Source organism: Podarcis muralis, chromosome 8, assembly GCF_964188315.1.
Source record: "Podarcis muralis chromosome 8, rPodMur119.hap1.1, whole genome shotgun sequence".
Lineage (NCBI taxonomy): Eukaryota > Metazoa > Chordata > Lepidosauria > Squamata > Lacertidae > Podarcis > Podarcis muralis.
This window is the reverse complement of record NC_135662.1, coordinates 69,054,581-69,342,938: the sequence shown is the minus strand read 5'-3', so window position 1 is coordinate 69,342,938 and position 288,358 is coordinate 69,054,581.

Sequence of the window (288,358 nt, the reverse complement as noted above, 5' to 3'; positions counted from 1 at the left end):
AACCATTCCCTCTTTGCAGTGTTCTAGGCAATGCGCTGACCCAAAGGAGACCACCCTCTGATGCCAGCCCACTAGCGGATCGTGTAGCGCCAGCCAGCTCATCCCCAAAATAATGGGAGATCCTCCCAAGGTGGCCACATTAAACGCTATCCGTTCGGTGTGCCTTGCCACCCTCATTATCATCGGGACAGTCTGTTGGCTAACTTCTCCTCCCAACAGCTCTCTGCCGTCAATCGTGGTCACCTGCAAGGGGTTACTTAAAGGGATAGTCTGTATCTGGTGCTCAGCTGCAACCTCCTTACTCATGAAATTACAGGAGCTGCCTGAATCCAAAAGCGCCTTGATCTTTAGTGGGTGTCCGTTTGGCAGCTCTAGTAACACCTCTATCACTAAAGCAGGTCTTGGAGGTTCCGGCGTGGGCACTTTCACTGCTCTTTGGCCTGGCTGCTGTGCCCCGACGGTGGCAGCCAGGCGTTGGCTTTTACTTGCTCCTTGCCTTCCTGCTCTTTCTCCCCAACAGCTCCTGCCATCCCTTGCCATTCCTTTCTTTGTGGGCAGACTCTGGCAAAGTGATCTGGCTGTTGGCAGAGATAACATTTCTTGGCGCTCTTCCCCTCCTTCTTCCGCCCTTCACTGGGATTTGAAACTGCGCGCGCCCGCGCTGTTCCAATTTCCATCGGCTCTGCCGGCGGGAAAGGTGGCTCTGGAATGTCTGGAATGCGGAAATCCCTCCAACGTTCCCCTTTCCCTTCCCGCTTTTCCAAAGCCCTCGCCTCCTGGCGTGCTCCTATGGTCAGCGCGGATTTGGTCAGCTGGTCCATAGACTCCGCCCTGGGCGCCCGGGAAAGTTCATCTTTCACCGCCGAAGAAAGTCCTTCTTCGAAAAGCATCTGGATGGGTTCCGCCGATAGATCCCACCCCAACTTATGGATCAGCATGGTAAACTCAGTCCAGTACTCACGGACAGATCGGCTCCCCTGTTTGCAAGCCATTAACTGCCTTCGCACCACTCCCTGCTCAATGTCGCTGGAAAACATCAGGTCCATGGCGCGAAAAAACTTCCGCGTATCCTTTAGAATCTCATTATTCACTGCCATCAGGGGCCTGACCCAGTCTTTCGCCCCCGCTTCGAGATGGCCAATCACAAAAGCCACTCGCGACTCCTCGTCGGGGAAGTCATCAAACTGCAGATTGAGAGCATATTGCATCTCTGTTCTAAAGGCATGATAGTTCCTGGGATCCCCCCCAAACTTCTGCACCAATCCTGGCACCTTTCTGGCGAGCGGGGTGGTTTTTCCCTTTTCTGCATCCTGAGCCCTCCTCTCTTCAAGCCGTGCCGTTTGCAGCGCCAGCTGGACCTCCAACACCCTGTACCTTTCTTCCAGGTTTGGACCGGCTCCAGCTCCTCCTGCTCCTCCGGTTTCGGCTGGGTTGCTCATGATGCCTTTCTCTGCACAAGCTGCTTACAGAGACTTTCGGACTGCTGTGATGGGATAATGAGCTGCTTGTGCATAAAATGCAAGTCCCTCAGAGTTTGATCAGGTTCTCAAACCTCTGCCTGTGACGGAGCCCCTCCGGCATGGCTGCGTCAGTCGCTAGTAGAGTCCGAAAGTGGTTGCTTTCGGAATCTCTTCCAACATAAAAGCTCCTTAACGGAAACACGTCTTCTGGACTCTCTGCGTGGCAGTTTCCGGCGAGGAGTGGGTGTCCCTATAGGAGGTCCTGAGACCTCCCCACTGTTTTCGCTGGAAGCGTCTCTGAGCCATCCCTCCGACTCACTTTCCCTTGGAGTTCCTTCTCTCCCCCTACTGGTTCCCTCTTCAGCTGCTACGTCTCTCTCAACCTCAGTGAGCCTTTCCATCTCCTGTCCTTCCGATGGCAGTTCCCTGACACATATTTTGTGGGTTTCTATTTTGATGTTGTTCTGTGAACCACCCTGAGACCTCCAGGTATAGGGTGGAATAATAATAATAATAATAATAATAATAATAATAATAATAATAAATTAGAAATTAGAATAATAGAAAGAAATTAGCGATAGAGATAGAGATAGAGATAGAGATAGAGATAGAGATAGAAAGAGATGATAGAGATGAAAGAGATAGAGGAGATAGAGATAGAGATAGAGATAGATAAAACCCCAGAACAAGTCAGTAAATGCAAAATAACAAAATCAACAATGTAGTAAAAAAAAAAGAATTCTGCATAACAAAAAAGAAGCCCATCTAGGCTTAAGTACATAAATACAAAGCAAAAGGAAACTTAACTGATAGCTCAGTTGGTTAGAGCATGGTGCCAATAATTCCAAGATTACAGGTTCGATCCCCATATGGGCAACTGCATATTCCCGCATTTCAGAGGGTTGGACTTACATGATCCTAAGGGTCTCTTCCAACTCTGTAGTTCTATGATCCTATGAATAAAGTTTCTGGTACTGGTCTTGCTGCACTCCAAGGAATTTGGCTTAAATATATTTCAGAGGGAAGGAGTAGGTGATATAAACCTGACTACCACATTTCTCTTCCAGAGGAGGCTAACAGCACTAAAAGGCAAACGTCCGAGAGAAATGATGGTACGTCTTTTCCCCAGGCTCCTGGAAATATCAGCTGCTGGTGCAAGTCATATTGATAGTGATGAGGATTTACCACAGGAACCTTGTTCCAAGTGAGTTCCCAGTGCCATTACCTTTCTTCTACCAGTTGAGAATAATCCAGAGTCTCCATTATTCCATGGTGGCAAAAAGAGTTTCCTTCAGGTCGGTGTGCAACTGAAACTAGCCTAGCATTACAATTTCCTTGTACCTAGTCTAAAATGCCATGGCAGACATCCTCTTGAAAGATAACCACTCCTCCTGGGTAAAGGTTTTGACCTAGCTCTATCTCAGTATCAGTGTTAACTGACAAATTTTGATGTGTCTGTATATACACTATCCATTTGCTTATTCTGCAAATATTTCTATTCAGTCACTGACACTTGTTTTGCTGAAATTGTGAAATGCTGACCATGTACTTACACCACGTTCTGCTTTTCATAACTGTAGTTTGGTTGTCAGTGTATGGGCCCTCACTAGGTTTTGGTAAAGTATTGAAATTTGCTAATTTCCCTCAAAGTTCTCTCAGAATTAAAGCTAACTTCCTTTTTACCCTTGTTTTAGTTCATCAGGGCCTCCCAAAGTTACCTCAGCATTCATAATTGTTTTGCCTCCAAAGTTGTTTCTCATTTATTCTGAATAACACAAAATTAGATCAAAGGGAAACAGTTCATAATAAGCCCCAGTATTTAAATGCATGTCTTGAATCTAAAAGTGAATAGCAAAAGGGATAGAAAATAAAATTGCCAATATCATGGTGCCATGATAAAAAAATCATGACCGCATTTGGAATACTGTGTATGGTTTTGGTCACCCTACCTCAAAAAGGATATTGAAAACCTGGAAAAGAGAAAAGGGCAAGGTTTCCACTCAGGGGCTTCCCATGGGCATCTTGTTGGCCACTGTGTGAGAACAGTGTGTTGGACTCAATAGGCTTCTGGCCAGATCCAGCAGATTCTTGTTACATTTGCATTTATACATGAGAGGAGTCAACAGAAAATTCCTGAACAAAGTTAGCTGCTTTCTTCATGAGTCTGGAAGTGAAAGAAATACCATACTTTTCTGTCTATAAGACACCCCTTGTATAAGACACCCCCTATTTTGGGGACTCAAATTTAATAAAATGGGGGAGAAGATGGCTCAAAGTTGTTGAACTTTTTGACCAGAGTTTTACAGCTTTGGGGGTGGGGATTGCCAAAAATCGCTCACACGCAGCATTGATGCTGACAATCACTGGCAGCCATCAATTGCCCACTTGCCACAGTGAAAGCCAATCACAAACAGACCCTTCCCCAGAAAAAATCTCTTACCCGAGTGAGAAAAGCTGTCCACTGGCAATCACGTCCCAGAACAGCAGCTGCGAATTGCAGCAGCGGCAGCCAAGCCACAGTAGTGTTTGCTACATAAACCAATCACCAACCCAATTAGACAAGCAGCAGCCAATCCAAAGCAGCCCTTCTAGCCGCCAATAATCCTCACTGACAAGCTCCTGCTTGCAGCTGCAGCCAATCACCCGTCCACCCCATTCACTATCATGTATAAGACAAGGCACATTTTTGAACATAATTAGAGTAAAAAAACCTCGTCTTATAGATGGAAAAGTACGGTAATTGTCAATGAGTGCACTGTAAGTTTAAAGCTACCTGTCTCCAGGTAGGGACTCTTGTGTCCCAAACCAAGCAGGGGAAAGGGAAGGCTGTGGCTGATCTGTAATAGCAGGTGCCTTTGAGAAAAATGTTGTAAAGGCAGAATGCCTTTTCATTTAGGAAAAGGCCATTGTTTCTTTTCATGGCATTGGGCTGATATTTGCAGAGAAGCTCACACAGATTAAATGGAACAAAAGACTTGGGAAGCGGACCTCTGCTAAAAAAACACATTAGTGCATGTTATAGGTCAATGGCGGGACCTAAATACAGATGCATGTTTTAACAGTACTTGATAACTGCTTGGTCGGGGTTTGCTTTAGGTCTGGCTCCATCTTCCTGCATTTTTCTACATAGCCAGAAAAGCTCAGTGATAAAATTAGCAATCACCTATGTCTAATAAATCAATATACATAATGATACCTTTATTGTCATTGTACAACCTGCGTACAATGAAATTAAATGAGCCTCCCCCCTCAAAACACTCAATATCTCCCATGTCCAGCAACTTTAAAAGGTGAGAGGAATTCAGTGCTCCATGACACACATTTAAACCAAACAATGCAAATGTAAAATAATAATGATAATGATAAAACCCCTGCAGTAAGAAGATACTACAGTGGTACCTCAGGTTAAGTACTTAATTCGTTCCGGAGGTCCGTTCTTAACCTGAAACTGTTCTTAACCTGAAGCACCACTTTAGCTAATGGGGCCTCCTGCTGCCGCCGTGCTGCCGGAGCACGATTTCTGTTCTCATCCTGAAGCAAAGTTCTTAACCTGAGGTACTATTTCTGGGTTAGCGGAGTCTGTAACCTGAAGCATATGTAACCTGAAGCGTATGTAACCCGAGGTACCACTGTTCAAAGTAGAGATCTGATAGTAAGTTAAGCAGTTAATGTAAAACCCACGTTAGACCAAACATCTATTAATATGTTAATAAATAACAACAAACAGAAAGTTCCTGACAAATCACTTTTTCGGAAGTGTTTCCGTCCATGGGAAGAAGACACACACAGAAATCATGAATATTTGCCTGAGAAAGGGGGGGGGGAGAATGTAACCCTCTTTTCTCCTTACGATCTCTAACCATCATTGTCACTGTTCCATAATGCTTCCGGACTGCTTTTAAGTTGTCAGCAGATGTTAAAAAGAGAAGTGCAACCCCCTGCATATTGTAGCTGACTTCAGAGGTGATGTTTGTAGTTTATGTGGAATAACATCACGTGGCAAACTGACAAGAGGTGGCATGCTGCGATGCCATATGGCATAATGTTCTGAATTGGAAAGAGATCAGACTTGTTTTCAGATCTGATATTGTTCTGTTTACCGATTCTAAAGAATGTGCTAATGCACACCAGCAAACGTGTGACATGCAAAAGCATTTGAAGCTGGAAGGATTGAAGTTTCCCCAAGGCTTAAGACAAGGAAAAAAGGAGGCTCCCAGCTGAATAGGCCTGTGAACCAATATAGCATCCAAGTGGTGTGGAACTGCTTCCCCATGGTATAATACGTTTCTATGACTACAGAGGATTGAATGGTGTCACTCCTTCATAAAGACAGAGGTGGCAAGGCCCGACTGGAGTGTGGTATTAGATGAGGCGAGGTGGGACAAGGTCCAGGCTGGCAGCTGCAGCAAGGCACAAGCCTGGGACACTTCTGACCGGCTTAGGGAGGCCCAATGCTCTCACACACAACATCACTCCCCCCATCAGAGGCAGAGGAAGGGGGGCAGTGGGGGCAGTCAGACCTGGGTGTCATCCCTGAGGGGGGTGACATTCGGCACGCCGCCCACCCGCAACTCCCAAGCCTACCCCGAGCCAGTGGGGGAAGGGGGGAGCTGTGGCGTTTTGCCAGCAGCCTTCCCCCTTCGTTTTAACAGCTCGAGAGTTGTGGGAGTCATGGGAAGGTGGCGCGCCATTGCCCCATGCTCCTGGCTGGAGGAGGCATGCAGGGGGAGAGGACAGGAAGGAGGCAGGTGAGCAAACAATGGAGGTGAGCAAACAATGGAGGGGACTATCTAGTGGATTTAAAGGGTCACTTTGAGGGCAGCGCTGCAAACGTGGAAGGGATCTTGCAGTATGTTTACGCAGACCTACTGGATGTAATAACACTCCTAAGTGAAGGCGTGCCTATATCTGATTGAAGCTGACCAAAGGTTAATATTTTCTATATTCAAGGCAGATTAATTCCCTAAGCACAAAGGGCACGTACTGAAAACTGGAATTTGATACTCCCTTGTAAGAAATTGTGGCACTACAGAACCACGGCTGGCTGCACCATTGTAACATGCAATCTCTCTCTCTCTCTCTCTCTCTCTCTCTCTCTCTCCCTCTCTCTCTCTCTCTCTCTCTCACACACACACACACACACAGACACAAGACACCACTACCAAGAACGCAGTTTATTGGGCAAGCACCCAAGCAGCTTCCTCTGCCGCTGCCCCCCATTGCCCTCTAACTGTTCCCCTACAAGTAGCACTAGCAGCAGCAGCAAGTGTGGTCAAATTGTGAGCACTATCTGCTCCTAGACATCCTGGACCTTCTGCAATGGAATCATCTGAATCAGAGCACGGCAGTGCCACATTCTTCGTCTGACGAAGGAGAAGCATCTTGGGAAGCACAACAGATTCATGCGAGGTGGCATCCTGGCTCTGAGGAAAAAGTGTTGAGGGGAAACCAATTGAGGGTCAATTGCGGTTTAGAAGAAAAACTTCATTTCTGGCCCTGTCAAACAGAGGCCCAAATACAGACCCTTCAAGTATCCCCATTTTCCAGGGATGACCCTGATTTACAGAACCTGTCCCAGTTTCTGATTTGATACCAGAATGTCCTGCTTTTCCTTAGGACATTCCTATTTTCATCAGAGAAATGTTGGAGGGTATGGCGTTATCTGACCCCCGAGCTATCTGAAGGCAGCCCTGTATAGGGAAGTTTTTTTAAATGTTTTATTATGTTTTATATATGTTGGAAGCCACCCAGAGTGGCAACTCAATCAGGTTTGTGGGGTTTAAATAATAAAGTGATGATGATGATGATGATGATGATGATGATGGAATAGGATGTCCCTATTTTCATCAGAGAAATGTCGGAGGGTATGCAAATAGCTCAGTGAGACTCTAACATTGAGGGTAGGTGGGTTAGATGTTAATGGGGTAAAATGGCCAAATCCTTGAGTGTGAGGCCTTTTAAAGACCTCAGCCCTTCCTCTCAAGCATGGGATTCTGTGGGGTGATCAGCATCCTGAGAGATCTTGCAAGAAGCAAAGGGATGCTACTTTGTCCCCCATCCCACTTTCTGGACCTTGTACCAGCAGGCAAAGTCACACCATGTTCAGGTTGCAACGTGTTGATCAAGGCTTGCGAAATTTTAGAGAGTTTTCATTAGAGGGAGAGAACTGAAGACAAACAAATTAGATTATTTTAAATTGAACTGTGACATGAGTGCAAGTCTACATATTCAGTGAAAACTGAAAGCTGAGAACCTGTGATAATCAGTGTAGAAGGACAGTTTTCCATCCCCATTATATTACTTTAATGAAACATGTGGCATTTCACAAGAGTAGTTTTGGCCTACTTTTCTTGCCCCTCCCCATGAAGTCTACCTTCAATCCCTAGCTATCCGCCATCCAGTCATTTGAATCCTAGAGGTTTAGTAAAATAAGGCAAAACATTGCACAGCTGACACCACTGCTAGAACAACTCTACAGTTATTTATAACCATCCTTGAGTTGAGCTGATTCATGGAGATGACCTTAGTAGTCTCCATCTCTCTGTTCTCACAATAACTAAAAAGGAGCCATTTGTTTACAGATTCTCTCTTTTTCCCCTCTCTCCATGCTTCATTCTTTTCTTGATTCTTCTGGAGTTCAAAGGTTGATTTTGATAAGCTTTCTTACTTGCTGTTCAGATTATGTTCACAGCACCAGTAGGGACAATAGAAACATTGTGTAATAATAGAAACAGTAGGGACAATAGAAACATTGTGTAAGCACAGGGTGAAGATCCAGCCCCAAAGGAATCTGGCTTTGAGAGGTGGGCAAAATCATCATTGTAGGGAGTCCAGGACTCGCTATTCCCTGGACCACTTGGAAAATGAATGAATGTTTCCAGCACAGGGAAGGGAGATGTTCTAACTTCATTCCCCAGCCTTGGACCATGTAAGGCAGGAGACTATCACAGCCTGGGCTATGAAAATCCTGCCCCCTTTCTGCTTCAGCTACTGATATGGGTTTCAGTGTTACTTTGTGCACTCCAGGCATTTCACACACATTGAGAAGCCGTAAAAACACACAAATCACAAACACCTTTTTCCGTATCAGACAGCCATATGGCAAATATCTTTCATGGCCTTGGAAAATTCACTGAACTCTCAATACGACTAAGTGCTGTTGCTCTCAGGCTTCCCATGGGCCACTGTGAGAACAGAGCATGTGTAGGCAAACTAAGGCCCGGGGGCCGGATCATGCCCAATCGCCTTCTAAATCCGGCCTGCGGACAGTCCAGGAATCAGCATGTTTTTACATGAGTAGAAAGTGTCCTTTTATTTAAAATGTATCTCTGGGTTATTTGTGGGGCCTGCCTGGTGTTTTTACATGAGTAGAATGTGTCCTTTTATTTAAAATGCATCTCTGGGTTATTTGTGGGGCACAGGAATTCACTCATTTATTTTTTATTCAAAATATAGACTGCCTCCCCACAAGGTCTGAGCGACAGTGGACCGGTCCCCTGCTGAAAAAGTTGGCTGACCCCTGGAATAGAGTGTTGTACTTGGTGGGCCTTTGGTCTAATCCAGCAGGCTTTTATTATGTATCAATCACTGGCTACATCAAAAATGTCCATTGATGCCCCTTAGGCAAACTAGGTCTCCACATCTAGACTCAAAGCTCTGTGATACAGCAGATACAGTGCATTCTACCCATTGGGCTGTGAATTGGGTTCTAGAGCAGAGAAATTTCTGGAGCTTCAACTAGGAGCCTTTATGTCTGATGAGTCACTAAATCACATGTTAGAGCCTCTGTCTAAGCTCAGAGTGGGGAACCTTTAACCCTCCAGATGCTGCTGGACTGAAACTCCCATCATCCCCACCACATGTTCCCCATCCCTGGCCTCAGCAGTTTAGTTTCCTCAAGCTTGGACCCAAGCTTCGTATCTCCCTCGGATATGAAGGAGAAATTGCAGGGCTTCTTGTGCCAGTTAAAACAGGGATAGGGAACCAGATGATGTTGCATTACAACACCCATCATTCCTGGTTTGGGGTCTTATTGACTGGGGCTGATATCAGGGGACAGGAAGTACAGCAACATCTGGAGGGTCACAGATTCCCTATTCAAGTTTACTCTCATTTCAGCAATATGGTAGGGCGCGTTCCTGTATCATTTGCTTGTGTCTTGACTCTTGGTCCTGGCTCATGAATTGTTCTCGACTTCTTACTCTTTGGTCCTGACTACTGGCTTGTCCTGTGGCTTCTGATTTTTCTCACACTGCTGCCCACAATCCAGGCCTGACAGCAAATGGTAACGTGGTTAATACTGAGACCTGCTTCCTAATTTTATGGAAATGAATAAATGAATGAAAAGATCTCCCAGGGTGGGAGACTGGGAGAAGAAAGGGAAATTCCTAGGTGAGATCTGGGAGAGTCCACCCCTTTCTGTCTGAGACAAGGCTTAAGATTTTTGAGATTTACCTTTGCTTTTTAAAAAAAAATCAAATTAATTTGTTTTTTTATTGTATCATGAAAAAGCATCAATAAAAAAATATGGAAAAAGAAATACTGAATATTACTTTCTCGGGGTGGTTGTAAATTTCTACACTGAGCTCTCCCCTCCAGGATAGATGAAACCTGTCAAGCCTTGCAGGATGAAGTCCCTGGGGACCAGCCAGGGAGACAAGAAAGAGAAAGAAGAGAGATAATATTTGTTGAAAAATCACTGCATGATGCTCTGGGGCAGGATGTGAAAGCCTGCTGAAGCCACAGAGCTGCCAGGGATGGACATGGTGATAGACATAATAGTTAAGACTCACACACATTGCTCAAAATAGCTTCCCATAGCAAATAATAGAGAAATCCAAGGTTTAAGCATAGCTGTGACTGACAAATGTTGTTGTTGTTGTTACATTATCATCATCATCCTGACTATTACAGTTGTACCTTGGAAGTCGAATGGAATCCGTTCCATAAGTCCGTTCGACTTACAAAATGTTTGGAAACCAAAGTGTGGCTTCTGATTGGCTACAGGAAGCTCCTGCAGCCAATTGGAAGCCGTGGACATTCGGCTTCCAAAAATAGTTCACAAACCAAACAGTCACTTCTGGGTTTGTGGCGTTCGGGAGCCAAAACGTTCAAGAACTAAGCTGTTCGAAAACCAAGGTATGACTGTATTTCTACCCTGAAGGATACCACAGTGGCAAACAGCAAACCAGTAAAAACAATAAAAATAAAGGAACACATTTTAAACATTTAGAAACAATTAAGAAGAACAAAAAAATTAAAAATAGCTACCTGACTTCCGGAACGCCGCAGCCACGGGAAGGAGTGCGAGCCTGCCCTTCGGGGGAGTCTCGAGCAACACAGAGGTCTAGAGGGGTCACGAAGGCTCCGTGAACCTCGTAACTCCAGGAGGATTATCCTGAAGGTCAAGGTACCCAGCGACGCTGTTTAAGCTCCCCTGTATTGTCAGCGTTTAGCAGGGTTTGAGCTGCAGCACGAAGGGGATGTAACAGACTCTGTGTTGTGAAGCCTCAGGCTCCGTGTGAAAGCGGTGAGCCTCCGACAACAGTCATAAAACTGGGAAAAAACAAACCAACTAAGCTGATAGAAAGATTAACTGAAGAACCCAGCGTAAAAGGAATATAAGAGGTAAAAGGCGAAGGAATCCACTTCCGGCGGTAAGAGAAAATGGAGTACAACGTAAGGCTGGGAGAGAGGGAAAAATTTTAAAAAAGCTGCCGCTAAGTGGTTGTAGAAGAGAGACCTCAGATACAAAGTATAAGGACTCTGAGGCAAAGTAACAAATGAAAATATCTTAAGGGACTAGAAAGAAGTGAAAGGAACCTTTCTGTTCAACTTGGCGAGATAGCAGCGTTTACGACCGGGAGGAGATTGCAGGGGCGGTTTCTTGGCAATTAACCCCTTTGCATGCCGTCTGTGAACATGGTCTGAGTCAAGCAGCATACGCTTAGAGATTTTTATTATTTACACCTCTTTGTCACTCACACCTCTCATATTGGAACAAAGGATAGAAACTGCTATTCTACTTGGGCCAGTTAAAAGAGTGAAAAACAGACCAGCAGCAGGAGGAGGGAAGACGCGGAGAGGCAGCGCCCTTCCAGTGACGTTTGGAAAGAAAAAGAGATTTATTTGTTTGGAGAAAGCAGCGAGCTTCTGTACTAACACCTCATTTCTTGTTCTTCTCCCCGACATAAAGAGTTATAACCTAATATTTTGGCTGAAGAAGAGGGGGTTTACTTTCTAGATTAATTCACTGCTACAGCGGAAAGAGACTGAGAACTTTTGGAAAGGTGAAAGCGCAATCAGGACGGTGGGTCAGGACTTTTTGCTATATATAAAAGCTTCTCCCCTCAGGAGATGTCCTAATTTGGTCCTGCCCCACACCCATATGCCTGCTTATGGATTAAGACCCACCCCACACTCTGTTTAAGTTCCAGGGGACTATTGGTCACTGGGATTCAAGCCAATGGTCCCAGCAACTTTGGCAGTTATTTTTGTGTCTCTTATATAGCCTTTCTATGAACTTTGCAAGTTCCTTTTTTTTTTGCTCTGTGCCACTTGTTGATATTTTGGTCACCCTCTTCCTCTCCCCATAGTTTGATTACCTTCTTTATCTTGATCGCTTTCCCCTATCCTCCCAATAGGTTTCTTTTTTTTTCTTTCCTTTGGTACGGTACCTCCTTATTCTTAGCCCCCCCCCCCCCCCATGGCGGATGACCAGTAACTTATGAGAACAGTTGTCGTGTGGCGCGGGGAGAGAGACAGCTGGCCGGGAGACCCTACGGAAGATAATAGATCTAGGACTTGGAAAGTCTATAAGGCACCACCGTGTGAGAGCGGAGGGGACTACATCGGAAGGAATCTACGGGAAGAACAGAGAAAGCCAGCAGGGGTTTTCAGTGACTGCCAGGGGAGGGAGAGTTTTTCAATATGAAAAAGGGGGTGGGAACACCATCAGAAAGGAGGCCATCTAGACAAGAAGATGGGAAGGAGGGGAGGGAAATCAAGGACTATGACAGCTTAATGGTTGAGATAAGGAAGGAATTTAAGCATAATGAGCAATATATTGAAAGAAAACTACTGGAAGTACAAGATACGTTGGACAAAAGATTGGAGGGGGTGGTGGGAGAATTAACAGGAAAAGTTAAAGATCTATCGGTAAGAGCCAAGGTGCTTGAGGACTCAATGAAAAGGGTGCAAAAAGACACGAAGGATAATAAGAGGGACTTGGACAGGATTAAAGTAGAAGTTAAGGAGATAGGTAAAGTACAGGAAGAATTGTTGGATAGTATGGCAATGACCCAGATGAGACAGAATTCAGCAAACTTGAAATTTAGAGGGATCTCAGAGGAGACAAATGAGAACATAAGACTTAAAATGGTGAAAGAGCTGGCAATCTGGTTAGATAGAAAGGAAGAAGAGATAAGCTACTCGTTGGCAAATATTTTTCGGATAAAAACAAAATCAGCTAAAGCCAGGGGGAAAAGATTGCCAGGGGATGTATTAGTTATGTTCAATTCGATGGATATGAGAAACGAAATACTGAAACAGAATTATAACAAAAGGTTATATATTGGAGGAAATCCAATTATCATATACAAAGAGATTCCTTCGAGATTTCTTCGAAGGAGGGATGCCTACAAAAAATTAACTAACCAACTGAAGAAAAATGGGATCCTATATAGATGGGAATTTCCGGAAGGAATTTCATTCTATTTTAAGGAAAAAAGATTCAAACTGTCCAACCCTTCAGAATTAGAAAAATTTGCAAGAAGATATGAGAAAGAACTCGGAAAGATGGTGGGGGAGGAGGAGGAGGGTGAACGATCGGGGAGCGGGGACAGAGGCGGAGAGAGTGGAGAAGGAGAGAGAGAGACAAATTCAGGAGAAGAGAGGGAAGGAGAAGAGATAGACGATAAAAAACAGTAGATTTAATTTAGACTTGTTATCTTATTATTTGCATACAAGTGATGGCTCTAAAAGTTCTGACCTGGAACGTGAACGGACTCAACAATAAAAATAAAAGGAACCAGATTGTGCATATTTTACTAAAAAAGAACCTCGACTTAATCTGCCTACAAGAGACTCATGTAATAAGAAAGCATAAGAGAATTTTAAGCAATAAGAGATTAGGATTGGATTTTGTGGCTTCAGATAGAGTTAAGAAACGAGGAGTGGTTCTATATATAAAGGAAAAACTTGATCCAAAATTACTGTATAAAGATGAACAAGGGAGAATGATTGTAGTACAGATTATGTTTCAAGGAGTAAAGATTATTGTCGTCGGACTATACGCACCTAATGACAGAAAAGCAGTCTTTTTCTCTGAATTAGGTAGTAAATTAACAGAGTGGATGGATCAAAAAATGATAGTGATGGGTGACTTTAATGGGGTGGTGTCACCAAACCTGGATAGATCAACAAGAAAACAAGAGATTAAGGAAGGCAAGTTACCGCGGACTTTTTTTGATTTGGTTGACAATATGGGATTAATTGATGCGTGGAGATTCAAAAACCCTACTGTAAAACAATATACTTTCTTCTCAAATCCTAACCAGAGTTGGGGGAGAATAGATGGTATTTGGATCACTAAGGAATTGATACAGAACTTAATCAAATCTGAAATTCTCCCACAGATTATATCTGATCATAACCCAGTATATTTAGAGTTAAAGGGTAAAGAGGCTAGAGTACTTAGATGGAGAATGAACGAATCTCTATTTAATGATCAAAAGATAGTGATTAGGGCAAAAGAAACAATTGAAGAGTACTTCAAGTGGAATTTAAATAAAGGGACAGCTTTAGAAACGGTTTGGGACGCAGGGAAAGCCGTCATGAGGGGCTTTCTAATCCAGAAAAACAGCCATAAAAGAAAAGAAAAAGAGAAAAAGAAGGAGGAGATTTTAGTACAGTTAACGGAGAATGAAAGACAATTAACTATCAAGCCAGGTGATGAGACTATAAAACAAAATATAAAGTTATTACAAGCCCAATTTTCTATGATAGTAAACCAGGAGATTGAGTGGAAAGTTAAAATGTTGAAACAGAAGAGTTTTGAATCTGCTAATAAAATAGGGAAATATTTGGCCTGGCAACTAAGAGAAAGGAAAAAACAAAATATGATCTGTAGGATAAGGGATGGAGACAAGATAGTGGAAGACCCAAATGAAATAAAAAGGTTGTTTCAGAAATACTATAAGGATTTATATAAAAGAGGTAAGGAGACAGGCTATGATATAGAACGCTATCTGAAAGAACATCATTTACAACAGATATCAACCGAAGAAAAAGAATTACTAAATCAGCTGATTACAGAGGAGGAGGTAAGGAAGGCAATATCAAAGATGAAAATTGGTAAAGCGCCGGGGCCAGATGGTCTGTCAGCCAAATATTATAAAGTATTAAGTGATCAAATAAGCCCAATCCTATGTGAAGTGATGAATAATATTTTAAAAGAAGGAAAGACCCCGAACACCTGGAAGGAAGCCTATATTACATTAATTCCTAAAAAAGATGTGGATGCCTTAGAGGTGAAAAACTATAGGCCAATTTCGTTATTAAATAACGACTATAAACTGTTTGCGGATGTAATGGCAGAAAGATTAAAAAAAGTATTAAATAACAGAATCCATAAAGATCAAACAGGCTTCCTTCCAGGGAGACAATTGAAGGACAACGTAAGAAATGTGATAGATATCATTGAATATTTGGAAACCAGAATAGACAAGCAAGCCGCTTTGATTTTCATTGATGCCGAAAAGGCCTTCGATAACGTTTCTTGGTGCTTCCTGACAGAAAATCTAAAAATGATGGGGCTGGGTGAAAGATTTAGAAAAGGTATAGAAGCTATCTATAATGAACAAAAAGCTAAGCTAATAATAAATAATTCGACATCAGAATTTTTTGACATATCTAAAGGGACTAGACAAGGCTGCCCCCTGTCTCCTCTGTTATTTATAACAGTACTTGAAGTACTTACTAAGAGACTGAGAGAGGCAGCGGAAGTGAAAGGGATTAAGGTAGGGACTAAAGAACATAAGATAAAAGCCTTCGCGGATGATATTGTATTAACTCTAGAAGACCCGAAAAATAGTATGAAAGAAGCCTTGCAAAAATTTGAAGAGTTTGGAGCGGTGTCAGGCCTCAAGATTAATAAAAATAAGACTAAAATGTTGACTAAAAATTTAACTAAGGAAGATATTCTAGAACTAGAACAAAAGACAGGAATTATGACAGCAAAGAAAGTGAAATACCTTGGAGTGTGGATATCAACGAAAAATATTAACCTATATAAGGATAATTATGAAGTCACTTGGAAGAATATTAAGAAAGATCTTGAAATCTGGGAGAGATTGAGGTTATCTTTTCTGGGGAGGATAGCGGTTATCAAAATGAATGTTCTCCCCAGAATGTTATTTTTGTTCCAAACCATTCCGGTATTAAAAGGTCTAAAGCAGTGTAAAGAGTGGCAAAGAGCCTTAGCGAGATACATCTGGCAAGGCAAAAGACCACGAATAAAAATGAAAATATTGGTGGACAAAAAAGAAAGAGGGGGATTCTCTCTACCGGATCTAAGTTTATATTATGAAGCGGCGTGTTTATTGTGGCTGAAGGATTGGATAAGATTGGAAAATAGGGACATCTTGGACTTGGAAGGTTTCGATAACAGGTACGGGTGGCACTCGTACCTGTGGTACGAAAAGGTGAAAGTTCATAGAGGCTTTCTAAATCATATCTTTAGGGGACCATTATTCCAAGTATGGGAAAGAAATAAAAATATATTGGAAAGGAAGACACCTTGGTGGATTTCACCAATAGAGGTGTTAACTATAAAAAAAATAAACATGGAAGGGAAGAATGCCACCTATGAAGAATTAACTTGGAAGACAGAGCAAGGGATTAAACTTAGACCATATGAAGAGATCAAAAATCTATTTACAGGGTGGTTGCAATACCACCAAGTAAATGACTTGCTAAAAGAAGACAAAAAGAAAGTAGGATTTGAAGATAAAAAATCTAAATTTAATGTAGAAGTTATAGAAGGTAAGAACAAAACACTGTCAAGGATGTATGATATTTTGCTGGAGTGGTATACAAAAGATGAGGAGGTGAAGGAGGCCATGATTAAGTGGGCGATAGACATTGGATATAACATCGACTTTGAGAGGTGGTTGGAACTATGGAACAAGAATATGAGATTTACGGCATGCACGGCACTAAAGGAAAACCTGTGGAAAATGATCTACAGGTGGTATCACACACCAGTGAAATTAGCGAAGATTTATAAGTTGAAGGAAAAAAGATGCTGGAAATGTAGAGAGGTAGAAGGTGACCTCTACCATATGTGGTGGTCGTGTTGCAAAGTGAGAGGCTTTTGGGAATTGGTTTATAATGAACTTAAAAAAATCTTGAAATATACATTTCCCAAAAAGCCAGAAGCTTTTTTGTTAGGAATGGTTGGTAAAGAAATTAAAAAAGAAGACAAGATCTTGTTTCTATATGCTACGACAGCTGCAAGGATTATGTTAGCACAAAATTGGAAATTAGAAGTAATACCCAACATAAGTGATTGGCAGGTTAAAATGATAAATTATGCTGAGCTTGATAGAATATCAGGAAGATTAAGGGACCAAGATGAACAGAAATTTCATGATAATTGGAAGAAATATTTAATGTATATGGAATCTAAATCTCAGGTGACACTGGCGGGGTTGAAATAACTCTAACAGCGGGAAAGGCCTATGTGAAAGAGTTAAAAAGTACGCGACAATATAACTTATTCGATACTTACCAAAGGAGTGGAGGGAAGTCCAAGGTTCAGTTGAGACTAACTTAGTTATGTATCTTATTTATGATTTGTGAAGTGGATATAATTTGTATAAGGTATGTGGTGGATTTTTTGTTTATGTTTTCCTTGTAAATATGTGCAAATATGAATAAAAATTTATTCAACAAAAAAAAAAAAAAAAAAATTAAAAATAGCTACCTACTCTCATCATTTGTTAATTTCAAGATTGCTGGGAACACTATCATTCAGCCATCAGTGTGAACAGGAATGCTTTTAAATTTATCCCGAATGTTAACAGTGTGGCAGACCAGGGAGCATGTTTCTCAAAGGGGGAGACCACTGAGAAGGTACTATCATGCATAACTGGCAAAAGCATATCACCCAGCACCACCACACCAAATGGGCCTCTCCTGTCGGTTGTAGGGCCTGAGATGGTTTATGGTGTCCTGACTCTTAAAAGTTATAAGTTTAATGTACATAAAATGCTGTGCTTGAATGCACTGCATTTGCAACTTGTAAAGAGAAGATTACCTTAAGCAAGAGGTTCCACTCTAGGTGAAAGCGGAAGTCTGGCATTTTTCCATTTAAGTAGGTTGAGCTGCCTGATGACTCTACCAGAAACCAAAGCTACAGCTCTCACAGCAGGAAAGAAAACTTGAGAAGTCAGATATCGTTAGTAGCAGCAGTAGCAGGGAAGTTCTGCAATAATGAACAAACTTAGAATCAATGATGAACAAACTTAGCCTGGAGAAGAGGAGGTTAAGGGGTGATATGATAGCCATGTTCAAATATATAAAAGGATGTCATATAGAGGAGGGAGAAAGGTGGTTTTCTGCTGCTCCAGAGAAGCGGACACGGAGCAATGGATCCAAACTACAAGAAAGAAGATTCCACCTAAACATTAGGAAGAACTTCCTGACAGTAAGAGCTGTTCGACAGTGGAATTTGCTGCCAAGGAGTGTGGTGGAGTCTCCTTCTTTGGAGGTCTTTAAGCAGAGGCTTGACAACCATATGTCAGGAGTGCTCTGATGGTGTTTCCTGCTTGGCAGGGGGTTGGACTCGATGGCCCTTGTGGTCTATTCCAACTCTATGATTCTATGATTCTCTCTCTGGGACCATAGAGAGGAAAGTTTACTGAATTGCATAAAGGACTGAAGCACATGAATTGTTTACATGGTGATACGTTGTTGTTGTTGTTGTTGTTGTTGTTGTTCCTGTAATTTATTATAACTAGATTTAAGACTGTTCTACAGTAAAGTTTGGAAACTCATTCAAGCTAATTTATTTCTACACAAGGTCTTGATCAGAGATTCCGCTGAACAACTCTAACACTGACCAGTACTGGCACCTTGAATTGAATTGGACCCAGTAGCTCACTCCCCTCACTCCCAATAAATAAAGCAAAAGAGCCACAGCAAACACAGCTTCTGCTCTTTCTAACTCAGGTCTGATTTCATATGAAAATCTGCTTTTTATTTATTTATAGTTGTTAAACTTTAAAAACACACACAATTACAACATGGCTGCATACAAATTAAAGATGCAATGGGTTTCTGTGTATGACTGAGCAGTGGATTTATATGGGGGCACAAAGGAGGCACATTTTAATAATCTTGACCTTAGCTGCTGTCCGCTTTGTAGCTTACCTCCATGCCCACCTGATCCCACTGCTGTGAGTGTTGTTCTTTTAGCAGAAAAGCAGGATGAAGATTTAGGGTTGTCTCCCACTATGACCCACTAAAATTAATGGACCTATGTTAGTCATCCCCATGAATTTCAAGTGGTGTACCCTGGACTCAGCTACATTAGTCAAAAAGGTGTTTTGAATGCATTATAAACATGCAACACCAGATGGCGCTGGAGAGCAAACAAAAATTCTATGTGATTTCCCATAGCGTTTTTTTGTTATAACAATTTAATTTCTGACTTATTCATAGTGGTTTTTTCCCCTGTGTGTAGATCTACCCCGTGAGTATTACTAACATTGGATACAACCCCTTCTTTTTTGAATCTCAACAAATTTCCCCACGAAAAACACACAAAACCTTAGCAAAAGGCTAGAGTATGACACAATTGTACAGGACTGCACTGCCAGGTTGTCATAGTGAATGAACTCTCAGGACCCCCCCCCCTTGCACTATGTGTGTAATAACAGTGGGCTATTGGCATGGTAATTTGCTTTGTCAAGATGAATGGAGGGTTTGCATTAGAGAAGGCCAGATAAGTGATGCTTTATTCTACACAGTTGAAGTTGTTTATTGCATTCTTGGATGCTTTTGGGTATTCGGAAGGAAAGAAAAATCAATAAGCAAGTTAAATAGAACAACTTTAATCCTCTTTCGTAGGGTTTATTACCTTTACTTCCTTGCTATCAGCTTTAAAGGGAATCCTAACAAACGGAAAACATGGTAGTGACAGTGGTTTGGTGCATCATAAAAAAAACGCTTCACAAAAGAAACTTATTAAATGGTTGTGGCCGAGGATGGAATTTTAAAAACGCCATTAGTTAATTGCCCAGGCAGTTATAAACATTAGATGTTAATGGAAAGGTTCTGTCCCTGTAATAAATGTGAGTCTTTAAAGAGGGGAACTGAAGTCTGTTGCTCGTGCAACAGTGCTGTCATCACATCTTCATGGCCTCTACAAAAAAATTGGAACGGGCTTCTACAAGTAGCAACTGAAGGATAAAAACTAATAGAAATATTGTGGCTTATCCCTCGGTGCATTTCTTATCTTTCTGAGTACCATTCAAGTCTCTCATTTGTTGCCTGTGTTTCGACAGTCTAAAATGGCAATGGCATCAGGGAATTTGGCAATTGACAAGCATGTTTCCCATCTGGCAAGTTGTGAAAGGGAGCCTTAGGCACACATGGGGGAAGTGCATGGTAAATCCAAGTCACAGGACATGGTAAATGTTCTGAAATTGGTATGACAATATGTTATCTTGAGATTTGCTTTTAGCAGGGTAGGACAAAAACAGTCTTTTCCAGATAATTTGACATTTTCTTATACTGTACAAAGTGGGATTGGCAACAAAATATTGCAGTGTACTCATACCCTTTTCCATTCCATTCCAAAACCATTCCTCATCTTCCCTAGTTTTCCTTCTGTCCACCTCCTTCCAGTGCTCAGGCATTCTTGGTCCTCATTGGGTGGGTTTTGACCACCTTTCTTAGGGTGATTGCAAACTGGGGGGGGGGGGGCGCAGGTTTTTACAAACATCCATGGCTGGGCCAAGACATTCTGCTGCCTGAGGCAAAGGACAAGATTCATGGTCTTCCCATTCCGTGTACAAAAGCCAACCAGACTGCCAGCTGAATCTTACTTAAATGCTTGCAATGGTGCCTTCAGTGCATCTGAGTACAGCAGGTTACCTTAGCAGGTGCACGAAGTACCTGGGACATAACATAGTTCTTTATCTCCAACAGGGGGCTCAGGAAGTGTAGGGGGGGCTGCTGTTACTCCCCTGCATCTGATGATGGTGGTGCTGTCTCCCAGAATCTTCTGTCTGACACATTGCCGCTGAGACCATAGAACACCAGTCCTGAAAGACCTACATTGGCTCCCAGTACGTTTCCGAGCACAATTCAAAGTGCTGGTGCTGACCTTTAAAGCCCTAAATGGCCTCAGCCCAGTATACCTGAAGGAGCGTCTCCACCCCCATCATTCTGCCCGGACACTGAGGTCCAGCTCCGAGGGCCTTCTGGAGGTTCCCTCATTGCAAGAAGTGAAGCTACAGGGAACCAAGTTGAGCACCTTCTCAGAAGTGGTGCCCGCCCTATGGAACGCCCTCCTATCAGATGTCAAGGAAATAAATAGCGATCTGACTTTTTGAAGACATCTGAAGGCAGCTCTATTTAGGGAAGTTTTTTAAGTTTGATGTTTTATCATATTATTATTATTATTATTATTATTATTATTATTATTATTCTGTTAGGAGTTGCCCAGAGTGGCTGGGGAAACCCAGCCAGATGGGTGGGGAATAATTAATAATTTATTATTATTATTATTATTATTATTATTATTATTATTATTATTATTATGCTTTCTAAGTTCTGTTTTAACAATCATTTCATACTTTAAAATAGGTGTTGGACAGAGCAATAAAAATGCAAAGCCCCGTGATTTGTGAGCACATGTGCGCTGATTAAAGTACAAAATGGAATCCTGACAGCATGCCATCAGGCCACGCCGATCAGCAGCAGCCTGTACTGAAAAGGAACACATGTACAACCTTTTACATGATATCATTTTTACTGCTTACTTGGTTGTTCTTTACAAGGAGGCAATTTGTTGTGATTTTATTACAGAGCTTCTTAAAAGATGAATGTACGTTGTAGCTGACTGTTATGAGAATTCATACAAAGATCATGTTGGTCACGAAAGGGCATTTGCAATATCTCTGTGAATATTTTATATTAAAAAATATATGGAGGATGAGCAAGGGAATTAATTTAAAACCACAAATTGTACCCAGCCTGCAATTTATAACCAATAAAAGTGGAGAATGTATCACTTAGCTAATAATATGATTTCCATGTATGAAAAAGCATGTGAGAATTAAGATTTGATTTTTTTTATATTGCATTTCACTTTTTAATTAAGAACATTGCTTAAATGTTTTCCTCAAAAGCAGGCTAGAAGTAGGTGGTGAAATTAATTAGATTGCGAATGAAAATGATCTACTTGACAAAGAGAGAGTAGAAGAATTGTTAATAACTGTTTATAAAGATAACAGGATTTGCCCTGTTTCACTGCAAAATATAATGCAGGCATAAAACTGTTATTGGTTAAAACTGGGACCTAGCCTCTTAAGTACTATATATGAGCACTCCTGCAAATGCACATAAGCTTCTTTCATGAATTGCAGCCATGCTATCAATGGAGGCCTTCCGCAAATGCATTGACTTCCCTGTATTTGATTATCACACCAGACAAAAGGCATTGTCCAACAGCAGGGAAAACTCTTTGTGGCCTTTATGGACCTGAAATCTGCCTTTGACTCCATCCCCAGATTCCAACTATGGTCCAAATTACATCTAGTACTGAAGGATAAACGCCTCCTATATCTTATTAAAGCTCTGTACCATGGAAGCAATTTGCAGGTTAGGTGTGGGAAAAGCCACTTCGATTGGTATGCCACCTTCTCTCCTGTACCATCTGGGCTATGGTACCACCTTTGAATCTCTGAGGCAAAAGCTCTGGGACATATCACATAGTGATCTCCAATCTCAATCTCATGTTATCTGTGGCCCATTAGCAGTAGGAATTCACTATGGGTTCAAGTTTCAGACACCTGCATATCTTAGAAATTTGTCTGTACCAACATATCAGCTTCTTTTCACCAAAGCCAGATTAAATGTATTCCCATCAGAAGTGTTAAACGGCAGACTGAGAGGTATCCCTTATCAAAATAGGATCTGTGTATGCTCTCAGGATGTTGACTGCATGAGGCATATTTAATTGCATTGCGGACAATATGATCAAGCTAGGGAACTATTGATTAAACCACTATTGGCAAATCGGCCAGGTCAATCTGAAGCCTACTATATCAAATATCTTCTGGACGACAAGTCCAATGATATCACAGTGACCATGGCAAAGTTTCTTTCAGTAGTCATACGAATCAAGGTAAATGGCGTTCTGTGCACTGCTCTGGTTCACCAGAAGCAGCTTAGTCATGCTGGCCACATGACCCAGAAGCTGTCTGCCGACAAACGCTGGCTCCCTCAGCCTATAGAGCAAGATGAGCACTGCAACCCCAGTCATCCAAGACTGGACCTAATAGTCAGGGTTACCATCACCTTTACCTTTAAGACCTATATAAATGAATATTAGTAGAAACATAACTTATTCCTTCAATTTTTTTGACTCTTATAAATCTTATCTTTGTGTTTATGATATGACAAAGCAAATAACAATATATATCAAGTAAAGGAGGGGAGAGACTGCTTCAAAGACGGCAAAAATAAAAAGAAAAAAGACTGCTTGTTTTAAGGCAGTATCCGCACTCCTGCAGGACTAGCATAAGATCAGAATACACCAATAGCATCATTGCTTGTCAGTAGAATTGACCAGATGCTCTCAAACCAAAGAGTGTGAGAAATACTCTAATGAATGGATGTACTGCTGGAAGATAAAGCACAGGAACAACAACAAATTAAGGCAGCAAATGAACCAACAATGAAATCTTAAAATGCCTATTGATTTTCCCTTTCTTCCCTTCTCTCTTATATTTCTGTAGGCCAGTGTTACTGGGTTAGGGCACCGCACAATGGAGCAAGTTCAGTTCCCCTGTACCTCACCCTCTATAAGGTCCTTTGTTTGGATTCAAAGGGGAAAGCATCGCCCAATTCATGCATGACGTCTCTGACACGCACTTGCCGCGGAAGGTAAACAGACTGAGGAAGATGATACGGCCAGTTATCTCGGGGAAGATTAGCAAGACAAAAAAGCCTTTTCCATTTGCGAAATCATTGAACTGCTACTGGAGTAATTAAAGGAGACAAAACTACAAAGCACTCCCCTGGAGCTAACTACCGAGACCATCTGACTCTGCTGCCCTAACTGAGTCAAGGAGGTTGCACAAAAGGGGAGGTGGTTGGTGGAGTTTGACTTTGGTTTTTTTTTTTTTTTTTTTTTGCCGGGAAGTAATAATTACCTTTCACCTCTCATTTGTAAGTGTCTGTTTCAGAGTGATCCTATAAGCACAGGACAGCATGGCTTGTGATCTGCCGAATAAATGTCAGCCTTTCCCAATATGAGACCCTTCAGATGTTGTTGGAAGCCACCCTTAGTGGCTGGGGCAACCCAGTCAAATGGGTGGTACATAAATAATAAAATTAACATCATCAATATTGTTATGGAATAGGGTGTCCCTATTTTCAGCAAAGAAATGTTGGAGAGTATGCATTAATTTCAGTGAGGCTGGATCTAGACACATCAAAAAAGTGTTGTAAACCTAATTGTGCGAATTCACATTGGCGAAAGACAGGACTCCACAACACCACCTGGTGTCACAGTCTTATAACACAATACAAAACACTTTTTCTGTACTAATATAGATGAGTCCTGGGTCTACTCTGAGCAAAAGTAGTTTGCTAAAACCCCTAAAACTAAACATAGCCTTCCTAATGTCATGTATGTATGTCATGTGTGAATGTCAGGTCCAAAGAAGATGGCGAATTCACAAAGCATAATATGCTGACAGGCAAAGCGAGAAACTGGTTTTATCAAGGAAGAATGCATAACTGTGTCCAAAAGAACATTGGTTTTGCTTACTGAACGCAAAAATCCCCCGATAAAAACAGGACGGAACTGGCAATGAACAACAGTAATAAATATCCTCTGAAAAGAACAAAGACAAGGAGGAACTGGCAGTGGGCCACGTACGGATGATAAAGGCCCGAAACACGTTGTATGTATTTCTGAGGTACAACAGCAAAGGTGACTATGGTCCAGAAGGCGAACAGGAAAAGAATAGTGGAGACTCCGTCCTTCAACAAGCCAACCCATGGATGTCAAAGGAGGAGGAAGACTATAAAAAGGACACTCTACCTGCCCTCAGTGTCGCCAGGACCAGCGCTACAACCTGACACCCACAGCTCTTGCATGAGGCTTGATCAACCCACATGAAGGGCCTTGTGTGAGTATTTGTGTGAATGTGTGAGTGTTTGAACCTCTTGGTACCAATGTATTAATGTAAGGTTACCAGACGTCCCTGTTTCCCGGGGACAGTCCCCGGATTTACAAATCGGTCCCCATACAAAATCCATTGAAGTTGAAAAGTGTCCCCGGATTCATTGAAAAAAAAATCTGGTAACCTTATATTAATGTATACTTGACTACATGAAATAAATGTTACATGAAAGGTGTGTAAACCCAGATCTGGTCTCCGACATGTCTTATTGGAAGTCCTATAGCATACAGAATATCACTTGTCTCTCTGGATTTCAAAAGAACAAAGTTACCACGGTTTGGTGACATTAAAAACAAAAACCAGTCTCCTTCTTCCACTAAATGAAAAATTCAATAAAGGGAGAAGTAAGCACCCAAGAGTAAGAGTGGATAACCTTTCTGAAGCAAAGGCCACAATCACCCTTGGCTGGTCTACCAGGGGTCAGATTCCAAGGCGATACCACACACACTCTCATGCACACACAAAAACAGGTACAAATGCCACCATGTCTAGCTGATCTGTGCAGATGAGCTGGGCAGAAGTTACTGCTTCTTCTCCCTTTGGTGTAAAGACCAACGGGAGAAGGCAACGGGCACCCCCCCCCCCAGTGCTGTGTCTAGTTTTCTTAAAAAATAAATCTTTTTTTGCTGATGCCACCAAAATTGATGGTTCCGGTCAACAAACATGGAGTTAGCTACCCCTTCTCTAGAGAGTCAAACTGCCACTGTCCTGGCAGAAGTACCTTAGAAAGGTCCCAGGCAGGAGAGCAGAGCAGGTGAAAAAGCTCATTCTCAGAGGTTACAAACTTAAATCATCTCCCTGTATGATTCTCTTCGTGTATTAAATAGCAGCAGAGGGATGTGGGTTATTATTCATTGCGGAAGTAGCATGACAAAAAGACTGAACCCTTTTTCTGACAGGGGCATATTGCCAACTGAATGCACCATTACCTGTGCCTATTATTTTATTCTATTTTATTTAAAAATCTAGTTTGCTCCACAGAAGTAAGAACTCCAAGGAGAAGGAATGAAAAAGCCAAAGTAAACACTGCCAGAGTTTTGGGCCCTTTTCCATTCTCTGATTTGAAATGAATGAACTTATTTCGTGGTCCTCTGAGACACCGCCATTTTTGGGGGAAAGCCCAGAGGTTTTGTGAAGCCCATCAAGACCTGAGACTACCACCAACATCTGTGTTTTGATCACAGTATGTTCAAAGGGTCTGCACAATGGGCATAAAATGTAAATGGTATTTTTTAAAGTCATCAATGTGTTATATGTAAAATGGATGTTTGTAGGGGGTGGGGCAGATGGATGATGGAGGATCTAAGACAGGTTTTTCATCTATCATGTGAATTGATCCCAAGGTGATCATGTGATGTTTTGTAGTTATTCTTGGAGAATGAAGACAAATACAATGACTTAGCACCTGGAATTCATCAGTCCAAACTTGCTTGAGTTTACAGCCTGAAACAGGCAACATAAACCCTGTGTACCAAATCTGGTCCATTTAAGGCTATTCTTCCTTGCAAATGTCCCCCCTCCACATCTCTCTCTTGAAAATTGTGCCTCTTGGTGAGTCACCAGATAGCAACAATGGTCAAGGAGAAAGCAGGCGAGGCTGGAATTGATTGAAAATAATCTGCAGGAAGCAATGGGTGGAAGGATAAGAAAAAAAATGAGTAATTTTGATGTTGTATGCAGTCACTATGCTAGTGCGCCAGGTAAAGGCTTTTCTCAGAAATCCTATAACAAGTCAGGATGTATTCGGCAAATTCTTCTTATGACCTCTTCTTGGCATAGCACACTTCTGAAGAATCAACCAGTTATAATTCAGTCCTTCAAGCATAGCCAGCTCCAGATTATTATTATTATTTAAAAAAAAATCCCCATGAACCTAGAGACTGACTTAATTTAACAAAGTAATTGGAGCTATATTTAGTTCCTCTTTATTATTTACTTCAGAGCTTTTTCTCTATACTGCACACAACCCTGTGTTCAAGCTTTCCTTTCTTTCATTTTGACAATAAGCTTTGAAAGGGAAAAGAAATGGAGCAACTTGTAAAATGTTGTCATTCCAGGCTTCCAGGGATCTTTAAAATGGGGAAACTCATTAATTAAAAATATATTGAATTGACAGACCTGGTTTAAGCAGAGGTTATGTGGTCTTCTGTCATGTATGCTTTAGATGAGATTCCTGCATTGCAGGGCATTGGATTAGATGACCCTTCCAACTCTGTATTCTATTATTCCTTTTCCTCATGCACTCCGCAGTCCCACTTCATATATGGATGCAACAAACACTCAACATTCACTTTCCCCAAATGTATAGTTCACTACTGAGAGATGTCTGTATTGTATCCAGAGAGATTATGAACTGTTTATCTGGTAGTGTCACTTTACATTCAGACAGTCATTTACCCATTGGTCTTTGAAGCAAGGACCATGGCTCAATGGTAGGGCAATTATTTGGAATACACAAAGTCTCAGGTAGGGGTGGCTGCCATCTCTGATTGAAATCTTGGAGAGCCTCTGCTAATCATTGTCGATAATACTGAGCAAGATGAACAAATGCTCTGACTTGGAATATGACACCTTCTTAGGTCTTCCGCTGCTGGGTTGGGTGCCACTGCCAGGCCCAGGTCTGATCTAAGACAGGTCACAACAGTACATTTGTACAAATCAAGAGAGAGAAAATGCTGGAAGTGTAAAAAGTAGAAGGTACATTTTGTCATATGTGGTGGCAATGTAAAGTTATTAAAAAAAACACTTTTGGGAAATGATATACAATGAACTGAAAAAAAAATGTTTGAAATAACTTTTGTTAAAAAGCCTGAAGCCTTTTTATTAGGAATTCTAGGAAAGGAGATACCAAAAAAATATAAAAATCTTTTCATGTGTACGATTACAGCCCAATGAGTATTGATAGCCCAATGCTGGAAAGAGGAAAGGATTCCTATGAAAAAAGATTGGCAAATTAAGTTAATTGATTTTGCAGAAATGGCTAAATTAACAGAGAAACTCAGAATGGGAAGTTTTTAATGTATATATTTCAAAGCATTATATATTTCAAAGCATTATATACAAGTTGATACATCAGCAGGATTCTAAGAAACATTTGCATTATTATAATAAAAGAAAGAATTGGATACAATTAGATGGGTAATATAATTTGGACATGCATGAAGTAACCATGAAATAATGGAACCAAGGGATGGGGTAGAGGGAAGTCAAGGGATTTGAGAAATCCCACATTTGGATATTTTATTGAATGTATAAACAGTATTATGAAGTTCTTATTGTTTTCTTTAAAAAAAATATTTTCCTTTCAATGTTTATCTATATGTGATGTTCGTTGTAATGAAAATTTAAAAAATATTATAAAAAATAAATAAAAATAAGACAGTTTGCAACAGCAGCACTATCGACATACAAATATTTGGGTCCCCAAATGCAGTTTGGGGTTAATGGTGCATCCAGGCCAGAAAACATTGACGAGTCCTGGTTTTACCCAATCCAGATGGACATTTAACCAATTATAGGTCAATTGGTAGTTGGGTGCATAGGACAAATGTAGGCTTACCATATTCCCAGATGCAATACGTATTGTACATGGGCAATAGGTCACAGGAATTGGCCCTTAATCTGCAATCCTAAACATACATCCTTGAATGTAAGCCCAACTGAAATCAATTAAGCCCAACTGAAATCAATTAAGCCCAACTGAAATCAATTGAAGCTGTTTCTGAGTTAACATGCTGAGGATGGAGCTACGAATCTCAATAAGTAAAACTTGAAATTGATCTGCAGATATGTGGAATATTTTATTGGTGAATGCCGCTTTCCTGCACCCATTATTCCCATCAGCATTCAGGTTTCCTGAAATATACCACTGCCATCCTTTTGTTTGCAAGCTGTGGGGGGAAGACTTGAAGTGTTTCAGTATTATTTCCGAGATGCACTAAGGAGATCAAAATGAGCTGAAAGTCACTGATCACTTCACTGTGATTAGCAGTGTTTATGGGGGTCATAAAACCAGCTTTTATGCACGCAGTTAAAATGGTCTTACATTAACCCCTTTTTCTGTGGTCAGCAGATAACACACAGTCCCATTAACAATGCGAATTCTCTGAGCCGCAACCCATTTGCTTCTACAGGAAACAGCAAGACATCAAAAACATCTCATTAGAAGGTCAGCATGAAAATCACATTATCTTTCGCACTGCGTATAGAGTATATGCTGGTTTCACTCCTCCATACAAAACCAAAAGCCACATGCACTTTGGGGACAAGGTGGGGGGGAGAGAGTGGGAAAATGTTGCTCTCTTTGCGGGCAGCATGTTCCACATCAAGCCTCCACACAAAATGGATGCCACAGGGAGCAAAATAAGTTCTGCTCAAAATTCATGCAGTTGGGAATATCAAGCTTCTCCCCAAAGCTAATAATAGCTGCTTAACAAAGGCGTTAAGAAGAAACTATCTGAATCAACAGGGTTATCCTTTTACAAAATCCAGTACAGTATGCTAGAGTAGGGACACAACCCTTGTTGTGTGTTATAAAATCTGTCCAGAAGTTCTCTGTTCAAAGTGACACCATAGTTCTGTTTACTTGGTAAATTATACTGAAGTGAGACAAGAAAGACAGAATGAGTCCCTGGTTATTGGGGAACTCTTTCCCTTAATCCCAACTCACTCCAACCTCATTTGTGCTCCTTATGTTGGTAAATAAATCAAAATATTCTGTTTGCATGAAAAAAACAACAATGTGGTGGTGATAAGCACTGGTATAGCATCAGCACACACTGTTTCATGTATACAATATGACTGACCTTGGCACAATCTTGCATGTTACTGTGTTTCATAGCAAAACTCTTGTTTTCTGAAATCCATTTTCTGCAGGACTAGGCCATAGCTGACCCTTGAATAAGCAATAAATGCCATGGTTGTACAGAATGTCAAGCATTCTTTGGGAGTAATCTGGAGCACCAGGGAGAGACATAATAGACCTTTCTCCATTAAGGGTCAACTTGATGTGAATATCAGAAGAAGTCCTAGAATAGATCATTAAACAGTCAGAGAAAGATAGAAAAAGATGATGTGATTGCTAAGACCCAGCAGTGGTCTCTCAAAAACAAGTCATGCTAGACGAATCTCATTTCTCTCTCTCTCTCTTTTTATAGAGTTACAAGCTTAGTGGATCAGGGGAATGCTGTGGCTGTAGTATATCTTGATTTTAGTAAGGCTTTTTACAAAGTCCCCCAATATTTTATTGGCCAGAGGTTTTTCATCCAACCTCTAATGTGAGTTTGGGGAATCTTTGACCTTCTAGATGTTGTTGTTGTTGTTGTTTAGTCGTTTAGTCGTGTCCGACTCTTCGTGACCCCATGGACCAGAGCACACCAGGCACTCCTGTCTTCCACTGCCTCCTACAGTTTGGTCAGGCTCATGTTTGTAGCTTCAAGAACACTGTCCAACCATCTCGTCCTCTGTCGTCCCCTTCTCCTTGTGCCCTCCATCTTTCCCAACATCAGGGTCTTTTCCAGGGAGTCTTCTCTTCTCATGAAGTGGCCAAAGTATTGGAGCCTCAACTTCACGATCTGTCCTTCCAGTGAGCACTCAGGGCTGATTTCCTTAAGAATGGATAGGTTTGATCTTCTTGCAGTCCATGGGACTCTCAAGAGTCTCCTCCAGCACCATAATTCAAAAGCATCAATTCTTCGGCAATCAGCCTTCTTGATGGTCCAGCTCTCACTTCCATACATCACTACTTTTTCTAGATGTTTCTAGATGTTACTGAACTACAACTCCAATCAGCCCCAGTAAGAAGGGCCAAGGGACAAGGGTGGCAGGAGTTGTAGATAAGCAACATCTGGCGCAACAAAGGTCTCTTTCACTGTTTCTTCTTCAAGTAGCTTCTATTAGAAGCTCATTTCTGTTATGTCCCTAGGAAACAAGTAATGGTTGTTTGTTCGCCTGCTTCTCTAAACTGGTTTTAATGAGTTTTAAAAGTTGGTTATAAATATATTTGTGTACCTCCATTTCTCTCTATTTTTTCCTCACAAAGCAATTACCTTTGTTTTGGTGCACATCCAACTATGACGAAGTAGCTCATAGATGCACAGCCAAATTTTGGAATAGGTGCACTATAGACTGAGAACAATAGCCACATTCTTCACAATTATATCCACACATGTGATCTTATGATGCACACCTGTGGCTTGTTGGCTTTTTAAGGGTCGCTGAATGATGTGTACATTTTCACAGCAAATCAGCTCAAAAGTGATTTAATGCAGGTGTTTCTTTAATTGTGATACATTGAGAGAATTCACACTGTTCAGTTACATTCTTAAATCTGTTTTCTCATAGTCCAAACAGATCAATACCTGCTCCACAAACCCTTTCTGTTTAACTTGATCTACAAGGGTTTTTTTTTTCTTCCCAGCTATCCATCTCTTACATGTTAAAGTCTTTTTTGTTAATGGAGTACAACCATCTTTTTATTGACCTGCCTCTAAAATTCTGTGACTAAACTCTAGTCACTGGAGTATGAGTGGCTCATAAAAACATAAGACCATAAGACAGCCCTGTTGGATTGGATCAATTGTCCATCTAGCTATTATATTGCTGTGGCTTTCAAAATGGTTTTGTACTAGTTGAATTGTACTGCTTTTTTATTTAATTTTAAAGTTCAAGTGTAACATCGTTATAATTAGTCCAGCAAGTAAAAATGTACAGATATCTCAGAATTTTATTCCAGAGCAACTTAGGTTGGTCAAACCATTGCACAAGTGCTATAAAACAGACAAAGTGTACCTCTTTAGCAGTAGTTCACTTTTATTTTCAGGAAGGTAACCAATTTATACCAGTTGCTATTCAGGTTTTTCAAGCTACAGTGTAGTCCCAGCTACTTTTTGGGATCCCAATATGGATACAAGCATATAATAGTGGTTTAGATAAGATACACTCAAGTTTCTTGAGACATAACTGGGGCTCCCAAGTTTAATCAAGTATGAGACTAGTGTGCAGTTCTGTGTGCAAAACTAGGTATACACACAATGGAATACTGAGTGTGGACTAGCACTATAAAATACTGGTTTCATTGCCATTTTTGTTGCCAGCCTTCAAGTTTGCTCTCTTAAGGACTCTTATAAATCCAGATGGTTCCAGCTCTTACATAGCAAAATCTATTTGCATTGACTTGGAACTCTTATATAATTCAAGAGAGCAATATATTTATCGCAATATTCAAACCGGATCAAGGGACATTGAAAAACAAAACATTGAATCAGCTGTAAATAAAATTTGCTCACCCAAGTTCTATGGTTTAAATACAACAGATAACAGGGTCACATATCTCAAAATTAATAATTCCAGTCCAATGCAGGGCCTTTATGTTAGTCCGACTAAACCTTTTCCCTTCGGCTTTTGTCAAGGGCAGATATTCAAACATCCCCGGAAATGATAGACATTGTGGATGTTCTTTGAATGTGCCAGAAACTGTAGGACATATTCTTTTCCACTGTCCATTGTACAACCAGCTACACAAACACATGCTATCCCATTTCTGGGGTAGTCTAACATCACGGCACAATGAAAACAGCAGATTCTAGCTGTCTGAAGGTAACCTGGAAGTAACTGCAAGTGTAGCTGAGTTTTTGTCAATAGTATCTCTTAAAGTGGTGAATGGCACTATTTAGCAGGAAGAAATTCCAACGAAAATCCTTGTTGTTACATATCGTACATGGCTGTTTATTTGTATATATTTAAAAATTTTATATATGGATGTTTTATGATGGCCTATACATGAGATGCCTAATAAAGGTTTGGCAAAGTAAGTATAATTAGTTCACAAGGTTCTTGTTGCAATTCACAAAGCCCTAATAATCTTGACTCTTCATGCTGCGCCTCAATCATGGAGGTCTTCTGATGGGTCATTTTTTGTGTGGTCCTACATGCGTCTAAGGTTCAGCTGGCCTTTACCAGCTGCCTATGGAGCTCCTTGCCAACATAGGTCCGCCAGGAGCAGAGGTGCCAGCTTGTGAGGGTGACGAGGGAGTGGGGGACATTACACTCATGACGTTGTGACATCCTGCTGTTGCATGTGTCTTGTTGCACATGTCATGACATCCTGTGTGTGGGGCGCCAATACATTGTGAGTAGCTGGGGATGGAGTCGAACATGACAACAGTGAAGCTCAGTGGGTGGCGGCTCTTCCTCCACTTCCTCTTGGCACCATCACCGGTGGGAGGCTGCTTCAACCCACCTTCCCCTCTGCACCAGGAGGAGAAGAAGGAGCCGGCCACTGTAGGCATGCCACAACCCTGGTAAATCAAGGGGAACATGCACAGGTACTGCAGGCTCCCCACTCCAGAGATCTGCCCTCCAACTTGTGGAGGGCAATGAACCTGGTGGCAAAGGTGGAGTCTGTGCACTGGTTTCTCTTCATATATTCACTCTCATATCAAATATCTGAAGAGGGCTTTTGCCACACAGCTTCAGTCCACTCATCTGTGAAATGGGGACAGCAATACAGTGGTACCTCGGGTTACATACGCTTCAGGTTACAAACTCCGCTAACCCAGAAATAGTACCTCGGGTTAAGAACTTTGCTTCAGGATGAGAACAGAAATCGTGCTCCGGCGGCGTGGCAGCAGCAGGAGGCCCCATTAGCTAAAGTGGTGCTTCAGGTTAAGAACAGACCTCTGGAACGAATTAAGTACATAACCCGAGGTACCACTGTACCGCTTTAACTTACAGGAATGTTGTAAAACATGCCAAGATGATGTTGGTGAAGTGCTTAAGACTCTTTAAAGCAACTACACTACTATTAAATCTAAGTCTTATTTTCAAATTATGGGTAGCATTAAAATGCATGGGATGGAAAGATAAAATAAACTCGGGAAAAGAGAGGACTTTAAAAATAGAAGATTGTTCTATAGTAATAAGGGTGATTATTTTATTTTTATCTGGAAGCAAGTGTGACTTTCAAACAGTACATCAAAGAAAAGAGCTCATCCATAAAATGTGTCTCTCTACACCAATGTGCGTTTTATGTTTGGCATGACCCGCTGCTTTGAAATGAAAAGCCATTTGACCTGAGTATCTTCTACTGCTAATGAAATGCATCATGAAGGTCAAAGATATTTCATCTCTTTACTTAAGTACTTATTCTTGATGCTTTACCATGAGAAGCTACCATTGTTCCTCCAAAGTTTTGAAAACATTCCACATTATCTTGAAGTGGGAATGCGATAAGCTTTCCTGTAGCAAGCTAACGTATTCTCAGTTGAGTCAAAATGTCAGGCAAGGTTTAGAGAAACAAAAGCCCGGTCTATACAGGCAGCAAAATGAGGCAGTAGAATTGTGAGGAGGTGGACTGCACTATTTCAGACTGCAGGTGAGGGAGAATGTCCTCTTTTTTGAAGGCAACTCCTGTGAAAGTAACTTATGAATAAAAATGAGTGCATTGGAAAAGTAAGTTTTAGCTGAGCCTCTTCTCAGCTATGCCTGATTTATACCTCCAAGGAGGAGTTATTGGGTTAGAGCCAAGCTTCACTCCTGCTGATGGAGCCTTACACTATCTGAATGGGTGGACTGGATCCAACTCTTTTTTTTGGGGGGAGGGGTTATATAGACGGAAGCAATGTGATGCACACCCCCCCACCCTGGCAGTCTAAAGTGCTTTAGTCTATTTTGCCACCTCAGAACTGTGCCATATTATGTTGCATATATGAACAACATCAATAAGGGGTATCCAATGCCGCCTTCTTCTTCTTCTTCTTCTTCTTCTTCTTCTTCTTCTTCTTCTTCTTCTTCTTCATTTATACCCTGCCCATCTGGCTGGGTTTTCCCAGCCACTCCGGGTGGCTCCCAAAAGAATATTAAAAACAATGAAGGTTCTTTTAAAAAACCTTTTTTCTTATCTGCCCTGAACACTTCATGCAGTTGATGATACTGGATCCAGCCTGTTAGGTGTTGTTTGATTTCCTCATAGTCTTTTAATATAATTTTATTATCTTTTTCCTTTATCAAATCCTTATATGTGGCCCAACCTAGTTCCATATTTTTCTTTTTTATTGTAATTGCTTTTATTGTAATTGCTTCTAAAGGAGAAGCCCACCATGGTGTTTTTGGTTCCAGAAGATTCTTATATTTTACCCATGTTTTGTATAGTGATTTTCTTATAACATGATTCATAAATCCCCTATGCACTTTCCCTTTTTCATACACCAAATAAGCATGCCATCCGTAGTGATTATTAAATCCTGTTAAGTCCAGCAAATCTCCATCTTTTAGCACAATCCAATCTTTTAGCCAGTTTAGGCAGACCGCATCGTAATATAAATTTAAATCAGGTAATGCCACTCCACCTCTCTCTCTATATATATTTTATCAATTAGGAGTTTGTGTTTGATTCTTGTTTTTTTATACTGCCAAATGAATTTTGATAAACATTTCCCCCCTGGTTGCACCCCGTCAACATTTTGTGCCTGAGGTCATGGCCCCCAGACCCCCAAGCTATGCCACTGCATCCCTGCTCCCCTCTGCTAACAGCTGGTGACTTAGAAACACATCAAACCTTACTGATGTATACAACACCATGTCAACGTGACTTGAAATGCAGTGAGGGAAAACAACATTGCAGCATTTTAAGCTCGCAATGCATACAAAGCCCCACCGCCCCCAGTCTCAGTCCCTACTTGGTGCAGAGCCTCGCCATGGATGAACTGTAGTCATAAGTGGTAGTCCGCCAATTGGATTTCCCATCCCCTTTTCCATTCAACTTCAAGTTGAAAATTCAAATAGAGCAAAATCTGGTTTGGTTGGGTGGAGGACAGGAGGAAGGGTTCAAGTGTTGCAAATAAGGGCACTTTAAAAAATGTTTGTATATGAACCGAATTGAGGGGCGGGGGGCGGGCAGATAAAAAGAGGCAGTAGATGGGTCAATCTTTCTACCTGCTGTTGCTGTGGGGTTCCATTTTACAAAGAATGCAAAGTGTCAGGACTGAAGAGATCCAATTTTCTCTCGGCTATATTGCACATAAGAGGTTGATCTCTGCTACAGTTCATTTGTTATTTGGTCTTGGGGGATAGACATTCTTAGGCTGCGAAGGGACGAAAATAGATTTGGAGAGAAACAGCAAAGCAAATTCATTTTTCTTTGACTCTGAAGAAAGACTGCTTCTTGTTTTGCTTTACTGGAGCTCAGCTCTTGCCAAGCACTTTTCTACCAGGAAACCAAAATTACCTACTGCATAAAACCCTTGGTGGTGAATTCACACATGCATTTTATTCTGCTCCTATATAAACATATCAGCTCAAGCTTAGACAGCAGTTTCCTATGATTTCAAAGAACTGTTTTTTGTTTTTTTATTTTGCTGAAATTGATTAAAATATTCAACCGAGAGATTTTATAAAATCATACAGGAATGGTCATGTGGGTCAGGAAATGAATTAACAGGCCAGATCTGAGGAAGGCTTATCAGCCATTCAATTTTGGATGGAATGGCTTTGTCTGCTATTTAAGGGGAACCCTCCACCACAGGCAAGTGATCTATAACCCTGAAATCAAGAATACTATTAAGAAATTAAAGAAATCATGCACAAATTATTTTTTGGAAACTCCATTTCCAGCAATCCGTGGAAAATGCTAAATTTCAAACAACAAACCATTAGCTTTTAATGGTAGGCCGGTAACTTTGATAGGAATGTGTTGCTTTTTTTAAAAAAAAAATGTAACAAAATTCCTTAATTTGTAACTTGAAAATAAAAATAAAGCCTTTAAAAAAAAACAACCCTTCAAATATCTCGTAGCTGGCCAAAATCAAAAGTATTCTGTGGCTTCTTACAGTTGATTCCTTTTGGCTTCAGCGAGTCCTTGATGGGACTCTTATTATTAAATAGCTCATTGGATGGCTGCAATGGACAGAGGTGTGTGGGCAGACCAGGGTGGAATCTAGACACATATAAAAACGTTTTGAAAATGCTTTTTTACAAAATGTTTTGAAAAATATAGTGAATTTGCCATAGCCCACTATTGCCATCTAGTGTCACATTTGTATAATGCACCTTGCAACACACTTAAAACGTTTTATTTGCAGATGCAGAACTGAGTCCCAGGGTTAGCTAGAAATCTGCTGCACTCTCAGAGGCTCCTTATAGATGCTTGGGGATTTTCAGAACTTGCTACGAAGGACTGGTTGACCTGTGCAATGGGGCATGGATTGTTTGGGGGTCCGACCTGCTGCACTTGCCTGGAGATGTGAGATCAGTGGGGGTAGGTTACTGTAGGAAAGAATAGGGTGTAGGTGTAGCTACACCCTATTAAATGGGAGTAGTAGCATGATGTCTGGAGAAGACACTGATGCTGGGAAAGATGGATGGCACAAGGAGAAGGGGGCGACAGAGAATGAGATGGTTGGATAGTGTTTTCGAGGTTACCAGCATGAGTTTGACTAAACTGTGGGAGGTAGTGGAGGACAGAGGTGCCTGGCGTGCTCTGGTCCATGGGGTCACGAAGAGTCGGACACGACTAAACGACTAAACAACAACAACAAAGCATGATTACTCCCCAGCCCAAGAGCAAGGTGAGCTTGCCATATCCTATTGGTGTAGTGATAAGAGTATTAGACTAGGACCTGGGAGACCAGGGTTCAAACTCCCCCTTAGCCATCAAGCTCTCTAGTTGACCTTGGGCCAATCACTCTTTTTCAACTTACCTACCTCACCAATTTGTTGTGAAGACGGGAGTGGGAGAGCCAAATATACCACCTTGAACTTGGGAGGAGAGATGAGGTATAAATGTAAAAATAAGCAAATAAATAAGCAAACTGAGTCTCTAAGTGGCTTGAGAGTTTTTAGTGAAGCCCTGCACAATTCTTACTAAATAAAATTGTGGCCCTAGTTTACTCAAAACACTTATTTGTGATTTGTCTCTTTTTCTGATCTCCCCAGGCAAAAAATTAATTATTTTCTTCATGTTGGGGTATTTCTCAGACTATGCAGTATATAAAACCTTCCAATGTCCTCTGGTTAAAAAGGGTGAGGGGAATATCAGTATTTCCAGAGACAGATTTTTTTCAATAATATGATTTTACAGATGAGAAGATACCTGTATCGGGAAAGAATGAATGAACTCATTACTCAGAAGAAGAAGAAAACAAAGCTTCTCAGTGATATAACAAAGAACGGGGAGTTCACAGTCAGTGAGTAAGCAAATCCTTTTTAACATTTTATAAATATGTGTGTCAAGAAAAGGACACTCAGTTTACACATTGTTTTTGCTCTCTAAATATTTTATTGAGGAAAAACAAACAGGAAGCTGGCACATATACCTCCCAATAAGCAACAGAAAAGTCAGTTTGCTTACCTCTAATAAGAACACCACCATTAATTATACATTTAAAATTTGTGAGTGGAGCATAGGGCACCCAAGCTGGCAGATTGACTGACTGATTGATTGGCCCATCACCAGTAAGAGTGGTTTGCATCAATAAAAATCACTTTTAAAAATGCGTTAAGATACAGATCAAATATAATAAAAACAATTCCATAGGACGGAATAGTAAAGGCAGCATAAAACTTTTCATCAATACGATTCTTTCCATTGTGAATTCTTGAATATGCCGAGCATCTTGGTTGCAGGGATTTGCCAAGTTCCCACTAAATTGTTTCAGAAATCTTTATAGGAAATATATTGCTTCCCTTGGGATTCCTCAGATGTTTTGCCCAAGCAGCGATCTCTATGTTTGTCTTGAAAGGTAGCTTTAGGTGAACCTCAGTAGCCTGAAAAACATGTACGGTCATCAAAATGCCTTCACCGTTCCTTGAATGTTTTGCCTGTGCAGGATAAATCCATAATTGCCCAAACTCTGTGACATTTGTAAGTCTTATGACAGTTTGTTTCTGCAGGAGAAAAGCTATCACAAATCAGTTATGGATGAAACTTTTTGGGATTATTCGAACCATCAATGGAAGGCATTAGTAACTGTCCCCTTAAGATGGCCAGGTGAACTAGGCATATAGTGAGAAATGATAGAGCGAAAAAGCGAGACTGTACATACACACCCAGGAGTAAGCCCCATTAAATGCAGTGAATTGCTGAATGATTGGGAAGTTTTTCCTTGTCTTTTGGTAACTCGGAAAATGAATTATAGGTGTACCTGAACAACACCAACCCACGGTGCAAGGTAGTATAAGGCAGAATTATTCCTTCCATCTCCTGCCAACTCAACAGTATACTCAGGAGACCAATGTGTCATTGACTTATTTTAGAGTAAAGTGTGATTTGGCTTGTTTCCACCCAAAAACTCCCATGTGATCTCATCTCTAGCTGTTTATTCATGTGGAAAAGAAGAGAGATTGGTGCTCTCAGTTTCTTTCCATTGAAGCACGAGTTGGCTTTCTCTTTAGACACGTTGATACGGTCCTAACTAGGTCTCTAAAAACAACAACAACAACAGCGCGTGCAATTTTGACAGAGTGCAAATTTTCCCTGAGGCCTGAATCACTTGCATTCTGAAGGGATGGAGGATGGTCCATTGATTATACGCTTCAGGGTCAAACTGAACTTTGGCAAACCGTAGCCAAACAAACTCCCATCAAGTTGCCTCGTTCTGAAAGGTGATGTGTGATTTCAGCCCCAGTGATTTACTTGTGAGCAAATGGAAGGAGGCTGCTTCGGTGTGTGAAAAACAGGTCTATAATTTCAGTCATACTGCGTCGTTGATATCAGATGTGCCACAGGCATCATTTAATTTTTAAAAAATATTTCTTTTCAGGGGCTAGTACAATGAAATGGGCACAAGCTTATTGGAAACAGGCAGTGTCATGCTAATTCCCTAGTTAAAGCTTAGAGATAGAGGGGAGTGGCTGTGATGTGGCACATATAAATTATGCTTTTATCTCACTTAACCAGCACAAGGGATGTCTTATTTTTATTTTTTTGGGGTCTCTGATTCATATGATGTCTGTGTTTGCATTCTAACCCTTTTGCAGGCTTGGGGAGGAGCAAGAGAGGTCTTCCGCCTACTTAGGTCTACAGACAAATGCTAATGGGGATGTATCTTGCACCAGCACAACAGGAACAAACTGAGGAGTGTGTCACTCAGCTTTCATAAGGGTAGGAAGTAGAGGGAACAGAAAGCAAAAGTGGGGAGTAACATCTTTTTTCCCCTTTACAAGAAGAAGAAGAGTTTGGATTTGATATTCCGCTTTATCACTACCCTAAGGAGTCTCGAAGCGGCTAACAATCTCCTTTCCCTTCCTCCCCCACAACAAACACTCTGTGAGGTGAGTGGGGCTGAGAGACTTCAGAGAAGTGTGACTAACCCAAGGTCACCCAGAAGCTGCATGTGGAGGAGTGGGGAATCGAACCCGGTTCACCAGATTACGAGTCCACTGCTCTTAACCACTACACCACACTGGCTTTACAAGTGGCTATGTTACAGGGAAATTTCTTCTTCTTCTTCTTCTTCTTCTTCTTCTTCTTCTTCTTCTTCTTCTTCTTCTTCTTCTTCTTCTTTCCCTCCAAGTGTCCCTATTTTCCAGTCCCAGATTTACAGAAGCTGTCCCACTTTCTGAATTGATCCTGGAATGTCCCACTTTTCCTTAGAGATTCCCTATTTTCATCAGTGAAATGTCGGCGGGTATGGAGTTATGCGACCTCTGAGCCAAGGCGATAAGTAACTCAACAACCTTTAGAAGACATCTGAAGGCAGCCCTATATAGGGAAGTTTTTTTTAATGTTTAGGGTTTTATTATGTTTTTATATATGTTGGAATTCACCCAGAGTAGCTGGAGCAACCCAGTTGGAAACAATATTATGATTATGATGGAACTCCCTATTTTCATTAGAGAAATGTTGGAGGGTAAATAATAATAATAATAATAATAATAATAATAATAATAATAATAATAATAAAATAAAAAGCAGACACATTCACATCTCTCCATTCTCCACCCATGCAAGCAAAATGAATCACCAGAGTTCAGAAAGACCTTTCAGCTAGACAAACATACTTTAAGAGGGTGCAGAGCAGAAACAGTGAGGGATGTGGTCTGGGAAAATCTTGCATGCAGGATCGAGAGGCTTGGGGAGACGCCTTCAGCCATTGGACCTGAGTCCGTCCCCCTCATTGTTGCTGTTCAGAGTGGAAGCCAGATGAAAGGTCCCTGCCCCAAGAAGTTAGCCTTCTAAAATAAAATGCAGTTCACAAACAAATGTAACTGACATTCATCAATGCAGCCTACAGATCATCTCAGACAGTTCACCTGCCTTTTAAAATCAATTTATTCCCATTGGCTGGATTCTGTTCTGGGAGCCTTGCAGGGCATAACATTGTGACTGTGGCTGAGACCTAACAGCATTGGGCTGACTTAATGGAATTTCCTCACTGAATTTCCTTCTGTAGCATGCTTTTTTTCCAATGAGTGCGCTGCCAAATCTGATCTGAATAATTTGTAAGCCTGTGGCATAGCTACTAATTCCCACTCATTGCTTTCAAGCGATATAGTACACACTGTTTCACCTTTCAGATAGAGGTGTATTTAGATGAGTTTTCTAACCACACACTTATCTTAAATCCCAGCTCCCTCTCTCTCTCTAATAAGCTCTAAAAGATGTTTAATGTGCCTAATATGTATCTTCCCACTCTAAAGGGCTTGGTGCCATATTCTGAAAGAGTTGGGCCTGTTCCCAGAGTAATATGCACAGTTCTGAGAATATTTAGCCTGTGAAGCAGTTGCTTTGGCAGGTATTTTGAGGAGCTACACCTGGGATCCATAATATCTGATGCCAGGACCTGAAATAACTATGGTTTCCACACCCCATGGCTTCCTTTATTCATTTTTTTGGTTGTGGAAGTAATTAAGGCTGTGTTCCCTAGTGCAGGTTCTTGGAAGCAACATCCATTGAGCATCAGTTTGGTCTAGAGCTGTCAGATCACTGGGTTTGGCTTGAAGAGTCAGGACTTTAGCTTCCTCTTCATTTCCCCCTAACAAGTAAGGACTGAGACCTCAGGGTAAGGGGACAGAATCAAATTTATAGGCTGTTTTCTGACTTGAGAGTGTTTGCTATCATCATTACCTATGGATGGGGAGAAAATTGATTTTGTTTGTATTTTTATAAGAAACTCCCCAATTCACAATTTTTTGACAGATGTGCAAACTGAAACACAAATAGCCTTTGAAATTTGTACAAAAATGCATTCAATAATATGGGCAGGGAGTGATCTGAAATTGTAGGGGCATTAAAACTGTCACTGTGTCATGGTCAGATCACCTCCTGGTGATTTTTAGATACCCAGTGGCATTTTTCTCTGCAATTGGAGGGGGGAGGGTATATTAAAATGGTCTGCCGCAGAGACTAATTGATCTAATTGGTTTCCAGAGGGCCCTGGGGATTTATTTTTTTCTGTTGACATGGCTGGCTCCTCTGTCACATATCTGGTTAATCTGTGGAATAGGCTGATGACCTGGGTGGCTGACACAATTTCCTCTGAGTGTCCTTTACCAAGTTCAGAAAGCTCTGTGGTTTACCCCAGAGCAAAGAGCAGTGAAGAGATAAAGGAGTCAGTTTGACCACAGGTAGAGAACAAACTCCCAGCAAAGGTAATCAAACATTGGTAAATGCTCATGTTGAAGAAGAAGAAGAAGAAGAAGAAGAAGAAGAAGAAGAAGAGGAGGAGGAGGAGGAGGAGGAGGAGGAGGAGGAGGAGGAGGAGGAAGAGGAGGAGGAGGAGGAGGAGGAGGAGGAGTTTGGATTTGATATCCCGCTTTATCATTATCTGAAGGAGTCTCAAAGTGGCTAACATTCTCCTTTCCTTTCCTCCCCCACAACAAACACTCCGTGAGGTGAGTAGGGCTGAGAGACTTCAGAGAAGTGTGACTAGCCCAAGGTCACCCAGCAGCTGCATGTGGAGAAGCAGAGACATGAACCCAGTTCACCAGATTATGAGTCTACCACTCTTAACCACACCACCACACTGGCTCACTCTGTGGTTGTGAAGGTGTTGAAGAAATTTGACTGGTGGCTAAATTGTTCTCCTTGCTCCTGATGATCCCCATTTCTCACCTGGGGTAGAAAAAGTGTTTTCCTTCCCTCAATAGTCTTACCCAATGCAGTCTGCTTATTTTTCTCCAATGCACCTACTGACAGCATTGAGCCTGCTTGTATTTACATAGTCTTGCATAGGTCCACTGTGCATTCTTGCAACTCAGATGTATGTTTTGAGGGTGTTTTCTCAGATGAGCCCTGAGAGGTTTTCTGTGTGCAAGCATTCACACCTTGAATTTGTTCCTGCTAAACAGATGCCATTGGAGTGCCTGGCAGAGGCCAGGCAGGGATAGCATCCTTTGCCTAAATGGATACAAGACGATCTTCAAAACTTGTACAGAAGGTTAAATAGCAGAACCAAGCCTGTACTTTTGGACAACAGTGCTAAATCATCAGACACTGTTCTGACAAATAAAAAGCTATTAGTCTACCCCAAACTGTAATGAGATCATGATTAATAAATGCCTCTCAAAGGTCTATATCAAAGTCAAGGCTTTCCGGTGATAAATGTAAACATCCAGACCCCACTTTGCCAAAAGCTCTGTGTTGCAGCTACATGGCTGCCCTGATTGATCTGTTCATTACTCTAATAAATAATTTATCGCCTCCAAGAGGACAATTCATTATGCAGATAGTATGAACAAGTAACTTTAAGCAACCGAAAAATAAAATGTTTTCTTTTAAAAAATAATAATAAGGACACATACTACCAGTGCTCTGTAATAGTATCTCCTGCAAGTACACAAAGCTAGCCTTACCTTACTATAAAACAATGTTTCAAGAAATATATTTTTTCAGAAGTAATGTCAGATGTGCAACTGGGATCAAGAAGTTCTCATTTCAAGAGGTTGTTTACACTGTTGCTTCTAGCATTGAAAATCAGTTGTATTAGCCGGGGTTTGCCAAAAGTTGTAGCTGTATCTAGGTATGAATAAATCTGGTTTCTCTCCATTTTCTAGTCTTAAATTCAGTTCCCCACATTTCCCCCACAATTTATTTTCTTTTAAGAAATCCTCATGAAAATTCACCAGCATTTTAGTGTGAATTTCTCCTGACTATAGAGTTTTGTCTGCAATAATGCCTAATATATGCATTTCTCCAATGCAGTTTCCCTTAATGTATATGCTATCTTTACTATTTTTTTTAATGCACATTTGATCCTAGTACACTCGTACCTTGGAAGGCAAATGGAATCCATTCTGGAAGTCCATTCGACTTCCAAAACCAAAGTGCTGCTTCTGATTGGTTGCAGGAAACTCCTGCGGCCAAACAGAAGCTGCAGAAGCCCAGTCGGACATTCAGCTTCCAAAAGAATGTTCAAAAACTTGAAGAACACTCACTTCTGGGGTTTCAATTGTCCGGGAGCCAATTTGTTCAGGAGCCAAGGCATTCAAGATCCAAGGTATCACTGTATGTTCATTTTTGTTCATTACTCTGCTGGAGAACTGCATTGCAAGATTTGGGGAAGTGTGAATTTAGATGGATAGCTGTTTTGTTCATGTATTGTTTTTGAATGTGCAAATTATGCAAATTCACCTCTAAATTTGAACTGAATCAAATTTCTTCCCCTTTCATAGGTACATCAAGGAGGTCCTAAAAATTCTGGTGGCTCAATGGAACCTGTGGACAGGGCCTTCTGGCCCAGAGTAGCCTAGCCCATACGGTGTGTGTGTGTGTGTGTGTGTGTGTGTGTGTGTGTGTGTGTGTATTGGCATAAAACTCACCACTTAAGGGACCAGTCTAAACACAATGTGCAGACATTTTCATAACTCTTTGTATGAACTTTCTTGCAGCAACAGTAGCAACTTCAAACAAACAAAATAGCTGAAAAGGCTATGCCCATATTCACCAAGCTGGACCTTTCAAAATACAAAATGCACTTAGCCATCGCTTTTCTTCTAATGCGATGTTCTCCTGTGGTTTTGTCCGTTTATTAAACTAAACTGATGGCTGTGACCAAGGGATGAACAGAATAAATTGGAAGCTTATGTGGAGGTTTCTACTAAATTGTTTGTAGCCCAAGCAATATGCAGCCTAAGGAACGGGATATAGCTGACAGGCAAAGAGGAAGCCGTATTGATTTTTATTCCCAATTAGGTTAGGTAGATCCTGTTTATCTATTCACTTAAGTGGATATGAATGGGAACTCTCAAGAGTATTCTTAACATGTTTTCAGGGATATATTTTTAAAAATGCTTCTGAATCACAGCGCTAACAGGGTTTCGGATGCCACCAGATGGTCATTTAAAACACCCTGACGGTGCATTTGAAGTCACCTTGTCTTTCCCAACCATTTGTAAGCAGAAGAATAATTCAACAGAAAGGACGAAAGCAGAACTCTTGATTTTAGTCATGATTGACACACAGGATTTGCTAACGTTCTGAATGTTTGGGCCCAGGGCGTAGAACATAGGAAGCAGAAAATATGCTAAATCTCCCTCAGGAATTCTATACAATTCTTCCCTCAAAAACCCTCACATGCTTTCTCTGAGGACCAACTCCAAATTTCCATTTTTATATTGATTTAAGCCCAAACTGGTTAATGGTGTGTGTGTGTGTGTGTGTGTGTGTGTGTGTGTGTGTGTGAGAGAGAGAGAGAGAGAGAGAGAGAGAGAGAGATCCAAACATATAATCTATCCATCAGCTGAAGTTCCTTGAAGCAGTTAAAGAAATCAATTTTAAAAATTGTGGGCAGGTGCGGGAACATCCAATGAAAAATTATCACAGACTTCACAGCAAGACGGTGAAAATTCTTCTCTTGAAATAAAAATAACACAGTGGCTGGCCAAGTGTTTTCCGTTTAATGAAAAAGTATGGCAAAAAGTATGTGACCCAAAAGATGTGTGTGTGTGTGTGTGTGTGCGCGCGCGCATAAGACATACCTACAAGGTTGTGCTTACACTATTGCTAACAAAAAGAACTCTCCAACAAAGCAAAAAGTGACCTTTGCTGAAGTCGTCTTGTTGCCCCGTGAGAGACGGTCAGTGTCTGGAGAATAAATGTGATTAGGTCATTTGTGAGTGCTTGTGAGTAGTGAGGCAGACAGCTGTAAGTGGTGGTGGTTTATGGGGGTGGGGTTGGGAGAGAAAAAAATGGAAGGGGAGGAAGGCAATTAGCCTTGTTCAGGATACTGGAGCTACAACAATGTTAGGGAGGCGTCATATGGTCTACATAGCATGACCTTGACTGGGACCAAGATGGAAAAAGAAAGTCGTACCTCCCACACTGAAAGCAGATATGAGTACTTTGCAGTTCACAGGATAATATTTTATCAGAATGGACAAGTAACCTTCACTTAGCAAAACTGATAAATCTGAAATGTAAGAAAGCATTTTAGGAAGGCAAGCTGGATTAAAAGTTGATTGTGTGGGAAAGTTCTGATCAGCTTCCTAGCTACCTGCGTGTTGTACTTGGAATGCCATGTTTGTTTAGTTTAAAATTCTAATGCACATTGCTGCAGAGCTTTGTTTCATGTGTTCATGTGCATGTGGGAGAGGTGAGGGATGGTGTTTTATTCCTGGTTTTCCGATTGGCAGGAGGCACAACATAATTTTCCCAGAGTTGTCTTCATATAGCTAGCACTTCAGAAGGCTCCAGGCCCCAGGTTTATTGTGTTTTTTCTTATGGAATTACCATATTTTTCACTATAGGACGCACTTTTCCCCCTCCAAAAATTAAGGGGAAATGTTTGTGCATCCTATGGAGCGAATGCAGGCTCCTTGGCTTCAGTGAAAGTAACGCGAAGCCTCCAAAACGCAGAGGGAGTGCTCCCTCCACGCTCCAGAGGCTACGCGTTGCTTTCGCTGAAGCCGCCTGAAGCCTTTGGGGTGCAGCGTGAGGTCCCGCTGCACTCCAAAGGCTTCGGGTTCCTTTTGCTGAAGCCAGGTGAGCAAGACTCTCCTGGCTTCAGCAGAGATGGAGAGCTGCGCAGCGCCCCTTCAGCGAAGTGGGAGGAGAAATGGAAGGGGCTCCGTTTCTCCTGCCGCTTCGCTGAAGGGGCGCTGAACAGAGAAGGGGAGATTTTTTTTTTCTTGTTCTCCCCCTCTAAAACAAGGTGTGTCCTATGGTCAGGTGTGTCCTATAGAGCGAAAAATATGGTACACATATTTCCAGCAGCAGAAAGGATTGCTAAGAACCAGTCTGCTCAAACAGGGTTATATTCCAAATAAATGCAGGTGCAACGATGAGCATTTGCACTGAGTTCCAGTTCCCCAGTGATTTGTGGATTTCTTTTCCTCATCTAAGCCCATATTTGATGCCCCTGCTCCTTTCACAAGGAAACAAGTTCCCTCATGCACTTGGTCTGCCAAACAAGCTTGGAGGATGCACCCACAATCATTTCCAGCATTTTACTTGGATTGCTTTAATTAATCAACAAATTTTCTCCTAAACAGCTAGTGATGACAACATAGGACTATTGTGTTCCCAAACATCCCTTCTTAAGTGTTATGCATCTTGACAGTAGCTAGGTCACATAGACATGCTAATGCGGGAAGACCAAGGCCAAAATTTGTGAGACAGTTCAGCTATTCTATCACCATCACCATCATACATACATAAAGTTATCTACACTAGGGCAAAAAATTAAAAAAAAATCTAAGCTCCGCATATACATTGATGGGGTTTGAGCTGGCAGTAACTTACCAGGAAAGAGGGGTTGTGGTGGAGAAATCAATGAAAATGTCGACCCAATGTGCAGCTGCTGTGAAAAAGGTGAACTCCATGTTGGAGATCATTAGGAAAGGAATTGAAAATAAAACTGCTGTGCCAATATCATAATGCCTTTATACAAATCTATAGTCTGACTTCACTTGGAGTGCTGTGCACAGTTCTGGTCAGCACACCTCACAAAGGGTGCTGCAGAGCTGGAAAAATTATGAAAAAGGACAACCAACATTACTAAGGGGTTGGAGCAACTTCATTGTTTAGGGCTTTCAAATTCAGATGAAAGGTGAGCAAGGGAATTATGGGGAAAGTAGACAGGGTGAAGTTGCTCTCCCACATAGTTAGTGCTGTGCCAAAAACCCATCCAGTTTTTCAAAAGTTTCCTTACCCTGTGAAAGATGCTTCCATTTTGATGCTTCATTCTCAATGCAAATCAGAATGTATTTAGAATTTTTGTCGGGTACAGAATTTTGAGTTTATTGTTCCGAGGTGCCTGAGGGTGGTGTGTGTGTGTGTGTGTGTGTTTCCCAGTAAACATATTTCCAGCACCCTGCAGCCTCCCTTTCTGGTCTAAAAAAGCTCTATGGAAGGTGTTACCTCATGAAATATTCCCCTGGGCTTTGACTGAAGCACGGACACCCATCTCTCACTGATGAGATGATTTGTGGAAGGAAAGAAAGAGCACTCAAGGCACCTCACAGAGAATGGTTTCGAAATGGAGAAAAAGGTTTGGCACAACAGTACTCATAAAATTAGAAACCAGGATCATCTAGCAAAGCTGAATGATGGAAGAGGGAGGTCAGAGAAAAGGAAGCCCTTCTTCTCACACATCACTAAACTATGGGATTTGCTCCTACTAACTGTAGTCATGGCCAACATCTCGGATCACTTTAAAGGTGAATTAAGTAAATTCACTGAAGATCTATTCCTCAAGGAATGGTTTGACCAGTGACAGTAGGGCATTGGTGTGTTTGGGAAGCAATTCACAAATGCTTCTGAGGGCTCTCTTTTAGAATCTTTAATTCATATGTAACCTTTCTCCAGTACTAGCAGTGTGGTAGGCACTGTGCAGAGGATAGAAATGGGGATGGATATACAATCTACCTTACCTGGACATTCCTGATCCTATACTAAAGATCTCGTGATACAAATGACCACCATCATGTGGAAGATCTCCATGCTTCCCTCTCCACCTTGCCAGCTGTTTTGGCAAGACCTTCTGTATTTTACAGACATAGTGCTGAGAATTCTAGACCTGGTTTGAAGTCCTGGTCAATGAGGGCAGCCATCTTTTCTCCCCAAGAATGCATTGTTTCTGTTGTGACATTCTATTCCAGTTAAGAAGGAGAATGCTTCTAAGCTACTCTCCTTGAAGCAGTGGCAAACGATTGCTGGGGGAGAGAAACCCCCCATCACCTAAAAAATAACGCTGAGCTTCAAACCATATTAGCATTTACAAAGCTTCCCCCCGCAAGTTGCAACCCCCACTGTCACTAGACATTTGCAAGGAGGGAGATGCTTGGTCTGACATTAGTTAATGCTCCACAGAAATGCCATTTTTTAGAGACAACCCATAGCCAGAAATCGACAAGTGACATTAAGGCAAGTGGGAACTGGGAACCAGCACAGAGATGGAAGAATAGAGACACAATAGCTGTATCCAATGAAAAAGAGATTTTTTCAGCAGTGGCTTTTTTTAATAGACTGAAGTGGAAATAAAGTTCGCAGTAAGGAAACGGCAATAGTTTACAGTGACAAATATTGTGTGAATGCAGGTTTAAGTCAGTGCTCCCCCCCAAATAAAATAAAATAAACAACAACATTAAGGGGTACTCTCATTTTGACTCAAGGAAATCACCATTTTATAGTTCAAATCGGGGAAAATAAATACAGTAAATGGACAAAAGTACAAAGATTCACAAAATGTTCAATTCACAAAATGTTCAGGGGTATGTATACCCCTGATGCCCCCCAGGAAAAAAAAGCAATGCAAAAACAAGTAAATCCTGAATGTATAAAATTGGGCTGTGTCGCAATGTGGCACCCTCTCGTCGAGGATAGCTACAACTTCAAGGAAAAGGAAATAACACGAAATGTTGTTTCAAACATTAGCGGGTGTAATCTGGTCTTTGAAGTGAGAAATACGAGGCTGCATTCTACATGTTTAAGATGTAGCTCTTTAATGTAGCTATCAGGGTTCCCCCGCACTGCCTATTTTGACAAGGCTCTTGGCTTATTCTGTGCACCAAATGTTGAGGTGAGGGGGCACAGTGTTTCTGAAATGAGTATGCTATGCAGCTGAAATGAGATAACGGAATCATTGCAATTGTAGGAGTTTGCACGAAGGCCCCTGGATTGCATATGTGAAATCGCCTCTCGAAATTGCTTAGTTCAAATTGTAACATTTTTGACTCTCTGGATAGTTGTCTGAAATCAAAGGGTTGCGGAGAACAAATATAGCTCTTTCACATACAGTCTAATCTCACGATGCAGTCTGCTCACTGGAAAGCCGTCCCTCCATGAATAGAGAGTCTCTCAAAACAATATATTTGATTTAATGTATGTCGTTTTTGCAAATGCTGGTTTTATTTGATACCTTATAATCAAGCACCTTAGAACTACCTTAGAACTGCAAACCTGACAGGAAAGCAGGCAACATTTATTTCGGTGTGTGGGACTCCCTAGCAGACGACTGTAGTCCCTGGAGACAGACAGGTTTGTATCCGCAGCAGTGACCAGAGGAGGAATGACCACTGGGAGGAGCGCAGAAAGAAAAAATGCAACGGTATACCTGCATCAGCACAACCGGACACCTTCATCTGCCCCAGCTGCAACAAAACTTGTCTCTCCCATATAGGTCTCCACAGCCACAGCAGGCGCTGCAATTCCCCAATGGTTGGGATTTCACTCCTGAAAGTGCAATCATCCATTGTCACCCAAGACAGATGGATGCCAGCAGCAAATAACTACAGTTCACACTACATTTAAAAAGAGAAAGAGAAAGAGAAAGAGAAAGAGAAAAAGGTTAAAAACAAAAACACAAGTTCAGGGAGGTCATTGGACAACAGTCCATTGTGCTTGGGATATTATTTTCAGATCTGCTGCAAAGAGCTATGGAGATTTTAAAAGATATGTGTAGTGAGTAGAAGGAGACTGGGGTCGGGGCTCATTTCACCCCATTTTGGTCTTGTTGGCACTTGGCCATAGGAGTTTTCCTTCCTCTTCTGTCTGGTTCATCCCATTGCACTCATTTAAGTCATATTTTATGCAAGCATTTTGCCTAAACACACACATTTCAGTGCTTTTCAATGTATTTACTAGAAAAATATGCACTTCAATGCACTTTTATATATTTATTTTTGGCACACCTTTTTTGCACCGACAATGTATTGTAAAATCCGGAGAACAGCACAATCTGCTTGGGAGTCGCTGCCCCATCCAAAATCAAGTTTGGAACATCACATTGGTCCCAATCACTGCAAAAAGCAGAACATATATATCCTTCCTCTATCTCTGTTTTTGGACTGTGATGTGACCAGGCTTGCGGTTCTTTTCTCCTCCTTAAAAATCCCCAAACTGTAAAATGTGGGTGCACAAATGAAATCTGTTTTTGCATCCCTTGGAATTATGGTCAGCTTTTCCAACACAATATTCTCTCAGCAGCCTTTTTCACACAGATGAGATGAAGGAGGGATTTCCCCAAGTCCCCTTTGTTTAAACTCTTTCTGGTTCCATTAAGGGTCCTTCTTTCCAAATGACAAGACACCCTTTTTTCCACATGAAATGAGAAGAAAGGAGGAGTGGGGTTACAGCAGAGAATAGGGAGAAGCTTCATTCATTAGCCATGCACTTGAGGGAGAAAGCTTTCTGGTTTTTCAGAAGGGGCTACTGAGACAAGCCACAAAGTTGCCGGAAACAAGGTTTGGTTTCCCTGTGCATGACCATTTCAGTGTTGTGACTTGGTGTGCCAAAGCCATCGTGATTTTAATCATTTTCAGTCCACTGACCAATTGTGCAGATGCTCTATTGCACCTCAGACATCTGATATATTATTCAGTTTCAAGTCATCCTCTGGAAAACCAGTGCAGATTGAGCCAAGAGGCGATATGCTGAAATGTAGTAGCCTCATTCACACAAGCAGGTACTGTGTCAAGTAGGGTTGCCATGTGTCCTCTTTTTCCAGGGCATGTCCTCTTTTTCAGGGCTAAAATTTTTGTCTGGGTGGATTTTAAAAATTTGCCAAAATGTCTCTGGCTATACTTTCTGGATGAGACATAGACATAACTGGCAGCTGAAGACTTGCTTTCCCCTTCTCTTCTGCCCCTCTCAGCAATATATCACAACTTCTATAGCCTACATATAGTAGGGGTATTTAAAATGATAGTTGCCATGGTCCTCTGTGGTGTTCGTACAAAGCCCTCGGTCGTTTCATGGACTATTGACCTGTACACCACTGCTTATTCTTCCACTGCCACCAACCGGGTTTCTTCTGGTGAAATACTGAGTCTCAGTTAGGTTGTAAAGTCAACAACGAAGATTAAAGTTTATTGAAGTCAAACAAATTTAAATATATTCAGAACGGTTTCTCAAATGCGCTCCCTTAACTAGATGTGGCACCATCTCACACTGTCACACTCTTCTCTCTCAGTTCTACCCATGTCTATCACTATAGCTGTCACAACGGCTATGTTTGTCTTACTGGCTCTGTCTGACTCTGACTCCTCTATCTCCCAATGGTAAAACCCCTGGGCTTAGCCTCAAAACCAGGAAGGCTCCGCCTCTGAGCTTTCTCATTGGTCAATCTACATCAACCATTTCCATCCCTCTGTACAAACAAAATCACAAGGAATGGGCAAATGCCACATCCTCTTTTTTGCCCTTCAAAATATGGCAACCCTAGAAAGGAGAATAAAGGGGGATATGGGGTGGTCTTCACCACATGTCAGAGGTAGGCAACACTTCTCAGCCACCTTCACTTCTGAGCTACCTTTGGGACCAGAGACAAAAGTGGGTGTTCCAATAAATGTATTTTTTACCTTTGTACAGGTTTTTACACACACACACACACACACACACACACACACACACACCTCTATCCGGTATTATCAGCATTCAAGGACACATTCCAGCCAGTCAAACTCAAAAATGTTCTAGGAGATTCAGTGAGAAGACTGGGGAGAGAAAGTGTGACTGGAGAGAAGTGTGGGGTGAGTCCCAGGGACCAGACAGATAGGTTTGAGGGAATGCTGTTGGCTTCTGATCCTCAAGTTCCATACGCCTGACATAACTGATCACTACAAAAGGGTTGTGGTGTGTACGCCCTGTTAAATAGTGGAAAAGATGGACGAAGGACACAGCTCTGTTGGATTCACAGCTCTTTATTGCAGCAGTTAGAACTGTTCCTGGAATCAGACTGACTGCAACCTGGCTGGCTGCTTTATATAATACTAAGTAACTTGAAACAGTAACAACTCACAACTAGTTAACCAATCAGGAGTGACAGTTTTCAATCCTTCATTTACATACTGGTGGCCCTGAGTGAGGACTGCCACTAATCTTAATACATAACACGCCCCACCTAGCCTGGCGTGTGAGGCCCTGAATAAGAGAGCTAAGAGGAGTCAGTTGGGAGAGAGGAGCCTTTCTCTTTTCACAGACCCAGTTTCAATTTGTGTGGAATGTGTGAATGGTAAAAGGAAATGGGGTATTTAATGTTGCTTCCATTTCTAAAGATTCTACTCAGTGCTGTTTTTCTTGAAAAAGAGGTGCCGGAACTCACCATAAATAACACCTCCCTCATTCACCTAGAAATGGCAATGGAGCTCACCTGAGAGATGCCAGAACTGAGTTCCAGTGAGTTCCTGCTGGGGGGGGGGGGAGCCCTGATTCTACTCTGCCTGCAAAGTGGCTGCTCAGTCTTCATCATATATGCCCTTTTGGGCACAATGTTAATTCTCAAGGTTTGGAACTTAAGATGGAGAGAAGAAATGCCCTTTGCAAAGGTGAAAACAGCAGCCGTGGCCTACAGAGGCTATATGTCAAACCCATGTTATCGCTCCACAGAGAGTGCCACTGCAGTGACATGGTAATGTATGATTTCAAGGGTAATGGGTATAAAGCATTCTACAAAGGTTAAAAAGTTGCCGTTGCCCATGATTGCTTAAATTATTTCAGAATAGAACCTGTTTTGGATACCTGGAGGCAATATGTTACATCAATGCTTCTCGCCATGTGGGTCTCTCTGGGGCTATTTAGTCTGATTGAAAGCATGTGTCTGCTTTTCGATAACCGCAATCAGAAATATCACTTGTCTGGAATATTGTAAATGACCAGTCTTATAAATGGTGTATAAATACCACCAGCACCATGTCTAGATCATACTGCCCCTACTCTATAGTGCATGCATACAACATACATGTAGTTTTCATTGTGCCTTCAATATGTTGTCTCCAGGTGAGTGCTCTTTTGAAAGATGCATGATAGTGGTTTTCATACTTTGTCCCATGTCAGGGATGGGTCAAAGGAGGAATGGTGGAGACTGCCTTGCCAGCGTGACCCTCCCAGGGAGGAGGAAGAGGAAGACAGTTTAGTTTTAGAACAGGGGGTTGAGGGAGGAAGCAGCTCAGAGGCAGATGAGGGGGAAAGTTGAGAAATCATGGGAGAGCCAGAACAACCCCTGGCTGACATGTTGTCCTTAGAAAGCATTCCAGACCCTCCATCTCCCAGAACCCAGAGAGCCTTAAAAGTAGGAGAGCAAAGAGCTCAAAGACAGAGGGCATGTATTCCTGATTCCTTATCTTCTACTTCTTGGTTATTTTTTCAAATACAGAGAAAAAAGCTGCTACAGAGTGGAGAAAGCAAATGTATGAATCAGTCCCAAAGTCACACATAAAGTTGATGGGTACAGGGTTGTGAATGTATATCTATTGGCTTCAATTTGATGGGTTACAAACTAGCAAACCAATCTAAAATGTTTTCCCAATAGTAAAAGTTAATACATCCCCAAATAAAATTATTCATCACCTACTGTGCAGATGCATCTTGACAGGGCTGAGATGCAGTCTGTTTGATAACTGCTTTTGACTTTACCAAGACTTAAAGCATATCCCCTTTGTGACATCACACATGACATCAGAATAGCATGTTTGCATTCAACCTAGACCATCTCCATGCCAACAGCAGTGGCCAGTAAACTTCTGCAACCAAGTAACCATCAACCTGACTACCCAGTTATTTCTATCTGGACTATTGAATGTTCATTTTTTGGCTCTTATAATGAAAGCCTGAAGAAGAGCTGTGTATAATCTGAAAACCTGCTTCCACTGTTAAAGACAACTATTTGTCAGGGACTGGGCAGAGGAGGAACAGTGGAGACCTCCTCCCCATCCTGACGCTTCCAGGGAGGAGGAAGAGGAAGACAGTTTAGATTTACAACAGGGGCTTGAGGAAGGTCACAGCCCAGAGGCAGATGAGGGGAAAAGTTGGGAAATTATGGGAGAGCCAGAGCAACACCTGGCTGACATGTTGTCATTAGAAAGCATCCCAGACCACCATCTCCCAGAACCCAGTAAGCCTTAAAAGCAAAGAGCTCAAAGACAGAGGGCATGTAGCACCCGTAGAGGAGATGAAGAGAATGATGAATGAGGAAGTGGGAGAGACGGGGGGGGGGTGTGGAGATTCACTTGGGACAATGCCATTATCCAAGAGACTGGGTTCTATAGCCTCTCTTTATAAATATTGATTTTAAAAGGACCGTAAGAAACCTTCCCTTGTCTTTATACTTTCCTGGACAACCAGCTGGGAGTTGCTGACAGCATCCTAACATCCCAGAGAGCCTGGGAAATTAAAGGATTCTTTGGAAGCATGACTCATGATTGCTCAATGAGAATATCATTAAAGGAGGGGAAGTTTCCCTCGTCTCAATGGTGGCACCAGGGCAGGACTTTGGGGCCGAGGTCTAGAATTAGCAGAGGTGGCTGGACTGAGGGTGGAAAAAACTTAGCAATATAGGCTTCCCACATTTTGAAATAAGCATATAAACAGAGGAATCCTTGGAGGACCATTATGTCCACAGTCTAACATGATCTAAATGCCCCACTGCCTGAAAATACTCATTGTGGATGCAACCATTTCAAGCAGAAACAACACTGTGGGGAATCAATGTCGAGGCCTAGTCAATGACCAACTTGAATAAAATATTGGGAGGGAGCAGGTAAGTCCCGCCCTGCATAACTGATCACATGACGTGGTACATGCACACCATTTGAATGGCAATGCCAATCAAATTGGGAAGGAGCCGACTCCCTCAAATATTATATTGGGGCTACCTTTGAAGGTGACCAGCAAACTACAACTAATCCAGAATGTGGCAGCTAGACTGGTGACTGGGAATGGCTGCCAAAACCATATAACATCAGTCCTGAAAGACCTACATTGGCTCCCAGTATGTTTCTGAGCACAATTCAAAGTGTTGGTGCTGACCTTTAAAGTCCTAAATGGCCTCAGACCTGAAGGAGCGTCTCCACCCCTATTGTTCTGCCTGGACACTGAGGTCCAGTGCCAAGGGCCTTCTGGCGGTTCCCTACCTGCAAGAAGCAAAGTTACAGGGAACTAGGCAGAGGGCCTTCTTGGTAGTGGCGCCCAGCCTGTGGAACACCCTCCCATCAGATATCAAAGAAATAAACAACTATTTGATATTTAGAAGATATCTGAATGCAGCCCTGTTTAGGGAAGTTCTTAATGACTGATGTTTAAATGTATTTTTAATCACTTGTTGGAAGCTGCCCAGAGTAGCTGGGGAAACCCAGCCAGATGGGCAGGGTAAAAATTATTATTATTATTATTATTATTATTATTATTATTATTATTATTATTAACAAAGAGTTGACTCCTATGCCAATGAATCTCATGTGTTGGGTATGCAAATTAGAACATGTCACAGAATCCTATGCAATGCACTGGTAAAGGTAAAGGTAAAGGGACCCCTGACCATTAGGTCCAGTCATGGCCTTCAAATCCCATGATGCCCATAACATTAACGAAAACACCAGGTGCAAACAAGATCCTTCTGCCTTCTGCTTGTTTTCAGGAGACAATGGAATGAAATTTAACGGTTTTCTTTCTTTAACTCCATAGAAATTTGGATGAAAATAGGTGCGTCCTTTTTAACAACAACAAAACAACAACAACAATTTTATTATTTATACCCCACTCATCTGTGTGGGTTGCCCCAGCCACTCTGAGTGGCTTCTGACATGTATAAAAACATTAAACTTTAAAAAACTTCCCTATACAGGGCTGCCTTCAGATGTCTTCTAAAGGTTGTATAGTTACTTATCTTCTTGGCTTGGGGGGTGGGTCGTATAACTCCATAGGCTCCAACATTTCGCCAATGAAAATAGGGGTGTCCTAAGTAAAAGGATATTCCAGGATCAAAACTGACGTCATCCCAACTTACACTCTTAGATATGATGCTGCACCAGCCCTCAAATCATCAGGTTGTAGCACGTGTTCCATGGCCTAATGCTGCTCCCTCCTGCTCCCTCTTCTTGGCACACACAGCCAGCACCACAGCTCTCAGTTTCTTTCCTGAGGTGTCACAGCTGCATCTGAAGGGCCGTGCTCAAAAACATAACCTTTGCAGCAAAGCACACCGCTGCGATATAATCCTGTAATCATCCTGGCAACTTCCGACTGATTGTTTAATGGGTTAAATCACATTAAGCAGCAGTAGGAATGGAAGCAGAACTGTGCATAATTGATATAAATAGCTATATGAACAGGCATACAGTAATACTGTTAGGATTTCTCATTATTGCAGGTCATTAGACAGTGATATGTTAAGTAGTTCGCCTCTGCAATTTGACACCTCTCAGAAATGTGCAGGGAACTTAGCTGAAGGGATGTACCAAACCGGGTTTTACGCAAAGTAGATCCGTTGAAATTAATGACCCTAAGTTAGTCACATTCAGTAACTTCAATGGGTCTACTCTGAGTAGGATTAGCATTGGCACAACCCTAACAGCTTGATCCAAACCCAAGATCCACCAGAATGAGCAAGTGTGGAACAGAGTGATCTTGGCGTATGCTGGCATAAGTCCTTCATCCTGGCTCTGCCAAAATCCAGCATCATCTGAGCTCTATGAGGGCAGCTTTTTCCTGACTGGAGTGCAGTGTTTGAGGACTGGGACATTCATAGGGAAACCAAAATGCTTGTTTACAAAGCTATGGTACTACCAACCTTACTGTATGCTTGTGAAACATGGACCACTTATAAACACCATCTCCAACTCCTCAAAAGATTCCATCAACAGTATCTCCGAAAAAATTTACACATCACCTGAGAAGACAGATGAACTAATGCCAGTGTACTGGAAGAAGCAAAGATCACTAGTGTCAAAGCAAGGATTCTTCAGCATCAACTTCGTTGGATAGGTCATGTTGTGTGGATGCCTGATTGTCATCTTCCAAAGCAACTACAGTGATACCTCAGGTTACATGCACTTCAGGTTACATACACTTCAGGTTACAGACTCTACTAACCCAGAAATATTAACTCGGGTTAAGAACCTTGCTTCAGGATGAGAACAGAAATCGTGCAGCGGCAGTGCAGCGGCAGCAGGAGGCCCCATTAGCTAAAGTGGTGCTTCAGGTTAAGAACAGTTTCAGGTTAAGAACAGACCTCCAGAACGAATTAAGTACTTAACCTGAGGTACCACTGTACCCTATTCCAAACTTAAAAATGGAAACTGTAATGCTGATGGTCAACAAAAGAGGTTCAAATACTCTCTCAAGGCAAATCTTAAAAAATGTAGTATGAACACCAACAACTGGGAAACATTGGTCTGCGAGCTCTCCAATTGGAGAACAGCCTTTACCAAAGGTGTCATGGATTTTGAAGATGCTCAGACTCAGGACAAAAGGGAGAAGCGTGCTAAGAGGAAGGCATGCTTGGCAAACCCTCACCATGATCAACTCTCACCTGGAAACCCATGTCCCCACCGTGGAAGGACATGTGGATCCAGAAGTGGCCTCCACAGTCACTTACAGACTCATTTTTAAAACTGTGTTTATGCAAGACAATCTTACTTGGCTATGAGTGATCATCAAAGAAGGTAGTGTAATGTAAACAGGCACAAGTCTTTAGAAGGAGGTATTATGGGGCCTGGAAGGGATAAGATAGAACAAAGAGAAACTTCTACCTATTCCAAACCTCTTTCAGCTCAGTCATGTGACCTGGCAACCAGACAGAACATATGCCAGCAAAAAGGGTGGTGTAAGTCAAACTCTATTTTAAAGGCTTGGTTTCCTTCTCCCAGGCTCAAATACCTGTGTAAAAATGGCCATTTAAGTTGCCTTCTCTTCACTGTGCTATTAATTCTAAATCATCACTGTTTAATTAGTAATCTTTCTAGTCTTGGCAATGTAGATTCAATCTGGGGATTGGGATGCTGCTCTTCAGCTCTTTGCTGTTGGCAAAGTGGTCCCTGGTGGATAATTAGAGATTCCTTAGGAATTCAATATTTGTGAATTCTGGTATGATGAACTGACCTGATCAACACCTCCTGAACTGATGCACAGATCACTTATCCACTGGCTTTCACTCTCCCTGTATTTTCCAACTCATGTCTCTAAATCTGTTTAGAAATGTGTATTTTGCAGGAGAATGCATTTAGCGAAGCACATTTTTTTGCAGGAACGACCCAGTGGTTGTGCCAATTGACCCAATGGTTGTGAGCAGCATCCAGAGGTCATGATGTGAGCAGCATCCAGAGGTCACTACTTTGGCTGCCCCTGTTGTAAACATATGTTATTTCTATATCATGTTAATTCACATGGATTTTGCTGAATAATTTTGCTGAAGATTTTCCATTTTTGTCAGTGGCAGAGCTTCATGTTCTGACACTGGGGGGTAGAGAGCAGGTGGGGGCATGGCTGGCGTATGTCCCAGGAGACGTGGCATGTCGGCTGGGGATGTGGCGCCCAGCACGGGGGGGGGGGGGGGCAGCCGCAATGACATCCCACCAGGGTTGTGGTGCTGAGGGCGGTGCGCTCCCCCCTTCCTCCACCAGTGATTTTTGTTAGGTTGCTGAAAATTGTGTTGTCTCCCTCACAGAACTACAGTTCACAACTTTTCAGATACAACTTTGGCAAAGTTGTTGAGCTTTTTCGAGCTATTTTAAAGGAAATTCGCCAAAACCTATGCTTCTGACATAGGTTGTCAAATGCCCAGATTTCCCCTGACATATAAGCAATTTCCTTCTGGATACTGCTTCTGACTGCCGAAACCTGGCTATATCTGGGAAATTCCAGACATATAGCAACCGTATTATAGACGAGGTTTTGGGATGCAATCCATATCCGATTGAAATCAACAGCAAACTCCACATTATTTATCAGGACCCATATGCTGTTTTGGGGGTGAGAATTGTGGGTGCATAGAGTAGTGACTAGATTTTGCATGCTGAACTTACCAAAAAATAAAAATAAATCCCAAACAGGCATTACAGTTCAAAGACCAATTTGAACAAAAATAACCAGAACAGGCCTGCACGACTTGTGATCTACCAAGCTAAGTGCAACCTGCCAGCCATGCATTGTGGCATGCATTGTGGCATGACTAGCAGTGGAAAATGTGTTGAGCAGAGGCACCCACCTGACCTCCCAGCAGATTAGTTGTTGCTGCTTACGAAAAGGGTAAGGGGAGGGGTATGGGGAGGTGGTAGCACAGTAGCTGCAGCGCAAACACCTAAGTGAAGCCAATCCTGCAGTCCTTTCAATGTGTTTGCACCATGCTACCTTCCCCACTGCCCTCACCCATCTCCCTCCGGCAAGAGGCATTGACTCAACTGCCAGGAACTCAGGTAAGTCCCTTCCCCCTACCATGCCATCCACTACAGAATGTGACAACGATCCTATAGACCAGCAGTTCTCAACTTGTGGGTCCCCAGATGTTGTTGGACTACAACTCCCATCTTCCCTAGCTAGCAAGGCCAGAGCTCAGGGATGATGGGAGTTGTAGTCCAACAACATCTGGGGACTCACGGGTTGAGAACTGCTGCTATAGACAAATCCTATTTTTGTAGTCACCAGCAAAAAGCAAAAAATGCAATGCAACACAAAACAAAAACAAAAAAACAAACAAAAGGTTTATCAAAATGAAGAAGAAGAGTTTGGATTTGATATCCCGCTTTATCACTACCCGAGGAGTCTCAAAGTGGCTAACATTCTCCTTTCCCTTCCTCCCCCACAACAAACACTCTGTGAGGTGAGTGGGGCTGAGAGACTTCAGAGAAGTGTGACTAGCTCAAGGTCACCCAGCAGCTGCATGTGGAGGAGCGGAGACACGAACCCGGTTCACCAGATTACGAGTCTACCGCTCTTAACCACTACACCACACTAATGAGCAAACAGGATATTTGTGGGGGCCAGGCAAAGAAAATCCTCGTTTTTAAAAGAGAGATCTTCCATTTGTCACCCTTTAGTGCCATCTAAACTTGACTGCTTAGGTGGGCTACTTAACCCTAATAGTGGAGTCAGCCATGTTGGTGGGCTGCCTTTGCCTTGGTGATGGCTCTCACATATTGTACAGGCCTGAGCCTAAAGCATGTTCCCATTGTAGTCAGGTCAGTGTTGTATATTGGGTGTTTTTCACTTTGATTTCTATTTCTATTTTTCCCTGCCTCTCTCTAATAATGAAACTGGATGAATGATCACCAGAAAATGCTCCAGAGGAGGATAAACAGATAAAACGTTGTTCCCAAACAATGTAATTACAAATGTGGTCTCGTAGGAGGAACGTGCCTGAGCTTTGATTTCACGGATGGTTGGGATTTGAGATGATGGGGGGAAATGTGCTGGCGTGTCCTAAAAGGTCTCTTCCACACAACATGGACTTTGTCCCGTAATGTGCCAGAAAGACTGAAAAACGAAGGGAGGGGGAGAGACACTCACTTACCCTAAGACTCTGTCCTTGGCTTTTCATTTAAGCCTTTCAAAGTTATTTGCCTCACAGCCTATGTAACATGGTGATTATACGTGCCTCAAGCCTGAATGAGGATAGGCGCAGGGGATGATAAAGAGCTGTATCCTAGTGCCTCTCCATCTTGTGAATTTTTTATTTTTTTATTTTAATTCACATGCCTCAAAGAGTTTTGCTAGAGCAGATAAAAGCCTGATCCACAGATATTAAAGCAACAAGGAGGGGCAAAACTCCACACTCTCCCCTCAAACTTGCATTGGCTGTATATCAAAACAAAACTAATGTTTTGGAAATAACAGAGCGGCTTCTTCAAAGTGGTGTAGTTAGTTATTTCTCTCCCACACCCGATAGGGTTGTCAGTAGGAAGATTTAATGTCCTTTCTATAAGCCAAGTGAGCCTGTGAGAAGCAGCTTCAGTTCTTCTGAGCAACGGTGATCTGGCTCGCGTGGAATGCTATGTATGTCCAAGCCTTTGAAGGAAAAGCAGAATTCTGCATTGTCATAAATCAAATTCTGCAATAAGGAAAGGTGAATCCTGTTGTGCTTCAAGGCCCCCAAGCCCTTCCCCTGAAAATAACTTCACACTGACACGTAATTTTAGTTTAAGTTATCAGGCAAAATTTAGGCCACAACTTTATTGATTACAGCAAAGTGAGTGGTATTGGCTTAGGCATTGGCAACAGACTATACCTGACTCCCGTCTCTCTGGCTGGAAGTCTGAAAGGGTAATCACCAAACAAGGGAGCAACATCGATGAAGACCAACGAAGCTCACCCCAAGGTTGCTGTGGTCCTGGCATGGCCCTAGCCCCTCCAGCGGACTTTGGACGAGATCCAGGACCCCCAGATTGCTTTACCAGAATACCCTTATTCATGGAGGGGCATGTGATGGCCGCACCTTCCCTCCCACACACTTCAATAAGCCAATGCCTAACTGCCAAACCTTGCAGGGTTGTGACGATTGCTAAGGGGGTAGGCAAAAACCAAGTGTCTACAGCCAATCTGCCAAATGGAAAAAACTTCCTACCCAGCCCCTGCTCCAAAGCAGGCAACCCAATCCAAAGCAAGGCCAAAGCAGCAAAACCTACAAATAGGGATGGGAGAGTGGGTATTCGGCAGCGTGAAGCAAGTGCCCCCAGTTACAGCATGCTGCCACTTTTGCAGGGCCCAGGAATCGCACCGACCACCCCAATTGGCCCAAACAGCATGGCGCAATCCTGGGGCCTAACGGTTAAGGCTTGGGCCACGCCCGGCAACAACTCTCCTAGTGGGGGTGCCTTAGGGGCCCGCGCACAACCAGGACCCTCATTAAGGAGCATCCCATTTCTCATTATTCACAGTGGAACAGACTCCCTCAGAAGAGGGAGTCCTTCATTGGAGGTTCTTAAGCCTGTCATGGATGCTTTAGTTGAGATTCCTGCGTTGCAGCAGGTTGGACCCAATGACCCTTAGGGTCCCTTCCAACTCTACAATTTTATGATTTATCACACTGGCATTATATTTTTCTTATTTTGACTATATATGGAAAGAAGAAGCAGGTGTCTTGTTAGTGGGCCCCTTGCTGGGGTGTACTTCCCCAACAATGTCCAACCATGCAGCAGACCCTGTGTCCATTCAAACTCATGTCATACACAGTAGATCTATGTATTAGCGAGTCAATCATAGGGTGTTTTATTGGGCATGAGTGAATGTGACTCAATGTTTTACGATAGGCCCTGAGGCTGCAAAGAAAAATCATGACCCTATGAATTAAAGGTGGGGGGATAATATTCCAAGCTTAATGATCTGCAGTTGAGTCAATTCCAAGAGCTGATGGTGAAAAGTATGAGAACTGAGGAGAACATGGTAACAATGCTGTAGATTGGAGTGCTGTTGGTGTAGATTCACTGCTAAAAAGCCACTTCCGAGCTGGAAAGGAGGTGGGGTTGCGGGCTTCATGCCCTTCCCCCCACATGTGCGGGGGCTGGCTTGCAGCCCCTGCTAGAGCAGGGGAATCCTCGGACGCGTCATTTCCCGAGGATTTCCCTCTTTCTCTGCTCCAGCGCCCCAGTTGCTCCGGTTTCCCACCCTCCCACCCTTTAGGTTCGGCTCTTTGACATTGCTATGGACTTCGGTTGGTCGCCGTCAAGGGGCCTGGTAGGATTTTTTTCCACTTGGCAAATTGGCACCAGCCATTTGGTTTTTCACCTACCTCGTAGCAAATCGTCACAACTTCCTCGGCATTGGCGGTTAGGCATTGGTAAGGGTATTGTTATGCAGATGAGTGGGGGGGAGGAAGCGCCATCACCTTTCCCCATATCAAAGGGTGGTCTGGTAAAGGATTCCAGGGGGCTTGACCTTGTCGTAAGCCTATGGAGGTATGGGCCTAAGGCACGCCCCCGAGCGGTGACCCCGGGGGAGCTCCTAGTTGATGTGCATCAGCAGGACTCCCCCTACTGGTGGTTAACCCTTGCCGGTCTTCAAGCAATCAGACTGAAGCCGGTTAGTTGATAGGACCAATGCCCAAGCCAATACCACTCAATTCCTGTAATCAATAAAGTTGTGGCCTATTTTTGCCCATTAACCTAAAATACTGGTGTCTTGTGTCTTTATTTCCAAGGGGGAGATGGGATCTCGCCACACAATATACTAGTCCAGATGCGCAGCAGCATTGGTGCCTGGAGCAAGACTTCAGGCATTCTCACCTGATTGTGAAAATATATAAGATTTGGAACATATTTTTAAACAAAACTGACAACAGTAAAAAAAAAATAATGGATTAGATTTGGAAAGACACGTAACAGTGAAGAAGGCAGTGCCATTATTAAAAATAATCGTTCTGCTCTTCTCTCTGCCAGTATCTACTGTCCCCAAACAGGAACCCAGAATACTCCTCAACGCAGCAGTTGACATTGACTGAAAGCTCCTGCACGTTCTTCTACCATGTCAGAAAGCAAATCTATCTATCACAGCCGATGACATAAAACAAAGCGGTAAAGAAGTAATGGGAGTTCTCATGCAATCCCTTGGGATTGCTCTTTAAAATCTCCCTTAAAATCTTTATTGCTGATTTGAGAGCCCTATAAGAGGAGGGCAGTGACAGATCCCAGGAGGAGATATTAGCATCCCAACAGTTGGTGGCTTTGTGCCAGTGGGTCTGCTGGAGTTACTGGTGCTCCTGAGCTGCTGCTGTTTCTCTTTTGCTCTTTTTCGTATATTTGCACATCTCTTTCGGCCCATTAGAACAAATGAAACTAGTGCAACCTTGTGGCAATCAGAGTTGCAGGGATAAAATAAGTTGATGGCATTTGGACTATAACAGTAGATAGAATTAAAACTTTTCTCCTTGACATATGCAGTGTATTTTTTCAATGTGTGTATATTCTATCATGCAATCTCCCACCTGTATTCTAAACTTGTGGTAGAGTCCAATGAAGATTGTACCATATGCTATCTCTGTACATCTGAACAAGCTCAAACACATCTCTTTTTTTGTATTACAATTCATTCCAACAGATATTTCAGAAGTTTTTTTTAAAAAAAATATCTCATTTTTCCCCCAGTTTGGGCATCTTGTTTCAATGGACTTTAGTAAGCTTTCCTGTTTGGTTAATGTTTGAATTAATACTTAAACCCAACTAAGAATTTAAAATCCTTTATGCAGTTACGTTGAGAATCCATATAGATAAATCCATATAGATATTTTACATTTCATAGCGTACATTTTCAGTGGTACAATGGGGGTTTGCATAACTCCATACGCTCCAACATTTATCCAATGAAAATAGGGAGCTTTAAATGTTGAAATTTTAGCAATCAAAAAGTTCTATTTTGCGACCTAAGGATCAGATAAACTATCAAAACCATTGGATTATAATTACATTGAAAGATTATAATTACATCAGTAACCCTAGTTTTTATCAACAGACTATATTATAGGGGTTGATGTGAGTGTTTTTCAATATGTCCAAATCTGATTTACAGTTTTGGATATATGTAATTTATCAGATGTAAGTGCTGAGCTGCCTCTCATTTCAGTGCTAGTATTAAGCAACACCACTCAAAGAATCTTTAGTGGTTTGGTTATTTTTACATAATCTGCTATGTACAGTACATTTCCAATGCAAAATGGCCAATTCATGGCCTCGAGGAAAAGTCAAAACTCCAGAAGGCCAGTTTTAATTTCTGTCATTGTTTGGGATTTAGGGATTTGCTATCTGTCAGGCGAATATAAGGGGCTAGCTGTAGACACAGGTTATGTCCATCTGGAGTCTTTCTCAATATTCTAATAGCATCTCCACTTTTCAGCCAGCCTTTGGTTCCACTCCAAATCTTTATTTGTAACTTGATTTGCATACAGAAGTAATGTGTGCACCAGTTTCCCCCGTTCCTTTCAACTATGTTTATAGAGGAATGAATATATGTGTCTGTATGTGTCCTTTTCAATGACATGAAAGAATACATTAGATAAGCAGGAGGTCTTGGTATGCAGCGGAATCACGTAGGTTAGAGCCCAAACATCAGACTCTTTGTCAAGAATAGAGATTGCCAAGGTGCTGAATGACATTATGCAGACTTGTTCTTGTGCTTTACACATAGGCCAGAACACATGCCATTGAAGAGGAATAGATCAACAAGAGTGACGCTCTAGGAATGCATGTTCAAATGGACAACCAGTCCTAAAAACCTTTGAGAGCTAGCTTTTCAACGTAAAAAGTGAAGGTTGAAAAGCAGCTTTGGGGATTACTAAAAGGATTATTGTAAGCGTTCTCTCTTGATTTTTCCACGTTTGTAAAAAAATATCCTAAAACTCACTAGCCATGTGGATAATACTAAGTATACTGTGATTCTGAAAAGCTCAGTAGTAATAATACTCACCCTTTCATGTTTAGAGATTCCATCTATTCTTTCAGAACTATTTTTCACATTAAAAGGTCAGAGATTTGACGTGAATTAATATGCCTTATAGATAATTATCCCATGATGTGAGGAGGAAGCCGTATGGCATAGATTTGGATAAGCACTTAAGACTGCCTTCTTAAGTCATAAGTATTCTGCGAGCAAAGTGTTATGCTTTGAGGCTACAAGTGAGACAACAAGTGAAATATTTATGTTCTGAAACTAAAGCCCTAAGGAGGGGTCAAACTACAAATGATGGTCTCTACTGTTCTCCACTGTGGAAAGAGGAAGGGGCACTGATCTCTTTTTCCAATAACCATATTTCTTATCAAAATCATGCCCTTTATTTTTGTGTCACATGGGTGGCAGGGATATTCTGACTTCAGAGGACAGTGAGTAATTTCGTCTCGCTGATTTTAGAGGGACTTAATCCTAGATAATAATGGTGTGGTAGCTATGGGGAGGGTGGGGCTAGCCAGGTTTTTTTGCCCTGGGTGAAGTTTCCAGAGGGGTGCCATTGAGACTCCCAGCCTGTGTGTGTGTGTGTGCGCGCGCGCGTACGGAAATGTGCATGGGGTGTGTGCCAAACTGGGTCTTCGACCTGAGTGAAATAAAGCCTCATTTCTCCCCTGTGCTGTGGTAATCCATTAACTTCAATTTGCAATGCAGACATTCTATTCTCATTCATGTGGACGAGTATCCAAGGCCCTCCCTATGTGCAATTTCATGTCTGCTTTGTGGGGGAAACGTTTTTGGAACTGCAGGAACAAACTCTTCCTCAAGCATGTCTAGGAGGCTTCTTCATTGTACATGTGAAATTGACAAATCCATTGTCATTTTCACCTCTGCATTAAATGGACTCATCCTTCAGAGAAGGAGGGGGGTGCTTTGCATTCTTTGCACAGAATTCTTTGAGGTTTAGCAAGAGCTTGTCCATCAATCCGCATTAAATTCTTTATTTTTGAGCAGCTTGCACAAGAGTTTGCAAACCGAGCTACAGATAATTTCCCCCAGCATTGTCTTTTGCAATATTTGCATGGGACTGCATAATATGGCTCTGACCTTCCCGGGACTGCCAGCTGGATGCACAAACTCTTGTGCAAGTATTCTGAAAGCTGAAATCTCCCCACTGCCCACCCAAAGGAAAAATGCATGCCTGCATAGTTGTTCCGAAATTCCAGACATATTTCTATATTACCTTTTTAAGTTTCCATGAATATCCAACACTATGGGATGAAATAGCAGAAAACTCTGGGCACATAGAGGCATTTTCCCTTACCTGGAAGAGTATTACAGTGGTATCTCGGGTTACAAACACCTCAGGTTACAAACACTTCGGGTCACAGACTCCACTAACCCGGAAGTAGTACCTCAGGTTAAGAACTTTACCTTAGGATGAGAACAAAAATCACACGCCGGCGGCGTGGCGGCAGCGGGAGGCCCCATTAGCTAAAAGTGGTACCTCAGGTTAAGAATGGTTTCAGATTAAGAATGGACCTCATGAATGAATTAAGTTCGTAACCAGAGGTACCACTGTATTTTCAAATATGGTACCTAGGGTTTCAGCCTTTGTCCATGGTACTGATGTATGCATCTCTTTATATAGGATTCTCCTGGTCCCCTATTTGCAAGGCTCCTGTGAACCTTGAGCTTTGTTGATAAAGAGAACAGCATGTGCCTTCCTCATTCATGTCCTTGATCTAATACATTTGCTAAAAGAACAAAAATGTATTTCTACCAGGCTTGATCAGGAATGTACATATTTAAGAATGTGGACTTAATCTGCTTTTTAGAAAACGAAACAAAATTAGATTGATGGATCCGGGAAAGTCTCTTCAATTTGTTGTAGATTTATTTTCATTGGACATTAGTTAAATACTTTAAAAATGACAGATACTTGAATAGCCCACCCCCCTCTAAGGGTACTTTAATTCAAAGGGAACTATAATGGGTCTAAAGAGGTCTGGCCAATCCATTACTGTGTTAAAATGTGCCTATAAGATTATGTTCATCTGGAAGGCAAACAAATCACTCCATTAATCTTAGCCACTATTAATTTCTATTATTTCATTATTGATTTCCCCATAAGACTACATCTCAAAGATATGCATTATTAAAGCAGTAGAATTAAGCCTAGTGGATGCAGGTATGCGCATGTGTGTAGATATTTTACTTGGTTGTTTAAATACATGAGTACTTGATTATGGAAGATAAGGGGAAGAGCCTGCATTATTTTTCTTATTTCCTTACATTTATATCTGATCTTTCTTCTGTCACAAAATCCAACACAGCATGCATGTGATTTCCAGGTGGTCACCTGTCCAGGTACTTACCAGACACAGACCTGCTTGGCTCCATCAAAGTGGCTGTATCCAGTGCCTTCAAACAACATCCTGGAACCCTGCATGCCTTCTGTATGATTAGGATTCCAGCTTCCAAGGAAGCCTACACACATATAGGTTCATGCAGCTTAGATGAACAGACAATATGGATGGAACACACACTATGTACAGGCATTAGGGATGGAAGGAAGCTATACTAACAGCAAAGGTTGGTACCAGCAGCATAGTCTCTTTAGTATTATGATACCTCTTCGCATTAGAAGCAGAGAAAGAGCGCTGTTGACCGTAGGTTAGTTATGAAACTTGTTTATGGGAATGAGCCACAGGATTAGAAGAAGGGCTATCATCATGGATCACTCCAAAGGTCTTGGTAGTCCAACCATCCAGCTAGCCGCATCCAGCAAAACCTGACTGGACTGGACTGAGGAGGAATGGTGGGGACGCCCCCCCTTTCTCCTGAACCTTCCTGAGAACAGGAGGACAGTATAGATTTAGAACAGTGGTTTGCAGAAGGGCATAGTTCAGAGGCTGCAGAGGGCAGAAGATGGGGAATATTGGAAGAGGAACAGCAGGAAGAAGAAGAGGCACCAGGGGAGAGACAGATGACAGACTCAGTGTCCTTGGAAAGCATTCCTGACCCTCCCCCTCCCAGAACCAGATGAGCATTGCGGGTAGCAGAACAGAGAGCTCAGAGGCAGAAAGCTCAGATTAACCGATGCAGGAGTGACGTAGAATAGGGGAGACAAAGGGGGGTGGGACTTTACTTGGAGCAATGCGGGACTTGACATCTTTCCACAGGGCCTGCAAGACAGAGTTGTTCCACCTGGCCTTTGGTTTGGACTCAGTCTGACCCTTATGTTTCCCTCCCCTTATAGTTTTGATCTATGGGCTACTTTTAAAATGAGGCTGCATTTTTAATTGCATTTTAACCTGTATTTTAAATTGGGGGTTTTTCCTATTATGTTTTTACTGTATTTTTACTGGTGTTAACCACCCTGAGCCTGGCTCTGACCAGGGAGGGCGGGGTATAAATAATTTTATTATTATTATTATTATTATTATTATTATTATTATTATTATTATTATGCCATTTTTTAGGGAAGGCTGCATTCCTTCATCGCTCTCTGTGAATTATTGCTTGGTAATAGCTTTTATCGTATCTCTGATTCTTGGCTGCCACCACGGGAGGGATGATATTCCCCGTATCCTGACAAAACTACAGGCAAGGCATGCAGGCAAGAGGCCTCCATCATCTAGAATCCAAAACTGTATCGCTTCTGACAATTAAGGTTCCATCTAGCATTCATGGCTAATAAGCCAACTGGCAGAGCTACCCTCCACAATTTCATCCAATGCTTTTTCTGAGACATGCTCCTTTGGACAAGGAGGTGCCAGATCAGCTGAGGGTCATCAAGCATGAATCACCAAGAACCATAGAACCATGTGTGAAACACCTCCCAATTTGTTAGATATGTCAGATAGGTGGTGAACATGTGGAAGATGAAACAAAAACAAAAAGCTGAACACATGTTGGACCCTTTCACAAGTGACAGCTAAGCAGCTCTGGGTTTTGTCTGGCTTCTTAAATCAAGTGGTGGCCAAAGTTTATCTCAATTTATGACTGTTGTCATTGTAGTCTTCTTCTTCTACACTGCATAGGCTAGGGGTAGGCAACCTAAGGACCGTAGGCCAGATGTGGCCCAATCGCCTTCTAAATCCGGCCCACAGACGGTCCGGGAATCAGCGTGTTTTTACATGAGTAGAATGTGTCGTTTTCTTTAAAATGCTTCTTGGGTTATTTGTGAGGCCTGCCTGGTCTTTTTACATGAGTAGAATGCGGGCTTTAATTTAAAATGCATCTCCGGGTTATTTGTGGGGCATTGGAATCCGTTCATTTTTTTCCTTCAAAATATAGTCTGGCCCACCACATGGTCTGAGGGACAGTAGACCGGCTCACTGCTGAAAAAGGTTGCTGACCCTGGCATAGGCTGTCATTCCTCCCATAACTTTAGTTTGCATGTTGCTGCTCAACTGAATGAGCACCATTTATCTCTATAGCCAAGTGCAGCCAGTTAGAAACTAGTATGGGGGATAGCTGCACCCTGAGCATGTAAGCACCATTCAGCTCATGTAGATTGCCTGGGATCCTTAGAAAGACACAATAGTAACTGAATACTTGTTTGGAGTTACTTGCTTCATAGATGGGGGAAATATAAATATCAGAACTCACATTAATGATATTGGGTTAGTGATCTGAAATGAAAAACCACCATCCCTCCATTGGACGATCAAACTAGAGGTCTCAATTATGTTCTTACCTTTAAGGCTTTTCCTATTAATTTGTAGTAGGCAATTTCCCCTATTATTGTGGTTTTCACAGGGAATTGGTTTTGTTGTGTGGTGTGTTAGTCAACGGCAATTCTTCCATTTTTTTTAACATAAGCAACAAAAAGCAGCAATTATTGTTCAATGAATGACTTGTCTGAAAATAGAAGGTCACCTACCAAAGTGATGCATGGTACTTCAGATTAATCATTTTCTGCATCCACATTTTTTCAGATGAGCCAAGTGAACATTTGCTTGCAATTCCTTATAACAAATGATAACCAAGAGTGCAGTTTCTGAATGTATTGGCTCCATTTGCGTACAGCAGAAATGAAAAGGGCAATTGCTTTGTATAATTAAAGGGCTACAACTTTATTAAATTAACAAAATCTGCAGTGGGGCAGCTTGAACTATTTAAATAATAATCTATTACTACTACTACTACTATTACTACTATTGTTGTTGTTGTTGTTGTTGTTAAATTTTTATTAACCCCCCCCCCCAAAAAAAATCTGGGCGGCTTCCAGAAAAATATAAAAGCATAATAAAATGTCAAACATTAAAAACTTCCCAATACAGGGAGGCTGCCTTCAGATGTCTTTCAAAAGTTGTGTAGTTCTCTATCTCCTTGACATCTGATGGGAGGGCGTTCCACAAGGAATAAACTTGTGATATCTAAAAGGCTAACAAATATTATTATGGCATTAGCGTTCACGGACTAGTGCCTGCTTCATCAGATACACACCACACTCCATGGTTCTAATGAAGTGTTCTCTAGTTCATGGAATCTTACACCATAAGAAAATTTGTTAGTCGTTAACATGCTTCAAGAGTATGTTGTTTAAGATGCTGAGTAATCATACAAAATGCCTTTAAAGTGAGCTGCTTTCTCAAGAGGCCGGGGGCCAGCGCTGTCCGGAGACACTTCTGGGTCACGTGGCCAGCGTGACAAAGCTGCATCTGGCGAGCCAGAGCCGCACATGGAAACGCCGTTTACCTTCCCACTAGTAAGCGGTCCCTATTTATCTACTTGCACTTTGATGTGCTTTCGAACTGCTAGGTTGGCAGGCGCTGGGACCAAGCAACGGGAGCGCACCCCGCCGCGGGGATTCGAACCACCGACCTTTCGATCGGCAAGCCCTAGGCGCTGAGGCTTTTACCCACAGCGCGACCCGCGTCCCTTTAGTATATCTTTAGTATACTTTAGTATACTTTAGTATACTCAAGCACAAAAGCACCTTGCTATGGATCTCAGCCAAATGACAGGCGACTTTTCTATGGAAACTTGCACACCATGGCTGAAATCTGAAAGAACATTCCTGCTTATGTGTTGAAAAGCACATTTGCTTGTATCTATCAAGAGATAGATAGTTCTTAGGAGTTCTTAGGATGGAATAACACCATTGTTCCCATTCACACTAGCTGTAAGGTCAACTGAAAGGTCCCAAGTCTCTTGGGATTGAATGAAATCATGGGTAAAGCGTGAAAGGAAACAAAGCTCCACACAAACAAGTTCAGCTCTTTATGTACAGTTATATATGCTCTGAGGTTTATGGAAGGCTTTTAGCTCATAGCATACCAGGCCTTTCAGACAGTGGAAATAGATTTAAGGGAAGAGGTGAGCTGCTTGTTCCTTATACAACAAATGCTGTGTCAGGAGTGCTGAAGTCTTTGTTTCCTTCCACTTGTTAGATAACTTAAGCTGCCTTGTAAAAGAAAACAGGAAAATGCAATCTATTTATACTTGCCATTGATAAATCTTCCAAGCATAATAGATTATTCAATTACTAATGGGCCTGCTTTAGACATCTTAGTGAGATAATTAAAGTACTGTGGCACATAATCAATTCATTGATTGATCATCACACCCCCTTTTTCTGAAGGTAATAATTTAATTTGCATCCTTCTACTGGTGCTCCAATGCAGTTCCTCCCACCCCCATTTAAAGCTTTCTTTTCCTTTGACTTCCTGCCTCTTCCTACCTTGCAAGATCATAGGAAGAAAGGATGAGATTCCCCACGTATAATCGGCTAAGATGGCAAGCCACAGACTGAAAGCAAGACAGAAATGCAGCTAAACCTGGGTCAAAATGTCCAGCCCAACTGGGTTTGAGGTTTGTTTCTTTGTTTGTTTTGGCCATTAATGGGAGTGGGGGGTGAAGGTTCCATACCCTCCAACATTTCTCCAGTGAAAATAGAGACATCGTATTCAATACTACTACTACTACTACTACAGTGGTACCTCAGGTTAAGAACTTAATTCATTCTGGAGGTGCGTTCTTACCCTGAAACTGTTCTTAACCTGAGGTACCACTTTAGCTAATAGGGCTTCCCGCTGCCGCCATGCGATTTCTGTTTTCATCCTGAAGCAAAGTTCTTAACCCAAGGTGCTATTTCTGGGTTAGCAGAGTCTGTAACCTGAAGCGTCTGTAACCTGAAGCGTTTGTAACCTGAGGTACCACTGTACTACTACTACTACTACTATTACTACTTTTATTTTTTATATCCTGTTCATCTGACTGGGTTACCCACTCTAGGTAGCTTCCGACATGTATAAAAACATAATAAAACATTAAGCATAAAGAATCTTCCCTATACTGGGCTGCCTTCAGATGTCTTCTAAAGGTTGTATTGTTACTTATCTCCATGGCTTGGGGGTCACATAACTCCATACCCTTCAACATTTCTCCAGTGAAAATAGGGACCTTCTAAAGAAAAGCAGGACATTCCAGGGTCAAATCAGAAACCAGGAGGGCTTCTGTAAATCTGGGACTGACCCTGGGAAATAGGGACACTTGGAAGGTCTGCAGTACCTCATTTCTTAGGGATTAGGCCATTCTTAAAGCAGCATGGAGAGTGCTTTCAGAATAGGCATCAGGCTGACGGACCATCTGGGGGTAGGGTCAACGTTATACTCTCCTTGCTGCTTTAAGAGTGGCCCACCCTATAGGCAGGGCCAGCCCAAGATATATTGGCGCCTGAAGCAAACAACAAAACCCAGCTGCCCACCATGAAAGAAGGGGTGAGTGAGGATCTACATCAGGAACAAGGAGAAAATAAAGATGTACATCAGGGGAAAGGGTGAGAGGAGACCAGCAGTGTCTCCTATTCACTCAGAAGCTGCTGTATGGGAACCTGAGGGGGACGCTGAGGAGGCAACAGCAGTAGTGGGTGATGCATTCCCTGGAGGCTAGTTCTGCTGCCCCTGTGGGTTTTGCCACCTGAGGCAGTCAAGTCACTTTGCCCTATGGGTGGGTCAGCCCTGCTCACAGGAAATGTGACCCAAATAAACCCATGGCGACCTTTTTCAATTAATAAACCCTTGGCAACCTTCTTCAATTAAGCAACATTCTCTCAGAAAAGATATCCAAGGCAAGTATTCCCAGATCCCTCTCTCATGGAATTGTGAAAATTTTCTCACGTCCCTCTGAAAGCAACAAAATAAATCTCCCATCCAAACTGTTGCAGGGGAACGGATGGGGGATGATTTTGGAGGCCTGCCATTAAATTATGAGAATCAAAATTAATGTGATGCTAATTGTGGGAATGCAATTAGTGTGCATGGTTTCTATTATGTAAACAGAAACCACAAGGAAGCCTGGGCAGCTTTGAAGCTGTGAGGCATTGTGCCATTAGATCCCTTGGCTTCTACTGCATCAGTTTTCTCCTTCCTTTCTGTTGCTCCTCTCTCTCTCTCTCTCTCTCTCTCTCTCTCTCTCTCTCTCTCTCTCTCTCATTCCACAATTAGTCACATAGCTAATGCCACCCAGCCAGGGATCATGTAGCAAGCATGCTGATGCCAGGATTTTAGCAAAGTGCTAACATTATTGATGGCAAGCAGTCGATTCAGAGTGAGGGCAATGCTCCCTTGGTGATCTCAGTCAGTTTGGGTCTTCCCAGTCAATCAGGGGCCACTTTTAATGAGCGTGATCCTGTCAGACAGAAGCTGCTGTGTGATGACATCATGGACAGCAAATAAAATCTGTTCCGAAACTGAGAGGGATGGGAGCGAATATGTGAATACTTTCAAAATAGTTGCTGACAAATCATCAAAAGGGACTGTTTCTACTGCTGTTGAAAATGAAGAGAGAGAGGGGAAAACATGTGTCATTGCCTATTTTTTTCTTTGCTTTGTTATTAACATGTTCATTTATTTAAAAGCATTTCTATACCTCTTAATATTTCAAAAATCTCTAAGCAGTGTACAGTCTAAAAAACAAACAGCATATCATCAGAACGTTAAAACAAAACATGGCATTTGGTTGTGTTCTGCTTCAGATATACTTTCTGCTATATGCTTGGGGAGAAATAATCTTTGATGGGTTGCTCAGATATAGAATGGATTAATTTTGAATTGTTGATCATCTACAAAAAATGTCAGTAGCACAGTACTGGAAATGACCTAAGCTGCCAGCAATGGATTTTGAAGATTTGGCCACAAAGTATAAATTAATTACCCTAATTCCATTAATGGTAAGGAGAATTAGAGAAGAAAAATGATCTTGTAGTTAATAAATGGAACCTATGGAGAGAATGTTCATGTGCTGCTCCTGCAGCAAGAAATTATGTAAAGGAAAGATGGGTATTGGTTTTTGGATTAAGGGGTTGGCATCTTGAGCCTATACAGATGACGAGAGATCACCACAGAGTAGTTTGTTAATCTGTAAGTGCTTATCTTATATTTGTTTTTGTGTTGCTTTGTTTTTAAACCAGTCAGCGATGAGATCTGGAATTTACAAGTTGTACAGAATTAAAAGGTAAAGGTAAAGGACCCGTGGATGGTTAAGTCCTGTCAAAGGTGATTATGGGGTTGCAACGCTCATCTTGCTTTCAGGCTGAGGGAGCCGGTGTTTGTCCACAGACAGCTTTCTGGGTTATGTGGCCAGCATGACTAAACTGCCTCTGGTGCAGTGGAACACTGTGGTGGAAACCAGAGCGCATGGAAATGCTGTTTACAGTTTACACTGTGTACAGAATTAGGATGCATTATGTATATATATATAGCATTTCCAATGGATTAAAAAAAAAAGTGGCTTGGCATTAGAAATATCCCATTTATGAATTACTTCCCTTGAAATATCTTGAAGTGGTTTAACAATAAAAGCATCAACAATAAGACAGATATAAAACAATTCAGTCTATTTTTTAAAAACCCCGCAATCTCATATATGAAAATAATTTCCAATCCAATTGGATCTCAACTTAAAAGCATTGATAAGAAAGGAAGGTCTTTGGTAGGTGTTGAAAAGACAACAGAGATGGTGACATGTAATGAGAGGGAGTTCCAAAGGTGATGTGCTAATGTATTGAAGGTCCAATTCCTATCTCATACAAAAGGGACAAGCTGGTGAGATGGTATCTGCAGGAGGCCCTCTCCCACAGAGCAGGGAGATCATTTCCATATATAAGAGAGAGACTAGCTTCCTAGGGGTTTGGTGGGATGTGGCCCTCACAGGAGAGAGTAAATGTTTTTTGTGTAATTAATTCCTCAACATCAGGAACTCCTCCTACTTTTAAAAAATATTTCATGGATGCTTCAAATGACTTAATAATAATAAAATCACATAACACTGAATCCTTTCTTATTAATGACTTGAATTACTCCATTGGATGACAAAGGTTATGTAGTGAACACACACCAGATTCTGAAAGCTTCAAATGCTTATGCTTATGCTGTCCTGTGTCTTGAAGGATATCTTCTGGAGAAGAAAGGGCTAAGGAGTAAACCAGGGCCAGATTTAGGTTTGATGAGGCCCTGAGCTACTCAAGGTAATAAGGCCCTTTATACGTCCAGCTGTCCTTTGTCAACAAATTGTCACTGTTTTTTTCCTGTTGAATATATGCTATATGGTAATTTATGGACCTAATAGGTATCTAAAGCCATTTGCACATAACAAAATGTGTATTTTATCAAAGTAATTGTGATACTTAAGGGAGCAGGCTAGCAGGCAGGGCTCATTACTTACATCATAGGAGCCTACACAACACAAAACACTGTTGCTGTATGTAGGTTTTGTTTTATTTGTTATTTATCTTATATTTTGGAAATGTACATGCAGGTTTTTTTCTTTAATTTTTTTTTTGGGGGCCCCCAAGAGAGTGGGGCCCTAAGCTATAGCTTGCTTAGCTTATACGTAAATCTGGCACTGAGTAAACCATACATAAATCCGGTGTGGAGTCCTTAAGACAGTTAGATGGCATCTTGTACGCCTCATTCCGGCAACTCCTGCTGGTGCCAAATGTATTGCTGTTATTTCCTTTGGACCACATCACCAGGTCCAAAAGGGAGACTTTGTCATCCGAGATTCCCAGAACCTCCATATACACTTCCCAGGCTTGCACCCTGGAGAGTTCACTATGCAGTTTGACTTCATCCCCGGAGACGCACTCTATTGTCTTTCGAGACAGACGGATGCCAACGACATGTGAAGAGCACAATCATCTGAACCTATATTTATGAAGTGTGATAAACTTTCTTCTTTCCTGATCTGTATTCCAGTTGAGGCAAGGGTTTATTTAATTTTGCCAAGTGTTGTATACACAGTAGCACAACTGAAGAACAATGGTACTCATCTCCTAAACAAGCAAGGCCACCACATAGCCTTAGTAACCAAATCCACAGACAACTGACACATCTTAGCAAAATCTTTGAAAAGAAATTTCCAGCAGACTGTTATTAATTAGAAAAGGTATGAAGAACAAAGAAGCCCTCCAAAATTGGATTATTTCATTAGTCTTTTTCCTATTAATGAAAGAAACCCAACATTTAATCATCCTTCTCCCTAGCTGATGATTTATGCCATTCACTGTGATCCAAGTGAAACATCTACAAGGGAGGGTAGGACTTTAAATGGCTTTGTAATATATGTATATAGCTGCCAGGACCATTAATGTCAGTTGAATGCAATCACCAGGAACACACACTTAGGCAAGTAATCTTCCAGTCTCATTGTGATTGCAAATGTAATTAACATGAAATGGGCACTCTGAGTGTTGAGATGCTGCTGTGGTTTAATACATTTTCCCTTCATTCCTGGAGCCCAGCTGAGTTCATTCTGCAGCACTTTTAAAAAAGTAAACAGTATTAATATACTGTATTTTTTCAGAGCTTGCTTACTTGATCGGGACATATTATGTTGTCTTGGAAGTTGTTAATCTGAGGGTTTTGATCAAGGACAGCCAGTGTGCATTAATGATACATTTTCTTTTTCATCCTTTTGGACGGTTCTCAGGTAGCTTTGGAATAAATGGTAGCATCCAGCAACTTTTCAAATTTCACGGTTCTAATTCAAAAAAACAATATTTGATGGCAGCACCCAAAATTTGCTTTGCTTTGATTGTCTAAATCAGGCTTCCTCATACTCAGCCCTCCAGATGTTTTGAGACTACAATTCCCACCATCCCTGACCACTGGTCCTGCTAGCTAGGGATCATGGGAGTTGTAGGTCAAAAACATCTGGAGGGCCGAGTTTGAGGAAGCCTGGTCTACACATGGTGGGATCCAATAAAGTCATACCCAATTTTACTTGGTCAGATACAACCCAGTTAATATAAATTGTACTAAATTTTGTTATAATCAATCTATCAGGTGCTGTCAAATACTGGATGCTAGTGCATGTAAGCAGTCTGATGAAGTCATATGCAAATATTAATTGTCACATGTCTAATATTTGCTGTCCAAGTATCCAACTTGTGCCAGTTGCCAAATACAGACTGTTGCTGCACTAAAGCTGCCAGAAATAGTAAAATATTGTGTGCTGGCATGACATGAACAGCGTGTCAGATGCTATTAATTGTTGATTACTATTGCATGTCAGCTGTCAGTTCATATCAACCCCTGGTTGCTGCTGCAAAATCTTCAGGTGGCAAATGTTGACGCTGAGGAAGAAATGTTTGCTGAACAATTCTGCTTTGAAAAAAAGTTTTCACAACTGAAACTGAGACATGAGAATATTTAGAATTGTAAAACAGGTTTTTTTTTTCCTGCAACAGTATTCTTAAACAAGTATGATTCCATTAATATTTGCCTCCTTCTGCATATCCAGGGAATAGTCACCCTGTTACTTCTGTCAACTCCAAGAAGACAGAAGTCAAGAGTTCCTAAATTCTAAAAGACCCATCCCTTCTCTTTGAAATTAATCCCTTAATCGTGTAATCTACCAGCCCCATCTAGCATGGCCAATCAGGGCTGATAGGAGTTGCAGTCCAGCCACATGTGAAGACCACCCCATTGTCTAATCCTTCTCTACTGTAGATGTTCCTCTTGCTGCTCCAGATCTGCAGACTAGGAAATACCCAGGGCAACCAAGGGAAGCACTAGGATTAATCCAAAATAAACAACCCTAGGCTTCCAGATGTTCCCACTTGCCACTGAGATCTTTCTGCTACTATGTCCACTGCTATTACACTGCCTGATGGTGGTGTCTACCTGAAGTCTGTAAACCACAGGATAACACCCCCACAAAGAGCAAAATTTATTCAACAGAGATGACTGCTAAATAGCTTTGTGTTACCCACCAACTGCACAGTGACTAAAACAGAATAGATGAAGAAGAAGAAGAAGAAGAAGAAGAAGAAGAAGAAGAAGAAGAAGAAGAAGAAGAAGAAGAAGAAGAGAAGGTAGGAAGAGGAACACATTACCTGAGTTTAAAATACCTGGGAAAACAAAAAGGGATTCACAGCTGCAAAAGCTCCACAGCTGCAAAGCCACCACTAACAAAAACCTGAAAATATATCATACGGTGCAAAGGAAAAAAGGATCACAAGGCTCCCCCTCAAGAAACAGGGAACTTCATTCACCCGTCCTTCAAAGCAGGCATGCTCGAAGGTATTTTCCACCCCCTTGGACACCTTCATGGGAGAGGTTCTTTTTGCAGCATCCTGACTCTCCTTTACTATTCTCCATTGGTGTCCATCTTTATCCTATTTTAATGCTATCATGACCTCTCATTGATTCTCAATCCCTGCCAATGCTCCGCACCACTTCTGTTTCATTAGTTTTGTCGTTGTCAATATGTCCTTGGCTGAATATATCAGTGCTGATTATGGGTGGCGGAGTGTGTGTGGCGGATTTGCTTTCCTTCGAAATGTCCTCTTCAGGGGTCATTTCTTGGCTGCAACTGTAGCGCAGTCCACCTGGATTATATTAATTTTTTTACACTTCAGGAACAACAAAATTATCCATTGACAAAGAATGGTTTGATAGAGACAAGGGCTTCTTTGTAGCATTTCTTTGTCGTTTTTGACCCGGCTTGACAAGCAGTGAAACAAAGCACTCAAGACTATGGTATGTATTCCATTTTCAGTAGGGATCTCAAGATAATAACTTTTGACCATGTGTTTCATGTTGGGTTGGAGAATAGACACTAGCTGTACCACTGAGGATTTTGTCCAAGATATATCATGCAGAAATGTTGTAAATCTTGGAGAGATTTAATGAGCATATCCCAAATAACTTCAAGGTAATAACCAATGAAATGCAATTCAAACTGATGAAATGCAATTCAAATTCAAGATGAAAGCTAAAAATCTAAAGATGATTGTCAAAGGAAAGTCATTAGAATCACAGGGCTTGGTGGATAGCTGATCCCTCAACCTGTTTCATCATCAAAGCCCATTTTGTTCCAAGGGGACAAGTAGACACCCCCAGACTCAAATCCTGTTCCTGACCCAGGCAGTGGAAGTCAAAGGCCTATCAGGGTAGCAAAACTGACCCCTCCAAATGAACTGAACAATGAAAGTTACACCAAAAGCACACCTCATAATTAGCAAAGGAACTGATAGGGCTTTTTGTACGCCTCCTTGAATCCTTCCATGTCTATGACTTTCTTGGATGACCAAAGGTTATTGATGGGAAAGGATAAAACTACTAACATATTAGTCTGCTTACTACTCTAATTACAATGTCTCCCCCTCCCTCCCAAGCAGAGATGATGATAATCATTATCATGGAGAAGGCAGAGCATATTGTGTTGCTTTTCTTCTTCAGATCCTGACATTAAACAACTTATTTTAAAAAAAGGTTTTGGGTGACAGTGTCAATAGCAGATACACACAAATCTTTGACTCAGCTGACATCCAATTTACTTAACACTGTATCAACTTGGAAAGTGTTCAAAGGCTTTGAAAAACTCTAACAATGTGACTATGTGTAAGTGTCACAGAACATTATCCTATACCCAGGGGACTTGTTAACAGAGCTCTAATGTCAGAAGTGCCAACAAGGCAGCTCTTTATGGATGGAATTACACAATGTCAGTACGCTGGAAAGTAGATTGTCCTAACCAACCATGCCTTGGTTTTGCTGTTCACCCTGACCATCTTCTGTAGGGTGTCAAATGAGCCTTATATGTGGTTTGGAATTCATTTCACTGTGCATAGTTTTCTTGAAATAGACATTAAAATTCATTATTTGCTTTCCCTGCAGAGTAAGGCCATTATTTATTTAAGACCCATATTACAGAACAACTCAAATTTTCAAATCCCCACTGTTATTCTGTAAGACCCCCACCCGAAAAACAACAACACCAGATTCATTGCTGAACAAACAAAAAAAGATAATATCAGTAGAAAGACGGATGTACTCTTCATGATGACCCAATAGAAACATTACTACAAGTACAGTGTTGGCCAATTGTCTGGAGGCGGTTGGAGGATGGATGCTGGCTAACAGATTGAGGTTGAATCCTGACAAGACAGAAGTACTGTTTTGGGGGGACAGGAGGCAAGCATGTGTGGAGGACTCCCTGGTCCTGAATGGGGTAACTGTACCCCTGAAGGACCAGGTGCGCAGGGAGTCATTTTGGACTCGCAGCTGTTCATGGAGGCGCAGATCAATTCTGTGTCCAAGGTAGCTGTTTATCAGCTCCACCTGGTACGCAGGCTGAGACCCTACCTGCCCGCGGACTGTCTCGCCAGAGTGGTGCATGCTCTAGTTATCTCCCACTTGGACTGCTGAAATGCGCTCTATGTGGGGCTACCTTTGAAGGTGACCCAGAAATTACAACTAATCCAGAATGCAGCAGCTAGACTGGTGACTGTGAGTGGCTGCCAAAACAACATTACACCGGTCTTGAAAGACCTACATTGGGTCCCAGTATGTTTCCGAGCACAATTCAAAGTTTTGGTGCTGAGCTTTAAAGCCCTAAACGGCCTCGGCCCAGTATACCTGAAGGAGCGTCTCCACCCCCATCGTTCTGCCCAGATGCTGAGGTCCAGCGCTGAGGGCCTTCTGGCGGTTTCCTCATTGCGAGAAGCCAAGTTACAGGGAACCAGGCAGAGGGCCTTCTCGGTAGCGGCACCCACCCTGTGGAACGCCCTTCCAGCAGATGTCAAAGAGAAAAACAACTACCAGACTTTTAGAAGGCATCTGAAGGCAGCCCTGTTTAGGGAAGCTTTTAACGTTTAATAGACTGTTGCATCTTAAAATTTTGTTGAAAGCCACCCAGTGTGGCCGGGGAAACCCAGCTAGATGGGTGGGGTAGCAATGATAAATAAATAAATAAATATGATTATTATTATTATTATACACTAAGGCTGCAATTCTATATACAGTACCTTGGAAGGAAGTACCAATTGAACTGAGTGAGATGTACTTCTAATTAAACAAACTAAGTAGGCATTGGACTGTAAACCTGCACTCCATAGACACTTAATTGAAAGTAAGTTCAATTTCACACAATGGGTTTTGTTCCCAATTAAACAGTCATATGATCTGGCGGAAACTGTAACAAGGAAATGAAGTGTGGTTTTCCATCAGTCTGCTGCGAGTGTGGAAATCAAGTACATTCATAAGAGTTCCCCCACTTATTTTGGGGGGAAACCGTGCTGCCCTGCCTGCCTGCCTTCTCAACCTGCACATAGACCAATAAAAACTACTGCCAAAAAAAGCAAAAAACCACAAAAACAAAACCCATACATTTCCAGTACTCTCTGTTCTCAAGAAAATTCTTGCTGCCCGGCCAATGCAGCTTGGCACTTTTGAGTGATAAATTTATAGCCTACTGAATAAAGTTAATACTGCGGAGGAAAGTAGATCAAAATGACAGGGCATGTATGTTGAATTACAGCTAGAAAACATATAAGCCAACATGCACGCACTGTCATTTTGATCTGCTTTTAAAGGGGAAAAGATGGCACAGCTGTTTTTGCAAGAAAATCAGCTGTTTCCCTCTCCCTGTGATGACATCACCAGGGCAAGTGAGGGCAACTGAAGTGAGGAAAATATAAATGTACGAGCAAACATTTTTTGCAATGGGTACTGAAAAAACGAGGACAGGAGGGGGTTATAGCAATATTGCTGATATTGGAAAAGTCTGAGTTGTTTTAGCGCAGATACAGTTGCAGATACTTTACTTCATTTTTCTTTTTAAAATGGAGGTTAGGAACAAAGGGAGGTATTTGCAAATGAATACTGTTGACATGACCCTTTAAAGAGAAGTCAAGGCCATTAAATTGCCTTTTATTCTTATATCTACCTGAGATGGTGTTAACTGATTATTGGACTTAGAAAAGGGAGAAAGAGTGGGTGGGAAAATGGAACAAGCTGCTCATCAGAGGACAAAGAATCAATTATAATCAGTCTTGCTCAGGTTGGTTAGCCATTTTTAAGTGGGGCCATTTTCCTGAGCTCACCTATTGTGTGAACAATTCGCTTCCAAGTGCAACATACTGATTTCCAATATGTTATCATTTTGACTAATTAATTTGAATTGTGGCTTAGGGCTGAACCAAGCAGAGTGTTTTGAGAAAATCTGAATGAACATAAAAAGGAGGTATGATTTTTGTGATTTTGTTTTGTTTTGTTTACCCTGCTAAAGTGTCCCCCTGTTAAATTGATCCTTGTTTGGCTAGTATTGACAGTTTAACAAGGACAAGAAATGTAGCTCTTGCTCTACATGGGCTTGATTTGTCCTTAGAGGTAGAAGAGAAGAAGAAGAGTTTGGATTTGATATCCCGCCTTTCACTCCCCTTAAGGAGTCTCAAAGCGGCTAACATTCTCCTTTCCCTTCCTCCCCCACAACAAACACTCTGTGAGGTGAGTGGGGCTGAGAGACTTCAAGGAAGTGTGACTGGCCCAAGGTCACCCAGCAGCTGCATGTGGAGGAGCAGAGACGCGAACCCGGTTCCCCAGATTACGAGACTACCTCTCTTAACCACTACACCACACTGGCTCTCGAATCACAGTGTCACAGAATCACAAAATTATAGAGTTGGACGCCACCCTTGAGGATCATCTAGTCCAGGTATGGTCAAACTCGGCCCTCCAGATGTTTTGGGACTACAATTCCCATCACCCCTGGCCGCTGGTCCTGTTAGCTAGGGGTGATGGGAGTTGTAGTACCAAAACATCTGGAGGGCTGAGTTTGGCCATGCCTGATCTAGTCCAACCCCCTGCAATGCAGGAATTGTTAGAATTACTGCTCCATGACTGCAGTCATGGGATTGTTGTCTATCACATGACGGTATATGTTTTGACTCCACAAATTGGGAAGTGACTGAGATAGGATGTTTGTGTTACTGTGTTCCATCAAGTGGGACTATTGTCCTTTGTTCTTTCTCTTTGCTGTCTGATGCTAGAGAGAGAGGGAGCCATGTTGCAGTGCTCCGTGTGTTTATATGTAAATAAAGTAGATTAGCCAAAATGCTGAGTTGCTAAGGTCTGTCATGCAAACTGCACAGGCTCTGTGGATCCCTAAGTGTGCCGGTGTTGGTTGGCATCGGTCGCTGTGATATTCGGGCTGAAGAAAGCTTATCAAGCTCCCAAACGATCAACCAGGAGGGAGAGAACATGCCAGTCGGGCATGTGTCTCTGCCAGGGTCCAGTCGAGTGTAGGACGAGCTCCTGACAGGAATATGCAGCTGTCCCATAGGGGGATCAAACCTGCAACCTTGGTGCCATGCTCTAACCAACTGAGCTATACAGCAATGGTATGGTGGAGCACACTATAGTCGGCACGCTGCTAAATTTTTTAACCAGTTTTAAAAACCCTAAAGTTAATTACCGTATTTTTTGCTCTATAAGACTCACTTTTCCCCTCCTAAAAAGTAAGGGCAAATGTGTGTGCGTCTTATGGAGCGAATGCAGGCTGCGCAGCTATCCCAGAAGCCAGAACAGCAAGAGGGATCGCTGCTTTCGCTGCACAGTGATCCCTCTTGTTGTTCTGGCTTCTGAGATTCAGAATATTTTTTTTTCTAAAAAAAACCTAGGTGCGTCTTGTGGTCTGGTGCATCTTATAGAGCGAAAAATACGGTAAACAGCAGCAATAATGACCCGACTTCCACAAAAGAAAACAAGACTTGTACGTTGCTTTCTACACATCTAAAGTGCTTACCTTAATGACCTCTTTTGATTGTGATTGAATCCATTCATCATTGCTTAGCATATTCCAGTTATCCCAATATGGAATAACCATGGATCCAAACATTACCAGTGCCACACCGTTAAAAACAGAAATGTAAGCACCTCAAAATTTTTCGGTTGACCCCAAAATGCAAGTTCTTCTGGTAGGTGGGCTAGAAGGGGTGGGGTCTACCCAATGCCTATGCCAAACTTCTTATATCTGTTGTCAAGGAAATTGTGGGCTGATTTCGCCCAAGTATTGGTTGTCAGTCTCTTATTCTTGGTATTGGGGAGTAAAGGGGATGCCTTGCCACACAATTTTTGGAAGAGATGGAGTCCCTGTTGTGGTGCACTACTGCTTTAAAGTGAATAAATGCCATTTATATGAAAAGGGAATTGTATCTTGATGACCAGACTTAGAAGCAGAACCCCAAAGAAAGAAATGCAGAGAGGAAATTGACTCCACTTTCATGGAAACATCTCATACCTGGTAACCATCTGGCGGACACAGAATTAGCATAAAAAGTGTTTCTTTATCTCTAGCCTTTATGGCTCCAATGTGCATTAACTGCTGGACAGGTTTTTGACTGCTAGGGAAAGCAGAAGAATTGGTAGCTTTATCTCATGCAATGCTTTAACTTTTTTTTTTTTTTAAGTCAGCATCTGGATCGAAACTCTCATTAGTGGTACTGAAGTCCCTACCTTGTATTTTTTTTATTATGCAGGGGAAATGATAAGTAGGCTGTAATTGCAACCTGCTTATAGGAAGCAAGTCAAACAATAAGGTCAAAATCCTCATTTTCTGCTGCTGAGGACATCCTCAGGGTAAACAACAGACGGAATTGTGATCACTGTCAGTTTTCTTGCTGCTGAATTACCAATAACTCAACAGCACTCGGTGTGTCCATAATGTCTGCTGCTTTTGAGTCACACATCATAAAAAGCAAATTAAAGTAATACCTCCAGATTTGTCCATCTTGCTGTAACAAGGATCCAGATATTTTTCAGGGCAGCAATGATGGAAATTTCCAGCTTCTCAGATAAGGGACAATTCTTGTAGGTAACACGCACTGAGAATAGGATCCACAATATATATTGCAACCTGTGCAGAGTTGGAAGCATCAAGTTTCAAGTCCTCATGGGGACAATTGTTGAATCTGTTGTGGGTGTGTTTATATGATGATATATCTCAATTGACACCCAAAACCATGTGCTTTATTCTCCAGACCATCACGGAAGCCTTCCAGAAGAGGCAACTCAATTTCTGCTGCCTGCTGCACTGGGACACCACCAATGCAGCTGGCCAGAAGGTATTTTATTATTATTATTATTATTATTATTATTATTATTATTATTATTACTATTATATACTGGCACCTCAGGTTACACACACTTCAGCTTACATACGCTTCAGGTTACAGACTCCGCTAACCAAATGCTTCAGGTTAAGAACTTTGCTTCAGGATGAGAACAGAAATCACATGGCAGCGGCACAGCAGTAGCTGAAAGCCCCATTAGCTAAAGTGGTGCTTCAGGTTAAGAACAGTTTCAGGTTAAGAACAGACCTCTGGAATGAATTAAGTACTTAACCCGAGGTACCACTGTAATTTATATACGACCTAATAATAATAATAATAATAATAATAATAATAATTTATTATTTATACCCCGCCCATCTGGCTGGGCCTCCCCAGCCACTCTGGGCGGCTTCCATAAAAACCAAAAATACAGTAAAATATCACACGTTAAAAACTTCCCTGAACAGGGCTGCCTTAAGATGTCTTCTGAATGTCAGGTAGTTGTTTATCGCTTTGACATCTGCTGGAAGGGCGTTCCACAGGGCGGGCGCCACTACCGAGAAGGCCCTCTGCCTGGTTCCCTGTAGCTTTGCTTCTTGCAATGAGGGAACCGCCAGAAGGCCCTCGGCGCTGGACCTCAGCGTCCGGGCAGAATGATGGGGGTGGAGACGCTCCTTCAGGTATACTGGACCGAGGCCGTTTAGGGCTTTAAAGGTCAGCACCAACACTTTGAATTGTGCTCAGAAACGTACTGGGAGCCAATGTAGGTCTTTCAAGACCGGTGTTATATGGTCTCAGCGGCCGCCCCCCAGTCACCAATCTAGCTGCCGCATTCTGGATTAGTTGTAGTTTCCGAGTCACCTTCAAAGGTAGCCCCACGTAGAGTGCATTGCAGTAGTCCAAGCGGGAGATAACCAGAGCATGCACCACTCTGGCGAGACAGTCCGCAGGCAGATAGGGTCTCAGCCTACGTACCATATGGAGCTGGTAAACAGCTGCCCTGGACACAGATTTGACCTGTGCCTCCATGGACAACTGTGAGTCCAAAATGACTCCCAGGCTGCGCACCTGGTCCTTCAGGGGCACAGTTACCCCATTCAGGACCAGGGAATCCTCCACACCTGCCCGCCTCCTGTCCCCCAAAAACAGTACTTCTGTCTTGTCAGGATTCAACCTCAATCTGTTAGCCGCCATCCATCCTATACTTGGAGGTCTCAGGGCGGTTCACAGGATAAAATCAAAATACAAAACCACAAATCTCCAATGGCTGCATATGGTGAGACATCAGTGGGAGGAAACAGACTGACCCAATAGCTGACTTGCAATGAGGGTCTCCAAAAGCTGGTATGAGTCCACAGCTTTCTACATCTGCAGTCTCTGACTTAGGCCCTCAGTCAAAGTGTTTTGTGTCTTAACCAAATTGCTAACTGACTTCCCTGGTTTCCTCATGGCTTACCTTGTTCCACTCCTTGCAGCCTAAAAGGTAAAGGTACAGCTGACCGTTAGGTCCAGTCGCGGATGACTCTGGGGTCGCGGTGCTCATCTCACTTTATAGGCCGAGGGAGCTGGCGTTTGTCTACAGACAGCTTCCGGGTCACGTGGCCGCATGACTAAGTAGCTTCTGGCGAACCAGAGCAGTGCATGGAAATGCCATTTACCTTCCCGCTGGAGTGGTACCTCTTTATCTACTTGCACTTTGACATGCTTTCAAACTGCTAGGTGGACAGGAGCTGGGACTGAACAACGGGAGCTCACCCCGTTGCAGGGATTTGAACCGCCGACCTTCTGATCGGCAAGCCCTAGGCTCTGTGGTTTAGACCACCTACCAGCAAAACTCCTCTTTGCTATTACTCCTTCCTTGGTCACAGTTGTTCCTTCAGACACCACACTGTGGCAACAATGGTGTCTCCCATTTTTCAGAAGCCCAAGTGGTTTTGACTAGAAGTTGGGGATTTGGTGCTACTGATCCCATGCTGTGAAATGCTCTTTAAGCAAATATTTGGCAGATATCTTCGCTTCTAACCTTCAGATCTTGGAGATTTCTTTGTGTCAACAAATTCAGGCATACTCTATGGTTTTAGCTTTTAAGACGAGCCAGTCATTGTTATGGCTATTCTGTATTGTTTTCAGTGCTATCTCTTTTGTACTCTGCCCTGTGATTTTGTATGCAAGGTGATCTATCAGTATGAGATGATAGATGATAGATAGATAGATATAGATAGATAGATAGATAGATAGATAGATAGATAGATAGATAGATGATAGAGATAGATGATAGATAGATAGATTAGATAGATTAGATAGATGATAGATTAGATAGATAGATAGATAGATAGATAGATAGATAGATAGATGATAGATGATAGGAGAGAGGGAAAGACAGAGAGAGAGCCAAGTCATTACCAGACACTCTCAGGCAATTACCAGTGGCACTGATGCCTGTTCTGACTCACCGGCTTGCTACTCCAGCTGTAGACTGAAGTGGTGACAGCGGCTGGGACTGGGAAGGTTCCTGCCATTTTAAACTCAAATTTCCCACAATGCTCTGGGGAGACCGACAGTGCAAGCTTGGAAGAGGCACCAACATCTTCATGTCAGAGGCACCTTCTTAGAAAAGATAAAGCATCACATCACAAGAAGATTTCTCACCATCTTTGGAACAACTCTAAGCATGCTTATTTGCCTTACGCTGCATTCTTGCAAAATGATAGAGGCATCCAGAATATTTGCATATCAACGTCTATGGTTTGTAATGTGATGTATAATAGGCCCTTGGAAGGTGACATTGATCCATTGTTGACTGCACAGTATACTACTAAATCCCCATTTAAAAACAATTTTTGTAAAAGAGGATTTAAAAGAAGAAGGAGAAGCAAAACAAGTACCAGCAGTGACAGGAAGATAAAATGACGGAGACAGGCCCATGCATTAAACTGCAAAGAATCAAAATCTGGGGCGTTTGTGTGTCATTGTGGACAAGGAACTTATTTCCATAAGAGGCAAGTATCATGCAGTATGTCCATGTTAACTCTTTGAATTCTATCTACAGAAATTCATCAGAGCCCTCTGTAAATTTTAAATGGGTTTGTCTGGATTTGTTGATAGTAGACACCCAGAACCATAGATTCAGTTTGCATGTAATGCTAAGCCATGGGTAGGCAAATTAAGACCTGGGGGCCTGATCCAGCCCAATCGCCTTCTAAATCTGGCCTGCAGATGGTCTGGGAATCAGCGTGTTTTTACATGAGTAGAATGTGTCCTTTTATTTAAAATGCATCTCTGGGTTATTTGCGGGGCATAGGAATCCATTCATTTATTTTTTCAAAATATAGTCTGGCCCCCCACAAGGTCTGAGGGACAGTGGACTGGCCCCCTGCTGAAATGTTTGCCAACCCCTGTGCTAAACCATCGTTTAGCACTGTGTGGCTAAGTCTTCATGAGCCTAGGCTACTTTAACAAGCCAGCTTCTTAGGCTAGGCTTATTTAGAAACTAATCCTTGTTTGTTGGTTTGCTTTGTTCTTATAAAAAAAACTAGTATCCCTGGTTTGGATGTAACACCAAACCAAGATTCTTTGAAAGCAAAACTAAATTTACCAATTCTCCTCCCAGCCACAGATGAGGGATGGAAGTGGGGGGCCCATGGGGCTTGTCCATATAGCACTAAACCATGGTTTGGTATTCTATATGAACATAGTCTTTATGTTTCTCCTATTGCATCCTGATACCAAGCATATTACCTATCTGTGATGCTGGCATATTGGTAGTCGAGTTGAGAATAAGCTCTGAAAGATGCCAGATTTGGGAAGTTGGGGGTTTTTTAGATGCATTTTTTGAGTCCAGGTGAAAAGAACTTCCAAATGGCGTTGGACTGTGCCTTGCGACTCTGTACACAACAAGGATAACAATTTTAACAGAATATTGAGGAGGCCCAGGTAAGTTCCACTCTCCATAATCAATCACAAGACGCAGCAAACACATATAATTTGAATGGCAATGCCCATCAACTTTTTTGGGGGGGGGGGTTAGCCTCCTCAAATATTTTTTTGGGGGGGCAAAGGGACCTCGGCTGCTAGCAGTTGGTTCCTGTGACACACAGGATGGCACAACTGGGCATGCTGTAACGCCTAGAAGAAATGGATTCATAATCAATTCTCTCCCACACAAACCTATATTAATATGTGCCTATCCAGTTATTACGGGACGCGGGTGGCGCTGTGGGTAAAACCTCAGCACCTAGGACTTGCCGATCGTCAGGTCGGCGGTTCGAATCCCCGCGGCGGGGTGCGCTCCTGCTGCTCGGTCCCAGCGCCTGCCAACCTAGCAGTTCGAAAGCACCCCCGGGTGCAAGTAGATAAATAGGGACCGCTTACTAGCGGGAAGGTAAACGGCATTTCCGTGTGCTGCGCTGGCTCGCCAGATGCAGCTTGTCACGCTGGCCACGTGACCCGGAAGTGTCTTCGGACAGCGCTGGCCCCCGGCCTCTTAAGTGAGATGGGCGCACAACCCTAGAGTTGGACACGACTGGCCCGTACGGGCAGGGGTACCTTTACCTTTTACCTTTATCCAGTTATTACACCAGTTTTCTCAGACTAATTTTGTGTCAGATATGGGGTGTGTGTGTCTGCAATCATCGTGCTATTAGCAAATGTTTTGTGGCTCTGTTGTGCTATAGCGGTCAGAATCCCAGGCCGAAGTCCTTCTATATTGACGCAGCACATCCTTAGATGAGTCCATTAATTCATCCATCTGTGCGGCTGCCACTATTCTTCATACAAAGCAATCACTTATCAGATGAGCATTTGATGTTTGGAATTTATGAAGGGTCCACTTACAGCACAGCCCATTAGCTTCGATGCCGAGACAGTGGTCAATAGGCAGACCCTTATGTAATCTTTGCTAAACAAAGGAAAGCAAAGAAAATCAATCCCAAATAGTCATCATGGCTCGTGATAGTGGCTAAGAACTGAATGAGACCCTGAGGCCTGCCCGATCCAATTCAACTTCTTCTCCAGCAGTCTCAAAGCTATTGCTCATACATTCAACAAGCTTATATTTACATCCCCTAAGAACCAACAAGCCTTCCCAGCTGAATCATAGCTGTCAACTTACAGATTTGAAAATAAGGGACCAGCAGCCTCAACAATAAGGGATCAGCAGCCAAAATAAGGGATTTTCTGAATACAGGTATGTTCAATTTCTGAGCTCCTCCGAGCCAAAGGCAGAAAGCCCAGCCAGCAGCCAAACAAAGCCTCAAGTTGTGGCTCCCACAGCGCAGCAACCCGGCAAAGAGGATGCAGCAAGGAAAACCACCGTCACCTCTCCGCTGGGAAGCGCTGAGCAAAGGTGAGTCCCCAGGAAATGCAGCTGATTTGATCAGCGCAAGGCTTGCAAGCTCCACCCCCAGTTGTTCTTAGACTTCTTGTTGGGTGAGCAACGCTGCCAAGCAACACAGCAGCGGGACATGGCACTGGGATAAGGGACTGTCCTACCAAATAAGGGACACTTGACAGGTATGAGCTGAATTTCTCAGGATGCTGAGTACCAATAGCTGTACTTCCTGCTGTGGAACTCTCTAGAATAGTCACATAGTCTGGTTCATTTTGTACAGTGTTGGGGCCAAATTCTAGTTTGATAAAGCAATCCATTGGCTTCCGGCTTTGGCTGATGGTGGCCTTAGTAAGCCACATCTGCATTATCTTAGAATGAAGTATTCACTTTTGCTTCACTGCTATTATTTTACTCACATACAAAGTTGCACAAATGCAATTGACTTATTAATCCACTAATCAAATAAAACACACATTGTTAATTGACTAGTGACAAGCTTACTTCCCAGGGAGAGGACCAACATATCTCAGCTACAACAGCACATCTATTTTTTCATTCATTTACAACAGAAGCTTCATGGCGAAACTGAATAAAATATAAAATGACAAGTGTATAATAATAATAATAATAATAATATGCACATTAAAAACCCCCACAGTTATTCAAAGCCAAAGTTTGTTTTAAAATCATCATCATCATCATCAAGAGAATAATCCGAGATGACTTTTGACAACCATTAGATCTCCCCTTTCCACTGAAAAACTGTAAGCAAAAAAACTGGTCTGGCTGTTCCATAGAGCAGATGCCACAAAAAGATAGGAGGAAAGCTTCTGTTTTAAAAAAATAACATGAGACCATAATTGGTAGTGAAAGTGACAGAGAAGGAAGTGTTAAAAAGAAATAAGAAACTTTTGAATATATGTGTGTGCCTTTTTTTTTTTTTAACAGGGAAGATGGGAAGGAGGGGGAAGTTTTCAGATTTGGATCAAAGAGAAATGAAGTAGATCAAACTTTAAAAACAGTTTATTCCTAAAAAATTTTTTAGAAACTTCCGGACCCTTTTATGTTAATCTCATCCGCTCAATTGAAATGCATTTGAAAGTAGACCATATAATTGATTCAATTCCTTTTGTTAGGAAACACACAGAAATAATAATAATAATAATTTTATTCACATGCATATTTTATGGCATAGTATAAGATGATATGCAGTCTGTGGCGAGTGAAAAAGACATTTTGAAAACTTGTTCAGAAAGTGCCTTCCAGGATGAAATACCATATGTTATATTCCTGTTCAATGTACTTTCAGATGACTTATAATTATAATCCCCTGAAAAACAGGGTTCATCATGAAAATGCTGACAGCTAACATAATGAAATGACACTTGCAATGAAATAATGAAAATGCTGCAGCAGAAACATGTAAAAATAAGACAGGTGGAGGAAAATCCATCACTGCCTGCATCTTGAAGTAAAAAATGAGCGTAGCCTGGGACATGGCCACCTGAAACCAGCAAATGAGACATTACTCAGTTCTCCACATCAAGTGGCCGAGCAGAAAACAGAAGTGACAGACAAGCTGTGAAATAGGTTTTTAAATATATATTTCCCATTGTGGAAAAACTGTGGCCTTTCCCCACCACTTTCAAGATACCCTTCAAATCAGAACATTGAGAGACTTTTCAGTTATGTGAGAGCTGCAAAGATGGGTGGCGTCACATGGTGCAGCTTCCTAAGACTGTACCACTTCAGAAAATAGGTGGAGAAGAGTTTGGATTTGGATTTGATATCCCACCTTTCACTCCCCTTCAGGAGTCTCAAAGCGGCTAACATTCTCCTTTCCCTTCCTCCCCCACAACAAACACTCTGTGAGGTGAGTGGGGCTGAGAGACTTCAAAGAAGTGTGACTGGCCCAAGGTCACCCAGCAGCTGCATGTGGAGGAGCGGAGACATGAACCCGGCTCCCCAGATTACGAGACTACCGCTCTTAACCACTATACCACACTGGCTCTCATGTTTGTCCATCTGAATGAAACCACATTGCTAGTTCACTGTAGTGCATGAAGGAAGTAGTGACAGGAAAACTGGAGGAGGAAGGGTACACAAACTGCATGTTTGAGAGCCATCCTGGATTTTTAAAAACCCCTCAAAAGTTTATGTACGTATAGAAGACTTAATATTCCTTCAAGTCACATCCGGGACAAGGCTGATCGTAGGGAGACTATTTTAGGTAAAATGACTGTGGCACCTACAATTTGTGCTCCAGCTCACGATTCCAATCACCTGATTCTGGTCCAATGGGATTGATGGCCAACTTCTTCTCAGGACCTGGAATTATTCATGCCCCAAATCTGGCACTAGGGACTCAGCTACACTGGCAAAGAAAAAGCCTTTTATATGTGTTGTTTATACATTCTAACACTGTGACACCAGATGGCACAGTGGAGTTCTGTTTTTGCCAACCCGGTTTTTCATACAAAGTTCACAACATGTTTAACTGAAACCTTTCTTTGATGTGTCTAGATCCACCCTAAATGTTATTACCTATTGGGTAAGGGGGGGAAGTATGTGAGGAGGTCAGGTGATCTTTTACCCATCATATTTCTCAGGCTCCCACCCATGAAAGCATTTGACAAAATACCGCTCCTCATTTTGCCTCCCATTAACTGAGCAGAGAATTTCAGTTGCTACTACCTATCAGTTGCTACTCCCACGGAGAAAATTTCCCACAGATATTTGAATAGTGCTTAATATCATTTTAATATGGTTGAAGGAAGCAATGATCTTGGACCCTTCCTCCTCCAGTCTTCCTGTCACTACTTCCTTCATGCACTACAGTGAACTAGCAATGTGGTTTCGTTCAGGATGAACTAACCTGAAAATTTCTCCAAAGTGAATTTTCTCTATGGATAGGTCTATCTCCTTCCCATAGCCCAACTGTTGGAATAATTCAGCGAAGTCGGCACCCCAGTTTCATGACCTGAAAATAGAGTAGGGAATTTCAGGAGGCCATTTTCACATCCTGGTATCCCCCTCTCATGATGAAGCAGTTGACGTTGATTTCGCAGTTGCTTTCGCACATAGAAATCTGCTTCCAAGTGGGGACTGGTATCACTAGATTAGAGCAATTCAGTCTAACCTGTATTTTAGAAGTTTAGAGAGCATTCCTACACACAAGAAGTTGACATAAAGCAAGACGGTGTAAGGTAAACTGGTGTAAGGGTGGGATATAAATAGCAATATTCTTATAATTATTATGAGATAGGACGTCCCTATTTTCATCAGATAAATGTTGGAAGGATTGGCATAACACCCAAGGCAGCCAAGTTATTTTGCCTTCTGAGGCAGCAGATCCCATGAAACACGTCTCCTCTGGGTAAACAAAAATGCTATAAAAATAAATCAAATAAATAACCATCTGCTGATATCCCAAATCAGCCACTTGGGGCCACTGCCTCACTCTGCCTAATGGCCCATCTGGCCCCGCTTTATCCTAAACTTATATTTTCTTGTGATACCACGCATCTTTTCTTTGTTTATAGTGATACTTTTACAAAATCAGATTCAGGGGGGGGGATGTGGGTCTGTGGAGTTAATTTGACGACATGATTTTGCTTGTCTGCTAGATTAATTTGAAACCCTGGGCTGTTTTGTGTGTGTTTTTTAACAAATATATTGCAATCTGTGGGCAACCTCAAAGAAAATGTGGTTTATGAGCTAAATCCCTTTGCAATGCTGACATGCACCTGCCAGACAGAATGTGCTGTAGAACTGGACACTTATGATTAATAGATACAACTCTGAGTCCTTTCAGGAGGCTGGGCCTGCAGGGCTGTGTGGCCGTTTGGGATTTATTTATTTTCAGTGTTGTGACAGTACAGCAGAAACTCGAAATATAACAAAGTCTATAATCCCATACACACTTGCCATTGAGCTTAGTGGAGCTTACTTCTGAGTAGACATATATAGTATTGCACACAAAAAACCCAGTGCTTCAGAAATGAATCCTCTAAACAGAAATTAAGCCACTTCCTTATCCTTCTAAGGACCAGAATAGTTAAGAAATGGAGGATTGTGTGATGTCGAAGGAGCTCTAAAAATATCCCTGCTTAAAACCGTTGAGAAAATATATTCTCTCTCGCACACACTCCCTATCCAGAGTTTATGAGTGAAAAGGTTGAGTTGACTATCTCCATATGGACACATTGAGATTAAAAATTTAAATTAATCCCTTTTGGGTTGAGAAGTCAATTTAAGTTTTCATTAAATAACGACGAATCCTTGTTTCCTTCCATGCAATTTCTACAGTTATTTTTCTTAATCGTTACTCCAGTCCTTGAACCCTTTTGAATCTTAAATCTCCTGTGTCTATAGGGAATACCTTGCTTCGTGAGATAAGTACTATTGATTAATATGACTATTGGAGTAGGAGGGGGAAGAGAAATATTGTCCTGAAACAGGAATTTAGTATAAAAATAATGGCCACGTTTTGGAATGTGCCTTGCATGCCAACAGATACTGTCTGAGAAAGCTGTAATGAGTGCTCAGGAGTAGCACACTGCTAAATCCATTCTGTCCCTGCATGGAATTGCAGGAGCTCCCCTTTTGAGCATTACAAAAAACAAAAACAAAACAGGAAGCAGGTCTAAACTGGACTTCTTGCCTCCCCGAATGTCCAGAGCAGCTTTCAGTAGCTTCCTGAAACATGGAGAGAGGAAGCAACACTGGTTGCTTTCTCCAGAAGAACTGGCATTTATCATGAATAAAAAAGAGGATTATTAAAACCAAAGTCATGCCAAATACAGACTGTGATTAACTCCTCAAAATACCTCACCGAAAGCTTCACTATTCATTAAGCCACCCAGAAGGGTACATTTGGCTGACATGCTTCACCTTTGTCTTTGAGGGGAACTGCATATTCTTTTTTTATTCAAATCTTTCTGTTCTGCCCTAAAATAAAATAAAATTCTGAACTGCATTAAAATAGGTAAAGATAAAGGGATCCCTGACCATTATGTCCAGTCGTGACCGACTCTGGGGTTGTGGCGCTCAAATTGCTTTATTGGCTGAGGGAGCCGGCGTACAGCTTCTGGGTCATGTGGCCAGCATGACTAAGCCGCTTCTGGAGAACCAGAGCAGCGCACGGAAACGCCATTTACCTTCCTGCTGGAGCGGTACCTATTTATCTACTTGCACTTTGATGTGCTTTCGAACTGCTAGGTTGGCAGGAGCAGGGACCGAGCAACGGGAGCTCACCCTGTCACTGGGATTCAAACTGCTGACCTTCTGATCAGCAAGTCCTAGGCTCTGTGGTTTAACCCACAGTGCCACCCGCGTCCCTTGCATTAAAATAGTTCACCACAATAAGCAGATAGTGGTTATCACACATGGGCAGTCTATCTTCTCCTTGTTGTTGTTGTTGTTATTTCCTTAATTATTTTCCACTTTCCCTAAAAGGGGTTGAAATGTTGGATAAATTTTAAAAGAGTTTCCTAGGCTGGAGGTTTTAGGATCCACAGGTGAGAGCTGATTGCGGGGTAGGGACCGAAGATGGAAAACTTACCCCAGAAGGAGTATGATGCTTATCTTTCTGCTTTTAGATGCTTCTTTTCCCCTTTTTCCTATGTCTTAAGTAGATTTCTTTATTATTTAAAAATGTTTCTTATGTAACAAAAGTACATACAACATCTCTATTTTCAAATCATAGAGTCCTTCATAAAGGTTGTTTACATTCAGAGTGAGATCTTACTGTTATAGGCAATATGGGGTTGGGAGAAAGGAAAAGTGGTAAGAGAGAGAGGGAAAGAAGTAAGGAGACAGTCAACTTTCATCATTTTGCTGTGGGTTAAACCACAGAGCCTAGGGCTTGCCGATCAGAAGGTCGGTGGTTCGAATCCCCGTGACGGGGTGAGCTCCCGTTGCTCGGTCCCAGCTCCTGCCAACCTAGCAGTTCGAAAGCATGAAGTGCAAGTAGATAAATAGGTACCGCTCCGGCGGGAAGGTAAACGGCGTTTCTGTGCACTGCTTTGGTTCACCAGAAGCGGCTTAGTCATGCTGGCCACATTACCCGGAAGCTGTACACCAGCTCCCTTGGCCAGTAAAGTGAGATGAGCGCCGCAACCCCTGTGTCATCCGTGACTGGACCTAATGGTCAGGGGTCCATTTACCTTTATCTTTACCTATGAACATTACGAGCACTTTTTGTGTAGAAAGGAATTTAAATTTTGTTGGCAATGCGAGAGATCAGAGGGCTCAGGGTGGGCTTCGTTGCAGTCGGTTTGGGCACTCATTTCTGTTCCTGCCTCGCTCCCTCTCTTTAATAGATTGACTGGTTTCCAACCCGACAGCATCCCTTTAAATATATTTCATTGTCCAGATATTTGCTGCCTCAGGACTCAGATGCTCCCGAAGATGTTGCAATGTGACACTCCAACATGCGTCTTTGGAATGCTAATGGTTTCCTTCCAGCTGTTTCGAGAGCATCTGCCACACACAACACCGAGAAAGTAACACCAAGGGCACAGCCCTCCTCATTACCTTCTGATGGAGGATGCATCTGCCTCCAGGGCAGAGAAAGTTCGTTCTTCAGTCCCCTGAGGAGTCTAAACACAAACAGGAGGTATTTAGGTAGCATTAAAATGCATGCTTCAGAAACAATGCAGCGACATATGCCACACACTTAGATGATCCTTGCAGCAACAAGGCAAGGGGAGACATAATTTGATTTATTTAGATTAATACAAGGAAGGCAAGAGGCATTATCTAGAGTGGTGAGACGACACACTAATACAACTGCAAGTAATCCCATCAGTCTCTTCTTGTAAGGAAATCTAATTCAAGACCTGTCGAAGCCAATAGGAAATTTTAGCTTCTTCCAACCCTGGCTCCAGCTCAAGAGATCTCCTGCCTATTGGATAACAAGACATCATGTAACAATTAGGGATGATGGTGGAACTTTTTTTGTTTCATGTAAAGTGACCTGATCTGCGCCCCTAGGATGCTTTTGTGGCTCCTAATGCGTTTCTGCAGCTCAGTCAGCAATTCCTGCTGTGCACTTTGAGTTGTAAAAGGTAAAGGTAAAGGACCCCTGGATGGTGAAGTCCAGTCAAAGGTGACTATGGGGTGTGGCGCACATCTCCGCTTTCAGGTTGAGGGATCCGGCGTTTGTCCACAGACAGCTTTCCGGGTCATGTGGCCAACATGACTAAACTGCTTCTGGCCCAACCGTGACAGAAGCCAGAGCACACAGAAATGCTGCTGACCTGCATGCTGCAGCAGTACAGTGGTACCTCGGGTTAAGAACTTAATTCGTTCTGGAGGTCCATTCTTAACCTGAAACTGTTCTTAACCTGAGGTACCACTTTAGCTAATGGGGCCTCCCGCTGCTGCTGCTGCGCCGCCGCCACACGATTTCTGTTCTCACCCTGAAGCAAAGTTCTTAACCCGAGGTACTATTTCTGGGTTAGCGGAGTCTGTAACCTGAAGTGTCTGTAACCTGAAGCATCTGTAACCCGAGGTACCACTGTACCTATTTATCTACTTGCACTGGTGTGCTTTTGAACTGCTAGGTTGGCAGAAGATGGGACAGAGAAATAGGAGCTCCCCCCGTTGTGCGGACTCGAACTGCCAACCTTGCGATCAGCAAGTCCAAGAGGCTCAGTGGTTTAGACCAGAGCGCCACCCGCTCCCTTGCCGATTGGGACAATGGTGGTTCAAAACCGTGTGATGGGGTGAGCTCCCGTTGCTCTGTTCCAGCTCCTGCCAACTTAGCACTGCTGAGATGGTTAGGCCTTGGCTGTCAGTCTTCCCATTAGAGACCTTTGTACAAGACCACTGGTACCTTATGCAGCTGCACATTTATTTGCACATACTTATCTACTGCATCCCTTGAAACAACTACTGGCCCAGCACAAGTTTTCTGCATGCTCATTGGATCACATATAGGGTTCTAGATTTTGGGTTGAGGAATCTTTAGCTTGCTTGCTGCCTGTGTTGCCAGCTGAAATTTCATTGCTCTGTGCAAGTTTTGGTAACTCAGTGATTTAATGAACAAGATACCATGCAACTCCATTCCAAGGTTCTTAACACAGGCCTGCAGCAGATTCTCATAGCCTAAAGGAGAGGGGTGGTGGTGGTGGAAGTCTGGAGGTATGGTTGGGACTATGCATCAAAATTATAACACTTTACCCATATAAATTACCAACGTATTTATTTTTTTTGACTTTGATGCTGTGGTGGGAGGGAATTTGTAGGGAAAATTTTCCCACTGAATCAGTTGGAGACTGTAAAACTCAGAGGCTAATGATGAAACCAAATGAAACAATAATTTCACTCCAAAATACCTGTCTCCCTTCGATCAAACTAAATGAGGTATAGATTTATTTAAACAGGATAGCAGCTAGGGTCAAGCTGGCTGGATTCCCCCACTCCCCGGCTTTTAATTAGAGTATAGAATATTTTCAGCATGTAGTTTTTTTCCAACGCGTTGAGGCAATCTTAGAATAATGTGCTACTTAATGTATACATCTGCTAGGATGTCAAACTGTATCTTCTGAAATTAGCGAGCACCGATTTTTCTCCCAAAGCATTTATGCTAACTAAACTAAAAAACTTAACCCCTTGATCCTCATTCCCAGCTGCAACCAAGTGTGTGTTGCGTTCAGTATCCTGCCTTCTTACAAAAATTTTAAGGAGGCTAGCCGAGTAAATAAATAAATAAACTAACTAACTAACTAACTAACTACGTGGTTAAATGTGACAGAATCACAGAGAAACAATGAACAAGCAACGTGTTGTTGTTGTTGTTTTTAAAAAAAATTACAGTAAGACAAGCAAACTAACAAACCAAGAAGTCGTTAAAACAAATTACCCATTTTAAACAGGGAACAAATACAATAAAAGCTTAATCTGATTCTTTGAAAGGCCAACAGAAGAAAATAGATTTTGCCTGGCACTAAAAGATAATAATGATGGCATTTGGTCAACAGTTGCACCTGTTTATCCCGGCCATTGGAAGTAAGGATGGAGAACGAATCCATTTTAAACAGATTTATGCAAGGACTCCTCCCGCATAGGATTGTTTCTTGCATTGAGCACCAGCTTACGTCTGAACTACCTGTGCATTGCTGGGTTGTTGATTTTAAAGCCTAAATGATTATATACAAATTATATATGAAAATATTTTTATGCACACATACATACACATATATAGTATAAAAGAGTCAAGTCCTTTTTGGTATTCTATTTTTGCTATTAATATGGAAGATACCCTAAAACAAACTGGGTGTTTATATATATATATATATATATATATATATATATATATATATATATATATATATAAAATATGTATTGTATTTTCCTGTGTATAACACTATGGGTTTTTTCCTCTTAAAAAATAATGTCAAAAATTAGGGGGGCATCTTATACACGGATATATCCCCCCCCCCCATTTTCTTAAATCTGAGTCCCCCCAAATAGGGGGTGTCTTCTACATGGTGGCGTCTGATAGACGGAAAAATATGATGTGTGTGTGTGTATAACATTTATATCAAGCCATATAAAATTTATATAAAAGAGGTGGGACTTCTGGTGATAAGGGAGCAAGGCCACCTGTCATTTCTCACTTGACAAATAGTAGGTACTGTATTTTCCTTTGCTTGAGGATTCTGTATGTTGGGATTCTATTTTAGTTTATGGAACCCACCCTGGAAAATTAGAGTGAAGGGGAGGTAAGAAATACCAGAAATATGTAGCATAAACAAACTTATTCACAGAAGGGTTTTTATAACTGGAGGTCCAAAACTGAGAAGTTCCTTTCTCTAAAAGATGTCTGCCTCACCTCAGAAGTGCTTCCTGGAGAAGAGCTTCCTATATCTCTATCATCTATCACTATTCTTAAGTTGCTGTTTTAACTTTTGTGATGTTTTGATTGGCTTGCTATATTTCATTGTGTATTGTGCATTTTGCAATTGGCTTTATACTTGCAAGACACTTAGAAATCACTTTGGTAATTCAGTGGCATATAAACTGAAAAACAACATGGTCATGTTCCTGTGGAATAAAGCAGTCTTTCAGATTTCATGGGCACAGAACCTTTAGAGCTTTAAAACTGAGCCTGGAAGCAATCTAGGGATGCTTGAGGAATTCAGTCTTTGTCTATTCCAATAACTGTGTCTAGGTTTTCTATTTCCAGGAAGCAGCACAGCTAACACACACCGCTGAAGTTGGTGGAAGTTTATGTAACTGTATTTGACCGCATCCATCACTTGTTCCCTTATTCCCACCTCTCTCCCGTTTGTTTTCTTCTTCACTGTTGATCTTGTATGGAAAGGTCCTTGGACAGGGCCTGCCTTCTTTGCTCATTTACAACTTCTATAAAATGTCACATACACTGCCGTATGAACACATACTAACACATAGCACTGTGGTCTAAAGCACTGAGCCTCTTGGGCTTGCCAATTGTAAGGTTGGCAGTTTGAATCCACACAGCGGGGTGAGCTCCTGTTGCTTTGCATTCAGTAGCCGGCTTGGGGGCTCAGATGGACGTTATCTCCCTGGCAGTATCCCAACACTTTGTCCCAGCTCCTGCCAACCTAGCACTTCAAAAGCACACCAGTGCGAGTAGATAAATAGGTACTGTGGTGGCAGGAAGGTAAACAGTGTTTCTGTGCACTCTGGCTTCCGTTACAGTGTTCCTTTGAGCCAGAAGCGGTTTAGTCATGCTGGCCACATGGCCCGAAGAGCTGTCTGTGGACAAACACCGTCTCTCTCAGCCTGAAAGCAGAGATGAGGGCTGCACCCCATAGTCCAAACTGACTGGACGTTAACCGTCCAGGGGTCCTTTACCTCAGCATTGAACCGGACTATGGTTGCTTCCTTCCACCTTTCCTCTCTGCAGTGTCAGCAGCTGGGGCAGTCTTTGACAAACTGGTGCCCTCCAGATATGGAGGGGATAAAAACTGAGTTTGCCTTCAAGGGCTGACTGTTTCCACCTGACTTGTCCCTTCCGTCAGCCCTGACAGCCTTCACAAGTGAGCTGCTTCCAGAAGAATTCTGAAGGGGCCTTTTGGCCTTTGGCATTGAGGCATCAGAGATGGAGGGTGAGAGCATTGCTAAGCACTAAACCTAGACAGCATCTTAAAAAGCAGAGACATCACCTTGCCAACAAAGGTCCATATAGTTATAGCTATGGTTTTCCCTGTAGAGATGTATGGAAGTGAGAGCTGGACCATAAAGAAAGCTGATCGCCGAAGAATTGATGCTTTTGAGTTATGGTGCTGGAGGAGACTCTTGAGAGTCCCATGGACTGCAAGAAGATCAAACCTATCCATTCTTAAGGAAATCAGCCCTGAGTGCTCACTGGAAGGACAGATCCTGAAGCTGAGACTCCAATACTCTGGCCACCTCATGAGAAGAGAAGACTCCCTGGAAAAGACCCTGATGTTGGGAAAGATGGAGGGCACAAGGAGAAGGGGGCGACAGAGGACGAGATGGTTGGACAGTGGTCTCGAAGGTATCAACATGAGTTTGACCAAACTGCAGGAGGCAGTGGAAAACAGGAGTGCCTGGCATGCTCTGGTCGATGGGGTCACAAGGAGTCGGACACGACTAAACGACTAAACAACAACAATATGATCAGCTTTCATGGTGAGTTCTGGCACCACTTTTTCTAGAAAAATAGCAGTGGGTAGAACATATGCAGGGGTGTATCAAAACTAGCCTTCTGTACAAAGGTAAAAACCACATTGGCTGCTCAGCCTACTTTTGCCTCTGGTTGGCTGTACCCATCATTGTCAAGTGGTTCCTGGAAGGTTGCTTAGAGTGGAATGCAGTCCTCAGACTGAAAAAGTGTCCCACCCCTGTTGTAGTTACTCACTGTGTCCCGAGGCCGCTTCTACATGCACATTCAGAGGCAATCTCAGCAGTAACTTTAAGGCATCAGTAGCATCAGTAACCCAGCAAGTCTCAGCCTTAGATGTCCTGTAGAGGAGGCTCAATTGCATCTCAATTTTCAAAAGCTGGTTGGCATTCATTTGGCCTCTTCGCCTGTCTTTACAGTGACCAGAGTAGGTAGATTCAGTGAAAATGTACAAGAAGGCCACAGGGTGGCTTGTGGAGTCATCCATCTCCTGTCATTTCACTCCCAGCTTCAGGCAACCTGAAGGGCACATTGAAAATAAGATTCCACATGCGGCAAAGTGAACCAAGTTGGGAAAGTGCACACAAATCAGAGAAGGAAAAATGAAATGCAAAACGGTTTGAAAACCACAACCGCAAAGGACAACAAATGTACAAACTATCAAATCCCATCTTCCAGGAAAGAATATACTTCAGATAGAAACAAGGACAAACGTAGGTGTGCATGTGTGTAAATGACCTCAGAAGGGTGCTTTGTTCATTTACATTAGAACAAGGTGCCCCATTCAAAATGCCATTATGGAAATGGTCCAAAGGGCAAGATTCGAAGTGGAAATGCAGCCAATCAACAGATTCTGGTATGACAGAATTTTGTCATCACCACCTTGGCCTGAAGCAGCAAGATCAACAATAAGGGGGCATAGTTAGAATGTTTGTTATTATAAATTAAAATGTCACTCTCTTATTATTTAGAGGATTCTTGTTTCAAGGACCATAGCAATAAAGAGAGCTCTTTAAATAGATTTATGTAATTTACTGTTGAAGAGAAATATAATCCTGAATAGATACCCCACTATGGTTTTAAAAATGTTAACATGGCATTGAATGAGATTACTGTGAATTTTGAAAAGCTAAAGGCTTGTTCATGGATTATAGTATTAATGATCATAGGGAATTTTGTGAGTGAGTGTGTAAGTGTGTGTGTGTAGTTCAACTCCCTTTTCCGTATTTGATAGAAGCGTCTTCCATTTTCTGTGTTGTGCTGCTGTAGATTCTTGGGAAAGCCGGGCATTTTTTCAGCTCAGAGTTGGCCCAAATTGCATGGCATAAATTTTGGGAAATTTTGAATATAAAACACAAATGACATTCTAGGGTTTGTTTGTTTTTTCAGTGTTGGTCCAGTATATAGAGAATAAGATCACATATATATTTCACTTCCTATCTGATCATCCCACCCCACATTTCTTTTTTAAAAACATTAGCTATGTACCATGGGAGTGACTTGTGTTGAAGAAGGAACTGTGACACAAAATCCATGTGCCAGCCTTTCAAATGCAAAAAGAGAAACTGCAAGGATGGGTTCATCAGATTGAGAAATGGAACAGTGGACACTTAAAAAAAAAAAGAAATAGAAGGAGAGAGTGGGCTAATTTTCTGCACAAAATGCCTCACAGAACCAGGTGAGATCTGTGACGAGAAAGTTGGTTTTGCTGGACAGGTTGAATCAACACGAGTTTCTTTTTCTTCTTTCTTTCTTTCTTTCTTTCTTTCTTTCTTTCTTTCTCTGTCAGCAAATGGTTAATGAACGGCAGCCTCTGATTGGCTGTGGTTCCAGGAGTGAGAGTTTAAAAGGAGAGGATTTGAAGAGAGACAGTTAGTTGAAGTTGTTGGTTGTGGTTGAGGTGGGTTGGAATTGAGGTTGGAGAGGTTGGGAGATAGGTAGGGAGACAGGTTAGGAGACAGACTGTGGTATAAAGAGTGAATGGGCAAAAGAGTTGGTTCTGGGGAGAAAAAACAACTTCCGCTCTGAGCGTATTGTGAAGGACAGAGTGTGGTGTCCTGTAGGAGGAATAGACTGGAATTTTACTGGGAGGCAGAGGTTGAGCCAGGAGAAAGAAGTAGGCGCTTGAAAGCAACAGCCTACTTGGGACTCAAATCTAGTCTGGAGGGGAGAGATTCTTCCAAAGAAAAAGAAGAAACTCCCAGACCCAGTGAAGGGAGGGGGTGTGGAGAGCCCTGTGGTCTATTACTTAAAGTACCTCAGGAGCAGAATTGTTAAAGGATGGTGGATAACTGAAAGAAAATATCACCATATAAAGGAACCAAATCTATAAAGCAAAAACAACTGAGGATGAATTAAAGTGAAATTGCACTGTATTCCTGAAGTAACCTAAGTTGAATCTATTCATGTTATTTACAATCTTGCCTCAAATAAATCTTTATTGTTTATTTAAAGAAAACCTGTCTGAGACTCCAACCTACTAGTTACCCCCTCATAAAGGTCCCCCGCAGGACACTCTGGGCTAAAATTTTAAGGGGGGAGGTAAAGAGACTTTTGTTTAAAGGGTTGTTCAGTGAGGTGGGGGCAATTTGTCTAAGTGAGAGCGGGCCCAACGGCGTGAGAGGGAAAAGTGCTTGCATTCATGTGCTATGTAACTCAACACGTATAAATTGCTTTGACTCATAAGGCTTTTAATGTGTATAATAATTCTCAGGCTCTGTCAAACAGGTACCTGTTTCTCCCGGCGATCTTAACCTGAACGTTTCCCCTCAAGATGAATTCCTCTAATGTTTTCCCTATCTCTGCAGGGAGAAAAGAAATCTCGGTAACTCTCTGCATGCCAATCTGGTGACCTTTCTTACATTTTCTGTTTCTGGGAATTTAATTACAAATCTAGTCCTGCATTAATTTCTGTTTTATCCTGTTAGCATTCCCTACCCCAATACAGCCCATTATGAGCTTAAAAGTTCATTGGCTCACATACCTTGCTTGTAGCACATCATTAATATGTGGTCAGGTGAAATGATTCACCAGCTCTGGAGCCACATGACTGGGGTAATGGGCTTGACTAAACAGCCTTCGGATAATATAAACTGTCTGTGGTGCCTTGTGCTCGCTGGCATCACTACAGAGAGGTGCCTTTTTGTTTGTGAGAAGTGTAACTGGATATTCAAGCCAGCAAAGGAAAATTCCGCGGGGCACGCTAGAAGCCAAGAAGAGTGCCCAGATCATTCCAGAGGCAAGAATATGGAATAATATGGAGAGTTCCTGGCTTTTCGTAAATAGAATTGTTTATGAACCGTGAACAAATACGATAACTTTTAAGCCTCTCGTGCTTGTACTGTGCTTCGAAGAACTCCAGAAAGCTTGGGGGCATGCTCAGCCAAAGTGATGGCACGTTTAACTGAAGACACTTGCTTAAGTTTCCTATTGAAAAGATAGATTGGGCAAGGGATGTAGGACATAACATAATGTTTGAGGGTTGAGAAAGATTGTGGAAAAAAGGGGTCAAGTTCACTGCATGTACACTACTAAAGGAAAATATAATGAAAATGATGTATAGATGGTATTTGACCCCTGTTAAATTAGGAAAGATATATCATAACTGCGATAATTTGTGCTGGAAATGTAAAGAAAAGGAAGGTACTTTCTATCACATGTGGTGGACCTACCCCAAGGTGAAAGACTTTGGGAAAAGATTTATAATGAATTGAAAAAAATGTTAAAATATACATTTATAAAGAAACCAGAGGCCTTTCTTCTTGGAATAACAGGTTTGGAATTGCCCAAGAAAGATGTTAAATTATTTTTGTATCCCACAACTGCTGCTCGAATTTTACTAGCTAAAAAGTGGAAAACGCAAGAATTACCTACAGTGGAAGAATGGCAGATGAAGATGATGGAGTTTTCGGAGCTAGCTGACCTAACCGGAAGAGTCCACGACCAGAAGAAGTAGCAGTATCAGGAAGAATGGACAAAATTTAATGATTATTTAGTTAAATATGTAAACTTAAATTAATTGGAAACAGTTTGCAGATACCTAATTGGTTTAGGATTTTATATAATTTAAGTGATGAACTAATATGTTTAATTTCAAAATGAAAAGATTTAAGGATGTTAATGTTCAAGTTAAATTTTATAAGAACTTTGATTTGGAAAACCGTTAAAAGGATATGCATTGAAATTCAACCAAGGGGAAGTGAGGAAGTCACTTAACAATGTTAATAAGTGTAATTTTAATAAGGTTATGATCTATGTTTGTTTGTTTACTTGTTTGTTTATAATTTTGTGAAAATCAATAAAAAAAATTAAAAAGTTTCCTATTGAAATCAATGGGCTTTAAAGTGCCTAAATTTGGTCTTACCTGCTCCTCCAAAAGAAATATTTTATTCAAGTTGGCACCCCCAAGTCCCCCACCCACCCACCCACTGGAAAAAGTACAGAAATGTATATGTTTGTGGAAATCGTAGATAAGAATGCATATATTAATGGGAAATGCGTAGACAGATACAAAATTGTGTTAGGAGAAATAGTTTGCAAGTTGTGTATAATAGGTTTAATTGCATGCACAGATGTGTACACTGGCAGAGATGTACACAAAAATGCTGGCAAACTTTTCTGAGGGCTTAAAAAAAAATAGCAAACTGGGAGAAGCTGGACAGATTTTTTTCATACAGCGAAACTTATTCATCAACAACCATGCTGAGAGTCGCACAGTAAGGCAATGATTTTTATTTATTTATTTTTACTTTCTCAGATACGTGGTCTTTATAAAGTTGAAGGAAAAGTGGCCCTGGTCAAGTTCCTGAAAGGAAACTGACTGAAAAAGACCCCCAACCCCTTTTTTAAAACCTTTGGAACCTTGTCCCTTTCATTAAAGTCTCTTTTGCCTCCCCTTCTCCTGCAGTCTGAAAGGACATATCTGGTGACCAGGGAACATTACCAAGTGTCAGGGCCGGATGTAGGTTTGATGAGGCCCTAAGCTACTGAAGGTTAATGAGGCCCTTTACATATCCAGCTGTCCTTTGTCAACAACAAATTGTCGCTGTTTTTTGTGTTGAATATATGCTATATGGTAATTTATGGACCTAATAGGTATCTAAAGCCATTTGCACATAACAAAATATGTATTTTATCAAAGTAACTGTTGGACATGAAATACAATTAATAAGAAGTATATTAATAGTGAAATACAATTACATTTTTTGGGGGGGCCCAAGAAAGTGGGGCCCTAAGCTATAGCTTGTTTAGTAAAGGTAAAGGGACCCCTGACCATTAGATCCAGTCGTGACCAACTCTGGGGTTGCAGCGCTCATCTCGCTTTATTGGCCGAGGGAGCCGGTGTGCAGCTTCCGGGTCATGTGGCCAGCATGACTAAGCCACTTCTGGCGAACCACAGCAGCGCACGGAAATGCCGTTTACCTTCCTGCTGGAGCAGTACCTATTTATCTACTTGCACTTTGACGTGTTTTCAAACTGCTAGGTTGGCAGGAGCAGGGACTGAGCAACGGGAACTCACCCCGTTGTGGGGATTCGAACTGCTGACCTTCTGATCAGCAAGTCCTAGGCACTGTGGTTTAACCCACAGCGCCACCCGCGTCCCATATAGCTTGTTTAGCTTATACATAAATCCAGCATGAAGAACACTTATGTAGTCCTTAAAAGTCTTATAAGACTCTCTCTTAGAGTCCCAGCCGATCAGCATGCTGCTGCTATGGATTCCCTTCTGAAGAGCATCCTAGCATTGTGCTGTTCTTAGGCTACCCAAGCAGCCTGCGAATCTATGCTTCCTGAAGCATGAAACGCCTTCTGCAAGCGTCACGATCCCAAAGGGGGTGGGGAAAGTTACAGAGGAACTTAAAATGCTGTGTGTAGTCTAGCGGAAAGAAACACCTATGCAGCATTTTTTTAAATGACATTATTTTTGATTAGACTGGGGCTATGCAATGCATGTCAGACAGTTTTTCAGAGAGCCAGCAAAACAGTAAGCTCCAAAGAGGAGGTTTTTGGAAAGTTAATACCCACAGCTGGGCATGACTAAAGTTGCATTTTCTTAATAATTGCATGAAAACAAGCTTATGGCTCATTCAGCGTTTGAATATATATATATATATATAAACAGGCAGCTTAAATTGAAAGGAAAAACATTTTGCAAATGCTTCCACTTTTTGTCACCTCTTTTTTTGGGCCTAACTCATAGAAGCATAGAATTATAGAGTTGGAAGGGGCATAAGGAACATCTAGTCCAACCCCTGCAATACAGAAATCTTTTGCCCAATGTGGGACTTGAACCCACGACCTACTGCTCTACTGACCGAGCTATCACGAAACCTGTTCTACCTTGTTTCTACATTACTTTGCTGGTTAAAAGTAATATCTGCAGGAAATAGTATTTAAAAGCATATTTTCATACACAGTTTCAAAATATGCCGTCTCGATTTATTTTCTCTCAATATATATATATATATATTTGAGCCAAGAACTACATCAGACCATCCGGGAAGTGAAAAACCTGGGAGGGAACTCAATTCATTTGAGCCCAGTAAGATGTGAATCAGAATTGATATTAGAATTCACAAAGCACAAAGCAAATTCCTCAAGTGTCTGTAGAACTAAGCCCTACAATGCAACTGTGAATTCCAAGTTAAGTGTGCGTAGGATTGCAGCCTTAAAGCCTGAGGGGGGGGGGGTGTATCTAGTTTTCTGAAAGGATTAATTATTATACAATTTGTGCATGAATCCACAAACTTCCTTTTTAAAAAGAAAACAAGCTTTAAGCTGCTAGTTAAATCATCTCTTTTTTTAATAAGACAATAATAACTTAACCATATGCTTGTCTATAAAAGGCTACAATACAGTAAATAATGAGCCTTAAAGACTGCAATTTTCAACTTAAACAGGCAATAGCAGTGCCCGTGAGAAAGTATTTACATTTTATTGTCTCTCCTTTTTTCACACAGTAATATGATTTCTTGTAAGTACAATGATAAAAAAAGGAATTTCAAGTGGTTCCAACAGCTACATTGTATACTAATAAAAGCTGAAAAATACATTGTAAAGCATGAAAACCTATCACCTTAATGCCATTCTTTTTCTCCTCTTCTTCCAAACTAGTGAAATAAAGTTGACATGTCAGTTTCCACTGTAACAAAAGACTGAAAGAATATTCTGATTAACATGGTTTTGGTCACCCAAATCCACGATATCACATATTGTACCAAGAATTGATGAGATTTTTGAACCATACCCATGCAAGCCCCATGCAATATCAACTGAAATATTCATAGGCATGAAGAACCATTTATGCAAAACCCATGCTGCAATGAGGCTGTTAGTGCCAAATGTAAACACATCATTATCACGGACACATATTAAACTATTGACCTAACATTGTGTATTTGGACCTGGGCAGATTTTGATGTAACCAATGTATGTTTGACAGAAATGGAACTGGAGATGGAATTCTATCTGTGGATTTGATAAATCACTGTGACTCACTCAAACGATGTCAGCGGCTCCTGGCTGGTTGCCCAGGAAAGTATAAAGACAAGGAAAAGTTTATTACAGTCTTTTTTTATTTCAAACTTTAGAGAGGCTATAGAACCCAGCCTCTTGGATAATGGTGTTGTCCCGAGTGAATTTCTTTCCCACTTCCTCATTCATCATCATCTTCCGTCTTTCCCACTTCCTCATTCATCATCATCATCACCTCTTCTATGGGTGCCTCTAAGTTCCCTAAGTCTTTGAGCTCTTTGCTCTCCTACTTTTAAGGCTTCCTGGGTTCTGGGAGATGGAGGGTCTGAAATGCTTTCTAGTGATAATGTGTCAGCCAGCTGCTGCTCCAGCTCTGCTTGCTCCTCCTCTCCCATTGTTTCCCAACTTTCTCCCTCATCTGCCTCTGAGCTGTGACCTCCCTCAATCCCGTGTTGTAAATCTAAACTGTCTTCCTCTTCCTCCTCCCTGGAAGGGTCAGGATGGGGAGGAGGTCTCCACCATTCCTCCTCTGCCCAGTCCCTGACAATTAGTTTTCTTTAACAGTGGAAGCAGATTTTCAGATTATACACAGCACTTCTTCAGGCTTTCATTATGAGAGCAAAAAATGAACATCCAATAGTCTAGATAGAAGCAACTAGATAGTCAGGCTGATGGTTACTTGGTTGCAGAGGTTTACTGGCCATTGCTGTTGGCATGGAGATAGTCTAGGTTGAAAGCAAACATGCCATTCTGATGTCATGTGTGATGTCACAAAGAGGCTATGCTTTAAGTCTTGGTAAAGCCAAAAACAGTTAACAGTCAGACGGCATCTCAGCACTGTCAAGATGGATCTCCATAACAGGTGATGAATAGTTTTATTTGGGGGTTATATTTTACTATTGGGGAAAAGTTTTAGATTGGTTTGCCAGTATGTAACCCATCAATTTGAGGCCAATAGATATACATTCACAAACCTGTAGCCATCAAATAATCAACTTTATGTGTGACTTTGGGACTGATTCATACAACCACATTTCCTTTCTCCACTCTATAGCAGCTTTTTCTCTGTATTTGAAAAGATAACCAAGAAGGAGAAGATAAGGAACTAGGAATAAGATCTGGATGAGTATTGGTGAGGATCTAAGCTTCACAAGTAAGGCGGCTAGGAAGATGGCTTTGTGGTCCAGCATAGGAATGATGGGTGCTTCATATTATTAAATTCCTGTTCCACAAAGAAGAAGCCTACTCTGGAATAACATCCAATGCATAATTCTGGTAATAATAATAATAATAATAATAATAATAATAATAATAATAATATTTATGTGGATGTACCACTTTTCCAAATAATAATTCATCCAAGGTAGCTTACGAACTAAGCGTACTTCAGCTGTAAATCCCAAACAGCAATCTTATTTCCAAATTTTGTACAACAAAGTTAATAAATTCAGCAGTATAAGATCCTATCTCTTCTGGTTTGGTTGTAAGAAGATGGGCAGGTAGGGCTGTCTGAAGCCAGACTGAATATGCTGAGGCAGAATGCCATCTGCCTTTATGGGCCAGCCTGCACTGTGAAAAAGCTCTGTGATGAACCTACTTCAAAGGCTTATTCAAAGGATAAAATGGGACGAGGAAGAACCATATGCTGCCCTGAGCTTCATGGAACAAGATAAGGAGCAGGATGAAAACGTCATCGATAAACAAACAAATTAACAAATGATGTTGTAGGTCCATACTTTTGTGGCTGGAAGATTCCTTCCCTCACCCCCATTTTCTCATTGGTAAGAAACACACTGAGGCCATGTTTAAGCATGCATAAGAGCAAATAGCGCTGACTGCAATTGGACTTGCTCATAAGCGGTGAGCTCTGAGCATCCCAGTTGAAGCAATGGCAACGAACTTAGAATTCTAACTTGCATGAGCGATATATGCTTAAAAGAAACTTTACAATCTCCTTTATGGAAACACTGAGACTTTCCTTAAATGCATTGGTGTGAGAAATGAAAACTATAAACACCCTGGGATTCTCTTTTCCGTTCACTGCCTATTAATTGGCACTAATGAGGATTGTGTGCACATCAAGGAGGGGCAGAGTTGTGGGATGATGGCTCCCTCCACAGCCTCACAGCAGCAGAGCTTAATAAATGCTGTTTTAGATTAAAATGGAGAACCACCTAGTGCGGCTGTAGTGGATGGTGGAAGAACAATAGTGTGCATTACCTTTCCTCCACATTGGGTAAAGCAATACAGTGATGACATTTTTTTAAAAAAGCTGTTTTTCATCCCTCTTAAAATGAGGAACAAGAGCATCAGTAAAATCAACCTGTTATAACAAGGAAAATCATCACAGGGCCCAAACTACGTGTGAAGGAAATGTCCTCCCAACTTGTCCCACTAGTTGAGCTTGGGAAACTGAGGCCCAGAGGTTGAATGCGGACCTCCAGGCCTTCTTATCTGGCCCTTCAAATTCTCTGTAGGCCACACCCCTATCCACAAACCACACCCCTCACTTTGCTGTGCATCAAGTGGTTTTTTGCCTGGCTAGAATGTATCTTTGAATTGCAATAATGTCTATGGATGGAGGATGGAGGATGGAGGATGGAGGTGTGAGTAAGTGTAGAAACCAGCCTAATGGACAAAGGGGGGGGGGGATACATTTGTTGCCCCGCCTACTTTTGCCTATGCTCCACACACCCTTATCATGTGTTCCTTGGGAGGTTGCCCAACAGGGAAAGCAACCCTTGGGCTGGAAAGAAACCCCCACTCCTGCTGTGTGTCAAAAGCACAGAGGACTGGTCTGACATCACCCCCAGTTTTATAGGTGGCAAAACACACAACGACAGGAGGAGCAACTGGTATCTGCCACTCCCTTATTCTAAAGTTTCCTCTGCCTGATGCTTCATCATGACAGAACACTGAGCAGAGAGCGTGTCCAGTGTGGTGGAGGATTGGCAACCACTAGTCATAACTGTGAGCCTAAACTCATTGGGAATGACCTATTGATCTTTGTGCTGTATTAGCCTTGCATCCTTCCTATTACTGGAACAGTTTCCTTCTGCGTTTGCTGCTTTTGGCAAACAGTTCCACTGGTTCTGGATTTACTTTGTAAAACATGGATGGCCAATGTGGGGGCCTCCAGATGTGACTGGACTACAGGTCACATCAACTCTGACCCACTGTCTGGGACTGATGGGAATTGAGTCCAACAATATTTGAAGGCACCACCTTGAACACAGCAAGCATCTTCTCCATTCGCCTTCTACAGCCCACCTGGAATATCAGACATGTGACAGATTGCACTTAAGCCATTTGTTCTGAAATTCCTTTGACGGATGTCATCTTTATCTCTCAGAGTGGGGTTGGTCCAGTGATCTGAGCAGCAGTGAATCTGCAGCAGTCCTCGCATTCTTTCACTGTAACTCATCCCCTTAATCTGTCCAAAATGAATAAACAAACTCACAAGAATGTTGCAAGCGATTCACCTTCTGTCTTCCAGGTGGTCGGTTCAGGACCCTTTGAGTTGGTTGTGAACTCCTAATCTAAGATGCATAATTGTGGATGATGTAAAAAGCCCTTCCTGAATTAGTCCCTAATGGATAATTATCAATCAGTTTCCAATATCCCATTTGGGAGCAAGATATGGCAGCATGTGGTAGCATCTCAGCGCCAGGGCTTCCTGGAGGAGAAAAATTATTTAGATCTATTTCATTCTGGTTCCAGGCCTGGTTATGGGAGAGAGATGCCTTGGGTTGCTTTGGTTTGATGGATGACCTAAACCAGGAATTGGATTGGCCAGAACCCCTCTGACATGATTTTATATCTCCTCGCAGACACAGATAAGTATGTGACCTGGCGTGTAGCACTCTTTGCAACTGCTGCTAGGAAAATTAGAGCAAATTATATAGCCAAGGTAGCCATCAACTGTAAAGGAGATGAATTTATTTGACCCCATCTATCTACATCAGGCTATGCTCTATCTTTGTCACCAAACTCCGAGTATAAATTCCACACTGTATTAATTGACATTGTTTTTTTGATATATTAGTGGCCATGTGATGATTTTAGCTTATGAATTTTATTGTTTAATGTCTTGATTTGTATGTTGGGGTACTTTTATAGCTCTGTTTAGAGTACATAGGGACGCGGGTGGCGCTGTGAGTAAAAGCCTCAGCGCCTAGGGCTTGCCGATCGAAAGGTCGGCAGTTCGAATCCCCGTGGCGGGGTGCGCTCCCGTTGCTCGGTCACAGCGCCTGCCAACCTAGCAGTTCAAAAGCACCCCCAGGTGCAAGTAGATAAATAGGGACCGCTTACTGGCGGGAAGGTAAACGGCGTTTCCGTGTGCTGCACTGGCTCGCCAGATGCAGCTTTGTCACGCTGGCCACGTGACCCAGAAGTGTCTCCGGACAGAGCTGGCCCCCGGCCTCTTGAGTGAGATGGGCGCACAACCCCAGAATCTGTCAAGACTGGCCTGTACGGGCAGGGGTACCTTTACCTTTACCTTAGAGTACACAATGTTTTGATAATATAAATGTTTTAAGTCTTTTGTATCAATCCAGTATATTTTCTTTTAATTGTCGAATGATTCTGTGTACATTGCAGCAGCCTTTGGCTATGTGCAATAAAACCGACTGACTGACCTCTCAGTAGCCTTCAATATTATCAGCCATGGTACTCTTCGGGGCTGCCTTGCTGGGGTGGGACTTGGAGGCCCTGTTTTACAAGGGAGACGTTCATCTTGAGTTCCAGCACCATTTTTTTCTAGAAAAATAAAGGGATCATTGAAAGTGCAAGATATCTGGGGATCCGGCTTCCCTAGCTTACTTAGAGTTCTTGTTATGGGATGAAAAGCATATCACCTACTATTATCCCATACTTCCCCCACACCCACTTTCCAATAACAAGTAAGCATTTTTCTAAGATGCTTAGATCTTCACTGAAAGGAGGAGGCAGATAAGAAACAAATGACGCTGTCTTTCTCTCTCTCCCCCCACCCTTTTTTATATGAAAAGAAGCCATGTGTTTCACTTATCAGAACACCAGACTTTAATAACAGATGCTTCCCTGCCTTTCTGCCCACCAAGGGATGATCTAATGCCTGGAACCATGCTTCAAATTGACGTTTAAAGCAAGAAGGAGTTTACATAAAATGAACTCCAGGGAGGCAAGGTTTGTTTTAACTTGGCAGGGCCTACCACGAAGGAGACAGCCCTTTAACCTCAATTTCCCCCTGAAATGGGTCAGGAGTTGCTCAGATGGGCATGGAACTAACAGGCCCAGATAGAGAAAGGGGTGATTAGTCAATGGTAGCCTGTCTGCATTTGAATGCTCTTTTTCTACCTGATAAATGGACATCACATGAAAGTTCATCGCAATCCCTCCTCCCACCCTAACATAAAGCCCACAGCCACGAACAACTTGATTTTAGTGTATTGTATTACTATTTATATTCATGTTCTAACAGTGAACAACAAACCTCTATTTGATCATCACAAAAATCATGTGATGTAGCATAGCTTTGGGATCAGTGGAGACGAATGCTCAAAGTCACCCAGTGAGTTCTGAGTTTCCCTTTCTTCTCCTGAACCCAGAACCCTTGCAGAAAATAAAAAAGCAGGGGGGGATCTTTAGAGTTATATATTTTAATATTCACAGTAGTTTATCCCACATTCCTAAATACTCAGAATGTATGTACTGTTTAAATCTGACTTCATACTTTGGTATGCAGAGTCAAGGGCAATTGTATGTATATAATTTTTGTTTGTAAGCCTGCAAGCAAGGTCATATGCTGTTATTTTGGAATGGTGCATATTAACTTCATGTATTTTCTAGATATTGTGATGATGATGATGATGATGATGATGATTCGGCCTCCAGGTGCTGCCATTAGGTGGAAACCTGTGGCCTTTTAGCTGTTGAATAAATTCTTGACAATTGGCCATGCTGATAGGAACTCATGGCATCCAGAGGGCCACAGATTTTCCATATCTGCTCTGCAGTGTCTGAGAGTTACAACTAGACATGGTACCTTTCAGAGGCAAGTCTTTCCACATAAAGGCAATTGCTTGTCACCTCTTCTTCCCTCCTGGCCCAGAAGTGCTGGCAAAGCATCTCTAACTCACTACAAATAATTGGACCGGGCCCTAAGAATGGCAGAACTGGCACTTGATATATGGGAGCGACATCCCTTAAACATACATGGAAAGCTCGAACTTGTCAGTTGCTTTCCACAACATTGTGCACTGTGTCATATAAAAATGGATATATGTTTCACTGTACAAAATCGCTATAAATAATATTAAAGGTACAGAGACCGATCAATGCTGAGAAATGGAACGGCATTTGTGTTGCTTGGGACTGACTGTTCTGTCCTCTAGCAGAATTATTCCTTTCTAGAAATATTCATTCAGGATCAAAAGACCTACTGTTTCCCTTCTTCTTCCCTCCCCATACCATTTTACTAGGTGCCTGTATTATTAACCCTGCTTTCGTGTTCTTGGTTTGATCTGCCTCAAATCATTTGCGAATGCAGGAGCTTGTAACGAAAATATAGCTACTTTTGATTTAGGAACCTCAGTAAATGAAGCTCTTCATTTGTAGGTTTCTGTGGGAGATCCTTGAATCCTAGGTGCCTCGCCACCTTTCTCCCTCAAACTGCGGTTTGATATCACAGGTGCATATAAAGCTGCCTGATACCATATCAAACATTTTTTTTTCCAGTTCAACACAGTGTTATCTGTTCTGAGACAGGAGACAGACAGATGCATTTACCTTACATTTGATCCTTTAAGTTAGAGATGAAGAAAAAGAAGAAGAAGAGGAGGAGTAGGAGTTTGGATTTGATATCCCACTTTATCACCACCCGAAGGAGTCTCAAAGCAGCTAACATTCTCCTTTCCCGTCCTCCCCCACAACAAACACTCTGTGAGGTGAGTAGGGCTGAGAGACTTCAAAGAAGTGTGACTAGCCCAAGGTCACCCAGCAGCTGCATGTGGAGGAGCGGAGACGCGAACCCGGTTCCCCAGATTACCAGTCTACCGCTCTTAACCACTACACCACACTGGCTCTCACTGGCACGGATTGAGCCTGGTACTGCCTTCCTGCAAAGCTTGGGCTCTGTTACTGAGTTATAGTTCCTTCTACCATTGAAGTGGCACTGTGGTGTAAACCACAGAGCCTAGTGCTTGCCGAACAGAAGGTTGGCGGTTTGAATCCCCACAACGGGGTGAGCTCCCGTTGCTCGGTCCCAGCTCCTGCCAACCTAGCAGTTCGAAAGCATGTCAAAGTGCAAGTAGATAAATAGGTACCACTCCGGCGGGAAGGTAAACAGCGTTTCCGAGCGCTGCTCTGGTTCACCAGAAGCGGCTTAGTCATGCTGGCCACATGACCCGGAAGCTGTATGCTGGCTCCCTCGGCCAATAAAGCGAGATGAGAGCCGCAACCCCAGAGTCGTCCGCAACTGGACCTAATGGTCACGGGTCCCTTTACCTTTACCATTGAACTATGTTTCTTCCCATCTTGTACACAGTATAAGAACATAGGAAGCTGCCAATACTAGCTCAATTTTGTGGACACTGACTGGCAGTGGCTCTCCAAGGCTTCAGCCAGGAATTTCTCACAACTCTACCTGGAGATGCCAAAGATTGATCCTGGGATCTACTGAATGCAAAGCAGATGTTCTTTCACCGAGCTATGGATGGGGGGATGGGGGTAGGTTTCATATGGCGACAGTTATCCGAGCTGGCCTAATATTTTGTTTTACCAGCCAATGACACAAGGAATTCCTGCTTTTGCACATGCATTTATTTTTTTCATCTGACTACTGAACGCCATCCTACATAGAATATTGTTTAAGAGTGACTCCATTGGCACAATGAAAGACAATGGAGATGAGATACAGAATCATAGAATTGTTGAGCTGGAAGAACTCCATGAGACATCTAGCCCAACCAACTACAATGCGGGAATCCTGCTCACAGCTACCTGTGGATGGGTTTGAACCACTAACCTTCTGGTTGTATTAAATTTTTGAGATCTTGCTATTTTTTTTATATATATATTTACTGTTTACTGTAGCACAAACACACTTTTGCCCTTTTGATAATGTAAACTCTCTCTCTCTCTCTCTCTCTCTCTCTCTCTCTCTCTCTGTGTGTGTGTGTGTGTGTGTGTTTACTCAGAAAACAAATACTCAGGATCTCATATTTGAAAACTGCTCTCTAAACTCTCAACTATTTCTTTGTTGCCCCCGACTTCCAGGATGGATCTGGCATTGTTTGTCTAGCTATATAGTGCTTTCAGCCCATCGACCAAAGCTTTGCTTCAGTTAGAAGAGCGATGATCTATTTCATTACAGAAAAGATCAGAAAAGTTACAAATAACAGCACTTTTCTGCGTGGCTTTGTTTGCCCCCTGCATTTCAGAGAAATGTCACAATTTTGCTGCAAAAGAGATTGCCTTCACACATGAAATGTCACTTTTGCCTTGGGAAAAAAAGAAAGAAAACTGAAAGAAACAGTACAAGACAACCTGTCTTTCAGTTTTGCAGACACCAATATTTTTTTAAAAAGAGAAAAAAAGTATGTGGTAAGACACTTGTGTAATTTGTTAGCCTTTTCTGCAAGTGAAGGGAAGAGAATCTTTGGAAGTACTATTTTTAAAAACGTGCCCTTATTGTATCTGGTACATGTAAGAATGTTGCTGGGATGCCGTGCCAGATCTAACTGCTACAAAATTGCTATAGAAGCTTGAAATGTCTTTATTGGCAGCTGGCTTTCAAAGATTGCCTGTGGACGGAGATTCCCAGTGCCCATCACCACTTACGAACGCAGGAAGCTCTTCTACAGCAAGTCAGACCATTGGTCCATCTTCTTCAGTGCTGTCTACACTGAATGGTGGAAACTCTCCAGGGTTTCAGGCAGGAGACATTGCCAGTTCACTAAGGACTGAACCAGGAACCTTCAGCATACAAAACAGGCACAAGCAATGACCGATTGACATGTGACCGCACATGCGCACATCACACCGAACCCAGAAGTGACTTTATAAATGGCAAAAGCAGTGCCTGGCTGTCCCACAAGCCTTTGCAAGTACAATCTTAGGAGCCTGTGGAGAGTTTGAGTTTGAGCAAGGAAGTTTGGAGGGAGCAATTGTGGTGGAGTTTGGTGCAGTCTAGTAAGTGCTGCTGGTTTTTAAAAGGGTTGTTCGAGGCTTTCCAGCAGTTTAGAGGATGTTTGCAGGCTTTTGCAATGTTGTGTGTGTGTTTAATTTATATAACACCAGGGACATGGGTGGCGCTATGGTCTTAACCACTGAGCCTCTTGGGCTTGCCGATCAGAAGGTCAGTGGTTCGAATCCCCGTGACGGAGTGAGCTCCTGTTGCTCTGTCCAAGCTCCTGCCAACCTAGCAGTTCAAAAGCACACCAGTGCAAGTAGATAAATAGGTACCGTTGCAGTGGGAAAGTAAACGGCATTTCCATGCACTCTGGTTTCCATCACAGTGTTCTGTTGTGCCAGAAGCAGTTTAGACATGCTGGCCACATGACCCGGAAAGCTGTCTGTGGACAAACACCGGCTCTGTCAGCCTGAAAGCGAGAAGAGCACTGCAACCCCATAATGGCCTTTGACTGGACGTAACTGTCCAGAGGTCTTTTACCTTTTTTTTTTTTAACCTTTTTACATACCACCCTATATGCGGAGGTCTCAGGACAGCTCACAGAACAAAATCAAAATATAAAACCACAATATATATAATCAAAATAAAAACAACCCAATAACACCCCCCCCCCAATAGAAACCCCTACATTTTAAAAGGGCATAGGATGTCAATCAAATCAACCAAAGACCTGCTTAAAAAGGAACGTTTTTGCCTTTTGGTGTTTCAAATATATGCAGTTATGAGTTACAAATCATATATGAGTTACAAATTATATGTGGTGCCTTGGCATGTAACCCCCTGCATAAATGGGGAGTTGCTTGTACTCTACTGTGGTACACCTCTTCTTCGGACTCTCTTATTATCTCTGTTCTTTCCATTGCCATGCCAATAACCTCTTGGAGTGTTGTTGTTTTCTACAGTCAAGCAGTATATAAATTTTATGACAAATAAATTGGAAAGCAATAAGGAACAGCATCTGGCAGTGATTGATTGATATTTACCAAGCCATACATATATTTGGAAATCACAGTAATGTCGTGTAACGGTAGAGAAGTGTGAGCTTCTCCCATTCACCATGTGGGACAGCGTTCAGTGTGGAGATGTAGCTCTCTACATCAGCACAGAATCACACAAAGTCCTGGCTTGCCTGATGTTTTTTTGAGGAAAGGGAACCACACAAATGTGGTCTCTGTGCAGTCTTCCCAGTGCATCTCCTATCAGAAACTGTCTGTATAGTAGAACAAGCAGGGGTGCCAACCTGAATAAAATATTGTGGGGCTCCAGATAAGCCCTGCCCTGCAAAATCGACCACACAAGCCATTTGAATGGGAATGACCATCAACTTTGTGGGGGCCCGGCCCCCTCAAATGTTTTATTGTAAGGGCTGAAGGCCCCATTGCCCCTAGGAGTTGACTCCTGGGAGAACAACGGTGGTGCTGCTGCCCTTCCTCACATTGTGGGAGCTTGAGTTTGACCTCTAAACATGTTTTGCAAACAGACTTGGACTTTGGGATCCCTTATCTCAGGAATGGGGAAGTTATGCTTCCCCATGTTGTTGCAGTCCAGATCCCATCAGCTCCAGTCAGCATAGCCAATGGTCAGGGATGATGGCAGCTGTGGGTCAAGAATAGGCATAGGCAAACTCGGCCCTCCAGATGTTTTGGGCCTACAACTTGTCGGCACAAGGCCAGCTGGCTAGCCCCAGCTGGACCGTCTCATTCCAGCCATTCCGCTGCGAAGACCCATCAGCCTCTGGTCCAACGTCAATCAGCGACCTGGGCTTCAAAGCCAGGGAACACTATCAGCAGATCAAACTGCGCACACAGAGAGCCAGTGTGGTGTAGTGGTTAAGAGTGGTAGTCTCGTAATCTGGGGAACCGGGTTCGCATCTCTGCTCCTCCACATGCAGCTGCTGGGTGACCTTGGGCTAGTCACACTTCTGTGAAGTCTCTGAGCCCCACTCACCTCACAGAGTGTTTGTTGTGGGGGAGGAAGGGAAAGGAGAATGTTAGCCACTTTGAGACTCCTTAAAGGGAGTGAAAGGCGGGATATCAAATCCAAACTCCTCCTCCTCCTCTTCTTCTTCTTCTTCTTCTTCTTCTTCACAGAATAGGCATGAGGCTTGTGAAAGCATACTACAACTACAGATTTATTAATCATAAATCAGGACAAAGAAACATGTTGTCTCTCTCTTCTAGTCTTCTTAGAGAAACAGGGAAAAGCAAAAGCAATACACACAATGGAAGTTCCCAGCAAGCAGTGCTGGAATGTAAACAGACATGTGACACACAACAGTTCCACACATCTGCTCCTTAAGGTGGAATTCTCAACACAACTCCCATGATCCCTAGCTAACAGGACCAGTGGTCAGGGATGATGGGAATTGTAGTCCCAGAACATCTGGAGGACCGAGTTTGCCCATGCCTGGTCAAGAACTTCTGGAGGGTGACAGATTCCCCATCTCTGCTGCATCTGAATCAGTTTGGTTCCTGTATGGTCTGTTTGTTCACTATCATCCCTAACCCAAAACTGGTACTTTTACAGTGCATTCTGATATGTGTCCACTCAGAGGCAACTCCAGTAAGTTTAATGAGACTTGCTCCCAAATGAGAGCGCATAGGATTGCACCCACTGAAGCACCACCCCTAGTACAGGTTTCAATACAAATTCAGCTGGGTTCAATTGATTACAGCAATGATGATTTCACTCTTATTTTCTTGGGAGGCAGTAAAAGGTAGGAATCACATAGCTGCTGCGAATCCTCTAACCGCCTATCAACTGCAGAGCAAAGTACATATAAATGAAAATCCCTGCCTCTGGATATATTCCTTAAAAGGTTATTGAAAGCTCGCTGCTGTTGGTGGACAAAATAACAATATTTTGTATACCAATTGGAACGCTTTCTAATAGCAGAACGATTTAGATATTCTACATATAAATGTATAAACAAATAATTGCAGCTTTTATGGTTTAATTATTGTGTAATGCTATTCTGCTTGCTGCTGTGGGGCTGGGAAGGGTGAGGGTACAGGTTGGTCAAATAGATTAAGGCCTGTTAGGAGGCTGACTGACACTGGGAACCTGGGAGATAGCATTCCCTATATAATGTTTAAAATGGCTCTATTTTCGTTCACTTTGCAAGGAGGCTGCTTAAGACCCTTTAGAAATGGTAGCCTTGAGAGTTTTGTTGGTCACCTCAGAGGAGGTGAGTTACTAGTCATAAGTTTATGTTATTGGTGTGTATTAGTTTAGTTATCATTAGGGTTATTTAGCTAATTAACTCACACCAAATAAATGCATATTGCTACTGGGCTATTCCCATAATTTTAAAAGTTACGTATTGTTGCTGAGCCATTCCCTGTTGAATTGTTAATTCTTTTTCTATTTTCTTTCTCCCTCCCTCTGTATATATCTTTCCCTTAAACATACTCATTTTAAAGTTTGAGTGTGAGTCTATGTTCTTGGATAAATCTGCCAAAACACATTATTTCCAATGTCTAAAGATTCGAATTCACAGACAAAAAATATTAGCAGGTGTGTGTGTGAAACCCATATTGAATGAGGAGGCTTGCTAACTGTTGAATAGCCAAAGAACCCCACAAATGTTTCTGCATAACAAAGAGCACTTTGGGCATGTGCGGGTTTTGAACAGCTGCTCCCTCCACATCGGAAGATGCTTTTGAAACTGACAGTGCACCCCCCGGTCTGGGGAAAAATCCCACCTTGCAAGATTTTTTTATGAAAGTCCTGTTAAGAAATAAATAATTAGGAAGGCTACTCTTAGCAGGTTCTTTATCTTCTCGGTCCCAGCTTCTGCCAACCTAGCAGTTCGAAAGCACAAAGTGCAAGTAGATAAATAGGTACTGCTCCGGCGGGAAGGTCAACTGTGTTTCCGTGAGCTGCTCTGGTTCACCAGAAGCGGCTTAGTCATGCTGGCCACATGACCTGGAAGCTGTATGCCGGCTCCCTTGGCCAATAAAGCGAGATGAGCACCGCAACCCCAGAGTCATCCGTGACTGGACCTAATTGTCAGGAGTCCCTTTACCTTTGGGCAGCTTCCAACAAAAGATTAAAAATACATTAAAACATCAGTCATTGAAAACTTTCCTAAACAGGGCTGCCTTCAGATACCCCAAAATCTGCCACCTGAGATGAGCCAGCTCACCCCATTAATGGTAGGACTGCTCCTCCTTCTGAGGATTTGTTTTGAGGAGGGCTTGGGAGCCATTTTAGTTTTTGTTTACACCAGTTTGTTTCCAGGGGTAATGTCAAGAATGTGGGAACATAGGAAAAAAATAATATATATAAATGAATACTTTTTTGGGTCACTGGCAAGATTGGGGACCAGGAGGTTTTGTTTATGTTTAAAGTTTTGTTTGTCTAGCTCTATCTTGTTATATATCTATGAAAACCAATAAACGCATTTACAAAAAAAGAATAATATAATGCTGTGAATAAAAAGTCCAAAATAACTGATGCTTTGCTCTGCCTGGCATAGCGGTTTGACAAACAGTGACATTAATCCAAAGTCTGCAAATCGTGATGGTTTTGAAGCATAAATAATATTATCTTCTGTCAACATGTCCTTTAGAACCGCTTCTTAACATAAATTCCCTTACCAGAAATTGTCTAGACTCCTAGGGGTTAAATACAGAGCATATTATATTACTTTAGCTCCTACTTTACATAACTTCTTCAAAACCTTAGTTTTGACTTCCCAAATCAACTTTTACTTAAGCTACATGAAGAAACAATGTTTAGATGTTTGCCCCAGAAAGGTGACTCGAAAATTAGTTTTCTTTTAAGAAAATGGTTGAGTAACTTGTGTGAAATATTCATTTCATAGCTCTTGGATACAGAATACCTACGTCGAAAAGCAAGCATTTTGCAATAACTGAATGGCATTGCACATGTTTTGATCACGGGTGTTTGTGGGGGGTATGAGACTCTCCTGAGAAACCTCTGAAGCATTTTTTGGTCTTTCGGGGGCTACCTTTTACATTCTTTCATGTTTCTCCTGAGGAAAAATCCCAAATTCATTTTGAATTTTGCTTTGGGCAAAAATCCGACGACTACCTAGCAATGCATAGGAAATGCACACACCCCTGAGAAATGCCAGCCTTTCTGAACTGCTTTAAAACAGGTGTGAGGGGTCTTTTGCAGCCCAAGAGCCATATTGCCTCATGGGGAATGTTCCTGGGACTACATGGGTGGGGCCAAAGACAAACGTGGATGAAACAACAGGTGTGCCTCTTGTAGGCTGTACAGTGGTACCTCGGGTTAAGAACTTAATTCGTTCCAGAGGTCCTTTCTTAACCAGAAACTGTTCTTAACATAAGGTACCACTTTAGCTAATGGGGCCTCCCGCTGCCCCTCCGCTGCCACCGCATGATTTCTGTTCTCATCCTGAAGCAAAGTTCTTAACCCGAGGTACTGTTTCTGGGTTCTGTAACCTGAAGCATCTGTAACCTGAAGCGTCTGTAACCCGAGGTACCATTGTATTCCAGAAAGAAAAGGCGATAGTATTAATAAGTAGCAGCAGCAGTAGTAAACAGTAACTGCAGCAGTAGAAGCATTGCTTATCTTCTTAAAAAATTGTTTTGATTAAAGATTTTATTGGGTTACAGAAGTACATACATCATCTCTATTTTCAGATCATAAAGTCCTTTCTACAGATCCGTTATATTTGATGTGAGACATTAATGTTCTATACAGTACAGCATTGCTTTTCTTGAGGCCAGGCCTTGCCACCGTGACAATGGGTGCCCCGTGACGGGCACAATGCCGACATTATTGTGGCATGTGCACATCTGTGCATCATGTCAGCACACACTCCAGCATGCTGACGTCATGTGTGCATGTTGTAGGGCAGGGACATCCAACTCCCAAGATACTGCAATCTCCCCGGGGGGGGGGGGGCTAGGAGTGATCTACCCATTTGGTGGGGGGGGGAGTTCAGAGTTGTTGAACTTTTTTTAGGGGGCAGGCCTAAGTTGTTGAGCCTCTTTTAGGGGGGCAGGTCAAAGTGGTTGAGCTTCTGGACCATCAAGAAGGCTGATCACCGAAGAATTGATGCTTTTGAGTTATGGTGCTGGAGGAGACTCTTGAGAGTCCCATGGACTGCAAGAAGATCAAACCTCTCCATTCTGAAGGAAATCAGCCCTGAGTGCTCACTGGAAGGACAGATCCTGAAGTTGAGGCTCCAATACTTTGGCCACCTCATGAGAAGAGAAGACTCCCTGGAAAAGATCCTGATGTTGGGAAAGATGGAGGGCACAAGGAGAAGGGGACGACAGAGGACGAGATGGTTGGACAGTGTTCTCGAAGCTACCAACATGAGTTTGACCACACTGCGGAAGGCAGTGGAAGACAGGAGTGCCTGGCGTGCTCTGGTCCATGGGGTCACGGACATGGCTAAACGACTAAACAATGACAAAAAGTTCTTGACCTTTTTATGGGGGGGCGGGCTTCACAAAGTTGATGACCTTTTTTTAAACAGTAAGTGTGCAGAATTAAAATAAATCGCTCACCAACAACACAGCCACTAACAGACAAACACAGCGCTACAGCAGACAACAAAGGGACGCACACTAAACGTGGCACAGGGAAAGACCGAGGGGGGAGGGGGGCAGAGACATGATTCTAAACAACGCGAGCAATAACGATCCAGCGATCGACCATGATCGTCCGGGGATCGACCTGTCAATTGCGGTCAAACAGTTGGACAACCCTGTTGTAGGGCATTTGTACTGTTTTATTGTTGTTAGCCGCCCTGAGCCCGGCTTCGGCTGGGGAGGGCGGGATATAAATAAAATTTATTATTATTATTATTATTATTATTATTATTATTATTATTATTATTATTATTATTTGCATGTCACAGAATAGAATCTGGGGGTCCTGGCCCCTTTGTTTAAAATTTGTGGATGCTCAGGCACCTAGGGGCCTGTGGAACACCCTCCCACCAGATGTCAAAGAGAACAACAACTACCAGACTTTTAGAAGACATCTGAAGGCAGCCCTGTTTAGGGATGTTTTTATTGTTTGTTGCATTACTGTATTTTAATATTTTGTTGGAAGCCGCCCAGAGTGGCTGGTCAAGCCCAGCCAGATGGGTGGGGTATAAATAAATTGTTGTTGTTGGAGCCTCTTCTTAAGGCTTCTCAGAGATAGGAGGAGTCCCAAATTCAACCCCAGATTTTGCTTGTGCAAAATATTGGGGGCAAGACTGATACATGGACTGGGAAACTCACTTTCCTATTTACATATGAATTAAAACATGTTTTTTCCTAACACAAATTTCATGAGGAAATTTAAATTCATGGAACATGATCATATAAATCTCCTCAAATAGGCCTGGAGAAATTTCTGGAACAATGGGATATCAGCTCCGCCCAAGGCATGATGGATAACAGCAGCAACCGGGAAAAGATAGGCACAGCATTTTATAAGGATAGGAAGAAACTCCACAGACAGAATAACTGCCACACACAGAAAGAACAAGGATATAGTCTGAGTACCTCATTTGTAGTATTATAAATCATTTACTGTGTCAACACAAATAGAAGTTATTAATATTGCAGTTGTTGTATAAGGGATTATTATTATGACCGGAATGTAATTGAAATTAATAAGATTATGGAATGCAGAAATGAAGAAAACAATCAAACCATCAATTCTACCACGTGGGGGGGGGGGCACCTTATCTAAATTATATAATTCAGTATTTGAACAATTAGTATTAGTAATGGTATTATAAACTGATATTGTTATAATGAAACTATTATTGAATTGTAATTGAAAACTAATAAAAAATATATTTAAAAAAACACAAAAATATGCCTGTGGGGAATTCCTTCTTTGCAGGTAGTCCCCACTCATAAAAATGAAGGGGACAGGATATGGTTCAGTGGTAGAGCACATAGGACATGCTTACCATGCAGGGAATATCCCACTAAGTGCAATCATAGAGCTCTTCAGTACAGACAGTCCTGAGCTAGGTAGACAAAAGGTCTGACTTTACATTAGGCAGCTTCCTGTGTTCCTAAGCTCCCCATACAAGGGAAAGCTGAGAAGGAGAATTTATTTCAACAACAACCCTAACATTAAAGCACACCTTGCATACAACCCACGTCACTGGATCTATCCATCTGAAATTTGGCATAATCCAATCAAAAGGGACAGATTTCATCCAGATGTGTCAAAGAAATAAAAAAGTATAACTGTTTATTGGTCAAGGTATGTTACCCCTGGATGGTTAAGTCCAGTCAAAGGCAACTATGGGGTTGCATTGCTCATCTTGCTTTCAGGCTGAGGGAGCTGGCATTTGTCCAGAGACAGCTTTCCGGGTCATGTGTCCAGCATGGCTAAACTGCCTCTGACACAACAGAACACTGCGACGGAAACCAGAGTGCACGGAAATGCCGTTTACCTTCCCGCCACAGCGGTACCTATTTATCTACTTGTGCTGGTGTGCTTTCGAAGTGGTAGGTTGGCAGAAGCTAGGACAGAGCAATGGGAGCTCACCCCGTTGTGCGGATTTGAACCACCGACCTGCTGATCAGCAAGCCCAAGAGGGTCAGTGGTTCAGACCACAGTGCCAGCTGCGTCCTTTACCTTACCTTACCTTGCCTTTCCCCTTTATAGCTGGTTAGCTATAACTTTGAGAAGTGAACCATAGCAAACTCTGCTTTGGATCCAAACCAAAGTGAACTGCTTCTCCACACAGAAGCAAACTGTTATCCAAAGTCTTTTTTCTTTTCTTTTCTTTTCTGGCTCACATCACTGGCTCACAGCATGACCACATTGTGACTGTGGCCACCTCATTCCATCTGTGGCATTAAGCAGCACAGAATCAATTAAGCAACACATAATCAATGACTTTGACTCTGATCTTCCAAGCACTTCCAATTCCAAGTCAGCCCTGTGTTCTCCCCACTGCCATTATCATTGTAATATGGCATCCCTTTGGCCTGCCTGTGTCTCACGTCAATGACATCACCTTGGCAGAAAACCTGGAGTGTAAACGCTTGATTAGATTGCCTCATAACAATGCTATACCCTCCTCTGAAACATTTTAATTGTCCTGGCCCTTGAAGGAGCATATGCCTCGAGAGGATTTATTGTTTACCTGATGCTCAGGAAGATTGAAGTGAAGACGGAGATTCTGGAGAGAAAAGCGATCACTCACATGACTTGTAACATTTTATGGATAAACTTTGCAAAGGCATCAAGATAAGATGATCTATCCAAAGGAGCTACAGCACAGGCAGTTTGTCGGCTTCTGACACAGACGCTACCTGGATTGAAAACCAAGATAAACATTATCAGAAGAAAGGAGATCAAGTATCATTTTCCTGGCAGTTTAAGAAAGAAAAGACCTAAGGATGCCAAAATATCTCTTTAACAGTGTAGAGCGATTGTATTTCAGTTAAAGGTCAAAGGTTATTGGAACATGTTCTATGCTTTTAAAAAATGACATGAGCTTTCAGAATGTTAAGGCAGATAAAAGTTAACCACAGCTGTTTTCAAACACAAATTTGAAGTGTGTTCTTGTCATAGCTATAATAGCGCACCGAGTCTGAACAAAAGACACTAGAATCCTTTACTCCTTGTTTTTGTATGTCAGAACGAAGAACCTTGACACACAAACAAAGCACTTGTTGATCCAAGCACCCCCATCCAGAAACACGGAAATTCACATGGAAGTCTATTATGTGAAGACAGCTCCTTTATATTCAATGGTGGTGGTCACTATGAATGCTGAGCTAGCCTCTCCATAGAAGCTATGGTAATGGTCAGCTTATTATGGCCAGCAAAGCCTCGTGTGAATGCTATCATATGTATCAGGAAGATGTCTGAGACTTTTAGAGATACTTACCGGTATAAACCACAGTTCCTAAAGCAATGAAACCAGTAAGACCTCTGCGGGTCCAGTAATGGTTTCTCCCTCTATAAATTCCACAAGTATTGGGTTGTAAGAATTGGATATCTTTCTCCTACTGAATACAAAGAGCATTTGACCATACATTTGCTTTCTGGCACATCTGAAAAATCCCAATTAAAATACCCACAATTCCAATCCATACAAACACAATGTGGGCTTTGTTTTACACACACACACACCCCGCCATTGGCTTCTATTGCTGTTGCTGGTGTATGCACAGTTCATGTTCCAGAGATCCATTAAATTAATTGCAAAATTAGGGAGATAAGGAGGCAGGAAGAAGGGGGAATGAAATGTTCTTCAGATTTCAGTTAACAAATCCGTTACTTGCTTTTAAAGCCCCTAAATCTTAATTAAAATCTTAGGGTAAAACACGAGTGTTTTAAGGGCCTCTCTTGTGCCCACTATCAAAATACTGAGAAAGCCCCCCAGATGCAGATTGCAATCCTCCATAAAAACTCATCCTTATTTCCTAGTCTATAACGTACAGCCCCAGTAAACAGAGTTTGAGAAGCCAGCAACAGCAAAACCATGTGAACCTGTGATGCCCAGTATCAAACTACAGTGTAAGAAGAAATCAGTGTACGTTGTGGCCTCTGTCAACCAAGAATCTGTCGACCATGCAGGCTCTGAAACAGAGGCGATACTGTCACTTGGATATAGGAATGAACAAGTATTAAATGTTTGGCTGGAGTGCGATGTCTAGCTAGATGTTGGATGTGTGACTGTCTCTCAGTGATTAACCAATAGGTCATTGTTATGGCATCTTCTCAACAGTGGGCAACATGCGCCCATAGGCTTTACTTTTCCACAGCTGCCATCTCCAACAGCACAATTATTTTATTCTCTGGGCTGATCAACCAGCAATCCATATATGATGTACTGGCTCTAAGGTTTTCTTGGCATGAAATAGATTGGGGTGGAGAAACTGTGGCCCTCCATATTTTGTTGGACTCCATCATGGTCAATGATCAGGGATAATGGGAGGTGAAGTCTGGTGTCATTTGGATAGCCAAAGATTCCCCACTCCTGAAATGGGTTTATTTACTCACTTATGTCCCCTATCTCTCTTTACTAGGCACTCAGGGCAGTGAACAGCAGTAAGTCCACTCACCTTTTCTGGTGGGCAGCATTGTGGCCAGTGGCGGAGTAACCCTCTCCAGCACCCGGGGCGGGACGCCAAGGGGCAAGATGAACCACCCAGTGGCGCACACATGACGTCCCATATGGACTGCACATGTGCAACAACCCGTACGGAGTGCGCATGCGTGGCAGCCCATATGGTCGCCGTACAAGAGGCAGTCCGTATGGATGCCCATATGGATGGTGTGCAAGAGCGGCAGCCCGTACGGCCGCCGTGCGAGAGGCAGCCCCTATGGATGCCGTGCAAGCAGCGCCCATACTGGCTGTGCATGCCCTCGGCCACTCTATAGCTGGGGGAGGCAGGGGCCATCTTGTCACACACACCCCCAGAGTGGCACCCGGGTCAGAACGCCCCCTCTGCCCCCCACTTTGTATGCCCCTGATTGTGGCCAGGCATCTGGGCTCCTGCAGTGATCTGGCAGGGGGCAGAGATTGATGTCCCTCTTGTGCTGTCCCAGCCGTGTCACCGGCATTGGGCAGGGCTATGTCCAAGGGTGGCCACGCCCCCTACCAACACTGATTGGACAACTGGAAATTTAAACCCCTGCCTGGTCAGGGGCCCCTCCTTTCTTGCCCTTCACTGTATTAGTGTATATGTGTGTGTTATATACAGTGGTACCTCGGGTTACATAAGCTTCAGGTTACATACGCTTCAGGTTACAGACTCCACTAACCCAGAAATAGTACCTCCGGTTAAGAACTTTGCTTCAGGATGAGAACAGAGATCGTGCTCCGACAGCGCGGTGGCAGCGGGAGGCCCCATTAGCTAAAGTGATGCTTCAGGTTAAGAATAGTTTTGGGTTAAGAACGGACCTCCGGAACGAATTAAGTTCTTAACCCGAGGTACCACTGTAAATCCATTTTGCCTCACCCTTCAGCTCCCAGAGTGGGTTACAGATCAGTAAAAAAATAAACCCAAGACCCTCCCCACCCTTGCATTTACCATCTAAATTCCAAAGGACAGTACAAAGGGAAAACAGATGCAATGAAGGAAGAAGAAAACAAGTTCAGGCACCAGTTCTTAAAGTAACAAAGTCCTTATAAGGACCTTTCTTCTTAGAGAAAAAGATCTGGGAGGAAAGCTGTGAAACGGAGCTGGGTCTGAGCAGTTCTGTTTCCCAACTCTGTGACTGCCTGATGGGACGGTTGCCGCCGCATGTCTAATACATACGTTTCACTATTATGTACAATTTGTCATGAGAATCTAGAGGGCACCAGTATAGGAGAGGTGAACATTGCTGGCATTATCCATGATGTTTCTCATGGTGCACAACTTGGCTCTGGGAAATTGTCTAACAGTTACATTCTCATGCTGTTCAGTGTGTGAAAAGGTTTGACAGGATGGAAGGGGTCCTTGGTGGAAATAAGGTATTGGAAATAAAAGTTGGAATATTGTTTAGGATTTTTTATTTATTTACGTTTGCTGCTGTTAATGATATTAATTTTAGCTTTGGGGTCTCTCTCTCTCTCTCTGTGTGTGTGTGTGTGTGTGTGTGTGTGTGTGTGTGTGTATTTTCAGGCAGATAAAGCTTTCACTGCAGTCCTCCAGTTGCTGGAAAATTTAACTTGGAAAATTGCTTCTAGAGACTTTAGACATGGTTGACGGTGAAAACTAGAATACTGTGCGCTACCAGACATTTACCTCTTCTGTTATCTTAAATAAGGATTTCCAAACTGTAATTGATTGGTTCCACATGGTATTCTGTCACTCCTCTATCAATGAAGTGGAAGCGGGGTGGGGAGGGGGAGGGGGGAGGGAGAGATCATTTAGTAGATGTTAAGTCTAGCTTGAGATGTTTAATTTCAGTTTCATTAACTTTGCCATCTGTTTTATCTCAGAAGAACAGGTAGTGGCAGATGGAGATCTTGCACTTTAGTCCATGCTGTTAAAAGCAGAACCATTAGCTAATAAAGTTAACACCAGCCATGATTTAATTAAGGAAGAGACCCTTGACTTTGTGGGTCTGGATGGGAATCTAGTGACCTTCACAGGTTCCACACTTCTAGGCAGGATCATGTGATAGACAGACAGACAGACAGATAGATGATAGATAGCTATAGACACAGACACCCTAAGTAAGGGTGTGTGTGTGTGTGTGTGTGAGAGAGAGAGAGAGAGAGAGAGAGAGAGAGAGAGAGAGAGAGAGAGAGAGAGAAGTGTTATGTTGTTGTGTATGGAGGTTTTGAGTTTCCAGATTTGCTGCTGCATCTGCTCCTCCTGAGTCCCTGCAGATACAGACAATTTAAAAAGAGTGTACGGTCATTAACTTATTGGGTGAGATGAGAGGGGTGGTGTTGTGTGTGTGCCATTAGATTTGTCCTACTTTAATTCTTGAGGAAACAGAGCTATTTATGAAGTGGTGGGCACCTGGTTTCACTTCAGCTAGTTTTGAATAGGTATATCAAGCTCTTTGGCATATCTGCACTCTTTAATCCTACCTTTCCATACTCAGTGCCCTCTAGATGTTTCAGACCACAGCTCCCATCATTCCTAGCCATTGACCATCCCAGGTTGACCATTTCCAGCTGCCCCTTGTGTGAAGCAATTTAAAGATATAGCTAGCAAAACTAACTAAAGGTTAGTGGATCCAAAACATGCACACATTTGTAGATGTGATCACCTAGTTTACCAGGAACATGCACGGGAGGTGTGCTCAGTCCGGAAGCTTACAATTGTTCTTTACAATGTATATAAACTTGTGGCCAAGCTGAAGGTCTGAATGTGTTGCATTCTTTATCCTTCACTTCAGCCAAATGTTTCTTTTTTATAATATTTTTTTATTAATTTTAACATATAAATTATAAAATGTACCACAAATCTTATCACTTATACAATCCTTTAGACTTCCATCAGCCCTTCTGATGATCCACCGTTTTAACCACTTCTTATACATTTCTTAACTTTATATTGCATTTACATCTCTTAACAAATCATCCTCCCCCTTGTCCATTTTTACAATACTTCTAATAATACTCCTCACAAAACTTCTTGCAACCCTACAAACGTCATCTGTTCTTCACAAATACTTTTCAAATAGTCCGTAAATTTACTCCAGTCTTCCATGAATTTCTGGTCTCACCGGTTTCGAATCCTTCCTGTTAGTTTATCTAATTCTGCATAGTCCTTTAACTTCATCCTCCATTCTTTAATTGTCGGTAACTCTTCTTGCTTCCATTTTTGGGCCAATAATATTCTTGCTGCTGTTATTGCATATAAAAAGAGCTTACATTCCTTTCTATTTATGTCACTCCCCACAATGGCCAATAAAAATGCTTCTGGTTTCTTTATAAATGTATATTTCAGCATTTTTTTCAACTCATTATATATCATCTCCCAGAAGCATTTCACCTTTTTACATTCCCACTACATGTGATAAAATGTTCCCTCTTTTTCTTTACATTTCTAACATTTATTACTGACTTTATACATTTTCACTAACTTGACAGGTGTAATATACCATCTATACATCATTTTCATCACATTTTCCTTTAGGGCATTGCATGCAGAAAATTTTTAACCTTCCTTCCATAATTTCACCCAATCACTCAGCTGTATATTATACCCAAAATCTTTGGCTCAGCCAAAAGTTTCTTGATGAATTTGCGGGGAAATGCACGAAGCACAAATGTGTGCATCCTCTGGGTACTTGCCTACTATCCTCTCTCTCTCTCTCTCTCTCTCTTACTCTCACACACACACTCACACACACCTCTGATGGAGAAAAGCATGTGTCTCAGGTGGGAAAAGAGACAGAGAGAATGTGCAACGTGGGAAACAATTTCACACAAATTAAATTTCTGCTGGTTCCTCCCCATGGCTTCTGTGACATTGCTTCTAATATATCAAGTATGGACAGGCATACTTGGGGAACATTAAAGGTATGAAGTACCTTGGGGCAAAACATTATTTTGTGTGTGAGAGCAAGGGTGCATGTGTGCATGCATGCACATTCATATTAATTTGTGTTTTCCTGGGAATTTGTAGTTATGATCCATCCCTCTTCTATGCCAGTGTGCTTTCCTAAGGGATTTTTGTCCTTCAAAGACAGCTTGTGGCAGCTCCGTATCCTTCACAAATGTCTCTCTGGAGATTCCACAGACAGAAAGAACAGTCAGGTGATCTCATGCACCCAGCACCCAAATATGGCTCATGGGAGAACCCTTGTCAATTTCCTGCATCCTTGATATCAGTATGGAAAACAGCTGAAGAAAGAAGATGATTTAGTCAAGCCTTGATGGAAATAATTGAATATTTAGCTAATATGAACAGGCAAGTAACTATTCATTAAGAAAACCATGTACACTCACATAAGTGAAACAATAATTTCACTGAATAAACCCTGAATTGCAAGAATACATAGCAATAGCCACTGCCCCTCTAGGTCTCCTCTAATCCCTTTTGAATTCCTTTGTTCTTCTACTTGTGATTAGCATGGCCTTTCAATTATTATTTTTTCTCTGCATACTTTACTTTCAAGCTTCCACTTTTGAAAACTGGCTCAACCACAACTTTGTCTGTTACTTTGTGGGTTTAGAGAGTTTCTTATTGTGACCTGGAATAAGGTGCTCAGAGATGTATTAGTATTAGAAGCGGAACTGTTATTTCTGCTTTAGCTCATTTCTCTTGACCAGAGTGCCTCCACTTTCCAACACAACTGATAGTAACTGGGAGCCAACAGTCATTCAATCCAGTCTGCTAGAAGGCCAGGTCTATGAGGTGCCTCTCAGTATTGAATTGTGTTCATTCCAGCTGATCATTTAAAAAACTACTAGTTAACTTTATGAATGGGTACACAAGTTTGCTCCCCACCCCTTCCCTCTCTTTTCCCTTTTCTGTTGTGTCTTTTAGATTTGCAGCCTAGATGCAAGGACTGTCTTGTTTCAATTAATTGTGCATAAGACCCTCTTGGAGTCTTTGTGGCTGAAGAATGTGGGTGCAGAAGAAATGTTCTAAACAAATTGATAAGTATTCTCTGGATATTCACCAAGTGTTTGATATTAAATATGTGTGTTTGGCAGCTGGAGATTTCAGAGTAGCAGGCAACATTTGACAATACCTGACAGCTTTCATTCAGTAGCAATCAATATTCAACAGCATCTGACATACAACAGTCACCACTTGACAACAACTGACAGCTGACCTGTGGCTGTGATCAATGCTTGGTGGTATATGATTGATGACTCACCAAAGAATTATGTAATCTTGATACGAACGAGTCAAAAGAGGTGAGCTTAAGTGTTAGATGCCAAATTTTGATTGGAAAATTTGAGCGTTTAATTTAGTGATCAAAATTCAAATGTGGTTTTTTTTTGCAAAATGGTGAAATTTTCTGCAATCTAATTTCAGCTCTCGTGCATACCCAGAACATAAAAGCACTTCACTGCAGAGAGATAAATATAGCCAGGATATAATCACCTGAGGCCTGAAATTCAGGGTGGGCTGGACTGCCATTCATGCTCTCCTTAATGGTCCCCCTTGTAATCATTGCTAAAATGATTCTCACTCTATCATAACAATCTTCCTACAACAAGATCACTGTATTTTCTCTTTATCTTCTGCATACAGTATTGTAGACAGAGCATCAAATGGATTGAATATCTGGCAGTTTCTTTAAAATTGCTTCCGTCTTTCAGCATGTAAGAGCACTTCTTTCCATTTCTTGCAAACATGTTGTAAATGACATGCTTTTTGTCTTAAGATTATTAATGTTGTTGGGAAATCAAATAAGCAGATGGAAGACTACCTATCAGCGTTGTAAAGAGACACTGACAAAGAATGTGAGTAGATCATTTGGGGTTAACTTAAAAGTTAACTAGAATATTAAACACAGCACCCTAGTAATGGAGATAAACTATATTCTTTGATAAGTCATATTAAAGCATATTGAGCAACTGAACTGCTACATGTGGCATGTGGATTGTCACTTCCTGCAATGCAATGAGTGCTTCCAAAACCAGCATCACCCGTCTTCCCAGTCTTTAAATTGAAGCCCTGTTGAATTCATTGCAACTTAATTTCAATGAATTGTCCTCAAGCGCTTCACAATTGCTTTTTTATTTATTTTTATTTTATTTTTTTCTGACTATACTGCTAACTCATAAAAAATATATCTAGGCAGTGTGAAGAATCTCAATTAAAAACAAAAGAACATCAAAGCAAAACACGTTAAAGTAAGAGAAGTAGAAAACAGGTCATCTGACAAGAAGGTTATAAAAACCGTAAATCACTTTCATAGGAAAGCTTGCTGAAGTAACAGAACCTTAAGTTGGCGCCTACAACTCATTACAGACGGTGCCAGCTTGCTTTCATTAGGTAGGGTTCCATAACTCTGGTGCCACCATGCTAAATGCACCATTTCTTGTTGAGGACAGTCAGACAGTCAAGCATCAGGTGTGCCTTAGTGACAGTAAACAAAGATCCGGCTGGGGTATAAGAAATAGTCATGGGGTAGGAGAGCTGTGGGGGGAATCACATCTGGCAACCAATGGGCCCCTTGGGTTTCAGATGGTAGTACATGGGTAAAGGTAAAGGGAACCCTGACCATTAGGTCCAGTCATGACCGACTCTGGGGTTACGGCGCTCATCTCACTTTATTGGCCGAGGGAGTTGGCGCACAGCTTCTGGGTCATGTGGCCATCATGATTAAGCCGCTTCTGGCGAACCAGAGCAGCACACGGAAATGCCGTTTACCTTCCCGCCGGAGCGGTACCTATTTATCTACTTGCACTTTGACGTGCTTTCGAATTGCTAGGTTGGCAGGAGCTGGGACTGAACAACGGGAGCTCACCTCGTCGCGGGGATTCGAAATGCCAACCTTCTAATCGGCAAGTCCTAGGCTCAGTGGTTTAACCCACAGCGCCACCCGCCTCCCCAAGTACATGGGTAGATGGATGTAAAAAGCCCGGGACACAAATTTTCCTGGCTCTCTAGCAGCTAAGGTGGTTCATTTACCAGAAATAATGTTAACTTTGGAAGCGTGTACAGTGTTACCTCAAGTTACAGATGCTTCAGGTTGCAGGCGCTTCAGGTTACAGACTCCACTAACTCAGAAATAGTACCTCGGGTTAAGAACTTTGCTTCAGGATGAGAACAGAAATTGTGTGGCGGCGGTATGGCGGCAGCGGGAGGCCCCATTAGCTAAAGTGGTACCTCAGGTTAAGAATAGTTTCAGGTTAAGAACGGACCTCCAGAACGAATTACGTTCTTAACCCGAGCTACCACTGTACTTGATTCTGACCAAACTAAGCCTCCTAGAGCACAATATATATCAGGAGGCTTGGTTTGGTCAGAATTGAGTATACAGTTCCAGAATTAATGCTAAATACATTACTTCAGGTAAATGGGCCGCCTGAAACCCAAGGTGCCCATTGGTTGCCAGATGTGAAATATACTGGCTTAATTTTCAGCTCTGTTACCCCACTATATGGTGATGTCTGAAGTAGACTGGCCTCATGTATACCAAGAGGAAGACCTTAAGGATAACTTACTAGCATACTGGAAGCCAGCACAGGTCCCTCAACACAGGTGTTATGTGTTGTTGGTAGCCAGTGCTTGATAACAACTGAGCTGAAGCTTCCAAACTAGCCTCAAGGGTAAACGGACCCCTGACCATTAGGTCCAGTCGTGGCCGACTCTGGGGTTGCGGCGCTCATCTCGCTTTATTGGCCGAGGGAGCCGGCGTACAGCTTCCGGGTCATGTGGCCAGCATGACTAAGCTGCTTCTGGCGAACCAGAGCAGCGCACGGAAACTCTGTTTACCTTCCCGCTGGAGCTGTACCTATTTATCTACTTGTACTTTGACGTGCTTTCAAACTGCTACGTTGGCAGGAGCAGGGACAGAGTAACGGAAGCTCACCCCATCGCAGGGATTTGAACCGCCGACCTTCTGATTGGCAAGTCCTGGGCTCTGTGGTTTAACCCACAGTGCCACCTGCATCCCTTAGCCTCAAGGGTAGCCCCACACAAAGCACAACACAATAGTCTGTCCTGAAGGATACAGGAACAGTCAAAGTTGATGCACCAGCCAAAGCTCGTAAAAGGTACTTCTAGCCACAGAGGTAAACTGACCCACAAGCTTCAAAGTTGGATCCAGGAGTTGCCCCAGACTGCTTAACTGATCCTTCAGATCCTTCCATCTCATATTTACCAAACTCCAAGGATTGTTTGAGGGAAGCTATGATCGCTAAAGTGGGTTATTAGAGTGCTTTAAATGGAAGTTTTGGATGTAACCTGTATCAGCCGTCACAAGGTGAGATGAAAAAGACACCGATTCCTATCTTGGAAGGATTCACACAAGCCTTTTGGAGATGAAGGAGTTGCCCTAATGTAATATTTTCCTTCAGTATTTATGTGACAGACTGGTCTTGCAAGCCTGAAAAACGTTAAAAAGCAAGGTTTCACCTCAAATATGGGTTTGGGTGTTTTTTTAAAAAATGAAAACCTTGGCTTCTTTGTAACTGAAACTTTCTGTCAGTGCAGTTAGGATGGAAATAACATCTCTCCAGGAGGTAATTCTTCTGAAGATATACCTGTTACTGTTTGTGGCATGCTCAGATATTAAAGAAGCATGCAGGGTGAAAGATCCTATTATTAAAAACAACCTTCTCAGTATTAAGAGAAGCAAAACAAATATATCACTAGAATATGCTTCATTACTCCAAAGATAAAACCAGCACATTTTTATTCTTGCAATTTATAGTTTATTTTGATGCACTTCATCTATATATCTGTGTACCTGTAAATTCCATTTCACTGGCTGAATTGCTTCCCTTGAATTTTCTTGAGAGCTGACCATCTTGTGCCTATGTTGTGATTAGAGATTGATGAATCTGTCAGTTTTGGTTTATCTCAGTCTCTCTTTTTTCCCCAAATGCAAATTCAGTTTTCCACATTTCAGCAGCAGTTTGCAATTAAAGAAAAAATCTTCATGAAATTTGTCGGCATTTTAGTGTGAATTCCTTTCAATATGCACATTCTTATATTTGGTTTTGAGTAATATACACACTTTTGCAACCCATAATCCCTAACAATGCATTTTGCATGATATTATAACCAGTGCTTTTTTTCTGGGGAGATCCAGGGAAACACATACCCCTAAACATTTTGTGAATCTTTTTACTTTTGTCTATTTACTGTATTTATTTTCCCTGATTTGAACTATAAAATGGTGGTTTTTCTTGAGTCAAAATGAGAGTACCCCGAAACATTTTTTTTTTTTTAAAAGCACTGATTTTAACTAACCAATGCATATTTATGTTTATTTTCCCTACTAATCACCTGGCACCTTCATTATACACCTTTAAGTGTCAGGCAAAAATGTTCCTTTTTAACCAGGCCTTTGGTTGATCTGATTGACATCCTATGCCCTTTTATGTATTGTGGTTTTTATGTTGATACTTTCTGTGAACCACCCTGAGACCTCTGGGTATAGGGAAGTATATAAATCCTAATCCTAATCCTAATAATAATAATACTATTTACAGTGCTGTATACTTAATTTTGTTGGAGAACCGCATTGCAAAATTTGGAGAAGTGCAAATTTCAAAATACCATTGTGTCCGGTACACATATTGGTTCAAGAAGTGCAAAACAAGTAGTTTCTCATTAATATACAAAAAATAAATAAATAAAAAATCCCATTGGATTACCCCTCGTGAATTAAGCCTTGTGCCCTTACAGAACAACGCAATACTCAGATAAAGCCTCGATGAGCTCATTGTGGTTTATTCTCAGGAACATGTATCTAGGATTGCAGTACTCATGATTCGTTCAAACACCTTACTCGTTCAAACAGGGCTTTCCCACGCATCACTGAAAGTAGGATTCCACCCACAGTCATCAAGCTCATTTACAGGTTTTAGCACAGACAGTTTGGCCGCAGAAAGTGAATGAGACAGAGACTGTAAAGTGATACGTTTCATTGAATCAACTTCTCCTGGTGGCAGCACACATGTCAACAGCTGTTCCAATGAAAGATATCTCCTTCCCACAGTGCCAGCTCAATTTACAAAATCAGTCAACCTAATAAAGGATACTTCTGTTTTGTTTCTCATAATTCATACTCTCTAGGGAAATCTCCACATTGCATTCTCCCAGTCCCCGACTCCTATCAATGTCTTAGCAATGGCTTCACTCATCTGTCTGGGGCCTCTTGCATGCTGCTCCCCACTATACAGAAAGTGATGTATACATGTTTAATTATGCCTCTCCATCTATCAAGCCAGTGATGAGCACCATGAGGACAAGAGTCCAAAAATAAAATGGAAACACCTTTGAGAAAATCTAATGTACACTTTTAGTTTCAGCCTGTTATAGACACAGATCCTCCAAGTTTCCCTGCTTTCCAGGGACAGTCCCAGATCTTCAGAAGCCGTCCCAGTTTCTGATTTGATCCTGGAGTGTCTTGCTTTTCCTTAGAACGTCCCAATTTTCATTGGAGAAATGTTGGAGGGTGTTATGCATTGGGTTTAACACTTTTTATGTTACAAGGCTCGTTCTAACCAATCATATAAGCGTTGGTAGACCAACGTTCTAATGGCTAGTAAGTGCATGAACTGTCAACTGTCAACAGTCAGTTCATGTGGGGGCTTTTATTGAGTAGTCCTGCGAGTTTGGGTTTTGTTTTCCTATGAGAGAGCCATTGTCACTGACAATGTTGAATAAATGTAGTCGAGGAGTCTTGGGCTTCTGACTTTTTCTGAACATTTAACAGAGGGTATACAGTGGTACCTCGGGTTAAGTACTTAATTCGTTCCGGAGGTCCGTACTTAACCTGAAACTGTTCTTAACCTGAAGCACCACTTTAGCTAATGTGGTCTCCTGCTGCTGCCGCGCCGCCGGAGCCCAATTTCTGTTCTTATCCTGAATCAAAGTTCTTAACCTGAAGCACTATTTCTGGGTTAGCGGAGTGTGTAACCTGAAGCGTACGTAACCTGAAGCGTATGTAACCCGAGTTACCACTGTATAGTTAAGGCCTTACCTGGGTGGCTTTGAAAGGAGATTGATACAAATCCATGGCTTTCAGTGTCTACTGGTCCTGATGGGCTATGTATTACCTTTAGGCTCAGAGGCAACAGGCATTGTTCCCCTCATGAGTGAGAAAGGACTATGGCCTCATATCTTGCTTAAGGGCTTCTCCTAGCCATCTGGTTGGCCACTTTGGGAAAAGAGCGCTGGAAAGAGTTGAGCCTCTGATATGTTCCCATCAGGAAAAAGGAACCTGTCATCAATGCAGCAGAATAGAACACTTGCTCAACAGCTGATGAGTGGAGGTTAAATTTTACTCAGTTCCAAGCAGAAAAACAGGCACACATAGGCAATAGCCTGTAAAAGGCCAGCTTCTTCCTCAAAGGGGAAGGGAGAAAGAAGCACGTTTGGAGCTGTTTGTTCAGCACGTCCCAAAGGTTTGACAGGTGAGTGAGGGCTAAAGTCTGTTAGGTTTGGTTGTTCTCAGTTCCCAGTAAGAAAAATGTGTGTGTAGTGAAAGAAAATCTGTGAAATGCAGGCCTTTTTGTCCCCACTCCTGGGGGAGAGGACACAAAAGTGCTTTGCAGGTTGTATGTTCAGTGCTTCCCAAAGCACAGAGTATAGGACTAGCAAGACTCCTCATGCTGCTAGGGACAATGGACCTGCCAATCATGTGGTGGCCATTGGGGGTCCCACCCACCTGTCACATTTGGCCTGCAAGGCCAATCCTGATAAGGATCTGGCTCATGGAACCAAGAAGGTACCTCACCTCTGATTCAAAATGCAGATCAATATGCTGTTACTTGGTTAAGAATACCTTCTTGGCTCACACTTTGCCTCAAGGCACCAGGAGATTCTATGGAAACAGCTAGACATAGCAGGATACAGCAATGTTATATGAATTCAGGGATGTCGCTTGTGGAATTTATGGGGAGAGTTCATGGCGTGATTAGTTCTACTTACCAAATGTCACACAGAATGCGGCAATTAGAACTGATCTCTTCAGGAACTCAGAACTTGGTGTAGTTTCAGTTAGTTCATTTCTCCACCATTTTTTAAAGCTCATACTGTACTAGACAAGTATCTATGAAGAATATGTTTATTGAAACAGCTCCAACATATAGTTAAGTCACCATGCTCTCAAAATTATAGGAGGCCACCATATTGGGCCCTTCAGAAATTATACCTGGTCCTTAACTAACAGTGATGTTTATATACATATATATGCATAATGGGAAAACTAGTCTCCTGAATGCATCCTCAAAACCAGTCCAATAGATTTCCTATTAAAACATATAGAAAGAGTTGCTGCTCAGAGGTCATGAAGTAATATATCTGTTTCCCTTGGTATGCCAGTGAGACTGAGATGAGTAATTTTCCCTCACAGAAAGCTGCATGAAAGTGTCTGAAGACTGCAAAATAACCTACCAACCATTATTTGGCAATCAAACAGAATGGAAATACAATCTGCAGTCACGGCAAGCAGCCTAGCTATTTGAGGTCTCTCCTTCACTTTTATTCACTATATTTTGCAACTAATAAACATGTCACTCAAGGCATCACATTGCTGTGGTTTTTCAGGGGACTATGGAAATGTTGAACTTCAAACAAGCATTCTTTGGTGGTGGAAGAGGAGTCAAGACATATCCTCTTTTGGAATCAGCCAGGTCTAAAACGTGAGGGTCCAAATATAGGCATTCTTTCTTCTTGAATGCATGCAATATATATGCACTGAAGGAGACATCTGTAATATTTTCATCTTCAGTCCTGTGACTTACTTACCACTAAATAAGATGTGAGTTTGCTGTCTTGCCTCCTTCGCTTGGATGGAATGTTTTTCTCTACACACAACACCCTTTTGGCTTTTGTGATGGCTGCTATATATTCCATAATCTTCCATTGTTGGGTGATGTGTCTGATATAATGCCAATTAACTGGTTGTAAAGTAGCCTTCCCCAACCCAACATTTCCCAGATGTTTTTGGATTGTAACTCTCAGCATCTCTTTGGCCTTGCTGGCTAGGGCTGATGGGAGTTGGAGTCCATCAACATCTGGAGAGTATTAGGTTGGAAAGCTTGTTGCAAAGCCTTTCAACCATTTTGTGTGTTGGTTGCTAAATTCTTTTCTGAACAAAACAGGCTGTTCTGAGCAGAAAGTTCAGAAAGTTCAAGGATGCTTGCACACAAATACACACACACACACATGCACACACAGCACTTCAGTCTAGGAAACGGAAACTTAAAGGTGGGGACCTTAACATATTTAAGGGGAAGGAAATCTAACAAACCATGACAACTTGAAACTTAAACACAACACTATCCAGTGGCATAGCGTGGGTTGTCAGCACCCGGGGCAAGGCAAGTAGTTTGCACCCCCTAACCCGTGGATTTGCGCCCCCTAACCCGTGGATTTGCCCTAACCCCAGATGTTGTGCCCGGTGCGGCCAGCCCCCCCTGCACCCCCCACGCTACGCCACTGACACTATCTGATTGGCCAAGAGACTGGGAAAGGATTTACAGGTGTCGATCATTTTAGGCACGTCCAATGGATGTGTGATCGTCAATGCATGGGTCCTTTTGGACCTGGAGAAAGGCAGAATGGGAACAGGGTGGGACGGAACAAGGGCAGAGTGGGAAGTAATGGGCCATAATGGGGCAGGGCATGCTTACATGCGCTCCACCAATGTGCCAGGCCGGGAACAGAAATAATGTAAAAGTAAAGTTGTGGAAATAATTTATAAGTAAAGCTGGCCAGTAAGAGTTAGCACCTGAGTGGGAATTAGAGCAGAAAAGAAAAAGAAAGAAAAAATCTGGAAAAGCTAAAGAAATGAGCCAGGACATGGCCTAAGGGCACAAGATGCAGCCATGTTACAGAAGCTAAGCAAATCTGGGTCTGCTCAGTGCCTAGATGGAAGATTCCGTGGGAACTCCATGGATGCCATCTTGAGTTTCAAGTAAGAAAAAAGATGTGATATAAATGGGATAAAATAAGTGCAATCTATTGCTATTTGCCCTTGGAGATCATAGGATCCCATGAATTGGGCATTTACCATATATTTAATGAGGGGTTTAAGGGATGAGTTAGGGAGAGTACATATGAGCCCAAAGTCTCATTCTTGACACCTCCTCAAAGTGTGTCACAACATCCCCTCTAAGGTAAAGGTAAAGGTACCCCTGCCCATACGGGCCAGACGTGACCGACTCTAGGGTTGTGCGCCCATCTCACTTAAGAGGCCGGGGGCCAGCGCTGTCCGGAGACACTTCCAGGTCACGTGGCCAGCATGACGAAGCTGCTCTGGCGAGCCTGCACCAGTGCAGCACACGGAAATGCCGTTTACCTTCCCGCTAGAAAGCGGTCCCTATTTATCTACTTACACTTAAGAGTGCTTTCGAACTGCTAGGTGGGCAGGAGCTGGAACCAAACGACAGGAGCTCACCCCGCCGCGGGGATTTGAACCGCCAACCATACGATCGGCAAGTCCTAGGCGCTGAGGTTTTACCCACAGCGCCACCCGTTTTCCCCTCATTAATGTCTGGAATGCAAACGGAAAAATAAATGAGCCCTGACGGCCACATAGCAGCTCTCAAACTGCAGATGGTTCCCAAATGCTTCAAATATGGTGCCTTGGTGTTCCTCTTTTTGCACAAATATAATTATGATTTCTCACGATCTTGTGATTTTCAGAATGTAGCCTTGTCTCCAAGAAGCACATCCACCTAGATCTGCCACATTTAACTAAACCGGAGGCATTAAGCAGGGATAGAAGCCGACCTTTTGTGTTGGAAAACATGATAAACAGTAATAAACAAGTTTCTGAAAACTGTGGGAATTACAGAAAGTTTTGAAGGCAAAAGATAAAAGTGCAGCTGTGCCAAAGGAAATGAGATTCCCATTGCTCTACTATTGCCCCAAGAAAACATGATGCGCAGGTGTATATTTAGAAGCAGGCGCGGATGTCAGATGGTGGGGTCCCTCAGGCTCCTCGGCGACCTGCAAGATTATTAAAGAAGAGGCAACAGCTGCTTCTTGTAAAACCGCAAGTAAGATGGGGGTGCATAAAGCCCCAAAGAGCTGCATGGATCTCAAAGGGACAAATCTAGAAAAAGGCGCCTGAGGAAATGGCTTAGTACCATCAAGTGGGAGTGTTCCAATAATATATGAAACAGAAAGCTGTTGTTGAAAGGGCTGTGGTATTCTGCAAGATAACCGATCTCTAACTTTCCATTCAGGCTGGCATTAAGGGTGGGCAAGGGGAAGCTAGCAGAGGATGGGCTACTCAGAGGATGATGATACATTTGATGTTAGATTATCCTGGGAGATGGAGCCTATGGCTCACCAGATGTTGCTAGGACTTCCATCCTCCGTTACCACTGGCCATATTGGCTGAGGCTGATGGGGGTTAGAATCCAACAACATCCGGAGGGACACAGATTCCCCATCATCCCTGACCACTGGTCCTGTTAGATAGGGATGATGGGAATTGTAGTCCCAAACATCTGGAGGGCCAGAGTTTGCCTATGCCTGGTCTGGACATTGCATATCATATATATATATATATTTATATACATATGCACACACACACACACACACACACACACACACACACACCAGCACCATGAGCACAACAACACATTTTCCACTCCCACCCTAGTCCTGCTCTAAAGTGTGTGCACACAAAGTGGAGCCCAAAGGATTCCCTATTCCTGGGATAACCCAACAACAATTTTGATCTGCTTTTCCAGAATTTAGCTGTTGTGTGAGTGTGCTGTATGGAGTAAACTTGCCAGTTTGAGTACACATTAAAATCAGTGTGATGCAGTGAGAGAGTATTGGATTTAGATCCTAGAAGTCCAGGGCCACATGCCTGTTTAGGGAAGTTTTTAATGTTTGATGTTTTATTGTGCTTTTAATATTCTGGTGGGAGCTGCTCAGAGTGGCTGGGGGAACCCAGCCAGGTGGGAGTGGGGTATAAATAAAGAAATATTGTTATTCTTATTGTTATTAAATTTAAGCCATGAAATCCACAAGGTGTTTTCTGGTCCAGAGCCACTAACTCACGGGCTTGTATCTTGGAAGAAGTGCAGGCTACAAATGTGAGATATATATATATATATATATATATATATATATATATATGGTCACTCCTATTATTGCAATAAGGCAAACATCTAATAACCTTGTTCTTATCTCTTCTCTGTTTGGAAAGGGCAAATTGTACATTCAGGACACATGATATTACAAAACAAAGTTGATTTTATTGAGAAGTTCTAATTACACAACATGGTGCTAAGCTGTTTCTCCCTCAACGTATAATCAAATACTCCATAAAAAGTCTGTTCCTAGCAGCTTGCCAGCACAGAAAGGGGGGGAGAACCCAGAAGGGGGGAATGTACGTAATACAATATGCAGGTACAAATTTAGGTGCTTCAACTTGAAAAGAATACAAAAGAAGTGGAAACGGCGGTGGATTTCAGGCCAAATCTGATCAAAAAACCATTTAAATGCAGCACACTGCAGACAAAACAGCACAGTACATTTTTGATAACACAGGAGCCAACATCAAGCAAAGAAACAGAGAAAAGCTTATTTTTTATTTTTTATTTTTAAACCCAGAAACTAACAATCGATGCCATGTGTCTGAAGTGTGATATGTAAAGGGTAATTTTCTCTCAATAGATCTGATGGGCAGCATTGTAAATAGCTGTCATGGGAAGTTTAGGGCATCCCAGTCAGATAACTAAACAAGAAGTTTATTGTGTCTCTTAATCAAAACAAAACAGCAACATACCAATCCTGACTCCAACCTGGGCTAGATCTAGACAAGTCAAAGAAGCAATTCAGTGAAACGTGTTGTAAACTCATACAGGGAAATTCAGTAGGGAAAGATGGGGCTCCACAGCGCCATCTGGTGTCGGTGTGTTATATAGCATATGCAATGCATATAAGACGTTTTTTATTTACTAATCTACCTGAGTCCCCAGTATAACTAAATCTAGTGCCACCTAGTGACTACACAATGTAATGACACTATCCACACAACATCTGAAGTTTTATAAAGTGCAAGTATTGGGATGGTGCAAACTTTCTTATACAGCACAGATTATCTTTATTCATTAGAACAGTAAGATGAGAGGGAGAGGGAAAATGAGAGAAAGAGAATTCTCTCCAGAGCATGTGTGAAGAAGAAGAAGAAGAGGAGGAGGAGGAGGAGGAGGAGGAGGAGGAGGAGGAGGAGGAGGAGTTTGGATTTGATATCCTGCCTTTCACTCCCTTTAAGGAGTCTCAAAGCGGCTAACATTCTCCTTTCCCTTCCTCCCCCACAACAAACACTCTGTGAGGTGAGTGAGGCTGAGAGACTTCAGAGAAGTGTGACTGGCGCAAGGTCACCCACCAGCTGCATGTGGAGGAGCGGAGACGCGAACCCGGTTCCCCAGATTACGAGAATACCGCTCTTAACCAAAACACCACACTGTAGTGTGTAGGCCTGATATCTTCCTATACCATAGCATTACATTCAGGTGTGGGGTTTTTCCCCCTTGAGTCTGGTAATTTTGTTAATGAATTCAAGGGAGCATATTGGGAGTGCTATATTCATTTACTGTTTAGTTTTCAGATCTGTTTCACAGCAAGGTTTTTGTTTTGGGTTTGTTTTGATGTTGTTTTTGGTGTGTGTGTTTAGGCTTGCCTACAAATATCATCTTACTATCTGATGAGTTCTAGAAAACCCAATATGACAGCCATCTTCAAACATCTCAAATGCTGTCACATGGAAGATGGAGCAAGCTTGTTTTCTCCTGCTCTGGAGGGTAGGACTCGAACCAATGGCTTCAAGTTACAAGAAAGGAGATTCTGACTAAACATCAGAAAGAACTTTCTGACAGTGAGAGCTGTTGGACAGTGGAATGGTTTCCCTCGGGAGGTTGTGGACTTTCCTTCTTTGGAGGTTTTTAAGCAGAGGTTGGATGACTATACATCATGGATGTTTTTTACCTGAGTTTCCTGAATTGCAGGGGGCTGGACTCAATCACCCTCAGGGTCCCTTCCAACTACACAATTCTGTGCTTGAGCAGGAGACACCCAACAGCAAGGGAGCTAGGCGTTGGCTGATTGAAGGCAATTGAGGTTGGTGGGGCAAAAGTGTGTGATATTCGCTCTAACAGAGCAACCTCCGCTCATTAAACCTAACTTTACCCTATGTACACACTATACCTTTTAAATCACACTCAAAGCACATTCTTCCCCACAAAGAATTCTGGGCACTGTAATCTCCTCACAGAGTCACAAAGTCCAACAATCCTCAACAAACCACATCACCCAGAAGCCTTTGAGGGAAATGATGTGCTATAAAGTTACAGTGTGTACAAAACCCTAGTAAGAAAAAGACCGAAAACCATCTCTGGGTAACTGTAGAACAGACATGTTTCATGGTTATTTATTTATGAATAAACAACTTTTTTTTTTTAAAGCAAGGAACTGATGAAAGTAGGGAAAGGTATAACAGATAATGCCTTGCTAGCAAGGCACTCTTTTAAGTTCTGTTTATTGACACTGCAGCAAAAGTGCATAGTGGACAACCATGTTTGCATAGATTCCCTGTTCCTCGTATTCCCTTGAGAAAATCCCATATGGATTTCCATGTCTGTAGGCAGCATTCAAAGTTTTCCACCCTAGGAATCCAAGACATTTATCTGATGCACTCGTGTTGGGAACTAGCAGCTTAAACATCCATTTTTTTCTCTCTCTCTCAATGCAGGTATAGGTTCACCATATATCAGGAAAATCCCTGCTATGTCCTGATTTTCGGGTGTAAAAATGGCATCGGGGGAATTTTGCCAATCCAGCAAAATGTCAGGGGAAACCCGGGTGTATGGCAACACAATGGAAAAAGCAGCAGAAACAGCTCCTAAAACTTAAAATGCACTATTTTGGGGGGGGAGGTTTCTGGCTTTGTTTCCAATCTGGATTTGCAGGTGTCAGGGATGTTACTTTTTGAAATATGCAGGTGTGCTATGAAGCATCACTGCCAAAACTGTCACATTCTTGGAGCTAGTTTTACACTATCTGCCTCTAAATTGGAAGAAGTTGAAGTACACACACATATTCATTTAAGCAACAGAGGGTAATTTCTAAAGTTTTCCTTCATGCTACCTTGCGTGCACATTAAGCGACAATCGCACAAAATGAATCTTATAATGAGACATGTTCTTCCTTTGGTGCCTTCATATTTTCAAGCCGGGGATGGGGGGGGGGGGGAGAGAGAGAGAAAATCATGTATTAGTTTATGAAGCAATCACACCAAACTAAGGATCTCTCATTAGTATATGCAAGGGAGAAATGGAGAATCAGTCGTTCGCCTGTGAGCTATCTGGGAGAAACTTGCTGGCTGCCACTGAAGATAAAGGACTGGACAAAATGGACTTTTGGTATGATGACAGTTCTTTGAGAGAATATAGCAAGGGCAATTTAGTGCTCAAGAAGGTGGCAACAGTCCACCTTCAGGCATGCTTAGAGGAAACTGATTACTTGGATCCATTGCAGTCTGGCCTCAAGCCTGGTCATGGCACTGAAACCTCCTTGGTTACCATGGTTTCTCAGGAAAGAGATGGGAGGAGTGCTACCCTGCTTGTTCTTCTTGGTCTCTCACCATCTTTCAGTACTGTTGACCATGGTATCTGTTGACCATCTCAGGGAAGTGTGGGGTTGGAGGCACTGTGCTTAGTAGTTCTGCTACAATCTTCAGGGACCTTCAAGAAAGTAGTTATGACAGGCTACTGTCTGGCCCCTGTGGTGTCCCACAGGGTTCTGTCTTGTGCCCTATGCCAGTGTTTCCCAACCTTTTTTGGGCAAAGGCACACTTGTTTCATGAAAAAAATCTCGAGGCACACCACCATTACAGCCCCGTGACGTCAGCGCGCAGCGTCACGCCGGGAGGGACGCACGAAAGTGTAAGATTCAATTTTTTTCCCTCCCCCTTGCCTTCCTTCTGTGCCAACCGCCAAAAAGCCAAGAATCGCGGGACCGCCGGCAGAGGGGGGGAGGGCGAGCAGAGGCAGCGGCGAGCCCCGTTCCTCCCCATCCGCCCCATTCCGTGCAAGGAGCGCGAACAGGTGTGAGAAGGGGGTCAAACCTGCGGGTCGGCGCCGGGGAACCTCCAAGCTTTGGGGGTGGGGGGGGAGGAGGCAGCAAAGCGAGGCAGGAAGGAGAGCGCGGCTTGGCGAAGTACTCGGCGGCGAATGCCAGCAGGTACGGCGGCCGGTGCCGCAGCACCTCCACCGTGTAGCCCTGCAGCAGCTCAGTCAGACCCGGTGGGATCTCGATGCTCATCTTGTAGCCGAGGCGCGCGGGAGACTCAACGGACGGGCCCGGGGGAGAGAGAGAGAGAGAGAGACGACGGAGAGAGAGTGGGAGTCCCTGCTCGCCGTCGCCACCGCTACAACTACTGTGGCGGTTGGTCGTGGTCGCCGCCGCCGCCGCCGCCCACCTCTATCTATCTCTCCCCCTCAGCTTTCTACGCGGGCCTCGAGTCGGAGGTGGGGGGTGGCCGCCACCGCTTTCTCCGCCTCCACGTCCTGCCTCCTCCTCCTTGAGCCCTCTGTCAGCCCTGAGGGAACCGCCGCGCTCGCGCCGCCGCTCTCTGACACGCGAGAAAGAGAAAGGAACGGAGCGGCGGGGTAGTCGGGGAAAGGAGGGGTCGGAATGGAAGTGCGAGGCGAGCTGCGCATGCCCAGCAGGAAGCGGCGGAGAACGCCACAGAGAGAGAGAGAGAGAAGCAAGGGAGGGCGGGGAGTGGGCGGGAACACGCTTCATGCGTCACAATAACGGACAAGAGGCGCTCGAGGGATAGATTAGGACCTAATTTGACTTTTACAAAAAAAAAAAAAAAAATCTTTCGAATTTTCCCCACGGCACACCAGGCAACATCTTGCGGCACACTAGTGTGCCGCGGAACAGTGGTTGGGAAACACTGCCCTATGCTATTTAACATCTTTTTTTCTTTTACAAAAAAAATTACACATCACTTGGGAAGACAGGCGAACTAATATCAGTGTACTGGAAGAAGCAAAGATCTCCAGTGTTGAAGCAATGATTCTTCAACATCAACTTCGTTGGACTGGTCATGTTGTGCAGACGCCTGATGATCGTCTTCCAAAGCAACTACTCTATTCCGAACTTAAAATTGGAAAGTGTAATGCTGGTGGTAAACAAAAGAGGTTTAAAGACTGTCTCAAGGCAAATCTTTAAAAATGTAGCATAAACACTGACAACTGGGAAACTCTGGCCTGCGAGCACTCCAATTGGAGAAGAGCCTTTACCAAAAGTGTCATTGGCTTTGAAGACACTCGAACTCAGGACGCAAGGGAGAAATGTGCTAAGAGGAAGGCACGCTTGGCAAATCCAAACTGTGATCAACTCCCGCCTGGAAACCAATGTCCCCACTGTGGAAGGAATTGTGGGTCCAGAATTGGCCTCCACCGTCACTTACGAACTCATTGTTAAAACTGTGTCTATGGAAGACAATCTTACTCGGCTACGAGTGATCACCAAACAAGAAGAAGATTGTCTAGGAGTTGGGGAGATGGCACTCCCATGGAAGAAGCAGTTCTGCAGTTCGATGGTTTGAGTGTGCTCCTGTATTCAACACAGTCACAGGAGAGGATTGAGTGATCTTGGTGATTAAGAGTGGCTTTTTCCAAGGAGGACCAACAGAGTATGCTCAGTGGGCATGGAATACTGACATGGCTGTTGTGGAGGAAAACAGGAACTAGATTGGAAGGGGAAATGGAATAGAGTAGACTGGTAAAGGGCATGATCCAAAAAGCAGGCAGGAGCACTCTACACTGCAACATTTTGTTGGAAAGCGTGTTCTCCAATAAATGAGAGCACATGTTGCGGTGTGGGCCGCCAGGCCAGGCCTCTTGTTGCCAGGCAGGTTAATAGTTGTTGCCTGGCACTATGATTGGGTAACCAGGTTGCTGGGGCAAATTGTATGTTGCAAATTGGGTGGGTGGGACCATAGTCTTTAAATATTGGTGCACTCTGGTTTCTCTTTCTCTTTGCAGAGTGCATCGGATCACCCGCCCGCCCGCCCTCTTTTCTGGTTGACCTTGCTTTGCCTGTCATGGGGTCGTCTGCTTTGGAGCAGGGGCCTAGTAGGAATTTTGCCATTTGGTGATTGGCTGTGCCATTTGGTTTTTGCCTACTACTCAGCAATTCGTCACAACTTGTAAGGTTGCGGTTAGGCATTGGTTATAATATGCTGGTGGTGAAGGGGTCAGGATAGGCTGTGCCTGCCCCTCCAATTGCGCTGAAGGGAATTCCGTTAAAGGAATCCTGGGGCTTGCCACGATTTCGTCCAATCCTTGTCATGGGACCAGGGCTGCCCAATCCCTGTCATGGGAATCCCTGTCATGGGACCAGGGCCGGCAAGCTTTCGGGGAGCTGCTGGGGTGAGCGGCGTGGGTCCGACGCTTAGCTCAAATGACCCCCAGTTTGACTTTCTCTTCTACTGGCTACCGATCGGACCTCGGGATGTCAGTTCTGTCCCAGGCGGGGGGGCAGATAGTCATAACCAATGTCTAAACAACTACTCACTGATTTTGTATTTTAATAAAGTTGTGGCCAAAATAGTGCCCAAAAACCAAAACTAAAATTACGTGTTATGTGTGAAGTTATTTGAGGGGTGGCCTGGGGACCTACACACGCAAGTCCTGTTTGTTAGCTATAGATAAGCAAGTTCATTTTCTCCTGGAGCAGGATCTACTGCCATGGGTGTATGTTATGATCGAAGAACTCTTCTTCATTTTATTGAGAACTGGCTTAGTATTTGTGCATTTCCTCAGAGAATTCTCAGAAAAACTCACCCATTTTCCAGAAGTTCTTACCCAGCTCTTAATATTATCCACAGCCACTCAAAATTTTTGTCTAAGCACAACTCAAAAGCAGTGCAAAAGCACCTAAGGATTGATTTTTAGGTCCCCAGGAAACTGCAACCCCTCAGCTATTGGCACAGACCAAAATGCAGAGGAGCTTAGGGCTGCCAATACATTCTGATTTTCCTGGAAATACCTGGGATTTCAAAGGCAGAATTGACGAAGCTCAACAACTTTCAGGGTGTCCTTGTTTTTACTTTTTGAAATATGGCAACCCTAGGGGAGCTGTTGTGCCTTGAGAGCCAAGGACCTGTACATTGCTTGCGTTCAGGAAAGCTTCTTGACTCCACTGAGCTAAATAAAGCTTAAGCTTAAGCACACACAGACACAGAGAGAGAGATAAGCTCAGGTGTGGGAAATATGTGGCCCTTGCAATGTTGTTGGACTCCAAAACCAGACTATTGGCCATGCTGGTTGGGTCTTATGGGAGTTATAGCCTAAAAACCGTTGGGAGGGCCACCCCTGTAGAGGATAATGGTTTAATTTCCTGAAATGGGAACGTTGCTTATATTGAATTGCTGTGTATTTTTAGCATGGGTTTTTTTCCTTTGACAGTAGCTCTCTCATGTGATTGGCTGACTATGAGTCACATGAGAGAGGCATTCCATTCTGCTGTGACTGTTAGTCAAGTAACTGTCATTTTTAACTTTTCTCTGTGTGTGTGTGTCTGTGTGGAGAATGGCTGCTGAGAGAGGTTTCTCTGGATGTTGCTGAGGACAGTGTGTGGGTGTAGCCTGTCTGGGATGAAGCAGCCAGAGGAAGATCCTCAAACGTTAATTAATAAGGAGAAAGGAACAAAGTGAATAAGCATGAGATTGTAGATGTGTTCTTCCCAGTTATATGTTTATGAAAGTAAAGTTATTTTGAATATACAGTGGTACCTTGGTTCTCAAACTTAATCTGTTCCAGAAGTCCGTTCCAAAACAAAAGTGTTCCAAAACCAAGACACACTTTCCCATAGAAAGTAATGCAAGATGGATCAATCCATTCCAGACTTTTAAAAACAACCCCTAAAACATCGATTTAACATGAGTTTTACTATCCATCGAGACCACTGATCCATAAAATGAAAGCAATAAACAATGCACTGCAGTCACACAATCAATCAGTCAGTAGCTGAACTGGGTTCCACACAGTCACAAAAACAAACAAAAAAAGAGCTGCAAAAACAAAAATGCAAAATAAATAGCAAAAAACTGACAGACCTCAGCGTAATACTCAAAACGGAAGTGTGGCACTCAAAACGGAAGCATAACACTCAAAACGGAGCACGTTCGGCTTCCGAAAAACATTCACAAACTGGAACACTTACTTCTGGGTTTGCAGCATTTGGGTTCCAAGTTGTTTGAGTGCCAAGGCACTTGAAAACCAAGGCACCACTGTAAAGAGTCTGGACCAGGCATAGGCAAACTCCGGCCCTCCAGATGTTTGGGACTACAGTTCCCATCATCCCTGACCAATCTCCTGTTAGCTAGCAATGATGGGAATTGTAGTTCCAAACATCTGGAGGGCCGGAGTTTGCCTATGCCTGGTCTGGACATTGCACATCATCAATACACACACACACACACACACACACACACACACACACACACACCAGCACCACGAGCACAACAACACATTTTCCACTCCCACCCTAGTCCTGCTCTCAAGTGTGTGCAAACACCGTGGAGACTGAAGGATACAGGTATCTGTTGTATTCTGCCACAATCTTCTGCAATCACGTCGGCACAATAATAATAACAATAAATGATCCATTGGCTTGTGAAGGAAGAGGAGGATGCCTTACAGAGAGCCACACCAGTCTAACCATCTAGTTCAGTATTGTCTACATTGATTGGCTCTCCATGGTAGCAGGCAGGGCCATTCTCGGCCCTATGAACCTGGGACCTTCTGCATGCAAACCAGATGCTCTACCACAGAGTCTCCCTAGTGGATTGTTGAATGCCAAAGATGAAGTGCCTCTGGGCCTGAGTCCAGAGATCTGCTCAGCAGGCTGCCCAATTACCTGCATGTGCCCAGCTGCTCAACAGATAATGAGCAGCCTGCTGTGCATATTTCGGGATTATGTGCACATGCCTAGCCGCTTTAACAGCACCAGCCACCCAGGGTAATAGATTGATTTAGTCCTTTCTCAAAAGTCAAGGATCCAATTTTCTCAATGTAAAATCTGTGTGATATCCAGGATAAATATAAGTGAATAAAAACCTCAATTCTGCCATGAAAAGGTAGATCCTGCAGAGAATTATTAAAAAGGGAAGTCACATCATAATGACATAAAAACTTCCATGCTGGCTTTGGGTGAGACAAGATGTATTTTAAAATTGTGCTACATTAATAAAAAAATTAGCTTAATATGCCAATTATCTTTTCAGTGAAAGGGTTCTCTCTCCCCCCCCCACCCTCCTACTCTCATTCAAGCAGGTCTAGAAGTTGGGGAGCTATTTGAACGATTTGATCCCTTTTAATCATTTTATATAAGAGAGAAACTCTGATACAAAGGAAACTCTGAGATTGCTTTAAAATAGCTCACCCTTTCTCTGTTTAATTTGTCTCCCTGTTGTATTTGCTTTAGATACTCTCAGCATTTTACTTAAAAAATAATTTTAAAAAGACTCTGAAGGTCTAGACCAGCCTTCCTGAACTTGGTGCCCCCTGAATGATTTGGACTACAATGCCCATCAGCAAAGACTGTGAAAGGGAATGATGGATTTTGTAGTCCAAAGGATCTACCCAGTTGAGAAAGGCTGATCTAGAATAAGTCATTTTCCACAATACACTTTCACCCCAATAGATCTTTTTATGAAGCGACAAATCTCTTTTAAAATATACATTGAGCAAGAGATTTTTGTTGTTGTTGCCTTAAGCCAACCAATGTCAGAAGCCATAGTCAGTTGATGGACAGCCATAAAAAAACAACAAAACACTGGTGTGAGTGACGTTAGCTCTTTATTCAAAGAAACAAAAACAGTTCAGGCCTACTGATAACAGTAACTCTTCCCTGTAGGTCTTGCTCCAATGAGGCAGTTGCGAGAAGTCTCCTCCTCTCCAAGCAATCGGAGACTGTGTCTGCACACAAGACACAATCGGAGACTGTGTCTGCACACAAGACACAGTCTTGAGAGGAGGAGACTTCTCTGCTCTTTTCATCTCTCTGCATGTTCTGGGAGAGCAGCAGGGAGGGGAGCTGGTCGCAGCAGGAGGGAAGACTCCTTGGTTTCTTCAGCAGCCTGCTTCTTCTCCTTCTCCTGTCCCCACTCCTCTCCAGCCACTGAATCAGGACTTCTCTCGGCCCCAGCTTCTTCCTGCTCACTAAACCCCGTTGCATCTTCCATTTCCAACACCACCACTGTGATAGGAATTTTGAGGTCTTAGATATATGGTAATGTTCGTAAGTGTACCAACCAAGCATGTACATAGATCAGCACAGGAAGACCGACCTGAAACCATTTTGATTCCCAAACTGACCAAATGTTTTCCCCACAAGGAGGGAGGGGGGGTCAGGGAGCCTTCCCATTGTCTCAGGAATTGAGTAATCAGCATTTTAATGGGTGACAGACTATCAGGAAAGACAATCAGGAAAGGCAATGAGATAACCTGGCAAACAGGAAAAACCAAAATTCAAATTTCTGTTTTAGACCACCTTTTCTGTGATGTAGGTATGATGTATCTGGGGGTGGTCTTAGGTTTACACCCCTTCTGTGATGTATGTATGATGTTTCTAGGGGTGGTCTTGATATACAGGGTGGCAATTTCAAAAGTCTATATAAGGCCTTGCACGCCATTGTTCTGGGTTCCTCCTCCCTCCTGTGTGTGGTGAGTGAGGACCCTGTTGCAGCAGATCAATAAAGATCAGGCTTACTAGCTGCCTTGCTTCTCAATATTCTCTGGTTGGCCTCTGTTATTTTCTCCTACCAATAGGGAACCTACGTAAGGACTCTATATGGGCTCTTGGATACCCCATAAGGGGAAAAGGGCAGATTTTGTTTACGACACCACCCCCGCCAATCTGCTCCCTGTGACCACTCCTCATTTGTTCCCGGTGCCTGGTTGCTATTAGTAGCCGAGCGGCTGAATTTTGATCTAACTGCAGCTTCCAGCCTCCCTCCCTCCAGCCTGATGTTTTGCGCTACAACTTCCATCAACCCTAGCTTGCATGTTCCAAAATATCTGGAGGGCACCAGGTTGGTAATGGCTGCAGCCACAGTAACAGGGTGGGTTGGTGGGTTGCTAGAACATGGAGAATGGTCGCTAGGCACTTTCTTCCTTGTGCCTATCCTTTGTGTTTCTCCAGAGGACCTGCGTGTGGTAGCGATTGAACTGCCACCCAGTCAGCTCTAGTCTCTATCCCCACACATCCCAGTGGTTGAAGACTGCTTGCTCTGTCTCTTTTGCCAGCATTGGAAATAAGTATAAGGGAGCTTTTTATTTTCCTATATTCCACTGTTTGCAGGTTACACATAAGCTTTTCTTATTTCCCCCTTTTGGAATGATGCATATTCAGTTTGGCAAGTTAACTCCTGTCTGAATTGCTTACAAGGAGAGGTGCTTAATACTATTAAGATATACACAGAAATGGTAAGTGTTAACATTATTCCAGTATTTTATTTTATTTTTGAAAAAAAAATAAAATCAAAGCACAACAGCAATAGTCGCTGGGTTACCTTCACTCCTCTCCACTTCTCTTTAATCATGAAGAATGCCCCAGGCTGTCGAAAAGGCAGCCTTCAGCATTGCTTAGTGAAGGGAGCTTAGTGCTGTCAGCCATCTTATCTCTCCAGTTGTATAGGTGATACAGCTTTTATCTGGAAGTATAAACATTAAAATGGAGCTATAATCCTATCTTAGTCCTCTAGATGATCTCCAGCTGCATCTCAGGTATGAAGGGACTTCCTTGCTTTCAGATGGATCTATTATTGGTAATTGTAATAGATGATTTTTTAAAAATTAAAAAAGATATACTTTTGTGTAACACAAGGGACAAGAATTTATAGAGGGTGAATACAAATGATGATTTAGCTGCTAAATCATTGTTCATATTCATCCTACATTTACCTACTGATACACCACACTGGTTGAGGTGTGGTAAACTACCAACTGACTTCCAAATGTCATCTACATTGCCAGCACCTTTCATGAGTACCATAGCAGGTACTGATAGGCACACCAGTACCAAGAGCTGCCATGCTACCAACCCTTCCTCCTCAAGTTGGATGAGGAGCATGCATTTGTGATATTTTGATGTGTTGTATGTTTTTATAAGAAAACAGGGGGGAATATAGTGAACTTGCCAAATGATTCTTCATAAGCAAGGAGTTCTACACGATTAAAAGGTAAAGGTAATGGGACCTCTGACCATTAGGTCCAGTCGTGGCCGACTCTGGGGTTGTGGCGCTCATCTCGCTTTATTGGCTGAGTAAGCCGGCATACAGCTTCTGGGTCATGTGGCCAGCATGACTAAGCTGCTTCTGCTGAACCAGAGCAGTGCACAGAAATGCTGTTTACCTTCCCGCCGGAGCGGCACCTATTTATCTACTTGCACTTTGATGTGCTTTCAAACTGCTAGGTTGGCAGGAGCAGGGACCAAGCAACGGGAGCTCACCGGGTCACTGGGATTCAAACCACTGACCTTCTGAATGGCAAGCCCTAGGCTCTGTGGTTTAACCCACAGCGCCACCCGATTAGGGTGTTGTTAATAAAAAGGCCCTGCTCCTTATCACAATGTGCTGTGCTTCACCAATGCTCTGAGCAAAACAACCTCCAAATATCTTGAATCTGAGGGTAGCATAGATGATAAAAAAGCATAATTCTGGATTCATATTGACCAGGATTGTAAAAGTTAATAAGAGTTCTTCAAATTGAGCCCAGCAACAGGCTGGAGACCGACTATTTGAGTTTAGCTACAGTAAATTTTGAGGGCCTAACTTTATGTTACCCACAAATATGGTTAATGAACCCCAACAGGATTTCTTCAAAGGAAGGGGAGAAAAGCTATTTTAGGAGAGGGCAATACAGAACAGAGAAGTGTCGGGTGATGTGTTTTACATGTTCCTCACCCACTTCTTTGTGCCAAATAGCCCCCAAAAAACTGCTTCCCCCCTCCCATCCACTTTCTGGTTAGCAGGTTTCCAAATGTGCCTCACAAGCAAGCATTGAGAATTCAGCAGCAGCTTGGGGGATGATTTGGAGTGGAGACGTTGAGAATAGGGAAAAGATTAAATCACCTCCCAGGCCACTTCTTCAGTCTAAATTGCTTCATCCTAGAGTGGCTTTTTTTCTTTTCTTTTTCCAAACAGCCATCAGGGTTCATGAGTTTTCAAGTACATTTAGTTATGCCCTCGGAAATGAGTCACTTGTTGCCGTGCCCCATTCAGCCGAAATCTCAAGGTACCCTTCAAAGCCATCCCCATTTAGAGCACATTCTAGCACTCCAAACCCTGCAGTGTGACTTCAATGGATCTTGCCAAGAAATGGGATGTATTTAAATCAAAGCTGAGATTCTGAGGAATATTAGCTCTGAACCAAATACCAGAACTGGTGAGGAATGCTGTGCACAATGAATTGCCTAAAATGAACAGCCTGTAGCAAGTGCAACAGTCTCCCTAGCTCCTCTAACATAAAAGAACTGTGCCTGCAATCAAGAGATATCTATAATAGAGGAAAGCATAAACAGAAGAATTCTGGGTTCGATTGTGGGATGTTGTTGTTTTGCAAAAGAACATTAATAGAAAGTATAATGCAAGGCTGCATGAATAAGGAAGTCCAGAATTCAAGGTATAAGGATAGGAAAGCTTTTGCTTCAATTATTCAACAGCAAGCAGCTGTTGGATTGTTTCAAACCAGAGCAATAATGCTGATTTCTTGGAGGGAAAATGCATGCCCCTTATATATATATACAAGTCCATGTGTATTTAATTACAGGTTACTTTGGTGGTAGGCAAAGGCCACACCAATATAGCTTGCCTATCATAAATGTACAATGCCGTTCAAAATATAACTACAGTTTAAAAGGCAGCTGTTTAACACTACTTTTACATCGGATACCATAGCAATATGTTTGAAACAGCAGTATAGAGTCCAGCAGGTGAAAAACCCATCAATTCCAAAAAACACATACACAAAAACTTGCCTAATTTAGGGGAAAGCAACCTGAAATATGTACTGTAGGTTTTTAAAACTGCTTAATGATTTGCATTGTTGAGGCCATGGGCAATTCCATTAGGAGGGAGTTCCTACAGATTTCAATACATTTTAGATCATAGGAGAAACATGGCGGTCTTTGGGAAAAAAATATGTATGCAGTTAAACCAAAACTTGGGGGGGGGGGGGTTGTGGCCCTTCTGAAGTGAGATTCACATGGATGCAGTATATATATATATATATATATATATATATATATATATATATATATATATATTAGTAGTAGTAGTAGTATTCTACCCTTCATCGAGAGACCATAAGGCAGTTTACAACACAAAATGCACAATATAATAATAGTAAAAGGAAAAAAACCCAATACCACCACCACCCCAGTTTTAAGCCCACCAGCCTCATTCATGTATGTCTGATCCGCTGTCCTAGTTAAAATCACTGCAGCCATGCAACAGCTATATGGGTACTACTTCAATCAATCAGCTTCCTGTGTAGAATTGCCCTGGTTGTTGTCATCTAATACATCACCAGAAGTGGCCCATACAACTGGCTGCCAGAGGCAAAAGATGAGCTGATGCCCTCGGCCTTCTGAATACAGAAGTCAACCAGAGTTGATTATTACTTGGGGCACTTCCACACTTCTGCTTATCCCATGCCTAGAAAGCACGGGTCCAAGTGGTTTCTCCCTCGCTCCACTCCTTTCCACGGAAAACCTGTTCTTTAGCTCTAAAATGGAACGAACAGCAATCTGCTCTAAACTCGATTGCCCCTTCTTCTGACTGAGCGTAAAAGAGTGTTTTTCCCCAGGAGAAAGCTGTGGAAACAAGAGGAAGGGTGGGTAAGCCCTTGAACCTTAATGGCAGGAAATTATCTCTCCACACACTTGAGGGGAGCAAGATAGCTTAAGCAGCGCAGGGCTCTGATGGGTCGGGTGAGAAGAAGAAGTGGGTGAGCAGAAGGCTCACTGCCCACTTCTCAGCAACTACCGCCTGAAGCAGCTGCCTCAATATGCCTCATGGTAGGACCACCAAGTAGACCTGTCAAGCAGACCTATGACCCTGTATTCAGTCCATGCCCCTTGCAAGTCCTGGTTTCAACACTCCTTGTCTGTTTTTGCTTGCTGAGAATGTGCCCTTGACCTCTTTGCTTGCCTAGATGAGTCAGTGTGGTGTAGTGGTTAAGAGTGGTAGACTCATAATCTGGTGAACCGGGTTCGCGTCCCCGCTCCTCCACATGCAGCTGCTGGGTGCCCTTGGGCTAGTCACACTTCTTTGAAGTCTCTGAGCCCCACTCACCTCACAGAGTGTTTGTTGTGGGGGAGGAAGGGAAAGGAGAACGTTAGCAGCTTTGAGACTCCTTCAGGAAGCGATAAAGCAGGATATCAAATCCAAACTCTTCTTCTCCTCTTCTAGATGAGAAGTAGAGATCTGTGAGTACATAGAAACTCACCTACTATAGAAAGATAAAATTGGTATTTTTCATTCCACCCACTACTGCTTCTCACCCAACCCACCAGTGTTATGTGGTCCCCAGAAGGTAATGTGACCCTTGTCTGGAAAAGGCTCCCTATCTCCTCAATCCAAGGTGTGCAGCTTTTAAAACAAAAAAAAAACAAAGCTCCTGCTTCTCTGCAAGCAAAAACTGTCCAGCAACCCCCACATCCAGGTCAAGTTGTTTTTGTTTTTGTTTTTTTGTTTTTTGGTCACTTGGCAAGCCCTATCAGCAGCTGACAAATAGAAGAACAGGGCTATGTGCTCATATATCACTGTGCAGCCTTCCCCAGCCTCTGACCTGCCATTTGGAAGCCCAGGGAATATTTTTACCTATTCATGCTTATGACCCACTTGAGTTGTGCTAAATTCAGTGCAGCTTGGCTGGCCGGGTAACAAATGGACAGGCTGTAAGCTGAGGCCACAGAGGTTTGCAGTTGTCAGCATGGTGATAAGCTAGTGCTTTATCATCAGAAACTAAAGAGTACTTAAATGACACTGGCTATAGTTGTGATCATAATTTATTGGCCTCGAGTGACCACTTGCAGTATGGTGCCCCTTCTTTTTCCTTCCCTATTTCTGTTCTGCTGTCGTCGACATTATAAACCTGCAGTCACCCTTCTGCTTTAGCCTTTTCTTTCTATCGCAAAGCATCAGCGAAGAAAGGGGGGAAATTACACTGCAGCGGGAGAGAGAGAAAGAGACTTGCAAAAGACGGGAAAGGCGAATTTTGCAACATAAACACTATGATTTCTAAAGATTCACTTTCCCTACCTGCTTCCACCATCTATCAAAAGTAATGAGAGCATTCAGCATACATGAATACACTGTCCTCTGTAGATGTTATCTGTATTCCGATTGTGGCTATTAAGATTGTCCAAGAGCTAGCTCTTAACAATATTGCATAGCTTGTCACACAGCTATGCAATTTTCATTCCCAGTCCCAGATGCATCCATATGCTGATACAAGTTTGGTGCCCACATGAACTGGCCCAGAGCCTGGGGAATTTCCATTTGACTAATGGGAATTAAAAACAGAGAAGGAAGACCAAGAGCTGCAGCAAAGCTATCAGGACAGGGCACCTATATAAGGTAGACTTACCCAGAGAAAGAGTTCAGGGAGTTCCAATGAGAGAGAGTAGCATCAGTGGTGTCAAGAGAGCAGGCATTTGGGGCAGAAGTCCCAGGCTTCTTTCAGCGACAATACGGGTGACAAAATGCAGTAGGATTGGCAATACACATTTTGTAGTATGTGGAGTAATACACATTTCCATCTAAAGAAGGAGACATAAGATCATTAAGTTCAGATTGTACGTCATTTGCATTTGTTGTTAAAGCTGTGAAACCATATATTTTCTGCTAGAACGAACCAGTTTTAAACTGAAAATATCAGCCAACTAGCTGCGATTTGAACTATTGTACATACTGCAGGCAGAGAGGTTTTCTCAATCTCTCTCTCTCTCTCTCTCTCTCTCTCTCTCTCTCTCTCTCTCTTTCAGATTCATGTTCATACATAGATCTTTCTTCAAAGAGAATTTGCCATCACTGAAGCTAATGCAATCAAAGGCTAAGGGATAAAATATGCAGTTACTCTTCCTTTGCATAAACAACCCCAGTGTTTTGGCATTCGCAAACACTCCCTCAGATAAAAGGAATTCTGCAGATTGTTCCAGGATAAAGCAAGAACACCTGGACATTCCAACAGATCATATCTGTTGCTAAATGAATCCCATGTTTGATTTCATTGCTCAGCAATTCTTAAGCAGTAGATCAACCGTCTGCAAACCTACAGCATTTTCTCTGCGAAGCCTTATAAAGTATATTCATTTTTCTAAAAAAAAATAGATGTGGGTGCTTCTTCCTGAGCTGTATTTAGATCCTTTGTTCTCATGAAAACATAAATAACTGCAAACCATTTTCTTTTTGTTGGGGACTTCCGGTTTGGATCGCCAGCAGCACGGAGCGTGGAGAGGACGCTCTCCGGACTGAGCGGGGTTTCTGAGGGGCAACGCAAAGGCACTGCGTCCCCCAAAACCTCAAGGGGGTTTCCCTTGAGGGAAGCATAACCAGCAGCGTCGGAAAAGGCCCAAGTTACATGGTTTTACCAGGGGCGAAGGGACCTAGACGCACTTGGTAAGCTCTGCGAACCTCGCGCAGTTATGCCTCGAAGCTCCGGTTGAAAAGGCGACAAATCTCCGCAAATTTAATAGAACAGCCCTTGGGGTGGAATGAACTGTTGAGACTACAAAATTGAGGAGAAAAAAAAAAAAACCCAGGAGCGATGGTGGACTACAGATTTAGTTACGGAGTCCTTGTGGTTTTACGGGTCTAAGATGGCGCTGGGATCACAGTCGGAAGAGCGATATACAGAAACAAACACTGACCTGTTGTAGAACCGCGAAAGGGAAAGTCCTCGTCGAGACGCTGGGAGTCACGACCAGGCGAAATTAAACTATAGTAAGTGTTAAACGGGGAAAAAACTATAAAAACTTTGTGCGGCAGAGGCGGCTTCAGAAAGAACTCAGGGGAGTTTGAGAGGAAAATCAAGAGCTGAGAGGGAGACCTGAGAGTCGAGACAAAGGGGAGGGAGGAAAGCAGATTAACCCGCGGAACAGAAAAAGAGGCGGTGATAATTATGTGCTGTGGTCCTTACGGAAAGGAATAAAACTACCTCCAATTTATAACTTTTGAGGGGGGTTTAAAAATAAAGAAAAAAGAACCAAGAACCAAGTTGGCTCGGCACTCTCCCTCTAGACGTTAACCTACCCCCCCCCCTAAGGACTCCGGAACCTTCTCGAAGTTGCCGTTCCCGACCCATCCCCCTGTGCATCTCAGGGGCTGTGGGAGGAGAAATCTTTGTAAAGACTGCAGTGGTGAAGCCATTAGTTGAAATACGACTTGAATCCGAGATTCGGAGGTGGCGATACAGCTTCGGTGGTTGCCTGTCATTTTCCACTTTGCGTTGGACTTACCTGCTTCGGTCAGCTCAGCATTGAACTTTGCCGGACTTACCTGTTTTGCCCCGTTCCGCATTTGACTTTGTATGGGTCTCCTTTTTGAATAAGCAATACTGGACTTATAGTTTTTGACTACTTTGAATAAGATACATTCGGCGTATAATATCTGACATACTTACGGAGTAACCGGCTAGGAGACACAGAAACTGAAGTCTTATCCTTCTATATTATTACTGTCGAATATTTACGGAACTTGGAGTTTTACCCGGACTGGTGTCCCCCCCCCCCGTTAGTATACTGTGCTTTCAGTTTCTACCTGTTCCCGCCTCTCCCTCCCCGTTCCCTTCCCTCCTCCCTGCCCAGCCTTGGAGATATTAACAAATAGATAATAAACAGACAATTGGAAAATACTATACCCCTGGCCCTGCCCGTCCCCCCGCCCTCCCTCCCCTTCTCTCCCTCTCTTCCTCCCTCCTTAGCCTTCTTTGAAAATACATACATGGACTAAACCAGACAAGCGGCTGGAAGATACATGAGATAAGGGGTTCCTAGAAAAAAGACAGATATTTTTTTTTTTTTTGGTAACGTCACCCTTCTTATTTATATATGCAATATTCCCCTTTATCTTCCCTACCCTCTCTAAGGCCTCCCTTCATCCTTCTCTGGACTTACTCTATATCTACACCTACCCTCTTCCCTGTGGTCTCCCCCTCTCTCTGCTGCCTTTGACTACCCTCCCTTGTTCTTTCTCTCTTCCCTTGTATTTTCCTGCTCCCCTGCTATACTCCCCCAGAATCTCCGCGGACTTGCATTGTAAGTTCTCTATAATATAGCCCGGTTGATAAAATTTTTATGAATTGGTGGAAAAAAGATTCGCTGATAATAACAAAATTTGTAACGGGTGCATAATTAACAATAACCCTATCCGGGAGAACTAAAAGATCTGTATGGTACAGCCTTAGTTAATTACACGAGACTGGGAGCCCGCTAAGGGAGAGTTGCAAGATTTCCAGGTGTGCTCTTTATCAAAGACAGGGGTGGGGGACAGGGGGAGGGGAAGATGGCGGGCAGGGACGGGAAGAAGGCAGCAGGAACGCCAGCAGAAAGGAAAACATCAAGGCAAGAGGAAATAAGAGATCTGGATGTATTATGGTTAAAAATAAAAGAAGAATTTAGACAGAATGAAATGCATATGGAGAAAAAGTTAGGGGAGATGCAGGAATCTTTTGATAAAAAAATGGAGGTCATAGCAGGGGAACTATCAATTAAAATAAAAGACCTGACAACTCGAACAAAATCCTTAGAAGAATCAAACAAAAGAGTGTATAAGGAAATGAAAGACCAGAGAAAGGAGGTTGAAAGGCTCAAAGAAAACTTTGGGGAATTAGGGAAAAGTCAGGATCAAGTCTTAGACAACTTAGCCATGATAGAAATGAAACAAAAACAGTCCAATCTTAAATTCAGAGGAGTGGGGGAGCAAAAGGAGGAAGATATTAAGATAAAAATGATTAAGGAGCTAGCGAGATGGCTAGCTCTGACAGAAGAGGAGGTTGAACAAACAATAGAGAATGCATTCAGAATCAAAATAAAACACAATCAAAACAGGTTGAAAAAAATTCCAGGGGACTGTTTAGTGATTTTTAAGTCAGTTGAGATGAGGAATATAATCCTGAAAGAAAGCTACCAGAGGAGACTGATAATTGACGGAAAACCAATTATTATCTTTAAAGAAATTCCAATCAGACTCCTCCGTAAGAGAGAGGGTTACAAACAATTAGTCAACACGTTAAAAAGGAATGGCATAAAACATAGGTGGGAATTCCCGGAGGGGATTTCCTTTTTTTACAAAGGGAAAAGATTTAAGATTACAGAAAATCAGGAAGTCGGAAAATTTTTACGTAGATATGAAAAAGACTTTGGAGAGACAGAGGAGAGAGTGGGGGGAGGGGGCATGGAGAGGGGGGGATAGTACGGGATTGGGGGGGAGGGGGGAGGGGGAGATGGGGGGAGAGAGGGAGGGAGACAGTGAGAGGGGGGAGGAGGAGGAGGACGGGGGTGAGGAGGAGGAAGAAGCAGAGGACAAGTTTACCCGAATTTGAGCTAGCGAAAATCTTAACTGATAATTTACTGAAAGACCAATGAACCTAAAAATTTTAACATGGAATGTAAATGGCATGAATGAAAAGACTAAAAGGAATAAAATTACAAATGTGCTGAAAAAGAAAAAATTGGATGTAATCTGTATGCAAGAGACTCATGTAGCCAGGAAGCATAAACATGTATTAGTAAATAAAAACTTAGGATTAGAATTTGTAAACTCCACGATCGAGAAGAAAAAAGGATTAGTAACATATGTCAACGAAAAATGGGAACCCAAACTGATATATAAAGATGAAGATGGGAGGATACTAGGGGTCCAAATAAATTTTCAGGGAGAAAAGATTAACGTGATAAACATTTATGCTCCAAACTCAAACAGAGCAGAATTTTTTAAAAAACTGGAACAAGTGTTGTTAGAACTTGAAAATAATAAGACGATGCTATTGGGAGACTTTAATGCGGTCCCGATATTGGAATTGGACAGACAAATGGATAAGGGAAAGCATAAACAAGGGAAGTTACCAAAATCATTTCAAGATTTAGAGGAAAATATGGATTTAATAGATGCATGGAGGTACAAGCATCCAATAGATAAACAGTTCACTTTCTTTTCCGAAGTACATAAAAGTTGGAGCAGATTAGACCAAATATGGATTTCGAGGGTTCTTTCGTTAAGGATTACAAAATGTGAGATACAACCAAAAACCTTCTCAGACCATAACTCGCTAACTTTAGAATTAAGAGGGATAACCCAGGGAGGTTTTAGATGGAGACTGAATGAATGGCTACTAGACGACGATGAAGTTGTTGAAAAAGCCAAAGTCACCTTAAAGGAGTACTTTGACCTTAACCTCAACACTGGAGTTAATATAGAAGTGGTGTGGGATGCCAGCAAAGCGGTCTTAAGAGGCCTTTTCATCCAGCAAAACAACTATAAGAAAAAAATAAGACAGCAAAAGAAGGAAGAAATTTTGGAAAAAATAAAGGAGAATGAGAAAAAATTAATTATAAACCCAAAAGATGAACAAAGTCTACAAATAGTTAAATTACTGCAAACACAATACTCAATGCTAACGAACCAGGAGATTGAAAATAAAATAAAAATAATGAAGCAAAGATATTTTGAGTCAGCTAACAAAATTGGCAAATTTTTAGCATGGCAATTAAGGAAAAAACAAAAACAGAGCGTGATAAATAAGATAATGGTAGGGGATGAATTGATAGCAGATCCACAAAGAATACAAAAAAACTTCCTCAATTTTTACGAGTTGTTATATAAAAAAGGAGAGGAAGACCTAACCCAAATAGAACGATACTTAGAAAACTATGAAGGAAAGACCATAACAGAAGAAGAAAAACATCAATTAAACAAACCTATAAGTGTAGAGGAGATCCAAAATGCGATAAAAAGAATGAAACTGGGGAAGGCACCGGGGCCGGATGGCTTATCGGCTAAATATTATAAGGTATTAGGGAATCAACTTTTAACTGCCTTATGCGATACCATGAATAACATCCTGAGGGGAGGGAAAATACCCGAGTCCTGGAGAGAAGCCTTTATAACGTTAATCCCCAAACCAGACACAGACAAACTAAACATTAAGAACTATAGGCCAATATCCCTGTTAAATAATGACTATAAAATCTACGCCGAGATCATGGCAAACAGATTAAAAAAGTACTTAACAACTTTAATCCATAAAGACCAAGCGGGGTTTTTACCCAACAGATTCCTGAAAGATAACGTGAGGCATGTGATTGATTTATTAGAATATCTAGAGATTAAAAATGAGATACCGGCAGCCTTAGTTTTTATAGACGCAGAAAAAGCGTTTGACAACGTCTCTTGGTCGTTCTTGCTAAAAACCATGGAAAAAGCAGGGATAGAAGGGGAGTTTCTAAAAGGAATACAGGCGATATACTCAAATCAATTTGCCAAGCTGGTTATAAATAACAACCTCACAAATAGATTCAAAATTGAAAAAGGAACGAGGCAGGGATGCCCTCTCTCCCCACTTTTGTTTATAATGGTCTTAGAAATCCTGGCAAATAAAATAAGACTAAAGCCAGAGATACAAGGGATAAAACTGGGCGTAAGAGAGTACAAGTTAAAAGCCTATGCGGACGACCTGGTATTATCTTTGGGAGAACCGCAAGAAAGCCTTAATAAAGCCTTGGAGATAATAGAAGAATATGGGAAACATTCGGGTTTTAAGTTAAACAAAGCCAAAACAAAGATGTTGACAAAAAATTTGGATAATGATGAAAAGGAAAAATTGGAGAGGGAATCTGGAATCAAGGTCACCAGTAAAATAAAATACCTAGGAATTTGGCTTACACCAAAAAATATAAATTTAATTGAAGATAATTACTCAGCAACATGGAATAAAGTTAAAAAAGATCTGGAAGTATGGAGCAAAGTTAAACTATCATGGCTAGGTAGGATGGAAGCGATAAAAATGAATGTACTACCTAAGATGCTGTTCTTATTTCAAAATATCCCGGTTATAAGAGGACCAAAAAATTTTAAAGAATGGCAAAAAATACTCTCGAGATTTATTTGGCAAGGCAGAAGGCCTAGGATTAGATTTAAATTGCTTACAGATAAGAAAGAGAGAGGAGGACTTGCCGTTCCCAACTTAAAACTTTATTATGAAGCAGTTTGTTTATGCTGGGTCAAAGACTGGATAACCCTGGAGAATACCGATCTATTAGACCTAGAAGGAGTAGAAAATAGGTTCGGCTGGCATGCCTACCTTTGGTTAAACAAAGGGAAGGTGCACAAAGGATTCACAAACCACATTATCAGAGGCTCTCTTTATGAAGTTTGGGAAAAATATAAAAAAAATTTAGAGCAGAAAACACCCTGGTGGCTATCCCCTACAAACATCTTATCAATCAGGAGGATAAATGTGGAAGAACCAAAATTGACATATGAGGATTTACTAACTAGATCGCAAGATAGCTGGAAATTAAAATCATACGAGGAGTTAAAGGAGAAGCTGAAGGGCTGGCTACAATACCATCAGATTAATGCGTTATGGACGGAAGATAAAAAAACAGGAATGAATGAAAAAAAATCCAAGTTTCAAATTGAAATAATCGAAAATAAAACCAAGATAGTGTCCAGAATGTATAACATCTTACTAGATTGGGACACAAAGGAGGAAGAAACCAAAGAAGTCATGATTAAATGGAGGATAGACTTGGGGCATAACATCGAATATGAAAAATGGGCAAAACTTTGGAAAGAGGGAATAAAATTCACGGCGAGTGCTGCAATAAGGGAGAATCTAGAGAAAATGATATATAGATGGTATCTAACACCGGAAAAACTAAATAGGATGTATAAGACCGGTAACAAGGAATGTTGGAGATGTAAAATAAAAGAAGGCAACTTTATCCACATGTGGTGGACATGTGAGGAAGTTCAAAAGTTCTGGAATCAGATACATAATTAATTAAAAAAAATATTTAGATACAATTTTCCAAAAAAACCTGAGGCCTTCTTGTTAGGGATGGTGGGAAATGAGATACAAGATAAAGATAAAATCCTATTTCAATACTCAACAGCAGCAGCCAGAATGCTAATTGCCCAAAATTGGAAAAATACAAACTTACCAACAGTAAAAGATTGGCAATCGAAACTATATGGCTTCATAGAACTGGCAAAAATGACACAAAGAATTAGAAATCAAAAAAAAGCAAAGTTAAATGAGGAATGGATTAAATTTTCAGCATATATAGAAAGCAATTTCAGAAATTTACCAACTATAACAGGTTTATTATAAAACTTTCGACGCGCAAACAAAAAAACTAACACCAGCTGTAAAGCGTAATAGATAAAAACGCATACCCGAAATCAACAAGGAAGGAAGTAGAGGTCGTTAAGTGTTGTATGTAAATTTTCAAATGTGCTCTGTTCTTTTTGTCTTTTCTGTACTGGTTATCTAGGGTTTTTGGTTTTTGCTACATTTTGTGTACCTTTTGTTTTTTGTTTTTGTGTGTTTACTCTTTATTTTTTTTGTGTGTGTGTGTAATCTTTTGTAAAGTTTTGTTGGTGCAATGTTAAAGGAATACTAATAAAAAGAATAAAAAAAAAAAAAAAACCATTTTCTTTTTGTTCCCGCTTTCAGGAATAGTGTCAGAAAGCTAACAGCCCTACAGTGCAACCACAAATGTCCCTGATATCAACATAGGTATTAATTGCAACTATTCTAGTGCATGCTGTATTCATATTTTTCATAACTGACACTTCTGGAGCTTTGCTGAAGTCACAAAATAAAAAAGGAGTTGCCTGCTCATTTGACGTTGCTTTTTAGTTCTGTTGCCTTTCGCTAGATTAATGGCATTCAATTAAAGCAGAGATGAAACGGAATCTCGTGTCCCCCACCCAAGACTAACAGATTTATTGTGTCATAAACTTTCATGGACTAGAGTTCACTTGCCACATGCATGAATTGTTATCTCGTATATGCTGTGTAGCTGTGTTTATGTATGGGTGATCATAGATAGACTGAGGATAACATTTCATCTGTTAGCCTTTAAGGTGCCTTGAGAATCTCATGATGCGGTTTGTGTCTGCTGCAGCACATCTACCTATATGGAATTAATTAAGTAAATAACAGCTGAATGTGTCCACCAAATGCTCAGGATCAAGCTGACGTCTGTAACTGATCTAGGGGGCTTTTAAGTACATCCACAAAGATAAAGGTAACTGCTGGCCTTTGATCATATCCCCATGCTAGCAACCCACTGGGCCTTAAGGAGCTCCTGACTGCCAGGTCCCTATATGAGAAAGGTCTGCCGCCCAGGATGATATTGCAGAAGCCTACCGACCTGGAGTGTAGTACTGAAACCTGGATAGATAATGGAAGAGAACACTTTCCCAGTGTTTGGGGATGAGCTGGGTACCATCAGCATAGTGAAGATACTTCAAGCCAAATGTCTAAATGATGTCATTGTAGATCATGTAGATGTCGAAATGGAAGACAAGTTACAACCCTGCAGTAACCAATAGACCAGTACTAATGGAGCAGAACACCATGATCACAGGTTTCTCAAACACAGAATCCATTGCCGGGATTCAGCCATTGGAAACAGTGTCCAGGCAGAAATCACTTCCATGTCTGGGGAAATCCAGATGTATGGCAACCCGTGTCAGAAACTAAACAGCTTTTCTGTCCGGATTTTCACTGTATGAAATATGGCATCCCTCCTCAAACACAATTGGTTGCTCTACCCCCCCCCTCAATCTCAGCTTTTTTTCTGCCTCAAACCTGGATCTTAGCATTCAGGGAATTCTCCCTATATTATTTAATCAAATTACGCAAACCGCAAACTTTCACTACTCTTGATGTACAACAGGAGGTTGTATGTAACTCCTGTTGTACACCTTTGCAAGTACGATTTTATTTTTTTCTGTTTTAGAATTCCACCAGCTGTTTTCAGTTTATATAATATTTAAAGAAAGCACGTATCTATTCTGTAACATGATGCAATTGCATCTCGGGGCATACCTTGATTTCCCCCAGTAATCAGTCGGAGCTGCTACTTCAAAAGAGATAAATAATAGTTCAGGAAGAGAACTTGATCAACTGCTACTTATGGAAATGACAGAGCAGAGTTGTAAATGACCCACCCACCCACCCAATCAAGGAAGTCTAAGGAAAATGAAAGGCTTTAGACAACCTAAGGGAAGACAAGGTCTCTAGGACTGGATGCAAAACTCAGGCGACACATCAAAGGTATTTGGGGTGAGAAGGGTCAACTATTTTTTGACTCTGATGAGTGATATCATATCTGTGCCAGATGTAGCACAAGGGCCTCTATTTATGAAAATGAGAGAGCCATAGAAATATGTGGGGAGCCATCAAGGAATAAAACCGATGTGTTATGTGATGAGGTTATGGGGGGAAAGCACTACCCGAAGGCTAATGGACAAAGAAGAGATGCCCTCATAATCTGGCATTAAGACGGAATCAAGCTCAGCAGAAGCGTAAGAAGAAGTTTCTTCTCTTGGCTATGAAAGAGTGATGCACTTTGACACTCCTGTATTGTGGTGTGTCTTTCATTGCAACTAAACACACAATAATTAGGGTGCCTATGTGTCATTCCCAAGAATCAAAGGCAGTACCATAGAATTGCCACTGTCCACAATGTCCATTTTCAGTGTGTGTGTGTGTTACAGAATCATTGGATTTTGGTGGAAATAATATAACCTCAACTTGGTTGTCATATTATTCTAGTATTCGCCAAAACATTAGCATGTGGATTCATATACAGTTTCCTCTGATTCATTGCCTTATGCAGAGAAATTGCATCCTGTGGCATACATGCATTATGAAGCAATGTAGTCCTTCATTTTTTTTTAAAAAAAGTATATGAAATGCTTTATGATGGCCAGCAATATGATACAGTTCTATTGTGGGTTATTTGTGGAAGAAGCAAATGACTCTTCCAGGAACTCTAAATCTGAGAGCATTGAGATGAATGCAGAATAGAGAAGGCCAGTACCTGGTGTCATGTGCCTTGGATAACTGGGAGATATGCAACAAGTGTAGCTTCTCTCACTTTAATGCAGAGAACATGTTGGGTCAAAGTCAAAGCTCGTGCTCTGTAAATATGTCACCATTGACATATATATGATCTTGAACAGAAATTACACTCTCAAATACTCCTTGGCCACATCAAAATTACCAAGTTAAGTATATCACAATCCAGCACAAACATCTGTACAAATTACACTGAAGTTGTCTCTCCCCTTTGATAATTTGTGAATACAAATTCTTTTATTGGTAAAAGGGCAGGATATATATACAGGATGAGTCCTTTAAAAGAGGCCCCATGGATACAGAGTACACATGTTCTATGGGGCCTCTTTAAAAAGACTCACTCTGTGTGTGTGTGTGTGTGTGTGTGTGTGTGTGTGTGTAATTTGCACAGCCAAACTAGTGGCATCACACCACCTGGCGCTTTGTTCATGGGCTCCTTTGTGAACCATTATTGATGTCAGTGACATCAATTGTCATTGTCATTACTGATTGTCTAGTGTCATGTTCTATCACTGATTTGCTAGCTTGAGCTCCAATTGTAATTCCAGCAACCAGCACCTGGGATGGAGAAGCTGTTGGCCTTTCAGATGTGCTGGCCTTCATCTCCTGTCAACCCTCACTAGTATGGTCAATGGTCAAGGGAAATGAGAGACATAATCCTAGGGTTGCCATATCTTGAAAAGCAAAAAATGAGGACAGCCTGAGCAGCTGCCAGCCCAAGCTAGGAAAAGAGCTCAGGCTGGCAGCAGCTCCGGCATGCAGAGATGCCCGTACCACAAATAAATAAATTCCCCAAATCCCAGGTATTTCCTTTAAAATGTGACAATCCTCCCAGATGGGCCTGTTGGCCACCCAAAAGAGGACATGTCTGGGATTTCTCAGATGGATGGCAACCCTACATAATCCAAACAACTCTATGGCCACTGTTTCTCAATCCCTGGGCTACACTGTGCCTGTAAACATAGTGGAACAAGTTCATGTGTCAACCACTTTTAAACAAAAAAACAAAGGGCAATAAAACTTACATGGGGAGGGGAGGGGACCCTTGTAGACTTTTGTCTTATAAATGTTCAAAGCAAACATCCCTATGATCCTTCAACACCACTTCTTATCTTTAATAAAACTTACTTCTCACATAAAAGCAGGAATGGAAAAGCAGGAAGGGCTTTTATCTGATGATCTTTAATTCCCCCACCCATCCTCCGTTCTTATCTGTCTCTGTCCAATTACTGATCTGTCCCAGACCCCGTTTTGGGTTTCTCTTTTTGCCAAAATTCATGATAAAGTACCCTAACACACTCCCGGACTCTCTTTTTCTCTCTCTCGCAGCCTCTCAAATTGTTTGGGCTGCAGAAAATAGAATCTTGGCAACAGTCACTGACAGCAGTCAAAATTGTATAATCTTCACTCCTAATTACAAACTATACTGTGAGGTGGAGAGAACTCAGAAAAGCAGAACTTCTTAAGACAAAACTTTCCATTGCGTTGGATCGGTCGGGGGGAGATGAAATTTGCATTTTCAGTGTGTAGCATGAGGCAATCTAAAACGGAGAATTCTCGTATCCAAAACTGCATATACATGTATCTGTGTACAATTGCAGTTTGGGATGAGTGAATCTGTCATTTTCAGTTTTTCTCAGTTTCTCATTTTCCCAGTCTTGTGTTTTTTCTCCTCATTTCCACATGGTTTTGCATATTTGCTTCACATGTATTCGTTTTTATGCATGCTTCCCCCTAACTGAAATATTTCATAAGCACTTTTGAGGTTGGCAAACTGACATGAAATTTTGAAAAGCGTCATTTTCAAACCAAAACAACAACACAGTTTTATTCCAGCTTACCTGTCACCAAAGGAAGTAAAAATGAAGTAGGTCCACATCAAAATACAAACTGAACGAAATTTTTCGACCATCCCTAGGAACAATACAGTTAGAGCAACAGAAGACCATGGACCTTTCACAACTGCAATGATTGGTGACTATGGAATCATCTTAGCATTGCTGAGTAAATTCACACAATTGTTTCTATTTAGAGCCAAGTGAGTCAAATTAAACATTTTGATATAAATGAAACAACTTCCTTGGATCTGGCAAAGTTATGTTGTGACGGAAGGAACTGCCAACCCTGAGAAAAAGGAAAGTGGGTATTGTATTGCAACAAGCAGGAGTACAGAAAATGGGAATATCCTCAAAATGTAATCACCTCCCCTGCAGTTTCAAACAAATTGTTTTGTTCTTAGCAGCACAACACATCTCAGCCTTCTGAATCGTTGGCACAAGGGGGGAAACAGACATGTCTGAAAGTTAGGATTTTGTCCACCTAACCTTTGTCCATCTTGGAAATCATTCAATCATTGTAGCTGTGCAGTCATGCAGGCAGGTGGTTCCTAGAACAGCCCCTTCATGCGCTAGTGCTGTACGTGTTTGATAAAGTGTTTCAACAGTCAGGCTCATTCTGCCGTAGGGGGTCTATTCTGAGATCATTTGCAGACCTCTCCATATTAGAACAGAGCTTCATGGGTGGGTTGCTAGGCTGCTGAAGGTTGGAAAATTGGGTGTCTACAAAGAGTAGGCAATTCACTGAAATGCAGCATATTGGCAATCAAGTTATTTGTGGCGTTGCTACCACCACATACACAAAGTAGCAGCGCAGGTTTGTGCAGTCTGAGCAGGGCTGGATTGTGTCATAGGTTTGAGAATCCTTTGCATGCATCCCCAGTGCATTTGATTCCAATGTCATCGTGTGGAGTTCCTTCCAAAACTTGTATGCAGTAGGATCGCCGGCCCCACGGCTAGCATGCATCTGGAAGCACCTGAAGTCAAACATGGCAAATTGCAGCAGCATTCTTATACATTTAAAAATAAAAAGTGAAGGATGAGATCTCCCTGCCGGTGTGGTCTTCCTAGAGCTTACCTGCAGCCATGACCTTCAAATCAGACAAAAGGTCACCACCTTAATAAGATCTAGAACTCACAATGTCATATTTGCCATCAACAACTATCTGCTCCAGTTGTTACAGCTATGGTTGAAGTACCCAGTGCCAGAATCAGTGATGCGTAGTGGGATCAGTTTCAGCTTATATAGTTAGATTATGTGGACAAGGTGCATTATGTCCAACTATGTGCCCTCTTGACCCCTGTCCCTCCTGGCTTATTGAATCTAAAAGAAGGGTTTCCAATTGGTTGAGTCCAGAGTCCAGAGCATGGTCAATGTTTCATTGTATGAGGGGATGGTTCCTACTGTCTACTAAATAAAATTAGATCAAATCAAATAATACTACAAAAAAACTATGCAGGGAGTAGGTTTCCCTCAATAATTTATATATCGCTGAAGTAACACAGCACCGGACTCTACCCTCTCCTCTTGCAATTATGCAACAGGAGTGGACTAGCCTGACAAGTTAGTGAGCCAAGTAAATGAAACCTAATTGGTTGTCTACAGATTTTTATCAATAGCAAATTGTCTGATAAAGCGACCTTCTAAATTAACCTGCTATAGAGGTGGTAATCATTCCAAGCAGGCAAATACAAAAGCAGCTTATTAGCGACAAGCGAGTTGATAATGTAACCCATCAATCAGTTGTGATGAATGCCTGATAACCAGTTGTGCATTTACTTATTCACTGCTGCACACTCCAAAGAGGAAGAAAAACATGCTTCAGCAGCAACGCTTGGCTTTCAAGGTTACTAATAAAGAATGCTAGCAAAGATCCTGCCGTTCTGAGGGGAAGGGTGCGAATCTTGAACTTAAGTCTTTACACACTGAGGTATATTGTATGTGAAATCCTTGTCAACCAGTCCAGTAACTGGGGTGAGAGGAAGGTTTATCACTTGGAACTATAGTGCACTGCATAAGTGTGTTGGCTACTATCCATCGGCATGGCTCTTCAAAGTACTGCTTCTGTTTCCTCTTCACAGGTCTCTTCTGCATCACACATCGAAAGCATTATCATATCATGATAAACAGTCATAGCTTCCCCATCGAATCTTGGAAATAGTTTGTTCAGAGTGCTGAGAATGGTTAGGAAAAATCCATCAGTAGAGGAATTCTTTGTTAAATCACGCTGGGAAATTTCGTTCTGTGAGGGAAATAGAGGGTCTCCTAATATCTCTCTGCACAAACTATTGTACTCAGGAATATCTGGCTGTTTGAAGTGGTATGATACTGCTTTAAACATGTATAGTGCTGATGATCTCACAGAAGGAATGGGGAAGGGGCAAGTAGGATTTGTTCAGCGAAGTTTTTAACTGTTGATGTCCTATTGCTTTTTAAATATTTTTTGGGAGCCGCCCACAGTGTCTAGGGCAACCCAGTCAGATGGGTGGCATATGAAAAAATATTATTATTACTATTAAGCAGGGTGGGGACCTTGCTTCAATACCTCCTTCCATGTTACACTGCACACATAAGCTCAATATTTCAAGAATGATTGGTAGGAGTTAATCGACTGTAGTAACATCTCAGCTTTGAGTCCTTAGGAATAGACCATCGATGCAAAAGACCCGTATTGACTTCTTCTCAAAAAGCTGTAGAAAGCAGGGCTTTTTGAAGGCTCCTTTTTCTCCATGCAACTCCCATTCCTGACAATATTTTAGGCAGAATCTGACAGTGGTGAGAAAACAATGCGCCTTTCTGACCCACATCCACATAAAAAAACAAACAAACCCACACAATTTGTCAGGCTTCACATGAAACACAGATTACGCCCTTTCAATTGCAGGCCTCAAACATGCGAGACCTGGTTGGTGTCCCTAATTAAATCTTGTGAGATCAAAGAAGCAGAGGCAGCCAGTACGCTGTCTGTCTTGCAGCATTTCAAAACAGAACTGAACAGCACTGGAAGCAGTGCCATAAGAGGCAGGAATGTTGCTAGGTTTGCTGAGGAATGAGCGAGAAGAAACAGTGCCTTCTTTTTAATGCCTGTCTTCTGTTTATCGAACAGCTGCTTTCAAAGGAAAGTTAAAAAACCACAAAGAAACCTGAACACCAAGGCCGAGAGGTTGCAGCAGCCTGGGATACTGATAACAATTGTAATTGATAGGAATCTTTCATTTCGTGGCATTTTTACCACAAATCTAACAACGTCTGTTTAAAAGCTTCGGAAAGGTGGCATGAGGAATGAGGGAAGAACGAAGATATTTGGGGAACGGTGAAGTGCGGAAAAATAAGTTGCTTTCTTATTTGGTTCCATCAGTAGGAACCACGTGATCCATAGCTGTCAACTTTTCCCTTTTCTTGCGAGGAATCCTATTCGGAATAAGGGAATTTCCTTTAAAAAAATGGAAACGTTGACAGCTATGATGTGATCTTGGACCACTGGCCTCTAGGCTTTTGTGTGGTGGTGGTGTTAAAATTTATTTATACTCCACTATGTTCCCTGACAGGGACTCAAGGCAGCTTACTGATAAAATAAGACCAGCTAAAAACAGAGAAAAGGAAGCAGTCACTTAAAAAGCACATATATGAAAGCTCAATAAAAAACAGATAATTGCAATAATAACAGTCAGGCATCAGCCCTCTCAGTAAAAGCCATAAGTTCCAAAAAGTCTCTTTGGGAAGTCTTCACCTGCTGGCATAAGGACCACAAGGAGATAGTCGGTCTATCTTATTTTGGGTGGGAGTTCCAGCGTCCAGGAGCAGCCACTGGGAAAGCCCTCTTCTGCATCCCTACCAAGCAAAAGGCCATTGATAGCACTCTCCTTCATGAATTTGTCCAATTCTCTTTTGGGGACCATCACTGCCTTCTGGGAGAGCAAGTTCCATAGCTAGACTATGCACTGCATGAATGTGCTGGCCCCAGGGGTAACCCGTGCAACGTGGTCCAGGTCTGGTCCAGAATCGGAAGGTTTTGCTAGGAGTCAGTCTGACAGGGCCAAGGCAGGACACGAGGCAGGAAACCAGGCAAGGGCAAGTACAAGATCTCGGGCAGGATCTAGCATACAGCAATGTTGCTCCCACAACCTGGGGCAGGGTCCAGCAGCCCTTTATCTCTGATGGGGTAAAGGCCGGTCCTGATCCCCCGGTGACTCACCTCCCTGTTTTGCCTGAAGGCGAGCACTCCTCCTGTGAGGTACTCAGGTCTCTCCTTCTCTCAGACCTCAGTCTCTGCAGCTTGGGAGACGTCGGTGGGTTAAGGGGCCACCTCAGCCTCCCCTGACCCAACCAGTAGTGGAGCAGCTGTAAGCAATGGCCCAGCTGAAGGCAAAGAGGTAATCCCCGCATCTGGAGCCAGGGCAGGCTCAGGCCCCTGACTTGGCCCAGCTGCTGTTCATTGCAGGGGAACCTGTGCAGACTGGGACTCTTCAGGATCAGGCCTCAGTTGGTTCAGGTGATGCCTGAGGCAAAGGATCCGGTGCAGACTGAGACTCCTCTGGCTCCGAGTCCAAGTCCCAGGCCATCACAGTGAAGATACTTTCTTTTATCTGTCCTAAATCTCCCAAAATTCTTTTTTTTTTATTAAGTTTTTATTAAGGTTTTCCATTAAAAACACCAAACATATCCATTTACATATCACAAAATTTGTCTTATTTGGACCTCCCACAACTTCTCTGACAATCATTCGTAATTCAAATCTTATCTTCACATTCCTTTGTTTCAATATTTCCATTGTATTATATATTTCTATTCTTATTTACCTATTGGTCATATTTCCTTATATTTTCACAAAGCTTCTTTAAAACACACTAGCGTTGTACCCTCCTCACATGTGTTTTCCAAATACTCCGTAAATTTCCCCCAAATTCAATGTCATTGGATGTCCATGAGATCTAGTGTTGTGAGAGAAGGAGAAAAACTTTTCTCTGTCCACTTTCTCCATGCCATGGAGAACCACACTTGTTCTCTTAATAATAATAATAATAATAATAATAATAATAATAATAATAATAATAATTTATTTATACCCCGCCCATCTGGCTGGGTTTCCCCAGCCACTCTGGGCGGCTCCCGACGGAATATTAAAAACACTATAAAACATCAAACTTCCCTCAACAGGGCTGCCCTTCAGATGTCTTCTAAAATTCAGGTAGTTGTTTGTTTCCTTGACATCTACCAAGAAGGCCCTCTGCCTGATTCCCTGTAACCTCACTTCTCACCTGAAGGCCCTCGGAGCTGGACCTCAGTGTCCGGGCTGAACGATGGGGGTGGAGATGCTCCTTCAGGTAAGAAGTCCCCAGTGCTGCAACCTTTCTTCATAGGGGAGTCACACCATCCCCTTGATCATTTTGGTGGCCCTTTTCTGAACCTTTTCCAACTCTGCAATATCCTTTTTGAGGTGAGGCCACCAGAACTGTGCTGGGTATAGCAAATGTGGTCCCAGCATTGTTGTTGTTGTTTAGTCATGTCCAACTCTTCGTGACCCCATGGACCTTCTTTAAGAATGGATAGGTTTGATCTTCTTGCAGTCCATGGTCCCAGCATAGAGTTGCATAACTGCACTATGATATTGGCAGTTTTATTTTCCATTCCTTTCCTAAAGATCCCCAACATGGAATTTGCCTTTCTCATTCTCGCTGCTAACCCCCATGAGTGCAAACCTTTCTGCTTGTGTAAACAGGGATTTACCCCATCTTCCTCCTCACATGCCCCCTAAATCTGTTCCCACTATCCACTGATTCAAATTTGTGTATGGTACACAGCACATTCAGCAGGGAGGATCGGAACAGAAAGTCCCATTGTGCAAACAGAAATCCTTGGGCTAACAGGACGACTATGCATTGGGTACAAACAGTGCTTTTTTCCTGGGGGTATGCATACCTCTAAAAAAATTGTGAATCTAACGAAAGAAGATTTTAGTTTCTTCTCTAACACGGTGAATCACCAGTTTCGTTGCTACCCCCAATGGCGGCCTCATTTCCTGTCACAGTGCTTCCAGAATCTCAGGAAGTAGGAGTTGGAATCAAGCATGGTGATTGGTCAGTTTCATTGTTACCACCTCCAATGGCGGCTTCATTTCCTTTCCCAGTGATTTTCTTGAGTCAAAATGAGAGTACCCCAAACCATTTTTTAAGAAAAAAAGCACTGGGTACAAACCCTCATTTTCCTCACATCACAAAAAGCTGTACTTTGAGGGGAAATATTTTTAAGAATCTATATTTTGAGACAGAATACGTTTGAAATAGTTTTTAAATACACATTTTATGCTGATTTCTTTTGTAAAACAGTATCAGATTAATGCAGAAACAGGTGTGATGTATTTATGACTGAACACAATTTTTTAAAAAATAATGATTTATTTAATGTCTGCCCCACCCTTCCTCTAAAAGGAGCATAGAGCAGCAAACATATCGGTGAAGCAGAGAAGAAACAGTGTGATTTATCCATCCATCCTTCTTTCCAGCTTTCATTACAAGTGTATTCAAACCTGTGAAATAGCTTTGTTTCAAAAATGGCAGTGCCTCCGCATTCCACTCTCCACTGAGACCATTTTTATGGGCACAAAAGAATTTTCAAAATTCCAACATTTCTGACCCAGCCTCTTGAAGAAGGGGGGGGGGCACCCAAAACCCTTAGCATAATTTATATGCGTAACTGAAATAAAATTAGTCATGTGTAATTTTTAAACTCTTCACTATAATAGAGGCTGTGAAATTGTTCTTTACATGATCTCTTTAAAATGTCTACAGTAAATGCTTCAGATTGTCTCGCAGAGCACAATGTGGTTTTAACTGCTTTTTAAATGTATGAAAATCTAAGCAATTAAAGAGCAATTACGGAGGAATTAAAGTGCTAGTGCAATTAAGATGCATATAACGCATAAGTCTGTCAACAACTCCCTATTTCTTTGTCCCCTTACACTTTTTGTGTGGGTTCCCTAATTTCTATTTGTGGGATACTGAGCTGCAGGGAAGTATTTGTGTCTGTTGTGAGGATTTGATCTCTTTTGAAAAGCAATTATATTAGCATTATTTGCAGAACTAAATTATATTTAACAAGAAAAACAATTATATTGGGGGGGGGGGGGGTTGAATCATTTTACTCCAAACTAGCAATCATGCTACCCCTTGTTCAATTAAAAAGAGATCAGGCTCAATCTCTATTAGATTTTGTGGGATAAAAGGGTAATTTAGATTCTGTTTCTCAAACCTTACAGTTGAGACTATGTAGCCTGGAAATGAAATAAATAATAATGAATAATAAAAGCAGGGAGAAATTAATTAATGGGAAAGCAAAGCTAAGCATTGCTTCGTATGTAGAAATACATCACTCAAGGACTGATGACTCGAGAACCTTCAGCTGAACATACGGACTGCCTGAATCGTAAGAAAACTTTTTTAAGCAGACCAAAATTACTGCCATTTTCCAGACTAATACCCAGATCATTCTTCAAACTGCACACTTCTCCATATTTTGCAGTGCAAATATGCAAGCTAAATAAAAATCACCTCTCTCTTCTTGACATTTCGAACACAAAGATGGAAATTTTTCTGTTAATCTCATTTAACTTTGCCGGTACAGTGCACCATCTGCTCATAACTTTGAAACAATTTTATAATACCCATATTTGAGGGGAAGTTGTGAGCTAGTTTCCATAGATTTTCCCAGATGTTCCAAGCAACATTTCCCCCAATATTTTGTGTCCAATTCACCATATATTCTTTTATTATTTCCGGTTCTGTTTCATATTTGAATAGAAGCTAATGTGTTTGCTAATCTGTGTGTGATTGTTTTCTAAGATGTTCATGTACCAATGATCCTATTTGAAAGTATTCAAACAAACTGAGATTTCTAACTTGCAACTTCTCTCTCTCTCTCTCTCTTTTTGCTTCTGAAGAAACCTCTTCATCGAACCTTCGTTGGTGATATCATGACATCTAAATAGATTATTTTTCCCATTAATAGTAGTTTACAAAGCAGGCCACAAATTTAAATAACCATTGCTCACATATTTAAAGAAATAATGCCTCTGAACTTGCTCATAGTGCATTTCATTGGTGGCAGGACCTGTTCCTGGAGAACCTTGGGCAATGAAAAAGAAAACAAAGCAGAAAAGAAACAAAAATTGTTCTCTCGCCTTCTTAAAATACCTAAATGATTGGGGGGGGGGGGAGTTGTTGGGTACAGTCTTATCTTCTATTTGTCTTATAATGAGCATGTTGTTGTTGTTGTTTTAATAGCCCTGGCCGAAGAATTGATGCTTTTGAATTATGGTGCTGGAGGAGACTCTTGAGAGTCCCATGGACTGCAAGAAGATCAAACCTATCAATTCTTTAGGAAATCAGCCCTGAGTGCTCACTGGGAGGACAGATCCTGAAGCTGAGACTCCAATACTTTGTCCACCTCATGAGAAGAGAAGACTCCCTGGAAAAGACCCTGATGTTGGGAAAGATGGAGGGCACAAGGAGAAGGGGACGACAGAGGACAAGATGGTTGGACAGTGTTCTCGTTGCTACCAGCATGAGTTTGACCAAACTGAGGGAAGCAGTGGAAGACAGGAGTGCCTGGCGTGCTCTGGTCCGTGGGGTCACAAAGAGTCGGACACGACTAAACAACTAAACAACAACAACAACAACAGTTATAACTAATGGACTATATGAAGGTGAAAAAGAAGAAAATGTCAGAATGTTGAAAAATAGAGGGAGAATGAACAAAGCCTTTAATGCCCAACTTATGTGCCCCAAGAAATGACATAACTAAACTGAGCCCCAGATCTTCATCCAGAAGGAAGGCTGCCTGCTCTCCCATTCACTGCTTATTTTATACCAGCTGCCATCCATTGTGGGCAGGTAATTCCTCTATGCATCAAAAAAACTGGCCAAAAAAAACTGATCAAAAAAAGATCATGGCCACTGGTCCCATCACCTCCTGGCAAACAGAAGGGGAAGAAATGGAGGCAGTGAGAGATTATACTTTCTTGGGCTCCATGATCACTGCAGATGGTGACAGCAGTCACGAAATTAAAAGACACCTGCTTCTTGGGAGAAAAGCAATGACAAATCTAGACAGCATCTTAAAAAGCAGAGACATCACCTTGCCAACAAAGGTCCATATAGTTAAAGCTATTGTTTTCCCAGTAGTGATGTATGGAAGTGAGAGCTGAACCATAAAGAAGGCTGATCGCCAAAGAATTGATGCTTTTGCTGGAGGAGACTCTTGAGAGTCCCGTGGACTGCAAGAAGATCAAACCTATCCATTCTGAAGGAAATCAGCCCTGAGTGCTCACTGGAAGGACAGATGAAGCTGAGGCTCCAATACTTTGGCCACCTCATGAGAAGAGAAGACTCCCTGGAAAAGACCCTGATGTTGGGAAAGATTGAGGGCACAAGGAGAAGGGGACGACAGAGGACGAGATGGTTGGACAGTGTTCTCGAAGCTACCAACATGAGTTTGACCGAACTGTGGGGGGCAGTGGAAGACAGGAGTGCCTGGAGTGCTCTGGTCCATGGGGTCATGAAGAGTCGGACATGACTAAATGACTGAACAACAATTCCTCTATGTCAGTTCTGATGCAGCATTGCAAACAGAATCACCTCTCCTCAAAGGGGTCACAGCCAGAACAGTGACTCATTCAGAGAAATGAGTCATTCCTGGTGCTAAGCATTCCATGTAACAGCTCATCTTCTTCAGGTTGTCATAATGACATGTGCCTCCAATTCAAAAATAAAGCATGGCTCAGCTCTCAGAAATGCTGATTTGGGCAGCTTCTTTTGGATGCAGTGACAAAAACAAACGACTACTAAACGATTTGGGGGTTGTTCATTGTTTGCATCCCTTTTTAGATATCTCACCATCGATGAGTCAAGGATGTGTAAATGATTGCTAAATGCTTGTCTTGGCCATGGCTTGAGCCCACCTGATGAAAGATACCAGCACTGAACAACTTTCTTCCCATTACGGAGACTTTAATAACTTTGTACCTTCACCCAGAGAAACAATCTTATGTGAATCTCAAACAAATGACACTAGGGACTGTTCGTTCAAGGATAGATGTGTGGGAGAGATTTTTTTTTTTTTAAAGAAATCATTCCTGGCAAATGTGCAAGAGTGTTTGTGGAGAAAAACTTTTTTTTTTAAAGAACGATATATTTTTAGTTTATTGACAGTGCCACAGACTGTTTCACTTGGACAAAGTACCGCCTGCTACCCTTAGATGTGATGTGAATTATAGTAGGTAAGGAAAGTCTCTTATTATCTGGAACTGCAGGCATCAGAAAGGAAAGCTGGGGCCATCTGCTGTTTCTGTCTGAGGAGGGTTGTAGATGTTCTCCTTCAATATCTTTACTAGAGCTTGAACAGTTAGGCTGAAAAAGAACCAGAAGTCAACAGCATTGTAGGTCAACAGCTATGAAGAGCTTGTTTTTGGTACAGACTTTCCTTCCTATAAAGTTTACAGAGACATCGATGACATCCAGACAATCAGGAGGGTTTTATTTTATTGTTCAGGTGTATGAGACCCTCTAAAAGTTTCTGGTCTCTTTCTATATCCAGCATAAATTCCTTCTTACCTTCAAAATTTCCTATATTTTTGTATTGGTCACCCAGTAGAACCCACAACCCATTATCTTTTCCCTCCTAGTCTACTGCCCTCAGATGGCTCTCCAACTCCTCTAAAGTAATTGGACTGGTAATTACAGATGAATCATTTGGCCCATGCATGGAGTTCCATGCCTGTTGGACAGCAAACACACACATATGACAGTTTTATGTTCCTCCCCACTAGGGATGGAATTTTCTCAAAGTCTCATTGTCATTCATCCATTCATTTTATTCGTTCGCCCCTTTTCCACACGCAAATGACATGCCCAAAGCAGCTGACAATAAAGAAAGCAGGAATGCATTTCAATCCAACCCTACGAAAACAAGTTCATAATAACACAGCAGAGCAATACCATTGACATATTAACCATTTCACAACATGGCAAATATAATAACATACAAAAAACCCCACATTCCAGTACAGTCATACCTTGGAAGTCTAACGGAATCCGTTCCAAAAGTCCATTTGACTTCTGAAACATTCAGAAACCAAAGCTCTGCTTCTGGTTGGCTGCAGGAAGTTCCTGCAGCCAATCGGAAGCCGCAGAAGCCCCATTAGATGTTCGGCTTCCAAAAGAACGTTCGAAAACTGGAACACTCACTTCCGGGTTTTGTTCGTTTGAGAACCAGAACGTTCGACTCCCAAGGCATTCGGGAGCCGATGTACAACTGTACTATAAATCTAACAAAATTATATATACAACATGCAGGAAACCAATAGCGTAAATAGCAAGTGAGCTTCACACTTTCACCGTAGTCCTAGAAACACCCCTCCCATGATGTTGCTCGCAGTCCCTCTCCTAAATAGATTCTGATTTACAAGGGCAAGGGGTGGGGTAGCAGGAAACATACCTCTTGTGATCTGGAGCTTATCTGAATGGTTTCCACACATCTGCTAATAACCACCTACCCTGGATCTCACCCAGGGCAAAAACAAACTCACAGCTCACCCAAGACTGGCCATTCACCCAAATCTGTGGGGTCTTAGGAGCAGCAGCACTGCTGCCGCTTGCCTCACCTCCCATTACTGGCATCGCCACAACATATTCCAGGAAGAAGAGGGATGAGGTAGTGGTGAAATTGCCCTGGTACAAATGTAGCAGGGATGCGGGTGGTGCTGTGGGTTAAACCACAGAGCCTAGGAATTGCCTAGAATGTTGTTTTTATTCCAGACACTCCAGATCCTGGATAAAATGGACTGTTTTAAGAAGTGGCAAAAAGACATATCAAAATTTGTCTGGCAGGGCAAAAAGCCCAGAATAAACTTTAAGATTTTAACTGATGCAAAAGATAGAGGGGGGTTTGCCCTGCCGGACCTGAGACTTTACTATGAATCGGCAGCGTTCTGCTGGTTGAAACAATGGCTGCTTCTTGAGAACACAGACATTTTGGATCTGGAAGGGTACGACAACAGATTTGGCTGGCATGCTTATATATGGTATGACAAGGTAAAAATGCATAAAGGTTTTAAAAACCATATTGTTAGGAAAGCACTATACAATGTTTGGATAAGATATAAAGATTTACTGGAAAGTAAAACTCCCAGGTGGCTATCACCAATGGAAGCTAAAGAGACAAAAAAACTTAATATGGAGTCTAAATGGCCAAAATATTGTGAAATTTTAGAGCAAGATGGTGAAAGGGTCAAATTACAGAGTTATGATAAATTAAGGTCTAAAGTACGAGATTGGTTGCACTACCTTCAGATAAATGAGGTATTTAAACAAGACAGGAAAATAGGTTTTCAGAAGGAGAGGTCAAAATTAGAAACAGAACTGTTAGAACCCAATACTAAGAACTTGTCAAGAATGTATAATTTGCTGCTGAAATGGAATACACAAGATGAAACAGTAAAATCGGTTATGATCAAATGGGCACAAGATATAGGTCATGACATTATGTTTGATGACTGGGAAAGGTTATGGAACACTGGTGTGAGATTTACGGCTTGTAATGCTTTAAGAGAAAACATAATGAAAATGATCTATAGATGGTATATGACCCCAGTCAAACTTGCAAAAATTTACCATTTGCCCAATAATAAATGCTGGAAATGTAATGAGACTGAGGGTACTTTCTATCACCTTTGGTGGACCTGCCCGAAGATTAAAGCCTACTGGGAAATGATCTATAATGAAATTAAAAAGGTCCTTAAATGGACATTTTCTAAAAAAACAGAGGCTTTTCTCCTGGGCATGGTGGGCCAATTGGTGCCAAGGAAGGACAGAACTTTCTTTATGTATGCTACCACAGCAGCAAGAATTCTTCTGGCAAAGTATTGGAAGACGCAGCAGCTACCTACTCTGGAAGAATGGCAAGCGAAGGTGATTAACTACATGGGAATGGCAGAGATGACCGGCAGAATCCGAGACCAGGGGAGTGAGACAGTGGAAGAAGACTGGAAGAAATTTAAAATATATCTTAAAAACTGTTGTAATATTGAGGAGTGCTGAGATGCTATGGTGTTAAGAAACAGAGAATTGCAGCTGTATATCATAAATTTAAGGGAATTATAATGAAGATGAATTAATTAATTAAATGGAGGGTTGTTGATACAAGGGAAAAATAAGGATGCAGAAAAAGGGAGGTATGGGGAAGTCCGGGAAACAAGGTGAAGGAAAATGAGTTTATGAAATTATACATGTTTATTTGTGTGTATGTTTTGTTTTTTTTTTGTTGTTGTTTGTGTATAATACATGTTTGGAAAATTAATAAAAATTATTAAAAAAAAAAAAAAAGGAATTGCCGATCAGAAGGTCGCGGTTCAAATCCTCGTGACGGGGTGAGCTCCCATTGCTCGGTCCCTGCTCCTGCCAATCTAGCAGTTCAAAAGCACTTCAAAGTGCAAGTAGATAAATAGGTACCGCTCCGGCGGGAAGGTAAATGGTGTTTCCGTGCGCTGCTCTGGTTCACCAGAAGCGGCTTTGTCATGCTGGCCACATGACCCGGAAGCTGTACACCGGCTCCCTCGGCCAATAAAGCAAGATGAGTGCCGCAACCCCAGAGTCGGTCATGACTGGACCTAATGCTCAGGGGTCCCTTTACCTTTACCTTACAAATGTAGCAGCTGGAGCACCGGAATGCCCTCTGCCAGCTGCTGTAACTTTAGATAGATTCTCCTCGAGATGGAAGTTCATATTATGTAAAGGTTAACAATGAAGGTTGCCCAGCTTGGGAACAACACACACACACAGTAGAATGTACGGTCTTCATTCTCCCCTTGTTTTCCTAACTGTGATTTATTTAATCGCCAAGGGCATGGAGTGCTGTTTGGCATTATATGCCTAAACTCTGAGAGGTTCTTAAGGTTCCTGTGGAGTCCCAGAGCTTAATTTATTCCCAATTACTTGGAAGTCTAAAGTGACCAGAGAAATATATTCAAGAAATGACCTTTGGTAGCTAGATTAAATATAATTTCTTTTATATTCTAGTTAGAGTCATAAACACCTGTGTTAATATTTCTTTTTCTTTCCCTGAGTTTTCAAGGTTCTGAATTATAATCGTCACCATGGGAGAACCAGTAATATAACTAGCGATGGGCAAATTTCTTCTCCCTCTTGGAAATGAGCTGAGTAGTTTCTCCCCGAAAATAAGAAAGACAGAAAGAATGAAAGTAGGCTTATTTGCCAAGCCAGTATTTGAAAGTTGCTCACCTACCCCATTCTCTCCCGTCTTGCTTTCCCAGGTTGTTTTATTGGTTGGTGTTATTGTTGTTGTTGCTGCTGCTGCTGCTTTTATTGTGGATTTTGTGTTTTTTCTCTCTTGTATTTTATGTTATAAACCACCCTGAGATCTTCGGATGAAGGGTGGTATACAAATTATTATTATCATTATTATTAATCAAAACAACCTACCGTATTTTTTACTCTATAAGACTCACTCACTTTTTCCCTCCTAAAAAGTAAGGGGGGATGTTTGTGTGTCTTATGGAGTGAATGCAGGCTGCGCAGCTATCCCAGAAGCCAGAACAGCAAGAGGAATTGCTGCTTTCACTGCACAGTGATCCCTCTTTCTGTTCTGGCTTCTGAGATTCAGAATATTTTTTTTCTTGTTTTCCTCCTCCAAAAACTAGGTGTGTCTTGTGGTCTGGTGCTTCTTATAGAGCGAAAAATACGGTACGTCCCATCACATCTGACATAAAGTTTTCACACCTGGTTCTATCCTGATTCCCTAGCTTCCTGCTTACCCACCTTCCTCAACTGACAGACCCACTGAGCATGCTCCTTAGAGTCCCCCCGCTCCCCCAAAAAGAAATATTTTAGTGCTTCTGTACTGCTGTTACCTTGCCCTTCTGCATAGCTGGCAACATTTTTGGCTACAGAAGGATTCACTCTCAGGAGAACGAGTTCATTATTATTGTATACGATTCTTAGCATTCATTGTGGTCTCAATGTGACATTGATGATAGGGTACAACTGGTATTACATATATACTCCTGAGGATAGGTATTGTATAAACCTTCATTTTCATAACCTGTCATCCACCTACTGTGTGGTGCCACACACATTTAAACTCTCTCTTTAAAATGAGAAGCAAATGTGGGATTCTTACAAGCGCTTCTCAAATTATTCATCTTGAATTACTTGTCCAATTAAGTTGGGAGGCATTCTTTCTACAAAATTATCCACATTTTCTTCTTCTTATTCAGCCGGCTCCCGTTGTCACTCAAAATCGCTACACTCTGGCATTTATCAGTCTGTCGGGGATTTTTTGACAAGATAGAAGGGAATGATTTGCAGCTCAAAAAGAATTTAACTTTCTTCTCATTATATGTCAAACCAAATGTGTGCTTGAAACAATAGTGCATTATTTATAGAGATGGTTCCCACTAGGGAGATGCCTGGTACAGAGTCAGAACATTGGGCCATCTACCTCGGCATTGCCTACACTGCGTGATGTCCTCTATATGTTGCAGCACTACAATTCCCACCCAATTCCCATGGCATTGACCATGCTGGTTGAGACCGATGGGAGTCCATCTGGAGAGCACCTTGTTGGCTGCTCCTAGTGTATACTAACTGGAAGCATCTCTCAAGGGTTTCAGATAGGGGTCTTTCTTAGCATTACCAGGAGATGCCAGGTATTGAATCTGGAGACCTGCTGCATCTAAAGGATGTGCTTGATCCTACAACTGTTTCCCATGAGCAAAAGCCTGGTTCTCACAAATCACCAATGTCTCTCAACACAAGTTCTCACAAATCACCAATGTCTCTCAACTGGGAGAACAGATGCCAGGTTTGGAATCGTGAAGGCTCTCCCTTGAAGGCTTGTGGTACTCAGTTGGCCACCACCAGGGCTGGTGGCAGGGAACTGGCATTGTAAGGCACTTGCTGAACCCCAAACCTTAGCCAGGGATGGGACGGGACATTGCTGACCAACAAAACTCACTGGCCCTGTTGCTGCTCCTCTTACCACTGTTACCTGTTTGCCCACTATGTCCCTCTAGACTAGAAGGAGAGCACAAGCAAACAATGGGACAGAGGCAGGGATGGGGAACTGGTTTCACTCCAGATGGACTCCAGCTCTCATAATCCCCAGCTAGCATAAGCAATGGCCAGAGGTGGTGGGAATTAGGAGTCCAGCAACGTCGGAAAGTGTCATGGCTTCCCTACCCCCCACCAGAATAAGCAGAAGGAACTGTAGCTGTGACTACCTCCTCTTGTCTACTCTTTCTTCTCTGGGCAGCAGTTGGGATTATCACCAGGGAGCAAGTGGGTGATTGAAGGTAGAAGAGATCACCAAAGATATCTTGTTGAACCAACTCTTCAACACACACACACACACACACACACACACACACACACACACAATAAAGCAGTTGACACTGTCCATTTGTTTGTAGTAGGGATAGGGAAGAAGGAGGGATCTGTTCCAGTTCACATGTAAAGGTGAATTTACCTCACCCATGCTTTCTGTAGCAAGATGCCATCCTCGGCCATCTCATCATTCAAAATTTCAACTCCTCTGCATTTTTCAGTACAGTTCTCTGGCTGGGTAAGGTGTTTAAAAATACCTATACTCGGAGAAAGTTTGCATATAAATGCATATATTAGTGAAAAGATTGTATAAATATGCTTTAAAGTAGGGGACATTGCTTGCAAAGCTGAATATTAAGGGCGAAAGGCACTAAAATGCAGGTGAGTTTTCATGAGGACTTTTAACAAATCACAAATTGATGTGGAAATGTGAATAACTGAAGTGATTACTGGAAAAATGAGAAATTGAGGCGGAAACAAAATTGACAGATTCACTCATCACTCCTTGATAAGAAAAGGCTCATATCCCATAACAAGAACAGTTTTGTTTTTCAGAATAAACATTTCTAGCTGGTCTTTTTCCTTCTCCGCTTGCTGTGGTGTGGCTGATATCCCCAGCAGTCAGGCGGCAGAAGAACAAAACAAAAAGGGAACAATCACTGATCAGGCCTGCTCCCATAGCAGGAGAAAGCAACTCCAGGCACCAGCTCTAAATTCTCTTGCATTCTTTCCTTCGCTTCAGCTTAGCAGGGTTATGGATCAGTCAGAGTTATTTACACTAATGGATTTTATGGTGAACCACAATCTTCTTTCCTCCTCTGTTCCTGTTTGGCTGCCTCTTTGTCAAACACCACCTTTCACTTTGTGCTCCGGCATCAAAGGAGCGTGGGTTTCTGAGAGCGAAGGGATAGTGAATTATTATAGCTGTCAACCCATTTAAAGTCAGAAATGTATGAAAATGGTTGTCATTTTCAGCCGTTTCCCCTCACCCTTCCAAGCCATGCATCCCTGATGTTAAGCAGGACACACTGGGCTCTTAAAACATGCTCTTTTGCATCAGAAACATTCATAATAACATGCTTTGCATCCCTCCCTCCCTTTCTTCTTCAGTGTGAGCTGAGATCAAGTCAGGCTGAAACTCTCCAGTGGTTACTCAATTAGCATCATTCTGATGACGTATTTGCATGGCAACTAGTGGTATAAAAATGCAATTTAAACCAGCATGCCAAAAAGTAATTGGTGGCACCATTCCAGAAATAATTAAATTTGATGAATGGCTGCTAATAAGGTTTTTACTCGGCGATTCACATCCCTCACCTCTTTCTCTCTCACTGTTAGCAACAGAATTCTCCCTAATGAATGAGCGAAGCAGACAAGATAAAGCAATATAAATGGAACACAGAAAGATTTCTATTAAATGATACCAGTCCCAGAGACTTTGCCCAGGAAACTCCGTTCCTTTTGCCAATGTGCGTTGAACAGTGAGCAACCCTGTGGCATTGTCCACAAACTAATTATTAAGCCCAAACAGTGGCATTTCAGCTTGGGGTGTAGATAGAGAAGACTATATTTTTATTCAGAATTAACAAGAGGTGTTCACTTTTCACATAAATGTGTCAGGATGGCAGCAGAAGCCAGTCCTACCCCCATCGCTCACAGGCTTCACAGACACACATTGGCAACACATTTGACTATGGGAAGGAGTTGCATGTGTGCATTAATATAAACATGTAAAGTTCACATGTGGATGAACTTTACTCACACTTAAGCACTGCTTATCATTCATTCCTATCCGCTCAAACCTTTGATGGCTGAAATATACAGTTCTTGAGAACTTTGCAATTGCTAGCTGGGAAGATATGCAACTGTTTTTAGATGTTTTTAATGTTCTTTAATGTTAAGAATGCTTTTGGTTAATTTTAATTTGTATTGTTTTAATGCTTTGCTGTTTGCTATGGTTGGCTCCTTTGGGAAGAAAGGTGTGTCCCTACCTCAAAGCATACTACAGGGACATCAGCACAGCATTTTCAAACAATTCTCTTTGCTTTGTTCTAGTAGCTCATTCGGCAGAATTCCTTCTTTCCAGCCTGACAGCATTCATAGGTCAATCAGCCTTTTTGAGTTGATAAGAGCAAGTCCCACAGACTGTTGTTGCAGACATTATCTTACCTGAAGTGGTTATTTGCTCAGGGACTGAACCATGGATCTTCATGTCAAAGGGCAAGTGTAGTTGTTACGTTACAGCTAAAGAGACGGTTGATGGGAGCATATAACTCTGAACTCCAGTGGACTGCAAGAGACCAAAACAATGCACTCTTCCTTTATTGATGGCAATAAGTTTGTTCAGAGGTGAACCTCTATTAACATATCTATTGCTCACCATACTCCTGACTGTTTGACTGGGATTTCTATTGCTATTCTGTGCTGGTGAGCTTTTATTTTATTATTTTTTGAAGGCTATGGGTTGGTTCTAGACCAGCCTTTCTCAACCTGTGGGTCCCCAGATGTTGTTGAACTACAACTCCCATCACCCCTAGCTAGCAAGGCCAGAGCTCAGGGATGATGGGAGTTGTAGTCCAGCAACATCTGGGGACCCACAGGTTGAGAACTGCTGTTCTAGACTAAGACATTAACTTTGTTGAAATCAGTAATACCTTGGGGGTCCTGCAGAGGTCCTTTTAATTGTGCATTTGTGGTGACTTGTGCTCAGGGTGGTTCTATGCAATGGCGGAGGAAGAGGGGGCGGGGGGAGCGCACCACCCCCAGCACCACAACCCCAGTGGGGTGCCATCGTGGCTGCCCCCCCCCCACTGGTTGCCATGCCCCTGCAGGTGGTGTGCCACATCCCCGGGACATGTGCCACGCCCCTGCGGGCAGCGTGCCACACCCCGGGGCACACCACACCCCCAGGATGCATGCCAGTCACACCTCCACCTGCTCTCCGCCCCTAGTGCCAGAGCATGAAGCTCCGCCACTGGTTCTATGTGCTTTCAGAAGTTCGGGGGGCGCATCCCGGTTTGTTTTCAATTGCTGTATGTGCCATAGCTTCCTTGTGAAATCCTGTAACTTGAGTAAAACAAATGTTCCAGTGGGACTGTCTCACTTTCGATGCACTATAGTGCAAGGATGTCCCTCCAGATAGGAGCGGTGTGGTGACATTAAGGAAGTATCACAGAACTACAAATAAAGCAGAATGATGTCTGAATGGCTCAGTATAAACTACCTGCCAATGTGCTATTATTGCACCAGTGACATGTTGCAAAATATACCTGGCCACCCCCCCCCCAAAAAAAACCCACCCTGGGGGGGGGAGGGCTCTAATATCAGCATAGTCAAAGGACCCGGGGGGGCAGCTACCCCCCCATCAAGTAAATCAATTAAAAATACTCAACTAACTTTGCATTCCTCTTGTTCTCCATTTGCTTCAATTGTCCATAATCGCCACACAACCATAGTGAAAGCAGACATGGGCTGCAATAACCATGGGCTCCTTTGGTCTCCATTATAGCTGGTAGGCTATAAATGGAAGGTATAAATCAATATCTACTTGAACCAGCAGTTTGAACCAGGGTGGAAAGGATGGGGTGCTCTCAGCAGAAGTTAGAGAGTGCCCACACATATCCTTCGGATTTCTGTTTGCCTGCTTGCAGATCCCTGTTATCCAATAAAGTGAACACTTTGCCCAAGTTGCATTATTCCAGTGAAGGGGTAGGTAGTGATTTCTATCTGTACACTGAAGGTGGGAAAAATGGAAACTAGGTAGCTAGAGTCAAGTTTCATTCATCTGAACCTTCTAAATCTAAAACAACCATTACTCCGTGGAATTACTCACTATGCATAGAGTAGGTTTACGGTTCAGTTCCCGGCCTATTCAGAGAAGAATGGGAAGTAGGAAAACCCTGGATAGCCACTGCCAATCAGTGCGGACAATATTGAACTAGATTAGCCAATGATCTGACTCATTGTAAGGCAGCTTTCTATGTTCCTATGTCTCCCAGCTTGATAATTGATGTTACTTGGTGCAGATCAGTTCTTTAGCCTGGTAGTATCAACAACAATTCTGGTAGACACTGGTCACCCACAGAACCACTCTGAGTGATATTCTTCACTTTCTTACTAACCAGCTTCCACACTGCTGTTGAATTTATGACAGCTGCCACCACCCAATTATTTTATTGAGAACTAAGAATTACTTCTTAGCCTTACTGGGTGAGATCCAGCTAAGTCAGCAGAGACCCATTTAAATGGACAATGGCTCTACTTTCAGAATGCATAAGGATGAACATCACCATTGTTATTAATTAGTTTTGCTTTTGCTTTGTAGTTTTCACTTCATCTTCGACACTAGTCCAATGGGACTCTCACTATAAAGTAAACAGCTACTTCATAGTAAGTACTTCATAGTAAATCAAACAAACAAAAATCTGTCTTAATCCTACTAAATCATGCAGCGATGAAGCCGCAAAGCTGTTTGTTTTCTGATTTCCCCCATCTCCCCTGCTTTCTGTGTTGAAATATTCTGGCCTTCCTCCAGGTAAACAGGATATTCTGGCGAATGCAGATCAAGGTGTTGTGTGGTGAGAGATTTTCAGCTGAGGAAGATATAGCTGTTATCTTTCAGCAGGGTAAAAGACTTCAGGAAAACAAACAAACAGGAAACAACTCACACTGCTTGAGCGAGCAGAAACTTCATGTTCTGGTTCCTAGGTGGGCCTCTGCCCTCAGGCCAAACTGTCTCAGGCTTGTTTTGTTCGATAGATAAAAGAGGAGCAAGCAACGGCTTCCCTACCACACTTGAACCCAAAGTGTGGTTTCAGTTTTGATGCTGAAACATCAGGTTTCAAGACTAACAGATTCCTAGATACAAAAAAGGAGAGATTGTAAAATGTTTCTCCTCACTGCCACCCCAACTCTTCCTTGAATGATTTCAGCTGAGAAAGAATATGTCAAAGAACTTAAGGTTGCCTCATTTCTGGACTTGTTGTTGTTGTTGTTTAGTCGTTTAGTCGTGTCCGACCCTTCGTGACCCCATGGACCAGAGAACGCCAGGCACTCCTGTCTTCCACTGCCTCCCGCAGTTTGATCAAACTCATGCTGGTAGCTTCGCGAACATTATCCAACCATCTCGTCCTCTGTCGTCCCCTTCTCCTTGTGCCCTCCATCTTTCCCAACATCAGGGTCTTTTCCAGGGAGTCTTCTCTTCTCATGAGGTGGCCAAAGTATTGGAGCCTCAGCTTCACGATCTGTCCTTTTGATCTTCTTGCAGTCCATGGGACTCTCAAGAGTCTCCTCCAGTACCATAATTCAGAAGCATCAATTCTTCTGCGATTTCTGGACTTAGGGAAGGATGTTTTAGAAACATAATTGACTGGATTGCCTGCTATGCCATTGTGATATATTGCCCATCTTTTCAGGGAGCAGTTCTCGGAAGAACAGGATGCATGATTCACTACCACAAAGATATAGTGATGTCACCAACTTGGGCAGCTTTAAAGCTGGATTAGGAAATTTCATGTAGAGCACAACTATCAATGGCTACTAGAGAGGCATTATGACTATGTGCTATTATTTATTTTAAAAGCTTATATCTGCTTACTTTCTAAGAAACTCAAGGAAACTAACCAGTCAAAAATACCAGGACAGTATTTCAAATGCAAAAGCAATTCACAAGTTAAATGCAATCATAAAAAAAGCTTGAGAGTAATCAATCCAGTACTGCCAAGCACCAAACAGGAAAATAATCAGCCAATGACCTTTTTTTTCATTTAGCCAGCCACAACTTTATCACTTGCCTGAAACCATATACTGATAGGGGCCTGACACACCACACTTGGCCAGGACATAAGAAAAGCCTGTTGGATCAGGCCAATGGCCCATCTAGTCCAGCATCCTGTTGAAACAGTGACTAACAGATACTTATGAAAACCTATGTCCTATCTGTGGTTGCCCTATGTCCTGCTTCATGATGTTGAGGGATCTAGAGTAGGGCCTCATATCCCTCATGTAAGAACATGTAGGAAGGTATATATGGAGGAAGGCAGTCCTTAAGGTACACAAGCCACAGACCATTTAGAGATTAAAAGGTTAACATCAGCACTTGAACTTGGAAACAAACTGGTAGCTACCTCCAGGATCAGAATCACTATGACTCTGAAAGCCAGTTGCTGAGGAACAATAGCTGGAGAGAGCTATTGCCTTCATGTCCTGCTGGTGAGCTTCTATAGGTCACTTTGGAGAACATGGGTTCTGGGCTAGATAGGTCTTTAATCTGATCCAGGAGGCTATGTTCTTCAGTTTGGTAAATCCAAATAGACTTCTGCACTGAACTGATTTTAAAGATGGAGGGGGGAAGGTATTTTCACAGATACACTTTGAGAACATGTAGATTTTGTCAGTTGTTCTAGTTTTTTAATTGCTGTCTCCTTCCTACTTTGCAAAGATGCTCATCTTCCTTATCAAAGCAAACCACAGAATAAAGAAAGTGAGGAACAAGGAAAGACAGGTGCCTTTCTAATGTGATTTATGGAACTTTTTTTTCATTTTGGTTGCTAGGATGACTGGCTGTTCATCTGTGGAAATGTCAAGAATTTTTCCACTCACACAGAAAAAGTAAGTGTTGGAAAGAAAATATCAGAAGTGCTTGGCAGGGAAGTTTTTAACATGTGATTTTACTGTATTTTTGGTTTTTATGGATGCCGCCCAGAGTGGCTGGGGAGGCCCAGCCAGATGGGCGGGGTATAAATGATAAATTATTATTATTATTATTATTATTATTATTATTATTATTATTATTATTGGCCATCCATAGCTTTTGTGTTCAGCAGTTTCTTCTTTGGAGAATAAGAAACTTCTAAATCACAACAGAAGATCAGAAAAAACTTTGTGTCAGGTCCCCCTTGATTTTTCAGGAAAAGCATGTGAGTATAGAATGCTGCAAGTTGTCTGAGTCCTATGAATCAACAAAACTAGTTCCATTGGCACTTGGGACACTGAGGCAACACGATGCTACTGAAGTCTGACTCAGCACTTTTTTACAAGGGCTAGAGCCAAATGTACAGGGAGTTCCTATCTAAACACAGGTCTGCTGCTATATTGTGCCCTCAAACTATACCATGGTTTCAAAAGGTTAAGGAAAACCTTTTGAAAGTGGAATAAAAGATATCATTGATGTGAGGGAGGTGGAGGTAGAGAGGGGGCCTTTCTGTACGAACCATTTTTAGTGGTTTATAGGGACTGTCTGATTTGCCATTTTTAAGAGTGAATTTGTAGGTGTTTGTACCTTTGGTCACAAGTCACTCTTATTAGAGAGTGAATGCAGGGTTTTCCTTTCCACACTAATGGGAGATGCCCCAATTGAGAAAAGTTCTGTGGTTGTAGTCACACCCCTTGTAAACCTTCTTGCTCCTCCAGCCAGTAAATGTCAAAGTGAAGAGCATGTGCACAGGAATAGCCAGCTTTTCCAAAAATTATTTAATGCCTAGTATTCTAACCTTGTGGGAGTTTAGGAGAGTAGAAGAACAACTATCTGTCTGCCTGAGCTATGGTGAACCTGGTTTTGTGATTTGTCTGCAGCTAATGACTGCTGTCAGAAACAGTACCTTGACTCAGTACCATCGACTCTCTCTTCCACATCTCTCTTCTGAACTGAGCTCACGAACTGACAGCTTGCACTGTTCAGAGGGAAGTGGCTCAAAGCAGATGTCTCCCAATCCATGGCCACCAGACCCAACCCCTTCCACACAGAAAATGGGATGATATTTGTACGCATATTTGTACACATATGAAAACATTGAAGATCCATTCTGGCTCTTTCACAAAAGTCAGAGTTTTGTGATGGAAGAAAATGGGGGTTTGAGCATGTCATTCTGGAATACTAGCTGAATAATGATGATGTTGTGTGGCAGCATGCCAAACCATCTAAAAGAACCCAGCAACTATAGCACTATATATGGTAAGTGTGGAAAGACCCCGAGATACATTTTCCTCCCTCTCTCGTAATATAAGAACCCAGGATAATCTAGTGAGGCTGATAAGAGAGTTCAGGAAAGGCAAAAGGCAGTCCTTCTTTGCATAATGCACCATTGGCTTCTCAAATTTGCTGTCATGTGATGCGATGATGGGTTTAAAAGGGAGTTAGACAAATTCATGAAGGAGAAGGCTACCAGTGAGTTCTAGTCATTATGGGCATATGACTTCCAGGATCAGAGGCAGTAATGAATTATATCCCACCTTTTACCACCTAGGTCTCAAAGTGGATTTCATAAACAAAAATACAATATACAAAATTTAAAACATCAGTTGAACCACTGAAAATTAAAATCTCAAGTATTTAAAATCTCAAAAGAAAGAAAGACATATGAGAAGGAGCAGGGTGCAAAAACCTCCTGAAGAAAAACAGTTTTGACCAGGTGTTAGTCAGCAGGGACAGTGCCTGTTTAACTTCTTAAGAGAGGGGGTTCCATAGAGCTGGGCCCACAAAACTGAAAACACAGCTCCTCATTGACATGTGATTCTTGCCCATAGGGAACTGCTAATAGTGCTCTCCAAGATGATCTCAATGATCAACTTGGGGTGTACAGGATAAGGTGGTACTTAAAGTTCCCTGGGCCCAAGTTATTCAGGGCTTTGTACCCTAGTACAGTGAGCTTGGCCTGGTAGCTGACGGGAAGCCAGTGCAGGTCTTTTAACACTGGTATCATGTGGTGACCAGAGTCTCTTCCCTTCATCAGTGTAGCTGCAGCATCGTGCACTAACTGATGCTTTTGGGCCAGGACCACGGACAGCTCCACACAGCCTCTCCTGAATCAGGTATAATTGAGAAGCAGAGATGAGTATCATCAGCATATTGGTGATACACACATTAAATAAGTGCGTGAGATGTTTTACAGATCCCATGTGTGCTAGACCTGCCTGCTGGTGATACCCAACAGTCATATCTATGATCAGAAATAAATTCAGGGTGTATATCAACCTATGCATGTAGGTAAAAGGGCAGATCCTGACTAGCCCAAGATCCCATCTAATGTGGAGGAGTTCTGCTTGGGTAGAACCCCTTCTCACACAAATCAAGTGTGGGCATATCCTAAGGAATATGTTAGAATACTCCTCATGTTAAATTCAGCTTTGTATTTCATTCAGCATCCATCCAATCACCTCTAGCATGATAAAAGAAAGAAGGAAGGACATTTATAAAGAAGGGGAAGAGACATGCAGACCAGAAAAATATTCCAAGTTCTACTCTTCTGCCTTGTTGTGTTACATGCTCCCATTTAAAAAGCAAGGACCACATCTGTCAGAGAGCTGACCCAGGCTTTAAACTTCAGCCAAACAGACTCCAGCATTTTATTTACTTCAGCGGAATGAATGGGATTTTGCTTTCAGTAGACATTTAATAAATCAGTGTGCTGCCCCATTGATACCTTTGGTGTTCTTCAGCCATCTGCAGTTCGGCTGCTATCACACTGTCTGGTCCAAATGAGATTTATTGACTTCATGTGTGCATGCACAGACCTGGATAAAAACAATGAGTTATGCGGAGGAGGAGGAGGAGAAGGAGAAGAAGAAGAAAGCAAACTCCACTTGCCTTCGTGACTGAATGTCAAGCTAAAAGCATCTATTGACCCAGAGGGATCCAAGTATATTAGAGGGTGCCAAGCAATTATACAAGCGGTATTAGACCATCGCTTACAATGTCTGTGCAGTCATGAATGGCAATGTCAGGATAAATAAGGACAAATGAGAGAGGACCTGCAGTTTATAATATGCCCAAGAACTGCTGTGCATGGCAGCTAAGTAAACCACTAATACTTGCTTGTTTCCAATGGAAAATTACCACCTGCTGTTCTCAGTGACAGTGAAGAGGGGGAGTTAATAGGAGGATTCCTGAGACAAAGCAATAAAGCACCAGCCAACATTGCTCTTTGCTCTGCGTCTTTTCAGCTAGGTAACGGATGGAGAAAATTATAGAAGCATCCTCTTAAGCAGAAAGCTCTTGTAGTCGGCAAATGTGCTCCTTTATCAGGGAATTGTGTAATAGGGGTTTTGCAACACTTAACCATGCTTTCTTAAATTGGTCCAGGTTTATTCATTTGCAGAACAGATATCAGAACCTTGACAGCATTTTTCTGCCACATTAAAATGGCAACGTGTGCACCAGCTCAGCTTCTGGTTAAAAGGCAACGGGCTGATACAGGAGAAATCTTATTAAGCATGGGGAAAATATCCCTGCCCTCCATGAAATCCTTTCCCTCAGCAAAACAAAACAACATTGCTGCTTTGCATACCTCACAAAATAAGCCAAAGATAGCTAGCCTCTGGGTAGATCAGGAAAAACAAGAATATCCGATCAACCTGACGCAGTACCTATGCCTATAATATCATCATAATCTCATGCTTTGTCCAAAGCTGGGCACTTTTCAATTCTGCTGATTTCAGTATGGTGTGCTTGGAGCCAATGATGTTAAATTACTTTGAAGATAGTTACAAAATACTCTGTTGTTAATTTTATTCTTTTGCAATGTCCACTGGTCATTGCAAACTGAGAGGACTAAGACTGACAATTCCATCTGTCTCTACTTGTTACTTACCTGCTGTCAAGTGACAGAATGCATGGGAGAGAGAAAGCTGCCGAGGAACCATCAGGAGCCTGACAGTGTGTGCCTTACATTCAGTGTTGCCTTACATGCAAGTGTGCCTTATATTCAGTGCTGTTTAAATGTAGTGCTGTGTGAAACCTGTGCTGCCATGATCAGATCAACTCAGAAGCTGTCAATCAGAGCTCCTGGGTGGATCACACATCTACCAAATGCTTTGAGGCTTCCTGTCATTAATGTAGCAAGCAGCATCTCTGCATAAGCACCTGCTCTTTCATGTTACACAAAATGATTTAAGTTAGGGTTGCCGTATATCTGGGAATTCCCAGACATGTCCTCTTGGGGGGAGGGGTCCTACATGCCCATCCAAGGGGAATTTTGCATTTTAAAGCAAATGTCCTGGGTTTGGGGTTTGGGGCAGTGGAGAGGCTATCAGACAATTGCCCTAAAAATGCTTTTTTGTGTCCAGAACTTGAAATATGGAAACCCTAGTAGAACTGCCATGGATAGGATCTGGCCCTTTATATATGCAAAGCATGTTTTCTGCCACTGATGACGAAGTCAGTGGGCAACACACCTATTGAACACTTACTGCCACACAGCTATTACATGCTTGGGGGTTCCTGTGAAGATAGGAACTCTCTATGCTACTGCTTCATGGCTATTGCTTTTTGAAGGACAGCAAGACTTCAGTCAGGGGCAGAGCTTCATGCTCTGGCACCGGGGGGTGGGGAGCAGGCGGGGCGGGGCTGGTGCGCATCCTGGGGGCATGGCCTGTGGAGGCGTGGCGTCCAGAGCGGGTGGGGGCAGTCGCGATGGCACCCCACTGGGATCACACTGCTGGGGGTGGTGCGTTGCCCCCGCACTGCTCTTCCTCCAACAGTGACTTCAGTATCACAAACGGATTGAAGGCCCAGATTGCCATACAACAGAGGTGTGGTGCTGACCCTTTCCCCTCGCCTTCCCAATGTCACAATGGGATTGTCTAATGATATTTATCCCATGTTGCTGAAATAATGGAATGAGGAAAACTTTTGACAGTCTGTTTGGGAGGTTAGGACCCTCTCTGGAACTGAAAGAAAACATTAGAGGGGTTGTGAAGGCATGTAAGCTGGACCCTGTGCTCAGTCAATCATGTGTGAAGTGCCTAGAGCCTTTATTGCACCAAAGAGCTCTGGACGTTCACATCAGTATGCAGAACCCATTCTCAAGCCAGCTGGATTTGTGGGTAGAGAAGGTGTGGACGCTCTATTTGTTGGGAGTGAGCCCACACAGCCTCGCATCCTCCCTCAAATGATATTTCAGTGCAGGGGGAGGTGATCTGTCCTACCCTTTTATATTATTTCCAGTGGAATTTGTTGCATATCCTAGATGCTGCATATCATGTAGGGGAGAGGCTGCTGAAACAGCTGCTTCGGCTGCCCTGGTTTTAATGGGATTGGTCTTCTTGTATGTTGACATCTTTTTATGATGAATATGTGCAATCAGATGGTGAAAAAGTGCATTAATCAACACTAAATTCATCCGGAACCTAACACAGGTCTTTAATCAGGATGGCATCCAGTTACCATAGCTGAATTTAATTCATAGCAAACTGCTACTTGGAGCTCCCATGAAAAATAATTCCAACAAATGTTTTCTCCCCATCCCCCAGCAGCACATGGCTTGGCTTGCATGAGCACGGCATCTGTAGATGTTGCTATCAACACTCTTCTTGGGGTACACTGTGTTCCGGACTGTGCAGTTTGAGCAAATATGCCTCTGTTTGACAGAAGGGTCAGAGCACAAGCCCTTTCGATGCTCTCCAATTCACATAATTATATGGATGAGATGTATACCATGTTTTATTCAGAGTTTCATATTTCTTACAAAAGATTCATTTAGAGGATTGGTAATGGTATGATAGGGACGCGGGTGGCGCTGTGGGTAAAAGCCTCAGTGCCTAGGGCTTGCCGATCGAAAGGTCGGCGGTTCGAATCCCCGCGGCGGGGTGCGCTCCCGTTGCTCGGTCCCAGCGCCTGCCAACCTAGCAGTTCGAAAGCACCCCCGGGTGCAAGTAGATAAATAGGGACCGCTTACTAGCTAGTGGGAAGGTAAACGGCGTTTCCGTGTGCTGCGCTGGCTCACCAGATGCAGCTTTGTCACGCTGGCCACGTGACCCGGAAGTGTCTCCGGACAGCGCTGGCCCCCGGCCTCTAGAGTGAGATGGGCACACAACCCTAGAGTCTGTCAAGACTGGCCCGTACGGGCAGGGGTACCTTTACCTTTAATGGTATGATATCGCTATTTTTGTTCTACCCTCTTCCTGAGTGGACGTATCAGCTTATTTCCATTCCATGTCAGTTTGGGTACACTAAATTGTGAGTCTGTTCCTTTTCAAAAAAAATAAAAAAATAAAAAAAATTGAGATACATACATATCTTACATTGAAGTTGTATGCTTTCCAATGCATTTTTCTTGTAAAATAGCCATTCTGTTATAATTTTGGAATCAAAACTTGCATGGCAAAATTTGGAAAAGAGTGCAATTTGATTGCTGAATGCATTCCAATCCACAAAAAGTCTTGGGACTGCAAATTAGTTTGTGTCTCTTTAAATGCAGACCAAACTCTATCCCCAGGGTGAAGGTATGTTGGAAAGAAACAACTTCCAAAGTGAAAAAGGGTGTATTTGATTTGCAAAAGAACTCCGGCACAAGGATACATATTTGGATGTAAAATGCTTATTCCCTCCCAAGAGCTTTAGTTTCTGGATACGTTTAGGTGGCAATGGCAATGTATACAAGTGAATTTTAATTAAATTAGCGGGATCACACTGTGCTGTGGCAGCACAGTACACATATTTTAAGCCAGCTGTTCTCTCCCCTGTCCTGGAAACAAGAGTGCCTTCCGTGATCACCGTGCAAATTAAAAGTGAAAAAGCCTTAGCAACAGAAGTCACACAAATGAGTTCCTTTAAGACGCTGACTGTGGCGACAATGTCGCTCTATGCAATATAGGATAATATGTTATGAACTGTGCATAAAGTACCACATTTCTAACATACGACGTCAGGAGCTAATCTACGTATTAAAAACCTATGCAGATAAAAGCCAGTTCCCAGTAGTGTTGCTGACAATGAGTTGCCTCTGGCCAAGACTGCAAACTCAACGTGCTGCTGAGGCCATCAACAAGACTCTGCAGAGTGGAAGAGCTTCTGTTTCATGTGCAGTCCATCCACTTACAGTGGCAGAATGTGAACAGGCAGGTAGATTGGGCCTCATCCCTCTGCCGGTTTCAAGCTGCTGCAGCAATTGGGCCCTGATCAGGACTGATGCCAGCCAATACAGACTGTGAGTGCAGCTTGGGATCCAGCCAGTCCTGGGCTAGAATCCTCCATTTCTGGACAATCTGCCATGCTTTTCCAGTGGGGGCTGCTGCTGGTAAGCCTTCCACTCAGTCACCTGTTTGGCAGGAGGCTGGCTCTGCCAGCAGAAATGAGTGGAGGGATATCTCCATTCAATGCAACACAGAGAGAGATCCAGCCCAGCACAAGGGGAATTTTGATACCAGGATTCATCTAAAAAACGACTCTGGGGTTGTGGCGCTCATCTCGCATTCCTGGCCAAGAGAGCCAACATTTGTCCCCAGACAGTTTTTCTGGGTCATCTGGCCAGCATGACTAAGCCGCTTCTGGAAACCAGAGCAGCGCACGGAAACCAGAGCAGCACACACAAACTCCGTTTACCTTCCTGCCAGAGCGGTACCTATTTATCTACTTGCACTTTGACGTGCTTTCGAACTGCTAGGTTGGCAGGAGCTGGGACCGAGCAACGGGAGCTCACCCCATTGTGGGGATTCGAACCGCCAACCTTCTGATCAGCAAGCCCTAGGCTCAGTGGTTTAGACCACAGTGCCACCCGTGTCCCAAGCATTCATCTAGCTCAGAATATAAGGTAAAAAGTAAAAGACCCCCTGGATTCCTAAGTCCAGTCGAACTCAACTATGTGATGCGGCACTCCTCTCCGCTTTCAGGCCGACGGAGCCAGCGTTTGTCCGCAGTCAGCTTTTCTGGGTCATGTGGCCAGCATGACTAAATCAATTCTGGTGCAACAGGACACCGTGATGAGTGTCAGAGTGCACAGAAACGTTATTTAGCTTCCTGCTGCAATGGTGCCTATCTATCTATTTGCACTAGTGTGCTTTCGAACTGCTAGGTTGGCAGGAGCTGGGACAAAGTGACAGGAGCTTAGCCTGTCGTGCACATTTGAACAGCTGACCTTATGATCAGCAGGCTCAAGAGGGTCTGTGGGTTATACCACAGCACCACCCTCATCCCTTGTGCTCAGAGTATACCCACTGCTAGTATAGCCAATGAAATCCAAAAAAAAAACCCCTAAACTTGCTTTGGTTATGACCTGGTTGAATAAGATGCAAAGTTTGCAAATGGTGGGCTCATAATATAGGCTCTTAATACAACTGGATGTATGCTACCATACTACACAGGAGAATTCTTTAGACAAACTAAGAGAGGAATAAATAGTATAAAGACATGACGATGGTGAGACTGGGTGTACCGTATTGGCCTGAATATAAGCCTCACTTTTTTTAACCAAATTCTGACCATGAAAAGTTAAAGTGCGGCTTAAATTCGCAACCTTACAAAAATTGGCTTTTACGATATCGCTGCTGAAACAGACATACGGTATAATGGAACGGGTGTGAGTGCCTGTGGATTTTTAAGGGAGCAGCTTATATTTGGGTATTGTCTTTTTTTCTTTCCCCCCTTGAATTTTAAAGGTGTGGCTTTTATTTGGGTGTGGCTTATATTTGGGGCAATATGGTATGTGTATTCTCACTATGTTTGGTTGTCTGCTTTTATTTTGTATCACAGCTATGAAAACCAATTGTAAAAATGAAAAATTATAAGTATAGTACAGCTTTTACCATTTCAAAAGAAATTGGACAAACTTACTTTGAAACTCTTACTTCATTCATAGCTGTTAAATTTTGAGGCGATGCCTACTTCTTTGTCTGTGTGGCTGGCATTTATCAGATCAGGCGGGCAAGATCAGTAGCTGTTGCTGGCACTCATTTTCTTTTTTCTTATTACTGCAGCCCTTTTCTCAGTGAAAAATGTTCTTCCTTTATGATAGCTGTCCTTTTTTTTGCCTACTTCTCATTTGCTGTCATCGCCCCATGTCTCCACATTCTGGGAACACACTCTTGTCACTTGCCAGTATTAAGTTACTTGCTTGCTTAAGGCATTTATACCCCCACACTTTAGCCAAAAAAGACTATCTGTGTGGTTTACAAAAATAATTACTTTGATCTTTATGTCTTCCAGCTAGGACTTGTCTGACATTGGGAAAGATGGTTGGGAGGAAATTCTAGGAAATGCAACCAGGAATCAGAAATTCAACTTGAAATCCATTGTGACAGGGCTCTAGAGTGCTTCTCCAATACAATTCTCCACTTATAGCAGGATAGCAAATGGTGTCCACTCACTCCCCAGTCAAGTTGTACAGTATCCAAAGTTGTCCAAGCTATTTTGCCGCCTGAGGAAGAAAGATCCCACAAGAGATGAACAATCAATTATGTAACTAATAAATTTACTACCCTTTCATGAAACCTCAGATCATCTGCCTAAGGTGACCGTGTTCCTCTACCTAATGGTGGAGCCAGCTCTAAGAAGCTCTATTTCCACAACAAGGGAGACGTGGATGATGCAACTGAAGATATGTTGCCACTGGTAGAAATGGGTCAGGTGGAACTGTGAGACCACCCTCCTCAGACTGGCAACACTGTAGCTTACCTGATATTTTGCTTCATATTCTATGTACAGAAGCTGACTTGAACGGCCATTGAATCTTATGTCAGCACCAGTACTGAGGACAGGCTATACTGGGGGGGGGGGGTACATGACAGCCCTATGGGATAAATAGCTCCAACATAGGACAATGGGCAGGGGGCTAAGGAGCAGCAGCAGAGAGGCTATTCCTGCCCATGAATGAACCGCCTGAGGCGGTTGCCACACTCTGCCTAATGGTAAGGTCAGCTCTCTGTGGCCCGAAACAAGCACAGAGAATAAGCTTGATTCTCTGGAGCTGGGATCGTGAAGGAGGAGGTATAGTTTTCAATGCAAAGGTGCTCCTCATTGTACCCCTTTATCCTTCCCTCCCTATGTAAATGCATGGCTGCATCTGATCCCTTTGGATGAAAATAATGAGCTGGATTTTTTGGGTGTGTGGGTGTGTGGAAACCTCTCTACTTTCCCTGAAACCAAGTAACTTTTTCCAACTCTGCATTCACTTTTGGCAGACAAATCCCAAAGCATAAAATCCTCAAAGTGTGCAGGTGCAGGTCTTGTAATAGGACACCCACCAAGCTTGCAGCTGCGAGTTGCGACGGGCTTGTTTGTTTCTAAAGCAATGTACATGGTGATTCCACTTAAATTAAGACCCTTGGTAAGATTTTTGCTCCATAGTCATTGCCCTATTTCTCTTGCGTTGCTTATTTTTATGGGATGAAGCCTGCCTTTTTAAAATTACATTTCATTTTGCAGGGGGCATAAACAGATTGTTGAAGCCTTTAAAGGGGGGGGGAGGGGACAGAAAATCACACATTTTTTTAACTTCCTCCCACCCCACTTCAGTTCAGCCAAAAATCTATTAGCCTCAAAAAATGTGACCTCAAGTATTTACCCTGAAGTCTATAAGCCTGAGGGCCGAGTAAATGTAACAATCAATGCACATTTGAATTTAATGGACACATTTTTTAAAAAAAAATGTAAATTGCATCAACTAGGAGGGGTAATAATTTTGAGACTGCAGCAGGTGGGCAACCCTAAGGAATATCCTTCCTCTGTAAATGGTATTCACACCTGGAAGAAAACCCCTGTTGATGCCAGTAATTTAATGCCTTAATTTGGAGAATTTATAAAATTATTACCAGTATTGGAGGATGCTCAATTTGCCCCAGCTTTAGTTCTTTCAGGTGATTTGCACATTTTATGTTACCAGTGAGTGTGTTTGTATCGGGAAAAGCAACTGTGAGGTACACAGGAATGTAAGAGTCTGTCTTACACTGAATCAGAGCACTGGGCCATCTAGTCTCAATGGGGAACTAGGGATAATATCCTGCACATTCAGATCACCCTCTCCCTGCCTGGTTGAGAAAACCTGATCCAGGGTATGGCATTTTACATGCATCAGATGGATGACATGTTGGGACAGCCCCATGGTTGTCATGGTGGCCATAAAGTCTTGAGCTGCCCTTGAGTTAGTGACCTCGGCGTGGATGCTGAAGAATTAGCTAGCAAGAAGGATAGCTGTTTTGATCTATTTCAGAGAAAACCTAAGTTCATAGACTTTAAAGTCTGGAAGGACTACTGAGACAATTCGTTGCAACTTCCTGATTAATCCAGTCCAAACAGTTCCTTGTTATAATATGAAACGACTTCATGACATGTGGCAGAAGGTGATCTTTGAAAATGGCATTTGGCCTTAATTTTATTGTAGGGAATGAGGAATTCACACATACCATCTTTGGCCATCTGTTTAAACGGGCGTCGTTAAACTGACCTGGTTCCAAATAGTCTACTGAAGTGAACGGCCAGCAAACATAAATTAATCCGTACTTAAGAACCACCTGTGTGTGATGCAGCCACACTGTCATAGACGCTTTGGTTGGTGAACAGTCAGCTAAAGCTCTGAGAGCAACCACCTGTCTGGAGGTCACTATCCAGGTAAAGGTTAAAAAAAAGGTAAAGGACCCCTGGATGGTTATGTCCAGTCAAAGGCGACTATGGGGCTGCGACACTCATCTCGTTTTTCAGGCCGAGGGTGCCAGTGTTTGTCCACAGACAGTTTTCCGGGTCATGTGGTCAACATGACTAAACTGCTTCTGGCACAACAGAACACTGTGACGGAAACCAGAGTGCACGGAAATGCCATTTACCTTCCCACCACAGTGGTGCATATTTACCTACTTGCATTGGTGTGCTTTCAAAGTGCTAGGTTGGCAGAAGCTGGGACAGAGCAATGGGAGCTCACCCCGTTGCATAGATTCGAACCGCTGACCTAATGATCGGCAAGCCCAAGAGGCTCAGCGGTTTAGACCACAGTGCCACCTGTGTCCCAACTATCCAAGTACACAGAATGAGATGTGTAGGCTGATGCACTCAAATCCCAACAGTCAAAGAAGAAGAAGAAGAAGAAGAAGAAGAAGAAGAAGAAGAAGAGGAGGAGGAGGAGGAGGAGGAGGAGGAGGAGGAGGAGGAATTTTACTTGTACCCCAGCCACTCTGGAAGGCTTTCGACAAATATAAAAACATAATCAAACATCAAACATTAAAAACTTCTTTACAGAGGGCTACCTTCAGATGTCTTCTAAAACAGTGTTTCCCAACCTTTTTTTGGCAAAGGCACACTTGTTTGATGAAAAAAATCTCGAGGCACACCACCATTACAGCCCCGTGACGTCAGCGCGCAGCGTCACGCCGGGAGGGACGCACGAAAGTGTAACTTTCAATTTTTTTTCCTCCCCCTTGCCGGGGAACCTCCAAGTGGGGTGTGAAGCGAGCGTACCTCAAGACCGAAACGCCTAATTCCTAGGGGGAAAGCATAACTGGGCGTTAACCGATCGCAAACCCTGTCCTAGCCCATTAACATAGGAAATTAACATATACAACGCGGCAAGACACCGGTTTTGGAATCCGTTCCTTCCCCCTCTCGTCTGCCGAGTTGGTCCCTGCCCCTCTCGCGAGACTCGCCGCCGGGTCCGCTCTCGCGCACATAGCCCGGCGAGAGGGCGCCTTCCCTGCACGCGCGCCTGCGCGCTCTGTGCCCCCTCCCTCCCCCTTTTCGGCCCAGCGCGCCGCCTTGCCTGTTCGTGCGCCGCGCGTGTGAGGCGAGCGGGAAGGCCGCGTAGCCCCCCATGCAGGAGACCCAGGAGAGCCCGGCGGCCGCCGAGACCCCCGCCGCTCTGCCCGCCCAGGACGAGGGGCCCGGAGGAGGAGGAGGAGAGCCCGGCGGCGGTAGCGGAGGAGAAAGAGGCGGCGGCGGCAGCAGCAGCGGCGACTCGGAGGCCGAGCTGCCGGACGGGCCTTCCGCGGAGGAGCCTGAGGGGAAGAAGGAGCCGGAGCCCGAAAAAGGCGGTGGCGAGGAGAAGGAGGAGGCGGAGGAGAAGCCGCGAAGCAGCAGCGGCGAGGAAGAGGAGGCCGCTGGTGAGCGTCGGGAGCAGCCGCAACCGTCTTCGCCTCCGGCCGCTGGGCCGCCTTCGCCGCCTCAGGAGCCGCCCGAGGTTGCCGCTGTAGCCGCCGCGGCACACCAGGCAACATCTCGCGGCACACTACTGTGCCACGGAACACCGGTTGGGAAACACTGTTCTAAAAGATATGTAGTTGAATGTTGTAGACTAGTGAAAGCTAACATAATCCTCTCCGTAATGTGCTAGTTTATTAACTGGAAGGAGAATTTTACATGTAGAAGCATTTCAGACTATTGTTGTTGTTGTTTAGTCGTTTAGTCATGTCCGACTCTTTGTGACCCCATGGACCAGAGCACGCCAGGAACTCCTGTCTTCCACTGCCTCCCGCAGTTTGGTCAGACTCATGTTTGTAGCTTCGAGAACACTGTCCAACCAGCTTGGAGCCCCAGCTTCACGATCTGTCCTTCCAGTGAGCACTCAGGGCTAATTTCCTTAAGAATGGATGCATTTGATCTTGCAGTCCATGGGACTCTCAAGAGTCTCCTCCAGCACCATAATTCAAAAGCATCAATTCTCCGGCGATCAGCCTTCTTTATGGTCCAGCTCTCACTTCCATACATCACATACATTTCAGACTATAGACACACATAAACAGGCTAGAGCAAAGCTAACACTCCAGCATGTCAGCAGCATGTTGACCACCATATTGCAGCCTCATCACCCCTGCCCCTCTCTGTCCTACGTAGCAGCAGCAACTTAGTTGGAGGGAGGTCAGGAGAGTGGCAGAGCCCCACCTTGTCACCTGCTGCTACTACTACTCAGGCATGCCCCTAAAGTAAAAAGTCAAAAAGGGAGCCCTGGATGATTAAGTCCAGTCAAAGGCAACTGTGAGGTGCAGCGCTCGTCTCCGCATTCAGGCCGAGGGAGCCAGCATTTGTCCACAGAAAGCTTTTTCAGGTCATGTGGCCAGCATGACTAAACCGCTTCTGGCACAACAGGACACAGTGGCGGAAACCAGAGTGCACGGAAACGCCGTTTACCTTCCCGCCACAGCAGTACCTATGTATCTACTTGTGCTTTGGAACACCAAGTTTGGCAGGAGCTGGGACAAAGAGACGGGCACTCACCCCATTGTGTGGATTCGAACTGCCGAGCTTACAAACCGCAAGCCTAAGAGCATCAGTGCTTTAGACCGCTGCACCACTCCTGACACACACCCTTTTTGGACCTACTAATATTAAACCATGGTGTTGAAGGCTTTAATAGGAGTGGAGGGGAAATCCAGTGCTAAATATCCCTCTCCAACGCTGCATCTGTGTCTGCTGTATTGATAGGATAAGGTCCCTGGGATGCCCTCCAATAGCATTCTGCCTTTAAGCATCAGAGTGGGAACCACAATAAAGAATAAATTACTACTACTACTACTACTACTCATAATAATAATAATTTATTTATACCCTGCCCATCTGACTGGGTTTCTCCAGCCACTCTGGGCGGCTTCCAACAAGATATTAAAATACAGTAGTCCATCAAACATTAAAAGCTTCCCTAAACAGGGCTGCCTTCAGATGCCTTCTAAAAGTCTGGTAGTTGTTGTTCTCTTTGACATCTGGTGGGAGGACATTCCACAGGGCGAGTGCCACTACTGAGAAGGCCCTCTGCCTGGCTCCCTGTAACTTAGCTTCTCACAGTGAGGGAACCGCCAGAAGGCCCTCAGCGCTGGACCTCAGTGTCCGGGCTGAACAATGGGGGTGGAGATGCTCCTTCAGGTATACTGGACCGAGGCCGTTTAGGGCTTTAAAGGTCAGCACCAACACTTTGAATTGTGCTCGAAAATGTACTGGGAGCCAATGTAGGTCTTTCAAGACCGGTGTTATGTGGTCTTGGCGGCCGCCCCCAGTCACCAATCTAGCTGCAGCATTCTGGATTAGTTGTAGTTTCCAGGTCACCTTCAAAGGTAGCCCCACATAGAGTGCATTGCAACAGTCCAAGCCTATACAGCCTTTCAGCTTTTTCACAAAGGCCTCAGTTCACTTCAAATAAGGCAATCTTCGCCAATGTGATACCCTTCAAAGGCTTTAGACTACAAAGCCCATCAGCCTTAGTTAGAACAGCTGTAATGGCTGGGGCTGAAGGGAGTTGTAGTTCAACATCATCTGCAGGGCACAAAGTTCACAAAAGCTAGAGCAAGAGAATGTAAAACAAAAATAGACTTGTCCTAACAGCTAAATATTCACTCATTGTTTTCTTCTGCCAAAACTCCTCGGGTTTTGTTTTATAAGGCATTTTAAAAGATAAGCTGTGCGATTGGGAGCCTATTTATATTTTCCTTACTGTCTGAGAAGCAGCATCACCTTGTTTTCTGCAACCCTGCATGGCTCCAATGATCATGGGGTATGTCAAATGTTTCTTCGGCTTCCAACATACTGCCTATTTGGAATTATTCCTCAGTCATTACAAGTTGAAAGAAATGAGCATTGCTTGCCCTCAATGAGCTGGTTTGGCACAGATTCTGGACTGCTGCTACACATATCAAATCTGTATTACATTATGCATTTCCACTCAAAGCATTTGTTTTTTATGGCAAGTTCTTCCAATCTGTCCTAACATTCTGCTACTGTTCCTTGGGTATGGAATGTGCCTGGAGCTACGGCTATGGAGAACAATCTCCTTGGCACGAAAAAGATGCAGAAATTCCCATTTTCTAGAGTTTCTTTCGTCTAAAAAAATTTAATAATAAATTCCAAGGGGGAAAAACGGTTGCAATGTATCTTTGAATTTTTATACTGAAGAGAAATAGCCTGGTTGGTTGGCTATGTTTTGCCAGAGAAAAATTGCTGGCGAGCTTCAGAAGGGAAATGAATTGTGTGCATGTGTGAAATATTGCTTTCTTTCTCTGTGTTTTTAAGTGAAACTTCAACTAATATGAAGCAAGATTTCTTGAAAGGCATCCATAGTTAGTTAAGCGTGCTCTTGGCTGTATTGTTTTGTACACCTGCTGAAAGCTTTTGTCTTTACCAAATATACACTGTTGTTGCCTATATCTGTTTTCAAAGTTTTATTAATTTTATCTCTGCTTTCAATGAAGAGTACTCACAAATTGTTCCTCATCGTCCTGGAAAAAGGTGACAAGTGGCTGCCACAGGGTTCTGTCCTGGGCCCATTGTTGTTCAACATCTTTATAAAAGACATGGATGAAGGAATTGAGGGAATGCTCATCAAATTTGCAGATGACATCAAACTGGAAGCTAATGCCGCAGAAGGCAAACTCGGGGTTCAAGATGACCTTAATGGATTGGAAAGCAGGGCCCAAATAAAGAACAAAAATTTCAATAGGGACAAATATCAGGTCCTACACTTAGGCAGGAAGGGACATGAGTGGCGCCATGGTCTAAACCATAGAGCCTAGGGCTTGCCGATCAGAAAGTTGGCGGCTCGAATCCCCGCGACAGGGTGAGCTCCCGTTGCTCGGTCCCTGCTGCTGCCAACCTAGCAGCTCGAAAGCAAGTCAAAGTGCAAGTACGGTAGATAAATAGGTACTACTGCAGCGGGACCTAATGGTCAGGGGTCCCTTTACCTTTACACTTAGGCAGGAAGAACCAGCTGCACCAATATAAGATAGGGGATGCCTGGCTTGCCAGTAGTACAATTGAAAAGAGTCTAGTGGGGTGATCTTTCAGTAGACCAGAAGCTTAACATAAGCCAACAGTGTGATAAAGCAGGAAAAAAAGCTAATGCTATTCTAGGCTGTATCAACAGAAGTCTAGTGTCCTGATCAAGGGAAGTTATAGTACCACTCTATTCTGCCTCCTAAACCACACATGGAATACTGTGTCCAGCACTGGGCACCACAATTTAAGAAGGATATTGACAAGCTACAATGTGTGCAAAGCACAGCAACCAAAATGATCAAGGGTCTGGTAATCAAGACTTATGAGGAACGGTTGAAGGAGCTGGGTATGTTTAGCCTGAGGAGACTGGGAAGATATATGATAGCCATTTTCAAATATTGAAATGGCTGTCCCAGGGAAGATGGAGCAAGCTTGTTTTCTCCTGATCTGGAGCATATGACCTGAACCAAAGGCTTCAAGTTACAATTCAGATCCCAACTAAACATCAGGAGTTAATTTCTGATGGTAAAAGCTGTTTGACAGTGGAATGGACTCCTTTGGAAGGTGATGGGCTTCCCACCATTGGAGGTTTTTAAGCAGAGATTGGATGGCCATCTGTCATGGATGCTTTAATTGAGATTCCTGTATTGCAGGGGGTTTGATGAGATGACCTTTGGGTTCTACAATCCTATGATTCCATGCATATTTTTTACATGTATGGGTATTTGCTTTTAATGGTGACGGTTTTGTCAATATTTTCTTTTACTGGACTATAAATTTTAACTATGTTTTTATCCATTTTTCTTGTTGTTGATTAAGCAGCTTCTAAAACATATACATAAATAAATAAAGGTTGTTAACCATCTATGTTTTACTCAGAGAAAATCCATTGAAATTAATAGACCTCACTTAGTTGTGTTCATCAATTGCAGTGGACCTACTCTGAGTAAAACATAGTTGCATACAACACAAAATAAAAATAACCTTCAGCATTGCATCATTTCAATGGGCATTTTGGTGGGGGGGGGGGGGAGGAAAGGGAATGGTGCATTCTGAGGAAATATTTTATCCCAAGAAACATGAAACATAAATGACAGCTTTGATCACCTCCTTTTATCGTCATCCCTCTCATATTTAAACACAGAGGTTTGCCAATATAGTGCCTAGCTTTGACCAGGGATCCAAAGTACAAGATGCTTATTCTTGAATTTTGCTGAAATAGTTGCATTTGTATAAATAGAGCACATATCTAAGTTACTGCTATAATTTTTAATTGCCCTCTCTGACAATGCAGGCTATTGCAGTATTATTTATGACTGGAGTAGAGCTCCAACCAACCAATATATTTCAACTTCTCTGAATGTTGATTGTTTCTCAGCGACTCTGTTTGAGCCTTCTCAAATACAGCAAGCTAAAAGGCTGATGTTTTGTTCCGAACATGCGTGAGATAATGTAATATTGAAATCTGAGCTCTGGAATTTGTTTCTCAGTTGGCTTTAGATATGGCAGGGAAGCAGATGTCTGACTAAAACTCGTAATGGAGAATACCTCAGGTGTTCTCTTTCCATACAGCGAGATGTGGCAAACAATATTGAATATATAAACACCGACTTTCAGTCTCCGCTGGATCACTTTACTTTTAGGGCTTGCTTTTAAAGTACTTTCATTGTACTTTTTAGTAAAATAAGTATTTGCCCTCACTTTTAAGAGACAAGGGAAAACATTCACAGGGTGGATTTTATTTAGAATTTAAAACGGGGTGCCCAAACTTTTTTCAAGGAGGGCCAGATTTGATGAAGTGAACATGCATGAAGGCCAACCAAAGTCCTTGAGCTTTTTTTAGGATTAAAGTCGCTGAGCTTTTCTTGGGTTTTACCCCAGGACATATACTGCCAAGGGAACCGGATTAAATCGACCGGCAGATCAGATTGGGTCCCAAAACGGACTTTGGACATGCCTGATTTAAAACAGTCTCTGGATCCTTGTTTTTCAAAAGCCATGTTCAGTCATGTAAGATGTTGGGATGGGAGAGAGCCCATTGCCTCCTCAGTTTTCATGTCACCAATCCCAACTCCACATCCATTTGTATGTTGTAGGGATTTTTTTCCCCAGTGGGAAGCCTGCCATACTTGCATAGGTTCCCTATCTGACTGAGAATCCTGACTTGTCCCTTTTCCCTGTCCCCCTCATGTGATCTCTATTGTGTGTCTTTAAATGCCTGAACAGGGCATTTTAAAAACCACTTCTTTCATAAATCACCCAGTTCTATAAACTCTTTGAGGATAGGATGGAAACTCAGCCAGGTCCTCTACTTGTCCCTCTACATTTTCACAAATCTTCTGGCACTTCTTCCTCATCTCTTAGTTGGCTATTGATGGGCTGATTCTCCTCGTAGTTGGTCTTGTGGTTTGCTGTGGCTGATCTTTAACCAGAGGATTCCTGTTGTGAAACAAAACTTATGTGAGTCAGGGGAAGCCTGTACCATCCTATTTTTCTGGGGAGGTGAGATGCAAAAGTAACAAATCCATATAAGACATTTTGTGGAACAATTAATTTTATGGCAATGAATTGGCAGATAGAATATATATATATATATATATATATACATGTTATGTTGTGATCTCTTTAAATTTACATAGGTGTGAAGAACCTGCTGTACATATAATTCGTTGGGTTCTAGGTTATTCTACATCCATCTCAGTGTATGTTGTTATGGCATCCAAAATCAGCATCGCAGTACCACTTCATATGAATGATTTATCATGAGCCAGAACACACTATGCATTGATATGCTTGTTCAAAGTGATCATAACCCTCCTCAAGAAAAGTCTTGAGGTTGATATTTAAAGCTATTGTAAACTTATTCCCCACACCACCCCCAGTTATTGTTGAAATGGACCATCAATTGTTCTTAGAATGCAGAACAACTGGATTCAGTTCTAAAACCTTTAGATGAATTCTAGAATGAACTAATCCCAACCCACCTAGACTTTGCCTTGAATTGTGAAATCCCAAATAAATTAGCTGAATCACCTTTTTGGAACTTCAAATAAGAACATAAGAATGGCCCTGATGGGTCATATCAACGATCCACTTAGGCCAACATCCTGTCTCTCACAATGGTCAAACCTATGGGGAATCCACAAAGAAGACATGGAGACAGAATCATTCTCCCATTCATGTTCCCTAAGAACAGGAGACAGCTTATAGCCAACATGACTAGCAGTTATTAGTAACCTTATCCTTCATGACATATAATCCCCTTATATAAAGCCATCTGAGTTGTTGGACATCTCCAGGGACGCCAGAAAATTCTGATGAAAGTAGGAACAAGAACAGAGATTGCTGGTGTCTACTTATTCATTGCATGCCTGGTGATGAATGAGGTGGAATAACATGACTATGTAATTCTTCCACAATGGACAGTGATACAAATAGCATAGTGTTGGTTTTTTTTGGTGGGGGAAGAACTGTTAGGAAATCAAGCCTTTATCAGGAGAAACTGGCCACTCTCCAGGCACCCGGCTTGATCTCCTGGTGACCTCCCCGTCTGCATTCCCAAGCAGGATACAGGGTAGGTCGCGATCGGCGATCCTCCTCAAGCGTGAGAAGAACACACCACTCTTCCCTGCCCTCCCCAGGCAGGGGAAAGAGATAGACAGAAATGTATTTACATGCCTTTATTTCTGTCTTTGCAGCGTTACAGAGAAACACGTCTGCTCTCTTCAAACTCCAACAGCAGAGAGTCACAAACTCCACCTCCTGTACTTCCTGTACAGCTCATATTACACTCTGAGCTAAATCCGGTGCTTTGCACTGTGAATAGACTGTCCCTCTGTTTCCCACGGAACAGTCCCAACATTCCCATTATGTTTTGCTTTCATGCTAGCAGCTACTCGCGGCCGCATTGCTTCTATATCGTAACAAGAACTGCAGTAGAATGAAAACAGTGCTCCGTGCAGCGAATACAGTGCAGAATTAGAAAAAAGATGCCTTCTTACATCCCTAGCTATAACCATATCTTGTGACAATGAATTCCATGAAGAGATGTTTGCTTCTTTCCAGACTTAATCTGCTACCCACCACTCACCTTCATTGGACGACCCTCAGGGTCTAACATTATGAGAGAAGAAGGAAAACCTCCCTCTTTCAATACTTCACATACTTTTATAATCCTCTCTCATGCCCCTCTTGGCTTACCCTGTTTCTTGTACCATGGGTTATATACCATACAAGACAGTACAAGTGCATGAGTCTTCAGTCCTGGTTTAATGGTATCATTTAGGACCATGACATTGACTTCAGGAAGGTCAACATTTCTCCTCCATCCCTTCTTAAGATGACTTTAATAGCCAGACCCCTTTTCCATAGGTTTGAATATGTCATGAGTACAGCAATTCCCTGCCTTCACTTAAACAAAATCCTGTGCTAAATTCTTTGGGAGGCCAATAAGTTGTGTGCATTTGTTTGTTTGTTTCTAAATGGCGCAATGACATCCCTACACATGTTGGAAGTGATGTCCCCCTGAAATAGTGTAATTATACGTTGTCTGCAAAATTGGGTGTCAGAATATTGCTTTCTTGTAATAATGGTGTTAACCCTTCCTGCGAAGAGCACTCTTGGTGAAACTAAATGACATTTATGTTGCTCTCTTATTGACAGTGCATTCCACCCCCTCTCAGATATGGAGTTGTTTTATGGATTTACAGTAGAGCAAACAGCACAAAGCAATCTCAGACAAATTGGCTCTAAAGCCAGCCATGCTGAAAGAAAGGTGGAGGAGTGTTATTACTGATGTCGTTGGGCAGCAGTAACTCTTCTGGACTCCAGGACTGGACAAATTTATTATAAAGATACTCCTAGCTGCATAGAGGTTACACTGTAATTTGCAGTGCAAAGCCAGGGTGGACTATTGTCTGAAATGTTTTTTGGGTGTAGCCAGAGATTGATAACTCAGAGGAGTTAGCAACCCTCATTTACATGGATAGGAAATACCAGTATTTTAACTAAATTATTTGCTCAGGGCCAGATGAGAAGTTATAAGAGACACAGAGCTGACACTGTTTTGTGTCTCTTCTCCCTTTGCTCCCTGTAATGTCTGACAAATGATACATGATGCTTCATCATCATAATGTCCTCAGGCTGTGCATTGCTAGATCCCATGAACCAAAAAAGACTTGAAGGCAAAGCCTTGCCCAGTATTTTGCTCCACACTATGGGCCACAGTGCCTCCGGGCAAAGGCACCCGTGCTTATTGGGCACGGAATGGGGTTTCTCTCTCTTTCCATCTTTCATATGTACACACAGGCACTTCTGTCTGCTCCCTCACCCTTTCCATCCTCAGGCTCTCAGGCATCATGGAGGAGGGAAGACCCTCCAAATGTCCCTATATCCCAGGGACAGTCCTAGATTTACAGAAGCCATCCTGGTTTCTTATTTGATCCCCTGAGGGTCTTCTGCTGGTCTTCTGGTGGTTCCCTCACTTCAAGAAGCAGAGTTACAGGGAACCAGGCTGAGGGCCTTCTTGGTAGTGGTGCCCTCCCTGTGGAATGTCCTCCCTTCAGATGTCAAAAAGATAAAGAACTATACAGTGGTACCTAGGGTTACATACACGTCAGGTTACAAGCTCTTCAGGTTACAGACTCCGCTAACCCAGAAATAGTACCTTGGGTTAAGAACTTTGCTTCAGGATGAGAACAAAAATCGTGCTCCAGCAGCGTGGCAGCAGCAGGAGCCCCATTAGCTATAGTGGTGCTTCAGGTGAAGAACAGTTTCAGGTTAAGAACGGACCTCCGGAATGAATTAAGTACTTAACCCGAGGTACCATTGTACAACCTTTAGAAAACATCTGAAGGCAGCTCCGTATCAGGAAGTTTTTAATGTTTGAAGTTTTACTATGTTTTTATATATGCTGTAAGCCATCCAGAGTGGCTGGGGAAACCCAGCCAGATGGGCAGGATATCATCATCATGATCATGCTGGAATGTTCTGCTTTTCCTTAGGACGTCCAGATTTTCATCAGAGAAATGTTGGAAGGTATGGGAGGGCAGCTTGCACTGGGGCTGGTTCTTTCTCCATATGCAACCTCTGAAGTAGCACACATAGACTCAGCCCATGCTTCATGACCACACTGTGGGAAGCATGGAATAGGGAACATAGGAACACTGAAAGCTGCCTAATGTGCCAGATCAACAGTCCATCTGTCTTTGTATTGTCTATTTTGACTCCCACCAGCTCTCCAGGGTATCTTTGCCAGCTCTAGCTAGAGGCTCTAGGGATTGAACTGGGAACCTTCTGCATGCAAAGCTGCTGTCCTGCCACTGAACTATGGCCCTTCCTCAAGGGTAAGAGGATCAGCACATAAAAGGTGGGAGAGGGGACTGAAGAATGCACGGAACATTAATTTGATTTTAATTTAGTTAATTTTATAATGAATGTTTTTAGAATGTTGGACCATTTTGATTGTTGTTAGCCGCCCTGAGCCCAGCTTTGGCTGGGGAGGGCAGGCTATAAATAAAATTTTATTATTATTATTATTATTATTATTATTATTATTATTATGCAGTATTTACCCAAATAAATAATAAAACTAAGTCCTCTGAAACAGGGACTACCATTCGCTACACTTTTTTTTTTTAATGTTCTTCATAGTAGAAAGAAATTTCCACATACTGAAAATAACAATAAGGGAAAGAGAGAGGGAAAACCCTGCACATGTGATTTGCAGATTTTTAAAAAAATAAATAACTTCAAAATGAGAGTAATGCGACATTGTTGGCAAAACCGAAGGAATGCAGCAGAATGTGTTTTAAAGGGTTTCTGAAACAGATTCATTTGCTCACATGGAAAGCGTTTAAACTTAAAATTACCATTTCAAAACTCCTGGCAGATGCTTGTTTGATTTGTAGCAGTCATCAGTGACCTATGAGATAGGCCTTTGCCTTATGCGCCGCAGTTGTACTTGGAAACTTGTCAGCGGTCAGATGGTGGGAGGTACAGCCAGGCTGTGCATGATCCAAGAAGCACAGAGTCCGATGCATAACCACGGCAGATAATCCCACATCCTGAAAATCTGGAGGGTCAAAGGCAATCTGAATTTCTAGCCCAGATGAATGCATGGGGGGAGGTGAAATATGGCAGATGTTGCATGAACTTTTCAAAGCAGCAGTTCATCAGAGGGGTGCTTCATATAGAAACAGGCTGCAGGTGATCATGCCCATTGGGGTGGTTAATGTCAGTGCCCAATGTCTCTAGTAAAGGAAAATGGTCCCCTGAAGATTAGATCCAGTCGTGCCTGACTCTGGGGTTGCGGCGCTCATCTCGCTTTACTGGCCGAGGGAGCCAGTGTACAACTTCTGGGTCATGTGGCCAGCATGACTAAGCTGCTTCTGGTGAACCAGAGCAGCGCACGGTTACACTGTTTACCTTCCCGCCGGAGTGGTACCTATTTATCTACTTGCACTTTGACATGCTTTCGAACTGCTAGGTGGGCAGGAGCAGGGACCAAGCAACAGGAGCTCACCCCGTCGAAGGGATTCAAACTGCCAACCTTCTGATTGGCAAGTCCTAGGCTCTGTGGTTTAACCCACAGCGCCACCCGCGTCCCTGCCCAATGTCTCTACTTGTGTGCATATTCAGCCAGTCACCTGCATTCTGCCTGCACAGTACAGGAAGCTCCCACTGAAGTCCTTTATCTTGCCACAGAGGTGAGGGAAAGCTTAAGAGCCAAAAAGAATCCTGCAACCTAAAACAAAAAAAAAATGAGCATAATAAATAGGTCTTTAACAGCATGTGTTGGACAATGTCCGTGTCTAGGCTCAAGATGCAAATGCAACTGTTTTTTGGGAAACAGTTGGAAACATTTTGTTTTCCAGTAGGAGGGAAATGTCCCTCTGCCTTAGATGTTTATTTTGCTTTCTGTAAAATCTGTCTTCAGTTACTTTTTGTTTTATTTTGAAAACTATTTTTAGCTGTTTCTACTATATGTAAAAAATAATAATTGTAAAGCCTTCATGAGAATTCATTAGCATTTAAATCTGTATTTATCCCAATAAACAAGTCTGCCTGTAGTTTTGCCTAATATACACATTTTTGCAAAACAAATTTCTATCATAGAACACATTTTGTACCTCATTTTATGAAAATATCCATTTAGGACTAAACCCCTAAAAGCGAGTTAGTAGTATGTTACACACTGACTTGTGTTGAGTTTTCTTTTTTTAAAGGGCATTGCTTCACTGACATAATTAGCTGTTTAACCCATTGGAATCATCAGACTTTTACCTGCTTATTTTTTCTGCAGAGAACTAGTAGTTATATAAGAAGTTTGATTTGCAATTGTTTTAATGTTGCCTGTGAAATAATATGCATGGTCTGACATCCAACATGTTTTTAAGGTACAATCCTACAAACACCTACCTTGGAATCAGTCTCCTTGAAGTCAGTAGTATTTACTTCTGAGAAGACGTGTGTAGGATTGTAGTCAGAAACTATAACGAAACTTGTGAAGCTCTACCAACCAAGCTTTTTCTGACTTTTATTCATTTTTTTCCTGCTCTGTTTTTCTTTCACTTGCAGTGAAACATTTTGCAAGAATCCCAGCAGAGCAGTCATATACTTGCTTCCCTTACAGTCTCTCCAGGAGCCTACAAGAAAATAATAATATTTTTTTTTAAAAAAATGAATTGCTGCAGGAAAAAGAAATGGACAGCACTTTTTCTCCCTTGCTTCACTTCAGATCACATGACAACATTTAAACATAGGGTGCCGTGTTCAAGAGAGACAACTCCTTCTTCCACTAACAACTACTTCTGCCCTTGATGAGAGTGACCTTGTGCATGGATGCAAAAATATTGCTGATGGATGAACTTCAAAAGCTTCGGAAGTTCAGTTCAGTTCAGGTGAGTATCAGAGCATCAATTTGCTGTGCAAACCTTATTTGAACTGTCCCCGCCTACTGAGCCTGCAAAATACTGTGATGGGAAATGTCACAAGAATAGATTACCTTTGCAAGATGTTCAGTGCCGCGGCTCAGTCTGATTGTTCCCTGAACTTAGCACATGAAAATAATAATTCTTCTCAATTATGGGTCACATCTGAGTTTTATATCCCTGGTGTGCAGGTAGGGTGGGTGAAATTGAGCCAGTTCATTGCTACTCTGTCTTATTTTGCTGCATTGTTAGAATGATGATTGACAAAATGGGTGTGAAGTGCTTTGAAGGCTTCAAAGTGCTAAATAAATGCGTTTTTTTTTTCATTGTTTTCCTTTAGAAGAAGTGCATTATGGATGCAACGATCTGCAAATTCAGAATGAACAGGTGAAGGGAAGGGAAACTCTGGAGCTTGAGCAATCATTGGGCAGGATTCACCTAATCAGCAGATGGCCTGTGCAAGGATTCTGCATGTGAAGCAGAGTTACTCTCCTCCTTCCACTGTGCCCCCTTCCCAAATTGGCTCATGGGGGTCAGGATGACCTCCAGAGTAGCACAGGAGGAGGAGAGTGGGTGGATCATTCTGTCCGGCAAGCTGGAATGCTGGAAAATCAAAGTGGCTACAAAAGAAATAACTTTCATAAAATTAATTTTTGACCCAATATTTTTTTCTGTCAAATTACACTTAAGATATATTAGTTCAGCACCACAAAATGATTTCTTATATGATCGCAGCCACAAGAAATCATTGCACTAAATATTGAAAAATGCTGTCAGCTCCTACCATTTTGGGGTGGGAAATCAAAATCGATGAAGACACCATTGTGTTCATGTTGACAAATCATATTAGCATCAAAGAGGGAAGCCAATAATGTAATCAATTCAACCAAATTGGAAACGCTTTATTGAGCACATTCTTCTACAGATGTTACTTGTATAGTCAATATGTTGGAAAAAATAGATTCTTTAGTGCATTTGAATTGGAATAATTTTGTTTTCAAATCTGTATACACACACACACACGGTTGTATCTAAGTAATTCTCAGAACGCACCCATTTAATTCAATGGACTTAGGTTAATCAGAGTTATTTAAGTCCACTGATGGATCTAGAATAAAAAGTTGGGATGACCAGATGATAAAGAGGATGGGGCTCTTTTCCCCCACAATGCAATTGTGTATGGTTGTCCATCCCTTGAACCTGCCCATTTGATCTGTTTGCCCCTTTTGTTCCAGATTTCATGGTCAGATGGTTTTGTTCTTATATGTTATGTTAGGCTAAACTGAGTTCATAGAAAACATTCAATGTGCACAGGTGGGTGGTGTCAAGAACTGAAGACTTTGTTCCATCCCATAGGGCAAGGACAGCTAACCTGGTGCCTCTGAATGTTATTGGACCCCAACTCCCATCAGTCCCCAGCTAGCATGGCCAATGGGAAGGGGTGGTGGAAGCAATATTTCACAACATCTGGAGGGCTACACATTTGCCACTCCTGCCGCAGAGTATAAACCTATGTAAACTAGTCCTAAAACACTGCCAGTGCAAACATGAATTAAATAACTGGATGATTTGTACTAGTGAAATGTATCATTACAGAGCGCTGTGTAGCCTATAAACAAAGATCTGAGTGGAATTTTCCATTACCAACTATGTCACAGAGGAGGTCGTTGGAGAATTGGAGCAGGATTATAAAGCCTAATTAATGATCACAAGTTAAAATAAATAAGAAATGAAACGAAACCTCTTTTGAACAGGGGTTTCATGCCAAGATGTTCGAGTGAGAAAACTGCTCTCCCTCTGAGCTCTGACAATGTTTATTCAACGCAAAATGCTGCTTCTTCACTACACGGGTCGTGACTTTAATATGCAACCTCTGTCAACATTTTGCCACACCGAGAACAAACTTAGTGTGAGGCAGGAGGCCACCTTTTAGCTATCTTTCTTCTGCCGGGGGTCTCAGATTTATATTTCAGGGAGGAATATACTGCTTTTCATCATCTGGTCACTCAAATCCCATAAAACAAAGCTTGATGTTTGACAGAGCTTTGTTCTTAGCCTCCAACAGAGAAGCTGATGCCCATGTAACTTAACAAAACTCTGGCCCTTTAATATTTAACAAGGCAAAGCTAAGTGGTATCTTAATTATAAATAACAGCAAGTTGCCGAAACTACAGTGGTATTGGAAACCTATTACAGCCTAGAATTCTTCAGAGAGAGATAATGTTTTAAATGCATGTATTTTATGCAGGGCACAGTTGTCTCCAGCGATGTTCCATTTCTTAGCAAATCTTTCTGTCTGTCTTTTCTTGAGCTGCTTCACCACTGTGTGGGAGCACCATGTGGAAAGTGAAATAGAGGAGATGCTAGCAGAATGGAGAACCTTTCACCTTTCATTTCATAGGTAAAGGTAAAGGGACCCCTGACCATTAGGTCCAGTCGTGGCCGACTCTGAGGTTGCGGCGCTCATCTCGCTTTATTGGCCCAGGGAGCGGGCGTACAGCTTCTGGGTCATGTGGCCAGCATGACTAAGCCACTTCTGGTGAACCAGAGCAGCACACAGAAATGCTGTTTACCTTCCTGCCGGGGCGGTACCTATAGGACATTCCAAATGTCCCTTCTCCCTAAAAATGGCAAGGAGGGGACTCACTCTTTCTCCCTACTTTAAGGATGTGCAAGTGCCATTGTGACATCAGCAACCACTGCTCCAATCCCCACTTTTAATCCCATTGAGTTCAAGCAAGCTGTTTTCTTAAAAACTAGCAGTAGCAACAGTAGAGTTGGCAGGTAGATTTTTCCTTCTTACTTCCTTGGCATTTAGTGGGTATTCAGAGGTCTTTCAATGGGAGAAAAAGGAGAAGCTAGTTGGCAGCATCAAAGCCACAGATGTAGGTACAGTTACCTCCAGGTAAGAGCAGAATGGGCCATTTGGTTTCTGCCTACCTCGTAGCAATCATCACAACTTTGTAAGCTTTGGAGGTTAGGCATTGGTTGATCTTATGATGGAGGAGGGGAGGTGTGGCTATCACCTGCCCCTCCAAGCTTAAGGGTATTCTGTTAAAGGAATCTGGGGGTGTGGATCTTTCCCGAAGTCTGGGGCTGGGCTAGGGCCATGCCACGACCCTGTTGGGAACCCAGGGAGAGCTCGAGTTGGTTTGCATCGACGGGGCTCCCCCTAGCAATGGTTGACCCTTACTGGACTCCCTGCGTGACGGGCAGGAGTCAGATATAGTCATGTCAATTCCAATGCCAAAGCCAATACCGCTCACATTCTTTAACCAATTAAGTTGTGGCCAAAATTTGCCCAATAACATTAACCTAATATCCGTGTCCTTGTGTCTCATTCATCGAGGAGGGGATGGTTTTGGGGTCTCAACACACAACTGCTGCTCCTGTCCCCATTGCTACACCTGACAAATAAAGGGAAGGAGGGAATTATTCTCTGTGTCAGATTACAATCTTATCCGGAGAAGAACTCTGGGAATGGCAATGCTCACTTTGGATGGGAGGCAAGCCTGATGAGTGTCTAAGCTTCAACTCTGTATTTTCAATGACGGAATTATGAGCTTCAGTGACATCACTGTTAGCAACCATTGCACATCACACTGTCAGGAAAGGGGCAATGACTGCCAGTGCTTTCCATGGCCATAGCAATGGACCACATGGCAGCAGGCAGATGAAGGTCTCAACAGATGGAGAGACTGGCAATGGCTCTGAAATGAGGGCTGGAACTGCACTTTTGCATCCTTAAAGCAAGGGGGGAAGAGTGATACTAATATCTGCTGTTCCTAGGGAGAAGGGCTATTTGAAGGGTTCTTCCAGGTAAAAGGCCAAAGGAATGATAGGTGAAGCAAAGGCAACTGGCATGGACACTTGGGCCTGGGGCTCACCTAACCACTAAATCACCACCCCTTCTTACGGGTATGTTTGGATGCCTCGTGCCTTCTTCAGGTTTTGGAGGTCCCATGGGCAAGAAAACCTGGGAGAGTCCACTTCCTCTTCACTGTTGTCACAGCTCCTCAGCCACGGTACTCTCTGCACTTGGACCCAAGAGGGCAAGACAGTGGGAGAATGTGCCATCTCACTGTTCTTTGCTCCATCTCCTCATTCTTTGTCGCTGCTCACTTCCTTAGTGGTGGAAAGGCAGCAAGCAGAAGGGCGAGGAGCAACAAGGACACAGGGCTCCAGGGGCTGGAAGAGCTGCAGTTGCTGGCATGATACACAGCATCTGAATGCCATCCCTGCTCATCTCCACCATTTGGTAGCACATAGCCATCTGGCAAATGATGGCACTTAAGGCTGACATAGGCTTTTCAGTTAGACACTCGCCCTGGGTGAGTTTGGCCTGCCATAACATGCTGCGCAGTTTCAGCCGGGAAGGCAAAAACATAGAATTCGTTGACAGACAGATGACCCCTTTCTTTCTTTATATTGTCCCAGAGCATTTTGACAGGGCCTTAAATCTAAGGCAATGGAGATAGTGGACTATTTGCCAATTTGCAGTAGGGTGACCTCTTGCTGGATGGGTTTGCCTGCGCAAAAATGAGCAATCAGGTTGAGGATGCAAATGAGATCAAAATTAGAACTCTGTATCACTAATGAGCCCCCAGAGGTTGCCTGGACTGGAAGGATACATTTATTTCTGATTCATGTGGCCCAAAAAGACTGCTGCAGATACAGGAGCCTTGAAGCTACACATTTATATTCTTGGAAAGGCCACATGCCTGAAACTCCTGGAGATCATGTTGAGCTAAACCGCAGATCATAAACTATACCAAATGAATGAGAAAGAAAATTATCTGACATTTTGTGTCTACATCGCCTCGTCCTTCCTACCCATCCAAGGAGATGTATGAGCTCAGTGGGTTTTTTTTTCTGCTGTGGAGCTTCTATCAAGTCTTTCTTTCTCGTTCTCTCTCTCTTTCCCCCTCTCCCCCTCCTTTTCTCTTTCTCTCTCTGATTGAAGGCTTGATAGTGTAGATGAAGAAAATATCAGATGTTGGACTTTGTGGCTCAGGGAACTTAAAGGAAGAAAGAGAGCTGCAGCCTCAGTGAGCAGGAAACTTGTCAAATGACAAATGGCTTCATTAGATTCATACTGAAAACAGATAGAAGTTCAGCTTTTTAAAAAAAGGAGTGGCACAGCTAGGATTTTCAACAGTGCAAAGAGTCCAAGCTTGCTTGTGAATTCTTCTAAAGCACAGATTGCTACACTGCCACCCGACTGTGTTACACATATGCCTGCCTGCCTGCATTTGTTGTTTAGTTGTTTAGTCGTGTGCGACTCTTTGTGACCCCATGGACCAGAGCATGCCAGGCCCTTCTGTCTTCCACTGCCTCCCGTGCTTTGGTCAAACTCATGCTGGTAGCTTCGAGAACACTGTCCAACCATCTTGTCCTCTGTCGTCCCCTTCTCCCGGTGCCCTCCATCTTTCCCAACATCAGGGTCTTTTCCAGGGAGTCTTCTCTTCTCATGAGGTGGCCAAAGTATTGGAGCCTCAGCTTCACGATCTGTCCTTCCAGTGAGCACTCAGGGCTGATTTCCTTCAGAATGGATAGGTTTGATCTTCTTGCAGTCCATGGGACTCTCAAGAGTCTCCTCCAGCACCATAATTCAAAAGCATCAATTCTTCAGCAATCAGCCTTCTTTATGGTCCAGCTCTCACTTCCATACATCACTACTGGGAAAACCATAGCTTTTACTATACGGACCTTTGTTGGCAAGGTGATGTCTCCCCTCCAATAAAAATAGGGAGATCGCACACAAAACACCGAAGACTAGAAACCTGGGTCCTAGCCCCATGACCAAAGTGACTTTTTGCAGAAACTGGCTTCACCCAAGATGTGTGAATATGTGTGAGCAGCTGAATAGTGATTATTACTGGGGTCTTTAGTTTTTCAGAGATCAGAGATTATTTATATTAGCACTTCAGGTGAAAGCCAGATTGTTTATTGATCAGTTTCAGTCAGAAGGGAGCAGTAATGTGATTCCTGTGATCCCAGCTTTATCTTAGATATTATCATGAAACACTCAGATCCTCAGCATGGATTTTGTTGGTTCTTCTGATGTTTGGAAGCAGTTCTAAATTTCTTGGGGAAATGATGCCTTCCTATAGGAAAAGTAGAATATGCAACTGTTATAAGTAGTAGTACTTAGACAGTGGATTTGGTTATTAGGTAACATAATTGTTTCTGGCAGCCGTCGCTTTGTTGTAAGAAAATCTGGAAGGATGGGAACATGTGGATAATGGAAAATAGTACAAAATTATATAAAGCAGCTCAAAAACTAGGTTCAGCCTGAGGTCACATGCAATAAGCAGCAATTCTTGAATGGCATGGTCCTAAGCAGTTGGGAAGAGATGTTTCTTTAATTCAAGGGGAGTGGGAAAATCACAGGAATTCAATGGATCCATGGCCTTAATTGTGATCACAACAAACATGCAACATAGGTCTTGATTATTCCCATTTCACAGAAGGAGACCTGGGCCTGAGAGATAGTGATTTGCTAGCGAGAATTCAGCAGGGGCTGCATCCAGCACAACTTTCTGTCTGCTGAATCACAATGGCTCTTGATCATGAGATCGTAGGGATGGGACAATCTGTAAATTTGAGATTCTCTCCATTTCTCATCCCTTCCAGTCTAAAGTGGAGGTCTCTACATTTCTACATAGGTTTTCTTTCTTTTTTCCAAAAGGTCCTCATGAAAATTCACTGGCACTTTAGTGTGTACACTGTTACCTCTGCTTACAAACTTAATTTGTTCCAGAGGTCCGTTCTTAACCTGAAACCATTCTTAACCTGAGGTACCACTTTAGCTAATGGGGCCTCCCACTGCCACCGGCATGTGATTTCTGTTCTCATTCTGAGGTAAAGTTCTTAACCCAAGATACTACTTCAGGGTTAGCGGAGTCTGTAACCCGTAGTGTTTGTAACCCGTGGTGTTTGTAACCCGAGGTCCCACAGAGATAAGAAAACAAGAGTTGATATGTTGTTGGGAGAGGTCACTTTGTGGTTTGCATGGAGAAGCCATTTTCAACAGAGCCCAGTGATGGAACCATGCAACCATATTGAGGCAGCACAGGCTGTTGAAATTTTCTACCCCTAACAATTTCGTGCTTGGGGCGACTGCCCCTGTGGCCCACCTGCACCGCTTTGCATGTTGCCTAACACACATTTTTTGCAAAGCAATTTCCTCTGTGTGGTGCATTTTCCTATGTTACTTTTGCTAATATATGCACTTTTATGTGGAATTTACCACAGTATATGCATTTGTGTATGCACGACTTGGCTAGAGAACTGCACTGCAAGACAGGGAGAAATGCAAATTCCAAAAGAGGGCTGTGTTTCAGTTCATGCATTGTTTTGGAAAGTCTGAATCAGGGAGGTTCAGCTTTAAAGGCAAGCTAAGGGGGTAATCCTATAGCAAGCTCCATGGAGATGAGCAATCTAGAATGTAGTGGATCACTGGCTCAGGCAGCTGATTCAGGCTGGGCCAGCATTAAGTCTCCAACCTCAGCTCAGCTGAAGATACGCTGGCGTAACTTGCTCATCCCAGGTCAGTTGAGCTTCATGAAGCTGAGCTGAAGCTGGCTGAACCAAGGCTGGTATAAGTCCCACCCACCCCCAGGATATTTTTGGAGCATGGCAGGGACAGGATCAGAGCTGGAAGGGACTTAGGCTGGATCCTAAGCCTGTTCATATTGGACACATGATGTGGCAACCCAGCAAATTCCACTATTTTAAAGGTTTATTCCTCCCCTGCCAGGTTTAGGTAGGGTTGCCATATTTCAAAAACTGAAAATCCGGACACAAAAGTTGTGGAACTTTTTTGGGGCAAAATTGTTTATCTTTTTTTGAGCTCTCCCCCCCCCCCAGCTATTTTTTAGGAAATTTGCCAAAATCTACACTTCTGACATGGATTGACATACGTCCTGGACATTTCAATGATTTCCACCTGGACACTGCTTATGACAGTCAGATCCCAGCTATGAAATTTTGGACATATGGCAACCCTAGTTTAGGCAGAGAAGCAGTGGAAGCCCCACTGCTGATTGGGGTTTGAATTTCATGTAATTTTACACCGGCATGATTTACAGCTTCTTGTGCATAGGATTGCTCCTTAAAGAGATTTTCTTCCACATCCCCAGTTCATGGAAGGGGAATTGTCTGTGACTCGTCTCTTGAGTCATATGGCATTATTATTCTTCAGCCCCGAACACAACGAGAAGCTTCAAGAAATAGGAAACCACGCATTATGCATGTGATTTTAAACCAAATTGTTAGATCAATTTGTAAACTACTTTAGGAGACAGGTTTTCCCTCGAGGGCAGTCTCTCCTATGGAACACACTGTGTGGCAGATAACCTGACAGAATAACTTTGAACACTTGTCTGATGTAAGCACACCCAAAAGCCCTGCAGGGAAGCAGAGCATTTAGCAGGATTGCTATATCTGGAAAGGAAATCTGACGTGTTAAATTCCACCTTTTCGACGATTCACACCGTAGCTTCTTAGCAGGATGCAGGAGAAAGGGTGAAATTCATTTTGAATGAATAAGACATGGCTTGAATGAAATACTCTGCGATTGGTTTTGTGCGTGTGTGTTTAATTGCTTCCTATTCATGCCTTGAAACTAAAATATGACCAGAATTTGTAACTATCTATTAGAAGAGATTGGGAGTAATTGTTAGAGGAATCTTACTGTTTTGACACTGTGCTATTATCATTTCAACTCTTGTGTTGGTTGCAAAAGCGGGTGGGTGTGTTGTTTGTGGTGTAGTTTCATAAGTCACTTTCTAATTACAACTATCCAGGCAGAAAGGGAGGGGGGTAATGTATAGATTGCTAGAGCATGGGGGATAAAATACAAATGAATCCTGATTTAGACCATAAAACATAATGATTAAGAGAAGAACCTCCATGCCTATATTTTCTAAGAAACCACATAATGTATTTTCCATTCAGGAGAGGAGACGTATTCAAAAGCAGCCAGGACTACAGGTGCTAAGCTGTTTGTATTTTCAGGTGAAAAGAATCTGAAGAATGATTGTTTCCATTAAAATCAAAGCTTTTCAAAACAAACAAAAAACAAAAAACAATTTTAACTTATAGTGGGAACAGAGCTGGCTAACAGATAGAGATGCTTGAAGAATCTGATCCTTGCAAATTCCAATGCAAAACTCACCTAACTCAAACCTTCTGGATGAATGTGCCAACTGGAATGTCACTGCCTATTGAATTTCACACATCTCTAAATGTTCAGATGCAGTTCTCAGATTAATATAGTTTTTAATAATAAAATAATAATATGGATACATAGATATATATTTTGAAATAATAGAAATGGACAAAGGAGTGTCCTGCAGCAGCCATGATTGGCGTCCCAATCCTGCCTGGTCCATAGTGTTCTCTGTAGGGAAGCCACTTGCAAAGGAGCACCATGAGCCACACAGGAATGACTCACAACAGCAGAGGTGCTGCTCCTGCTCCTTTGAGAACAGCTTTCTCAGAAAGGAGACTCGGGAGATGGGCTTCTACCTTCTCTCAGCAGTCAGGGTAGTCCTGCTTCTTTTCACAAGGTTTTCCCACCCAATGCCTGCCTCTCCTTCCTGCCTGACAACCACAGATTACTCAGGGAGCTCATCCTACACTCAAGTAGGACCCTGGCAGAGACACATGCCCGACTGGCATTTTCCCTCCCTCCTGGTCGATCGTACAGGAGCTACAAAAACTTTCTTCCACCCGAACATCACAGCGACCGATGCCAACAGACATCGGCACACTTAGGGATCCACAGAGTCTTCGCAGCTTGAGTAACAGACCTCAGCAACTCAGCATTTTGGCTAATCTACTTTATTTACATATAAACACACACGGATCACTGCAACATGGCTCCCTCTCTCTAGCATCAGACAGCAAAGAGAAAGAACAAAGGGCAATAGTCCCACTTCACAGAACACAGTAACACAATCATCCTGTCTCCATCACTTCCCACTCTGTGGAGTCAAAACATATACCGTCATGTGATAGACAACAATCCCATGACTGCAATCATGGAGCAGGAATTCTAACGCCAACCTGACTGGTACTGAACTTGGCTGTGTTTCCCCAACTCATCCAACCCCCCAACCCCTCTGAATATGCTAGATTTGGGTCAGGACCCTGTTGAATCTGGTGCACACGTTCCTATTAATTACACTGTGATACTTATCACGAGGCAGGAAAAAGGAAAAGAAGATAGCCTCCCATTCCTGTGCACAGTGATCTGAATTGGGGAAAAAAAAAAATGTGGTCCACACACATCAAATGGGAAAGAGAGACATACTAGCATACTGCACATTAAATATAATGGGCAGTTTAACCCTGAAACTGTTTGATGGGACAAGACAGATACGACGGCCAATGCTTTTAAGCTGAAAAGAGAAGCACTCTTCACATAAAGTCTTGCTTGGCCTGGATATCAGCTGCCTGTTGCCATGATCAGTTTCATTTGGTCAGCACCAATCGCTAAAGGATGTCACTGATCATGTGCAATAAAGCAGTATTAGGTCCTGAGCACATCTGGGATTAAGCCATGGACTCGACTTCTTTACTGAGAACTCATTTTTGCCAGTCAGGTCTGATTAAAGGCTGAAGAAACCAATTTCAGCCCACTTTACTTTCCTGTGTTTCTCATTGTTTATTTCATTAGGACGGTGTCTGGCCCTGGGACTCTGGCGCTGCCTAGCAGGAGATGCCACGGGCTCATCCCTTCAGTGATTGATTGCACTGACTGCAAAGCAGTATTGAAAACAGCCTCTCAGTTAAGTCGCATTTGTCAGACTTCTCTGCAAAATTCCTGCATCAGAAGCTCTGTGGAGGAATGCTGGTAAAGAAATGATTTAGAAATGTTTGGGAACAGCAGAATGAGAATGAGAATACTGACATTTGTTTGAGAGGGGTGGCATTGGGTGCCAAAAATACACCCCTCAACAAAACCCTACATCAGAATGTCCTTTGTTGTCTCTCTCTCTCCAGGGAGAGAGAAGCCAATCAGGAAACACATAGTGAGTGAGATAATATATCTACATAATCAATCATATCTGTTTATGCAAAGAAATGGAGGAATGGGATGATGCTCCTTCTGTTTTGCTGCCATAGTTTCATTGCTTCTGGATCTCTGGACAGCAGGTGGCTGTTCTCCGTGAAGAAGCTTCCAGCTCTGCGATGACATCATTTCCCCAAGCTGGCCATTGGATCTTTCTGGGCAGAAAGGAGTAAAGGCTTCCTGGTGCAGCTGAGCCTTGCTTGAGCAGCTCCTCGACTTATGTAGGGTCCTTGATGGTTTAGAACCACAATCTTCCTGGGTTCTAGATCATGCTGGAAGCCTCCATGAGTGAAGAAGGATTCCCACACAGAGGCTGTGTGGAGAACAAAATCTGTCATAGGGGACAGTGCCAAGGAGCATGCCCTCACTTCCCTCACCAATCATGTGATTGGAATCATGTGTGGGGCAACACCTAAAAAGTTCTTCACATGATGCATGGGGCTCATAGCCATTGGGCTATATCCAACTAAGTAATACTCAGAGCAGGGCCACTGAAATTAATAGAGCTAAGTTAAGTATGTCCATTGATATCACTGAGCCTACTCTGAGTTGAAATTAACTGGATACTGCCAATTGTCAATACTACTACTACTAATAATAATAATATCCCACACATCTGGCTGGGTTGTCCCAGTCATTCTGGGCAGCTTACAGCACATATAAAAACATAATAAAACATCAAACAGAAAAACTTTCTGATATAGGGCTACCTTCAGATGTCTTCTAAAAGTTGTGTAGTTGTTTATTTCCTTGACATCTGATGGGAGGGTGTTCCACAGGGTGGGCGCCACTACCGAGAAGGCCCTCTGCCTGGTTCCCTGTAACTTCACTTCTTGCAGTGAGGGAACCGCCAGAAGCCACTCAGAGCTGGACCTCAGTGTCCGGGCTGAACAATGGGGGTAGAGATTCTCCTTCAGATATACAGGGCCAAAGCCATGTAGGGCCTTAAAGATCAACAACAACACTTTGAACTGTGCTTGGAAACATACTGGGAGCCAGTGAAATGAATACAGACTTTTGCCAGGAACTCTTTCTGCAGTTGGCTCTCTCTCATGTCCTTTCTCTGTGGGTCATTCTTGGGGCTCTGCCTGATGCCTATCCTGCCAGTGTAGCCCCTTATGAGTACATCCCATCTTTTCTCTTCACAGCTAAGGAGAAGAGAGAATGTTGCACCTAGCTATGAGATACTCATGAAGAGCAAATAGAATCATGGTGTCAACATTGGTTTGTATCCCATGCTTGTCCTGCTTAGAGTAAATGCACTGAATTTCATTACCATGACTAACTTAGGTCCATTAAGTTCAATAGGCCTACTCATAGGACTAACATTAACTCCAACCATGGTTTTAAAAAAATAATTTGTACCGATGCAGGGGGAAAAATCATCTGTGCAAACTGAGATGCTAGACCAATGATGTCCAATTCAAATGCTGTGCTAGGACATATTTAGGCAAGTTGATACAATATGTGAAAATTTGGTTACTGTACCCAGATGTTCTCAGCAGTCCTTTTGAGGACAGACTTTGTTCTTTGTGAACTAGTACTTGGATAGACCAGCAAAGCTTCCATATGCTGACCTACTCTAACAAAAGCACAAAAGATAAACATGAAAGTCAATCTTCTTCTGGGTTGACCACTTTATTTATAGTACTTAGTTCAGCCTGGAGTCTTCTCTTAATATAATAAGCTTTGGTCATATTTCAGACACCTGTCTCTATCCACTTAAAGCAGCCTTTGCCTGATGGACACTAAATAGGTTATTTGCTGCAGTGCTTTTGCTGACAGTAATAGATATGGACAGGAGCATCCTTTATGAGGCAAGATTGAAGTTTTGGTCCCACCAGATTTGAGATGGAGACTTGCCACAGCTCAGATTCCACCATTGCTATTAAGAGAGATTTCAGCAGCCAGATGGTTAGGGAGAATATTGAGTTTCATGTGCACTTCTTAAAGATTAGTGATTTGTGGAAGTGGATGCTGTTACCTACACTTTATCTGCGAAGTGAAGGTAATGCTCAATGACACAAGACCAAAACGTGTCTTATATAATGTGTTTTGTTTTATTGTGACTGTCATTATCCCCATCCTAATTTGTCCCATGAAAGTTTACAGTTTCACATCCAGATGCTGCAGCCTAAATAGGATGCTATTGCATCCTACAATGATTTTTGAGACAATGGAGTGATGGTATGTAATGCCTCTGCTGTGTCAATATGAACCTATGCAGAGGTGGAAATTATCTGGAACGTACCTATAGCTCAGGATGTAAAAGCAAATACTGTATGTCAATATGGAATTTATGCAATGACGTATCTAAGCCAGGGTTTCCCAGTCTTCTGAGTCTCAAGGCATACTTTATTTCTCTGAATTAAACCAGAGGCACACGTTAAAAGCTTTAGACGGCACACGAGTAATAACTACTGGTCCTCACCCAAAGGGTCATCTAGTCCAACCCCCTTCAATGTATTGTCTGTCTCCATTTGCCATCTTGAATCCCTACTCTTCATGGAGCAACAAGAGATATCTCTAGGGTCATTCATTGCCCAGATTTTTTCCTTCCGCTTTGTTTCGATCCATGGATGATTTTCTTCCTCTGCTGCTACAGAAGTGGAACAGTTTTAACAGAAATTTGATTTAGTCTTAATTTTAAAGCTAAACACTCTCATAGAATCATAGAGTTGGAATAGACCACAAGGGTCATCGAGTCCATCGAGTCTGAATTTGCACTTTCCAAAACAACAAAAGAACCCAAATACAGCTGCTTTGGATGTCATTAGACTACCACTCTCATCATCCCTGACCATTGGCCATGATTGCTGGGGCAGATTGGACGTTGTGGGTATAACAACGTTTGGAGAGCTGTAGGTTCCTCACTCCTGGTTCAGCCAGTACTTCTGGAGCTCACAAACATGGTCTGAAGACAACAGTCAGTAACTGGTACCAAGAGACATGATAATGGCACAATCCTATAGACGTCTACTCAATGTATAGCCCCATAAAGTTAAATAGAGCTTATTCCCCAATAGATGGGTATCAGATTGCAGCCTAAATCACTAAAATAAAAGAGGTTTTCCCTCTTTGTGCTCCCTCACCATCCAAACGATTCTTCTTCAGGTAAAAAATAATAATGCACAAGCTCCAACCTATAATATGCTAACGTTATATAAATACGCACATGCACTTATACAGTTTATGACTTCATAGAAGAGTGCAGCTTCGAGCCTTAATAGGCAGTGGTATGATTCTCCTGGAAGAATAACATTAGTAAAATGTCATTATGTAGCTGTAGATGATAAACAGAGACTTCTTGAAGTCATATCCAATGCATAATTGTGCAGACAGAAACAAAACTGTTTATATACCCACATGCGGCATTTTAAATACGTGTCTGACTTTCATTTTCCAAAATGCTCTCATTTCACACATCAAGGCTGCAATTGCCTGCACATATCTGCTCAGAAGTAAACCCCATTGTGTTCAATGGGGCTTCCTCTCAGGTAAGTAAGCATTGGACTGCAGCCTTATACACTATAATTATACTAAGGCAAACAATAAATAAAAACCTTCATTTTCTAGGAACAATCGTCTTATTACCATAGATGTGTGCAAGAACTGTAAAATTGATTTGCGAAGATCTGTTCAACCTTCCTTTAAAGGACACAGGAGATTTTCTTCGACAAGAGCACGGCACGGGGTCACATTTGTGGTATTAACTTACTTCCTTGTTGTGTGTACGATGGATCCATCCCTTAATCCTAGCCAGGATCCTGGCAGACTCTGATTTACAAACTAGTTTATCCCAGGTCTTCATGTGGATTAGCGAGATAACGTGCACTCTGGGATGAAGACCCAGATAGTACTTTTGCTGCATGTCTGCATAGAACCAGAGAAATGAAAGCTGAAAGCTGAAAGCCTCTGATGTCTAATCTCAGAAATCCCCTGTATACAAGTACATTAACACATCATTATTGCAAACACAACAATGCCATTGGAATGATGCAGATACAGTGCAGCCTTTGTAAACCAGAGACCCTCCAGATGTTTTCAGCTATGTCTCCCATCATCCATGCTGGTTGGGGCTGTTCAGATCAGTAATGCTTTAGCATCTGTAGGGCACCAGGTTGGGGAAAAGCAACAGAATGACAAATATGTGCATTTATATGCACATTTCCCTCTTACATTCACTTTTTTCCATTCAGGTTTTGGGGGACTGCATGGCAAAAAACTGGGACATGGGTGGCGCTGTGGGTTAAACCACTGAGCCTCTTGGGCTTGCTGATCTGAAGGTCGACGGTTCGAATCCCCACAACGGGGTGAGCTTCCGTTGCTCAGTCCCTGCTCCTGCCAACGTAGCAGTTCGAAAGCATGTCAAAGTGCAAGTAGATAAATAGGTACCGCTCCAGCGGGAAGGTAAATGGTGTTTCCGTGCGCTGCTCTGGTTCACCAGAAGCGGCTTAAGTCATGCTGGCTACATGACCCGGAAGCTGTACGCTGGCTCCCTTGGCCAATAAAGCGAGATGAGCGCCGCAACCCCAGAGTCGGTCACGACTGGGCCGCATGGTCAGTGGTCCCTTTACCTTTACCTTTACGGCAAAAACTGGAGAAGGGTGAATTCCATTGCATAGCTGTGTTTCATTTCTTGCACTGATTGTGTGAATTTGAGAAGCTCGCATAATGAACTGAACCCAGTTTCTCCCCCAGCCCTTCTCTCCTGTTCTTATAACACTGGGGGAGCCATTCACCCTCCCCCTACGCTTGAAGTAGATTCACCAGGGACCAGCCACTGCCATCTTTAAAAAGGGATATTAAAAGACACAGCATGGTAATTGACAAGGTCAAAAAAGTGTACAGCAGCCCTTAATCACAATCAGTACATAGAGCCATTCTGTAAGTTTTTCAATAGGCATTCCATTCTCCCAATGAAGTGATTCATTACCTAAGCAGTTAGTCAAAATAGCCATTAGGGACACAATGTGAGTTGGCTTTTTCTGCAGTCCTTTCTGAGAGTTTTAAGAGTTCCAAGGCCTTGCAGTGGTGTGCAGAACAGCAACAAAGCAAATAAGAACTCACAGGATTTAGAACACAATTTACATCCTATCTCATAATCGCAGAATTGGAAAGGAAGTTACTGTAAGATGCACCTGGTTTTTGGAGGAGGAAAACAAGAAATAAATATTCTGAATCTCAGAAGCCAGAACAGCAAGAGGGATAGCTGCACAGTGAAAGCAGCGATCCCTCTTGCTGTTCTGGCTTCTGGGATATCTGCGCAGCCTGCATTCACTCCATAAGATGCACACGCATTTCCCCTTTTTAGGAGGGAAAAAGTGAGTCTTATAGAGCAAAAAATACGGTAGATGTCGTCTAGTCCAACCTCCTATTTAAAAAAAGGATCTGCAATGCAGGGTGAAACCACAAAATATCTAACAGATGGTCAGCCTCTGTTTTAAATATTTCCTATTTACCTCTGAAGGTTGCTGGATTATCGAACCATTGCCTGTTTAGTTATAAAACTTGCTGCAAAATAGGCTCAGTGGGGTGCCAATAACAGTCAGACCAAGAGTCCTAATTCTGCTGCATGCAGACCTTTCTAAAGGTTTTGGAGCTTAATTAAGCAGCCTCTTATTAAGCATCACTTACTTAATGGTAAGAATGAATATGCCACCCGCAAGTCAGGTGAGATAGCACTAGACAGGTTTTCAGAGAGTCGACTGCCACTGCTTTGCTGCTGCCTTCTTGCAAGATCGCTGCACCATAGGACTGGTTCATTCCACCCCGTTTCTCACCATTTAATTACTCAGCAGCACCAAATGACTCACAGCTGGATCTGCTAACCACTTCCACTGACTGGCATTGTTTTTGAGGGGATGTGAGGTGATCTGGAAGTTCTGTCCCCAGAGACAGGTCCGCCATACTCATTTTACACATTCAGGTAACTGACTGGGGTTCCAGTCAAAACATTGCTGCTCGTTCTGAAAGATGTCCGTAAGGGAGAAGAGCAGTGACCTTGGCTGATGTGTTACTTGATTAGTGTTTTCCAATATTTACCAAATAAAAGTGATTGCCACTAAAATGTGAACCATCCCTGTGCGAAAAGAGTTAGGTACTGATATGTGGAAGCCATCCCTGTGAAGTAGAGATATGTGGAACACCTCTTTTGCTATATGTGATATTTCTATAGGTGATATGTGACTTATCTTCTTTCCCACCCCCAGGCTTTTGATAGATTGTGGGAACTATCCCATGCACAATAATCTGGTGTAAAGCATGCTGGTGTGAGTTAAATTGGTTTAAAGCTTAACCACACTTCCATTTCTCCTGTTGCTTTTCCCCACTGCTTTTGCCCGGGTTTTCTCCAGAGCAACGTTTCCTCCAATTTAGCACTAAAGAGCAGTTTTTCCCTGGGATAGAAGTGGAGTGAGGGCGAAACAGCTGAGACCCATGCTTTCCATGCACGGGACAAGTAGAAGTGTGGCCAAGATCTAAGTTAACCATGTGTAAAGTTACATCAGTTCCAAACCCTGCTGTTGCTGCTGTTGCTCTACCTAAACATGTCAGAGGGAAAACAAGCATTTAAAACAGTGTTCTGTGCCAGGTTGCCAGGTCAGGTAATTGAACTGAACAGACTTAGGATCCAATCTAAGTCCCCTGTATCTGGTCACACTCCACCATGCCTCCAGAATACATCTTTTGGGGAACTTACACCAGCCTCAGCCCAGCCACCTTCAGCTAAAGCAGGCTTCCTCAACCTCAGCCCACCAGATGTTTTTGGCCTACAACTCCCATGATCCCTAGCTAGCAGGACCAGTGGTCAGAGATGATGGGAATTGTAGTCTCAAAACATCTGGAAGGCTGAGGTTAAGGAAGTCTGAGCTAAACCCTGACAGTTATGCTGGCATGTCTTCAGCTGAGCCAGGTTTGGAGACTTAACACCAGTTGAACCAGAGAGCTGCTACATCCTAAACTGCTCATCCCTGCGGATCTTGTCATTAGCATTGCCCCCCAAGATGATGGTGTTGTTTGTGTGTGGGTTTTTTGCGTTTGTTACTAGTGTGTTACCAAAACTTCAAATTGTCAGGAGCTCAGCCCTACACTCGAGTAGGACCCTGGCAGAGACACATGCCTGACTGGCATGTTCCCTCCCTCCTGGTCGATCGTTCGGGAGCTTCAAAAGCTTTCTTCTGCCTGAACATCACAGCGACCGATGCCAACCGACACTGGCACACTTAGGGATCCGCAGAGTCTTCAAAGCTTTGCGTAACATAATAATAATAATAATAATAATAATTTATTATTTGTACCCCGCCCATCTGGCTGGGTTTCCCCAGCCACTCTGGGCGGCTTCCATAGAAACCAAAAACCCCACTAAAATATCATACATTAAAAACTTCCCTGAACAGGGCTGCCTTAAGATGTCTTCTGAATGTCAGGTAGTTGTTTATCGTTTTGACATCTGATGGGAGGGCATTCCACAGGGCAGGCGCCACTACCGAAAAGGCCCTCTGCCTGGTTCCCTGTAGCTTTGCTTCTCGCAATGAGGGGACCGCCAGAAGGCCCTCGGCGCTGGACCTCAGCGTCCGGGCAGAACGATGGGGGTGGAGACGCTCCTTCAGGTATGCTGGGCCGAGGCCATTTAGGGCTTTAAAGGTCAACACCAGCACTTTGAATTGTGCTCGGAAACGTACTGGGAGCCAATGTAGACCTCAGCAACTCAGCATTTTGGCTAATCTACTTTATTTACATATAAACACCCACAGAGCACTGCAACATGGCTCCTTCTCTCTCTAGCATCAGACAGCAAAGATAAACAGAACAAAGGACAATAGTCCCACTTCATGGAACACAATAACACAAACATCCTGTCTCCCTCACTTCCCACTCTGTGGAGTCAAAACATACACCGTCATGTGAAAGACAACAATCCCATGACTGCAATCATGGAGCACGAATTCTAACGCAAATGGCTTTGGGGGTTGTTTGGCTCTGTTTTTAATGGTATAATGTATCTATGTTTACGTTTTAAATGTAGTGTAAGTTGCTTGGATACCTTTGAGTAACAAGTAAATAACAAGTCTAAATAGTAGTAGGAGTAATAGCAACAAAAACAACATTTTAACTTGTTGCAAGGAAACACATGAGTGTAAGCATAATTTCCAAAAAAAGAGAGAGAAGCAGCTTCCTTTTATTTTGGAGAAAGAGCACCATCCTTTAAATCTCCAAAATCTGACACCAGTCCTCTGAACTCCTGTCATTTCCTCCCTACCCCTGTGGTGAGCAGGACGCCTGACATGAGAGAAGGAGGAAGAGAAAACACAGAGACAGAATGGATAGGGGAGCCCCAGCTACTTCAACTGGAAATGTAAACAGTGATTCTGTGACAGCCATATTGGCTCCCTCTATCCTGCATTAATATTTCTGGAAACCCCTCCAGGTTGCCAAACTCTCCTCAACGACAGCTGATTTGTATGAGGCTGGGTTTTCTAACGATTAGTCAGGTTAACAGTTGGATAAAAATTAGGAAGAAGTGCTGGAGGTTTGCTGAGAATATGAGACACAGGAGGGAAGACCCACTGAGCAATTTTAAGTGTGATTTCCCCCACCCCCACCCCAAGTCATTAATAAATGTGGAGAATTTTAAAAAGGGAATTATGCTTCCTGAAGTCCTGAGGGATTTTGCTGCCAACTGTCTGAAAAGTATTGGCTTTTCTTTTTTAGATAAGCCAATTAAAAAGAGGACCAGTGGGGGAGAGGGGGGGGGACTTTTTGCCTTATATTGAGAATACTAAACTGCATGCTTTTGTGGATTTGCTGCTGCATAATAATTTAGCATTTTGCGAGTTTCTGAGAATCAGTACCTCCAAAGTTGATTTATATTAAATGCTCTGTTAAAATCATTTTCATCAGTGGCGTAATTTCAGTAGGTTGTTTAGATTTAGAGTCCATTTATGCAACAGAAGAATCACAGCAAGCATTGGAAAAGGAAATTTAAAGTGAAAATGGTTATATTGAGTTAAGTTAGGAGGATCAAGTGGTGCAAATCTCTCTAAAATGCTCTCTTTAAATTTGCTGCTGCTACTCCTCTTATTTGTATTACTAGCAATGTGATTTGCAGGAGAACACGAGAGGAGTGTTCTACATTTTGCTAATGGAGGAAGGAAGGAGGGGATGAATTAATGTGCAAATGTCCCAACATATCTAGGTAGAGCTGGGAATATCCCTTGGCTGAAGAACTGTTGTTAGTCAGTGAAGACAATGCTAAGTTTGAAAGACCAATGGGCAGACTCAGTAGAAGGCAACTTCCTCTGTTTCTATGTATCCTCTGGTGTGCATTTGTTTGCAAATGCACAAGAATTTGGCCAAAGGATAACTTTCAAGATGGGTAAGGGTCATAGCTGAATGGAAGAACAGCTACTTTCCACACAGAAGGTCTCAGGTTCAACCCCCAGCTTTTTCAGGCGGTTGCAAGAGACTCCTGTCTGAAACCCTAAGCTAGATGGACTCAGTATAAATAAATTTCCTGTGCTCTTGTGCACAGCACTGGCTGGGGTGCCAATTGAGGGAATTACCCTGGTAAAGATGATGTGCTGGGCCCGGGGGTTAATCCGAGCAACTCGGTCCAGGTCTGGTCCCGAATCCAAGGATTCCACAAGGAGTCAGTCCAACAGGGCCAAGGCAGGAAACTAGGCTAGGTCAGGCACAGGGTTCCAGCAAGCAGCAATGTTGCTCCCACAACCTGGGGTGGGTCCAGCAGCCTTTTATCTCTGATGGGGTAATGGCTGGTCCTGATCCCCTGGTGACTCACCTCCCTGCCTCACCCAAAGGCGAGCATTCCTCCTGCGAGTACTCAGGTCTCTCCTTCTCTCAGACCTGAGTCTCTGCAGCTCGGGAGATGTCGGTGGGTTACTAGACCCAGAGGCCACCTCAGCCTCTCCTGACCCAACTGGTGGTGGAGCAGCTGCACGTGATTGCCCAGCAGAGGGCAATGAGGTAATCCCCACATGTGGAGCCAGGGCAGGCTCAGGCCCCTGATTCTGCTCAGCTGGTGCTTGTTGCAGGGGAACCTGTGCAGACTGGGGTTCTTCAGAATCAGGCCCCAGACTTGGTTCAGATGCTGCCTGAGGCAGAGGATGTGGTGTGGACATCCTTGGTGTGGACCAAGACACCTCCAGTTCCAAGTCTGAGCCCGAGTCCTAGGCCATCACAGATGAGACCAATAGGAGATCTGACAGTCCACTTCAAATATCCAAAGGGCTGACACATGGATAATGTAGGAAGCTTGTTTTCTCCCGCCATGGATGCTAGGACACGAACCAATTGATTCATGCTACAAGATAAGTGATTCCGACTAAACATCTGGAAGAATGTTCTGACAGTAAGAGCTGTTTGACAGTGGAATGGACCCCCATGAGAGATGGTGGCCTCTCCTTCCTTGGATTTTTCTAAGCAGAGGTTGGGTGGCCACCTGTCCTGTATAACCTAGTTGAGATACCTGCATTGCACAGAGTTGGACTAGATGCTGCTTCCAACTCTACATATCTTTGATTCCATGATAGTACCTCTACCGCCATGCTCTCTGTGTGCTTCAAGGTATGGAAGTCTCCGTCCAACCCAACCCACACCACCATTCAGGAGCCACTGGCGGTTTTGTACATCACTAGCCACCGTTGACCCAGCAAATGTGAATTATTGTATTGCTTTGTTACTGATTGTTTCAGCACTCAAGTGGATGCAATCCACAATGTTATATGTAGTGTACAGGGAGGGAAAGTTTACTCTCCCATCATAGAAAGGCATGGAAAGGCCCCCAACAAATAAACAAACTACAACTTGACTGATACTTCACCCCGTTTGAATTGTATACAATCCTTGCAAATGGCCTCCGTGCCAATTCCCTTTTTATGCATGGGTTTAAAAGAAAAGGGGGGACACCCCTAGGCATTACTATATCGGTCCCCATATCCTTTTTAATGTGTCTTTGCCATCTTTACAAACACCTTCCTCTTTCTTTTCTTTTCTTTTTAAGGACAATTTCACCCGGAGTAATGGAGCGGTGGAAATTAAATGAGTGTGCATGTAAGCCAATGAACTTGAGGTACTACTCATCTTGCAACTCCGCCTAATCTAAATAACCTTTTTTTATGCTTTGCCAGAATGGCATTTTCAAAAGGCTATCTACGAGTAAATGAGCGCATATGTCAGTTTGGATTTGCTAGACAAATCAAATCTGTCCGACAAAGTACATCGATTCATTACTATTTACTGCACACTTCAGTTTGAAGGACAATTTTTGTGATTGGGCCATTAACAGTGACTGTCGTTTTAGCAACGTTTTCCAAATTTCCTTTCTTGTTACCTCCTTTCATGCGTCTAGCAGACTCCCTACATGGCATGTATTGTAGCTTTCAGCTCTTGCTGAGAGACAAGCTTACAAGGCAGGATATGCTGTGCATTCTTCACAGTTCCCGCCTCCCTCGTTGTTTTAAGCAGACCTTAGGCTCCCACATACTAAAAAAGACAGTGTAAGTTTAGAGGCTTCCATGTTAATAAAAGAAATACTAATTGCCTTGCTTGATAGAACTCAATATCCTTTTACAGTGCAACCCTAGACATTTTTTACTCAGAAAAAAAGTGGCCACCGGCTTGCAGCCCTAATCCTGTAAATTGGGGGTGGGGAATCTGTGGCTCCCCAGATATTGTGGGGCTGGTATCAACCCCATATAGCGTGTGGTCAGTGTCCTTCCACAAACACTGTGTCCATGTCTTCTGGCCACACAAGCTGAAACTGATCCCATAAAACCAGATTAGACAGTGTGCTGGACACTTCCACTGGAGATGTGTCAACAATTGCATCTAAGTCACAGCAGCTTCTAAGGGTTCTGTCACCCCATTTATTTCTCTTAGTGGGGAATGAGGTTTTTGTAGGTATACAAGGCACACTTCCAACATTTTGAGTATTTCCTGTACCTCCCCACCCCCCAACTCCCTTCCTAATTATAGGTGAGACTATATTCATGGATAACTTTACAAATTAAATTCCCCCTTCATTTTTTATCTGAAATTGCATAACAGCAGGACTGTAGGATGCTTATGGAAAAAGCCAATAGCAGTGTGATTGAAATCAATATGATTTAACAGGTAACTGTTTTATTATTCACATCTCTCTCTCTTTTGGGGATGGAGGGAAATCAGAAGAATCATATTTTCCAGTGGGGGCTCTTCAAATTAACTGCCCTCTGCACAGCTGCGGCTCTGTTCCTCATTCATTCTTTCTATGACATCCTAGGGATGTGTGACTCTGTCAACTTTAGTTTCTCTCCATATTCCCAGTCTTGAGTTCTCCACATTTTCACATAAATTTGCATTTTAAGAAAGTCCTCATGGAAATTCATCAACATTTTACTGCAAATTTATCCCAATATGCAACACTATTTTGCTACGTATACATATTTTTTGTAAAGCAGTATTGCCTGATATAAACCATTTTCATATGTACTTTACACTAGTATGTGCATTTTTAATGTATATTTTACCCATGTATGTTCATTATTTGCACACATTATGCGACTGGAGAACTACATTACAAAATTCAGATAAGTGCAAATTTCAAAGGAATGCTGTGTTTCCATTTGTGCATTGTTTTAGAAAATGTGAATTAGATAGGTTTAATCAGGTTCAGTTCAGCCTTTAAATACCAGCTGAACTGAATCTGATACTCAACCACATCTACTTCACAGGATGTTGGTTATGAGGAGTGTTTGCTGAATAGTGAGATCACTTCGCATTACCCTGACATCAGCATCTATCTAGAAATGCTTGAGGATTTCTTTTTCTCTACAAATTCTGATATTAACTCAACCTGTTCCCACAACTCTCAGACTAATATGTGAATTGGAATGCAGTTATCATGAGGAATTCTCACTTCTTAGAGTTTTACAGTTTTCTTAGCATTTTTTAAAAAATCACACCAAAAAACTTATTCAGATGTATATTTGAGGATGAAACAGGTAGTCAACTGAAAATAGATTCAGAAATGCTGATTTTGTAAGAAAAAAATTTGTTTATTTAAATACACAAATATGTGTAGGTTTTTTTTTACCACCACCAAACCATCTCCCCATATCCTGCTGCTGATTGATGCTGAAACAGACTGATGAATGGACACATCTAAAAGTGACATAGACTGAGTCATTCATCCCTATAACCATCTAAATCTCAAGGTTGGTTGCAACATTAATCGAGAGGCATGGCAACCATGACTGTACATCTAGGTCTCCCACTACTGTCTGAAGAACTGTGTGCTCCAAGCACATGATGTGGTCACTTTCAACAGCTGTTTGGCCTCCTTCTGGAGGGTCTCACCTCATTTCAGTAATGTATAATCAACAATCTCTTGATTATATATTTGGGGATGTAATTCAATTTCTCGAAGTTTCTAGACCTCAGGTAGTTTCATGGGAGCTAAGTCGTTGCACACAGAAAGGACTTTGGGTATATGGACCTCCTTTTACATCTGCTTCCTTCAACTCTCATTGGCTGCTACCAATGTGGCTGTGCCTTGGTCATCATTATTGTGAATGGAGGAGCCACAGTAGTCATGTGGATCAATTCCCTACAACCATTACTGTGTGTCCTCAAGTTCTTCTCTCTCCTTCTTCCCATTGTATGATGGACTTAACCCTAGATATCTATGAGGCACATAATACAACTTTTGCATCTCATGAATATTTGAAGTGCCCAAAAGTCCTTTTTTGAGCTGCCTCATTTCTCCTCTATAACTGCCCATATTGGGTCTGGCTGCCCATTAAAATAAAAAGTGCTTCTCCCAATGGTCCCTGTTTTGAATGAGGCATGAGGCCTACTCAGAGGTGACTCCATGTAATTCAACTCCCTCCCCTGGGAGGTACATCTTCTCCCAGGTCTTTCAAACTAGAGGAAAGTGTTATTTTTGTTTGTTACTATGTGTTTTTGTGCTTATATATTGTAAACCACCCTGGGGTCCTCGGATAAAGGGCAGTATACACATTATTATTATTATTATTATTATTATTATTATTATTATTATTATATTGCCACTTTGTTCCATTCTATTAGATAGGTACATGCCTTTTCTGCAAAGCTTTTTGGTAGGAGTAGGATGGTTTGGAAGAATTTGACGAGTTTCCCCCCATTGTACTGTTCTATGATGTTGCTTTCTTATGCTGTTGTCATTTTAATTTAGTATAGTTTTTATTAAATTTGTGCTTTCTCTCCACCACACTAAAATCCTAAGGTGAAGAGTGGTACATAAATATTCATATAAATAAAATAAATAAATAAATATGAGAAGCTGCCAGAAATCCCATGGCAGTGGGATGGTTAATGTCTGTCTGTAGACTACAGATCTCAGCTAAGTGCATTTGCCTGAATACAAGCAAGGAGAGAAAAAGAAAACCTGTTCTTTCCCCCCACCTTTGCCCTGCTAATAATGAATCAATTGTTGTAATTCATAACGCATTTTGACAGTCTAAGGTTGCCGAGGTAGCAAATCTCCACTGTGCCTTTATACAAAAAAGTAGCACTGAAAATAATGAATACTAAAACAAGGTTATTTTTTGCATGCCCAGTAACTACTTTCCCAACAGAATCCGGAGCTCATTATGTATACCCAGCATGGCATATTGATTAATGTCACATATTATTATTAGTTTCTTTTAATATGCAAATATACACCAACATGATATTGTCTTCAACTTTTCAGTGGTGTCAATTAGTTGTAGATTAAGGGTCTGCAGGAGAAAAAGCACAACCACAGTCAATTTGCAGAGTCCTTGGTGAGTGAAGAGATTGTATTATATCAGTCACTGGTCCCAGGCACTTGCAATATTCATCCTGTGGCAGGCTATGTAAGAACATAAGTTTCAGTTTTGTGATTTTCCAAGATTCAATGGCAGCTTTGACAAACATGGGGGGGGGGGAGTGTCTCCACCCCCATCCTTTTACCCGGACACTGAGGTCCAGCACCAAGGGCCTTCTGGCCGTTCCCTCACTGCAAGAAGCCAAGTTACAGGGAACCAGGCAGAGGGCCTTCTCGGTAGTGGCACCCTCCCTATGGAACACCCTCCCACCAGATCTCAAAGAGAACAACAACTACCAGACTTTTAGAAGACATCTGAAGGCAGCCCTGTTTAGGGAAGCTTTTAATGTTTGATGTATTGCAGTATTTTAGTATTTTGTTGGAAGCCGCCCAGAGTGGCTGGGGAAGCCCAGCCAGATGGGCAGGGTATAAATAATAAATTATTATTATTATTATTATTATTATTATTATTATTATTATTATTATTATGGTTATTCCTGATTTTATGAAGCCAGAGCAATCACTTCCCAAAGTTTTACCTTGAACCTTGTCCAATAACACAGTTGTGTGATAAATTATCACAATCACAGTGAGGGCTCATCCACACTTGTCCTGTGCTTTCTGTCAGGAGCCCAGGCTGCCATCTTGATAACACAGCACACAAGTCGTAATTAGCTTGAAGATTTATTGCAAAACAAACAATCAGACTCGGACGCTCTATCGGAGCTTCCATACCTTACGATTCAGTTGACCCTTCTGAGGAGTTATTCCTGCTTCTGCAGAATATCCTGAACCTATGACATTTCTGGTTTTGTTTCCTGTCTAATACCTTTCCCACATGTCCACTCCTTGGGCTCATAGGATTAATTGACTCCTCTTCCGATGAGGAAATGCTCCCCCTCCAGCTTTCCAAGCCTGCCTGTGCTTCTTGAGCGAGTTGGCTTCTCTTCATCCAGCCCTCTGCTAGCATCTTACCTGCATTCCTTTCAGTGTCAGGGGGAGGGGGAGTAGATAGCTGACTGTTCCCATCTGTGTGAGAGAAATGCAAACTTTTCTGCTGCTGGCTGCTTCCTAACTCACGCTGTGCCTCTCAACTTGGGGCAGATGTGTTCCTGACACTTTCTAGGCATGGGTCTGAGTGGTTTTGACATGGCCCCACTGTTCTCCCCTGGAAAACCTACTCTTTAGTGATAAATTGGAACAAATAGCAATCTGTAGAAAACCCAATGGCCATTGGCTCAATGCTAAACCATGGGTTTTCTCAGGGGACAGTGGTGGGGCAAATGGAAGTGTGAACGAGCTGTGAGTTAAACCTCCACTGCACAAGGCTGTTCTGAATCCAACATGCTAAACTAGGATCAAAGGCAAATTTCAAAGTGCCCGTTTTCCAAGTAACAATCTGAACAAAGGAACAGACTTGAAGTACTGTAGCTAAGTAGACGGCAGGTGTGTGTGGGGGGGGATTTGCTTCAGTTCACACTGAGAGGTGAACTTTGTCATGCCACAAAATTCACACTTCTACAGATTTTGCAGTGTACTAAAGAGGTATAGAATATAGCCTAAGTGTGCTATTTCCCTGTGCCACCCACCCATAACTTCATCACATTTTAGCTGTTTCAGTGGCAATGTGTGCCACTGACATTACTGGGGTATTTTCACACCCGTGACATACCTTGCATAGCAGGAGTTGGATCGAGTCCTATAGCCATTCCACTTGTAGGATTGTACCCTAAGACTATGACAGGTGATTGCAGGCTTATATCATGGGTTTGCTTAAAAATAGAGATGTGTGGGTAGTATCATATCTGCTGTGACAAAATCTGATCTGTTAACTGCCTGCAAGAAATTTTGGGCACATCTCCTGCTCTCCAAATCTTTTTAGAATTCACCAGAGGGTGATGTTGGCAGGCTGTCAGCTGGAAAACAAAAGAACGAGCCGGGAAACATTAATAAAAGCTGAAAACAACGGCTTCGGAGGTATCTGAATCATCGTTCAAGAGTGTAGGTGAAAAGTGCCAGATTTGTTGGATGGTTGTTGTTGTTGTTGTTTTCAACCCACAGCACAAACTGAGAAAAAGGATATAAGTGAGCCAAGAAAAAAAACAGAAAACTGGTGTTTGAGAGTGGTGGAAAGTGGGCCAGCGAGATAACGAGGCAGGGCATATGAAGACTAAAAGAAAGATAATCACATAGAGGGCATGCAACAAAATCTTCTGGTGGATTATTATTATACATGGGGGGCCCACGACAAAATGTTGCAGTGGATTACTGCATGTGTGTGCGCGTTAGTTTAGCTACCAGATAAGGATATATTCAGGTAAGCTTTAAAGCTGATCATAAGCTTGGAGAATACTTTAATTTAGGCTGCAAGCCGAAATGACAGCAATGCGCATCATATAAATGTGTACAGTGGTACCTCGGGTTACAGACGCTTTAAGTTACAGACGCTTCAGGTTACAGACTCCGCTAACACAGAAATAGTACCTCAGGTTAAGAACTTTGCTTCAGGATGAGAACAGAAATCGTGCTCCGGCGGTGCGGCAGCAGCAGGAGGCCCCATTAGCTAAAGTGGTGCTTCAGGTTAAGAACAGTTTCAGGTTAAGTACAGACCTCTGGAATGAATTAAGTTCTGTATCTCCTTTTCCTTGTTGCACCTGCTCACTCACCCACCCCCAAAGTGAGTGAAATTATGGCAAGGTGGAAAAGCACTTGTTCTATCTCTCTGGTAAATGACTAGGCCACAATAGTACCTATTATTATTCTCTCTCCCCTCCCATTAATATCCAGGGAGCTCAAGGTAGCATACATGGGTCTCCCCCTCTTCACTTTATCTTCACAACAACACTGTGAGGTAGGTTGAGCTGAGAGAGAATGACTGGCCCAAGGTCACCCAGTGAGCTTCATGACTGAGTGGGGATTTCAACACTTCTCTCCCTTGCGCTAGTCCAACACTCTAACACCATTTGTGGCTTCATGTACACTGCTTAGGGTTTTGTTTTTTTGTAATCCAAGTTGTATAACAACAACAACAACAACAACAACAACAACAACAACAACAACAACAACAACAACAACATTTATACCCAGCCCCATCTGACTGGGTTGACTCAGCCACTCTGGGCAGCTTCCAACACATACAAAACATAATAAAATGTCCTGATACAGGACTGCCTTCGGATGTCTTCCAGAAGTCATGTAGTTCTTTATCTCCTTGACACCGGATGGAAGGGAGTTCCACAGGGAGGGTGCCACTGCCAAGAAGGCCTTCTGCCTGGATTAGGGTTGCCATATTGTGAGAATCCAGACACAAAACTTGCTGAGCTTTTTTTTTTTTTTTTTTAGTTTTGCCCAGTCATTGAGCTCAAAAAAGTACTTGAGCTAGTTTTAAGGAAATTTGCCAAAATCTACACTTCCAGCATGGGTTGAAATATGTCCGAGTTTCCCCAGACATTTCAGTGATCTCCCACCAGACACTGCTTCTGAGGGCCGAATCCTGGCTGTGTCCAGGAAATTCTGGACCTATGACAACCCTACCCTGAATCCATGAGGGAACCACCAGAAGACCCTTGGAGCTGGATCTGAAGGCTGAACATTGGGGTTGGAGATGCTCCTTCAGGTATACTGGTACCATAGAATCATAGAATCAAAGAGTTGGAAGGGACCCCAAGAGTCATCTAGTCCACCCCCTGCAATGCAGGAATCTCAGCTAAAGCATCCATGGCAGATGGCCACCCAACCTCTGTTTAAGAACCTCCAAGGAAGGAGAGTCCACCATCTTCCAAGGCAGGCCATTCCATTGCTAAACAGCTCTTACAGTCAGAAAGTTTTCCCGAATGTTTAGTCGGAATCTCATTTCTTGCAACTTGAAGCCATTGCCTCGAGTCCCACTCTCCAGAGCAGGAGAAAACAAGCATGTTCCCTCCTCCTTGTGACAGCCCTTGAGATATTTTAAGATCTCTAAACTGTTCTGAATAAATAATAAAGAAAGCTAGCGAAAAGGAGCAGCAGGGAAGAATGGACCCACAGTAGAAGGGGGTCCCTCAGGAGACCTTGAAACCCAGAGCCAGTACTAAGTCCATGAACTGTGATTGTCCAGAGTTTGTGTGCTTTCCCTCTTAGCAGCTGAAAAAGGCCTACTGTCTGTAGGCAAGGAGCCAACTTTCACGGAATGAACAGCCAGCATCCAACTGAGATTTATGTACTACAAAGGGGGTAATATTAAAAAATCACTTTGAAAGGTAGGAAATGAGAGAATCAATATAATGGACGGTGCTTCCACAGAGTACAGTATATAGGTAGAGGATTATCTTCTTCAAACCAGGAAAGTTTAAACAGGCCCCGGGTGGCTGTTAATTCTTGTGAAAAAGTAATATAACCACCACTGCCTTAGTGGAATTAGTTAAGATTTACAGAGAGTAGAATTTGTCCCAGTGACCTTAGCACGCGCATATATATATATATATATATATATCCCAAAGTATATTGGGCTAAGAACTGTGCTTATCCTTTCTTAGCTGTTACCTCCCATTTTGCATGTCAGGGTCAGAGAGAGGAAAGGAAGAGGAATGGCAGTTTCATGGCAACTCTTCTAAAGAAGCGGGCCAATCTGTAACAGCAGTTGGGACCTGCAACAAAATGTTGCAGCGTATTCCCAGCCCCTAGCAAGAATGCTTCTGCAAAGGGATCTAGGCAGCGTGGAACCCAAGCTTTATGAATCAGTTGTGATTACAGAGATGCACTTTTCAGAACTTCAGCCAAACAAAAATGTACATTGTTGTATTTGAGTGTTGTGAGCCGTTTTGATGTTCATTCCTAAATAAATAAGATGTTAGCACCATGGAATAAAAAGGTAAAGGTAAAGGGACCCCTGACCATTAGGTCCAGTTGTGACCGACTCTGGGGTTGCGGCACTCATCTCGCTTTATTGGCCGAGGGAGCCGGCATACGGGTCATGTGACCAGCATGACTAAGCCGCTTCTGGCGAACCAGAGCAGCACACGGAAATGCCGTTTACCTTCCCGCCGATCAGAAGGTCGGCGGTTCGAATCTCCACGACGGGGTTTCCCCCACTAGTACAGATCAGAAGGTCCCGTCGGAGCGGTATCTATTTATCTACTTGCACTTTTATGTGCTTTCGAACTGCTAGGTGGGCAGGAGCAGGGACTGAGCAACGGGAGCTCACCCCGTCGCGGGGATTCGAACTGCTGACCTTCTGAACGGCAACTCCTAGGCTCTGTGGTTTAACCCACAGAGCCACCTGCGTCCCCTAGCACCATGGAATACTTGATCTTATTTACTCCCTCCACCCTCGGCTGTCTGTAAGTAGACTGTAAGCTTCCCGAGGCAGGGACCCATTTTTCCTTAGGTCACTTGCTGTGTAAATCCTCGTCAACAGTAAGGGCACTGTGGCTATAGTGATAAAATAATAATAATAATAATAAATTCAGAGCAGCAATACCCCACCATTTTTCTTATGATATTAGTTCTCTTCTTAGATATTGTTTATTAGTTATTAAAAGGTTATGGTGTTTGGCTGAACCATTATTTAGTGTTCCTATGTACACAAAACGGTTTATCAGTGTCCAAAAGGGGAAACCTATTTGCATATTTCTGTGGGGGGTTTTTATGGCAGTGCTAGTTTAACAGCTTTAAAGTCCCATTTATCAGGCTCTTCGTTTTGAGCTCCAGTTACGATTTTTGCAACCGCAATGATATAACAGAGTGATAAAGGGTTGCCATAACTTAAAAGCGCATTGCTACCAATAAGCCCATCCATCCAGTCCGTACCGCTACATAAACTTAATGTTTTTGTGGGTGAAGAACATCATATTTCAACAGCATTGTATATTCTGTGATTCCTTATCAAAAGGATCTCTTATTTAAAGTCCCCCTCCCTCTCTGTTCTGGCCTATTTGGTCCTCTGTTGTGTGATTTCTGCATTTACTCAGCTGTGTCAAACAGCAGCCGAAGAAGAAGTGTTTGATTCCCTCTCTTTTTTATTATTATTTCCCGAGTGCCTACAATAATTAGGTGTGGTTGAGAAGATGGAAAGAAGGTTCTGCCCTTAGGTTTGCAATCTGAGTGAAGAAAATAGAACTGGAGGGGGAGAGGTAGAAATGGGAGATCAGTTTCAGAATATGACATCAGGAGATGTATTTTCATGGGCATTTAAATGCACCAACAGAAGGAAACCTATATATGCCAAGGGAATTTTTTTCCCAAGGGTAGAGAGCTGCAAAGGAGGAAGGCTGCAGTCAGGAATAGATGGTGTAATTTGAGGTTTGTGGGGGGATAAGGCTGGGGAGAAATTCAATTCAGTGAGCACTGAAGGCAAGCTTAACTAATTCAGACTTTCTGGAGGAATACACGAACCAAAATGTAGCCATCTTTCAAAATTCGTGCCTCTCTGAATTTTGCATTACTGTTTCTCCAGTCAGGTAATGTGGACCAAAGATGCATCTACTAAGAGGAACATATGCATACAAATGCATATGTTAGTGAAAATAGAATACATTATATAGGGAGCATTGTTTTGCAAAAATTGTGTCGGTTAGGCAAAATTGCAAACGAACATGTGCATATTAAGAGAAATCTGCAGTAAAATGCATAGAAATCACAGAAGGGCATGTTTTTGTAATGGTGACTGATGTGGAAATGTGGAGAGCTGAGCCTAAGAGTGGAGAAACATGAAACTGAGAGAAGCTGCCAGATTGACAGATTGGCCTGTCCCAAGTAGAAGACAAGGATACCTACCAGATGAGCCAAAAAGGGGCATGGAGAGGGAGGGAGAGGGGTGGAGGCAGAAGAAGAGAAAGACAGAGAGAAAGAGAGGCAGAGGACATTTCCATGGACACATTAAATTCTTTGGGCAGATGTCAGTAAAAGTCCTTTTTGCAAAAGTGTGTTCAAAACATTCAGCCAACTCCCTCTCTGCAAGCCCACAGAACAGAGTCATCGAATATCGCATCTCAATAGGTTCATGTTACCTATTCAAAAGTACTGAAAGCAGCATCAGTTTGTGCCTATCCAAATCACTGTTGATCATCATATATATCATTGGTTTAACTCTGGAACACCTTGCACAATTAAGCCATTACATTTTTTGTTCTGCTGCCATCCGTCCCCAGGTATGATAATTACAATAATTACTCTTCTTCATGTATACCGCACTATACCCACAGGCCTCAGAGCGGGTCACAACATAAAATCACAAAAATATTATTTTCATGTGTGTAATGGCAGTTTGCTAGACACAATGAATTGAACTAAATATAGAAACACAAAATGCATAATCAAAATAAAAACAAGGACAACCCGATTATCCCCCCTCATACAACACATCTCAAAATGCCATTGGATGTCAGTCAGTCAAAGGCTTGGTTAAAGAGGAACGCTTTTGCCAGGTGCCTAAAGGTGTATAATGAAGGCGCCAACCTCCCTGGAGAGAGCATTCCACAAAAAGGGGAGCCACTGCAAAGGAGGCCCATTCTCGTGTTGCCACCCTCCAGACCTCTCATGAAGAAGGGCCTCAGATGATGATCTCAGGGTCCAGGTAGGTTCATATATAGAGAGCTGGTCCTGAACAATAATAATATATGTGCATCTGCTGCTGCTTCAGGATCCCTATTTGGGAAAGTATAGGTTTAGTTTTTGCTGAAGGGGAGAAAATCAAAACTATTTTTGGGTTCCCTAGCCAGAATTAGCTATACTTATATCACTGATAGGGACACGGGTGGCGCTGTGGGTTAAACCACAGAGCCTAGGACTTGCCGATCAGAAGATTGGCAGTTCAAGTCCCCATGATGGGGTGAGCTCCCATTGCTTGGTCCCTGCTCCTGCCAACCTAACAGTTCAAAAGGACGTCAAAGTGCAAGTAGATAAATAGGTACCACTCCAGCGGGAAGGTAAACGGCATTTCTGTGTGCTGCTCTGGTTCGCCAGAAGTGGCTTAGTCATGCTGGCCACATGACCCGGACGCTGTACGCCGGCTCCCTCGGCCAATAAAGCGAGATGAGTGCCGCAACCCCAGAGTCGGCCACGACTGGACCTAATGGTCAGGGGTCCCCTTACCTTTACCTAAATCACTGATAAATGGGCACACCTTGTCCTAGGAACACAGGAAGTTGCCTTATACCAAGTCAGACCATTGGTTCATGTTGCTAAGTATTATCCACTGACAAGCAGTAGCCCTCAAGGGTTTCAGACCAGGAGTCTTTCTCAGTCCTACCCAGAGAAAGGCAAATGCTCTAGCACTGAGCTCCGGCCCATATCCCTGCTGATAGGCAGGTTCATATAGCTGTCCTATTCACAAAAGAAATAGGGTCAAGAAGCACCAAAACAAAATAAAAGTTTTGGTACAGAAGCAAGTGTAGTAGAAGTTAGCAAATGAGCTGACACTTGGAAATTCTCCCCTCCTTTTCTTTTTGCCCCAAATATGACAATTGGCTTGCAAGCAACATCCATTTACTGAGTTTCCAATTAGGAGCTAATGGCATTACCTGTCTCACAGTGAGGGCTGATTCACATGGACAGAGCTTTTATGCTCAAGTGAATAATACAAAGTGTACTCACCCATGGAGACAAGCTCATCACTTGATAACTACCCCATCAACTAATCATGGGAAGAAATATTGAGTCAGATTGGCAAGAGGTTGGTTTCAGCATAACATTTGCTTCCCCTCCGCCCCTCACTTGCAGAAAACTATTCTCTACTGAGAAACAGAAGGTGCCATGCTGCAATGTAAAATCCTTGTGGATAAAGATCTGTGAGGGAAACTGAGCCAATCTTTTCACAGTGAACATTGCAGCCTAATGTTAGAGCTGCCACAAAGCTGAGTGCTTGAGCACCTGCTCTGCATGCAGAAGACCCTAGAGTTAATTCCAGGCATCTCCAGGTAGAGCTACTGCCAGTCAACAAGGACGGGAGGGTAGCCAAGGTGTTGTCCTCCAGTTGTTGTGGACTGGAACTCCCACCATCCCTAACCATCAATCATGCTGGCTGGGGCTGATGGGAGCTGGAGTCCCCAACATCTACTGGTTACACCAATGTAGACAATACTGAGCTAGGTAGACTAATGGCCTGACTTGGTATGAGGCAGCTTCCAATGATTTTGAAGGTTCCTGCTTGGGCAAAACATCCAAAAAAATGTCAAAGCAATCAAAAATGGGTTGTATATAATATTAGAGAAATGTCTTGGAGAGGTATGCATCCCCAATTTGGCACAAACTAACTAATTTGGCACTGGTCTTGCAGACTTTAACATTATAGGAAATTTGTGTCTTCTTACACTTCCCACAACTTGCATGCTTGGAATGGGGCAATGCCATCTGGGAGTCTCCTGGTGTCAGTAGTGAGTTCTTGGCAGGTGTGTTGGCCACAGTAGACACCAAATGTGCTGACCCTTGACATCAGCTCAGGTTCCTCCTCGGGGGGGGGGGGGGTATACCTGCAGTACTTTCACATGTCTCTATCAAGTGTTGTGCATGTGCCTCCTCCCCAGCCCAGCCTTCACTTTACTTGCCCCACACTCAGTGTCCTATAGGGCAGGTGGGCTGTCTTGTTCAAGGCAGACTTGTGAGTCCAATGGGAAGGCCTTGTAAGCCTAATTGGGTGAGCAGGCCAAAGGTTCCCGACTGCTGCTCTCTCTATTGGCAGCTCCCACAAGTACACAAAGTAGCTATGCAGACTCATAAAAACAGCAGGCAGTCCTTTACAGCTTTTGCTCTCTTGTCAGCCTAGGCCAGTGTAGCCAATGTGTACCACCTCCACCATCTGCTTCCACAGGGAGAGAGGAAAGCAGGGGTCATTCTGAAAACAGGTCACCCATACCTGGTATGTGCACTGCTGGTGTATGAATGAGCCCCACTGGATAGAATATGTTTTGACTGTGTTGCATTTGGATTATTAATGTGCCTGTACTAAGATATTAATAATGCTTTATCAGCAGTGGTCCCATACTGCTGAGATAGAAAGGTCAACTGATTCAGAAATGTGAGGAAGAGATAATAGCAGGAAAACATTTAAATAAAAAAAAAAACCTTAATTGAATCAACCTGTCTTCTTGAATTTTGAAGCATTAAAACTTAGCATTTTAAACTTTTTGCATACAGCACTAGGCATGTGTTTTTATCGTGTCTGAAAATTTGGTGGTAGGAGAAGCCATATAGGAGTAACACCAACTACCCGGGGAAGGGCTTAATCCCTCAGCATCTTCAGTTTGGTCTGGGGAACCCCTGGCAAGTCATTGTTAGTTAGTGTTGATAGGACGGAGCTATATAGTCCGACTTGGTATTAGGTAACTTCTTAGGTTCCTATCTTCCTAATTTGGGGGAGAGATTCACACTTTTTGAAACAACATGTGAACTGAAATTTAGCCACCCTTCAACATTCGTACTTCTCTGAATTTTGCAATCTGGTTCTACAGACAATTAATCTGTACAGAAATGCATATGACAGAGGAAGGTTCACATATGAATGCATACATTGGTGGGGGGGAAACACAAATATGCATTATATTGTGGGTGGAATGCTTTGGAAAAATATGTATACTGGGCAAAATTGCATACAGAACTGTGTATATTAGGACATGGTTGCACTAAAATGCTGAGGGCTTTTTCATGAGGACTCATTAACTGATGTGGAAATGTGCAGAGCTGAACTTAAATGATAAACACTGAAAATGACTGTAGACCAGTGTTTCCCAAATTTGGGTCTCCGGCTGTTTCTGGACTACAAATCCCTGACCACTGGTCCTGCTAGCTAAAGATGATGGGAGTTGTAGTTCAAAAACAGCTGGAGACCCACGTTTGGGAAACACTGGTCTATACTGACTGGGGCTAATTGGAGTTGGAGTCCAATAACATGTGATGGGCATCATGATGGCTGTTCCTGCTCTAGGAAGTGTGCTGACCTTTCCCCTCCAACATGACCCCCTAAAGCACAAAGTCACACTCCAGACACCAGTGTCTCTGTACCTTTCCTAGACAGGGCTGGGTCATTGAGTTCAGGGCTGTGTGGCTACATCTGCAGGACTTCCACCACCATTCCATCCTCCCTTTGGTGCAGTTCCATAGTGTGGGAGAGGGGCACAGGGGTGGTGGCCCCAGGCGCAAAGTTGTTACGGGTGCAAAAACTGAACACGTAGTGCTGCCTCAGTAGAGTTGCAAATGGCTTCTCCATGCGAACCAGGAAGTGGCCTCTCCAGAAAATGAAATGACTCTTCTTTTCTTATCTCTGCAGCTGCAATCTCCTGGGTGATGCAGACACAATTAAGCAGTTGAATGTGCATACGTATTCCATCCATTTCTCTCCTACCCACCAACCCTCCATGTGGCCCCGGGCACTAGCAACCCATGCTACACTACTGCACCGGTGCAGCTGCATGGCCTTGCCCCAACACCATCAGCTAAGCAGCAGTGACACCAGTTTCAAAGATACAGCTCCATTCCACTACATGTGACCCTTCTGTTTAGATGTTTTAATGCTAAAGGTCTAGTCTAGGCCCAAAGGAGGGACATAAATCAGTCCTTGAATCAATTAGCACATGTATGAAAATGCAAGAATGTTCTGGGGGGAGGGGGCGTAAATAAGAGTTCATTTGCATCATGTTACCTAATATCAGAAATAAAGTGGGAGGGGCTACCTTGAATGGTGGTTTTTTGTTTTTTGCCACACGATTCAATATCTCTTACTTGATATCTATTTCTCACCCAAGACAGCATCACTAAATCCTGCTCGTTTGTCTTGTAAAAAACGAATGTTAGATCAAGACGCACATAGATCATTGTGAATGTCGAGGGCTTCGTTCATCCTCGCCAATGTTCCAGGGTTTTTATAGTGCTGTGGACCTGTGCCACTAGCCTCAGGCTCATCTGAAACGAGATTGCTTAGAGAAAAATACAAGAGCCTAATCACGCACACACACACATCAGCATTGCTGGATACATTAGTGCAGTAAGGGGGCCAGCGAAGCAGACATTATTAATCTTTCCTCCTTCTGTCCATTGGGAAATATGTTGACTCTTAAAGCAATTTGGGACCCCTGGGAGTCATGATCTTAGGATCTGCAGTCTGTCTCTTTTGTCTTCATGTGGTTACACTGCTATAATGGTAATGGTAATCTTGTTTACTGAGAAACTTCTGCCAAAGTGCTCAAGCTGATGCACAATTAAAACATCCTTATAAACATTAATCATGAGAACTTTGTAAAGAAATGAGGCTAAATGCCCATTTGCAAGGATGAGCTATTGTACAAGAGAAATGACTCTTTTCTTGTGTGTCTATTGCTTTGCTCAGATAAACACGCTTCTCCATTGAACTGAAAACACACACACACCCCACAACCCTCCCTTACTCTGTTCGGGTTATAGAGTATTACACTACATTGTCTGGCAGGGCATATCTTCACTAGAGCCTTGATCTTTATAAATAGTCATTCTCTGTTTCCAGGAAAATATAGTTCTAGTGTGGGGGACAGACTAGAGATGCCTTTCATATAGGCCAGTCCTGCCATTAGGAAAAGTGGGTTGAACACAATAAGAACCTGCTCCACCAGGTAAATGGTCCATCTAGCCCAGCATTCTGTTCTCACAGTGGCCAACCAAATGCCTGTTCGAAGGATGCATGCAAGATTTTAACACAACAGTACTTGCCCCACCTGTCATTTCAAATAGTGCCTCCAACAGAAGAGGCAAAACATATATATTGTGGTTAGTAGCCACTGTTAGTCTTCATCTGCATGAATTTGTCCACTCTTCTTTTTGAGGTGACCGCAACCCCAGAGTCGTCCACAACTGGACGTAACGGTCATGGGTCCCTTTACCTTTACCTTTTTACACAGTGCAGACACTGGTGAGGACATTGGTGAAAGCCTCCTTGCTCCCCATCCTACCCCCCATTGGCCATTCCTCTCTTGGGGGAAAGAGCTGTGTATGCCACATGGCTTGTCTTGGCACCCATAAAGTAGCCTATCGCCTATCTAAAAGTCAGATTTAACTGTCGTGTTCAAGTCCCACCTGGATCACTGTGTCCATTTCTGGGAAGCATAGTTCAAGAAAGTTATTGACAAGCTGGGACATGTGCAGAGGAGGGTGGCCAAGATGATAAAGGGTATAGAAACCAAGCCTTGTGAGGAATGGTTGAGGAAGTTGGGCATGTTTAACCTGGAGAAAAGAAGACTGCTACATTGAAGATGAAGCAAAAGTTTGGTTTCTTCTGCTCCAGAGGGTATGACCTGAACCAGTGGGTTCATATTACAAGGAAGGAGATTCCAACTAAAGGGAAGAAGAAGAAGAAGAAGAAGAAGAAGAAGAAGAAGAAGAAGAGGAGGAGGAGGAGGAGGAGGAGGAGTTGGAGTTTGTATTTGATATCCCCCTTTATCACTACCCTAAGGAGTCTCAAAGCGGCTAACAATCTCCTTTCCCTTCCTCCCCCACAACAAACACTCTGTGAGGTGAGTGAGGCTGAGAGAAGTGTGACTAGCCCAAGGTCACCCAGCAGCTGCATGTGGAGGAGCAGGGAAGCGAACCCGGTTCACCAGATTACGAGTCCACCACTTTTAACCACTACACCACATGCAGCTGCTGGGTGACCTTGGGCTAGTAACTCTCTGGCAGTAAGAGCTGTTTAGCAGTGGAATGGTCTACCCTGGAAGGTGGTGGACTCTCCTTCCTTGGATGCTTTTAAACAGATGTTGGATGGCCATCTTCCAGGGATTCTTTAGTTGTGGTTCCTGCATTGCATGGGATTGGACTGGATGACTCTTTGGGTCCTTTCGAACTCTAGAGTTCTATGATTGCATTATTCTAATCTGCCTTATACCAAGTCAGACCATGGGACCATCAAGCTCATTATTGTCTACATAGGCTGGCAGAGGCTCCTAGGGTTTCAGGCAGGGAATAATTCAGGGACTAAACCTGGGACCTTCTCCATGCAAAGCAGTTGTTCTGCCACTCAGCTTTGGCCAGTGGGCTGTGAACTGTTTGACAGTTTCTGGCAAGCAAACGCTATGCCCATTTCAGCAGTCCACTAATGTCTGGAGTAGCCCAAATGTACCACCACCGAAAAGCCATCAAGCAATTACCTTTCAGAAATAGCTATTCAAAGAGAAAACCTCATCTTCAAATCCCACCTTTTTTTAGTTATTCATCAATAAAGCTAGATCTGTTTTATTGCAATTATGAGAAAGTTATTCAATTGGGTCCTTTGCTTTGTCACTCATCCATGCCTTTGGGCAGGTACTCATACACTCCTTTAAAAAGAAATTAAAAGCTCTCTTGCTTTGACCTTCAATTGTTTTTCACAGCTGGAATAAATGGTTAATCTCTTGGGGGAGTGAACATTGCTATTTGTTATTGATTTTAAAGCTCAATAAGATAGCAAGGCTGCAAAGAGGTTGATATCAGATTAGGAAACAGCCACTTAGAAGAAGAAGGCACCAGCTGTGTATTTGTGATAAATTGCAATTTTTCCCCTTTCTGAATTTTGTACCAAGTAATACTTAGCTGTCAGGATTTGACGCAGAAAGGCTGCATATTTGGGGATCTAGCATTCATAGAAAAATATTCCATGGTTAAAAGATGCAACCTTTCAGATGAGAGTTTTCCCCCCTTTTATTGGACAAACATACCAAAGTGGGAGATTTGGGATTCATGAAAAGGTTTGGCATGTTTCCCTGTTCTTTGGATTTACCACCGAGATGGAATTGTGCGAAGCCAGAATGTACAAATGGTCAATGTGATAACATGAATCTGTCAAAATAAATTGTACTCCTTGCACTGGCGTAGTCTCATTATCATGACTACATCCTGACCTAGCTAAGATCCCTACATGTGTAGAAACAGGCTTCTCTGGTAGCCGGAGGAGGATATTGAGTGCCCAATCTCTTCATGTAGGATCCCCTCTCTGATCTCACAGCCAAAATATCACCAACCAGGTGCCTAGGAGGAGAAGCAGTACACTGGGTTCAGTTTACCCCCTGGTTGGTCTTCCACATCAGGCGATAGACAGGTAAGGATCTCAGCTTCTTAAAATGAGCTTCAACCAAGATATCCCTTCCAAGCATGGAACCAAGTTCACGAAATGGAGTTTTCCCACTTCCCCCCACCAAACACACAATCGGCTCTTCCAGGTTGGGGAACCCATGGAAATGATGTGGAATATGGGGCAGAGAACTGCAGACGGAAGGGGGGGTTGATGGAAACTGTCCCCCTCCCATACATGAATAGAGGGGAAAATGCAGGGGCACACCATCTGAAGATGTTTTGGGTAGACATCTAAATGTGCAAAAATGTGAATGCAACCAACTCATATTTATAAACACTTTCCAGGGAGCCAGGATTGGCTACGGCTTCCAGTTGATTGATTGAATTAGCATACACTCAGTAGTCAAGATAGATGCATTATTGTATAACATGGTGGACCTGCCATATTGAAAGCAGCAGCACTGAATGCTTCAGTTGGCCTCATTTAAAATCTTGACAGCCTACAACTCGCAGTACCCCCAAATCACTGGGCAGAAGGAAACTCAGCGTTATCAATTTTCAAGATTTAGCATTTTGGGGAGTATAGTTATATTTCTTACATTTCAGTATAATTCTAACTATCTATGAGTTTCAGTGTCAGGGATATAAGCAATCTCTCTCTACCCTGCAAACAAAATGCAAGTAATGCATAATCTCCAGATAAAATAAACTGTCTGGAAATAGCTGCAGTTCAAGAGTTAAAACTGAATAAGCACTAGATCTGGATGATGAATAATGAAAAACAAATTGGATAATTTATTATAAAACATGAAATCCATCAAATTATACCAGTAATATGCCCATAAATTACCCGCTTAGTCCCATAGCTGGGTGAATAATATATCCATTTAATAATTTATTTCAAATAGCTAATGAAATTAATCAACTTAATTACTCATAGATCTCCAATAGAATAACTGCTTGTTCTAGAAGGGCAACGCGTTTAAAATAGTCTGCATTAAAAATAATATTTCCTGTTAAAATTATATATATACATTAAAACATTTACAAATGTATATACTTTTCTGGATGTGCAAAAGTTGGCGGAACAACTGCGTGCGGCTTTCAGGATCAAGATATCCATTGTTCAAGAGCAAGCTTCCTCAACCTCGGCCCTCCAGATGTTTTGAGACTAGAATTCCCATCATCCCTGACCACTGGTCCTGCTAGCTAGGGATCATGGGAGTTGTAGGCCAAAAACATCTGGATGGCCAAGCCTGAGGAAGCCTGTTCAAGAGCATGCAAAGATGTGCCTGTGCTCTCAACCAAACAATTTTCAGTGTAGAACATTGTTGTTTCATTGGTCCCAGAGTATAAGGACTACGCCTCTGATTAGTTTAGGGAAACTTTAGTTTTCATTGTTTCTGCAGAGCAGGATAAATCTGTGAACTTCCCATAACAGGGCGCTTTTGAAAGTGGAGCTAGTTGTTAAACGACACTGCAAATGTAGAGTTGCCATATCTTGAAGACCAAAAAAGAGGACAGCTATTGACAGGCTTGGGCTGGCAGCAGCTGCAGCGTGCAGAACACCCCTAGCCCAAGCCCCTGACACCTGGATATTTCCTTTAAAATGTAAAAATCTGCCCGAATGGGCATGTTGGTCCCCCAAATGAGGACATATCTGGGTTTTCCCTGATGTATGGCAACCCTATTAATGGTAGCTCTGTGGTTGGAATTGGGGTCTCCTAACAGCTTTCAGCTGCCTTCACAAACTACAGTTCCTATTATTCTTTGCAGGAAACCATGGCTCTTTAAAGTAGAATCATAGTGCTTTAAATGTACAGGAGAAATGGGAACTAAGAAAAGTTGGAAAATGAAGAATATATTTTACAGGGATCGTGGGGTTTGTTGCTTGGATGATATGCATAATTTGACACCGTTGCTTAGCACATACTTGTTTTTTTTTATGCATTTTGTAATGCTATTGTCTGTTATGTATTATGTGCTATTGTTAATTACTCTGTAATGCTTATTAGAATTGATTGGATTAATACAACTTTATTTTATTTTATTTTTTGTATCACATGGATATTATATTAAGTGTTGACATGTATTGTTCATTATGTTCTGTGCTGTGAACCACCCTATGGTCTTTTGACAAAGTGCAGTACATAAATGTTTAAAATAAATAAAAATAAAATAAACAAACAACTTCCTGTAACCTAAATCTGTATTTCCCTTTTCTTCCCCCAGTGGGGGTGTTAAAAAAGCATTATTCACTCACCCATGTAGGAGGGATTTACTTGGGTAAAAACATAAATGCCCCTACAAGATATAAACATTGCAGAGAGGTTTTTCAATTTTCCCAGATCTTTCCATAGGGGAGGAAAAAAGTTCAAGCTTTCCTCCACTGCTATCCACTTATGAGTAGTCCAATGCATGTTTTGCTATTGCCTTCTATGGTGCAGAGATAGTATCCTATCAATACGAACCATAATGCAAATGATGGGAATGGTAAAGCATAAAACGTAAGCTTTACTTTTTTATTTTTTAATAGATCTATTTGCTATCTTTTTAAAAGAAAACACTTCCATGAACATATAGATCTGACTTCTTAACTTCTTACTGATGGGTGAAAGAGAGCCAAAATAACAAAATACTATTTTAGGTGTAACAAATCCATTTACCTTCTATGGTAAGGCAGAGTTCCAGCCTGGTAATGGTCATGTTTGTGACCTGTGAAGTTTGCCCGAGTGGATTCCAGCCTGCTGGCAGATTAGCCAATAGCTGGCATGCATGGGCTGGAATTACCCATGGGGGTGGCCACAACCGACCAATAAGCATCGTTTGGGTCTGCTCCCAGAGAGGATAAATTGAGGCCTCACCATGCCTCCTCCCCAGTTTGCCATCATCAGATCTCCCACCCACCTTCCCCCATTTTTTGGTAAGCTTCTTGCTGCATATTAGACTTCACTATGGACAATGTTCTTGGGAGAAAAGTGATGATAAACCTAGACAGCATCTTAAAACGCAGAGACATCACCTTGCCAACAAAGGTCCGTATAGTTAAAGCTATGGTTTTCCCAGTAGTGATGTATGGATGTGAGAGCTGGGCCATAAAGAAGGCTGATCGCTGAAGAATTGATGCTTTTAAATTATGGCGCTGGAGGAGACTCTTGAGAGTCCCATGGACTGCAAGAAGATCAAACCTATCCATTCTTAAGGAAATCAGCCCTGAGTGCTCACTGGAAGGACAGATCGTGAAGCTGAGGCTCCAATACTTTGGCCACCTCATGAGAAGAGAAGACCCCCTGGAAAAGACCCTGATGTTGGGAAAGATGGAGGGCACAAGGAGAAGGGAAGGACAGAGGGTGAGATGGTTGGATAGTGTTCTCGAAGCTACCAGCATGAGTTTGACCAAACTGCGGGAGGCAGTGAAAGACAGGAGTGCCTGCCGTGCTCTGGTCCATGGGGTCACGAAGAGTTGGACACGACTAAATGACTAAACAACAACAACAAGGACAATGTTGGTGACCATATTCAGAAATAGGTATGGTTTTTTTCTGTATCAAATTGAGCCTTTTTTTTTAAGTCTTCACAAAAATTTGTCAGTATTTTAATGGAAGTTCTCCTAATGTATGCAATTTTTGTATTTTTGTATGCAATTTTGCCCCAAACATGTATTTTTTGCAAACCGTTTCCCCAAATATAATGTATGCTAACTTCACTAATATATTTATTTTTGTGCACAGTGCCTCTCCTAAAAAAACACCTCCTTTTTTTACACATTTGAGGGGTGTGTGAAAACTGCATCACACAATTCAAAGAAGTGCAAATGTCAAAGGATAGCCATGTTTCAGTTTTGGGAAAGGCGAAGTAGGAATATTCACACTAAAATCTCTAGTGGTTCTTGAAGTATCCGTTTGAAATGGAAGTCAAGAAGAGCTATTGCCAGCATCTGGCAAATCTATGGGCTGCATAGAGATGGCTTTCTCTCAAGGAATCCTGGGAACCTGTTAAGGGTTCTGAGAACTGTGGCTCTGTGAGGGGTAAACTACATTTCCCAGGATTCCTTGGGGGAAGTCATCTGCTTTGAATGTACTTTAAAGCTATGATGCCTACAGAGCATCCCTTGTGACCTGCATGCAGCCCAAAAGGCGTTCCAAATCGCTCTGACATGCACAAGTGACAGAAACATGCCCAGGTTCCTCAGAAGATGCTGAGGCAGTGAAATATACTCGGAGTCGAGAGTGGATTTCATGCTCTTTATTCAGCTCATAGTGGTGAGGAGGAACGGAAGTTCCCCCACAATATCTGCTTTATATACATTATTTACACAATGGGCTGCACGTGATTGGCTAATTCCGGGATTCTCCTTTAGGCCAATCAGGTTGTGGATTCACTTCCACCTGGAGCTGGATTGGGTGGCTCTTGCGGACCAATCATACTGCTGCATTGTTCTAGGACCAATCAGACTGCTGCATTCTGAATCCTATTGTTCTAGGACCAATCAGACTGCTGCATTTTGGATCCTATTCAACTCAGTACATAACAGGCAGAAAGACATTGCTGAAGGTAGATTCATTGTTTCAATAGCCCAATGAAGGCAGAACATTAGCTCTGTAATAGCAATGCCCTCTTCTCTGCAGACAATCCATATGCACATACAAATTGTCAGCGAGAAAATAGGTTTCTATTAAGTATTTCCTCCTTCCCGTCCACACATTCTCGCTCACAGCGAGAGCTGGGATTTGGTGGGGGCAGAATTCACACCTTCTCGCATTATGCTTTTGAAAGCCAGGCTGGAGTCCTCACTTTGCAATAAAAAAGTGAACTAATCAAGAGAGTGTCACAGAGGGGGGGAATCCAGCGATTAAGTGCAAAGTGCCCCTAAGGGCCATGGAAAAGGTGGTCCAATTCTCTTTCTCCCTCCTTTTTTTCTTTTAGAAAGGAACTTGCACATAAAAGGGTTTCTTTGGTTTTGGTTTTTTTGTTTCAAAGATTAAAATTGCCCTGTGGAAAGAATGAAAGGGTTCACCCACTTCTCTGTTTAAAAAAAAAAAAAAAAAAATTGTAAAAGCCTGGCGTTTTGTGTGTGTGTGTGTGTGTGTGTGTTTGTGTTTTAAGGTCCCAGTTTATCAACTGCAAGGCAGGTTATGTTCTACCCAGCTAGTAAAGCTTATTACCGGAGCCATGATTCCCATGTATTCCTATGCTGTTAAAATGAAAAAAACCATAATGGGTTCTCCAGTACCTGGTGGGAACTAAGATTGATTTCCTATTTACCTATTACCTTTTGCCCTGCACTTTCTAGGCACAACTCCATACTTTCCTGATGTGCATCAAAGTTCTTTTTTGTTACAGGAAAATAGGCTTCCAGACAGAGAGGTCAAAACTAGAAACAGAACTGTTAGAACCCAATACTAAGAACTTGTCAAGAATGTATAATTTGCTGTTGAAGTGGAATACACAGGATGAAACGGTGAAATCAGCCATGATTAAATGGGCACAAGACATCGGTCATGATATTATGTTTGCTGACTGGGAACAGTTATGGACCACCGGTGTTAAGTTCACGGCATGTAATGTCTTAAGAGAAAATATTATGAAAATGATTTACAGGTGGTATATGACCCCAGTAAAGCTTGCAAAAATTTATCATTTGCCCAATAATAAATGTTGGAAATGTAAGGAGGCTGAAGGTACTTTCTACCACCTTTGGTGGACCTGCCCGAAGATTAAAGCCTTTTGGGAAATGATCTATAATGAAATTAAGAAAGTCCTTAAAAGGACCTTTCCTAAGAAACCTGAGGCTTTTCTCTTGGGCATGGTAGGCCAATTGGTGTTAAAGAAGGATAGGACGTTTTTTATGTATGCTACCACAGCAGCAAGGATTCTTTTAGCAAAGTATTGGAAGACACAAGAACTACCCACGCTGGAAGAATGGCAGACGAAGGTGATTGACTACATGGGACTGGCGGAGATGACTGGCAGAATCCGTGACCAGGGGAAAGAGACAGTGGAAGAAGACTGGAAGAAATTTAAAATATATCTTAAAAATTGTTGTAAAATTGAGGAGTGTTAAGATGTCAAGGAATTGGGAAATAGAGAATTGCAGCTGTAATCAATAAGTTTAAGGAAGAATTTAAAAGAAATTGAATTGAATAATTATTTAATTGGAGGAGTTGCTGAAGAAATGTAAAACAAGGATGCAGAAAAGGGGAGGTATGGGGAAGTCCGGGAAGTAAGGTGTATGAAAATAAGATTATGAAGTTATATATGTTTATATGTTTGTATGTCTGTGTATTGTGTATTGTATGTTCTTATTTTTTGTGTTTGGAAAACCAATAAAAAAATTATTAAAATAAATAAATAAATTTTTAATTTTTAAATATTAAAATAAATAAATAAATTTTTTGTCGTCGCCCGGCTGCTTTCCCCTGGAAAACCCAATTTTTACCACTGAATTGGAGCAAAACAGCAACGTGGGTTTTCTGAGGAGAGGGTTTTTGCAAGGAAAGTGCCGGAGCAAAAACAGTATAAAAAAAAAGTGTTCGGACATGGAAGCCAGGATCTGTACACAGAAATGCAGAACAAAGGTAAATATGGATGAGACCTTAGTGTCAAAGAAATAATGAAAGTTATTTCTGCTTTGACTACATGCTGGAAACCATTCTGTAGTGCTTTCAATGGTTTTTGTTTTTTAAAAAGGTTTAGATATTGCTGCATAACACCCTGATATTTTGCAAGAGGCTGGTATAGAAACACTTTCATGAATAAATAAATGCAGTGGTACCTCGGGTTAAGAACTTAATTCGTTCCGGAGGTCCGTTCTTAACTTGAAACTGTTGTTAACCTGAAGCACCACTTGAAGCATATGTAACCTGTTAAGTGGTACCTCAGGTTACATATGCTTCAGGTTACATACGCTTCAGGTTACAGACTCCGCTAACCCAGAAATAGTACCTTGGGTTAAGAACTTTGCTTCAGGATGAGAACAGAAATCATGCTCTGGCGGCGCGGCAGCAGCAGGAGGCCCCATTAGCTAAAGTGGTGCTTCAGGTTAAGAACAGTTTCAGGTTAAGTATGGACCTCCAGAACGAATTAAGTACCTAACCCGAGGTACCACTGTATATCTATTTGCAACAGATGGCTCAAGGAAGTGAGACAAGCTATATGCTGGGTGGAGTGAGTGGCTAAAACAGCAGCCTGACTTTGGGCAATATAAATTTGAGCTCTGGGTGTGTTTGTGCTTCTTGTTTTACTTACTTTTTGCATCTAGCCATTTACCATCACATCTTCCACTTTTAAGTTTGCTAGGCAAGGACTTGCAGTGCAATCATATACATGCCTTCCTAGAAATAAGCCCCAATGAGTTCCATGGGGCTTGCTTGCAAAGAAGTGAGTGCAGAATTGCAGCCATAGAAGTACCGTATTTTTTGCTCTATAAGACTCACGTTTCCCCTCCTAAAAAGTAAGGGGAAATGTGTGTGCGTCCTATGGAGCGAATGCAGGCTGCGCAGCTATCCCAGAAGCCAGAACAGCAAGAGGGATTGCTGCTTTCACTGCGCAGCGATCCCTCTTGCTGTTCTGGCTTCTGAGATTCAGAATAATTTTTTCCCTTGTTTTACTCCTCCAAAAACTTGGTGCGTCTTGTGGTCTGGTGCGTCTTATAGAGCGAAAAATGCGGTATATATTAAAAATAAAGCATGGCATACCCAGTTTTAACCAATCCTCCATGGAACACAAAAGGTGTCTAAATCCTGCTATCTACATGTTGCCCATCTCTGGGGGAGAAATGCACATTTTTACCAAAGAATGCATTTTCTTCTGGAAAGCTTGCTGTCGATTTCCCCCTATGCATTCCCTGTGACAGTTCTGCAGTAGATTTGGAAAAAGCTAATGCACACACGTACACACCCTGCTGATAAGATTCAGCTAATAAATTGCTGAAATATTCTCATCTTCTGGGCAACGGCAGATCAAACTGTTTCTCGCCATTTCAATTTCCACCCTGGGAGAGAAAAAAAAAGATGCTACTGAGTCCAGCCTTCCAAAGATTACTCAGGAGAAATGAAGCTCTCCATTGAAGCCACGCAGCAGTCATGCTTAAATAACTAGTCTTGCAAGATGTCTCCAGCGACTCTTGAGCAGAGCAGGGAATAGGGGAGAGAAATCCCCAGCTCCCGATTATATTCCCTAACAAGCAAAGTTCACCCACGTTATGTATATGCATTTCAGAAAGACAAAACCCTGCAAGGCCTCCAAGGCATATTAACAACGCGCACAACAGCAAAGATGCAGAAAGAAATCTATTAGTAGTTGTGACAAGGGGAGGGGAGATACTAGGCGATGCTTGACAAGGATATTAAATTATCTTATATGGCGGGTTTCAATGTTTCCATTTTCAGGGAACATTTTGCCCAGCCACTGTTCTGCTGAAGGATTCTTGCATCATTGGAGAGGATATTGGTGCATGTTTTAGACGACACACAGTTCACAGACCTTCCAAGTGTCCCTGTTTTCCAGGGACAGTCCTGGATTTACAGAAGCCATCCCGGTTTCTGATTTGACCCTGGAATGTCCCACTTTTCCTTAGGACGCCCCTATTTTCATCAGAGAAATGTTGGAGGGTATGGAGCTATGTAACTCCCTGAGCCAAGGAGATAAGTAGCTATACAACTTATAGAAGACATCTGAACGCACCCCTGTGTAGTTTTATTGCATTTTTACATAAGTTGGAAGCAGCTCAGAGTGACTGGGGCATTGCAGTTAGATGGGTGGGGTATAAATAATAAAGTTGTTGTTGTTGTTGTCACTGAATAGGATGTCCCTATTTCCATATTACTGGGACGCAGGTGGCGCTGTGGGTTAAACCACAGAGCCTAGGGCTTGCCGATCAGAAGGTCGGCGGTTTGAATCCCTGCAATGGGGTGAGCTCCCGTTGCTCGGTCCCTGCTCCTGCCAACCTAGCAATTCAAAAGCATGTCAAAGTGCAAGTAAATAAATAGGTACCACTCCGACGGGAAGGTAAACGGCGTTTCTGTGCACTGCTCTGGTTCGCCAGAAGCGGCTTAGTCATGACCCGGAAGCTCTACGCCGGCTCCCTCGGCCAATAAAGCTAGATGAGCGCCGCAACCCCAGAGTCGGTCATGACTGGACCTAATGATCAGGGGTCCCTTTACCTATTTCCATATTGGAGGGTATGAATTCATACACAATACTAGCTGGCTTCTTCAAATGTTCAGATTGCAGAAGAGAGAGGAGGACTTGCCATGTGTGGCAGCATCTTTTCACTAAGTAAGAGGGAAACAGAAGCGGAGCATGTGGGTTTCATAAAGGCAGGAGAGGAGAAGCCACATCCCAGGGGTGAAATGTGCCCCCACAGCCCTCTCTATTTGGCCCTTGAAACTCTTCCCAGGCCATGCCCTTCTCCCCAAACCACACCCCTGACTTACCCTGCTTCACACACCAAGGCTGGATCTAGTCACATCATAAAAGCGTTTCAGGAAAACACATTCTAACCTTCATAGTGGGTTTCCGAGCACAATTCAAAGTGTTGGTGCTGACCTTTAAAGCCTTAAACGGCCTCGGTCCAGTATACCAGAAGGAGGGTCTCCACCCCCATCGTCCAGCCCGGACACTGAGGTCCAGCGCCGAGGGCCTTCTGGTGGTTCCCTCCCTGCGAGAAGCCAAGTTACAAGGAACCAGGCAGAGGGCCTTCTTGGTAGTGGCGCCCTCCCTGTGGAATGCCCTCCCACCAGATGTCAAAGAGAACAACAACTACCAGACTTTTAGAAGACATCTGAAGGCAGCCCTGTTTAGGGAAGCTTTTAATGTTTGGTGGACTACTGTATTTTAATATCTTGTTGGAAGCTGCCCAGAGTGGCTGGGGAAACCCAGCCAGATGGGCGGGGTATAAATTTATTTTTATTTTTATTTTTATTTTTATTTTTATTTTTATTTTTATTTTTATTTTTATTTTTATTTTTATTTTTATTTTTATTTCAAGTTGGGAAAACTTGAACTCCACTGCACCATCTGTTCTCGCAGTGTTATAAGGCATATAAAACTCTTTTTCTTGACCAATGTAGCTGAGTCCCAGATGTTCTTGCCTTGTTAGAACATGTCTTGGACTCGGATAGCGCCTCTTGATTGTCCGGGTGAAGGATAGAAAGAAATGTGTTTAGAAACTAGCCTATGGCACACAGGTAAAAGTTACTCCACCCACTTCTGTCTTTGGCCCTGCTCCCCACTGGCATGTGGTCCTTGACAGATGCCCAGAAGGGAATGCGTACCTCTGCTGAAACAGTTGGAGAAGAATTTACAGGTGTTGGGATATATTGAGGAGGGTATGCATTGAAAATTCTGTACTGCTAGGGTTATAACTTCCCTCTTTTACACTCTTCGTTAGTGTATTTCATCAAAGGTTGTAAAACAACAACAAAAAACCCTCTTATTGAGTGCTTATAGCATCCCTGCTGGGGACCAAGTTATTAAAATGTTGTCCTCCAGCAATGGTGCAAAGTCTTAATCACACTGTTCTCCCCCCCCCCCCTTTTCTTTTCTTGAGGCACAATTTCTATTGACATGCAAATTGCAAAGACTGCTGTCCTGAAGGCAGCAATTAGAAGCTTAAATGCTTGTTTTTAATGCATAAGACTTAGGAGTTATGGTACACATGTTTTCGTCTGAGTCCCCCCCCCCCCCCCGTCTTATAGAGTTGTTTCCTAAGGGTTGCCATATGACCACGAGTTCTGTAACAGATGTTCTAAAAACAGATTATGGCAACCTTTTGAAGCTGGGGAAGACCCTGAGAGAGTTGTATCAGCTAAGGCTTATTGAATTTCTGTATGTAAGCAACTGGAAACAAGAAACTGCAGTTCTCTTAGTGGTCCGCCTTGCCTCGATGTAGGTGTTGTTCATGTACACTTCTCCTGCTTACATCCTTTGATGGTGGCATACTCTGTAATGCCTCGTTCCGCCAGGAAGGCTAAAGAAAGAACATCGGATACTGTTACCATTTATGGGAAACAATTAAGAGGCTGAAAAGGGGGGAAATGGATGGGATTTAATCCTATCGATGCAAACAAGTAAAACAAGGGAAGGCAAGAGAGTCACACAATATTCTAACAGTACAGTGGTACCTCAGGTTACATACACTTCAGGTTACAGACTCTGCTAACCCAGAAATAGTACCTTGGGTTAAGAACTTTGCTTCAGGATGAGTGCAGCTGCAGTAGTGGGAGGCCTCTTAGCTAAAGTGGTACCTCAGGTTAAGAACAGTTTCAGGTTAAGAACAGACCTCCAGAACGAATTAAGTTCTTAACCCGAGGTACCACTGTAGTAGGTTTTCATTTGGGAGAACCTCCCCATTCAACTGAACACAGTTCAGCATGTAACACTTGGGAAATATTTCCCAAGAAGCGGTTTAGAGATTGTTGAGCCATTTTTTTAAAAAAAAGGTTCTCTGGAGAAAGGCCTCTTTTCCACTTTGAACCATTGCTGGGGAAATTATCTGAAATATTTACAGCAAAGGTGAAACATGTAGCCATTTCTAAAGTCGAGTACTAAGAAGTCTACTCTGGGGAGAACTCCCAAACATTTGTACTTCCCTGGATTTCTGAAGCCAAGAGGTGAAATACATAGGCAGCTACCTAACCATAGTGAAGAGTTTAGGAGTGCCCAAAGGGCCTAAAAACTCTCTCTTCTTTCTTTATCTTGCACCTTCCATCCAACGTGAAACGTTGCCGGAATTTGTTTTGAAACGTATTGTTAGAAACTAGTTCTCTCTTTTTAAAAATCACACTATTTGGGCTTGATACACTGCTCATACAGATTCCATATCAACATGTTGATTGCTTTAGTTTTCATTGTGAGTGGATTGTCCAGACTTACCATAAAACTGGATTTATTAACAAGAGAGGATTCTCGGGGGCCTCTTGAAACACTGGTGCTGCCTATTTACACTTCTGAACTTTTGTTGTTCTTGGCATCCATCTCTCTCAGGAGACAATGCAGGAGTGTGTCTTTGGGGCTGAAGCCAAACTCTTGGAAGGTTACAGCAGCTGCCGTAGAGACCGATATGGGAGAGGCAACCAGGGCAGATGAAGGTTGTCCCATTTGCTGCTGCAGATGCAGCATGCCGTTTCTTCTCTCTGTCCTCACAGTGGTCATTCCTCTTGTGGGTAAATTAATGGTTATGGGATATAATAAATTCATGTGCGTTATCATATTATTGTAGTACTGTATTCTTAAGGTTGCTATATTGCCCAAAGTGAAAATCTGGACGTTGTTCTTCTTGTTGTTGTTGTTGGGGAGGGGGTCCATGTTTGTTTGTTTGTTTGTTTGTTTGTTGGGTCAAAGTTGTTGAGTTGTTTTTTAGGGGGCAAAGTTGTTGGGGAACATGCCCCCCAAAAAATAAGTTTGGGGCTTTGGGGGCATTTTTAAAGCATTTTTTAAAAAAATGATTTTAAATGATTTTTAAAAATTATATATATATAAAAGGTAAAGGGACCCCTGACCATTAGGTCCAGTCATGACCAACTCTGGGGTTGCGGCGCTCATCTTGCTTTATTGGCCGAGGGAGCCAGCGCACAGCTTCTGGGTCATGTGGCCAGCATGACTAAGCCGCTTCTGGCGAACCAGAGCAGCGCACGGAAACGCCGTTTACCTTCCCGCCGGAGCGGTACCTATTTATCTACTTGCACTTTGATGTGCTTTCGAACTGCTTGGTTGGCAGGAGCAGGGACTGAGCAACGGGAGCTCACCCCGTCGCGGGGATTCGAACCGCCGACCTTCTGATCGGCAAGTCCTAGGCTCTGTGGTTTAACCCACAGTGCCATCCGCATCCCAAAATTATATATATATAATTATATAAATATAATGTGTGTGTATGTGTGTGTATCGCCCTACTTGACATATGTCCATGTTTCCCTGGACATTTTGTCGATTCAGCAAAAATCTGCCCAGACATCATTTTGCAGCCTGATTCCTGGATGTTTCCTGGAAAACCAGGACACATGGAAGCCCTATTCTGATGTCACTGTGAGCCACATTGGGCAATGTTTACCATGGAAACATAGCACACAAGTAAATTGAGGATCATGATGTGCAAATTTCTGTTTCCTACTTTTTTTAGAGCTAGCCATGGAGCAACATTATTACCCTTGCACCAAAGTTAAACACTGACCATGGTTAGTTTTGAACCAGAAGGTTGACGGAATTTGCTAAATCTGGTTAAAGTGATCCTTGGTTTTGCCTTAACATTATGGAACAAAGACTAAACTTACCCAGGTGGGAAGAAAACAGCAAAGAAGTACAGTACCCGACCTGTTAAAAGAAGTGTTTGTGGGGAAAACTGAAATATCCCACTTCAAATTCTTCACCTTCTGTCACTTGGAAAATAAGCTACAGACAGTAAAGTAGTCAATGATACTCTAAACAAAAGACACTGATGTTAAATGACCTTGATGTACTTTATCAATTACGATAGTTTGGGTTTGTTAAAAATAAATTTAAAAAACAATTGGTCTGAAAAGCAGATATGATCCAGTTGCTCTCTCTCTCTCTCTCTACACACACACACACACATGGATTAGATTGCAATCCTATCTCCCTTTCCTACAAGTCCCATTGAACCTTCCTTCTGAGGAGACATATAGGATTCAACAGTGAAGCAGCTTCCATGCTGTGATTCTCATCCCTTAGAAAGGAATCACTCTCTCTGATCCTCTTCTCAGAGATATTCTTTCACCATTGATGTGCTTCCTTTTGCAATCACTATATCTGGCTGCATAAAAGTAGCAAATATTTGCATTCCTAAGGAGGCCAGGATGGTGGTGATAATAATAATAATAATAATAATAATAATAATAATAATAATAATACCTTAAATAGCAGATCTGGCAGCACAAGCTCTACATGTGGTTGCATGCTCTCTCTCTCTCACTCTCTCTCTTGCTCTCTCTCTCTCTCTCTCTCACTCACTCACACACATGCACAATTACTTCTACCAAATCAGAAATAATTTCCCCAAGAACAATCAAAAGCATTTTGACTTTTAAAAGGAAAACACTATTTTCCCTGTCAAATTGCCATGTTCAATCCCTCAGCCATTTTGGCAAATAATGTGGAGGAGGGGGAAAGCAGCAGAATAATTTTTCCATAAAGGGGGAAAATAGGTTTGAAGTGTGATTAAGGACTTAAACCTTTTTTTAAAACAAAGCTATTACTGCTTACAAAAAGGCAAATGAGATTTCTTCAGAAACTTTCTGAAAGTTTGAAAGAAATCGAATAAAGTGGTGAATCTGAACACTCCCTCCAACCTCCATGGATGGTAACAGAGAGAGGACCGGGGCTTTTTTCCCCTAGCTGGAACTCACTGGAACTTAGTTCTGGTGCTCAGTGGACGCTATTGCCATTCTAAGAGAATGAGGGAGGTGTTCCTGGTGAGTTCTGGCACCCCTTTCCCCTAGAAAAATAGCACTGGAGAGGATTAAATGGTTTTTTTCCTGATGGGTCCACTGAGACTTCTCAGTAGCCACTCACCTGGTCACATGGGGCCCAGGCAGATAAATGTTTTGTAACCTGGAATAGTGAGAAACTCCAGGGGTTCCAGTCATTTACTTAGGGTTTGGTTTCCTTGGAATGAAGGTCAGTGGAGACTGTGGTGTCTTGAGGATTCATGGTTTTATTTACACATATATACAACCTGAGCATAGGATGGAAGGGCTCACAGCATTAGCACGTCCATTGATCTTTCTTCATCTTTAGGTTTCCAGGTGAGTCCCAAAGTCCAGTACAGAGCAAGCATTCTAGTCCCAGTTACAGCATCCCAAGAACCGAAAAGGACCCAGGATACCAGATTGACTGCCTACTCAACTCATAATACGAATCATAATTGATGGGCTAGTAACCTTGGTAGATGATTTTGTAATGCCGGATGCACCTATCCATTTGAGGTATGATTCTGCAACTCACTTATTTCTTTGGGAGAGATGGACAAACCCTTGCTCCACTTTTCTGGAGGGGATGGGGATGAGGAAGAAGTGTCCCTCTGCCCAGCCTTGCTCAGATCTGCTACCCTTCAACAATAGGTAGAAGCTACTATTAGCTGCATTCCCATTAAAAATGGTAAGTGTAATGCTGGTGGTCAACAAAAGAGGTTCAAAGACTCTCAAGGCAAATTAAAAAAAAATCTTAAAAAAGTAGTATAAACACTGACAACTGGGAAACACTGGCCTGCGAGCTCTCTAATTGGAGAACAGCCTTTACCAAAGATGTCCTGGGTTTTGAAGATGTTCGAACTCAGAACAAAAGGGAGAAATGTGCTAAGAGGAAGGCACACTTGGCAAATCCACACCGTGATCAACTTCCGCCCGGACACCTATGTCCCCACTGTGGAAGGACGTGTGAATCCAGAATTGGCCTGTACAGTCACTTACAGACTCACTTTTAAAACCTTGTTTATGGAAGACAATCTTACTCGGCTGTGAGTGATCACCAAAGATTGAGAGAGAGAGTTTTACAATAAAGCCTTATAGCATACAAATCAATATAAGGCTATATTGTTAAACCCTATTTTTCCAATTAGTACTGTAACACCACAGATTTCACAAGGGCAAATTCTGGTTTACAGCGGCTCAGTGCTGCAGATGATATTTAGTAATTGTGAGCTGAAACTCAAACCTGAGAAGACCTAAAAAGGTAATCATTAACACCCTCCCTCTCTTTTTTGTTAAAACCTATTATTGCATGCTAGAGGAGGAAAATAACTTTTGGTACAAGGCAACAGCAGTGCTTTTGGCACCACATGTAAGTGGAGACACTGAACCCTCACTTAACTTCTAATCACCAGCACACAAACTGGGAAAGTGGAAATAGCAAGCCTAGATCAAGTGAGGCCACATTTAAGCATTTCAAAGGGTGGGGTTTCCATCATCCGCTAATTCATTCAGAGACAGCAGCCGTTTATCTTTTGACAGAGAGCAGAAGAAGAGGATGAGATACTCTCTTCCCTGCCTAATATAGGAAAGCGGAGCTTTAATTCTGTAAAGAGGTGAATACTTGACGAAAGATGGTCCTGCCAATTCCTTTTACAGACACTTAACAGAGAACTTTGGCTATTATTCAGTGAATGCAAGTGATTCGGTTAGCGAATGAAATATGCAAAATGCAAAGGGCTGGGTAGGGAATTAGCCATACAATTTCTGCTATTGTCAAGGGGAGTTGGGAGCCTAAAGCCCTCTCGAAGTTTGTTAAATATTTAACAGTTCTGCATGAGCTGAACAGCATCAACATGGGGATTTTGAAAAGCGCACAAGTAGATAGAAAATCAGATCTAAGCCAGGAGAAAGTCATGCTACTTTCACCATTGGGATGCAATTACCAGGTGCTAATGGACACTTGCCTACTTCTGGGTTGTTGTTCAGATGAAGGGTCTCTGAACTTAGCAGATGAGGTTAGCTAGACTTCACGAGCCACCAAAGTGGGCTCTGCAACACTCTGGGAGCTAAAGAGTTGTCAAAGGCTTACAGGAGAGTTTCAATAGCTTGTTCCCTTTGGCCTGGAAAGTCACAAAGATCCAAAATGAGTTACCAAAAACAAAAGCATCAAGAAATGCTCAAGCTGACAGAATGATAAATCTCCTAAATGTTGTAACAGAAGCAGCAACTGTCAGTGGTGTGGCACTAATCTGCCTTCCAAACACTGAGCATTTCTGCCAGTTCCTAAGAGCATAGGCGAGGGTTGAGGTCTGGGGAACTGATCATTTTAAAAAAAATAGAAGTTGGCATTGTTGGCATCCTTCTGTCTCAAGAGACAATGGAGTGTGCCTCTGGGGGTGAAATCAAGCCACTGTGTTAGCAGCACCAAAGTGATCTCCCTGGGGTGCAAGCCTGGGTAGTGTGTATGGAGGTCCTGGGCTGCCCAGATGACAAGTCCCACCCCCGCACCATCGCTGATGTTGTCCAAAGAAAATAAAGCAAGATTTTGTATTTGCCTGATGGAAACAGAGACGCAGCCATTGCTGGTGGCTCCCTGGAGCTACTGGCTGGAGTGACAATGCCCCCCACCACTCACTTCTGCCCTACAAGAGGGAGGCAGTGCCGCCTGGGGGGCTGCAATCGTGATCCCAACCCCTTATCCGGGCTTGAAATGCACCCTGGGGAAGCCGGTCCTGTGGGTGCTTCGTTTGTGGGGGTCCCACCCGTGGCAGAGATCCTGTGAACTAAGTCTCTCCACCCTGATTTCCTGACTTATGAATGGCAGAAAGGCCCCGCCCAGCTTCCACGTCCCCCACCGCCACGACCAGCAAAATCCACATCATGACCTGCGTGTAAGATGGCAAGATGCGTTCTTGCCACTCCCGTTGCTCGAAAATGACTCGGGTGCGCCCAAGACGCGCTCTACCCGCCTCCCCCACTCGTCCTTGTAGACTCCCCCACCCCCGGTGTAAGAATGGAAGTGGATCGTGCGTGATATTTAAGAAAAGGAAAGTGAAAAGGGATCTGTGTAGATTTCATTTTCCTTTTGTTCCATGTTACCACCCCCCCCCCCTACTCCCTGATGGATTTTTTGCATTTAAATTAAAAATGAAAATAAATCAAGTCCTCTTTAAAAAAAAGAAAGGGGAAAAAAAAGAAAATAAAGCAAGATGTTTGGCTGCAGAAGTCACCAGAAAGAAGCAGCACCCAACCATTTTAGGGACTCTACTCTGGATTTGTGTAGGGTTTACTCCTTAGCTGTTTCTTCTCCTGAAGATGTCCCACAAGACAGTGGGCATAAATTTTATTTGGGTTTTAATTCCAAAGCTTTTCTTACAAATGAGTATAGCTGAAAAGCAGCAGAAGTTGAGGACCAGAGTTTCCCTTCTCTTAAATGGGCTACCTTCCCAGGTCGACAAGCCCCTCACTTCCCTCTGCAGCACGTACAGAAACTGCCTTCTTGACCATTGGGCCCATTATTCATCTCATCCACTCAATCCACTAGAGTGTGTCTTCATATGCAGGGGAAATGCTTAACTCACTTGAAGGTTTGAATTAGGGTCATCAGCTACCCTCACCTGATTTAGCGAGCCAGTCAAAGCCATTCCTGGGGTGTGACTGCTGTCACATGCTGACAGTATCTGCGAGCTGCAGGTGAGAGTTGAGTGCAGGGTGAGGACCAAGAATGAATAAACTATCCCAGAAGGAGCACAACACATGCCCCACCGAAGGTAGTACACCTCCCCTAACACCTGATACACTCGGGGGGGGGGGGTGGGGAGGCTCTCCACACCGCATTCACATCTTGCCATTCAGGGAAGCAATAGGCATTATCACAATTCAGTGATTTGTACTTGAGGAGGGCATGTGCTAGTGAAGGCTGGGGCCTTGGAAAAGGGGATGTGACCTGGAGATGGGCAAGGCCTATTGAGAGCCTCAGGGGCCAGACAGAAAGCTATAGAGGGCCACATTAAGCCTGTGGTTCCCCAGCATTGCTGCAGCATATTGTGAATTGTCTAGTCCCAGTAAGATGTTCTGAACAAAACACTCATTGTCTCAGCCAGACTCTTGCAGCGAAAGCTAATTGCAAAAGTATATTTTCAAGGATATTTTCAAGTAAGCACTTAGAGGACATCATCACCCATGACCCAATTTAGAATTTCCTTTAAGCACCTTCAATTAGCCTTAGTCCACACTCCTACCTCGGACTCCTACCTTGAAAGCTCAACTGCAGACTAAACCTCCACTCAGATTGCTGCCCAAGACAGCTGCCTAATTCTATTTTAATGATGTATGTAAACACCATGTGCCCAATATCATATTGATCCTTGCCCCCAAACATGACATCATTATTAATAACGATGCAATGAAGTGTCATAAAAAGTATAACAACTACATTAACCTAAATAACTCCAATAATCTGCAAGGCTTAGCATACAATTGAAAGCCACTAACCAAACATTGTGCAGTTTGCTCATCCCAGGAGCAGTCAGGAATCATGCATAATGTAACAGACCAACCGCTAACAGGAGCCCCACGAAGATAAGGTTGGGTATGTGCCAGGAAATCTGCCTGGAGAGCAAAAGTCTTCACTCCTACCCCCCTCTCCTTTGAAACAAAGACTCTTCTGCATTCATCTCTCTCATCCATATAGGTAATCTTTAATGAAAAGGTAACAGATCGTTTTTTTAAAAAAGTTGACAAAAATATAAAATGATGTATGAATAATGCAAGTCAATTGCATTTGATCAGGGGAGATCACCATGGTATGTTAGTCATGTATTATGGAACACGATGAAAGAAAAGATTTTAAGGAAGGTTAAATGGAAATTACAAGTGGCTTTGCACTAGGTGGTTGGGGTCATTTATTGTACAGTTCATCACATCCAACTTGATTACAGGGTACTTCCCAGTGGTGGCGAACCTCAGGCTATGTCAGAGACTGGCAGGATGAGGAGAGCAGGGAGCCTGCCCCCCAGGAGCCCCCCAGGGAAGACAGGGACTTAGACCTGGGTTCTGGTGGCAGGACAATGGGGAGGGTCAAGCTGGGAGGTGCTGGAAGCAGGAGGTTGGAGCGATCAAGATGGGGTCAGAAGAAGAAGAAGACGAATTTGGATTTAATATCCCGCTTTATCACTACCCGAAGGAGTCTCAAAGTGGCTAACATTCTCCTTCCCCTTCCTCCCCCACAACAAACACTCTGTGAGGTGAGTGGGGCTGAGAGACTTCAAAGAAGTGTGACTGGCCCAAGGTCACCCAGCAGCTGCATGTGGAGGAGCGGAGACGCGAACCCGGTTCCCCAGATTACGAGTCTTTCACTCTTAACCACTACACCACACTGGCTCTCAAGGAAGAAAGCTCTTCCACGACAGGGCTGGAGGCTCAGTGTGAGTCCAGACACAGACAGAGAGGAATCATGGGGTATACTTGCCCTCCTGCAGCAGAATAATCTCTGTCCTGCTGGCTCTCCTCCTCTCCCACCCCACTCTAGAAGAGTCCTACATACTGCTGAGCAACAAGCCAGACATACCCAGACGAGGAGCTCACCACATGTTGTAATCTTCGCCTGTTGAGGAGAGCTCCAGAGTAAGAGGATGGAGGGGAATGGCTCAGGGTTGGAGCTCAGTTTCCAGCAACTTCTCAAGCTGAAGGAGTTGAGCCGGGGAGACCTTGTTACTTTCTGTGAATAAAAACCTAATTGCATTCTGAGCCTCCGGCCTCTTATTGACCTCTGGGGGCCCAGCACTTCCCTGTCAGCCCTTGCGACAGGCTAGGGGCCAAACATGACCCTCTAGAACTCTCTACCTGGACTTTGGAAATCTGCCCAGGGACCTCCCCTCCCTGATTCTGTTTTGCACCCTGAGCATTCTTGCCTGACTGAAAGGCGTCCTTGAAGTCTGATAATGACTCTTGCTTCCCTGGATGAAAGATGGAGAGTGGTTGGCAAGTATGTGTAGAAACTAGCCTGCATTTTAAGACCCTGATGTTGGGAAAGATTGAGGCACAAGGAGAAGGGGACGACAGAGGATGAGATGGTTGGACAGTGTTCTCGAAGCTACCAGCATGAGTTTGACCAAACTGCGGGAGGCAGTGGAAGACAGGAGTGCCTGGTGTGCTCTGGTCCATGGGATCACGAAGAGTCGGACACCACTAAACGACTAAGCAACAATATTTGTTGCTCTGCTTGATTTTACCTCTGCCTGTGCCCACCACTGTTGAGTGGCCCTCAAAAGCCTACCCAGAAGGGAATGTGGTCCTCAAACTCTAAAATACCCTCCTTTCCTTTCTTAGCCTCTGGTTGCATTCTATAAAAGGTAAAGGTAAAGGTACCCCTGCCCGTACTCTAGGGTTGACAGACTCTAGGGTTGTGCGCCCATCTCACTTAAGAGGCCGGGGGCCAGCGCTGTCCGGAGACACTTCCGGGTCACGTGGCCAGCGTGACAAAGCCGCATCTGGCGAGCCAGCGCAGCACACGGAAATGCCGTTTACCTTCCCGCCAGTAAGGGGTCCCTATTTATCTACTTGCACCCGGAGGTGCTTTCAAACTGCTAGGTTGGCAGGCGCTGGGACCGAGCAATGGGAGCGCACCCCGCCGCAGGGATTCGAACCGCCGACCTTTCGATCGGCAAGCCCTAGGCGCTGAGGCTTTTACCCACAGCGCCACCCGCGTCCCCCTCGTTGCATATAAGTCCAAAGCTTATAATTGGCAATGAAAGGCAACCAATGTACTCTGACACAGTGGGGGAAAACACCCCGTAAGAGTCTTGTTGTACTTTAGTGATCCATGTTTTCTTTTTCTGGGGATACTGAAGGGTATGCAGTACCAGTGCCTTTTTTTTTTTCTAGAAGAAAAGCACTGTTTAAAAGCGTGGCACTTACAGGGGAACGGTCTCCCTTGGGAGGCTGTGGACTCTCCTTCCCTAGAGGTTTTTAAGCAGAGGTTGGCCATCTGTCATGGATGCTTTAGCTGAGTCTAGATGGCCCTTGGGGTCCCTTCCAACTCTACAATTTTGTGAATCTGCTGTAAAAATTCATGTTGAGTACCAGCACATTTTTATTTATTTTTTGTAAAAGAAAAGCAGTGACGATGACTGTGTCGGGATTCACAGAATGCTGTGTGAGATAGTAAGTCTGCAGGCTTGAGTTTGCTAGCTGATGCAATTGGCTGATGCAATCAGCCTGCAATACTTTCTTTGGAAGTGCTGGGTTAGCAAGGGAAGTTGCTGAATGACTCAGCAATAATGTGCTGTCAGTTGATTGGCTGTCATCGGTTTAAAAGTGAAACCTGTCCAGCAGTAAGGTGGTGGTGTAGAAGAGTGTGGTCAGAGAGATAGAGATAGAAAGGTCTTCCTATTTGCCTTAAGGTGCAGCCAGGTACTGTGTTTGACTGTGTGAACTGTAGATAAAGGTAAAGGTAAAGGTACCCCTGCCCATACGGGCCAGTCTTGACAGACTCTAGGGTTGTGCGCTCATCTCACTCTATAGGCCAGGAGCCAGCGCTGTCCGCAGAAACTTCCGGGTCACGTGGCCAGCATGACAAGCTGCATCTGGTGAGCCAGAGCCGCACACGGAAACGCGGTTTACCTTCCCGCTTGTAAGCGGTCCCTATTTATCTACTTGCACCCGAGGGTGCTTTCGAACTGCTAGGTTGGCAGGCGCTGGGATCGAGCAACGGGAGCACACCCCGCCGCGGGGATTCGAACCACCGACCATGCGATCGGCAAGTCCTAGGCGCTGAGGTTTTACCCACAGCACCACCCGCTTCCCTATAGGCTGTAGATAACTCACAATAAATATACTGCATTGAAG